Source organism: Microcebus murinus, chromosome 6 (assembly GCF_040939455.1).
Source record: "Microcebus murinus isolate Inina chromosome 6, M.murinus_Inina_mat1.0, whole genome shotgun sequence".
NCBI lineage: Eukaryota > Metazoa > Chordata > Mammalia > Primates > Cheirogaleidae > Microcebus > Microcebus murinus.
Genome location: NC_134109.1, coordinates 63,130,875 through 63,419,232, shown reverse-complemented (window position 1 = coordinate 63,419,232; position 288,358 = coordinate 63,130,875). Strand labels below are relative to the sequence as shown.

The 288,358-nt window shown below is 35.9% G+C and overlaps 2 protein-coding genes and 1 long non-coding RNA gene across 7 annotated transcripts; 2 read left to right on the top strand and 1 right to left on the bottom strand.

Moving 5' to 3' along the window:
* Positions 1 to 96,407: 96,407 nt before the first annotated feature.
* On the top strand, positions 96,408 to 157,754 carry G2E3 (G2/M-phase specific E3 ubiquitin protein ligase). Of its 4 annotated transcripts, XM_012773474.3 has the most exons (16): positions 96,408 to 96,461; positions 96,614 to 96,960; positions 112,115 to 112,155; positions 117,792 to 117,889; positions 121,288 to 121,389; positions 124,454 to 124,578; positions 125,633 to 125,798; positions 129,014 to 129,120; positions 129,753 to 129,869; positions 130,889 to 131,013; positions 131,096 to 131,225; positions 133,292 to 133,599; positions 137,984 to 138,165; positions 141,512 to 141,684; positions 151,227 to 151,417; positions 152,084 to 157,754. In XM_012773474.3, exons 3-16 carry the CDS (start codon positions 112,119 to 112,121, stop codon positions 152,338 to 152,340), a joined length of 2,118 nt encoding a protein of 705 aa, XP_012628928.2. In that variant the 5' UTR covers positions 96,408 to 96,461; positions 96,614 to 96,960; positions 112,115 to 112,118; the 3' UTR covers positions 152,341 to 157,754. The 4 variants fall into 4 exon arrangements, with proteins under 4 accessions (XP_012628928.2, XP_012628929.2, XP_012628926.2 ...); XM_012773475.3 differs by lacking the exons at positions 96,408 to 96,461; positions 96,614 to 96,960 and adding an exon at positions 96,981 to 97,345; XM_012773472.3 differs by lacking the exons at positions 96,408 to 96,461; positions 96,614 to 96,960 and adding an exon at positions 106,225 to 106,827.
* Positions 157,755 to 157,847: 93 nt separating this feature from the next.
* SCFD1 (sec1 family domain containing 1) lies at positions 157,848 to 259,706 on the top strand. Its single transcript, XM_012773470.3, has 25 exons — positions 157,848 to 157,976; positions 163,147 to 163,217; positions 165,012 to 165,100; positions 167,206 to 167,296; positions 172,000 to 172,122; positions 173,695 to 173,782; positions 177,894 to 177,983; positions 180,567 to 180,622; positions 181,619 to 181,704; positions 184,054 to 184,153; positions 201,237 to 201,376; positions 204,370 to 204,460; positions 205,370 to 205,443; positions 206,137 to 206,218; positions 220,799 to 220,895; positions 225,605 to 225,675; positions 227,640 to 227,719; positions 231,740 to 231,802; positions 233,936 to 234,011; positions 240,413 to 240,466; positions 244,113 to 244,165; positions 246,645 to 246,678; positions 247,421 to 247,486; positions 251,427 to 251,495; positions 259,490 to 259,706. The coding sequence occupies exons 1-25, from the start codon at positions 157,922 to 157,924 to the stop codon at positions 259,511 to 259,513; spliced, it is 1,923 nt and encodes a 640-aa protein (XP_012628924.1). The 5' UTR covers positions 157,848 to 157,921; the 3' UTR covers positions 259,514 to 259,706.
* Positions 240,857 to 287,914, bottom strand: LOC105875971 (uncharacterized). 2 transcript variants are annotated; one of them, XR_012919735.1, is made up of 5 exons: positions 286,207 to 287,914; positions 267,097 to 267,183; positions 266,172 to 266,893; positions 250,910 to 250,959; positions 240,857 to 241,219 (listed from the first exon to the last, which is right to left on the bottom strand). It is a non-coding gene; the product is annotated as an uncharacterized LOC105875971 (long non-coding RNA). The 2 variants fall into 2 exon arrangements; XR_012919736.1 differs by lacking the exon at positions 240,857 to 241,219 and adding an exon at positions 246,605 to 246,706.
* Between the last annotated feature and the right edge of the window lie 444 nt (positions 287,915 to 288,358).

Sequence of the window (288,358 nt, the reverse complement as noted above, 5' to 3'; positions counted from 1 at the left end):
TTTTTACATAGCCAACAGGAATTTGTTGAAAACATGATTATATACCAGTATATTTGTCATGGAGTATGCAGTGAAAGTATAAATCATGATTTATAACCTCAATAAATTTATAATAATCAGAAAAAGAAAACCAATACATATGTAATATAGAGAACATTGAAATTTTTATTAAAACTTATTAAGTAATTCATTAAAATTTAATTTACTAAAAATTATCTCCTAGATCACACACAAGTACTGTAGAATTCAGAAAAAGAAGGAATCTACAAGCCTGAAGTGAAGGCCTCAAGGAATGGTCAGGGTTTAATCTTGGCCCTGAAATAAAAACATTTACACATTATGCTATATGTCAATTATTATACTAAACAATTAACAAGAATTATTTTTATTCAATCTTTAAAACAATTCAATAGTTAGGCTGGGCACGGTGGCTCACATTTGTAATCCTAGTACTTTGGGAGGCATGAGGAATGCCTAGGGCCAGGAGTTCAAAACCAGCCTGAACAAGAGCAAGAGCTTGTCTCTACAAAAAAATAGAAAAATTACCTGAGCATGGTGACAAGTGCCTGTAGTCCCAGCTACTTGGGAGGCTGAGGTAGGAGGATTGCTTGAGCCCAGGAGTTTGAGGTTGCAGTGAGCTATGATGATGCCACTGCAGTCTAGCTTGGGTGACAGAGTAAGACTCTGTCTCAAAAAAAAAAAAAAAAAAAATCAATATAATTGTTGCTATCCCCATTTACCAATTTATAGAGGATATGTATTAATATTTTCCCCAAGGTCACAGTTGGTAAGCAATATGGGTGGGACTCCAACCAAGGTCTGGGTAATAGCAAGACCCATTCTGTGGAGGCTGGAAGGATTTGAATACAGGGAGAAGAGAAGGCTGAGAGTGACACAAGAGAGCAGAATAGACTCACCAAGTTATCAGAACCAGAAATAACTGTGGCGTAGTCTGGAAACCATGGAACGGTGAATGAGGTTAGAGCTAAGATTTCATAGTAAGAAAGGAGTCTGAGGAGTCCAGCTGTTAACCAAGTGCCAGAGATTAAGAAATCAGACCCTACAGAATATTAGCCACAAGAAGGGATTAGCTGAGTTCCCTAATCTGGTTAGAGAAATGCAGATGTGAGGGAGACCAGGCTTTGCTATCTGTCACCTGACAGGTCTCCAGGTTCTGTGCAGATGATCCAGCTGTAAGACAGGTATCCACCTTCTCTCTCACTGCTCCTCAAGGGAGGCGTAGATGTTGCTCTGTATCGACTTCCCAACAAGTTTAGAAGAACCTCTTAAAAATGGCTCTTTTTATTTAAGACACTCAACTCTTTTTGACTTACAAGGTGGTTGCTTGAAAACATGATGTTCAGAGGCTAAACTCCAAAAAACAAGAGGCCAGTTATTGCCTGTGACCTCCAGGGGGAATGAGACCTTCTTCTAATACAACTTCTTAAACATTGGCAAATACAAATGCCCATTTAAAACAACGGAGTCTTGAGTTAAAAGAAAATTACATTTTGATCCAAGTTGTGCTCAAAGAACACTTCAGTGCTTACCCCAGCTTTGCTTTGCTTTACAATCTTAAAACATAAATGTAAATATATATGTGTGTGTGTGTGTATAATATAATATATACATGTAAATCTATACTTAACATTCAAACAAGCTTTGAAAAACTTGAATTTTTTTGTGGTAACAGGGTTCATGATATGCTGCTCCAAAATATGATCTTTGGTATTTGAGAAAACAGCAGAAGCAGGAAGGTCTCTCTCACATTCTCCTGCCCCTCCTTCCTTGAAGTGGGGCACAGAAACTAGAATTCCCCTCACCCTTTTCCCCTGAAACAGCCCATAAAACCTAGCTGATCTTCCCCTGAAGTGCGGGATCAGACGCTCATTCCAGGGTCCTCCCTATACCAAGAGGAAATAAATGTCTGAAGACATAGAAAGGCCTTGCTAAATTCCCCCCAGTTTATTACCATTAGATCATATCCTTTTGTCCCCCAAACATGCTTTTGTCCATACAAACGCACAGATTTCCCTGTTTCTTCGGGTCTTCATTTCTGACCCTTCATTTCCCATGTCACATAAAGCTTATATTAAATAAATTTGTATGCTTTTCTCTTGCTAATCTTTGATTATAGAGGTCTCAGCCACGAACCTTGTGATGGATGAGGAAAAAGATATTACCTTTCTCTCTTATGATGGCTAAGTTTTTAAAGAATATTCCAAAAGGGTCTGTGCAGGAGTTGACAAATTAGGACAGTATATTTTAGTTTCAATCTGGCTGTGATTCCAGTGTTTTCTTTATGCCTCTGCTTTATTTTTATAGTAATAATCAGGGAATCCTTTAACCCAGAATGAAAAGTATCTGGATATTAGCTAAATGTCTTATTGAAGAAAATATTTTTGCTCAGGTAACTTTACCTTTATCATTACTCTCTCCTCTTTATGACAGTACCATTTAGTTTACATACAGGCAAGGACATATAAAGATGTAAGCTATAACAGATGAGAATAAAAAAAGAGGCAACTATCAGGCAAAAGAAATGTTGAGATTTGTTCCCAGCCTTATTTAGACAACATTGCTCTACAAATAAGCCCTTTTGAACCCCAACACACCAGCCTTCCTCCATTCTTTCCCATCCAAGTCAATTCTAGCCTATACCACCCCAGCTACACAATTCAAGTTCTCGTCATTATATTGGTAAAACAAATAGTCCATGGCATTAGAGCCTCAGGTCTAAGAAGCATTCTATGTAAAATTATGGCAAGTAATGTGAAGAATATATTTTATTCTTTAAGTTACAGTCATGGAATCCATCTGGACTTTCCTTGAACTGGGAATGTTACCGGGAGGAAATGAGGCAGTGTGAGGTAGCTTTGGGGACAAGTCAGCAGAATTAGAGCTCCTCCACTTCTCCTACCCCAACCTGCCCCCTACCACTTGCTGTGCGATCTTAGATAAATTATTTAGTCTCTGATTTTGTTTTCTTGTATATAAATTGAAGGTATAAAAGTATCTGTTCCTCCTACCATACAGATTTTTGTGAGGATCAAAGGAAATAATCTAGTTGACTGCCTTTTGGAAATTATAAAGCATCAATAAATATTATTTGGGGGATGGTCATGATGGAGACTCAGACTTTTGGGGGGAGGGGGGGAAATGGGCATTTATTGAAACCTTAAAATCTGTACCCCCATAATATACCAAAATAAAAAAAATAATTAAAAAAAAATAAAATAAAAAAAATAAAAATAAATAAAAAAATAATAATAAATAAATAAATAAATATTATTGCTGCTAATTTTATTGCTATTTGCAAGGCTAAGTATTCTTGCACCAGCAGACTGACTTATTAAGTTTGCTTAGAATAAATGATTCCTATGAAATGCATGTCCTGTCTTCCTTCAGGCACTAAACCCATATTACAAGCTCACACATTTAACCATCTCCTCCACATAAAACTCAATTGTGACTCACACAGTCAGATCTCCTTGCCTTAGCAGGATGTTCAAAGCACCTCTATCTGTTCTAGAAATTAGAAATTCAGAAGCTGTTGCTTTGTTCTCCAGGCCTAAGTGCATTTTTTTTTCATTTATCAAAGAAAGATTATACAGCCAGAAGAATTAGTCTATTGCTGCCTCTTTAAAAGACTCTCTTGTCTTCATCGTTCCTGGCTTGTATTGAAACCAGATGGTAAAACCAAGACTGGAACATCCTTTGGTGTCCAGAAGGAGGCCAGTCTGGCCAAAGCATTGTCATTCCTGTCAGCAACCAGAGTCAAAAGCATTTTTATAGTTAATCATCAGGAGTGCCTACTGGCTCCAACAGCCACTCGCGCAGTATTTGTCAGCAGGAAGGCTCTATCCACACTACAGATGACGCCACGTCGGCGAGAAATGTGTTTCAATATCCTTCAACAATGAGCTGAGTATATTTTTATGGCTGATTCTCAAAGCAAACAATAATATGAAATTTAGTGCCGGACTTCTTTTTTACCAAATTGCGTGGATGCCGATACCTTTCATTTCTAAACACCAACCCCTCCCACCAAGTTTGCCCCAGAGGATTCATCAAAACACAGGAAGTTAAAGAACTGCAGCAAATGACCACGAAGATCTTTAAAGAAATTAACCCACCCTAAAATGAACTTTCATTTCAAAAGATGTAAAGTTGTAGCCTTAGACTTGGAGGAGCCAGAATAATTTCGTGGATGAGAGTGTACCAGTAAAAATTCTGTCTCCACCTACAGTCACAGTAATCAGTTGCAGCAAAGAGACAGTGAATATGAAAATAACATAATTAGAGTAAATGCACTTTGCTTTGGAGCTAAAATAGAGGAGTTTTGGTGGCCACAGAAAAGGAAGGCATTGAATAATAGCATTTTTTAAAATGTGTCAAGGGGGTAAGCTTATCAGGCCTTCTATGTAGCTGATGGAGGCTGCTCATCTTTTACAGAGAAGCAAATCTGGATATCTGGAGGATGTCCAAAAATGGCTTCTCCACCTTACAGTTGAGGCTTGTCACCCAACCCGAGTGACTCAGATGAATATTTCACATGAAAGTGACACGTAAAGAAATTTTAAGGTGATGCTTAGGGCAGCAGAACTAAACTGCAATTACATAGTGCAATATTGCAAGAGGACCTAACACAGATTTGACTGCTTTTCATGATGAAATTGTACATGTGTAATCAGTGAAACAGGGTTTAGGGCACAAACCATAGAAGTTTCAGGTAATAACTGATGAATACCTACAGAAACTAGAATCCCATAATACTGAGATTATTCTGCCTTCCATGATATTTATATCCATAGTGCTTATAATTCATAGTTTTTACACAGAGCAATGTGAGATGAAATTTGTTATGCTGACCCTAATATTCTCCAGTTTGTGGAAGTTAAGATCCCTAATGAAATGCAGATTTATTTACTTTGGGTTAATAACCTTTAAAATGTGATGATCAATGTCATTTACCTTCATCTCTTTAAAAATGCTTCAGAAATTACCTGAGATACGTGGATGATGATGATGAAAGGTTGTTGATTTGGTTTGGTTTCTATCTTTTTTAAATTGAGTGGCTATTTTCCTATACGTAAACCCATGGTTATCATCAGTAATCCTCTCTTTGTTATTTTTGAGTTTTCATTCTGAGAAGATGGTACATTAGCCATTAAAAAAAACAGAGGAAATTAAAAATTAGATGATAGTCAGAAATCCTTCTGACACTGTGAGCAGGAATTAGCATGCATTATATTAAAAAGGTAACAATGGAAAAAATACTTTAGAAAAAGAAATAATCTGAGAAATTTAGTGAGATTTTTGTTTACAAACTGTTGTATTATGCCTTGTTGTCCCATGATGAAGCTTAAGAAAAATAACATATCACATCTTAAAAAACCAAATACCACAGTAGAGAGCAATAATGTAAAAGACAGTACACAGATTTCTTTCTAAGAGCCCACTGCCTAATTTAAATGTCTTTTCACTGGCCAATCATTTTCATTCCCAAGCCAAAATGATTGGAAACAAGCTCCTTCCAACCCCTCACTTTAGTTGCTAACTGAGCCAATCAGAAAAAAGACCCATTTTGAACCTACACAGTAAATAGGTTCATACATTTAAAGAAACATGGATCTCTTAGCTGCCCTTTGTTAGATTAGAGAAGAGATGCCTTATTTCATTCCTCAAGAAAAGTTATTTTTTTGCATTCTAAAGTATTAAATGAACTATAAATATCATTATAATAAATTAAAATGTCCCCAAAATCATCCCAATACTGTAAGATGTTTGTATTCATTAACCAAGAAGTTAGACATTCAGTGATGGAAGCTATATTAGGTTTAAAATATTGTTCAGAAAGGAGTTTCAAGATTCTGACCTTCTTTTGTTCTGCCTATTATATAAAAAGAGAGCTGAAAATCACCTAGAAATAATTTTTTTTAATTTTAAATAGGGCCCTAATATCTATTTTCTCCTCAGATTTATATTAAGAAGCTAATGAAATATAGATTACATAAAGCCAAAGGATCTATGTAAGTCCTCACTTGTTATATAAGGGGCCAGAACCTTATGTAATATGCATTTTCTTGCTAATTCTTCAAATTCTGAATGCTTTGTGTGATACCAAGGCATACTGAATAATGGGGTTTAAATGTTTTTTAAAAACTTTGAATATGAGCAGAGCATTTGAGCTACTATTTTCAGTAGTTTGGTGACATCTAGTGGAAATAGTGATTTGCAGCCTACCATCCTGAGTTGAGTTTAAATCCTGTAGCAAAAGGGAATTGTTTAGGACTAAGAAGCTGGATAAACAATCAAAGAAGACATTTCCCTACCTTGTTTTCCAAGTTTGTTACTTTGGAGTGAGTGAGTTTGGGTAAGCCTTCTGAAGAAAAAAATTTAACATCCATGTTACTATGAAAAAAATGTGTTCTGATTATACATGGTCTTTGTAAAAAAATTGGAATATGCAAAAACATACAAAAACAAAATTATCCATGATCCTTCCACTCACAAATAAACATCATTGATATTGTATGTCTTTTCTTCCAGACTTTATATATTTTTGTTGATGTTGTTATTTACTAAATTTGGATATTCTAAGTATATAATTTTATATCCTGATTTTTTAACATTATGTGAGCACTTTTTATATGTTATCAGATATAAAAATAATCTTAATTATGAGAAGCAGAAAACTATAATATTACTTACTTTTCAGAGTAGGATATTATAAGCCTATAATTTTGTGAATCCTATATGTCAGTCAGGAATGATGCAAAAATGTGGTTCTAAAAAAAGTTCTTTCATTAGCACAGTTTAAAGGAGAACATGCTATTCATAGCAATGTTAAATGTGTGTTTTATATCAACAAACCTTTAAGGACTTACTATGTTACCAGACCCTAAAGGCATCAGAAATCAGTGAGATCCAGGCCTTACTATAAGACAAAAGTAGTCCACTAGGGAAGAATGAAATATTTTTAAGAACAATAGAATCGTGATCAATGTATAGAACTATAACACAGGAAGGAATTATCTTTGGAGGAAAGGTAAGTAGAAAATCCTCAAACAGGAGGTAACAACTGTGCAGGGCTTTGAAGAACGAGCAAGAATGAAGAGTGTCTCACACAGAAGAAAGCCTGGGCAAAAGCGAGAAGCACAGAATGGCTTGGTGTAGGTTGGTATCCCTGGGAAAATGCGTAACAACAGAAAATGTGACGGGAGAAGTGAGCAAAAGCAGATGGCGAAAGATCTTTATCATGGAGGTTATGAAAACCCACTAAAAGTTCTTTTTTAAGGACAGTAACATGATTACATTAGCATTTTATAAAATCATGCTGACTGAAGTGTGGAAAATGAATAGCAGAGGAAGAAACCAGCTAGTGGGCTGTTGCAGCAATTCAGGAGGGAGACGGTGAAGCCTGAACTGAGAAAAAGCAGTGAGTTCAAACAGAAAACCAGAGATCCGATGGCCGTTCTACAAAGTTCAGGGTTCAAATGTGCTAGTGATGAAGAGGGAGGTGCCAGGGATGACCTTCAGTCTAGTTTAGGTGACTGATGTCTAGAACAGCATTCAGACAATTATAAGCTAAGGGGAATATGTGCTTTTTAGATTGTGCGCTGCAATTTAGTTTAGGATTGGACCAATCCTAATTTATTTTACCATTATACAATAAATAGTAGAAAAAGGGGTATGCATACCTTATAAGACTGTTCTGGTTTTTGAAGGTTTCCTTTGGCATGTAGCCCAAAGAAAAAGAAAATTTCACATGTTCTCACCACCCTGATAAACAAAAAAATACCTCTACTGTAGGCACAGAGTGGTTAACTCTAATTGGCCTTAGCATGGTGCCAAGACTCAGGAGGTAAGAGGAGTGCTAAAGAGGCTAGAGACATAATCAAGGAGATTCAAAAGGAAAACCAATTTCAGCAGTCATAGAGATCTGTCTATATAGAGCATCATTAGAAAGAGTAAATGACCTACTGAACTCTTTGGTATTGGGAATACATTTCTAAAATGTAAAGAAGATCAAAATTATATCACTCAATGCTGTGTCTCCATGCTTCTGTGCATATACCTACATATATACAAAGTAAAGTGGAGAGAGAGCTTCTAGAGCATGTAACTTGGAGACCTGAATTCCCCGGGTAGTGGTCACTAGTTATCTAATTTGCTAAGCCAACAAGAACCATGTCTTGTGCCCTTGCCATGTGCTCAATGCACCTTGCTGCCAGGCAGGAAACGTCTTCAGCTACCACTGATGGAGCACTCACCCTGGCTAATTGCTTAACAAACATTATCCAGTTTAATCCTTTCAACGGCCTATGAGTTTGACCCTGTGATGCTTAGGAGGGTTAAGCCATTTGTCCAGGGTCACTCAGCCAGTAAGTGGAGAAGCGTGGGTTCAAACACTGGTCTCCTCTAACTCCAGATCCATGCCTTTAATCATTACCCTATCTCAGGCTACTGTTCATTTGATTTTTTAAAAATCAGTTTATTTAATATTTCACTAATACAATGAACCACATATGCCACTAGCTAAATTCGTAATATCGACATAGAGTTTCATTCCTGCTTCAGAGTTGTGGCTCCACAAATGATGAGGCAGTGTGCTCTTATTTTGTTACAGAGCATGCAGAGCTGGTATGTGAGAGACAGGTGGCAGCCAGTTGCTATGGCAATTGCCTGTCATTAATGATAAAGGGTAATTACTGCAGCAAATTTGTTTAGCTCGAAAATCTGACTTGCCCCTTCCCCACAGGGGGCACAACCCTTTATGCCCTCTCTACCCACAACGGCCTATCGTCTTGTGTGAGCCCTACCTGGACCACTTGGCTTTGCTGCAAAGAGCTAAGTAAAGCCTGACTTCTTAATGATTCAAGAGAAGGAACATTAGATGAGTCACAGAAAGAGAAAAGCTTGAAAGAAAAGATACACGTTTTCCTCCTTTACAAACTATCTAAACTCGTTTTCCCTTAATCAAAGTTTGCAGGAAATAATCCCAAGTATTGCATGTTTGTGGGCCAAGTTCGATGACTGTTTGAATGGCCATACATGTTAATTGCTAGATGCCAAGACTGCAAGATCAAACAATCTTTTTAAACTGACGTACAGAACTGTAAATCTATGTACTCAATATTACTTACAAGTCTTTCCAAGTCAGCTAGTAGACCTTGTGATGGTGGGAACCGTGTTTAGTATGTCCGGGGGCAATGTAGAGTAAAAAACTTCATTAGTGCCTTTTATTATAATTCGGTATTCTATATGAGTTGAAAACAGAACATTTCTATCCAAAGTAGGTTATACACTGTGGTAGGTAAATATTGTTACAAAATAAATGTCAAAGTAAAAAAAATCCCAGAAGCGGAAAGCAATATAAAATCAAATACCTATTAGGCTCTAATTTCTTAACACCCCAAAATTAGGGGTCCAAATAGATCTCCTACCTTAAATTTCTTCTGAAATGCAGCCAGTATTTGCTTGGTTACCAATGACGAACCCTCAGAAATTGTTCTCAGAAACAGGAAGTCTAGTGATGGTATTAAGTCCTGTTTCATAATTGTCTTTTTCCTTTTTTATCCAGTTCCCACTTATATTCAACACACCTTCTACAAAGAAGTAGACAAGCTTTTGATCAAAAATAATGGACTATTCTCCACAAGAATATGTGCTACTCTTTGGAGACCAATGTGCCAACCTGTCTATAACCCTAGCCCCGAACTTTGGCCTATTAACTGGAGTCGCATTTTATTGTGTCAAAATTTTGAGTAGCTATAACAGAGAAAGTTTGGGTGGCAAACAATCAAAGGGGTGTCTCACCCATACATCATGTGTAACAAAGGTTGGAAGGGGGGAGGGTTCACCAGTATTTGTAATTCTCAAAACTGTGACCGTAAGAATCACAGAGATTCAGACACCTTGGAGCCTACGGCATAATGTCCAGGCTCTTAACCCAGGACTGAACATCTCTTTTAATCAAGATAGAATGACTTTCATTTTGAGAGCCTGCAACAGACAGAAAGAAAGGCATTACATACAAAAAGCTACATCCACTCACCTATTGCATCTCTGTTCCATGGTACAGCAAATTAAGGTCAGGAAGTCTGGAGGAGAAGGGAAATTGGCAGAGGAATAGATGTGAAAGAGGAAAAAGGAATTAACAGAGTTTGGGATCAGTCTTAGCCCCTAAACACATCCTTGTTCAATTGCTGTTACTATCCTAAACAGCTGATCCACTCATTTCCAGAATGGAGGGGAGTTTTACCTGTTTTGTCCCAGGATGTATCCTAGACCTCACAAACAGTACCTGGCACATGCTAAACTCTTGATGAATATCAGTTAAATATATGAATAAAACCATTTTACTCTGTTTTCTGCCATTTCAATCCTTAAGTCATTCCCTCTTTGTTTCAATTGGTATAACCAGAAAGGCCCAGTGGGATATAAATTACTATCTGGACAATAGCTGCATTAATAAGAGCAAGCAAGACCTAATAAAAATCAGGCTGAAAATTTAGGGCACAGCCCTGATTTCCTTACCTGCTTGCAAGATTTAAGACTGAGGCTAATGATCTTACTCCTGCAATTTGCTTTGTTAGTTAAGACAAGAGACGCAGGTCTTATTTTACAGGCCTTCCTCTAACAGGGATGCTCTCTGGGACCAAGGGAAGGGGGCCCAGGAAGCTCCCATCAACTGGTAAAGGAGTTGAGTGGAAGGAATAGAGCTCCAAAGCACTGAAGCGTCTCTGAACCCCATCACTGCAGACCTCTCAAGAGTCCCCAGAATTTAGGGCAAACTGAAAAATAATGTCTTCCTTTGACTTCACTCCTCCCTTTTCCTCTTCTCATTGACAACAGGGTAGCTTTGTCAAAGAGGAAAATCATATGTGGATATTTCCTGCCCTGCCCCCAGAAGACATTTGCCAATGTTTGGAGATATTTTTGGTGGTTACAGTGGCAGGCAAGGGAGTGAGTGACGTTAGTGGCATCTAGTGGACAGAGGCCAGGGGTGTTACTAAACATCCTACTGTGCACAGGGCAGCCCCCACAACAAAGAATTATCTGACCCAAAACATCGGTAATGCTGAGGTTGAGAAATCCTGTTCTCCACTATCTGGTGCCTACTCTGTGCCAGGTGTTAACGTCAAATGCTTTTTATGCTTAATCTCATTTAATCCTTACAAGATTACTGAATCCTCACAAGAATCCCTGAAGCACATCTTATTATTATCTTCATTTTACAGATGAAGACAATAGAGGTTTGCAGAGTTTAAGTAACCTGTCCCATGCTCACACAGCCCACCAGTGAAAGAGGCTGTTTTCACGCCCAGATCTACCTGGCTCCAAGTTCCACCAGATTACACCCAGGTGAACTCAAACGCCCAGACTTCCACTTAACAGATCGTTACACTAGCCACAGGTACTACTCACTCCCAGAAAGTAACTCACACCTGATGTATGTTTAAATACTTTCATTAGTTCACATTTTAAAAGTAATAGCCCTTGTAAAAATAATGAGCACGTAGCCCTTGCTTTATGCCAGGCACCATCATAAGGGCTTCGCTTCATACGTTAACACACCAAATACTCCAAACAGTCATGTGAAGTAGGCACCAATGTTATCTTCATTGTGCAGATGAGGAAACTGAGGTTTAGAGAGGTGAGGTCACACAGTGAGCAAGGCGCAAATGTAGGATCTGGTTGCAAGAAGTCTGACTCTAGTTTCTGTAATCCTTCTTAACCGCTATTCTATTGCACCTGGCACACCTACAAAGCTGGGGAAATGGCCACATAAGCCACTCAGCCTCCTTCACAGCCTGTACCTCATGTACATGGGTAGGAACAAATCTTCGCTCCCTTTGCTATTCTTTGTAGAGATGCCAAGACCTCAGTAGATCATGATACTAAAAGTATGGAGATCAGAAATAAACTTTTCTCTAGCTTGACTAGCCCCTGAAGGCAAACCAGCATCACCCTCGCTTACTGCTTTGAAATTCTCTTTCATTGTTTGCATAAAATTTCCTTTTATTAAGTGTGGGATTTGAAAAGGTTTTCAAATAATTACTACAGTTAGTCTAAATGTAAAAAAGCTAAAAGGAAAACTGTTTGCAATTAGGATTTGCATAATTTCTTTAACACTGCCTGAGTTATCTACATTTGCAGCTAAAAGTAGAGCAGTATCTGGGATGAAACAAAATGAAAACCATTTGCCTGACCCTCGACATTTCTTTTAAATACTTCTGCTTGTTATGGGAACCCAAGTAATTAGATGCTTAAGCACTTTTTCAGAGAATTCTTTTTATTAAAAAAAAAATCTTGCTTATTATGTCTTAAGTGAACTTTATAAAAGCAGGAAGGTTAATTTATGGGTTTTCAAACATGAGTCAGTAGATCTTGTGAATCATTTTTCCTCATAGATGGGCCTCACAATCTCACAAATTCCGTCAGGAAGACTCAACTCTTCTCACTTGAACACATGTTTTATGGGTACCTATATATAACTATAAATTTACATAAATATATATATCGCCTACTGCCAATTAGTATGCATTTATGAGCAGTGCCCAATAACCCTGATGATAAGTGAAAGTACATCAGCCGTGAGACATCCCTGGGAAACCAATGGGAATCTCAGCAAGTATTTAACTTAAGAGTAGGTGAAGGAGACTCATTACTGGCCTGGCTTGTTGCCTTGTTCTGTTTGAAACCTTGATTAAAGAAATAACAAACATGGAATGCTAATTAAACTGTTTGACCAATTTCAATAAACAAGCAGGTCTAATTTAGGGAGCAGAGAGAGAGGATAAAACACGATGGCTCTGCTATTCCTTTTCTTATACCAGTTCTTTGATTCCTGCTATGAGAGTTCATGTCCCCAAAGGCCTCCAGATCAGCAGGGTAGCTGATTCCAGGGTAAAGAGAGAAAGAGAAATGTGTCAACTTGGTGAAGCTCACTACAAGCTACAGCTTGCAGGACTCCCTGAGATCACAGCCCATGATTGCAGCCTGTCCTGCTCACGAACTGTCACCTAGCACAGCATGTTATAAGTCGTGAAGAATGTGTTTAAGTATAAATAGTCTTGCCTGGCTTGAGCAAGCAAAACTGTTCCTTTAGTTCAGTGCACACACAGCTTGGAGACCAGTGTCCTGGGCGTACCAGTTGTATCTCCACATAAAATGAATGTCGGCAATGCCCTAGTATATAATATTGTCTATTAGACAGCACATAAAGGCCTGCGCTGTGTGTACATACTGTAGCCACACAGAAAACATTACCAAATGAGCCTGCTTTTAGCCCACTGCCTCATACAGTGGTAATTAAGGAGAACTGCTTTTTGATTTGCAACTATTTGCTGTTCTGCAGGAAAAACAGAGCTTAGGCCATCTTGTTCCATTTGTTGTTGCCATGCTTAATCTTCTGATTCATGAGGAATTATTATACCCAACACCTATGGGGAATTTAATTGTTTGGCTCCTACTCCTATGGCAAATGTAATTATGGAGGAGGAGGATCTATAGATTAACATTTTTTAAAAGCTTCAGCCAAGAAAAAAATAAATAAAAGGAGGTGGAGTTTTTTGTAAAACCTCATATTGAATAACATACAGGGTTGAAACAATGCCAGTACTGAGCTTAAGAGGAAACATCAATGCCTAAATGGGAGGTCAAACCAGGGCCATGCGGCCCAGAAGTTTGATCCCATCACCATTAACTTAGAGATCAGCATATCCCATCTAGCCCTCGGATATTTGCAGATAATCGGGATACATTTTGCTTGTGTGGATAAAAATATAAGATGAAGTGTTTTTGTGAATATTTAGGTCTGCTATCTTTGGTCTTTAATGACAAAGCTCCATCTTTCTACAAACAGATGAGTAAGAGAGCTTACTGGCAGGAATGACCTTGCATTTCATTGCTAAGCTATGCAGACAGGTGGAGGAGGAACGTGGGCTGTAGCAGACCCTGCCAGCTCTACCAGTGTTCCTGCGACACTCCCATTTCAGCAGCAGGCTACCAGCTGCCAGCATTAGCCCCTCCGTCCCCAAGGACTTTCTGGAACTGTGGCTGGCCCTGCTGCCTATAGTGGCAGGGCAGTGACTCTCAGGAGTTGGTGAATACCCCAGGTCCCTCACCCCTCAGGAGGGATCATTGGCACACATTTTTTGCCCTTTTCAGGGTTTCACCACAGGATTAAGCTCCAGATGCCCACAGTGGTAGCTGGCTTAATACCGCATCCATCATTGGCTGCCTTCCCTTCCTTGAACCACTTCCCTACTGCTCTACAGATATTCCCTGCATCTGGAGGCCTTGTCTCAGGATCTACTTCTGGAGGAGCCCAGATAAGGACAGGTACCTGCCCTCAAAGCCCACACAATCTGGTGAGGGGAATGAGATTAGAAGAGGAAAGGAGAAGAGATGAAATAGCTAGATCAATCGTATGGTAAATGTAATTATACGGGTCAGAGTTACCATACACTAAGAAATGTGGGTTTTGGTTCTCTTTTTTTGATATCTTGTCCCTAGGCAAGCCAATATAATTCATTCATTCAAGAAATATTTATTGAAAGTCTACTACATGCCAGGCAATAGCACAGCAACAACCAAAAAGTCCCAACTTACATTCTATATATTTGTATAAACTCACAAGTCATGTAGTAAAATAAATGTTGCCAAGAAAAATAATGCAGGTGTATCAGTCTGCTCAGGCCTCCACAAGATACCACAGACTGGGTGGCTTAAACAACAGAATTTTCTTTCTCACAGTTCTAATGTTTCTAGTTCAAGATCAAGGTGCCATCAGGGTTGGTTTCTGGTGAGGCTTCTCTTCCTGGCTTGTAGGAGGCCACCTTCTCACTGTGTCATCATTTGGCTTCTTCTCTGTGGAGAAAGAGAGACCTCTCTGGTGTCTCTTCTCTTCTTATAATGACACTAGTCCTATGGAATAAGGCCTTCACTCTTATGATCTCATTTAACCTTTCTACCTCCTTATAGGCTCTATCTCTAAATACCGGGGGATAGGGTTCGAATACATGAATTTGGAGAGCACACAATTCAGGGTAAAGGCATGGATAGTAGCCATAGAAATTAAGCTTATAATCTTCAAACCAGTGAGGAAATTAGCCCTAAAAATTATTCAATGTCTGCTTGGAACAGGCGTGGCTGTATTAGTTGACTACTGTCTTCATTGTGAACTTTGATAGGATAAAATTTATAATTGTGACTCCACAGTAATTACATGAATGACAATGCCTTTTCCATTTTTATCCCTATGATTTATCTTTGCCATGCTGCTATAATCTCAATGATAAAAAAAAAATGTTACTTATATACAAAGTTTTCAGTTGATAACAGAAGATAATTTTAATTCTTTAAAGGCATAATCCTAAACAGAAGAAATAAACAAAACCGTGGTCTGGAAACCCTAAACCAAGCCACAGGAGAGCAGGGAGGCCTTCAAAGCTGACATGCATGTATTGATGAGCTTCAGAGAACATTAGGAGAATCAAAATTCCCATGTTCATTGTTAAGCCATTTTCAAGGGCTGCCTACTTTCTCAAGAACTTGCTTGGCTCTCCTTCAAACACTGCTTAACATGCCCAAATCAGAGAGTTGTATATAGACCACACACGCTCCCCCATCCCCCCTCCAAAAAGGACAGCCCATGCCTTCAGTATAATTATATGGTACAAATAATAGAGGTTTTGTTAAATACCAGCTCTTTTTGCAAAGCCTATCAAATATCAGAGACAGTATAATGCTGTAATTGCATCTATAAACCTGTGTAACGTTTAGACAATGAGTTCTAAAGGTCAAGGTACATAATACACATCCAATATATTTCACTGATGAGCCTAAAATGTTTAATATGATGTGAAATGAAACTAAGCACAGAACACATATTTCTCTGTAAGAGATATTAACTTCTTTAGCTATGATCAAATACCAAAATATTATTTATTTTGAAAGAATTTTTTATTAATCATTTACTTACAGTTTTACTTTTTGAAATTATAGAAGGATTTGATTCAGCATATGCTTGGCTTAACTTTTAGTCAACAATGGGTGACACAAAAATCTCTGCTTTGCTTTATTATTGAGGTGGAGATCAAACCTCAGTTTGACCTCCAAGGTTGCTTGGCCATACAAAGAAATAACCTCTTTAATGTCGGAGTGCTCCAAGGCCCAATCCTTGGTTCTATATCCACAACAGGTTTTCATCCAGTCTCTTGGCTTTAAACCCAGATGTGGTCCAGTGACTCTCAAACTGACATCTTCAACACAGCTCTCACTCCTCAACTTGAGACTCACATATCCAGTTCCCTACTTGAAATCCCCATTTGGAAGTCTACTAGTCGTCTCAAGGTCAACAGCTCAAAAACTGAGCTCCTGATTTTATCCCACCAAATCTGTTCCACCCACAGAACTCCCTATCTTAGCAATTCCATCCCTCCAGTGGGTCAAACAAAAAATCCATGAAGTTTTACTCTTTTCTTTCATCCAACACATCCCATCCACTGGCAAATCATATTGATCTGACCTCAAAAGATATCCAGAATCCAACCTTTTCTTACCTCCTATACTACTACTTCCCTGGTCCAAGCCACTGAAATCTCTTTCCCAGATTATTTCAGTAGCCTTTCAACTGGCTTTCCTATTTTCACTTTTGACCACCCCCTCAAGTCTATTTTCGCCACAACAGCCAAAGGGACCCTTTCAAATATGTCAGATCACATCACTCATCTTCTTCTCATTTCATTCTAAATAAAACACAAAGTTCTAACATGGGCTGCAAGATTCTACATGATAGCCTCAAGCCGCTTAGCCTCACTCTACTCCAGTCACATCGGTCTCTTAGCTGCTCTTCAAACAGGCTTGGCAGTTTCCCTCATTAGGGGTTTGGCAATGCCGTGACTTCTGCCAAAAACTCTGTAGTCCCAGACATCACTATGAGGCTGGCTCCTCTCCTTTCCTTCAAGCCTTTGCTCAATGTCACTGTCTCAATGAAGACTCCCCTAACCACTCTGTTTAAAACACCTCTTCTCATACCCCTGATGTCCTTTGGTCTGTGCTCTCTTTTATCACCTCCTATACATTATATGCTTTATTATCACATTTATTGTTTATTGTCTGTCTCACCCAGACAGACTGTAAGGCCCATAAAGCTGCATCCTAAGAACCTATAACAGTGCTAAACACAATAAATATTTGTTGGATGAATGCAATGCCTTTCTTAATTTCTTTGTTCAAGAAGTATCACTTATCATTATAAGAAAAATGAATCATCAAAGAGAAGGGACTACTCATTCTTACTGCAAAATAATAATAATAAATCTAACATATGAATTTTAAAATACCAACAATTTTATTTAATGATATGTTTGTCAGGAAAAAATTTCTAAAACTTGGAAGTAAGCAGAAGAAATGGGTATTATTTCAGTGCAAGTCTGCACTTGATTTTATTACTGCATGGGTTATTTTCTAATTCTGCAGGGGCAGGGGTTAACATGTAGGTGTTATGTTCAGTAAATATGCAAATGATTTCTGTCCAATAGAACAGATGACCACAAAGACTTATCGTCCATTTGGCCATTTAGACATTAACTAATTCTGCATCTAACCCAGCAATCCATTAAATTTCCTATAGGTACCTAGCTTCTCAAAGTTCTTTGGATTAATGTAACATCTTACTGGTTCCTTCATTAGCTATGAGATGAAAAAAATCTTTGACATGTGTTCATATCCATGACAGTCATGATTTAGCCTTGGTTTTTTTTGTTTGTTTGTTTGTTTATTTGTTTGTTTTTAGAAATGGGGTCTTGTTCTCTTTCTCAGGTTGGAGAGCAGTGTCACAACCCTAGCTCACAGCAGCCTCAAACTCCTGGGCTCAAGCAATCCTCCTGCTTCAGCCTTCTGAGTAGCTGGGACTACAGGCAATTTAGTCCTTTTGAATATTATATTTTAACATGCTCAATAATCAGTTAATTTGTTTACTGCTTGAGAACTATAGTGAGATATCTCACGAGCTTGGAAATGAGAGAAGCAAGATTCTCAGGTAGAACACAATAGATTATATCATGTTCATTAACACAAAGACTTAGTGTCATAAAGTTGTCATTCTTCACAAGTTAACACATAAACTTATGAGAATCCTAATAAAGCACCATCAAGTTTTTGGGTTTTGTTTGTTTTTTGATTGATTTTTGAAACAAATCTAAAGTTCATTTGCAAAAAATAAACAATGATAGTCAGGAAACCAATGAAAGGGAAGGACTAGTCTTACCAAATATTAAAATACATTTACAAGCCTCAAAGTAGAAGATATGATATCAGAACATGACTAAATAGACATACCAGTAGGACTAATAGAAATGGACCCAGATACTTAAGAGAATTTAGCATAAGTTAAAACAGCAAAAGTGGCACCTCAAGACTGTGGGTAAAAGATGACTCACTAAATGAATGGGTTTGGGATAAATTCTAGGGGAAAGTTATGCTGGATTCCCACCTTACACGTTAAACCTAATAGATTCAATGTTTCACTGCAAAAGATGAAATCTTGTACATACTAGAAGATAACCTAGGAAAATTCCTTTATGTCTTTGGAAAAGGGAAGCCTTTGCTAACTATGACTCAAAATCCAGAAGCTCCTCCCCAAAATAAGTTGCAAATTTAAGCCCATAAAATTCTTTCCCAAGTATGTGTATACTGTGTATGCATGTATTTTCCTCCAACATGTAAAAAAACAACTAAGAAACTTAGAAAAGTTTCTAATTTTATCATAGACAAATGGCTAATCTCCCTTATATTTTTTAAACTCCCAGAAATCAATAAGATAAAAGCAAACTGATTGGGCCAGGTGCGGTGCCTCATGCCTGTAATCCTAGCACTCTGGGAGTCTGAGGTGGGAGGATCACTTGAGGTCAGGAGTTCGAGACCAGCCTGAGCAAGAGCGAGACCCCCGTCTCTACTAAAATTAGAAAAGAAATAAGCTGGACAACTAAAAATATATAGAAAACATTAGCCAGGTGTGGTGGTGCGTGCCTGTAGCCCCAGCTACTCGGAAGGGTGAGACAGAGGATCGCTTGAGCCCAGGAATCTGAGGTTGCTGCTAGGCTGATGCCACAGCACTCTAGCCTAGGCAACAGAGTGAGACTCTGTCTCCAAAAAAAAAAAAAAGAGAGAGAGAGAGAGAGAGAGATCCTCCTCAGGTTCCTGCCCACTCTGACCTGGAACCCAGGGAGGCCTAAAGGGGTCTCTAAAAGGGGGAGGCGGTACTGTCTCTACCTACACTATGGGAAAAGGTAACTCAGCTCCTACCCTTGGTGGAAACAGCAGGGAAGCTCTGACCAATCCTGGTCCATAAGCCCTTTGGTTTAGTAGAGGTAAAACAAATAACTCTGGGTGAGCTACACTGATCACCCTGATAAGTATGTAGAGACATTCCATTATCTGTGACTAGCCTATGACTTGGTTTGGAAAGATGTACAAGTTACTCTAAGCCATACTTTAAATGATTTTAAGAAATCCACAGGGTTAACAGAGGCAAGAAAATTTACCACAGGATTACACTTTTCAAATCCTAGATATCCAGTGGGTGAGACGGTGGTGCCCATGACTGTGCCAGGGGGGATAATAATTCCTTAGAAGAAAAGTGAGAGAGAGAACACGTTCTAGTATGTGTCCAGGCTGGCTCCAAGGCCCCCAGGCAAAAGGCAGTCAATTATTCTAGGGTCTCCACCATAACCAAGGGGCCCGAGGAAAACCCCATAGCCTTCCTAGATCAGCTCTGGGAGGCAATAGAGAGACACACCACTCTTGATCTTAACTCCTGTGAGGAATGAGTGATCTTAAAAGACAAATTCTTTACCCAAGCAGCACCAGATATTAAGAAAAACCTCCAGAAACTTGTCCAGGACCCTACTATCACCCTGGGCAACATGGTAGCTGCCACTAATTCTGTTTTCTATAACAGAACTTCTGAGCTCAAGTCTCAGACTTGGGAGAAGAAGTGGATCTGGGACTTGGTCCCCAGAAGTATCATGGTACGACAGTGAAGGAGCCTGCTCCCATCAACCCCCTGGCAGATAACGATCACTGGCCTGGAGCCAAGGGTGACCCTCCTGGTGACAGATAGGCTGGAAAATTTTCTTCTTGATTCTGGAGCTGCCTACTCTATCCTCCTCACTTACTCCAGAAAACTGAGACTCGATCTGATAAGGAATCTCTCATATGAGTCCTTGAATAAAAACAGGCTGTTTAGGCATTAAAATGGCTTTCCTCCAAGCCCTAGCACTAGGCCTACCACACCTTCAGAGAGCCTACTTTTATATGCTCATGAGAGACAGGGAATGACTCTGGGGGGCAGGTAACAAAGCTTTGGGGGCCACAGTTACAACTAGTGGCCAATTTATCAAAGAAATTGGACCCCCAGCTGTAGGATGGCCTGCCTATTTCAGGGCAATAGCAGTCATATTTGGGGGGGAATTGAAACATTTTGGGTTTTTTTTCCCTCACTCTGTCACTCCAGCTAGAGCGCTGTGGCATCAGCCTAGCTCACAGCAACCTCACACACCTGGGCTCAAGCAATCCTGCTGCCTCAGCCTCCCGAGTAGCTGGGACTACAGGCATGTGCCACCATGCCCAGCTAATTTTTTCTATATATTTTTTTAGTTGTCCAGCTAATTTCTTTCTATTTTTAGTAGAGACAGGGTCTCACTCTTGCTCAGGCTGGTCTCAAACTCCTGAGCTCAAACGATCCACCTGCCCAGGCCTCCCAGAGTGCTAGGATTACAGGCATGAGCCACCGCGCCCAGCCAGCCATATCTTCACTCTTACTATAGAGGCCACTAAATTCATGACAGGAGTTTCCCTTACTATTAGAACCTCCCACCGGGTCTCCAAGCTCTTCCAGGGAAGGACGACAAAGTGGATTTCAGATAGCTACCTATTAAAATTCCAGGCTATGTTAATAAAAACCCCTGACTTAAAAATCAAGACCTGCTCTGGACTTAACCCCACCAGTCTTCTTCCAGAAGAAACAATGGGGAATCTAGTAGGCTAGTACATAATTGTGAAGAGATTATGCTCCACTACTACTTTCCCAGGCAGATCTATCCTCGGTCCCCATCCTTCAAGCCCATCCGTGGTTCACTGATGGCAGTGGTTTTGTCAAGGATGGGGAATGCCATGCAGGCTACACCATAGTGACTGAGGGTCTAGAAGTGGTGGAGGCCCAGGCTTTACCAGCAAATACATCTGCCCAATTAGCCAAACTCATAGCCCTAACCCAGGCTCTCTGCTTAGCCAAAGACAAGAGAGTGACCATCTATACAGATTCTAAATATGCTTACTTGGTGTTACATGCCCATCCATTTGGAGAGAGTGAGGATCCCTTGACACTCAACGAGTGCCAAGTAAGTATGGGCAACAGATTCATGCACTTTTAGGGGCCATTCAGGAACCAACTGAGCTGGCAGTCATGCATTATAAGGGACATCAAAGGGAGCTGATTTAATAGCTCACGGAAATAGGGCTGCAGATATGGCTGATAAACAGACAGCCCTGAATGAATTGTTTCCTAACCTAGTTGGAGCCCTAGTCCCCTTTAATCCCACTCTCCCTACTATAGCTTATTCCACCTCAAAAATATCTGACAGGTTGACTCAAGGGTATCATTTGAGCCCCTCTGGATGGTTAGTTAAAGGAAATGTCTATCACCAGCTAAATAAGTCAAAAACTTGGTAGAAGCCACCCATAATGCTACCCACTTCAGCCCAACGCCACTTAGACATGTCCTGGAACAACATTTTATTTCTCCTTTACTGGCCTTCACTATTAAACAGGTCATCTCGTTTTGTACTATCTGCCAAACCAATAGTCCTCAAGGGGCTCTGAAGGCAAAACTTGCCTCCCCGGCCCAATGAAAGGGGACCTACCCTGGCAAAGACTGGCAGGTAGATTTCACCCAAATGCCTCCCTAGAGAGGATTCAAGTTCTTACTAGTGTTTACTGATACTTTTACTCATTGGGTTGAAACTTTTCCTTGCAGGACTGAAAAGGCCACTGAAGTTTCCCAACAACTTTTGGAGGACATCATACCTTGTTGTGGCCTTTGCCAGTCCTCACAGAGTGACAACAGTCCTGCCTTTGCTTCACATGTAGAGCAGGGAGTCTCTAGGGCCCTGCAGATCTCTTACTATCTGCATTGCACCTGGAAGTCTCAGTCATCAGGGCAGGTGGAGCAAGTTAACCAGAGCCCCAAGCTTACTCTCCATAACACGACCCAGGAGACCGGGATCAGTTGGTTACAACTGCTCCCTGTCGCTCTTTTGCCTTTATGCATTGTGGCTAAAGCCGCCTTTTCTTTGGGTGCTTTTGAAATGCTGTATGGCTGACCTTTTTCTCTGATCCCTTCAGATTTTGATTTTCAGGACACAGCTGGACACCAACACGGCCTTCAAGTGGCTCAGTTCTTTCAGACATTATAAGAACACAAGCTACTGCCCAGAGACCCTTCCTCTCCTAGTCCTGTCTGTCAGCCATGGGACTTAGTGCTCATCAAACAGTGAAAGGATGGGTTCCCCATCTCCCAGCTAAGCCCAGTGTGGAAAGGTCCTTATCCAGTCTTACTTTCTACCGCAACTGCTACTAAGGTACCAGGGATAAGTACTGGGACATATCATTCTCAGGTGAAGGCCTGAAAGGGCAAAAATGAAACTCATCTGGCCCTCACAGGCAAGGACTCCAACACCGGAGGCAAATACTGGTGTGCTCCCTTGGAGGATCTCCAGTACCTGTTCAAACAGACTTCTCCTGTGGCTCCTGCAGATAAGTAGTACAAACTGTTTACCCATGGGCAAGGCACCTTTTGCCCTGGCAAACCAAACTGCACATACCCTAATGCTCAACCAAACCCACTGGATATGCCTATCCACTAAGTCATGGGGCTTGACCCAACCAATGATGTGGGAAACGTGGGGAAATGTCTCTCTTACTATCTAGCAACATTCCACAGCCTCACATACTTGGGGCACCCATACCCCACTCAGATGGTTACAAAAGTCCAACAGATCTGGCCTTTCCCCAATCCCTCACGACCCATACCCTCCGGGGCCATATAAACTTACCTTGGTAATGTGGCCTGGGACACTTTCCCATTTGTATTACTCATACTTACGGATAGGGCCCAGATGTGGGAACCCTGCCTACTACTTCTCAATGCATACCTGATTTTGTCAGCCCTCAATCACCCATGAGGAACACTAGTCAGAGCTTCGACTTTTGTAAACTTTGGATCACTTGCCAGAACCCTGACTTTGCTTTTCCCAACTCAAATAATTACATCTTGACTAAATTTCCCTAGCTTCCAATGCTTCAAACTGTCCTTCCATCCCTTATGAGCCAGCTTTGTTGGGGACATCCACAACAGGAGATTAATTCCCTGGTGGGCTCAACTAGCAAAACATCCTGTCCACCCGTTGTGAGACACAACCAAAACATTACACTTCAGACAGGGATGGGCTCTCCAATCTTGGAAAAGATCAATTCTTCATTTGCTCACCCCTTTATCAATCTCTTACTCAGAACCACTCTAACAGCCCAAGCAGCTGAACAGCATGACACCAAACTCCATGGAAGAGGACCTCACGCCACCAGTGAATCAGCTCCTGTCCTTCTAGGCAAAATCCAGTCCACTGTCCAACTTCCTCCAGAGTGGCGGGTATACTGGGTGTGCAGCCCCCAAACATGCTGGGTGCTTCCTCCTTACTGGAGAAGCCATTGCTCCCTGAGCCAGGTATACCCAGATATTCAAACTGCCCAGCATTCATCCACCTTGCCTTTTCCGTTGCATAGCCAGGGCTACCTACACACGCGGGCACTTCCCTTAATTCCCCTTTTTGCCTTTATGGGAACAGCAGCTGCTGCTGGAGTAGTCACAGGAGGCACATCCCTGGACTCACAGCAGTCTTTGGCCGCAGAGGTGGCACAAGCCCTGGTGAAAACTAGCCCTACACTCGCCGTCTTACAGGAACAGTTGGATTCACTGGCGGGGTTGCCTTATAAAATAGGCAGGCCCTCAATCTTCTAACTGGAGTAGAAGGGGACACCTACTTATTCTTAAAAGAAAAGTGCTGCTTCTTTTTTAACAAGTCAGGACATGTTCAAGACAACATCAGAGCCATCCTAGAATCTGCCTTCAATCTCCGTAACAACACATTTCTCATCCATGAGTGACAGGTGAGTGTATTTTAAGCAAGAAAACTAATGAGATTTTATGATATGGTCTTCATTCTATGGGCTGCCCTTATTTAGCTATTGCATCTACTTGGAAGTTTACAATTAATTGTCAGTTTTTTTAGTTGACTTTCCAGAATAGCTAGTAATGTCTAGCTACTCAGTTTTAACTTAAAATTCCAACTTTATTCTACAAATTAAAACAATGGTGCTGTAATATTTTTGTGCTCTTGCTCAACAAAAAATGATAATATTTAATGTTTTCTTGGGCCATAACTCCAATCTTCAGAGCTTTACAAGATCTTGTTCCTTTTCCAGGCAAGCAAGGATAAAAGCGACCTGCTTTAGTTTAAAATCAAATCTAGAAGGAAAGAGAAAAAGGGGAAAGACCTGAGTATATTTTAAGTATGCTTTTCATTCTGAATATTTGCAAACGGAACCTGTGATGTAGGATGGAATTCCTATGAAAGTGCTATTCTCTTATATCGTTGGTCTGTAGCTTCAGCTGTTACTTTCATTGCCATTTCAGCAAGAATTCAGAAGAGAAAGAAAGGATGGAAACTCAAACAGAATGACTAAACTGTAATACAAAGACAATTAACTCCAATGCAACAGGACAGCAAATTAGAAGGCTGGGAAGTTGTTAGCCATAAAAAGGAAAAAGAAAAAGAGCTTTATTTCCACGCTTGGGGAGCACTTTAGAAACCAGAAAAATTTAGCAATATAGTTAACCCAGTTCCTATCAATGTGATTCTACTTTCAAAAGAAAGCCAGGCTAACATTTTAAACAGCAATTATATTTGATGAAAAGGGAAGAAGAAAGAGAGGTACATCAAAACCCCAAAAAGCATGATGATGACAAACCAGTAAGAAGACAGTTTAAGATCTCTATTCACCTCAGTTTTTTGAAATGAACAGGTCTGGTCCTCAGCACCCCCCAGTTTTATCGGCCTGACAAAGACCTGGTGAGTAGCAGAAGTTGCTGCCAAAGGGATCCAGATGCAAAATGGAAACTCCTGTTTTCAAAGGAAAAAATGAAATAAAACATAGACCACCCATCCAGGCAGGAAGCAATAGAGTTACTTAAGGCTCTTTCATGGCCTTCTCTTCTTTGGTGACTCCCCAGGAGTCTTAGAGAGAATGGCTCATCTTGAGCTTATCATAGGAGAGCTTTCCCACAAGGAAGTTTTAATCTTCCAGGACACTAAATTATACCAAAATTCTTCTGAGCTGTGGAAGTCCTGATGCACTAGCGATTGATTACAAGTGGAGGATTCCAAAACAATAGCAAGGAAACTAAACTCCGGGACATTCTTTTAAAGCTGCAAAATCTAAATCAGAGGTTCCCGTGAATATTTCAAGTGATTTTTTTGTTTCCAAATAATTTTCCTGAATTGAAAAAAGAAAAGCCTCAAAATACTTAACATGATCTTAACACATACTTCAGCTAAGATTGTAAATGTGATCAAATGCATTTAATGAAGAAAATTACTTTTTATAGTAATTATCTTATTATCATAAAGGTGTTTTGAGAAAATTATTTATGAAACCTCTTTTTTTGTTGTTCTAACCCGGCAAGCTAAACATGTTCCATTTATTTTTAAATGAAGTGAAAATTAGCCAGGTGTGTTAGATAAGCTTTCTATACACAGGTCTAAATATTGACAAAGGGAGATTTGTCACTGGAAAAATCATCAGTCTAGCAATTATCACGTTAGCATGTTAAGTGGAAGAAGATGTGAAATTTCCAAATGTGTCAATACAGATTATTTCATTTCCACTAGCTATCAGCTATACTGTGAACATCAGTCCTTTAATGTATACTGAGCAAGCAGTTCAGCTACAGAAATTTCTCCTCTGTGCCTGAAAAAAAAAAAAAAATCACAAGATCTGGTGTGAAATCACATATGTTTCTAACTACTACTTCAAATGACCTAAAAGAGGAGAAAGAGGTGCAAATGATGACAAAAGTTCTTTTCTGTATTATTTATTTTCATAAGGAGTGCATTGGGACTTCTCTTTCATTGGGTTATGTGAGTGTTTCCCTCCTTTCTCATTGGTCCCAACCCCACAGGTGTCTCAGAAAATATCAGAGGCCTCTGCAAAGTCAGATCATATTACTATACTTATGGTACTAAAAAAACCCAGTTTCTCAGTGGTAACTATTTTCTTGCACACTCTGGACTCCTATAAATGGCACCTGAAGTATAACCAGCTCCATGAATCCCTATATAATCCTCTCCCTTAACTAACTACTTGGCCCTTTGAGTTGTTTCCCAGAAATGATGGACTTGAACCTCTGGTCTAAAGTGATCCTCCCCCCTCAGCCTCCCAAAATGCTGGGATCATAGGATTTTCTACAAGAAAAAAGGGTTGAGATTCTAAAGACCCCAGGGCAGACTTCCTGACTCCAGGACTCACCATCCCTCTCCACCTGCCCCAAGGCATGTGGCTCCTTAAAAAGGCTCATGAGGCAGCTTCTCCTGTTCTCCCGGCAAGATGTCTGCCGTATTAAAAATTCCTTGGCAATCCTCATTTTCTCAATAATTGGATCTTTGTGTGACAAGCAACTAGACCTAGACCAAAACCTCCTTGTGGTTTTGACAGCAGAAGGTGAGAGAAAGTGTTACTAATTTGAGGTGTTAAAAAAGAATTGGGCGTATATAAGAGTAAATTCAGGCAATAAGAAAATTCCATCTTTTTATCACTAGGCAATTGAGTAATCAGGTAAGATAATGCTGTTCCTCCTAGAACACTCCTAAATATATCCCTTGATGGGGTTCAGAACACACTACCTCAAAATATGGCACCTTGGCATTTGAGGAAACAGCAGAAGCAAAAAGATTTCTCTTTCTCCCACCCTTCTCCCTTGAAATAGGCCATGAAAGATTCTTTAATCTTCCTCCAAAATAGATCATAAGACCCTCATATGCCCTATACCAGGAGGAAAGGAATGTTACCCAGCAACACAGAGAAGAACCTGAATAAATAGGCCTTGCTAAGTTTCCCCTAGTTTATTACCATTAGATCATATCCTTTTGTCCAATCATATTTCCCCACAACTATCCACTTCTTCATCAAACTTAGCATAAAAAGACAGTTTTCCCTGTTTCTTTGGGTCTTCATTTCTGAAGACTCTGTGTCACGTAAAACATATTAAATACATTTGTTATGCTTTTCTGTTGTTATTCTGTCTTTTGTTACAGGGGTCTCAGCTATGAACCTACCAGTGTGTGAGATTGAAATCTTTTCTCCTTTCCACCCTCAGTGACACATTTCAGTCCCTTTTCTTTCCCTTTTTAAAAAATTTTTCTATGCCCATCCTCCTTCTTCCTGTGAATTCAGAGGAATTTGAGTATTTACTAAGCCACTGTTTCTTTTCTTGTTTGCTGTTCATTGATTCTCATCTTGCTACTAACTATGACTCCTTCCTGGTTTCACTAAACTCCCAGATATAAGAGTCCCTAAAAATGTGTGGAAGAAAATGCTCTCTGTCCACAAGTGGCATGTCTGAACTCCACATGGAGTTGTCCCAGTTTTAATACTATTTTCTGGGTTTCCGTTTTTGGTTTGTAGGGGCTGAAAGGTGTGATGCTTTTCCTTATCCATCACGAGGGTCATGGCCAACACTCCTATAACAAAAGACAGGTAAACAAGAGAAAGGCATAAGAAGCTTTATGTGACACAGGAGCCTTCAGTAATGAAGACCAAAAACCCAGAGAAAACTGTCCATTTGTATGCTGAGGTTTGATGAAGAATGAACAGCTGTGTTGAAATGTGATTGGACAAAAATGGTACGCTCTAATGCTGATAGACTAAGGGGGAAAAACCAGCAAGGCCTGTCTGCTCAGAGTCTTCTTGGACACTCTGTGTAGCAATTCCTCCTCTCAGGTATGGGGCAGGACCTCTGAGGAATGAAGGTCTTCAAGATAGAAGGGAGTGAGTGACCTTTCTAGGTTTTATGCCTTGTTTGGGGGGAGAGTGTTTTCTAGTTTGTATGACCCACTTGGGTAAGAGGACTTCTGGATTCCTTTGGAGAAGATGGGAGATGAGAGAGCAGGAGAAGATCAGAAAGAGGCTGCTTCTGAGGCCTTCCAATCTCCTTTAGTTCAAAGCACCCAGCATACCAAAGCACCACACTTTAGGATATTAACATTACTTTCTGAGCCCCAACGGTTTCAGCTTCGTATTTAGTTACTTTAATGGTCTTCACTTTATCATTATTTATTCATTCCTTAAGCTTTTCTAATCTTGTCTCTGCCCTCCTACTTTGCTGATTTCTCTCACAGGTCACCAATGACCTCCTCATCACAGAATCTGATAACACTGAAGGGTACTTATCTTTTTCTGCAGGATTAGACCCTGTTGCCTCTTTGTTGACGCTTTCTCTTCCTTTCTACATTGGAACACTGCACTCTTCTGGCCACTCCTGTTTCCTACTTCTATCACTTTCAGGAGGTAAGAATCTTCACAATTCTGTTCTTGGCTCGGGCCTTTGAGTCCCACTAAACCCTCAACCATTCCCACAGCCTCAAGCTCACATCTGTCATGATGGCTTCAAAACTTCCATTTCTGACCTCAACATCTCATAGATAAGAAGCCACTTGTCCAAATGTTTGCAGAGAATCTCCACCTAAGTATCTTTATAGTATCTCAAATATATAATAGTATGTCCAAAATAAATGCATTATCAACCTACTTCTCCAAGTAACCTTCTACAACTACCTCTATTAACAGGACCACCAATTATACAAATCTGAATTATGTCATCATGAACTCCCAACTTCATTCTCCATATCCTATGTATTACTGAGATATGTGGATTCTTCCCCTCTGATATCTTTCCATCTTATTGCCACCATTTCCAGTTCAAGTGTTTATTTCCTTTGCCTGGACCAGTGATCCTCAAAGTGGCCTGACAGCATCAGAATCACCTAGGAGCTCGTTAGAAATACAAATTCTCAGATTCTACCCCAGATCCATTTAATCTGAAACTCTGCGGGGTGAGGCTAGCTATCTGTCTTAATAAGACCTCCAGATGACTCTGATGTGCACTAAAATTTGAGAACCTGTATTATTACAGATGATTATTACATTATAATAATGACTTTTAATTGGCCTTCCAGTTGCCAGGCTCTCCCTTTTTCATGCCACTCTAAGAATCACCTTTCTAAATAATAACTCTGATCATTCCACTTTCTTGATAAAGACATTTGGTCCTATATTGTTTTCAAATAAAAGCCAAACCCCTCATTATGACATCTGAAAATAAAACACTCAACAAATTAGGAACAGAAAGGAACATCCTAATCTTGATAAAGGGCATCTATGAGAAACCTTCAGCTAACATCATACTTAATGGTAAAAAATTGAATGCTTTTTCCCCAAGGTCAGGAAATAGGTGAGGAGCTAGCCACTCTTACCACTCTTACACAACGTTCTACCCAGTGTAGTCAGGCAAGAAAAACCAACTAAAGGAATATAGATAGAAAAGAAAGAAGGAAACCTGTCTTTATTTACAGATGACATGATCCTAAGGATTCTATTTAAAAAAATTACTAAAACTAAAATAAATTTAAAAGGCCACAGTATACAAGATCAATATATAAAAATCAATTATTTTACTTCTATATCCTAGCAACAATCAAAAAATAAAATTAAGAAACAATTCTATCCTCAATAAAAATAAAATAATTAGGAACAAATTTAATTAAAAAAGTGAAAGACTTGTACTCTGAAAACTACAAAACAAAGGTTGAAAGAAATTAAAGATCTAAATGAATAATGTTATATGTCATGTTCATGAATTGGAAGCCTCAGTATTGTTAAGATAGTAATTTTTTCCAAATTGGTTCATAGATTCAATGCAATCCCAGTCAAGATCCTAGCAGTCATTTTTATAGAAATTGACAAGCTGATTCTAAAATCTGTATGAAAATGCAAAGGACCTAGAATAGCCAAAATGATTTTTAAAACAAATTGGTTTATACTACTCAGTTTTGTAACTTACTATAAAACTACAATAATGAAGACAGTGTAGCAGGTGTAAAGATAGATACCTAAATAAATGGACAAGAATTTTTAGAGTTAGAAATAAATCCCTACATTTATTGATTTATTTGGGAGCTTTATGTTTTTTTCAACAAATGTTACCAGGATAAATGGATAACTATATTCAACAAAATGAATTCAGACCCTTGCCTTACCCTATGCATAAAAATTACCCCAAAACAGATCATAGACCTAACTGTAAGAGTTCAAGTTTTAAAATGTCTAGAAGAAATCCATAGGATAAACTCCTAGATGAGGACAAAAAAATTCTTAAACATGACACCAAAAGCATGATCCATTAAAAAAAAAGTCATAAATTGGACCTCATCAAAATTAAAAATTTTGACTTTCAAAAATCACCAATAAGAAAAATGCAAAGACAAATTACATACCATGAGAAAGTGCATGATATCATATGTCTGAAAAAATGGCTAACAAGCAAATAAAACATTCTCAATGGTATTAGTCATTAGGGAAATACAAATTAAAACCACCGTAAAATGATATCTACACACATTAAAATGACTAATTTTAAAGAGTGACAATATTGGTGGTTGGCAAGGATATTGAGAAATTAGAAACCTCATGTATTGCTGGTAAGAATGTGAAATGGTACAGCCAATTGGAAACCAGTTTGGCAGTTTCTTAAAAGGTTAAACCTAGAGTTACCATATGACCCAGCAATGCTACTCCTAGGCACATACCCAAGGAAAATGAAAATATACATTGACACAAAACTTCCACATAAATTTTCATAGCAGCATTATTCATAATAGCCAAAAACAGAAAGCGATACAATGTCCCTTAATCTGTGAATATGAAAACCAAATGTGCTAGGCATAGCCATGCGAAGAAATACTATTGAGCGATGAAAAGCAATGAGTTTATGATACAGACTACAACGTGGTTAGCCCCCCAAAACAGTATGCTAAGTGAAAGAAACCAAACACAAACTATATATATTATGGTTCCATTTATATGACATTTCCGGGAAAGGCAAATGGCTGCCTAGGGCTGGGAGGAGGGTGTGGACTGACTACAAATGAGCATGAGAAAACTTTTGGGGCTGTGAAAAATGTTCAAGAATTGAGTCACAGGAAAATTTATTCAAAATTCTATAAATTTGCTAAAAATGATTGAATTATACACTTACAATGGGCAGATTTTATGGTATGTAAATTATATCTCAATGAAGCTATTTTTAAAGAATTATTTTAAAACCCTAAAAAAAAAACCCACAAATGAAATCAGCTACATAAATTATATACTATGAATTCAGTTCCACTTACTCTGCAATAGTGTAAAAAATCACATATTTCATCAAGATCAAAAGTGAATATGGAGGCTGAGCACAGTGGCTCATGCTTATTTATAATCCCAGCACTTTGGGAGGCTGAGATGGGACGGTGGCTTGAGGCCAGATGTTTGAGACCTGCCTGGGTAAAATAGCGAGATTTCATCTCTAAAAGCAAAAATAAAAAATAAATAACTGGGAATAGTGGCACATGCCTGTAGTCCTAGCTATTCGGGAGGCTGAGGCAGGAGGATCACTTGAGCTACTCAAGAGTCTTCAATGGGCTATGATTGCACTCCTGCACTTCAGCCTGGGCAAGAGAGCAAGACCCTATCCCTAAAAAAATAAAAAATAATTTTTTTTATTAAAAAAATGAAAAGAAATATGGAGAAAATCAAGAACATTTTGTTACAAATTAACCCCACTATCGTACTTTATTTAATGCCATTGTTACCCAGTTATTTTTCTTTTAAACTGTTTATACAAGCTAGTCTATTCATATCTATATCTATGATGGTGAATTTTATGTGTCAACTTGTCTGGGCTAAAAGATGCCCAGACAGCTGGTAAAACAGTATTTCTGGGTGTGCCTATGAGGGTGCCAGAACAGATTAGCATTTGAATCAGTAGACTGAGAAAAGAAGATCTCCCTCACCACTGTGGGTGGACATCATTCAATCCATTGAGGGCCTGAATAGAACAAAAAAGCAGAGAAAGGACGAATTTGCTCTCTCCTTCAGATCTGGGTCATCCATCTTCTCTTGCCCTGGGATATTTGTGCTCCTGGTTCTCAGGCCTTTGGAATTTGTTTGGAACTATGCCACCAGCCTTCCTGGTTCTCCAGCTTCCAGACAGCAGATCGTGGGACTTCTCAGCCTCCATAATCATGTGAGCTGATCCCTTATAGTAAATCTCTCTCTACATACCTATATATGTCCTCCTGGTTCTATTTCTCTGGAGAATCCTGACTAATACAATACCTAAACAGCTTTTCATCATTTAGCAAAAAATTTTCTTATAGTATTTTAGCTATGGTCAATTATGGTTTCTTTCTTACTAACTATGATTATTTGGAGAGAATATCTACAAGAAAGTCTCTTTTACTCTGTGATAATTTGTCCAGAACAATGTCTCAGAACTTCTGTACCTTTGGGTCTTGCTATTTGTTCCCTTTCTTTTTGCTACAGCCTCCTCTTCTCTTACCTGGTTCAAAATTTCCCAAACAAGTAGGAGATATCAATACTATCCCCAAGTTAGAGGAAATAGCTATACCTTAGCACAGTTTTTCTCCACTGTACTACACTACCAGTATGAACACTAGAGAGCAAATGCAGTAAAATTCTAATATAACTCAATAAATGAAATATAAAAATTTAATCATGTAAAATGCACTTTGCATTACAGTGAAATCAATGAAATTATCAGGAGTGGCTACTGCCTATCCCACCAAATAGAAGTTTCTAGGAATCTGACTATGCATTCCAAATCCACCTGATTCTAGCTGTATTTTGTCACAAAGTGGTTGTGGTTTTCTATTATGTCTTAAATTTCACTGGAAACAATTTTGAGCTCTGTGACTATCTAGAACTAACAGAACAGGGGCAAGTGATTCCAGGAACATCAGGATTTTTGGCACACATTTTATCAAATTGATATAAAGAGTCTGAATAGAAAGAATACTGAGAACATAGGAATCTGCTTTTTGCCTCCACTTCTTAAGAAGAACTGCCTCTATCTCCACCCAATCTCGTCCTTCTCCACACATTACATCCCTCCTCCCTTCTTAAAAGACAAGAATTTAACCTGCCCAATTTCAGAATGAGGGTTATTGAAAGGATGGGATCCAACAGCCAACTGTGTTATATCTGAATTCACATTATCATCATGTGTGTGTAATTGCAGGGTTTTACTAAATGTAGCAATTAAAAGAAAATTGTGAATTCACTATAGAAAAGTTACAAGATTTCTAATTCAAAGTTAAACCAAAAGCATGCTTCTAGTGGTGGTCATTGTTCTTGACTTAGCAAGATGACGTGTCTAAGTCAATCAAGGTAATCCATTTCTCATTCAGTTATTGGTTTACAATGGGCACATGACCCAACACAGCCATTGAGATATGAGAAAATCAGGTGTGAACTTCTAGAAAAGCATTCTTCATTCCTAAAAAAAAAGAGTTTCAAGGAAGAGACTGTAGCTCACTTTCCCCTGGAGTTTCTGGGTCTGGATAGAAAGCTTGGAACTGCTATAGCTATCTTGTGAATATAAAGAAAACCAACATCACAGATTTTCTCCCTAAGCAAACTTTAGTCAGGCTGCTTTGAGCCCTGTAGTCTACTAGGCTTGACCTTGGGCTTCTCTCTCTCCTTGTAGGGCCCAGTTTTACCAGAAATCCTGATAGGTCAGTTAAGCCAGAATCCCCTGCTCTCAATATCTGATCATCCTCAATATCTGACCAAACTCCTGATCTCCTACCTTCCCCCAGGTAATATCTCATCCCCAGCCTGCCTTCAGCAAGAATCCTATTAGGTCAGTTTACCAAAGAATTGCCCTTCTCTCTTGGTAATTTTCCATCCACCAATCCCCCTACCCTGCTCCTTGGCTGTAAATCCCCGCTTTTCCTTCTTGAATTCAGAATTGAGCCCAGTTCTTTTCTGAAGTCTCTTTTCCCCTATTGCGAAAGTCTCTGGTTATATCTGCTTCTACATCTTTAACTACCATCCAGTCTGGTTTTCCTTGACAACAGCCTCTATATGAAACCAGTGATGAGGACAGCAGGGCAGGAAAATAAAAGGAACCTGTGTCCTCAATGACCTTGTGAGCTGTTAATCATACAACCTGTTTGAGCCAAGATTTTTGGGGGGTTGTTTGGTTGGTTGGTTGGTTTTTGTTTTTATAGCTTGTTGCAGAAAGTGTCTTAACACAATGCTTTTCTGTGATTGAATTCAGGCATTCCATCCTAAGCAAAGAAACATTTTCATAGGTTTAATTATATAGAAGAAATATTATTTCAAAAGAAAGTGATAAAAGGGAAAAGGAATAGGAAGTGGTGGTTCAGGATGAAGGATGACTCTATACTTAATCATATGGTTCCTTTCTTCCCCACCTTTTACAAGAATAAGAACTATATCAGCAAATGCTCTGAAATCAAGAGAAAACAAAACAAAGAAATTATAAACTTGCCTATAGCATTAGGGAGTCCCAAGTCCAAGATTGAGGCATGTGCAATATCACATTACCTAGCCAACCACATCCAGTGATCTCTGTGGGAAACTGCCACTGATCTTGGCCTTCCAGGGTGCCCAAGAAACTCCCCTCCCACCTATCAGAATAGCACAGAGCCCCTGAAGAATATGTTAAATGCCTTGCCTTTGTAGAACATTTTTAACTTGCTGCAGTACTTTCAAATCCATTAGCTAATTGCGATCTTCAAAACAGTGTGCTAAGGTAGACATTACCCCCATTTGACAAATGACAAGTGCAGAGTGCATGGAGAAGGTGAAAACATTTGCTTAAAATAACCCAACTAACTACATTATGCATAGTCCATAGCTGAGATTACTTGCTTAGAAAAGGAAATATACTCTGGTCCTATTGTAAATAAGCTCTGCTCAGGATTTTCCAAGAACCAGAAGGGCCATAGTGTCTCTGAGTATACAGGTATACACTGAATACACACTTACCTACCTTTATTCTCTGCTGTGGCCAGTGTCTATTTCAGCCTCACAACTTCCCACAATTCCCTCCTTTATTGTTTTTCATCCATTCCCCAGGGCCAAATGATGTGGATACTCTATGAGGGAAATGTTTAACAGAGAAGCCAGAAAGGTACCGCCTAGGAAAAGCGAGGAGAAGTCCTGCTCCAGAGAGATCAGCTACAAATGGAAAAGATGCATCTTTTACATTGATCAAACCAAAGAAAAGTAGAATGGGTTAACTTGGTTCAATATTTAAGTAGAGTCCAAAATAAAAATCAAACCCTTAACATCACACATTTGCAAAGGAGTCAATTGTAGCTCTACCAAAACAACTAATGAAAGAAAGGGAAATTGGTCTCTACTTTCTAGAAAGTTTAAAAATGATGATCAAAGGACTAAATAGCCAGTTTCAAAATATTTGGAGATGAGATTCAAACTGTTAAGTTCAAGTGCTCAGAGAAAAGAAAATCGGAAGCAATTGCCACTACTGTAAATCTATTCTTTCTTTGATTACCAGTGTAGGAACATATTATTTTAAAATACTTTTTTATTTTTTTTCAGAATTTCACTAAACCAAAAGAATAAAATTCATAGTGTAGATTTCCCCCTTTTCTGTGTAACATAAACCACAATTAATCTGTTCATTCCCCAGTCTTGCTGGAGGCACGCATTTTTATATTTAAGAGTACCTTAATAATGTTTTATTATAATGACTCCTATAAGAAATACTTTTTCATATTCAATTATATGAAGATTTGTTAACTTATTTGCTCTGACCTCTCCATTAGATATTATATAATATGTTAGAAAGAGAGGTTGGCCAGGGAATTACCTTTGAAAATGAGAAGTTAGGGGAAGAAGCCATGAAAATTCTCAGAGCAGATTTTGAGCTGGAAGTTTTAGAAAGAGACCTAGAGTAGGAAGGTAAAAGCAACTCAGCAGTAGACAGAGAGCACCATTCGCAAATTAATAGAAAGCTGATTAAGCAATTTCTGATGCAATAGTTTTTCTACTTTATAAGCATTGTACAAGTTTTATTTACATGTATGTATTGTGGGATAAAAAAAAGTAAAATGCATAATCACTGCCATTTAGTAACTACAAAAAGGTTTCTTAAATATATTTCAGCAGTTCAGTATTTTTCTACCACTAAATAAGATAGAATCGATGAACTTACTAAATAAGATAGAAGAGATGAACTCAAATCTCATAATTCTGTATTTTTATCTTTAAGAAGCATATTTGGAGTTTCTAATGATAACAAAGGAATTTGAAGCAAAAAGAGACAATGCACACAACATACAGCCAAAGAAAAGAAAGAACCCCCTTTCGAAAATTATAATCAATTATCTTTAAAGAAATAAAAGAAGATTGTACATCCATGAAATAAGAATAGAAAGTTATGAAAAGATAAAAATAAGAGAATATTCAGAGAAGGATTTCTTAGGAATTAAACTACATTTTAAAATTTTAATAGTAGGGTAGAAAAATTAATTTGGGTAAATTTCCCATAAACTATTCCAGAGGGAACAAGAAAAGCAAGGGGAGGAAATTCTCAAAGATACAACATAAGAAATATTCTCAGAACTAAAGAACATAAATGTCTAGAGAAAGAGGCCCCATGTAATGAAGGAAGAACCACACCCAGTCTCATCACTGTGAAATTTCAAAACACTGGGGTAAACATAATGCTGTTCAGTAGCATATGTATGCTAAAAAATAGTGCAGCTATGCCTCCAGAATTCTGAGAAAATATTATTTTTGATTTATAATTGTATACGTAAGCTATCATCCAAATGTAAGATTAAATTAAAGCCAGTTCAAATATGCAAGAATTTAAAGATTTTTGTCTCTCATATGATGCTTTCTAGGAAGCTACTAGAGGATATTAGGTTATTAAACACGAAATGTCCAATTTCCCTAAGTGCTAAGTTTGACAGTTGATATCTCTGAAATTTCACTTTGACACTCCTTTTTTTGTGAAAGTACATCCTCAGTCTTTCAAATGCACAGTTTGGCTTGTGATTATCTTTCACATTTTTTTAGAGCAATTTTTGTGAAACCATGGATAAGTCAAAAATGCGTGTTATTTTCGAATATGAGTTCCGTCATGGAACCAATGCTGTACAGACAGCTCAAAATGTCACCAAAGTGGGAAAGAATTGGTAAATGAACACACAGTACACTGATGGTTTGAGAAGTTCCATTCTGGCAATTTTAATCATGAAAATGAGCCACATGGCTGACCTGAAACCAAGGTGGATAATGACTAACTAAAAGCTGTAGTAGAAGCAAGTCCATCTCAACCTGTGTGAATTAACAGCAATGTTTGACATTACTATTCCAACAAGATTGGACCATTTGAAACAAATCAGCAGGGTAAGGAAGCTGGATAGACAGGTTCCACGTGAATTAAACAAGCCTCAGAAGAGACATAGTCTGGACACTTGCCTTTCTTTGTTGTCACGACATAAAGGTGAATGATTTCTACACCATATTGTTACATGTGATGAAAAACAGATTCTTTTTGACAATTGCAAGCATTTGACACAATGGAAGGATAAGATGAACTGCAGAAACACAGTCCAAAATGGAATATTTATCAAAAAAAGCTAATGGTGTCCGTTTGGTGGTCCAGTGCTGGTATTACTCACTCTAGCTTCAAGAAACCTGGTCAGTCTATTACAGCGGATGTCTACTGCAACCAGTTGGACAAAAGGATTATGTTGCTTGCAATTAAGCAGCCGAAATTGGTCAAAAGAGACAGGCCAATCCTCTTGCAAGACAATGCTGGACCCCATGTTGCACAAACAACACTGCTCAAGCTACAGAAGCTGAACTTAGAAACTCTCTGTCATCCACCATATTTACCAGAGCTTGCACCAACTGACAACCCCTTCTTTCAGGCTTTGGGCCACTTCTTGCAAGGAAAATATTCAGTTCTCTACAAGCTGTGCAAAACGGCTTTTGAGATTTCATCACTGCTCTCCACTTGCTCTCCAGGCTTCTTCGCTGCCAGCATAAACTAGCTACCGTTAGGATGGCAAAACTATGTTAATAGTTTAGGCTCATACTTCAATTAATTGTGCTTCTTCTTGTCTGAGATATAAAAACTACACTTTTTGATTCGAAATCAGACGTTTCATATCTAATGACCTTACTATTTCAGCAACATGAGGGAGAAAGACTAAGACATGGATTTCAGAGAGAAGGGACTTCGACACATGAGAAGAGTGAAGGGAAATCGAGATTTGGAGCTACACATTAGCCTGAAGACATTAGTCCGGCTGGAAGCAAGAGGAAGAAGAATGGCTTCAGGAGGAATGTCTCAGGGTAGGAGCTTAGAATGTCATAGTGTTTAGAATTGTGTTAGACTACTTTTAAAAAAATTGATAGTATATGACCAAAAAAGATAGTGATGAGTACATAGAGATTAGAAAATTTAAAAAGAGACAATTATTAACTCCAGGGAAAACAAAAAGTTGCATGAAAAAGGCATTGTTTCTATAGTCAATATTTTACAAGGTCATGATTTCATTAATTTGTTTATTGAATGAATTAAACAGTATTATATGTCTATTTTGAGAACATAAGGGAGAAGAAAGGGGGCAGAAGAGAGCATAAAATAGCTTAGGCTTCCATTTCCATTATAATATTAATAAATTAGTACATAATGTCAAAATTTGTTAAATTAGGGTTGGCAGGAGGTGGGGAAGGGTCACAAACTGATCATTTTATTATAAAACTTTGAATTCACTTTAAGGGCATTGATGGATTGGTTAATGTATTACCTTGATAAAAATATAATTTTATTCTTTAATAAGTGACTAAATTGTGAATATACTATAGTGTGGTGATACAAAGGGAGATAAAAAAACATAGGTTCTAAACCCCAGCCCTACTAACTCCCAAATGCTGCTGCTATGTCTCTCTACTGTAGTTTCCTTATTTGAGGTCAGGGCTCCAAAATGTCTCTCCACTTTACGCTTACATACTCAAATCTCCCCATATTCAGGGAGGCTAATTCTTGGGTGTCCTTTATAATGATTCATTGACTAATCATGAAAAATACCAAATGAACAGCTTCCACTTCAGGATCTTAACCAGAAAGAAACACATTCTTCTCTGACCCACAGACATCACATGCCATAGAACTACAACAAATAAAGCATTACCAGGTAGTAAAAGGAATGTAGTGCTCTGACAAGATCTTAATTGACTCACTAAGTTATGGAGATTTTAAGCAACAATTTACCCTGTTCTTAAATTTTAAAAGTAGTTGCCATAGCAACTCCTAGACACAGCATATGGTATGTCTGGTACCTCCAAGATAACAGAGCAGATTCTTGATGAATTTTCCTTACAATATGTTGTGAACTTTTGTACTTTTTTAGTGTTTCAGTGGGCAATGTTACAAGGTGCTAGTATTCATTGGTATTATCTATATAATTTAAAGCTTACTTTGAAGCATTTGTCATTTGCAACAAACAAACCTTTAATGCTTCTCATATCCCTTATTATATTTTCCTCATCAAAAAATAACTACAACTCAGTGGAAAAATTAGCAAATGAACAGGTAATCTTAAAAGAATAAATGTAAATAGAGAATAAATCATATGGAAAATGTCTTGTTCACCTATAGGGAAAGGAAAACTAAGACTAGATACTATTTTTCCTCTCATCAAATTGGTAAAATGTTGGAGAGTGGGAGGAATTTAAATTGGTACTGCCATTCCAGTAGTTAATTTGGGATTATAAATTCAAAGACTTTAAGATGTCTTGCCATTTGACCTAGTAATTTCATTGCTACAGGTTTCTTCTAAAGACTTTTTTTTAAATGCACAAAGATTTCTATGCAAAGATTTCTGTAGAATAATTATTTTAATAGTTAAAAATTAGAAATAATATTAACCCATAGTAAGAGGAGATTTAAAATTAAAAGTTATATAAGCAATCTCCTCTTATTGGGTGTTTAGATTTGATGCAATATTTTTCTATTGTAAATTTTACTACTATAAAATATGATATATTTAATACCAATTATAGCACGATTATAATTATAGTATATATGCTTGTGCTATATGTATGAACTATTTATACATGTATATTAAATTTAAAAACAGGTTTTTAAAGAATGTTGGCAAAATAAAAAAATTAGGTTATACTGTATTTGTAATATACTGTATATATTCGGTCATAGAAAAAGCATGGAAGGATAGACCCCCCCCCAAAAAATAAATAAAGTGGCTGTTGTGAACACCCTAAACTGACCTTCAATTAGTCATGCCCTTGTATAATCCTCTACCCTTGAGTAAAGGCAGCACTGATGACTTGCTTCTAACCAATGGAATACAGCAAAGGTAATGGATGCAATGTCACTCCCATTATTAAGTTACACGATATAAGATTCTGTTACCATATTAGCAGGCTGGAGAAAGATTATTCCACTGGCTTGAATATTCACACTGCCATGTGGCAAGGAACTTTGGGCAGTCTCTAGGGCCTGAAGGGAGTTTTCCGCCATTGGTCAGTAAGAAGCCAGAGCTGTCAGCCACAAAGCCACAGCTGCAAAGAAGTGAATTCCACCAACAACCTGAACTAGGGGCAGAGTTTTCCCTAGATGAGCCTCCAGGTCAGAACACAACCCAGTCAACACTTTGCCGCCTGGTGAGACCCTGAAACAGAGAATCCAGTTATACCGTCCTAGGAATTCTGACCGACAGAAACTGCGAGATAATAAATGTGTGCTATTGTTTTAAGCTACTAAGGTGCTGTTGATTTACTACACAGACTAGAAAACGAATACAGTGACTGTCTCTAGAAAGTAGCAATTTTTACAAATTTTCCTTTCTTATTTGTACTTTTCTAAATTTTCTAAAATGTTATAATAAGAATTTCTTTGCTTTTAAAATCAAAAGATGTTACTTTCAACAAATCATCTGGAAGCAAAAAATAAGTATGCTCTGCAATTTTTTAACTGATTTTGAATGTGGCAAAAGAATATTTTTAAAAATACACAATGAAAATATAGCACTAAGATTACCCCAGATTTCTATTTTTTTAAATGATCTTAACAGAAGATTTTATTTAAATCATGTTAGCATAGACTGTTTCTGAAATTTTAAGCTTTCTATATTTAATAATGCCTGCTGGGAGAAAAAAAAAAAAGAAATCATACTTTTAAATTTTTCTTTCCAATTTTGACCATGACTTAAAATGGAAAAAGTTATGTTGATTGTGGCTAAATGTTCTCGTTTTTAGAGGCCATTATGCACTTTAAATTCTCTGTTGGCATTTTAATTTCATTTTACAAAATAAATCCCAACTGACAACAGAATAAAGCAAATTCTAAGTCAACTAAGCGAAAAAGTGTCACCGCAAACAGAAAGAACTTTGCAAACTGATGCAACATTTCATATGGCTCCTGAACCTAAATTTCCAAAGTTTCAACAAAAAAAAAAATGTGTGTATGTTGGGGGGAAGTATTGACAACCGAAACCATCTCCACAACTTACTGTCTACAACATGATGTTACTATTCAACTGTCTGCATTAACATAAATTTACTATTGTAGGACGTTCTTGCCAAGAAAGATTAAAATTGCAATAACTATTGCTTATTTCAGAAATTTCCCAAAATTCCATCAATATGGCCTAGACTACTGACCTGATCTAGACTACTCAATTTATCATCGTTAGAGTAAGTACCCCTTTCTCAAGACAATGGATAGCTTAAGTAAGCTCCTCAAATGACAGTTTACTCTTTAAGATTTGCTTTAAACTTCTCACATTTGAAACTATTATATCATGAATTTTGCCCAATCTGAATCAAGTATTACAAAATCTATCTTATATCAAATCCTTAAAACTTCATAAATATGCTACTACTATCCCCTCTAAGAGATGTTTCTAAGACTCTGTCAAGGTAGTGATTTTTCATACTGCAGTAAACAATAAATTTGGCTTTGTTTTATTACCAGGCTATTTCAGTGGTATTTTCAGGGAGATAGTATTCAATAATCTTGGAGTTTCCACCAAAATACAGTAGAGATCTGCTCACTGCAGTGGCCTAAGACTCTCCACAAGGAACAGAACTCCTCAAAGTTCCTGTGAACCTCTTCCTCAGATATCTCCATGTCAATAGTAATGAGGTAAGTCCACACTGGGTTTGAGCTTCAATTTCTCCTTTTCTAAATTCTCCCCAAATGGTGAGTTTATTTTGACTCCTACTAATAGAATATGAAACCATTTTTTAGCAATTCTTTGATTATCTGATAAAATTTGCAAAACTTTTATTTTTAGTGGAAACCTGACTAATTACTAACAACATTACTATTTGTCTCTGTCTGTCCTTATTGCTTTTGTTGTGCATCTGTGAGAAGAAGTTCCTTGGGAAGAGGAAGGGTCTAGGTCCACAATAAGACCATTCATTGGGCTATTCTGGAAATGGAGCATTTCAGAAGGTTTCTTCTCAGACTACTGCCCTTTGGACAACTTTTCCCTGGGTCACTTATCAAAACATCATGAGAACTTTCCTCAGTCTTAAGTTGTCCCTGGGATTCTGGTTCTGGGAGATATTTCCCCTCTAAACGTTTCCATCCACCAAGAACAACAAACAAGTTGAGTTTGCAGTTAGAGATGGCATGGTCATTAGGCTAGAGATCCAATTCACGGTACACGAGTAACAATTTTGATTGTTCCCAGACTCTCATAGTTTAGTCTCAGTACAACTCTATGTCCTTACCTACTCTAGGCTGGACTTCTTCTCCTGTGTATTTATGCTACATCTCAAATTCTTCTACTTATCTTTCCAAGTTGCATCATTTCACAATATAGAATTTACAACAGTCACTTTGGCGAGCTTTAGATATGAAAGAAATTATTCATTTGAAAGGTGTCATAGAACAAAAAAACCAAAATACCAATGATCTGTATGTTTTTATTGGTATGAGGAAGTATGCCAAAGAAATTCAGATTCCAAAATTGCTCTATTAAAAAGAGTCCTTGGACAAGGCAAAAGAAAAATTTGAAAAACCTAAAACTAGTTCAACTTGAGATTATCCTACTATTCTTATTCTACTATTCTTCCCCCTTCCTACGCTTCTACATTTTCTTCTGTCCCTATCTCTCCTTCTGACCTACTTCCCTTCCTTTCTAGCCTCCCACTAGCACCCAAAGCTCGATTAACTTTTAAAATTAAACATCCTTCCCAACAGTAAAATCCCTCATGGTCGAATATAAATTCTGGTGCCATTCTAAGTGAAGAACCATTGTCAAAGAATTCCCAAAGTCTTGACAAGGATAGAAAAAAATTTACCAAAGAATTCAGAATTTTAGGAACATAAACTCCAGAGCCCTAAGATCTACAGCTATTGGTTCATATTTTGTAACAAGCTCAGATGCAAAATATTGGATAGAAAAAGTAAAATGGGAAGATCCTGAGGTAACGTAAGGACCCTAAGTTTCATAGGTAACCTAAGGAGTTTAGAAAAGCAATAGATGTTGGAGAAAGTGTTTTGGAGATTTACGCAAAAGCATTCCATGTAAAAATATAGCAGACTCAAGCTTCCAGTTTCTAGTTTCACATGTAAAGAGCTTGAAAGTCACCACCCCATAGTAATGAGTGAAAAGCTGAACAGACTGAACAATATACTCTTCTATGATCTGTAACAGAGATGAGGACACGGTGCACTGAAGGCTCCCAAATTGGAGAGGCAGACAAGGAGATACGGGGTGTCATGGCTTACCAGAGCAGGCAGAGAGCAGTGCCAGGGTAGGAAAGCCTGAGCTGTAATTGATCAGTTGGTGGTAGCTCAGTGTGGACAAGTCTGAGAGTTAAAGACTCTAGGGGAACCCAGTTCCAGGGGCTTTGTCCACAGTTTTGTGAGATCTACCTCCAGGTGCTCAAGCAGGTTCTCACAGTAAATATTGGAGAGAAGCCCCCTTTATCCTTCCACAAGGGGAGAGGGATAGGAACCACTTTGTAATATGCCAGAGAACACTGTTCTTCTTGACAAGATCTTCCCTTGGGAGAAACTAGTTAACCAGAGTCTAACTTATTGTAGTGTTATCAGAGCCTAACAAACCTGGGGAAACACCCAACTCCAGACAATTCTAGCCTTCCACATTAGAAAAAGAGAAATACCCAACTGCAGCCCACCTACCTATTCTTTCCCTCATAAAGAGGGAAAGAGGACACTGAGGAACAGTTATGAAATTCACAGTCTAGAGGCATAGACTTCTAAAAGATTGAGAGCTAATCACAGGACTATAGACTGCTTCCCCCTCACTGCACGCCTCACCACTGCATTACTAAAGGCCTATTTATGGCAGTTCCTCTTACCTAGCACATCATGTTCAGATATCATGAAAGCGTTACAAGGCGTACCAAATAAATAAATAAATAAATAAATACAATTTGAAGATACAGGACAAGCATCAGAACCAAATATATCAAGCATGTTGGAATCATCAGCCAGGGAATTTAAAACTCTGATTAATATGCTAAGGACTCAAATGAATAAAGTGGACTTCATGCAAGAACAGATGTGCAATGTAAGCAGGGAGAGGAAAATCCTAAGAATGAAATGCTAGAGATCAAAAATGCTGCACCAGAAATGAAGTACACCTTTGATGGGCTTATTAGTAGACTGGACATGACTTAGGAAAGAATCTCTGAGCTTGAGGATATCTCAATAGAAAGTTACAAAACTGAAAGGCAAAGAGAACAAAAATTAGATAAAACAGAACTTAATATCCAAGGACTATGGGACAACTATAAAAGATGTAATGTATGTGTAATGGGAAACACTAGAAGGAAACAAAGAAAGAGAGGAGGGAACAGAAAAAAATAATTGAAACGATACTCACTGAGAATTTTCCCAACTTAATGTCAGACACCAAACCACAGATCCAGAGAGTTCAGAGAACACAAAAAAAGGATAAATGCTCAAACTACATGCAGCCATGTCATTTTCAAACTACAGAAAAATCAAAGATAAAACACTCTATCTAGAGCGGAAGCAAGATAAGCATTGAAAAAATATATATATATATACACTATGAAAGAAAAAAGATCTAAAATCAATAATTCAAGTTTCCACCTCAGAAAACTAGAAAAATCAAAGCAAATTAAATCCAAAGTAAGCAGAAGAAAAAAATAAGAATTAGAGCAGAAATCAATGAAATTGAAAATAGGAAGTCAGTAGAGAAAATCAATAAAACCAAAAGCTGAGGTGATTTTAAAAGACCATAAAATTGATAAGCGTCTAGTTATGCTGAGAGAGAGACAGGCCAGAATTCAGTGTTGTCATCATAGCTAATGGCAACCTCAAACTCCTGGGCTAAAGTGATTCTCCTGCCTCAGCCTCCCAAGTAACTGGGACTATAGGCATGCACCACCATGCCCAGCTATTTTTCTATTTTTTGTAGAGATGGTGTCTTGCTCTTGCTCAGGCTGGCCAAGTGGTATTTACCCCAGATATACAAGGCTGTTTCAACACTCAAAAATTAATTGATATAATTTTTCACAGTCTAAAAAAGAAAAATTACATGAATGTATCAATAGATGCACACACAAAAAAAAAACCTTTTAACAAAATCTAACACCTATAGATGATAAAAACTGTCAGTAAACTATCAATAGAAGGAAACTTTCTCAACTTGATGAATATCTGCAAAAAATTTACAGCTAACATTATGCTTAATGGTAAAAAAATAAAAATAAAACTTGAAGCTTTCCCACTAAGATTAGGTTTGAGGCAACAATGTGCCCTCTCACTAGTCCTTCAACATCATATTGGAAGTCCTTGTTAATGCAATAAGACAAGAAAAGTAAATTAAATGTATGCAGCTAGGGAGAAAGAAATAAAACTGTCTTTGTTCTCAGATGACATGATCATCTATGTAGAAAATCCAAAAAAAGTGACAAAAATCACTTGGAACCAATAAGTAATTATAGCAAGGCTGTGTACAAGGGTACTATATAAAAGTCAATCACTTTCCTATATACAAGTAATGAACAAATGAAATTTGAAATTTAAAAAATACCATTTACTTTAATACCCCCCAAAATGAATTACTTACACATAAATCTAACAAAATATATACAAGATCTATATGAGAAAAAGTACAAGACTCTGATGAACAAAATCAAAAAAGAACTAAATAAATTGAGAGATATTCTGTGTTCATGGATAGGATGACTCAAAATTGTCAAGATGTCAGTTCCTCTCAACTTGATCTACAAATTCAAGGCAATCCCAATCAAAATCCCAGAAATGTATTTTTTGGATATAGACAAACTAATTCTAAAGCTTATGTGGAGATGCAATTGACCCAGAATAGCCAATTCAATATTGAAGAAGAGGAACAAAGTTGATCACACTTTAACAAAGTTAAAGTCACAGTGAGTGACTTTAAGAATTACTATAAAGCAATGGTAATCAAGTGAATGTGGTGTTGGCAAAGGAAGAGACAAATAGATCAATGGAACAGAATAGAGAGCCCAGAATTAGACCCACATGAACAGAATCAATTGATCTTCAACAAAGGAGCAAAAGCAATAAAATGGAGAAAAGATAGTTATCTTTTCAACAAATAGTGTTGGAATAACCAGACATCCACATGCAAAAAAAAATCCTAGACCCAGACCATATACCTTTCACAAAAAGTAACTCAAAATGGATCATAGACCTAAACATAAAATGCAAAACTGTGAAACTTCTAGAAGACAACATAGGAGAAAATCTAGATGACCCTGGGTATAATGGTGACTTTTTAGATACAACACCAAAGGCAAGATCCATGAAAGAAAGAATTGTAAGTTAATTCATTAGAATTGAAAACTTCTGTTCTCTGAAAGACAATGTCAAGAGAATCAAAAGACCAGCCACAGACTGGGAGAAAATATTCACAAAAGACACATCGAATAAAGGACTGTTATCCAAAACATAAAAAGAACTCTTAAAACTGAACAATAAGAAAACAAACAACCCAATTAAAAAATGGACCAATTTTGTTGAATGCTTTTTCTGTGCCTATTGAAAGGATCATATGGTCTTTGTTTTTGCTTCTATTTACGTGGTGAATTACATTTATAGATTTGTCTATGTTGAACCATCCCTGCATCTCTGAGATGAAGCCCACTTGGTCATGATGGATTATTTTTTTGATGAGCACCAGAATTTAGTTTGCTAGGATTTTGTTGAAAATTTTTGCCATTTGATCCAGCAATCCCATTACTGGGCATCTACCCAAAAGAACAAAAGACATTCTATAAAAAAGACATCTGCACTAGAATGTTTATAGCAGCACAATTCACAATTGCAAAGATGTGAAACAACCCAAGTGCCCATCAATACATGAGTGGATTAATAAAATGTGGTATATGTATACCATGGAGTTCTACTCAGCCACAAAAAAAATGATGGTGATCTAGCACCTCTTATATTATCCTGGATAGAGCTAGAACCCATTCTACTAAGTGAAGCATGACAAGAATGGAAAAGCAAGCGCCACATGTACTCACCATCAAATTGGTATTAACTGATCAACACTTACGTGTACATATAGTAACAACATTCATCAGGTGTCGGGCAGATGGGAGGGGTGAGGAAGGGTTGGGCATATACACAGCTAATGCGTGCAGTGCACACCGTCTGGGGGATGGACACATTTGAAGCTCTGACTTGGGTAGGGCAAAGGCAATATACACAACCTAAACATTTGTACCCACATAATATTCTGAAATTAAAAAAATTAAAAATGGACCAAAGACTTTAACAGACACATCACCTAAAAGATAGAGATGGCAGGGCCGGGCGCTGTGGCTCACGCCTGTAATCCTAGCTCTTGGGAGGCCGAGGCGGGCGGATTGCTCAAGGTCAGGAGTTCAAAACCAGCCTGAGCAAGAGCGAGACCCCGTCTCTACTATAAATAGAAAGAAATTAATTGGCCAACTGATATATATATAAAAAAATTAGCCGGGCATGGTGGCGCATGCCTGTAGTCCCAGCTACCTGGGAGGCTGAGGCAGAAGGATCACTCGAGCCCAGGAGTTTGAGGTTGCTGTGAGCTAGGCTGACGCCACGGCACTCACTCTAGCCTAGGCAACAAAGCGAGACTCTGTCTCAAAAAAAAAAAAAAAAAAAAAGATAGAGATGGCAAATAAGCACGTGAAAAGAGACTCCACATGTCATCGGGGAAACACAAATTAAAGCAACAGTTAGACACCACTCACTACACACCTACTAGAATGGCCAAAATCAGGACACTGACATCACCGAGTGCTGAAGAAAATGTGGAACAACAGGAACTCTCACTAATTACTGGTGGGAATGCAAAATGGTACAGCTACTTTGAAAGACAGTTTAACAGTTTCTTACAAAAGTAAAGATACTCTTACCATACCACCCAGCAATTGCACTCCTTGGTATTTACCCACAGGAGTTGAAAACATGTCCATACAAAAACCAGCACATGGATTTTTATGGCAGCTTTTGTCATAATTGCCAAAACTTGGAAGCAACCAAGATATTCCTCAGGAGGCAAAAAGGCAAACAAATTGTACATCAAGACAATAAAATATTATTGAACAACAACAACAACAAAAAAAAAAAGAAATGAGCTATCAAGCCACAAAAAGACATGGAGGAAACTGAAATGTATATTACTAAGTGAAAGAAGTCTATCTGAAAAGCCTACATACTATATGATTCCAATTATATAATATTCTGGAAAGTATAAAACTATGGAGACAGTGAAAAGATCAGTTATTGCCAGGGGTTTGGGGAAATGAATAGGCAGAGTACCAAGTCTTTTTAGGGCAGTGAAAATCGTTTGTATGATACTTTAATGATTGATATATGTCATTATACATTTTTTGAAATTCACAGAATGTATGCCACCAAGAGTGAACCCCAAGATAAACTATGGACTTTGGGTGATTATGAAGTATGTAATGCATTAATAGGTTTTGTAAGTAATGTAGTTTTATCAATTGTAATAAATATGCTCTCTGGTGAGGGATGTTGATAATGGGGGAGGCTGTGCACGTGTAGGGGGAAGGGTATATGAGAATCACTGTCCCTTCCTCTTAATTTTACTATGAACCTAAAACTGCTCTAAGATAAGTTTTTAAAAAAATTTTATTGGACTTCAATTCAAAGAGAGGATGAGTTTATTGAAGAGTTCAAGCATAGTTTTCAGTATGACCTTAGTGGCACCAGAGGTTCTCAAAATAAACCTTACAAAATTTTCACACAGAATTACCCACCAGGTTAGGACAAAATTGCTACTGTACTCAATTAACATTAGTGGGGAAAACATTATTAAGATTTTTGAGTGTGCCACTAGTGGATGTCTGATCTGTCATCATGATAATCCTGGTATAATTCTAAGGGTGGAATGTACAAGAGCCCAAACCCCTCTGCTCTTTCAATATCTCCAAATGGTTTTCATATAACTTCCTGAAATGGGTTTTGAATATATTCTGGCCATTGTTTACATAATAGAGATGGATTGAAATAATTCCTTGCCAGAGAGTATGGCTCTTAGTGTAGCAAAATATTACTTGATCTTGTGTCTCCAACCTGGTAAATTCCAACATTTACCTCAAGTGACAGGAGAGCCCATTTTACTTGCACTATTGTTAAAGAGTTTTACAAAATTCTACTACTGAATTAGAAAATTTTTGGTCCATATTACCCTCGATCTTCAAGAAAGGCAGAAAGAATAAATGGAATTCTGAAACTCAAATTAGCATAGTTCTTAAGACATTTGAACTCCCACGGTCTAAGGTGTTTTCATTGGCTTTAATGACAATGAGATCAACTCCTCCTTGGATTCACTGACTCTCTCCTTACAAATTATTAATATATTGTCCCACACATCTAAGAATTAGAATATCATCTCTAATTCTATACACGATTGCAAGCAAACATAACTAAATACTGCAAGGCATTTATGCAATATACTTAGTCTTAGCATCAACATGTATGAGCAACTCTTCTTCAAAATCTTCCCAGACTATGCTTGCATAACATAAAACTTACAAACATCGAAGTTTGTCCTGGAAGAGACATCAGAGAAAGACAGCCCTTGAACTTCAAGGTAAAGACTCCATCATGTGTTATTTATAACTAGCATAGCAGTAAAACTTCAAGGGGTTGATTGTTAAATTAATGTCTCTCAATTTAAAAAGGAGATAATTATCCTTGAATGACTAAGAGATTATCCCAACCAGAAACCTCAAGCTAAGATTTCAGGAACCGCACAGAAGCAGATAGTCTTCAGAAGGAGATGGCTTCCACCCAAAATCTTTAAACCAAACAGATGCCTACATGAGATGTCAACAGCCTCCACTCAGAAGCCATGGAATAAGACTAGGAATTGCCCCGCTTTAATATACATTGTTTGGCTCTTTATATTCTTAGCTATCTTCTCTCTTCCTTTGCTGGCTTTACAGCTATCTTTAACTATATTACCTGCAAAGCTGCTATTCAACGTTGCCTTTTTACATGCTTAGTCACCTGGTTTCAATTTACTTATAAACTGACTAACCCCACAACCACTCTGACTGCTGGATTTGTACACATTCTCCTTTGGAGGCTCCAGCTTCCATTGGTACTAGTTCCTTGTAATAAACCCATTAGTTTACTAGATAATTGAACTCAACCAACAATTAAGGAACTTTAGATGGCAAATACCATAACAGGCCAGAAGCCCAGTAATCTAAATTGTAATCTCAGTAATCTCTATTATGTTATACAATGAAAGGGAGGTTCCTATCTCCACCAAATACTTGAGGACCTTTTGTGACAGCTAGATTTTATAACCAAATTGCACAGAAGTAGAACATAAAAGAGACCTAGGAAACTGATGTTGTATATTTGGAAGTAATCTCACTTTCATAGACCTTTCGAGTAAGACATACTGCGTACTGCAGCACAAATTCTTTTGCTTTAGATAGACTTAATGGTTTTGATATACATATTTATTGCCTGGCACCAGGCCATTCTTGATGAGTGGCACCAAAATGTTACAATGCTATTTAAAGCACCATATGAATATTTTGGCCAAAAACATATTAACTGTGGCCCCCAACAAATGGTATTGGATTTGCTGCATAAAAGCCCATTGACTAGGGGGGAGGGGGGCGGGTATATACATACATAATGAGTGAGATGTGCACCATCTGGGGGATGGTCATGATGGAGACTCAGACTTTTGGGGGGAGGGGGGGAAATGGGCATTTATTGAAACCTTAAAATCTGTACCCCCATAATATGCCAAAATAAAAAAATAAAAAAAATAAAAAAAATAAATAAAAAAAAAGCCCATTGACTACTAATTGCACAGGGTCTAGTTACTTCAATAAACTAATGTCTGTCTTCAGGATAATTCCTAATATCACCCATGGTCCATATTGATCCATCAGTTTCCCTTTTTGGGAAGAGAGATCTCAGCTGTCCTTCAGTATCAAAAGCAGATTTCTTGGCTGGGCGCAGTGGCTCACACCTGTAATCCTAGCAGTCTGGGAGGCTGAGGAGGTTGGATTGCTCAAGGTCAGGAGTTTGAAACCAGCCTGAGGAAGAGTGAGACCCCATCTCTACTAAAAATAGAAAGAAATTAATTGAACAACTAAAAATATAAATAGAACAAATTAGCCGGGCATGGTGGCACATGCCTATAGTCTCAGCTACTCAGGAGGCTGAGGCAGAAGGATCGCTTGAGCCCAGGAGTCTGAGGTTGCTGTGAGCTAGGCTGATGCCACGGCACTCTAGTCAGGGCAACAGAGTGAGACTCTGTCTCAAAAAAAAAAAAAAAACAAACCAGATTTCTTCCAGAAACTCCACAAATACCAGAATTCTCTGACACTCAAGTCCCATACATAAAATGGCATATTATTTGCATATGACCTACAGACATCCTCCCATATACTTTAAATCATCTCTAGAATACTTATAATACCTAATACTAATGTAAATGCTATGTAAATAGTTACTATACTGTATTTAAAATTTACATTATCTTTATTGTGGGTTCTATGTCCACAGATTCAACCGATCATGGATGGAAAATATTTGAAAAAATACATCCATAAACCGCCACAATGATCTAAGCACTACAGGTAATATAACAATGCTTCATGGTCCTAAAGGAAACAGTGTATGAAAATAGATATTCCCTTTTATGCTGCCCACTTTTCTTAAGAAAATGCTATTTACAGAAGTTTTCTTAGAACATAAGGAGGAAATCTTTTCTTTGATAATTGGTCTTCAGTTCCTGTCAAGGGTGTAAACTAGTCACCAGTCAACTCTGGAAAAACTAAAGAATCAAAAAGGATAGGAAAACTAGCAAAAATAAGTGGAAAAAGAGGAAGTCATCCGTGACCCTCACACCACATCCATTCCCAAGCCCTGCCAGTTTGCCTCCTGGCTATCTCTCACATCTGTCCAGTAGTGTCTGTCTCCACTACTACCGTTCTGGAGCAAGCTATTGTCATCTCTGGCCAGGACTACTACAGGAATCTATCTTGTCTCCTGATATCCACTAATTTATTCTTCAATTCATTCCCCAAACTGCAGCCAGACAGGACTTTTCCTGTTTCAAACCTGACAAGACCCATATCCCTATATCTTGCTGTCAAAAAGTAAAACAAAACCAAAAAAAAATTAAACTAAACAAATTAAGAGGTAAATATTCCCTTGCCAATCAAGAAAAAACCTGCAAGTGAAAAAGTTCACAGGTAGTCCACTAAGCTGAGGGGGGTGAAGGACTCAGAGGTATTTAAGTGCCAGAAAGGGAGAATTCATGGTGCTTGCCTAATAAAGCACCGAAAAGTAGCACTTTGAATTGGATAAAGAGTTCATAGGTCTTTACATAGTTGGTTAAAACAAGTGAGTTCCATTCTTCACTGGTCAGGAAAGGGTCTTCGGCTATTATAGATTCAATAAGGGTACGATATCCTGGGGGTGGTCACTCAAGTTCATGGTTCTTTAGCCGTTTCCCTTGGTTAGAACCATTTGTGATGAAACACAGCAGTCAGTTTTAATTTTTCCCAAGCAAGTATTGCTATTTGAGGAAATGTTTCCTCTTACATGACCCCCTCATTTCCACTCCTAATATTTTAGGCTTCCCATGATTCTATGATCTGATCCTTTTGCTTTCAGCCCAGTCATGGTCCTCTTTAATTAATCCCTGCCTACACTGGCCTCATCTCATCTCTGTTTCTCATGACTGTTTGTACTTCCTCCCACTGCACTCGTAAATGCTATTCCCACCATCCCACTGTCCCTTTAGCTAAGTTCAACTGGCATTCCTAAGATCTCAGCTCAACTGTCATTTCTTTCGGGGAAGTTTTCCCTGTCCCTCCAGTGCAGGTAAGACTCTTTCATTACACACCTGCCCATAAAACCTGTTTCTTTTCTTTAGGACATTTATCTCAGTTTATTTGATTAGTAGGTTTAGTTAATTAACATCTGTCTCCTCCCCTTGACTAAAAGCTACCTGACAACATGGACTGTATTTCCTTTTGCTCACCATTGTATCTGCCAGTACCTTTTAATATGCCAAACAGAATAGGTGCTCAAAAAAATATTTCTTGAGTGAATAAATGAATGAATATCTTGCTGAATGGATGAATGAATCTACCTTTACTAATTGGAGGCTGTGATTATAAAATAAAAAAAGGAAAATGTTATTAGAATCTTAGTTCTGTTTTTCATAAGATTTAATTATGAAGATACAAAGGAAGTTAATCTGTAGTTTAAATAAAGCATTTGGTAATATGGGAGAAGCAATGGGGAGAAGAAAAAATGACATAAAATCTTCCATTATTTCCTTAAGGTGGCCATCAACGTGGGATCTTGAGCAGTCATTCTTGGACTAGCCCCACCACCTACATTACTTGATGCCATTATTCTAAGTCTTATCCTCTGGCTCATGGTGGTTTTACTTAAATCTGTAGTAGCAACCTAAATTCTCAATTGTATTATTTTTTGTCAGTTGATTTCACAATTTTAATGTTAATATAGCTATTTGTGTCATTGTGCCTTTTGTTTCTAATAGCTTTAGTTTTTTTTTAAAACATAAGCCCATTCTCTAAAAGCAGTTTTATGTAAATATGTTTTTATTAATTTAACAATTATCTGATGCAAAAGGACTTAAGAGAGAAAAAAGATGCCTGAAGATATGTAAGGCACTAATGGCACTAAAACAACTATAAAATAATTGAAGCTCAAAATACTGTCTGAGTTTATGGAGTATTTCTTTACAACAAGAATTATGAAATTATACGAGGAAATTAGATTATGTACTTTATTAAGCTATCATATTCTAGTATTTATAGTCATTATAGTTAGGCACTTTTTAGAAATTGCATTACTGTTATACGTGTCAGATTTAATGCAAGTTCATTCCAGCTCCCTGCTGAATGACAATGAAGGAACTTAGCCTGCAAAGACAAAGAGACCAGAAGATACCATTAGACAAAAGTTTGGAAGCTGGAAAGCATATAGGTGGATGATGGTATTGATTTAGCAGGTCAGAGAAAACATAAATTTAAGCCTGGAGGAGGAAGCCAATAAGAAGCAAGCTGGTTCATATGCTCCCCTCTAAAAGCCTGGGACTTAGAAGCGCCTAGAACTTGAGAATCATAGAGGATAGGGCCATAGACTGGAGAATTTATTGAAAGAAACTATAAATAGCAATGAGATTACCAGATCCCCTGCCCCAACCAACAAGAGAGTTCACCTTTCCCACTCTGGCAGAAATTACTCTCGAGGGAGGTTAAACCTAAAGAACTTTGGTCTTGGGTCATTAGATACAGCTAATGGCAGAGATGCCATAATTAAAACAGAGAAATTGACTAAAAAATCCACGTATTAAATGGCAAAACCTATAGCTCCCTTCCTCCACAAGACTCCCAGAACATTGGCACCCAAGGTTATATATTCCTAAGGGCAAGAAATTAGAAGGAGGACAACCCCCAAAGAAATGAGATTTATATCTTGTCAAGGCCATCAAAATTGATTTTGAAGCTCAAGTTGTGGACTATTTGATTATTTTGTATAACTATAACTCAGAGAACTTCACCAAAAGTTCTAAACATCAGAGGAAATAGACAATCTCTATGATTAATGTATCTTCTATCTACAGATAATATGGAAACACTGTGAGCTTATTATAAAATAACTTAATTGGATGAAAACATATCAACATTATCTTTCTTTATTAATTTTTTTCTCCTTGACATCAATTAAATTCACCAAAACATGTGCTTGAAACATAAAGGCATTTAACAAATACTTCCTAAAATTAACTGAGAAGTACTGTGTTATATCACTCTCCTTTACTGGGAGATAAAGTAATATAGAACTTACCTTTAAGCAAGAATCCAAGATTCCTACCATTAACAATAATCTAATGCTAATCTACTTCTCAATTCTGTTTTCCTTTTTGTGAACTGTGCTATATTGTGAAACCTAAAAGTCAATGTTGAAAAAACTAAATTATATGCCTACATTTACACAAATTATATAATTGTTCACATGGTGGATTATTACAGAATATTACCAATTCATTAGTTACAATAAACTTCTTTTCCAAAGAGTTATATAAAACACACATAGAATTACTTCATTTTCAGTTTTTCGCCCACAGTACAAATCATTTTTCTCTATATAAGATGTCACTATCTCTCCAGCAGGTTAATCCCAGGAGGTTTAGCAACTGCAATTACTACATTTAAATATTCCACATATCTGTCAAGACTTAAAAGAATTCTGTGGTGTCAGTTTAAATATAAATATATATAATTCTAGTTAATCATCACTTGAGGCAGTTTTGAAAACCACATTACTTACTGCTACAAATTTCAATGTTATATTGTGTATGTTGTATAGTTTGCTATATTGCAACTCTCTCTATTAATTTATTGGTTAAGAAAATGTCCATACTGATTCTGCCAGGCAAAAATGTTCTCTTTATACAGAAAATACATAGTTTCTCACTGAAGTAAACTTGTCAAGATCATTTCATCTAATAGTTGAAGAGAAAAGAACACCAGAAAAATCACTTTGTGCTTTACATAGAGCTCAAAGTGAGGTTGGAAATCGCATATAAATACAGTATTTCAAGAAAATGCTAGCAAAACATATTACAAGCTTTTCATTTGTTTCCTCTGCTTCTAAAGGAAACCTTTATATTTACCAGTGACCATACTAACGGTCAATAGCTTTCATTCTTCTTTTGCCTTTTAATGTAAGTGCAGATTTTGTGCATTTTGTAATTTCATCTTATAAACAGCTTCAATGACCCTGCAATGAAAATCAAGCATTTTGATGGTATAGTAACTACAGCTACATAATTTTGCACTGGGATGGGTCATTGGGTTGCTATATTTACCTTTAAGTTAGATTTGTTCATGTGTCTGTATTTATTTATCCTACTTGAATAGCCCTTACAGTGAAGATAAAAGTGTAATTATTATTACAACAATGAAAGATTCAGGGTGCCAGAACCTAATATTCTAGTGCCCAGCAACCATAACTAGCACCGGTGAATAGCACTTCAAGGCTTTTAATCTCCATGACAACCTACCTTGCGTTCTTCAATAAAATACCACTTTGCATGCATACAAACATATTCTTTATGCACAGTCTCCTTGTTAATAAATATCACCTGCACTGAACACCACAAAAAAATAAAACAGGCCTTCTTTTTAAATAACTCTGAGTTCTCCCTATAAAACTAATTAATTGAACTCAGAGGGAACTTAATTTATATCTTTACATCCATAGCACTCCTACACAATAAGCCACCAAAAGACTTTCTGAAATAGATATTGAAACTGATACCTTCTTCATTTTGAAATGATATAGAGATACTACCCCAAAATGTTTGTGGGTATCATATCAAAAGTACTTTCTCATGGTGAGTAGGTGATTTCGCATTTAGACATAGTTGTTACTGATGTTCTACCATGGGGAAAATATGCTGCTACAAGTTTAGGATTTTATTTACTCTCTAAACTGTTAAAGACAATTGTCTAGTTTTTAGATTGAGACTCACAGTTCTGTTGATTGTCCTGGTTCTTGCCTTCTTCTTTGGGATACAGCTTTTGTTCCTTTTGCTCCTTATTAATTTTTACAATCAAGAAAAGATCAGAAAGAACCTGGGAGAGAAAAATCTGAAACTTTGAGAGGGTGATTTTTCCTGTCCACTTTACTTAAAGGTGCCAGGGTGGAAGAAAAGGAGGGAAAGTAAAAGTAGTATTTAAAGTGAGATTTGAGAGTCTCTGTTGATCTAATGTATCCATATCTCATTTTTCAAGAGAAACAAAACTGGTTTATGGCATAGAATCTTACCATCTTTTAAAAAATTGTCAGGCTAGTGTGGCTTCTTCATAGATCAAAGAACCATCAAAAGGGAAAGGTCTTGGAAATTAGAGAACCTCACAATTTGCAGGAAACTGAAGGTTCTGATCAAGATAGATCACAATTTACTTTTTAGATGATGCTTTGCTTTTTTATGAAAATTATTTTTCCTTTTGTGTCTCTGGTTCCTTTTTTTAAATTTCAAAATATTAAAGGGGTACAAATGTTTTTCGTTACACAGATCACTTTATAATGCTTGAGACACGGCTTTAACTGTGCCCATTACCCAAATAGTGTTCACTGTACCGTTAGGTAGGTTTTTGCCCCTCCCTCCTTCTGCCTCTCCCCTGCTTGATCTCCAGAGTTTTACTTCCCTCTCTGCCCGTGTGTGCTCATTGGTTAGTTCCAATTTAGTAGCAAGCACACGTGGTGTTTATTTCCATTCTTGAGATACTTCACTTAGGATAGTGGTCTCCAGTTCCATCCAAATTGTTACAAAAGGCATTAATTCATCCTTTTTTATGGCTGAGAAGTACTCCAGTGTGTGTGTGTGTGTGTGTATCACATTTTACCAATCCACTCATGAATTGATGGACACTTGGGTTGATTCCACATCTTTGCAATTTGTGAATTGTGCTGCAGTAAACATTCAAATGCATGTATCTTTTCGATAAAAAGACTTCTTTTCCTTTGAGTTGATACCCAGTAGTGGGATTGCTGGATCAAATGGTAGGTCTACTTTTAGTTCTTTGAGGAACCTCCATACTGTTTTCCATAGAGGTTGCACTAATTTGCAGTCCTAGCAATAGTATATAACCATTCCTTTCTGCATCCACACATCTTTTTTTCTTGCTGAATTGCTTGAGTTCTGTGTAAATTCTAGATGTTAGTCCTTTATTGGATGTATAGTTTATGAATATTTTCTCCCATTCTGTAGGTTGTCTATTTGCTCCATTAATTATTTCCTTGCTGTACAAAAGCTTTTTAGTTTAATCAAATTTCATTTATTTACTTTTGTTCTTGCTATAATTGCCACTGGGGTCTTAGGCATAAATTCTTTGCCTAGGGGCGATATCTACAAGTGTTTTTCGCACATTTTCTTCTAGAATTTATGGTTTCATGCCTTACATCTAAGTCTTATCTATCTTGAATCAATTTTTGTGAGTGGTGAGAGATAGGGGTCCTGTTTCATGGAACCAGAAAAGAGCTTGAATAGCCAAAGCAATCTTAAGCAAAAAGAACAAATCTGGTTCTTTCTTAAAATGATTTTTTACTCTGTTGGATATTTAAGAGACTAAGGTACTAATAATTATTAATACAATACTGATCATATAAAACTCAATAAAATTTGAGGGAAAAGTTTGAATGTAATAACCCACGTAAAGAAAACAACTAAAAGGACTTTTTTCCATAAATGTAAGTCAAAAGATAAATCCATATTTTTGAAACTAGTATTTTCTTCCCAGATAATAATGTAAATGTATAGAAACTGAATTCTCCTCATTATGCCAATAATGTTCCTAGTGCTATAATCTCAGCTTCCCCAAACTAAAATAATGTGGAAGTAAAGCCTAGCCAGGATTCCTCCTGCCTACATAATTTCAAATAGGTTGTGCTCATCACACCCACAAGACACTCATTTTGCTTTTACCTGCACGAGATGACATGTCTATTTTGCTATCTCCTCTACCACAATGGCAGTATTTTCAGGACACTGAGGTTCATGCTATTCATTATATCAAACAGCCAGTACAGAATCAAAAAAGCAATTATGCAAATACTCTAACAAACTCTAACATTTTATTAAAATAACTCAAGTCATTGTTTCTTTGACTTTTATAAAACAACCAATTTAAGTAATATTTTTATTATACACTAAAATTGGATTGTTTTTCCTGGTTTGACTGGTTATTTTGTTATATAAAAATATTTCCCAGTGTACTAGCTATCATATGACAATGCAGACAATCAGGAAACCTGCTTTTTCAGAGCTCAGACAAGCAGGCATACTTTTCAAAATATTAAGAATCTAATATTGTTGGGATTTGGGTAGGTCTCCAACAATGATGGCTTTTTTGTTTATGTGACAGCCCATCCAACTAAACTTTGACCTCAACTATGCTTTAAGCCAACACTGTGTGTCTCCTTAATATTCTCTAATTTCCAAAACAGTAGCCACCACATAAAAAATGCTTCACAAATGTCTGTTTAATTGAACCAAATTGAATCCCAAGGAAAATCACTCTCAAGTACAATATTCCTACCATTAGTTTCTAGCACAATTCTTGCTTGGTATTAGATTGGAAGTCTTCTTCTAATCTACTAATCTTCATTTAAAAGATTTAAAACCGGTCTGCTTAAGCAATTTCCAATTGTTTTGATTAGTACATTAAAACTGAGTATCAACATTTCTATTTTGGGATCTTTAAATATTGCTATGCATAGTAATAATGCATCTCCGGCAGTAGTTTTGTTCCCTGACACTACCATGGTGAGAAAAGCACTATAGTAAGACCCAGTGACTCTGATTAAAGAGAAAATAGCATTTCCCCCACTATTTTTAGGTGAATATAATTCTTAACAAAAATGTGTTCACCAAAATAAGTTTTTATAAGCACAGAAACCACAAAAATACCATGTAATTTCTCTTCTATCTTCAGGAAAAAAAATAAAACCAGAACCTCCTCAAAACGGCATTCTAGTCTCTGAAAAGTCACCAAAGAAGGAGACTTTAAGTGACTAACTTTGTCATACATTCTAATGTGAATCACTTATACATAACCTAGATTGCAAATACAGCTAAAACATAAACTTACCATTTCTGGTTTAGCCCTCAATGTAACAAGGTCATGAAGGGCCTGAGAATTATTTTATTCTCATTAAAGAATAATTCTCAGGCTCTTTGTGGCCTTGTTACTGCAAACCAAAGAAGTGAGAGCTGCATTCCAGAATTCTCTATCCAACCAGCCAGTAATTTAACATTTTCATTTTGGTGAGCCATTCACCAAGCTCACTGGGGTTGGGTTTTACCAAAATGTGTGATGTATAAAGGCAGCCTTGCTCCAACTCCTGTGTTTCTGTGGACTTTCTAGTTGCTGTTATAGAGCCAACGGACTATTTTTTCAGCTCATTTAGAGATACTGGTTGTCTACAGTGTGCTGGTAAACAGATTCTTTAAAACCAAAACCCTGATTTTTAGTGTTGCCAATTTCCATGGTATAAATGCTCCCACCATAGCTGATGTCAAGCTGCCAACATGAAGTCACTGAGCAGAAAGCTGGGAAGAGATACACAGAATCTGTTCCCCTGAGCCAGTAAGAACCAGTTCCAGCACACCATAACTGATTGCTGACTGTTTTTCAGGATATTATTTTCTGATTATAAAGGTAAATGGCATAGAAAATTAGAAATAATTCAAAGTAAAGGTTGGGCATGGTGGCTCACGCCTGTAATCCTAGCACTCTGGGAGGCCAAGGTGAGTGGATTGCTCGAGTCAGGAGTTCAAAACCAGCCTGAGCAAGAGCAAGACCCCATCTCTACTATAAATAGAAAGAAATTAATTGGCAACTAATACATATAGAAAAAATTAGCCGGGCATGGTGGCGCATGCCTGTAGTCCCAGCTACTCAGGAGGCTGAGGCAGGATTGCTTGAACCCAGGAGTTTGAGGTTGCTGTGAGCTAGGCTGACGCCATGGCACTTACTCTAGCCTGGGCAACAGAGTGAGACTCTGTCTCAAAAAAAAAAAAAAAAAAAAAAAAGTGTACAAAGAAGTGGGAAAAAAAGCCCAGAATTCTAAAAGTCAGAGATACTCATTTGTTAGTATGGTCCATGGCACTAATGCCTACCACAACAAGTAACCGTTATGTGGAATTCTAGTATATCTGGATTTATTTCAGCATACCTTTCTAGAAACCATTGACATTTTAATATTTGCTCAAACTGGAGTCTCCCCTAAAGGGAATATCAGAGAAGGAAAATTTGGAACTCAAAAGTAAAATAAAGAAATTGGCTAAGAATTAGTAGGATATTTACCAATGAATTCTCAGATAGCTCAAGGTAGAAGAAAATAAACTCAGACATTAGAACTGTATTCCTTCATTTGTAAGCTCAAGGGAACTGAGGCTGAAGGAGGAGATGAAGGTGTGCACTTTGGCTAGATATCGTTAAGCCAAACATAAGATAACCTCATATGTTGAAGAGGAGGTTTGAAAAATACCAACCCAACTAATCTGAGTCAATTAAATAATGATTATCCAAGATATTTCCATCTAAAACATACAAATAACTATGGATCTCTGACACCAAAAACACGATCCTAGAAGTGGGAGTCAACAGTTCTAAGTCATATCATAAAGATACTAAAGCACAAAAAAATGTACAATTTCTTATTATGATGCTATCTGCAATATAGCAAAACAAATTGACAAGGATTTTGTAAAACAATGTAGAAATAGGGAGACCTTAAAGAGTAGGGATGGTATAAAAACATTATTACAAATTCAAAATATATAAAGTGAATTTGATATTCTCCTCATTTATGGTATGGTGTTGATTTTTTTAATAAACTTCAAAAACATTTACAAAGGATTCTTTAGAGTCACCCATAATTGGTTCACTATACATAGCTCCAAATTGTGGAAAGTGTCACTTCTTTTACACATTTGCCTTAAAATATACTCTTTCTTTGTTCTGATATGCTTTTATTAGTGAGATGATTCATTGTGTAGTATCTTTCTACATTCTACAGAGCCTAATCCAGCCTATCTTTTCAAATAAACATTCTTATTAAAGTATAACTTGCATGGAGAAAAGTACCCAAATCATAAGTGCCTAGTTCAATAAATAATAACAAAGTAAGTTATACCATATAAACAGCACCCAGATCAAGAAATAAGAACATTATTCAGCATTTTAAAGGCCCCAGGCTGGGCATGGTGGCTTGTGCCTGTAATCCCAGCATTTTGGGAGGCTGAAGTGGGTGGATCTTTTGCAGTCAGGAGTGCAAGACCAGCCTGAGCAACATAGCAAGACCCTGTCTCTACAAAAACCAGAAAAATTAGCTGGGTGTGGTGGTGCATTCTTGTAGTCCCAGGTACTCACTCAGGAGGCTGAGGCAAGAGGATGGCTTGAGCCCAGGAATTTGAGGTTGCAGTGAGCTGTGATGATGCCACAGCACTCCAGCCTGGTAATAAAGCAAGACCCTTAGGGGAAAAAAAAAGAAAGAAAGAAGGAAGGAAAAGGGAGAGGATGGGAGGGGAGGGCGAAAGAAAAGATCCCCTTGTACCCTTATCCAGCACCTACTTCCCCCACCTCCCCAAAGAAAACCACCATCCTGACAACAAACACCATAAATTAGTTTTGCTTTTTCAAACTTAATATAAATTAAATCATTCAATGTGTGTAACTGGCTTTTCACTCAATATTGCTTGTGAGGAACATCCATATTATTGCACATAAGAGTAATTTTTATTGCTGTATAATATTTCATTCAACATGATTTCTGTCACTATTGTTATTCAATATGCATTTATGCTTGTTGTTTGCCCAGTATATATTTTTTACATCCTTTCATTGCAATTTATTTGGTCTTTTTCCTAAAAAAACAAAAAAATGTATCTCCTCAGACAGCATATAATTGGATCTTTACTGTTTTAACCAGATTAACAAGCTCTGCTTTTTATAATATTTAGCCCAATAATGATATTTAATAATACACTTAAATCTAACCCCATTTAATATGATCATTCATGTTTGAAATTAAATCTATCATTTTGCTATTTGTTTCCCATTTGTCTCATTTTTCTTTGTTTTTATTCCTGTTCCTCCTATTCTGACTTCTTTTGGGTTAAATATTTTTTATAATTCCATTTTAATTCTTCTATTAGCTTTTTAGCTATACTTCCTTATTTTTCAGTGGTAGATCTAGGAATATGCATCTTTAACTTATCACAATTTATTTAGAGTCAATATTATGCAATTTCATGTAAAATATGAGAATCTTAAAACCATATAGTTCCATTTACCTCCTCATTTTTGGCAGGACTTGGTGACCAATTGGATGTTGTGGCTACCCAGGGAAAAAATTTAAGATGACTCCAAAGTTTATACTTCAAATGACTAGAGAGATAATGATGCCAACAATAACAGTGGGAAAAAAATAAAGCATCAGGAAGTGAGTGATCCAAAGACCTGACCAGGTCATGACTTATAGTGTTTTTATATTCAATTGTTGCAATACATTAATTATTTTTAATCACTGTGTAATTAACATATTTTAATTTAAAAATTATATTTGTCCACCTAATCTATAAAATATGTTTGTTATAGGAAATTGAATTTGCACCCTTAAGTGTAAATGAACTAACACACCAGCCCTAAATTATTTAGCTTCCCTTGATGAACAGAAAACGTTAGACTCTCTTGGTCTATCTTTCTTCTTGCAGAGTTCTTGAAATAAAGATGGCTTCTAGCAGTTTCAAACCTACTATATCCTGTGTGAAAGCACTTTCTTCCACACCTTGGAAGTCCTATTTAGCCAAAACGCTAGGTTAATGAACCACCTAATATGGTAATTCTTACATTCCTATGTAACACACTGTATCTCTAACACTGTAGTATAAATGAGAATTAGATCATGTGAGAGGGGAATGTGTATAGTATAGAACAGAAGATGAAACTCAAAAGAAATAAAGCCCAAGAACATTAGTCATTAGACTAGACTAGTTATAGTGGTTATAATTTATTGAATTCAAGTTCATTTAGTCATACCTCTTATTGGTTTACAAAGTTTATTGCTATCCTCTCTAGGCCTTCATTTTTCCAGATAGGATAGTTTTGCTTTTTTGTTCTTTCCAAATCTGTCTCTTTAGTTACCAGTCTCTAGATTTAAAATTGCTCCACTATGTCTTTCTTGAGGTGCAATAACCAAATATGCACCCAACTTTACAGGTATGGATTCACAATACTTCTATTAAAAGGGAGGATGTTTTTCCTGTTTCCTATTCTATGCCAGTTATACCAAGCATTTTTATTGTTTTGGGGCTCTGAGGCACATTAGATTCTCAAGGAAACTCTATCATTAGTCATTCCCCAAAATGTAAGTTATAATCTATCATTCAACAGTCATTAATTTGAATAATTCTTATATAAGTGACAATCTTTACTAATATCTAAGGTTATATGCCATACCACTTCATTAGTTCTTCAGGTTGTTTTTTTTTTTTTAATTTTATTACCTGGAAGGATTTAAAGTCATCAGCCAATGTCTTAGTCTATTTCAGCTGCTATAACAAAATACCAGAGACTGGGTGACTTCTACACAACAGAAATTTATTTCTCACAATTCTGAAAGATGGAAAGTATAAGACCAAGGCACTAGCAGATTAAGTGTCTGGTGAGGCCCAGATCATAAATGGTGCCTTATTGCTGTGCCCTCACATGGTTAAAGAGGCAAGGCAGCTCTCTGGGGTTTCTTTTATGAGAACACTAATCCCATTCATGAGTGAAGAGTGCTCATGATCTAAGCACTGCAGAAAGGCTCCACCTCCTAATACTATCACCTTGGGGTTAGGATTTCAACACATGAATGGGGGGCAGGGGCATAAACATCCAGACCATAACAGCAAACTAAATTTTTACTGTCTAATATCCTGTCTCAAGTAATTATAAAAATATTAAAGAAGTCTGCTCCCAGATACAACAGATTAAGCAATAAGAGCAATGCGACTAAAAACATAAAAGTTCAAGCAAAAAAGAAAGTCAGGAATCACTGCCCTTATATCTCCCAACCAATTAGTTTCAATTTGAATTTGTGACCTTAATTTTGTATTTATACATATATATGACAAAACAGATAACTAAACATTGTTTTGGCTTTCCAAATGCTAAATAAATAATGTTCAAAAAAGGTTTTCCTTGCTTTCTATTAATTACACCTAGGAAAAAAAACAACAACAACAAAACTTTGCACTGATTACGATTACTAAGAGCCAGCAGGAGTTCTTTAAGAAATTATGCTGCTAGGAAGTAAATGAATAAGGAGTTATATGAAACCAACCTGATTTTTAATTTTCTCCCCCTAGTTCACCCCCAGCTATATAGTTACTGGCCTGAAAAAATCAAAAAGGTACTGTAAACTTAGTTCATCTGTTTTTGGCCTCAGGTGTAAAAGTTGAGTTAACCACACTCCTCCATTCGTGACACTTTATCATCAATGATTGAGCCCTCTGTCTTGTTTATTGCTATTGTTTAAATTTATGTTTTTCTCTCATCCTTATACCCCTCTCCCAATCTCCTCAACCCCATAGCATCTATTCTAATGATTTTAATATATATCTTCTTATTTTTGTGTATTCTTACAAAATGGGTATTGTTTGTTTGTTTGCATGTAAATATTATATGCACACACACACAAAATTGTGTAACTTTTTTTATTAAACAGTATGTTTCTAAGATTCATCCATGTTGCCATGCAGGTAGCATATACCTAATATGTTGCTTTTAGCTGCTGCTAAAACAGCATCAAATATTTCCATAAGGTATTTGACAAAGTATCCCTCTCCTTTAAATTGGAGAGGGAAAGAGGGAGAGGAGAGAAAGACTTGTTTTCTCTTCTTTTATCTAAAGCATGCCAGATCAATATAATGTGAATATATAAAGAATATTCCTTTAATTCATTTTATGATCAGTATGTCAAGGGTAGATCCAGGTTTTGTGGTCCCCAAGTTTAGATAATCTGCAGGTGCCATCTTTAATTAAAATAGTACAAACTTAACTATGAAAGCAAATACTTATTTTCAATGAGAGCAATCAAAACAAATTGAAAAATTCTGAAAGTGGTGAAATGCTATAAATATCTCAAATATCAAAAAGTATATATTCTTTTTGTGTATTAACTGCCTGACACCTCTATGATTATTTCCCGCATTTTTTGGCTTTATATTATTTGATTCCTTACTGATATGGCAATGATTTTGCAAAATTCTCTGTAGAAAGAATAATAGCACTGCTACAAGTTTGTGCCCTACAAACACAGAGACATGAGATGAGTCCTATATCATGTAATTCCTATTAATGGAGGAAAAAAGATCAGTGGCACATTTGTAATTGTCTGCTCTATTATCAAGCATATGCCTGACAGGATAGAAATTCCATTTTGATCGGAGTCAGTGAGAACCAAATCCTACAATTTTCCACAAATGATAATTAGAGAATTTTCCACAGACTAGTTCTCGTTCAATACATTTCTATTGTTTTTCTCCTCCACTACACACATATTACTGGTGGCAATTTCATAAGATACATTAATATTGTGATAAGACTCTGACCCTGAAACTTTGTGCTATAACATGGGATGAGTTGGCACAAGTAGGTAGTAGAAGTATTCCTGATGGCCAGAATGCCTAGAATGCCTACGCCAGAATGCCTAGAAATTATTTAACTATATGCAGAAGTGGTTGTGAAGCACATAAATATATCTCACTAAACCTAAGTTCAATGGTTTATCAAGCAATCTGGCAAATAAAAATATACTGGCTTCTAAATTAGAGTTTTTATTTGCTCTGACATCTTGGGTAATTTCCTAGCTGTTCAAGTATAAGGTATATTTTTGCATAATCTATTGATGATATTTTACTTTTTGAAAATTATAAAAATCACAGCGACTCTTAACAAAAGGCCTTCCTTTTATTCATGTTTATGTTGCTTAACGCAGTTACGCATCTACTGGGGATGAGAGCATAGCATGGGTGCCAAGGTATGCAGTAGTTAGACTCATCAAGTGATTCCAACACAGATTAGATCATTCTTCAGTCTCCTGATCAAATTTTAAATAATAGATCTGTGTAGCCAGTTGAAGGCATGTTAGAACAGCCAACAGAAAAATGTGGCACCTTAGGAAAGACCTGTGATATCTGTGTTCTCAACCTTGGCTGCAAAGAAAATCACCTGGGAGATTTAAAAACTATCAATGCCTTGACTGCTCCCTAAATCAATTCAATTTAAACCTGTGAGGATAGGACCCAGGCACTAATGTTTTGGGCTTAAGATTCTAATGTGCAGCCGGGGTTGAGAGCGGCTTGTCTCAGCTTTGAGGGTTAGTAGGTCAATCATGTCAGAGACCCAGCACTTCATTTCATTTTAACTGACCCTCAGGGTGACATTTCTCTCATCCCTGTACAACTGTATAGCTCCAAAAATTTCTTACGCCCTGGCCTGCCATGACAATTTTGAGCAGATAAAGGAACACAACAGGTTTAAAGAGAAAGGGCACTAAGGGACTGAATTGTTCTCACTAACGTTTCAAAGAAAATGGACGGCAGGAAACTGTAATGTCCACAAGAATTGCTGAGAACAGTTTACTAGGAGCAACACACTACTGAGAATCTACTAAACTTTTCAAAGAACAAACCATTTTTCATTCTGAGGAAGTTTTTATTTTTTAACAGTGTTTTGATGGGAGCAAAATTTTGGAAAAACAATTAGCCTCCAGTAATTACTGGCAACAAATTCTCCCTCCTTTCTCCATTTCCTTTGAAAAATCCTTCTATCGGGTACTAATTAGCAATTAGTGAACGCTAAATTTGGATGACTGAGAAGAGCACTTCTCAATCTGTGTTCCTCGGAACACTCATGTTAATAGGTGTTATATTAATATAAAATTTTGCATATTCTCATCTTTGATAGTCAAAAGACACATTTTTATGTTGAAGGCTCTGTGAAATTTGCATACATAAATCTACTTAACATTATTTAACCAAATGTTTCACAAATTTATATAACCATAGAATACACACACACACACACACACACACACACACATATACACACACGCCCTATTATACCATTTCTGGTATGTGTTTTTTAGTAGTTTGGGGATTTTATTTTGTTTCATTTTTATTTTTAGTACAATACCTATAGAACCAATAGTGTTCTGTGAACCATGGTTTGCAAAAAGACCTCTTCCAAAGAAATTAAAACCAAAGCTAAAAGATGCTGCTTCAGGCCTGGAATTTTAGGCATGTGGGGACAGTGGGCATTCTCGTAGCTGCTAAATTATCAAACAGATAGCCATTTGCAATTATCTATCATAAAGACCCTTATCAAGCCTATAGCTATGTCATTAATTCTAAAAGGCTGTGTCCAGTAATTCAGTCCATCTGATTTCCCAGGTTTTGGGAATGTCTGTTTCAATGTGGCACACGGAAAAGCTATAGCAGATTGGACTCATTTTGAGCCACAGGCAAAATATTCTAAGTTCAAGTATTTACTGAATTTTACTTGCCAGTTTTCATGTCATGTGTGATATTTTTAGCTGACTAGTGATAGTCTTTAAATCCAACAACAGTACACATTTTATATAAGAAATACACTAGTACATTGACAAAGGCTCTCTTCTCAACCAAACTTTAATCAGGGTCCTCTGAACTCTCTTCTCCACTTGGGTCCATCTTTGTATCACCCAGTTTTAGCAAAAATCCTGCTAAGTCAGTTTAGTAAGAATCTCCCACCCTTGATATCTGATCACCCTGGATATTTGCACAAATTCCTCATTCCACCATCCCCCATGTGATATCAGATCACCCTGGCCTGCTTTCAGCAAGAATCCTATTAAGTTGACTTAGCCAGAGTTCCCCCCTCACCCCTGATGTTTTCTGTAAGTAATTTTCCACCCACTGACCCTTACCCAGCTATAAATCTCCGCTTGTCCATGCTGTGTTCAGAACTGAGCCCCGTTCTATACTTAGGTCTCTTTTCCCCTATTGCATCAGTTCCCAGATAAAATCTGTTTTTACAGCTTTCACTACTGTCCAGCTCTGTTTTTTTCTTGAACAATATGCAAGCTTTCAATAATAAATTTACATTGAAAAGTAATAAACACTTGCATCAACTTGAGAAGGCCTTATTAAAAGCACTTCAATATATTGAAAAATTAGACTGACAGCTTTGAAACACAAAGTCCTCTGTTTATCCAAAAAACATATATACGATTGCCACCAGCAATTCTAAGCTTCCCTCATGAGTGTACCTCTGTTTGCCCCTCTAGAGAGTGAGAAGAGGGTTCAGATTCCAGGCCCATTTAATTCTTGGCTCCTTTGCTAAGACTGCCAATTAGAGCATTTTGTGATATGGACATCTGTCCACTGGACTGAGACCAGCTCATTTCACAAAGCAGTTGTCAAATGGTATCAACTTTCTGTGACAACCTGTGTTGGATTCAAACCCATGTCCTCTGAGGTTACCGAGCTTCCTATTGTATCACAAAATTTTTTAAATGCTCAGAAGTTAGGCACACTAATTCTCAAAGCTAACTAATTATAAAATCAGGAAGTCATCCTCTTATTTCCCTTAATTCATGGAATTTTCTGGATGTTTGCATTTATTGTCAAAAAATAATCCTCTAAGCACACTTTTATTCTTGGAAATCTGGGCATTTTTCCAAACATTTTGAAAGAAATTTATATATTTAATATTGTTTCAATGGGTACTTTTTGAGCACCTACTATCTGTCAGGCAGTGTGAAAATGCTACCGGGTTTCATTTTTTTTTCCTGAATATATCTGCTGAATAGCTGAGAAATTCATTTTATCTTTCTACCAAAACTAGCCTTTCTTTTTCTGCTTTTAAATTCAGTACAGTACAAGGTAAGAAGAGCAAAAAGTTTCGTAAGGGGAAAGGTAATGTTTGAAGTTACATCAGTTTGAATGTAGTTTAGTTTCTCAACTGTATGTAATTACTTTGAAGGGAAAATTCATAAAAATAGCTTTATTGTTACATTTTTGCTGGTGGGTGTGTGAAGTGATTTAACTTACAGGTAATGATTATGTAATTGTATTGATACAGGGCATACAGCCTACCAACCTTAGTGAATCATCCAGACTGACAAGAGGAGGTGTAAAAATTCTGCCTGCTTCTTTTCTGTCTCATACCCCTGCCTTTTCAAAGGAGCGAAGTCTTTCTCACAAGGGGAGGGCGTTGATAAGTGAGGCATCAAAGCTCCAAGATCACAGATATAAATGCATCACGACAATGTGTCAATTCCTTATGGTATAATTTAAAAATTAATTGGGTGGTGGTGAAACTACCCAGCCCAAATGATGACTGTGCCATAAGAGATACAATGCAAATGGCTGTCAGAAGCTACTTACCATTCAGAAACGAAGCTCTAAACTTTTACAAAGCTCCGTTAAGATACAAATTGATCTCACTGAACTGATCCATGTTGTTTGTCCCTGTTTTACCTCTGTAGGGTACGTTTGTTGCATAAACCCAACCATTTATTTGGACGGGAAGAAACAACACAAAATATAAAGGTCTAGTCATAGCCTGGTACCCTGAAGTAATGAAACTTTCTGTTTTTGTAGCCAATGACCTCTGTAGCCATAGTTGATCAAAAGTAGAAAAATTTTAGATCTGGAGAATATTTGTGCCAAGGAAAATGCTTGACCAAATATAATTAGCTGAATTTAGATAAATTCTCAATCTGGCTTTCTTTAACTTGAATAGAAAAATCACACACTTCGTTGAACATGAATGGATTTGAAAATGAACATTTGGATTATATGTGAGGATATTTTCCCAGAATAATAGGCCTAAGATTTTTTGATATGCTGCATGGAAGTTCTTTGTTGACCCAAAGAATATATCAGCCTTCTGTTTTTACTCTCTAGTTCTATTTGCTGACTTTTATTAATATTTATAATAACAGAAATAGGTGAGGAAAGCAGGAAAATAACAGATCCATTTAAATCTTTACTCTTTGTTTTTTCAGTGCATCTTGTTCTTTTTCTTAGGGATAATTAGAGATAAATGGTATGGTATTATATTTGCTTGGATAGCAGTACAAAAATGCCTATTTCCATCACTTTCAGTAATAGACTTTCAAGCTATATTTTCCTCAAACTTGATCCTCATTATTCCAGTAATATTTAAGCTATTAATTTCTCCAGAGAGTGCTTTTTGAAAATGGTAAATTATAAGACAAATCCCAAAATTACATTTTCTTTAATTTACAGTATTGTTCAAGCTCTACTGTTAGCATAAATGAATAGTCTGAGCTGCAATCTGAAATAAAGCCTTGAGCATTAAACAGTTGGCTTGGAAACAGAAACATTAAGAATATGATTGAAATTTTTTTACAGAAGATGAAATAACAGCATGCGTGAAAGCTCATTTATGATAATTCTAACATTTCTGTTACAGTTATAGAAAAGTAACAACATTTACCCCTCCCCCCAGAAAAAGAAAGGAAAGAAAGAGAGAAAGATGAAGGGTTTTACCTTCTAACCAATTGCAATGATATAAATTTTGCCCTTAGTGAAAAGTGACTACCACAGTTATATAGATTTTTTTTCTGAGTTGCAAGTTTACCCTTTTGAAGAAACACAAAACAGGGCTTTACAAAACAAAAGTCAACTGAAGCAAAGTTTTCATACTTGATGTTTAAAATGCAAGTATGTTATAAACATGGAACAGCAACAATAAATACAGTCAAACAATATGTTACTCAGAAAGACGATGAACTCTATAAAGGTCTATAAATATCAGCACATTTATCTTATTTCATTATAAAAACACATTAATTATGCTAATGTGTGATGAAATCATGCCCTGAGTTTAAAGGCATATTTTCAATCATTTGTTGAATCTGTTTCATTTCACACTAGTTATATTTATTTGCTTTATTTTTGTTTTGTCTTCTTTGGGGGTGGGAGTTTGAGAAAGATAGAGAATGCTTTTTATAAAATTATGAAGAAAACCAACCTTCTTGAAGATATTGATAATCGAGTAAATTGCTGACAATAACCATTTGAGGCCTAAGCAAGCGTTTGTGATGATTCTTCAAAGGAAAGCTTCAAATTCGCTCAAATGAAGAAAATCACTTCCCCCATCTAGTGGTGGATGATTGTAACTTTCACAAATTCTAGAATACTTTCCAACTTTTTAAAAATGTCATTTGGATTTTATACTCATGCTTATGTCAGACAATTGAATTTATGTGTGAAATTCAGCTAATTCTTGTTAGTTTTCTGAAATATCTTACTACAGTCTGAGGAAACATCTTACTATCTGCAATATTTTACCTCTGAGCCAAAATGCACAAAACACAGTCCCTGCCATTGTAGGATCTGCAATACAGTTAAGGAGACTTGACATATATGTATAAAAAGATTTTAAAAAAGGCAACATATATTAATTATCAAATGAGTGTTAGAGGTAATGTCAGGGCAGAGAACACAATATCCCAAAATATGGCACTTTGGCAAACTGAGAATTTTAAGCTGAAGAAAATTGAGAAAACCACAGAAGCAGAAAGGTCTTTCTGACCTTCTCTCTTAAAGACTCTCAGGTGACAGGTGTTCTGCAGGGAAGTAACATTACACAGAGATGCCAAGAAGAATCTGAACAAGCAGACCTTGCTAGGTTTCCCGCAGTTATTACCGTTAGATCATACCTGCTTTGTCTAATCATACTCCTACACGCTGGTCTGCTCTTCATTAAGGCTAAGCTTCAAAATACACATTTTTTCTTATTTCTTTGGATTTTCACTTCTGAAAGCTGCTATGTCATGTAAAACTTATATTAAATAAATTTGTTATGCTTTTCTCTTGTCCATCTAGTTTTGTTGTTGTCGTTGTTGTTGTAGTTGTAGAGGTGTCAGCCATGCGCCCTGTGATGGGTGAGGAAAAGACATGCTACAAGAATTCAGAAGAAGGCTCGCTTTTTGACAGTCATCATTAATTGAATAGGGCTTCACAGAGTGGTTAGAATTGAAATGGCCTTTAAAGAGAAGGTAGGAATTACATAACCAGAGAAAACTGAGAAAGGCATTCCAGGCAAAAGGAAGAGTTACAAACAAGATTGGGAGACAAGAATTTTTGGAAGATAATGGGTAAATCCTTTTCTGCAAAAATGGTCAAGAGGGGAGGGAGTGGGGTAGAAAGTAAAGTTATTGTAGCTATTGCAGATATGACAGAGTTATTGTAGAGGGTCTTGAATGTCAAGATGAAAATGCTGGATTATATCATATTTGATTGAACCTCAGGAGCTGTGATGGTGGTGTCCATGGACCATTCATGGTTTATATTGGGTTTTGGCGTATCCTAGAACTTCTTGAAATAGTAGGGAAAATTAACTGTACATGAGCATATGTGTATTTCTCCAGGGAGAATACCCATAATTGTCATCAGATTCTCAATGGGAATCATTGCTCTGATAACAGACAAATATTAAAGGTTTTGAACAGCAAACTGTCATATTGAGCTTTGGAAGGACTCTTCTAGCATTGATTTGTAGGATAGTTTGATATGGGCAGAGAACTTATTATTCATATTTGGACTGATATATTCTCCCTGCATATGTAATACAGAGACATCTGCTGCCCTGGTTACATGGTACTTTGTTCCTCCCCTCTCTGGACACTTAATGCTTCTTATGAAATGTTTCAAATCTAGAATTAACTCTATGATAATCTATAGATCCTTATATATGATCTCATCAAAAAAAATCCATAAGCATGCATAAAATTTAGGTTTAGTGAGTACCATACATCTTTATCAACATTGATGTGCTTTCTGTCTGCATTTATATTTGAGATTCAGACCTCATAATGACAGTAGTAATCATAAAAGTTTCCATTTGTTTAGGGCTATATGCAAAGCATAAAATTAGATATATTTGTTCAACAAATGTTTATTGAGTCCTTATTATATGCCAGGAGCATCGTTAGTAATTCTTACAATAATCCAATGAGTTAGTTATATTTCCCCAATTTTCTACATGAGGAAACTGAAATCTAGGAGTTACCTAACATGCACATAGTCACCTTATTGATAACTAGCACAACTTTTATTTCAACCAAGATCTCTCTGATTCAATAATGTGTCAAAAGTGGAACACAAAAAGTATTTGTCCAGGATGCAACATTTCTGAATGCCTGTAGCTTGTCCTACCTACTGTAGCTTTACCTCTCCCTCTCTTCCCTTCCCTTCCCTTCCCTTCCCTTCCCTTCCCTTCCCTTCCCTTCCCTTCCCTTCCCTTCCCTTCCCTTCCCTTCCCTTCTTCCCTTCCCTTCCCTCCATCCAACCAACCCTTACCCTCCTTAGCCTCTGCCCATGCAAAATGCCCAAGTGATACAGGCACCCAAAGCCAGGCAAATGTACCTTCTTTATTAACTATGAAGCTTTTGTCCAAAGCCCCAGTGTATGAACTAAGCAGGAATCAGTGGCCAAGGCCCATTTCATATGTTAGTATTTTCCAAACTGTTTTCCTAGCAAACTACTGATAGATAGTAACTGGTATAGTAGAGAAGAAAAAATAATATCTTTTCCTCACCCATGGCAAGGTTCATGGCTGAGGCCCCTATGACAAAATACAGATTATCAGGAGGAAAGCATACATATTTTAAGTTTCCTTGACACAGGAGCCTTCAGAAATGAAGACCCAAAGAAACAGGGAAATCTGTGTATTTTTATGCTTAGGTTTAACAAAGACTGGACAATTGTGTAGAAGTATGATTGGACAAAGAGGGTATGATCTAATGGTAATAAACTGGAGGAAACTTAGCGAAGCCTATTTGTTCAGATTCTTTTTCTTGGTGTCTCTGTGTCTTTAAGGATAAGGATGTCCCTTTCCTTGGGTATACAGAAGATACCTACCTCTGCACTGAAAGTTTTATGATCTGCTTCAGGAGTAAGGACAAGGAGAAGGTGAGCGTGATATTCCTGCTTCTGCAGTCTTCTCGAATGCCAAGGTGCCATATGTTGGGGTAGCATGTCCTGAACCCCACCAGTATGCCCTATTGAGTCCATGACCAAAAACATTATGGAAATACTGCTCTGCATATTTTCCTCTTGGCATTTAAAATTGAGCATTCACAGATTAAAAACTGAGAAACTCCACAGGACGAGAAAGATAGGTGAGTCTGCACAAGACAGCTTTTCTCAAATTTGTTTGAACAAGAAGTTTCTTTCCATGAAAGAAACTCCTACTACTGTGGTGCAGAACAGTATCTCATGTCCAGAAAACAATGGCTATCACAATGACAGGCTATGATGCTAAAAACAGGCCCCCTCCACTCTTCCACTGGAATTAATGTAGCACCTTCAGCGCCTGCAAAATTGAGTTTTTCTGGCCTCCAAAATTTCATGTGTTTACTTTTCCTAAATTTTAGAAGCTCATCATCATACACAAGAATATGAGTATAGGCCTGGCGCGGTGGCTCATGCCTGTAATCCTAGCACTCTGGGAGGCCAACTCGGGCGGATCGCTCAAGGTCAGGAGTTCAAAACCAGCCTGAGCAAGAGCGAGACCCCATCGCTACTAAAATAGAAAAAAATTAATTGGACAATTAAAAATATATAGAAAAAATTAGCCAGACAAGGTGTTGCATGCCTGTAGTCCCAGCTACTCGGGAGGCTGAGGCAGGAGGATTGCTTGAGCCCAGGAGTTTGAGGTTGCTGTGAGCTAGGCTGACACCACGGCACTCACTCTAGTGTGGGCAACAAAGTGAGACTCTGTCTCAAAAAAAGAATATGAGTATAAGCCTCACACTCACAACAAACTACGGAACAGTTAAAGTCCAGAATAATTGTGACCCCTGCTTAGCACTTTACAATGCAAGCATCAATTACTCGTTAAATATAATTTCCCAAACAAAACCAATGCAATCAAATCAGGAAATACTAATATCTAGACCCACATGATTCTTACCAGCCATAAACTGTAGTAAAAAAATTGGACAAAAGAAAAAAAAAAATCTTGGTTTCAGTGTCACTGGGGCACTACCTAATCCATGCCAGTTGTCATGAATGCCCCACCTGTGAACTCAAATCTTACTTGGAAGAAAGCCTGTGAAGAGGTGACCCCAGAATTCTGTATCCGAGGAGAAAGGGAGAGCAGATGGAGAATCCATACACTGCCACACTCCTCTCTCAGAGAGTACTTGAAACACTCCTGCTCTCTTCAGAATTTTAGAAATTGCATTTTCAGCACCTCTACTCATAAAGTCTTTCCTGAAACCCCATTCTGCACCTCACATTCACCCCATATATTTAAAACTTCAAATTTTCCCTACCATTCTTTGGTCTCTGCATGCCTGGCACCAAAGTCTGAATTGAAAGTGGGCTTCCTTTGGAAAACAGCTTCCATTTCTTCTTATGAGCAAGGAACGCCACTTTAGCACTGGACAATTCACACCGCACTAACTCATTCACTCTCTGTTTCTTCCTTTCCAATGGGATCCCTGTTTGTGGATAGCATAAGGCTGCAAGGGAGCCTGCTGCTCTTGCCTTCTCTGAAATTCCTCAAGGCAGGCCTTGCACCTCCCTGGAAGAGAAAAACCCTTTGTTTCCACATTTGCCCCAGCTGACAGGAATGACTCAGTTCAGTTTTCTGAACTGGCTGTTGGTGGTATGGCTTAAGGGATCTAATGATATATAATATCCATGTACTCATAATACAACCTGGACCTGCATTGCTGTTATCAGCTGAAGCCCATAACAGAAGGCATCTGGAGAAAACAGACCCAAAAAATGGAAGAGAAAAAAAAATAAGAAAAGCCTCCTGCTTTCAAGCTTGCCAGAGCATTTGTTAACTTAGCCTAGAGAAACAACCATCTTTGTGGTGAGAAAACTCTAGAAGGAATTATCTTAAGAGTATATTTATTTATCATTCTTTTATAACTTGATACTGCTTTAATTCTTAGTAGAAAATATTAAAAGAGCTGATGAAGTTCTTGGCCTTAAAAGACATACTGTCCCAACTTCTATAATTTTTTTGATACTTGTATGTGTCCCACAATAAGTATTTGCTGCTAACACTACATAATGAGTGGCAATCTCAAAGTTACAATAAATTATGCATAATGTAGTCTCCTAGAATGTCTATAAATACAGTGTGAAGTGTTCAGCTTGTTATTTGATGCAACATCTGAAATCAGATTGCTCTGATGCAAATCTTTATCTCAATGTTATAATTGTGGCATGAATTCTTCTGAATTTATTTTGTTTGCAAAGAGGATTTTATTAATTAGTTATACCAGTCTCCAGGGTATTAGTTTTTTAGCCATCCATGTCAAAACTGCAAATATAAAACAATAATTCATTTTAAAAGAAGAGAAGTTTTATTAAATGGTTTTTAAAACATCATTTGGACAGCATAAGTAGCATAAGTACTCTTGGAGGTATATTTTCCAAATATTTCTAAGCAAATTTACTAATTTTATTATTTATCACTTTTCATAATCATCCCATGTTGGATTTTATTTTTTTACAAGAATCAGAGTACAAGAATCTTTGCATTCAGTTGTTATGAGCTAAAATATCAAACCAAAAAATTTTAGCTTATCTTATTAAAAAAATTTTGCTTTTGTTTTTATTTCATTTATATGTATTATCAAACCCACATGTTGAATCTTGGTATAGGAATATATTGCCTCCATTTGTTCCATTTAGGGGTACAACTTTCATTCTTGAAAGGCCTATATTTGGTGTGTTTTATGATTTATGACTACAAATTCATGCTTATTATAACTTTATGTAAGATTTATTTAAGGACTGAATTTGAGATGAGTTTCTTCAGAAAGTTTTGAGTTTGCTTTTAAAAATGTCTATGGAAACTGCTAAACTGGATTTTGGGGGGAGAGACTACACAAATAGTAGGACTTCTTGTCCCAAACCTGCATAAAAGCCAGTTTGTGATTAGTGATATTCATCTGAGGCTTTTGTGAATCCATTCACCTACAGCCAAGACTGAAACAAGTTTGTGTCTTACCGTCTCATTCTGCTGGTAGGAGTATTTTACACTTTCCTCGAGGATATCATCTTTGAGGGTTCCAGCTTTTTAAAGGAGTCCATATCCAAAATCTTACCTTGCACAGGCCCTAGGCTTTGTCTTCTGTTCCAAAACACAGTAAAACGAACTGTTTGGGCTACCAAGGGTTAGAAAATGATTCCAGAGGAGCCACTGGATTAATAGTTGGTATTAATTTTTGGATTTATACATTCTTGTCTTTTTTTTTTTTTTGGCTTTGAAGGGATGCCCCTTATTTCCATACAAGCTCACTCCTGCACCTAAAGAAGTATAATTTACATTTTATCTCACATTATTTTGTGTTCTATACTGTGAACAATCCTCATATGCTGTGTTGCCAAAAACCACGGCACTGGCTCACATTTTTAAAAACCTTAGTTTTAACCAAATGGCTACCCACATTTTCCAGTGTTTCTTGCATTACCTTGATATTTTTTTCATTTGTTTGTTTGATCTTAATTCTTCCTCAAATTATATCAAGTACCTATATTACTTCTTTTTCTACCAACTTTTTAGCTTTTCACTTGTTCTTTAATAAATGAGATTCTGCTCTGCCATACTACTGATACTTCTAAAGGTAAAATGGGTTCTTAATTATAAAAGCCCTAGTTTATTCTGCAGTAACAAGCAAAGCCAATAATTTTAGTGGCTCAGAACAATGATTACCTCTTGTTCAAGGTATGTACAGTATCCTATCAAAGTAGGCAAAGGGCTCTGCTCTATTTCATCCTTACTAAGGGACTCAGACTGATGGAGTCTCCACCATATGGAATAGTAGGAATATAGATATGAAGAATCACCCACCAACTCTTAAAGGCTTACACCAGAAGTGACATGCATCACTTCCTCTCACAATTCACTGGCCAAAGCAATTTACATGTCCATATAACTTCAAGGGAGCAAGCAAGGACACATCTTCATATGCCCCAGAGGAAAATAACTGACACGTTGGGAAAAAGCACTAAGGACAACCACAGTTTCCTTTCAATAGTCATCTTTCTTATCTTGTGGCTTTTGCACTTGAAATCCTCAAGTGAAATATGTAACACCAGCTTCTCACAGACTGACTTCTACCTCTTAGTTTCTTTCACAGAATCATCCATCTTCCAAAACTTTATGTGTACATATCCCATAGGATTCCTTCTTTGGCCTTCTTTTCATTCCAAGCTTTTTCTTAAAATGTCCTCATACTCATTAGCAGCTTCAATTCTCTTTTTCTCATCTAGATTTCTCTCCTGAGCAACAGACACATATATCCAACTACCTCCTGGGTAGACCCACTTGGATAGAGTTATTAACTAAGTTTTAATAAAACTGAGCAAGTATTTCTCCACATCCGAATGTGCTTCTTCTGAAATGACTCTATAGGCTTCCTAGAGTATATGCCTGATAAGTGTTCAATATCATTGTTTCTAAAATGTCTAGTGACTGATTTTCAGTTCTTACATTGTTTCACTTTCTTGAGACATTCACAGTTTTTAATAAGTCCCTTCCTTGGAATTTACTCTCCCCTTTTATTTCTATGACACCTTTTGTTCCTGATCTTCCCTTCACTAATCTCTCTTTCTAAATCTTCCTAGCTGTCTCCTTGATTTCTAATGTCAGTGTTCCTATGAATACTTTTTTCAGACCTCTTCTTTCCTCTTACTATATACCTTTTCTCTGGATGCTAGCTTCCATTTTTATGGCTACTACCTATATACCAATGACTTTTAAACTTCTTTCTTCAGCCTTGACTCTCTTGAGCTCTGGTTTTATATGTCAACAACCCTAGTATCTTCATGGTTTGGGCTCTAAATGTGGCAAATCCCCAGAAGGTACCTTCCATTTAAATAGAATGTTTAATTATGAGTTTGGGGAGGAAGCCCAGACAGTCTAGAAAATAACCTAATCTACATAATTAACCCTTCTCTCTACACCCTCCCATGCCTACCCTTGAAAAAGGATGCAACTGGCATTTGCAAGTAGAAAAGAAGAGCTTGGGGTTGGGAAACTCTAACCTGGTGCTTCCTTGCCACCTGGCTATGCTTGTTGGATTTGGACAGTTTGGAATAATGATAATGATCATGAATACAAGGTATCAACAATTCCTAAGGTGGTTCTTTGTGTGACCCACTTCTCAGAGGAGGGGAGATGTTCTAGGGTGGTGCAAGGTATATAAGGAAGAAACTGCGGGGCCATCTACAGCGGAGTCTGCACATACGGTGTCGGTAAGAAATGGGGAAGATTACAAAAAAGGTGAAGTGATTGCTGCATGGACTGGTAATTCCAATTATGTGGCTGTGGAGGGAGAGAAACAACCCTGGTTGTTGGAAAAGAAGCAATGTAGAGCCCAGGAGGTCAGCAGTTGGGGGAGACACCATTAATCTCTCTTAGCTCTTGTCCACAGGACATTTGGCTAATTAAGCCCTGGTCTCCAATACCACCCCATCCAACAGAAATCTTAATCTGAGAACCATCAGAAACCTCCCAGCAGCCATGACTCTAAGTATAAACATCCTCCACTTGAGACGACCAGAAAAACTTCTTGAACACTGATTTAATTCCCTTTGGCTTCATCCTATTCACAGATCATAGCATCTGGTTTAAATTGTAATGACTTTTGTACCTGCCATGCCCCACCTGACCCTGTTGACAAAAACTTAATAGAACTGGACCTGGACTCTACATAAGTGAAATGCTGCTGCTGAGGTTGTGTGGAATTCCAGCCTGTGGGGCGGGCCTGCACTTGCCTGACTTCCCTTATCGGAAATGTTTGAGACCAGAAGTGTTTCAGATTTTGGAATATTTGCCTGTACATAATCAGATATCTTGGGGATGGAACCCAAGCCTAAACAACAAAACCATTTATGTTTCATACACACTATGTACACATAGACTGAAGATAATTTTATACAATATTTTCAATAATTTCATGCACAAAACAAAGTTTGCATTTTGACTGTAACCCTGTTACATGAGTTCAGGTGTGGAATTTTCCATTTGAGGCATCGTGTTGGCACTCAAAACATTTGGAACTGTATAGTATTTCAAATTTCAGATTTGCAGATTAGGGATGCTCAACCTATAATGAAAAATTGCTGTACCCAAGACGTCCTGCTGGAAGCCACGGAGTCACCTGACCTTTCTGTTCTCTTACTCAACCATGGTCTTTCATGCTTCTATGTCTTTGCACATAATATTTCTGATGTCCCTTACCTCAAACTCTCAATCATTCAATACCTAGTTTAAATACAACATCCTCTGTGAAGCCTTTTATGACCCCCATATGGTATGTTTCTCCCTCATCTGTGCTTCCCTATATAACTTAATATAACACTTATCACAACAGAATATTCAATTTAGCAGACATTTATTAAATGTCTACTCTGTTGCAGGAACAGTGTTAGGCATCAAGGACACATGAATGAAACTTGGACCCTTCTACTGAAGACCTCAGGATCCATTTTTGTCATTAAACAATGAACTCTTCAAAGACTTGGGTTCTTCGTTCCTAAAATATGGCAGGCATTCAGCTGTTGGAGAAACAAATTATCAGGTTCAGTTCCTGCTGCTCTGGGGGTTTTTAACCTCCTTTAATTTTACGTGGTTTCCTTCAAAATCTGTGTCCTCTTGAAGCCAAGCAAAGAAAGTTTGTCCTTTCTAGGCCTAGAGATATTCCTTAGGTCATCCAGTCTGCCGACTCAATTTGTTCATAGTAGTGTTAGATGTTCTTCCTATCAGGAGGTGGTAACTAATTCTCCTCCTCTTCAATATGGGCCAACCTTACAAACTTACTTCTAATGAATAGAAGGCATGCTGCATGACTTCCAAAGCTAGGTTAGATGAAGTATTATTGCTTCCACCTGGCCCACTCTTGGAACCCAAACAGCACTGGGATGCTGGCCCTTAGAACCAAGCCACCAAGCTGTGAGGAGGTTACATGGAGCTACATGGAAAGGCCACATGTAAATGTTCTGACCATACCCCCAGCTGAAAACCCGGCTGACAGTATCAACTGCCAGATGTGAATGACCTTTAGATGATTCCAGCCCTCTCAGCGGATACCAAGTGGCACAGAGAGGAACTGAACTGAAAAATGCTGCCAAAACCACAGATTTGTGAGCAAAACAAAGGTTGTCATTATTTTAAGCCACTAAATTTCAGGGATATTTACAATGTAGCAAGGGATAACTGGAACAGTGCAGAAAGGACAAGGCCAGGAAAATGTGCATTCTTTGTTACCATGGGGCTTTTTCTCGAAACTCAAAAGTCTTCCCGTGAGATACACATCACCCACTAATGCCTTCTTTGGCCTAGGCTATAAGCAAGCTATGTTGGACATCCTTTATATCTCATCTTGCATCCTCTTGGTCCACTTTCTGGTTCCAGAACTGTTGCCACAACAAATTGTAGGAAAGCGTAGCCTGGCAGCACTTTGTTTCAGCTGCACTAAAGCTCTCTGGCTTTCTGTTGGACTTCTCTTCTGTCACCAAGTGGGATGGTTTTAGGAGCCCTCTCAGCTCTTCTGTTGCACTTAAAAGAACCCTTGATAAATGGGAGATGCTATGGTTTGAATGTGTCCCCAAAGTTCATGTGTTGGAAATTTAATCTCCAATGCAATGGTGTGAGAGGTGGGATCTTTAAGAAGTGATTACTTATCACAGAGTGGGTTAATTGTCACAAAGTGGGTTCCTGATCCCCTTCCTCTCTTGTTCTCTCTCACCCTCTTTGCCCTTCCACCATGAGATGATATAGCAACTAGGCCCTCACCTACCAGATGCCGGCCCCTTCATCTTGGTCTTCTCAGCCTCCAGAACCATGAGCCAATAAATTTCTGTTCATTATAAATTACCCAGTCTCAGGTATTCTGTTATAGCAGTGTAAGATGAATAAACACAGGAGACAGGAATTTGAGAATAAATACTCCCATCTTCTGTCTCTTCACCAGGTAATTCTAAGGCACACTCTACACAGTTCTTGTCTCACCTGCCTCATGGTGAAGAGAGAGGGAAAATCTCATAAGAAACTAAATCTCAAGAAAGAGACACCTAGGTGGAGTTAGGAAGGAAGATGAGGGAGAAGAGCAGTCTGGCATTCTTTCTAGCCTATGCCAGCATTTTATACGTTGTAACTCTCTAATATTTACCTAATGTAGCTGTTTAATGCATGTGTTGACAAAAATAATATAAGCAGGACAGGAGGGTAAAAATAGAGAAAAAAATTTCTAGCATATATTTGATTATAAATTATAAATGGAGTAGGGCGAAGTGGCGAAGACCTATAGTCCTGGCTACTTAGGAGGCTGAGGTGCAAGGATCACTTGAGGCCAAGAGTTCAAGGTTGCATGGACCTATGATCATGCCTGTAAACCACTGTACTCCAGCCTGGACACACAGAGCAAAACCTCACCTCTAAAATAAAAAAAATTTAAAAAAAAAAAAAACCTATCATGGAAGGTCCAATGTATTAGCAGTCTAGAAGAATCTGCTAAAAAAATTTTATTTAAAATTCAGAGACTTGGCCGGGCACAGTGGCTCACGCCTGTAATCCCAGTACTTCAGGAGGCCAAGGCAGGAGGATTGCTTGAGGTAAGGAGTTCAAGACTAGCCTAAGCAAGAGCAAGACCCCATCTCCACAAAAAATAGAAAAATTAGCCAGGCATTGTGATGCGTGCCTGTAGTCCCTGCTACTCAGGAGGCTGAGGCAGAAGAATCACTTGAGCCCAGGAGTTTGAGGTTGCAGTGAATTATGATGACACCACTACACTCTAGCCCAAGTGACAGAGCAAGACCCTATCTCCAAACAAAAACAAACAAACAAACAACAAAAAAAAAAAACCCAAAAAATGAAAAAAAAAATTCAGAGACTGGAGAAACACCACATGTAGGATTTGGCTTCTAATCAGAATTTCTATTGAAATAAACCTGTTATTTCTTCTACAATGAAAATTTTTATTTACATCTTCTTTCTGCAAACAAAATGTTAGCAAGGGTTAGCAAGAGTTGATTGGAGGCAAGAGAAGGATAGCAGGAGGGAACTTGAATAAATGCTGGCAAGGACGCCCCTCCTGCTGATTTTACTATTTTCAAAAGGCAAGTGAAGAAGTATGAAAGTTATTTAGTGGAATGTTTAATAGTTTTCAAAGAGCTTAGTTTCAGTGTAAAAACATTGACAAGGGCTATTGACATTAATTTACATGAATAGATGGAAACACAGTGAAACTTTTATTCAAGAATATTATAAACAATAAACTTCATAAATATTTATTGCAAAATCTACCAAATTACAACTCTTTACAGTACATTGTTCACTTGAAATTTTACTGTCGTAAAGTCATAGCACAGTCAGAGTCTGTGATGCCTGCTATAAATATTTACTGAGTGAATTATAACTAGGGTGCTTTCCCCACTATCCTGACTCCCTCTGATACCGCCCTACTATATTTCCATACCTGGAGGTACTCTTAGAGGTCCTTAAAGGAGGACCCTCCCTAGAAGGGCCCCATCTTCCCATAAGGGAAGGACTTGACTAGTGTTCTGTTAATAAGAGGAAGGTGTTCATACTATGCATTAATTTGGATGCCCAACAAAGTCTCAGGCAGAAGTAGGTATCCTGAGGGCGAAGGCCAGGGACTTGGAAGAGATCACACACATTTGCATCTATTTTAGTCTCTTATCTTTGTTTTGGTGCTAATTAGGTGCTTCTACCCTTTCAGGACCCTAACATTTTATTCTTAAAAGACTTACCTAAACTCTTAAGACAGTAAAACTTGTATTGATTCCTGACATCACAATTTCAATTTTCCCCAGGATAATGAAGTTGATGCTGTCAACTAAAGAACAAGTTAGGAAGTTCCTGAAGGAAAGAAAATCACAAAGAAAGAATGAATAAGTTAGTGTTGGAAGATGCTATTAAGTAGTCATTCCCAACTACTAGTTAGTGGGCCAATGTAAAAAAGTGAAAAAGTTTTCACCAGTTGTTCATTGGGGAGAGAGAGAGACAGAGAGAAGTAAAAGGAGGGCAACAAAAACAGCAGTCACATTATTTGCAAGGCTTTTTTTCTTTGGGGTAATCAAAATGTTCTAAAATTACGTTATGTCATTTTTGCACAAGTCTGTAAATACACTGTCATTGCATTGTACACCTAATGGGTGAATTTTACAGTATGTGAATATTTCAAAGATGTTGTTTTAAAAGTTAAAATAAAAAGACTGTGATAAAGTTAAGTTTGCTGAATACTGACAAAAGTAGAGAGATGTGTTGTTCTTATGTCCAAAGAGATAAATGGCTATTGAAGAATTAGATGAGGGTCTTTGTTATTGCCAACAAAGAGCTCCCGCTTCCACCAGCGATTTCTTTTGCTGGAATGCTCTTCCCGTCCCTTCACCCACTCCCGCCTTCGTATTGTAATAAGACTGGCTACTCTTTATCGTTTATATCTCAGGTTCAGTATCACCTTTTCATAAAAAGTCTCCTCTGAGTGTTTAATCTAGAATAGCCACTCATTCACTCTCTGTCACGTACCATATTGTAATTCTTACATTGCAGTTATTACTATCTGATGTGTTTAGGATTTAAAATAAATTAATATATTTGTTTTGAAAATTGAAACCATATACACCAATAAGTTATTGTCTACATAAACATGACTTCAATATTCTGCTGTCTCAACTAGCAAAACTTCATTATTCATCCATCTTCACTGACATGATTTACTTTTCTAGGAAACTCCCATCCAAAAAAATAAAAGTTGCAAACAACTATCAAGATATAATTTACATACTATAAAATTCACCCATGTTAGGTATACAAGGCAATGGTAGTTATCATAGTTACAGACTTGTGCAAAAATCATAATTTTAGGACATTTTGATTATAACCCACAAAAACTTTGTATCAATTAATAGTCAATTCTCATCTCCCCCTAACAGCCCTAGGCAACCATTAATTACTTTCTGTCTCTATAGATTGTCCTACTCTGGACATTTCATATAGATGGAATCATACAACGTGTGATGTTTTATTTCTTGTTTCTTTCACAGAATATAATGTTTTTGAGACTCATCACTGTTGAAACATGTATCAGCACTTCATGCCTTTTAATTGTTAAATAGTATTCGGTTATATAATTTTACTAAATTTTGTTTGTCCATCACATGTTCATGAACATTTGGGTTGTTTCCACCTTAAAGATATTATGACTAATGCTGCTATAAGCATCTGTGTACAAGTCTCTATGTGAACATATACTCTCATTTCTCTTGGGTAGATTCCTAGAGGTAGAATTGTTGGGTCATATGGCAACTCTATGTCAAAAACTTTAAGAAACTGCCAAACTGTTTCCCAAAGAGTCTGCACCATTTTTACATTCCCACCAGTGATTCATAAGGGTTCTGATTTCTTTCTCCACATCTTCCCTAACACTTATTACTTTCAGAATTTTAAAAATTATCTTTTTTTCTATTGTCTATATGTCATGTGGTATCTTTTGCAGGTTTGATTTGCTTTTCCCTACTGCCTAATGATATTGAGCATTCTTTCATGTGCTTACAGAGTCTCATTCCATTGCCCTGAGTAGAGTGCTGTGGCGTCAGCCTAGCTCGCAGCAACCTCAAACTCCTGGGCTCAAGCGATCCTCCTGCCTCAGCCTCCAGAGTAGTTGGGGCTACAGGCACACACCACCACACCCGGCTAACTTTTTCTATTTTTTTGAAGAGACAGGTTCTTACTCTTGCTCAGGCTGGTGTCAAACTCCTGCACTCAAGTGATCCTCCCACCTCAGCCTCCCAGAGTGCTAGGATTATAGGTGTGAGTCACTGGGCCTGGCTGTAATTCTTTCAGAATTTCTACATAAATAATCATGTTGTTTGCAAATAGAATTTTATTTCCTCCTCATCTATCTAAATGACTTTTATTTCTTTTTCTTCAAAGCCCTTGTTCTTAATTTTGGTTTTTGTACTTTTGCTCATTTCTTGGTATGAATTCAACACCTGACTGCAATTTACTCATGAATTAGCTAAAGCATACAACCTGACTTTTGGATTTGCATGCATTTTCTTTTGAGAAACACCCACCTTTCCTTAGCACCAGTTTACTGTAATGAATCAATTGGTTCCCTGGGTAATTGAATTCAATCGTTAGGTGAATATATGGTAAACAACATAACAGGCCAGACAGCCATAAATCTAAATATCCCATATCATATCATTCCTATGATAGAAATGGAGTCTCCTGCTTTTGCTGAAACAATACTTTATTTAAGCTAGCTTTCATAACCAAATATTTATAGAAATAGAATTTTGAAGAGCCCTAGAGAACACATAGTGTGTATTTGGATGCTATCTCACTACCACATATTCTACAGATATAAGAAACATTTCTTTTTTGCTTTAGATTTACCTCAATATCTCACCACTACAAATGGCATTGCCTATTGCCAGATCATGAATGAGGCCAAAATTCTACCACACCATTTGATAATTCCTGAGGGTGATTTTAGCAGAAAACACATTACCAGGTTGCTCCCAATGATTGGTACTGGATTTGTAGTACCAAAGCCTACTGGCTACTACTTGCAACCTGAGCAAAGACTTATTACTTTGGTAAAATGCCAGACATCACCTGGGATTCATTTAGAACATCAACTTTCCCTCCTGGAAAAAGAAATCTGTAGGTAACTTAATGAGCAGAAGAATTGGAGCATGATTTGATATCTAAACCCTATCTCATCAAGGAGAATTCTAGACTGCTTTCTTTTCTCCTCAGTTCTCTTTGATACATGCTGTATAAAAGGCCCAAAAAGCTGGGAGAATTTTCCACGTTATGGTTCAGAGAATGGCATAAGTGTTAGACCATGTCATTTGGGTTATTGAACTCACCTGGGAGGTTTACAAAATTGGACAGGCAGTGTTTCAGGCTAGACCCACATAAGTGTACTACTGGCCTCTCAAAAGGAAACATATGCTGAATATTACAAGTGAAAAAAAGCCAACAGTCTTAGTATTATTATAAAAATGGTTTGACCTCATGAGCCACACTTTGAGAATTGCTGATCTAATACAACCTTCAATCTAGTACTGGAATCCTCTCTGTACTAATATTAACCAAGCTCTACGTAAAACTAGATGATATCTGAGGTTCTTTACCAAATTAACATCCTATAATTCTACAGATGAGTAAACAGATTTCCCATAAAAACCAAACTTTACTATTTTGCTGCTTGTTCTAGAATAATGTTAGATTTCCTATAGCTGCTTATATCTTTCACAAAGTGTGGGAATTGAAATATTGTAATGGAAAAAGAGTTAGGCTCTATATCTAAACAAACTGGAGATAAAGTACCAGTTCTGCATACTGTGGCCTTGGGCAAATTATTTAATTGCATTAAGCCCTGGTTACTCACCTGTTTTATTTGCCAGGATTAAGTAAATTAACTTTTAAATAGTTTTTCTCACAGTGTTTGGGAGGTAGAAAGTATTGAATAAATACTAGTTCCCTTTATCTTTTCTAGTCATATGTTTTTTGTTAGTTAACTTCATCTACAGGAAACCCAATTGCCCCCATTATGACCACGGTCCAAATACTGAAGTTTATTATCTATTATTGTACAAATATCAAAAAGGTAACTCACCTCTGAGATACTAGACTTGCAAACCCAAACTTTTTTTTTTTTTTTTTGAGACAGAGTCTCACTCTGTTGCCCAGGCTAGAGTGCCATGGCATCAGCCTAGCTCACAGCAACCTCAAACTCCTGGGCTCAAGCGATCCTTCTGCCTCAGCCTCCCGAGTAGCTGGGACTACAGGCATGTACCACCATGCCTGGCTAATTTTTTCTATATATTTTTAGTTGGCCAATTAATTTCTTACTATTTATAGTAGAGACGGGGGTCTCGCTCTTGCTCAGGCTGGTCTCAAACTCCTAAGCTCAAACAATCCACTGCCTCAGCTTCCCAGAGTGCTAGGATTACAGGCATGGGCCACCACGCCTGGCCGCAAGCCCAAACTACTAAAAAGAGGTGGAGGGGTTGTTAGATATAATAGTAAACATCACATTTGATTATCCCTAAATTCTCAATATCCATTTCAGCTACAGATATAACCTATTAGAGCTAATCCATTACCTGTTTATATTAACGTGGATTAATTTTTCAGATTAGCTACCAAGGTAGAAAGTAGAGAGCAGATCACTGAGGAATTTATCATATGTTCTGAAGGGAAAGGAAAAGGCGCATGAAGCTAAGATCCATCCAGGAGGTGAGTCCCCATGTGACTCTCAGTGGACCACCAGTGGAATGCCTTGTGCCACTAAAAGGAGAAGGGAAGGAATATTAACTGTATGTTTCACCCATGTGCCTAATCATAATTACCATTATAATGTCCTCTCAGAGTTCACAAGTAACCTATGAGGTGGTTATTATTATTTACATTTTATACATGTGTAGTGAAGCTCAAAGAGTTGAGTGCTTCATAGTTTGCTTGTAAATAATAGAGTTAGTATTTAAACCTCAGTCTGGTTAGCTTTAAAATCCAAGCTCTTAACATTTTATTACTTAATCTCCTTGAAGAATTTTTCCATGAAGAATAGCCCTAAGGGTCAAAGTTAAACTTTAAGCAAGTGCCTGTTTCCAGAGTAGTAATTCTGTGCCCTGGTCCTATGTAAGAATTTGAAGTTTTACCCATATCAAAACATGCAGGTGAAAATCGGGCTTATCATAACTGAGTCACTTTATCAACCCAGCTGAGTAGTCATTTTCCTTGAGTATTCTGGAAGGGATTAAAAAATCAAGTACACAAAATAAACTGAAAACTGCTTTTGATTGCCAGCGATTGTATCCAAGAATGTTTAGGATTCAGATCAAGCATGTTGTTCATTACTTCATGTATTCTGGTAGCATTACCAGTGTGTGCTCCAGCATTTGGAGTTACTCTTAACTGTAAAGAAGCTCTGATTTCTACATAAACACTTCAGGCCAAAAGACAACAATTTTAAAAAGCAATCCTGACAAACATTTGTTTGAAACATCAACTTGGAGAAGAAGAATGTTAACATAAACATACCACATCTTTGACTCATATTAGAATACCATGTCTCATGTTAGCTACAAGCAAACTCTGAGTCCTTCTTGCTACTATAAAACCACAGTTACCCAGCAGGAATGGTATCATTCCAAATCACTGCTGTTACTATATACCTACTTATTATCCAAACAACCCTAAATCAAGAGACCTGAAATTGGTTGTTTTGGGTGGTACTTCCTGCTGCCAGGAGGTGGTATGTTTGACATAAAAGATACTGAACAGATTAAAATTTTAGATCAACACATTCAAGTGAATGAGGCAATGAGAAAAATGTTTGGTAGCAAACAATCTACTTTTCCTAAAATGTATTTTGATTCAAGTTCAAAAATTGTTATAAAAAGACTGGTCAGGAAAACTAATGTAAGAAACATTTTAGTCAATGCATGAATAAAACTCCATTCGGAAGTTTATTAGCACTGTCGACAGCATAGCCGAAGCTTAACAAGTATTTATCAATCATAGGGTCATACACTAACAATGGTCATATGCTTATTTTGTATGATATTCTCATTATGACTTGTACACAAGAGGACATCAATAATATGGGCTAATTTATTTTGGAACCATGGGATGGAAGCTCTGTAGCATTAATGTCATAATTAGGGATGTTTAGATTCCAAAGCATTCCAATATTGCTGAGAACACAGAAAAAGGAGTATGTAACAGACAAGGATAGTGAGCACAGAGAAGGTAAGAAAAAAAGGAAAAAATAAAGACCATTAAAGGGGGAAGTAAAAAACAAAAACAAACAAACAAGAAAAACCAGAAAAAAACCCTGAGGTAAATATGAGATCATGAGTAGAATAGGAAGAGTTAAGATATAAAGTTAATTGGGGAAAAGAAAATTACCTCTATCTCATGCTTTCAAATGTTTGTTAGAGATTAATGAAGTAAAACTTTGGGAATAGAGTCACCAATAGCCTGAATACATAGCCTGTATTCTGAGGAGGGAGTGACTACAACGTATTTTAAAGCCATGCTGACTGATGAGGTAGCCACTAGCCACATGTAGCTAATGAACACTTGAAATGTGGCTAGTAGAAATGGAGATGCACTGTAAATATAAAATATACACTGATTTTTAAGACTTAGTGCCCCCAAAAAATGTAAAATATTTCAACAATTTATTGTGTTGATTACATGTGAAAATGATAATATTTTAGATATATTAGGTTAAATAAAATATTAAAATTAATTAAATTAATTTTACCTTGTTTTGTTTTTATACTATGGCTACCAGAAAATTGGAAACTATATATGTGGCTAACGTTTGTATTAAACAATGCCGGTCTACAGACTAGCTGAAGAGAGACTAAATGGCACCTATTCTAGAGTTTATGAAAGAAGCAGACAACTTGCCTACCTGTTGTTTTTTTTTCCATCTTTTAGCTGTTTTAGCACCATTGAGAATAGGAGCTAGTAGATGGAGCAACGGGAAAGTAGTACAGAGTAGGGAGATTGTTGCCCCCCCTTCCCAGTGTAATCGCCAAAAGAAGTACCTTTTTTGGAAGGCAACATTTTGATGTTAGAGTTAGTCTATAACAAGGTAAAAGATGTTGAAGAAAGTCATGTAAAAGTAAGACTGAGAAACATAAAAGGGACACCTTTTTTGTGTGTTTACTTACTTTCCTATCAACCAATAGCACAGTCTATACCACTGGTTCCCTCCCCACCCCAACACATACCTATGCTGTTATAAGAATCTGAGTAGGCCTGCGATAAGACTTTTTACACAATCCTTTCCAGAAGTACACTTCCTATAGTATGACTACTAGGGTTCTGAGTGGCAGAAAATTTAATATAATAAGAAAGTTTCATTCCAAGATCTCAGGGATGGTGTCTAGTCAGGGGAACAGTGATGTCTGATGGCAGGCAGAATATTGATAGGGATTGTTGAGGAGAAAGCCTAGACAGAAAGCTAGAAATTTATCCCTAAGGTGGACAGACCAAAAAAAAAAAAAAAAAAAAGTGGGTAGTGGATAGACATACAGACATTCAGGGACCTACCTGAGTATAAGAAGCAGGGGGCCAGGATCTGCCATAAATATGGGTCAAATATTTGCTTCAAGTGTGAGTAGAGGATGAAGGTCAAGAAAATCTGACCCATTTGAAAGATAGGAAGTGTTACCATAAGGTCAGTATGGCTAACCCAGCAGAAGAATGAATTCCTGTAAAGGACAATTTAGTCCAACAATGTGCATGATTCTAGGTGAGTGCTAATTTAAGAATGAGTGCCAAGTTAACCAGCATTACTATAGCAAAGTATTGTTGCATTTCTAATAAAAGATACCATATTTCATCTTCATTTATGTGTCTTTGAGGGTTCAATAGCCCTGACTTTAGAGGCAGCAGTTTAGGGGGTAGAACGACACGTCTTTGAATAACCCTCTAATAGTATGAATGTACCCTAACTCATTCAATCATCTCCCTCTTGATAGTCATTGCCAGTGAGGACACACTATAAGCAGTGTTTCAAAAAAAATAATACCATGTTTATTTCTACAGGAGAATCCCAAAGTTGAGAAAATTTGATCTGAGTTATTTTCCAACAGAGATACAGCAATATACACACTCCCATGGATGAGTACACATTTATCACTACAACCTCCCAGTATTGGATGTTATGAATTGTTGTCCTTTTTGCTAAACCAACAAAGGAAAATTGGTTTCTGGTTGTTTGATTTATATTCCCAAAAGTGAGGTAGTGAGGTTGAATAATTTTTTGTGAGTCTTGCCCTCCTTCATTTTCTTTACAATGAATTACTTTGTATTGTATTTCTTTTGCCCATTTTTATTGCTTTTTAAAGAACTACAATTATAAAAAGTTTTTACATTTTAGTTATTAATCTAGTGTCTTGTTTTATAAATATTTTCTCACAATCTCTCATGTATCTTTTGATGTGTTATGGCGATTTTTGCCATACAAATATTTTAAACTTTAACATAATCATATGTATTCATCTTTTATTTTATGACTTCTGAGATTCCTGCCTTGTTAAGAAGTCTTTTCTACCCTATAGTCACAGGTTTATTTTTTCTACTTTTTCTCCCTATATACTTTTTGTTTTATTTCTTAATTTTTCAATTTTTACTCCTTCTAGAATTTAATTTGGTATATGGTAAAAGATAGAGATCTACCTTTGTATCTTCCATATAAAAAATCAATTATTGCTGGTTCTTATTAATTTATGAATGAAACCTTCCTTTTCCTGAAACTGAATACCACCTTTATATTAATATTTCTTATATAATTAAATTTTTCTGAATTTTCTATGTATTTGTCTTTTTTTGCTAATACTGTACTTTTTGTCTGACCTTTTTTGGGAGGGGCTATTATTCTTTGTGGTAGCTTTGTGTTAAGTTTTACTATCTAGTAATACAAATTGTCTTCTCCTAACCTCTCTTAATTTTCTTTTTATAAAATGTCTTAACAATTCTTATGTATTAATCTTCCCATATAAACATTGAAATCACTATGCTCTCCAATTAAGTTTTTTAAAATATCAGGTCCTATATCTTTCTGTAAAATTTATTTCTAGGCATTTTATTGGTTTTGCCACTCATGTTGGTCGTGGTAAGAACCTTTCAGAGTAGACTGTAGGACCTCTTCTGCTGAAGCAGTTTGTATTGGTTCTTACATGTCAGCTGATGATCATTGGTCCTGGGAGTGTTTTTGTCATGTTTTCTATTGCATATAAAGTGAACAGGAAGAGGAAAGCAGGGAAGAGAGATTATTACATTAGCTATGATTCCAATTTTATTGTGAATTCAGTTCTCAGTTCATATTACTAAGTGGTTTTCAGAAACTAAAATTCTTTGTCTTTTTTCTTCTTCAGTTTTTGCAGCTTTTATTAAGTGGAATACTTATATCATTATATTTCACTTAATTTAAAATTTTTTAGCCTCCTTGCCAAGTCTGATAGCCAGATTTGTAGATTTAAATATGTTCCTTAATATTTTCTTTAAAAGTGCTTAAGTATTTATTTACCCAGCCTTTTTTATTTAGTCAGTAGGTACTTATTGAAGATACTTTTTGTTTGTGAAATGCTATAGCATTACTTGAGTATTGATTGTACTCAAAATCACCCACACTCACTCCAGGGGGTAGGGGCAGGAGAGAAAAACTAGTGCCAATATGCTACTCAGTGAACATCAGCCCTAGGCAATTTATACAATTAAGCCTCTTTTCTTATAGAAAAAAAATATGTGAATGACTTTACAGGGCTTTCCACTGCTAATGAAAAATGAATCTCATTGGCCTAACTGATGGGCAGGCTACTGGGTGATGATGACATTGTAAATCTTTTAGTGGAACAAATTGAAGAATTCATTAAAGGTCCTAGGGAAGGACTGACAAAGAACTCAGGGGTGATGTGACTTTGTAAATATTTAAAAAAAATTTTTTTTGTACTTTGTAAGTATTTTAGTGGAAGAAATTGAAGAATTCATTACGAATCCTAGGGAAGGACTGACAAAGGAGAACTCAGGGAATAAACAAATTTAAAAAAACAAAAAACAAAAAAACCTTGTATAAAGAAAATCACATATATTGTATTCCATAATCTTTTGGGGAGATTTTCAAGAACAATTTGAGTATATTTAACTTTTGCTTGTAAGTCAACTTGAGAATTAAATTCCTGTGAAGGATGAAACTTAACGGTGGGAAGATGCCAAGAATTATGAAAGACATAGGAAATATATGATACAGGCTCTGCCTTCAAGGAACTTTCAAGGAGCAATATATTTAATGGGGACATATTAGAAATTTGGAACATAAAATAACATATTATGAATGACAAAATGTGTAGTCAAATCATTATATATAATTGTTGAATGAATTGATGAATGGACACAGACTATCCAAACATTATAAATTTATACATTTATTAAACCTGATTCTGTATCCAGAATATACTCAATTTTTAATAGTCTTCCTTTAAAAACAAAATTGCAAAAGTTAAATATACTTAGTATGTTTTAAAATTCAACTGGTTATGAAGTAAAAGGTAAAAATCCTCCATCTCTTCCCACCCTCTTTGCCAATCCCACTCCAAGAGATAACTGTTTCCAGTTTATGTGTCCATCCAGAAACTTTGTATACCACATACACACATACATACTTTAAAAGGACACTACAGTCTTCTAAAAGTGACTTTTTTCCATATTTCATTTCAGAACCCACTGATCCACTTCATTATTTTTAGTGCAGCACCAATATATTAGATCCTAAAGTATCATAACCTACATGTATTTAACTATTTCCTTTTTGGTAGATAGTTACTTTCTATTTTCCACTGTTAAAAACAGTACAGCAGTTAATAGTTCTACAAGCCCTATTATCTGTAAAATAGATGCCTAGAAATCTAGGGAATCTTTCAAATTGCATTGTTGACAGAGGTTAAAGATATGCTTTCAGGGCTTGGTTTGAACTGATCAGTTTAGGTAAATCAACGGTATTAAATGTGAGGATGATCTGGTGGCAACTTCAATCACAGACCTAAAGGTCAGAGATTAGTTTTCTCTCCCCCCACCCCACTCCTCCAAGAGCATGTCTAGTTCTTCCTTTCGTTTCTGAAAGCTCCCAGATGCATCTCTTCAGAAGCACAAGACGTTTTGGATCAGGGATGTATTTGTGGTCCTCAATAAAGGAAAATGACACTGTTGTCCCAAGAATCTCACAGGACAATAGGTAATGATCTTATAAAATGATCCCTTATCAGAGGGGGGGAAAAGATTTATTGCTTTCTAACGCTTACCCTCAAATGTTTGATTGGGGACCAAGAACTGTCCTACACTTACTATTTTCAATCTGTGGCTGGACTACGAGTATTTGATGCACTTGGCTTTTTGTCTTCCTCAAGCAGGGGACTGAACGAGGTGAAAAGTCTTGACGGAGCCGGAAGAGGACTGAGGAAACCCAGGAAAACCTGTGCTAAGTACGTGGAGGGTTTGGTTTTTTCCTTCTGGCTGCTGCTGTTGTTTACGCGAGGAAGAGGGGAGGGGTAAAAACCTTCCGGCTCCGTCAGTGCTTTTATTTTCCCCATTCTTTGAAGGTGACGAAAATTCATCACGTCTCTGTCCATTTCAGAAACAAGATCCTCTCAAGAGCAATCAGGCGGAAACAACGACCCCGCGCCCACAGTTCTTCTGAGACGCTACCTACGGAAAGAGAGCGTACAAAAGAAACTAATGCGAAGTGGACACCGCCAGGTTGGCGCGAAGCGGACGCGCGGGGCCGCTCCCCACAGCCAGCCCCTCCGCCAGTCCCGCCCTCTGGGGCGGGGCCGACCCCTCCTTCCGGGTTGCGGGCGGAAGTGGGTGAATTTGAATCCTCCCGGCCGTTGGATGGGGCAGCTCGCGGTTGGCGTGCAGTGGCGCAGCGCGAGAAGGGAAAAGTGACGTGGACGCTCTGGAACTTCTGCCCAGCGCGCCTTGGTGAGTAAATGGGGAATGGGAAGAAACGGAATATTCCAGGGAGAGAAGCGGGACCGTCGGATGGAACAGAGGGTCGAGAGGCCGGAGAGTGTAGCGGGGGCCTCAGAGTGGCTTTGGGGGTGTCTGGAGCTGGGGTCAGGCGTGGAGACTTTGGGAATTCGGGGCGCTGAGGAGCGTGTGCCGGGCCAGCGCTCCCGACGGTTGCGCACGCCGGCCGACCCTGAGATTGAGGATGCGGAGGCCCTGCCGGCCCCTCAAGATTAAGCCTTGTTTATACGCTGTCTCTGTGGTTTTCTCGTAATCGCAGTTTAGTATTTCCACCCATTTGGCTCGAATCCTGAAGCTTCAGTAGTGGTTAAATCTCATTGTGAAAGCGTTACCACAGGTAAAAGAATCTTCCTTTATTCAAGATGGAAAGTTGGAGGCAGGTTTAGAATGAAAAGGTGCTCTGTGTGGCTCCGAGTTCCCACAGAGAGGGATACCCGGAGCAGTCTTTATTATCTTGGACTGCAGAGAAGTGACAGTCTTTGAATTGCCTGGTGGGGATTTAAACTGAAAACTGAGTACCCTTTGTATTTAAAACCCGGATATTTTCCTTTCACGGTTGACATTTTTCATGTACCGCAAAAATCCGACACTCTTGCCCATTTTAAACTGACTGTAAAGTTAGAGCGGTGATTCACAGGGGTCTTATTTGCAAACAATAGGGAAAAGGTTTAGTTCCACTGCCCTGCCTTTTCACCCCCATCATTCATTGGTGAGTATTAGGGAGTCATTTTCGAATTATTCTATTACTTTAAGAATCAGATTTTCTTTAGTTTTTGTTGTTGTTTTGAGTTTTTTTTTATTTTTAATGAGGAACTATCTCAAATATCAAACTCCGTTTAACCCCATAGTAAAGCTATGCTTTTGGAATAGTTTAAATGTGTCACCTTAAATGTAAATATAAATGAGAACTTTAAATGTGTGCAAGCTTTATATCTTGCCATATTGAAAACTATCATACTAATTTGTGTTGCTTTATAGGAAAAGATATTTTAAGTTCCTTTTAAGGTTGTAACACCAGGATATTGTACCACATAAATGTAAATCTTTTAAACAATATTTTTAAATAATAATTATAATAGTTCAGAATAAAGACATTACTTCATCCACTGCTAGCTACTCCTACACCTCCATTTCTGCTATTGAGCTTTTGTTTTCAGTATTAGCCAGGAAGAATAGGTTTAACTAGTGTTTATGATCATTGAAATATAAATGTTTTTCATACAGTGTCTTTGTAACAAAGACATTGCATATACTTCCCTAAGGATTGCAGACTGACTTCCATTCTTCTTTCATATGTGCTACCAGCAAATGGTACATTCATTAAATTGATCTCTGCTTTGTAATCTGTTCCGTACCTGGATTCTTTTCATTGAGTTTTTGTTTTATCTACCTAAATCAAGGAGTTTCAAACTTTATTGTGTACAGATTACCTTGAAGGGTTTGTTAATTGTGAATTCTTGCACTTCAAATCTCAAAAAATTTTGAGTCAGTAGGTCTGGAGGAGGGAGTTAAACAGTCTGCATGTTTAAGAGAAAGGTTAGAAAATGCTACCGGGGTTTTAAAAACACTGACTTGATCTTTCTTAGAGAAGCATTATAATGTATTGATTAAAGAGATAGGGCTAGGGCCAGATTGCCTTGGTTTGAATCCCATCTCTACCACCTGATAGCTGAGTTACCCTGGGCAAAATGTTTAATCTCTTTGTCCTTCATTTCCCTCAACTGTATAATGGATAATACCTATTCTGTAGGATTGTCGAGAGAATTAAATGAGTTAGTGTGTATGTGTGTGTGTGTGTGTGTGTGTGTGTGTGTGTATGTACCTTAAAGTCGTGTGTGGCACATAGCAAGTGATATATGTATATATATGTTTCCTGTATTATTAATATATTAAGTATTGTACAAGTCATATAATATTCACAATATTGCCGAGATAACTATTATTTTCAGGTAAGATAACAGGCTAAGAGAGGTTCAGTAATTTGTTCCCACACAACTAATAAAATGTTTGAACTAAAGTCAGAAATAAGGTTTATGCATTTTTACAATTTTTTTTTTCTTTTTTTTTTTTTAGCATTCGGTTCCTGGATTCTAGGTTTATGCATTTTTTAAAAATATAATACTTTTTGCCTGTCTTTGCAGTCTCCTTCCAAATGTTGCTCCATAAAAATTTCTGATAGCTTTCCATTGTAATTAAAATTTCTTAGCTTTTCCTTTTTTTTTTTTTTTTAAAGCCCTTCAGAGTCTGGTTCTAACCTTTGTTTCCAAGCATCATCTTCATGATATTCCATCACTTTTCCAATCTGCTAATGTTCCATCAATACTATTACAGTTCTCTAAATCTGTCTCTTATTTCTTATATGCGTATTTTGCCATTGACCTTTTTGTTTCCCCTCAAGATTTTACTCAAATGGATTTCAAGACTTCTCCAGACAGAGTGCTTCTTCTTCAGTACAATGTAGTTGTAAACATACTATAGCAGTAGACTGAGAGCCCTTATCCTCTTCTTTATGTCTGCAATGCTTAGTGCAGAACAGTGAGTATCCTTATACTCGGAAACTGTATATGTTCATTGAGTACTTACTTTAACATATTATATCTTATGTTATTAACTGAAAAAGTAACAAGAAAACTTTGCTTTTTTCTGAGATGATAGTATATAATTCTGTGTAGTTCAGTAGAGATTTTAGTGATAGCATATGGTTTATAAGCTTTACGTGGAAAAATAAGTATTAAAGGCCAGGCGCAGTGGCTCATGCCTGTAATCCTAGCACTCTGGGAGGCCGAGGCAGGCGGATTGCTCGAGGTCAGGAGTTCGAAACCAGCCTGAGCAAGAGTGAGACCCCGTCTCTACTATAAATAGAAACAAATTAATTGGCCAACTAACATATATATAGAAAAAATTAGCCGGGCATGGTGGCACATGCCTGTAGTCCCAGCTACTCGGGAGGCTGAGGCAGTAGGATTGCTTGAGCCCAGGAGTTTGAGGTTGCTGTGAGCTAGGCTTGACGCCATGGCACTCACTCTAGCTTGGGCAACAAAGCAAGACTCTGTCTCAAAAAAAAAAAAGTATTAAAATCATAGGCTCAGAAGACATTTCAAGTGGGGGAAAAAAATCAAGAGCAAAATTTGTTGATATTCATAGAATTCTAAATCCTTATCCATGTTTTCTCACTTAATCCTCACAGCCATTTTATTATTATTGCTATATTAAGATGAAGAAACTGAGGCATCAAAAGATTTTAAAACCTTAAAAATGTGTTTTTTTAATTTAATTTCCATTGGCACAGTTTTTTTAAATTATAAGAATGATATATGTTAGATATTAAAAAAATGACTTGACTCAGAATATTAGGGAATTAAAAAACAGAAAATGTTTCCTTTCCTTTTCAGTTTCATCAGTTAAGACTGTTACTGACCATCTCGACTACAGCTTTTCTTTAAAAACCTGCCCAGTGATGTAGGGACATCATTCTAAAGACCAGTGGGTAGAGTTGTTCTAAGGAGTATAGGATCCTAATATGCTCCCATCCCACACCCCTTCTCCAGCCAAAGTAGTACAGATTTTGAATCAGAGCTGGAAATCTGGTGTAGGCTAGACCATTCATGTGATTTCTTCTTGAATTTTGGAGTTGGGATACCACAAGACTATTGGAAACCAAGCTAGAAAGGTCTTTGTATGTGTTTCTCCTTTATTTTTTTCCCACTTTTTTAAAATTTAAAATATTTTTCTTTAGTTTTAAAAATAATTTTTGAATTATTTTTAAAAGTAATATATATTAGTGGAGAAAAAGGTACACAAATTCATGATGAAGAAAATTCAGGGAGGACAAAAGCATACAGTATAGTCTCCCTTTCACCCCTGACCCCAGATCTTCCAGTCCTTCCTGTCTCCTGGATGATTTTCCAACCAATGCAAGCTTTTAAAAAACTTCTTATTGAAGTGTAAATTTCATACCAAGCATATTTTAAGTACAAAATTAATCATGTTCATTGTTTAAAAATAAACTCAAAAATACCAAAATTTATGAAAAATCCAAAGCAAAAGCCCCCACCCCCACCCTAGTCTCTTTCACCGTAGCTAAACCACTATTAACAGTTAGGGTCCTAGAAATAGTATTGTCATTCCTCAGCTCAGAAACCTCAGATCTTGCCAGACTCCTCCTACTCTGCTCTCTCTCTTCATCTAATTACATCTCTCACTTTGCATATAAGACCTTCATAGGTAAATGTTACCATCCTCATGTCACAGCTGAGGAATTTGAGGCTCAGAGGGAAGTGGGTTGCTCAAGGACACAAGGCAGAGCCTGGAGTTCAAACCCAGGTGAGTGTGTCTGATTCAAGTATTCTTTTAGCCATGTTCCTCTCTGCCTCATTCCTGTCCAGAATCTTAGTGTTTAATTACTGTGTCACATGAGATAGCAGACAAATTCTCCTGTTCTAATTAAGAGCTGTTTTTTTAGACAAGAGAGGACCTGGTCCTGTGGGAGCTGTGACTGAACATCTCTTATTGCCCAAACCCTGAACTTGGAAAGGTGAAGAGATGCCATCTACTTCAAGAAGTATACAACTTGAATGGGCTGGTTACTTAGAGCAGACTTGGTCAGTGGAAAGGGGCTAGGATGAATAAGACCTGCCCTCTGAGGCAGGGTCAGGACCAGAGGAAGATATCCAGTTGATGAAAGGGATTATATTATTATCTGATTATCCAGTCCAAGGAGAGTCATACAGTCCAACCAAATGACAGAATCAGCAAAAATAGGCACCAGAAGAAATTCCCCAAACATCTCATGCTTTATTTAGCATACCACTATATCTTTGGACATTCTTTGCATGGAGTGCTTTCCTCCTTGTCTGCTCAGCATATTTGTTCACAATTAAGTTACAGTGTCACCACCTATGTGAGGCCAGCCACTCCCTTTTTATAGAATTTGCCATACTGTACGTGTGTGAAATATATGTTTACTTGCCCACCTTCCATGTAAGTCTGTGTACTAATACTCTCCAATTTTAAAGCACAGTTTTGCTGTATACAGAATTCTTGGCTAATGGGTTTTTTTCTTTCAGCACCTTAAATATGTCATCCCCCTGCCTTCTGTTGGAACTCAATGGTTTCTGATGAGAAATTGGCTATTAATTTTATTGGGGATTTCTTGTATGTGATTAGTTGCTTCTCCCTTGCTGCTTTCAAGATTCTCTCTTTACTTTTGCTTTTGTCCATTTGACTATACTGCGTCTTAATGTGACTCTCCTAGAATTTCTCCTGATTAGAGATCTTTGAGCTTTTTGAAAATGTATAGATTGAGGTCTTATTGAAATTTGGGAAGTATTTAGCTATTATTTCTTCAAATAGTTTTTCTACTTTTCTGTCTTTCTCCTATCTCTCTTGGACTCCTGTTAAACATATTCTGGTGTGCTTGATAGTGTCTCACTGTCCATTTTGCATTTTTTTTCTCTTTCTGCTCCTCAGACTGGATAATTTCAATTATTCTGTCTTCAGGTTTGCTGATTCTTTCTTCTCCTGCTCAGATGTGTTGTTAAACCCCTGTAGTGAATTTTCCATTTTAGTTATTGTACTTTTTAGCTGAAGAATTTATTTCCTTTTTATCATTTCTGTCTCTTTCTTGATATCCTCTCTTTGTTGTGACATTGTTGGTTGTAAATATTCTTTATACTTTCTGAGTATAAATCTTTTGTCAGATATGTCTTATAAATGTTTGTTCACAATCTGTGTCCTGCCTTTTTGTTTTCCTAGCAATGTCTTTTGATTTGAAAGTTTTTAACTTTGATATTTAGTTCATCAATTTCTTTTTGATGGTTGGTTCATAGTGTCCTATCTAAGAAGTCTTTGCCAAACCCAAAGTCACGAAGATTTTTCCCTGTTTTCTTCTAGAAGTTGTGTGTGTGTGTGTGTGTGTGTGTGTGTGTGTGTGAGAGAGAGAGAGAGAGAGAGCACCATTTTGAATTAAGTTTTGTGTATAAGGTTAATATTCTTTTTTTTTTCAAAGAAATATTCAGTTATTTCAGTACTATTCATTGAATAGACAGAATATAATTTTCCCCATTGAATTACCTTGTATCTTTGTTAAGAAACAATTGTCTGAGTCTGTTTCTGGTCTTTCTGTTACATCCTGTCATGCAATATATCTTTCTTTCTTGTCATACTGTCTTGATTGATATAATTCTATAGGAAGTCATGAAATCACATAGTCCAAAATCTCTTTGTTCTTCTTTTTAAAAGTGATCTTTGTTATTACAAGGCCTTTACATTTTTATATATATTTTAAAGTCAGCATGCCAATTTCTATTTTAAAAAGAAGCCTGCCGGGGGGTTTTGATTGGGATTGTGTTAAATTGACATCTTAAAAACATTGAGTCCATGAGCATCTCTTCATGAGCATTGTCTATCTCTTCATTTATCTAGGTGTTCTTTAATTTCTCTCAGCAGCATTTTATAGCTTTTCTGAATATAAGTGTTTTTTGCACATCTTTGCCTGAATTTTTACCTATTATGAATAGAATTGTTCTTTAGTTTCATTTACTGATTATTTGTTGCTATTATAAGGAAATACAATTGGTTTTGTATATTTTCCTTATTTCATTAGAACTTGCTAAATTCACGTAGACTAGTACATTTTTTGGTAAGAGTTTCTATATAGATGACTATGAATGAAAACAGTTTTACTTCATCCCTCCCAATTTTGGCTTTCTCTTTTTTTCCCTTGAAGTATACTGTTGAATTGAAGTGATTAAAGTGAACACTTGTAGATTCCCTTTTGTTATGTTGGGAAAATTCATTCTATCCATAGTTTGCTTTATAGTTTTATCATGATCAGATGTTGATGTTTGTCAAAGCCCTTTCTGCATCTTTTGAGATTGCTTTGCAGTGTTGAAATGAAGTGATTAAAATGAAGATTTATTGATGTCCTTTATAAGGAAGGTTGAGAAGATTCCCTTCTGTTTCTCATTTGCTTTACAATTTTATCATGATTGGTTGTTGAATTTTGTCGTGTTCTTTGTGTACCTATTGAGATAGTCATAAGTTTTTTTCCCCTTCACTTTGTTAATATATGACATATTACCTTGATTAATTTTTGGATGTTATCCAACCTTGCATGCCTGAGACAAACTCAGTTAAGATATATTATCCTTTTTATTGTTAATTTCTTTTTAATTAAAAGAAATGGCTACCAACAATTGACTAAATATGCCAACTATTCTGCTAGGTATTTTAAGTGTTATTTCTAATTCTTACAACAACCTGCAATTAACTATTATTCTAGCTTGAGAGAGGATAAAATTGAGACTAAGTGAGGTCTCAGGAAAAATGTATAGAACGTGTAGGAAAGTTTGAATTTTATATCTTCAAAGCCCCTGGTACTCTTTCTACTGTGTCATGCTACTTTTTGTAATAATTCATAGTTTAAAAGTATCCAAGCTCATATTGATACTTTATGTGCTTTTTTTCCAGATAAGTATATTACTTCTTAGAATGTAAATAATTGATTCATGAAAAAAATTTTCTAATAGATTTTAAACATTACCATTGAACATGTTTCTTCTAGCTTCCACCTTTGTTATTGCTATGAACCAAAGTAACTAACAAATATTTAAAAGTATTTTAATACATAAAGTATATTACCTATGTAGCCTGAGATAGCTTGGGTGTATTTGTGAGGGTTCAGACAAACAGAACCAAGAGGATGTGTTTGTGTGTGTGTGTATGTGTATGTGTGTAAAATTAGAGAGAAAGGAGAGGCTTATGAATTTATTATAAGGTATTGACTCATGATTATGGAGGCTGAGACGTCCCATATCTATTGTTTGCAAACTGGAGAATCAGGAAAGCCAGTGATGTAATTTGAAGGCCTATAAGTCAGATAGCTGGTGGTATAGATAGATTTTAGTCCTGGTCTAAAGACCTGAGAACCCGGAGCACCAAGGGTAAAAGTAAATCAATGTCCCAGCTCAAGCAGTCAGACAAAGAGCAAATTCAACCTTCTTCCACCTGTTGCTTTTATTCAGGCCCTCAGTGGACTGAGTGGTGCCCACTCACAATGGAGAGGGCCATCTGCTTTACTCTCTTCACCAATTCAAATGCTGATCTCTTCCAGAAACACCCTCAAAAACACACCCAGAAATAATGTTTAACCAGCTATCTGGGCATCCTGTGGCCCTGTAAAATTGATGCTTAAAATTAACCATCACATTGGGTTATTTAGTCTTGTTCCTGACATTTTGGGGAATCTGCTTTATTTTACATTTAATTTGATTATTTTTAAACCTTTTTTTTTAAATCTAAAGTTACAGAAAAGTTGCAAGAAACGTACAAAGAACAGCATTTTTACCCTTTCCCATATTAACCAATTTTTAATATTTGCCACATTCATTTTATCATTCTGTCGTATTAGATGTTTGTGTATAATTTCTCTTTTTTGAACCCTTTAAGAGTAGGTTGCATATACCTGGTCCCTTACTCCTTAATACTTCAGTCTGCATTTCCTAAGAACAATGATATTCTCTTAAATAAGCAAAGCATAGATATCAAGTTCAGGAAGTTTAACAAAGATACAATACTATCAACTAACCCATATTGTTTTTGTCAATTATCTCAGTGATGTCCTCTAGAGCTGCAGTCCCCAACCGCCCCCCTCCCAACCCTTAGGCCATGGCCTAGTACCAGTCAGTGGCCTATTAGGAACTGGGGTGAATGGTGGGTGAGCAAAAGAAGCTTCACCTACATTTACAGCTGCTCCCCATCACTCACATCACTGCCTGAGCAGTGCACACCCCATCCCCCCATTGAAAAATCGTCTTCCATGAAATTGGTCCCTGGTGCCAAAAACGATGGGGACTGCCACTCTAGAGCAATTTTATTCCCCAGTACAGTATACAATCCAGGATGTTTCTTGTACTTTTAGGAAATAAAATACCTCATGTTTATTATATGATGCTGAATCAGAAAAATTAATACTTTAATATGCATAGGACATCCAAAAATAAGTAACATTTCTGAGTTGTAAAGAAAGAATTTATAGTACATCAAATAATGTGCTTTGCATAGAATAATTTAGTTGAACTTTTCTGATTAACAATTTAAATCAAATCATTCCTGTAGCAAGAATACTTGTTTTTTAAATGTTAGATTTTAAAAAATCAGTCTATTTCTCTTTTAAGTGTCTGATTTCAGCATATTTTCTGTATATTTAATATCACCTTTTATTTCATTTTTGCTTTTATCAGTTAAGATTAGGAGCTGTAGATGATGTTGGGTGGGCAGGACCTGCTGTTTATTCAAATGTTAGCCACCAGCTAAAATACAGAGAATTTGGTTTATTTTCTTGTATCTAGTTATGTAATAAATCATCCCAAAACTTGGTGATTTGAAACAATAAACATTTATTTACTGACAGTTTCTATAAGTCAGAAATTTGGGAGCAGCTAGCTTAGCTGTGTGGTTCCTGCTTAGGGTATCCATGAAATTGCTGTCAGGCTGTTAGCCAGGCTGCAGGCATATGAAGGCTTGATTGGGGTTGAGGATCCACTTCTGAGATAGCTTATTCAAGTGGCTGAGAGTAGAAGGCCTCAGTTCCTTGTCAAGTGGGCCTTTCCATGGAGTATCTTGAAAGTCCTTATGATAAGACAACTAGATTCCTCCAGATCCATGATAGTGAGGAGAAAGTCACAATGCCTTTTATGACATAGGCACACATGGTCATTTCCACCACAGTCTATAGTGGAAGCGAGTTACCAAGCGCTAACACATCCACAGTCAAGGAGAGGGGCAGGCTCTACTTTATGAAGGGAGGAGTATCAAACTGTGAGTATCACTGACAAAATGGAGGTAAGCAGTGGAAGAGCCTCTGGATACCTCTTGATGGTGGCTTCTTGGAATGTCATTGAATTGTTGATTTTCTAGGGAAGGGAACATTTTGTTACTATTCCTAAGACCAAGTCTATTACTAGTACTTAGACTGTTATTTGAGATAAACACTTAGATACCATTGTTTTCCTCATTCCACTTAAGAAGCCTTAAAACTCGTATTTTTGAGGAAAACATCTAAAATGAATTAGAAAATCCAACTCAAAAGTATGTAAATAATCCTTATTTATTTGCTAAGGTTTTATTTTGTAGACTTGTTTGAAATAAAGTGATAATCAGGACTTAGAAGTGGAAGTTTTATTTTAGATGCTGGTGATTAGGAAGAAGGATAATGTGAACTGGTCAAAAATATGAATTATGGAATATCTTTAGAACATTCAACTTTTAGGTAACTTAATTTTGTTGTAATTTCATACTTAGAGAAAAGTTGTAAGAATAATATGAGGAACCTTTATATGCCCTTTATCTTGATTCATTATTTGTTTTGTGCCAATTTGCCTTATTCTTTGTCTTATCCTAGCCTGGTCAACCTAATACCACCAGGAATAAGCCTGTAGTATAATAACCTTAAGTTTATGGATTCATTGCAATGAGAGAGACTGCATAACAGAGGAACAACGGGGCTTCTCACTAAACAAAGGATTGTAAGCCTAAAGAGTAAGGTAGCATTTAGATGAAATTTAAATGAAGCAGTGTTTTAATAGACTCAAAGCTAAGCCAGGGCTGTGTGTAAAGGAGTTAACATCAGATCTGGCCTACAGAGTGGATCCAGAATCTTGTTTCCTTGGAATCTAAAAAATTAAGAGAGATGAGGAATGTCGTGTTCAGAAAGACCATATCTGAATCTACATCTGTTATAAGTCTAGATTTCTTCTTTGTATCAAAGTTGCTTAGATCCTCCCAGCAAAAATAGGATATTTCAGGTTTTCTCATGTCCCTTTCTAGTCATTTCTCCAGACAAGCATTGTTCTGATATTTTTCATGATAGAATAGTCTTGCCTGTCCTTAAACTTTGTATGAATGGAATCATGTATTTGGGTAGTATGTAGTTTCTTTTGCTTAGCATAATGTCTGTTAGATTTGTCTGTTTTATTGCCATCTTCCATCAGTTCCTTTTCAGTGCTGAATAGTATTGCATTGTACCAGTAGACATACTAGAATTTGTTTATTTTCTTGTTAATGGACTTGTGGGTTTCTAGTTTGGGGGCATCATGGGAAAGGCTGCTATGAAAATTCTTGTGTTTAATTTTCTGTGGACTTGCTTTTATTTCTCTTAGATAAATTTCAGGTATAAAGTTCTTGCATCAAAGGGTAGGTGCATAGTTATATGGTTAACTTTTAAGAAACTGCCAGAACTTTTCAAAATGAATTTTCCATTTTATAGTCCCCCATAAATTGCAGACAACAGTTTGTGAGGGTTCCCTATTTGCTTCATTTCTTTTCCAGTGTTTGGTGTTGATAGTCTTTTTAATTTTAGCCATTCTTGTGGTATGAAGTAGTCTTTCATAGTGGTTTTAATTTGCATTATCCTAATTACCAATAAAGTTGAATATCTTTTCATTTGTTTATTGGCCATTCCTATATCTTCCTTTGTAAAGTATCTGTTCATGTCTTTTGCCTATTTCTTTTATTGGATTGTCTTTATATTTTAGAATTATTGAAGTTCTTTATGTATGTATTGTAGATACAAGTCATTGTCACATACATCTTTTAAAATATTTCCTTCCAATCTGTAACATGTATAGTCACTTACTTAGTGGTGTCTTTTGATGAATGGAAACTTTTAATTTTGAAAGTTAATTTTGAAATATAATTTATTAACTTTTTTCATTAGTTAAATGTCTCCTGTCTCCTGAGAAACTTCTACCTATCTCCAAGTAATGAAGATATTCTGTGTTTTAAAACTTTTGTGGTTTTAACTTTTACATTTAGATCTGTGACCCATCTGAGATTAGTTTTGTTTATGGTATGAAGTATGGGTGAAGGTTCACTTATTTTCCATAGTATATACAGTTTTTCCAATATCATTTGTTTAAAAGATTTTCTTTTCCTCCATTGAATTGCTTTGATGTTTCTGTTGAAAATCAAATGACTGAAAAAGTTTGGATCTATTTCTATTAATAGGATCCATTGGTCTATGTGGAATAGTGTGCATGTGCATTAATAGACTTGAAAAAACCATATAAAGTGCTTATTAGATATTGACATACATAGGAAAAACCTTTCCCATTCATGTATTGATAGCATCTTGAATCTTCTTTGTGATTGCCTTGTAGCCAATGATATTTGGAGGCTTTTTAGCATGGTCCTCTATGTATGCCAGTGCTACTTTTTGTGTCATGTGAGACTAAAGCTCACATTCTTATTCTTTTATATTCATCTGTAAAGAGAAGGCGCTCATTTAGTACAGAATTCTAAAGCTGGCAACTAGCAAGAAACCTCAGAAACCTTTTTTTAAGTAAAATGGTTGTTTGTACATATATTATACAGATCTAGACACAGACCCTTGGCAACTATCCACCAAGAGAGACGCCTTGGGTCTTTGCAGTGGGAAAGGGAAGAGGAGGAGAATATGTAACCACATAGAAATTGGGATTTCTTTATAAAGAAAATTTATTCTGGAACCATTGCCCAGTCATATCAATATCTCTATTATGGGCTGGGCGCGGTGGCTCACGCCTGTAATCCTAGCACTCTAGGAGGCCGAGGCGGGCGGATTGCTCGAGGTTGGGAGTTCGAAACCATCCTGAGCGAGACCCCGTCTCTACTAAAAATAGAAAGAAATTAATTGACCAACTAAAAATATATATACAAAAAATTAGCCGGGCATGGTGGTGCATGCCTGTAGTCCCAGCTACTTGGGAGGCTGAGGCAGGAGGATCACTTAAGCCCAGGAGTTTGAGGTTGCTGTGAGCTAGGCTGACGCCACGGCACTCACTCTAGCCAGGGCAACAAAAAGTGAGACTCTGTCTCAAAAGAAAAAAAAAATATATATCTCTATTATGTCTATCACTCACATTCAGCATATGTAATTTGCACTTTGCTGAATGATACGGAGATTTTAGCCTAAGGGAACTTACCAAAGTTACCTATGTTGTAACTCTCAATCTTTTGAATTAAAATAAATCTAAAAGTAAGCACTAGATAGCTGTAATTCACCTCCAGAGAGGAGAGGACAAGGAATTATGAGCTGGAGGGATGGAATCTCAAATCGGTGTTGTTGAATACTAAAACCATCATTCATAAATTAAAATTGTTTACACTCTAGATTAAGTACTGTTTATCAGGTAGTGTTTATGGAATTTTCTGAAATAAATTCTTGTGTTTGAATGGATTTATAATATGCTAAATTCATCACCATAGATTGAATTATGGAGAAGTCCTTTAAAAAAGGTACTTTATCTATTTATTGTATTTTATCAATTTTAAGGTGAACCCCCCTCCCTGACACCCTTCTTTTAATATGTTTAAAATCAGGTTGTATAGATTGTGATTTTTTCAATCAATTTAACCAGTTTAGGCAGTTCTGTAGTCATTGTATGAGCATGTATAAACATCAAAGGTGCCATCATATACCTTCAGAGAATTACCAAAGCCTCTTAAAAATAAAAACAGAAAGAAAGAAAAAAATCCCGGAGACAATAAGGGAGTACTCCTTTAACACTACATTAATAGTTTTGTTGACAGGGCTAGGAAGGTCAGCTAGACCTACTTTAATTACAGAGCCTGCTTAAAACTGGGCACTTTAGTTGTTTTACGGATTATTTTAAGAATACCAGTTTTGATGGTATAGAAGATGATTTTGTAAGGAAAGCCAGAAAATATCGAAGATTTAGTGTCAAAGTGATTCAGAAGATTTGGACTGTGACTTTTTAGGAAAGCACAAAAATGTTATATGAGAAAATCTGCATTTAAATCCAAAAGTTCTTACAATCACTGTGTAATACAAATTCTAAATTATAAGAATGCATTATATTGGTTTAATTGAGTTAGTCTGCATATAGTAATCTGTGCCCTACATTTTGTGGTGTCTTAGGTTGGGTGAAATTTGATAGTAACTTTATTTGTGGATTTTGTCCTTTCTCTGATATTTAATATTCTGTAATATTTTTTGTGCTCTTTCATTATTTTCATGTGAAGTGGCCTAGTATATCCTCTATTCTCACTTACTAGCTCTGTGACCTTGGACAGGTGTTTAATTTTTCTGAACGTCAGTTTTTGTAACTATAAAATGAGATTACATTTAACTAGTGGCATTATTATGTTTATTCCTTATCACTTAAATTCCAAGAGATTGCACATACATTGTTATACTTGAATCTCATAACAACATTTCAAGTAGGGTATTCATATACCCTTGATAAAGTGAAACTTTGGTGTTATTAATATGTCAGTTTTCCTGTCTTTGATCTTCTAGAAAAAAGTTATATTTCAGTAATAATTGTACATAGTTTAATTTACTTAAGTAACAGGGAGTGAGGAGATGGGAACAAATCAATGTCTTTCAGCGTGTAAATGGTTGAGCACTATTGTGCTAGAAGATGTAATGAGGCAGTCAGGTGCTTTCAGCCCTATATAGAATCCCTGCAAATGCAACAGCCACATATACAGTATAAACTAATAAAGGATTATTCTATAGGCTACTTAATACAAATGGCATTGCTATTGATGTGATTTTTATTTTTCCTAAATGATGAACAATTCTTTAATGTTTTAAACAAAAATTAAAATTAAATTTTGTTGATTTATATAGAAATTGTAGGTCTGGAAATACTTATTTTGTCCTAAAATAAAATAGCAAGAATTAAAAAGGGCTGATGTTTATGTGTAAAATGGACTTAGTTCTATGTTAATGTAACTATAAGTAAGTTTCTTATATACTTGAATGTCCATCTGGAAATTTGAAAATCTAGACCATTTTTTGGTGTATAGAACTGTTTGGTGCATTGTAGGATGTCCTGCAATCCTAGACCCTTTCCATTAAATACCAGTAGTCACTAATTGTTTTGATAGTCAGTAAACATTCCCTCTAATTTGAAAAATGGCCTCAGACTCCACTACACTTGTTGGTCTGAGATATGTTAAAGGTGAGGAAATTAAGTACTAGAGGATAAGAAATGATTACGTGACTTGTCATCATGCTTTGACTAAATTTAATAAAAACAAATAATTTGAAACTTTTAAAATTGAGATGGCTATATTGATATGTTCTTATTTTTCCTAGTAAAATGAATGAAGATAAACCTGGTGACTCACAGAACCTTGGTAAGTAACTGTATTTAAAATATTTTTATTACAACAAATCTTTTTAGAATGCTACTTAAACAATAAGAATGAATTCCCTGGTGCATGCTTATTAGTTCATACGTCCACATACTACAGTATAATATGTGTATTCATTTCAACAAAAGTCTATCAGAGGACAACTTATTTGCCAAATTTTATTTGTATATTGTATATATACTTATCAGATATGGTTTGAATCTGAATAAAACAGTATTATTTATTTAATAAATACAAATTTTTCCACCTTTTTTGTATGACTTTTTCTTATAAAAGGGAAAATGCAGGTGAGAACAACTTAAACAATACACAAAAGTTTAACATGAAAAGGAAAACTTACCTCTTAAGGGCTCACAACAATCTCCCCAAATAGATGCAGTCTCTTTTGACCTTTGCTGTTAGTTGTTTTCTTCACTTATTATCAGTATCTATTGACTTGCTACCATGAAAGATGAGGAATTTATGTTATTTTTAAACTCTTCTGTGACTTCTCCCGCATCCACTGTTTTTAGATCTTTTTCAGTTCCTTCTAAAACGATTATACTATACTTAAAACTCTATAGTTTGACCATCATTTTTAGAGATTATCTATTGATGCCACATTATGTTGGATAAGGGAATTTGAACTCCTCTCTCTGCTTTTTTTCCTTACAACTACCTCCAGATTTCTATCAGCTATCCTAGTAGTCCTGGAACTTTAATAATTCATGACTACCTTTATGCATTTGCTAAATACAAATACACCCCTACTGTTGACATTTTTCCTAAGATTGACTCTTGTGTTTTTACTTACATGAATATGTTTGAGGAAACTTTATTTCATTATTATAATAGAAACCAGTATCATTTGCTATAGTAGAAGGTGATCTAAGCAATAAATATAAAGAAATCAGAACAATTTTACTAAATTTTAAACATTAAAATTAAAAAGCAGCAGAGTACAAATAAATACAAAAGTAATCTGCTTATAAATATGCATGCCTGAAACCTGGTTTGCTCTGTGTCCAGGGGTCCTCACTTCTGGGTAAAGAAAGACAAGAGAAGAAGGGGGGAACAAAGGGAAAACCATAGCATATAGCAGATGCACATCCACCAAGGGTTTATCATGAGGATTCTTCCTCTTCTACAGACTCAGCTAATTCACAAGATCTCCTCTTTTGTAATCTCAGCTAATTCTATGTATTCCTCTTTCTCTTGATCACTGTATACATACCTATGGCTAAAAGTGTAGGCACTGAGGATGAAGGAGTTAAAGTGGGAGCTGCTGGTGTAAGATGTCCAATATGAACAAATGCCAATTTGCTGGAGTTAATGTAGATAGCTTGTTTGTATGGGGAAGGAAGAGGAGCTGAAATCTTTTAAAGAGTTAGGAGAAGCTCTGATTTATGGCTTATCTCATTAAGTTGGAGTGTAGGGGGGGCCAATATAGTTAGGATATTTCACAATATTGAATATCAGCTCATGCTGTTTCTTTCCAGTTCTGGAATCTATTTTGTGAGCAGCCTGTTAATAAGTATGGCACTTTTTCAACACATAACATTCCTTCTTGATTAAATATATTAAGGTAAATAATACTTGCTGCTATAATAGGTAAACCCTGGAGTCTTAATGGTTTAACACAATAAAAGCTTGGTCAGGTTACTGTCCAGTGTAGATAGGTTAGGGAAGATGGAACAGAGGAAGTTTCTGCTTCACACAGTCATTTAAAGAGTGGAGCTCCCTCCATCTTGTATAGATCTGTTGCCTTGAGATCCTCAGTCTTACCTCTTCACCTAGTGATTTTCTACTTGTTTCATAAGCATATTAAAAAATTTTTCTGGGCCGGGCGCTGTGGCTCACGCCTGTAATCCTAGCTCTTGGGAGGCCGAGGCGGGTGGATTGCTCAAGGTCAGGAGTTCAAAACCAGCCTGAGCAAGAGCGAGACCCCGTCTCTACTATAAATAGAAAGAAATTAATTGGCCAACTGATATATATATAAAAAATTAGCCGGGCATGGTGGCGCATGCCTGTAGTCCCAGCTACTCGGGAGGCTGAGGCAGAAGGATCACTCAAGCCCAGGAGTTTGAGGTTGCTGTGAGCTAGGCTGACGCCACGGCACTCACTCTAGCCTGGACAACAAAGCGAGACTCTGTCTCAAAAAAAAAAAAAAAAAAAAATTTTCTGGACAAATAAACAGAAGACAAAAGAGATTAGTAGTTACAATATTACCATTTATTCAATTCTGTCTATATGTCACATCCTGTTAATTATTTAAATATATACTTTCTTATTTAGTCATCATTAAGGCATAGTTTGAGGTAGGTACAGTTGTTGTCCTTATTTTTATAAGGAGGAAATGGAGTCATAAATAAGCCAAGCACAGAAGATACTGCATTATCTCACATGTGGAATCCAAAAAAGTCAAACTCATAGAAGCAGAGAGTTGCATGGTAGTTACCTAAGCTGGGGGGTGGGAGGGTAGAGGAGGCACCAGAGATTGGGAAAATTTCAGTTAGAAAGGAAGAATAAGCTAGATCTATTGTACAACTTGATGGCTGTTGTTAATAATGATATATTTATACTTGAAAATTGCTAAGTGAGTAGATTTTAAGTGTTGTCACCACAAATAAATGATAAGCATGTAATACGTATGATAATGAACTCCATTTAGCCATTCCACATTTCCAAATGTCATGCTATACATCAAGTCTTAACTCAGATCTCCCTGACTCTACAAGTTGTATTTGTGTGTTTTGGGGGGTGGGGATAAAATACACATAAAATTCACAATTTTAACTATTTTGAGGGGTACAATTTGGTGGCATTTAGTACATTTACAATATTGTAAAACTATTACTACTATCTAGTTCCAGAACGTTTTTATCACCCTCCAGGGCAGTTATTTAGTCCCTGTGCCCATTTAGGCAGTCATTCCTCATTTTCCCTGTTTTCAGCCTCTGGAAACCACCAATCTGTCTTTTGTCTGTCTTTGTGGATTTACCTATTCTGGATAATATAATTCATTATGTAAATAGAATCATATGTGGCCTTTTGTGCTTGACGTCTTTCACAAAGCATAATGCTTCTAGTCTTATCTACGTTGCAGCATGAATTAGTACTTTATTCATATTCCACTGTATAGATGTACCATATTTTATTCATCCTTTTATCCATCCATTGATGGACATTTGGTTTGTTTCTGGTTTAGCTATTGTGAACAGTGCTGCTGTGGACATTAGTGTATAGTATTTGTTTGAACATCTGTTTTCAGTTCTTTGGTATATATACCCAGGAATAGAATTGCTGTGTTATATGGTAATTCTGTGTTTAATTTTTGAAGAACTGCCAGACTATTTTCCAAAGTGCTACACCATTCTATATTTTCACCAGCAATATATGAGAGTTTTAGTTTCTCCAGATCTTTGCCAACACTTGTTATTTTATGACATTTTGGTTATAGCTAGCCTCATTGGTGTGAAGTAGTATCTCATTGTGATTTTGCTTTTCATTTCCCTGTTGACTAATGACTAATGATATTAAGTACCTTTTAATGTGCTTATCTTCTTTAGAGAAATGTTTTTTCAGATCCTTTGCATGCTTTTATTTTGGGTTGTTTGTAATTTTGTTGTTAAGTTGTATGGGTGTCTTACACAAGCTGGCTACTAGACCCTTATCAGATATGTAGTTTCCAAATATTTTCTCCCATACTATAGAGTGTCTTTTCATTCTCTTGATAGTGTCTTTTAGGGCACAAAAGTTTTAAATTTTAATGAAGTCCAATTCATCTATTTTTGCTTTTGTTACTTGTGCATTTGATATCATGTGAACTCTAAGAAACCATTGCCAAATCCACAGTCATGCAGATTTGCCTATATCTTTTCTTCTAAGAATTTTATCAGTTTGGCTCTTAAATTTGGGTCCTTGATCTGTTGTGGGGTTTTTTGTTGTTGTTGTTTTGTTGTTGTTGTTGTTTGTTTTTTGGTTTTTTGAGACAGACTCTTGCTCTGTTGCCTGGGCTAGAGTGCAGTGGCATCATCATAGCTCAGTGCAGCCTGCAGACCTTAGGCTCAAGCAGTCCTCCTGCCTCAGCCTCTCAAGTAGCTGAGACTATAGGCATGCACCACCATGCCCAGCTAATTTTTACTTTTTGTAGACGCTGGTCTCACTATTGCCTCGGCTAGTCTTGAACTCCTGGGCTCAAACGATCCTCCCAACTAAGCCTCCCAAAGTGCTAGAATTATAGGCGTGTGACTCCACACCCAGCTATCTTGATCTGTCTTGAATTAATTTTTGTGTATGGTATGAGGTATAGGTTCAACTATATTCTTTTACATGTGTTTATCCAGTTATCCCAATACCATTTGTTAAAGAGACTGTTCTTCCCCATTGAATGGTTGTGACACCCTTGTCAAAAATCAGTTGACCATAGGTATTTATGTTTATTTCTGGACTCTTTTTTCTTTTCTGTTGAACTTTATGTACATCCAAGTACCACACTGTTTTGATTACTGTAGCTTGTGTAAGGTTTTTTTTCTCAGTCTAGATAAAGGTTTGTCAACTTTGTTGATCATTTCAAAGAATCAAGTTTTGTTTTTATTGAGTCCCTCTGTTGTTGTATTCTCCATTTTGATTATGCCTGCTGTAATCTTTTTCCCCTCTTTCTTCTACTAACTTTGGGTTTAGTTTTCTCTTCTTTTTCTAGTTCCTTAAGGTGTAAATTAGATTATCAGTTTGGGATCTTTCTTTTTTAATATAGGCTTGCCTCAGCCTAAAGATCAGCCAGAAGTGAAAGCTTCAGATTTCTCAGGTCTTTTCTGAGCGTGTATTACTTCCCTGTGCATGCACATGATCTTCTAGTTTCTCCAGAATATGTGGGAGTTTTTCAAAACCCTTATTACCCAGTGTATCCCCTTTTCCCAGTCTCTTCTTTCCTAGATATTTTCATCTGTCAGCTACTTGCCCTGCCTGTATCCCTTGCCCTAAGCTGCTATAGCTAATATGTTTGTTTTAAGTACTTTTTGACAAATAATGGAGGCTCCAGCCCTAAGAAAGTTTTGAGGAAGGTGAAAGAAAGGCAAGCATCTGAGCCCATCACTCAGAGAACCACTATACAAATAAAAACACACCATCACATTTCTTTGAGATCAAGGTCCATATTGCTCACTGTTGGACCAGTAATCCACACCAGGGACACGACCACCACAAGGCCACTGCCCTGCTGGGGAGTGGGGAATGGTAGATGGGTAAGTTAAAATGCTGTCATTAAAATTTAACAGCTTCTTTCTTCATTAAACATTCTCCTAAATTTGTAAGTTTTTTTAAAATTAGATTCTGACAGTTTTTGGCAGTTTAATCATTGCTTTAGTGGAAGAATGGAGTTTTGTAGTTCCCTAGTCTGTCAGCTTCAGTGATGTTACCCCACAAGTTGCCATTTTAACTATACACTAGAATTTATCATTAAAGACTAAAGAAAAATGTAAAATTACATTATTATTTTAGAAGTAGGTATTGGAAATTTCAAGTTACTGATAGCAGTGTAATGTGATTTGCTCTCAGAATTTTAACATAGAAATTGAGAAAAGCACAAATTCTATAGTTTTTTTAATTTTTTATATCTATATTTACTTTTTCACCATTAGCTTGTGTTTTCTGTCGAAAAAATGATGACTGTCCTAATAAATATGGAGAAAAGAAAACTTATGAGAAATGGAATCTCACTGTACATTACTATTGTTTGGTAAGTATAATTTATAATTCTAGAAATTTGGTGTTCTAAAGAAGAGAATTAGATCCTGATACTGATTTCTGAGAATTGGATAAGTCATTTAACTTCTCTGGATCTCATTTTACCTATATATGTAAAAATAGGATTTTTTTTATATTAAATTCTAAAATTCTAAAATTCTGAAAGACCTGTACTCATTACCAATTTGTTTTTGTTTGTTTAGGGCCTACATTCGAAAAGGAGAAAATAGAGGGAGGTGTTTCTTTTACCACTTTCTTGTTTCCTTTGTTGCTAGTGATAAATCTCAGAAAATACTTGTTTTGAAGGTCCAGGGAGTAAGAGAAAAGAATTTTATTTTATTTGACAGAAAACCTGGAAAGAAAAGTTCTAGCTAAAGGTAATAAATATTTGTGGAAAAGGATATAGGATCATTCAGAAAAAAGCAAAAGAATGATTTCATACTGACATTGTCCCTCCTTTGTTCCCACTTTCCACCAATTTCTCACCTAACTGAATCTGTGACTTAAGATATTAGTGGTATATTATTACCTTAGCATACCAAGGTTATATTAGTATACTAAATGTTTCTTGACACTGTATTAGTAACCTATTGCTACTTAACAAATTATTCAGAAATTTAGCAGATAAACATTTATTTTCTCACACAATATTGGAAGGTCAGGAATCTGGTATTGGCTGAGCTGGATAGTTCTGGCTCATAATCTCCTGAGGTTACAGTCGAGAGATGTCAGTCAGATTACATCTGAAGACTTTACTGGGCTGGAGGATCCACCTCCAGTGGCTCACTCACGTGGCTGTTGGCCTCAGTTCCTCCTAGGTGTTGGCAGGAGGCCTCAGCTTCTTATACCTGGGCCACTCACTAAGGCTACCTCTCTAGGGCAGCATGGCTTCTGGCTTCTCCCAAAGCAGGTGATCTTAGAAAGAGAGAGAGACAGAGAGAGATGCACCAAGATGGAACCAAATAACCTAGTTATCACAGTGACACATCACTGTCACTTTTGCTTTATTCTTTTAGAAGTGAGTCATTATGTCTAACCCACACTCAAGGAGAGGGGAATTAAGCACTTTTTGAAGGAAGCAGTATCAACAAATTTGTGGACATATTTTTAAAACATGATCCATGTTAAAAAAAAAAAAAAAAAAAAACCCTTTCAATACTTGTTTGAGAAACCACCTAAAATATTCCTTGGTTCAGGCCAGGCACAGTGGCTCACGCCTGTAATCCTAGCACTCTGGGAGGCCGAGGCGGGCGGATTGCTCAAGGTCAGGAGTTCGAAACCAGCCTGAGCAAGAGTGAGACCCCGTCTCTACTATAAATAGAAACAAATTAATTGGCCAACTAATATATATAGAAAAAATTAGCCGGGCATGGTGGCACATGCCTGTAGTCCCAGCTACTCGGGAGGCTGAGGCAGGAGGATTGCTTGAGCCCAGGAGTTTGAGGTTGCTGTGAGCTAGGCTGACGCCATGGCACTCACTCTAGCCTGGGCAACAAAGCGAGACTCTGTCTCAAAAAAAAAAAAAAAAAATATTCCTTGGTTCTCTAAGACTAATTTTGTGTCTCAGGTATCCTGTGGATTAATTAGACTTGTAGACTGGCATAGGAATCTAATCACTTTTATAGCATGCCTTAAGAGAAAATGAAGTTGGCATTGTAAATATGTTTGTAAGTTGGAGTCTATTATATTTTGCAGCACGGAAGAAAATCTTTTCATTTTTGTAACAGTTTAATTTACTTTTTATTTGTTTTTGAGACAGGGTCTCACTCTGTCACCCCGGGCTAGAGTGCAGTGTCACCATCATAGCTTAATGCAACCTCCAGCTCCTGGGCTTAAGTGATCCTCCTGCCTCAGCCTCCTGAGTAGCTGGGACTACAGGCATGCAGCACCATGCCCAGCTAATTTTTCTATTTTTTGTAGAGATGGGGTCTCATTCTTGCTCAGGCTAGTCTCAAACTCCTGGCCTTAAGCAATCCTCCCGCCTTGACCTCCCAAAGTGCTAGGATTACAGGTGTGAGCCACTACACCTGGCCTATTTTATATTTTATGCAGTTAGAATTAGGAGATCTATTTTATTATTAATAGTTAGCAGATTGGTTTTTTTTTCATAACTAATTCTTAAGTAATATGTATCACTTTTGTTTTTCTCTAAACTTTTAATCACTAATTTACTCCAAAGTATTTTTGTATTATTTAATACATTTAAGTAGATAAATTAATACATATCAAAATTTTCCTTATATTATGTCTTATTTTATTAAATGAATATAATACTTTAAAAAAAGGACTCAACTCTTTTAATATTCTATTTTATTATGAATAGGAAAGGATAGTAATGTTACAAATGGTAATAGAATACTACTACTGGAAGAGATTTAAATACAATCTAATGTTTTTACTTTCACGTTTAAAGTTAGAGATGTTAAATTATTTTCCTAGGGTTCCAGAAGATTAGGCACAGAGCCTAATTTGCAAGTTAGGCTAGTAAACCAGAATTTCTTATTCATATTCCATGCTTTTTCTGGATTCAGACTTTAACATATTTATTAATAAGTATGAAGTTTAAATAAGACTTTTTAAAAGTCAAACATTTCTGTTAACTAGAATTTAGTAGATTTCCCTGTAAATAATGCCCTTTTTTTAAAACTTTTTATATGTAGAAACTTGTATTTATTTATTTATTTTATTTCGGCATATTATGGGGGTACAGATTTTAAGGTTTCAATAAATGCCCTTTCCCCCCTCCCCCCACAAGTCTGAGTTTCCAGCATGACCATCCCCCAGATGGTGCACATCTCACTCATTATGTATATATATACCCACCCCCCTCCCCCCTGCCCAATACCCTATTACTGTAGTACCTATGTGTCCACTTAGGTGCTACTCAGTTAATACCAGTTTGCTGGTGAATATATGTGGTGCTTGTTTTTCCATTCTTGGGATACAATAATGCCGTTTATGATTCAGTATTCAGCTAGATTTAAAGTTAGCCTGAAATATTACAGATAATCTGAATTGTCGCCATCTGTATTTACTACTCCCATTTATCTAAAACTTAATTGTAAGTGTTCTTTCTCTTTTTTCCTCCCTCCAATCCAGCTACCCAAACCCTTCCTTCCGTCCTACTTTTTTTTCTTTTTCTTGTTAATTCCTGGAATACTTTTAGAAACCAGTTTGGGTATACAAGCTATTAATATACAGTGTCCTCCAAATCAAACAATATGAGTAGACTCTCTCACTTTGACTGTGAAAAATAACTATTATAGATAGGCACTTGAAATTTGAGTCATTTTATGTCCATTTTTTATTGGAGTGAATATTATAGGTATATATTTTTAATTCCAAACTAGTTTCTTAGAGTCTATTTTCTAACTGAGATTATATTCATAGTTAATGTCCAGTGGAATTTGGCAGAGAGGTAAAGAAGAAGAAGGAGTTTATGGTTTTCTAATTGAAGACATCAGGAAGGAAGTAAATAGAGCTTCTAAACTGGTAAGGAAATTATTTTACTCATAACATTAAATACCATAAGTGTTGTCAATACTTGAGAAGTCTTTTCAATCAGTTTCTATATTAGGAATTTATGACTTTAATTTTATGTTCCAATGCATATGTTTGTCAAATATGATAAGTTTTTAGAAGAACATTTTACATTTTTACAAATGAAAGAGAGCTTCACTAACCCTGGATACAATACATGTGAGAATATTGACTTCACTTCCTCATCTTATTCCAATATATCCATCATTTCACCAACTTTTACCTTCAGAATTATGACCATGGCTCCACACTGTGACTCTGCAAACCTTCAATACTGAATCAACTCCACCATTTACTCCTTTATTCTTATGTCTTAGTTGCTGAGGTTGGAATGATAGGTTGAGGTAGAAATTACACAGCTATGCAGACTGGTAATTTATGATCTCCATAACTTTTGTGGCCCTTCTGTGACATTGTGTGCTTGTATTCAGTGACCTCTCCTGTTCTTCAAGATAGGTATTCTAAACTTTGTCTTCTTATTCATTCAGTCATTTGTGAATCTCCTATATGTTAGCTACTCTTCTATGTTCAAGGAGGGTTTCCATATGGTCTGAGTAGAAATAATGAGAGAGAATCAAAAGGTTGGAAGTATAGGGAGTTCTGTTCAGAGTATATGTAATTGATGATTTCCATGATGAAGCAATTTGGATGATGAAGGATTTGTCATTACACTGGAGTAGTAATAAGGAGCATTGATACATTATAGCTGAAAAATTCAAAGAAAGGTTGTCCCATAAATGCTGAGGTTATTTAGAATGATAGCAAGAGTTAAAATACAGAGACTATTATCTAGGTGCTAAGTATTGAGGTGGTGGAGTGACTGGGAAGTTAGTAGATAACAGGAAGTGTAGATGTTATTAGGCTCAAAGGTCTGTATTTTTAAAGATAGAATAGTGGCCTGCAATCTGTAACAGAGAACTAAAAGAATATTTTTGTTCCCCTTCCTGCCCCTGTTTATGTCCCACTCTGACCCAGGTCAAGGCTGAAGATTAAGGAGGATGGGAAAATAAGCAGCTTCATTCAAGAGATCTACAAGGGAAGCATATAGAAACATTTAGTGGAGGCAATTATTTTTTTAAGATGTTAAAGAGTCAGGGGAGTTGATGGTAAACAAACAAACAAAGAGGCTCTAGGGCACAGGGAAAACCTTGTGAGAAAGGTTAGTACAAATCTAAGGACCATGTAAGGATATTAGTGTCAAAATTTCTGAATGTCTTGATGAGAGTGAGCTTGTAAGGGTAGTCTCTAAAGGGTCCCCTTAGGGTTTTGGAACTAAAGATTGAGTATCCCTTATCTGAAATGGTTGGAGCCAGAAGTGTTTTGGATTTCAAATGTTTTTGGATTTAGGAATATTTGCATACCAGCTGAGTACATCTGATCTGATTGAGTATCCCTAATCTGAAAATCCAAAATGCTTCAATGAGCATTTCCTTTGAGTGTCATGTTGGCACTCAAAAAGTTTCAGATTTTGGTGCTTTTCAGATTAGGGATACTCAGCCTGTAACTGTTTTCTTAAAATATCTGAATCCTCTCTTGAGTACATTGTGAACCTAGAACTAGAATTCCTTTTGTCAGTTCACTGGGAGAGTATCAGGTTGGCCAAGTATTCTCCATTGACCTGGGTGGTGCTTAAAGGAGTCAGCAGTAACTCGGTAATTCCTGAATTAGTGACCATTATAATGACCATCTTAAGGGTTCCAAGATGTTTTAAGTACTTATCTGTATTTTACTAATGGTTGATTCGTTTAATAGTTTTTCTGTCTATGTACCACTGTTCTGTCTATGTACCACTGGTGCTGTATTCATTTCCTAGAGCTTCCATAACAAATTGACTGCTTAAAACCAAATCTAAGGCTGGACATGATGGCTCATACCTAATCCTAGCACTGTGGGAGGCCAAGGTGGGAGGGTCACTTGAGGTCAGAGATTCAGAAGTTCAAGACCAGCCTGAGTAAGAGCGAGACCCCCTCTCTACTAAAAATAGAAAAATTAGCTGGGCACAGTGACAAATACCTGTACTCCTAGCTACTCGGGAGGCTGAGGCAGGAGGATCACTTGAGCCCAAGAGTTTAAGGTTGCAGTGAGCTATAATGATGCTACTGTGCTCTACTCAGGGTGACAGAGCAAGACTCTGTCTCAAAAAATAAAAATAAAAACCAGAAAGCTATTGTCTCAAATTCTGGAGGCCATAGTTCTAAATCAAAGTTTCAAAAAGGCTGGTTCCTTCTAGAGGCTCTGAGTAAGAATCCATCCCATGCCTCTCTCTTAGCTTTGGGTTGCTACTGGCACCCTTTGATCTTCCTTGGCTTGTGGCAGCATAACTGTAATCTGTTTCCATCTTCATAGGCCTTCCTCTCTGTATGTCTGTGTCTTAAATCTCCCTCTCTTTTCTCTTATAAAGACACCAGTCATTTGATCCTAAATCCAGGGTGATCTCATCACAAGATCCTTCACTTAATTACATCTGCAAAGATCCTATTTCCAAATAAGTTCACATTCACAGGCACTAGGAGTTAAGACTTGAACATATCTTTTTGGGGACCACTATTCAGTCCATTACAGGTTTTTTATTTGCTTAGGATAGAGTGATTTTTGCCAATTTTTTACCAGTTTGTCATATTGTGTTTCTGTTCTCCTTGGTATTTCCTAATTTATATGCTTTCTCTTAGGATTTCAATGAGACTTTCATGTATAGCTTTTATTTATAGCTATTATGTTTATAAACCTTTCAGCTTAAAATATTTTAGCAGATAGGAAGGAAAAGGAGCTTCTCTATCTTATCCATGTTAGATTATCTTTTATCAAAAATTGTTATGGGAGTGAATATTTGGTATCTTTAGATTGTTTCTGGGTAGAACAGATTTTTTAGGAAATTTCTTTAATATTCTATTATCACAGATGTTATATGATGAAAATAATTTTCAGACTCTCCACAAGGAATATTCATTTATACCTTGGTCATATTATAGTACTAAAGTTCATATGTTGTGGCCCCTATTTTCATATTTTTTCCTAGAAATGTTGTATTTGCAAGAAAACTGGTGCTTCAATTGGATGCGTTGCCCCCCGATGTAAACGAAGTTATCATTTCCCTTGTGGACTTCAGAAAGAATGTATTTTCCAGTTCACTGGCAATTTTGCGTGAGTTATTTAACTGTTAAATATGAAAGGTGAATATTAAGGAACAGTGGGAAATGGATAATCCAATGCTATAATTCCCTTGTAAAGTTTCTTTTTAAAGCTGCACTGAGTTTGAAATCTGCATCAAGTATATATATGTATAAACATACTCATAAATAAATACACACACATCTATTTCCCCATCCCTTTATGGGGTCATTTCTGCCTGCCAAGTAAGTCTTGAGAATTGCCATATCGAGAATAGGCCAAATGATTAATATTCACCTTTGGCTCTCAGGTCCAGGATATGATATAGAAATATTAATTTATTCATATTCAGTGAAAATCTCTACCTTACATAATTCTAGATTTTTATGTCACTCTTTAGAATTATTGTTCACTTTTCTTTCACAAGGCTTGTAAGTATTTCTTACTGAGTAAATTGAAGTTATGTAAACTTGGTTGAGGCCAAAAAATAAGTATTATGCCCCGGGATATCCCTGAAAATATTGGCTTCCTAAATACAACTTTAAACATCAAGATTTTAAGAATTTTGGCATTTGATCTCATAAGTGTTTTATTTCTTTTAGTCTTTGTGCTCTTGATATATTTAATGGATTGTTACCATATAAGAAAATTGCAGTTGGGTTAGGTAGATTAGGAATAGGTTATTATTTGCATTTTATGTGTTATAGGATTAAAATATTTTTGAAGTGTAACTTTCTGCCTCTTTTAATTTTATACAGTGTTGACTATAATAGTATGTACTCAATTGTTAAATTTAATAGAATATATACTCCATTGCTAACAATGTTACATAGAATTCTCAACTTAATATTAGTTAATGAACTTCTGTATGAGGCAAATGTCACCAAAAAGTTTACATTTTGAAGGTCCTGCTCTCTTTGGTCATAGTTTGTGAGACTAATTTATAGTGCCGAAGCTCACAGTATATTGTAGGTTAATTTTGAGACAGGTACAAATGAATTTTGTCTTATATATGTGAATCATAATGCTAGCTTAGTTTTGCCTTATAATTCATTAGTTATTGTTTTTAACTAATTTACATTTTTAGGTCATTTTGTTGGAACCATCGACCTGTTCAAATCATTACATCTAATAGTTATAGAGAATCCTTACCATGCACCATTTGCTTGGAATTTATTGAGCCTATTCCAACTTATAGCATATTACGAAGTCCTTGTTGTAAGAATGCTTGGTTTCATAGAGAGTGTTTACAGGTAAGATATGTTTTGTAAGCTTTCTCTGATTGATATGAAACTTGTGGCTTGCTGATATAAATTTTAAATTAGAATTGACATGTCTATATTAGCTCTTACTAGTAACTTTTTAAAACAGCTTTAAAGCATTTAATTTGAAGCATATTTTACATATAAAATTTACCATATTTAAGTGTACAATTAACATTTGAATAAATAAATTAGATGCTACCTTTTAATGTATACTTAGAAATTTTGTTGTTTTCACCTAAAGATTGTGTTTATATTTCACAATGAGTAAAATGCAGATTTTAATTCCTAAGTTCCATTTGCATATTTAAGCTGGAAAACCAGGATATGTGAAATGATAATAAGCTTGTTAGCAAGCTAAGCTATTTAAATGTTAGAGGCTTTTTTTTTTAAACTATGATAAATACTTTCTCATAACTTCTTGACAGGGAATTGATTACTGTCAATGAATTAACAGTATTGGTTCTTTGAGAGTCATCTTGTGTATTAAACCCGATGGCTTCTTTTCAAGTAAATAGAATATGATAAAAGAAAAACACAACATTAAACAACTTAATTTTTAAATTAAGAAAATCCTCTAAAAAATTTTAAAGATACCAGTTATTAATAACACCAAATGTGTAATATGCATGTGTGAAAGAGCCATCTGATAGACATAAGAGAATGGCAAATAACGAAAGATTTACTTAAGTTTAATACCGTTTCTTAAAGCTTGGATTTTTTTTATTGCTTAGTAAAATGAAAAGTTGTTGGTCACAAATTACCCACAAACAAATTTTTAAAAGTTAGGAGATGTGAATTCTCATATTTCAATAGTCTTTAAAGGACTAACAGTAGTAAAAGTAGTAAAGCTTGAATGTTTACTTTCTATTTTTCTGTATGGGCCTTGAAATTTTATACTTAGGGTTATTCAGTTAAAAGTGGCAGGATGAACCCTATTTTGTTGAGGAAATATTAGAAATTCTGTTAACTCTTATAAAGAAATGTTTATAAAAGTATCCCAGAGAGTGAAGTTAATAAACAACATCATGAAGTATTATCCTTACCTATTGAGGAAGAAGTTCGCATTATATGAGAATCTTTAAAAAGTAATTTGCCTTAATTAGGGGTTTGTGTTTGAATGAATATAATTGCTGTCAAATATGTCATCTTGTTAATTTTGTAACAGTATGTTATTTTTCAAGGCAAATAAGATTTGCCTCATTTATATGTTAATAATTAAGCAGAGAGAGGTTCTCAGACTTGACCAACTATCATTAGGGCTTTTTGTGAACACTATTAAGTTTTTAATTTTCTCATTAAAAAAGTAGAAATAATATTACTAACAAAAAAAATAGGTCTACTTTATGCAAATAAATTTAAAATCACATCCACATGGACACCTATCTATGATATAAATACCAATAAGCAATTGGTAGTTGATTAGAGCGTACTAAGACAGCATACTAATTCTTGAGTCACTTTATCTAAAGGATCTCCAGTGGCTTTTCTACTCTGGTATCAGTGTTTACTGAAATAGTATAGTCTGCCCAGTCTAGATAGCTCTGTGTGGTTAAATGAATGTCACTATGTGTAACCACTACATGTGCTATACATTAGGAATCTATGAGAAGAGACAAGAGATTAATTTGAAAGGAATTGGTAAAAACTTTCTACTCTGTGTATCCAGAGAATTGTCACTATTATTGTTCAATTGGATTTCTCCATCATTGCTCTAGTCTTGTTAGTGTCTTCCATTTATCCTATGCTGTTTCTTCCTCCATACCATATACCTCCTTGTATTATATTCTATAGTTAGCAAGATCTTAGCTTCTGTTTGCAATTGTTTAAAGATCCTTTAGGTTCAGAGATTTCAATAATTTGTTGCTTCCCTCCCATATGCTCTGTGGAGTGGGTGGAGTGCCACTTGCTAGGTGTCTGAACCCAGAATCATCTTTATTCGCTTCTTTCTTCACCATCCACATTTCATTCCCCCTAGTGTATTAGGTCTACTTAATAAATATTTTTTATGTATCCTTTTTATTGCATTCCTACTCCCTTTGCTTTAACTTCACTTTTTTTGTAGGAGCCTACTAGTTGGTCTTTCTCCTGGGTGACTTATTTCCTATCAATTTATTCTTGACACTACTGGCTTTGACTTACCTGTTTATCCTCATTACTTAGTTCATCTTGGACAGAATATAATCTCTGAGTATATTATTAATTGTACTTTCTCTTTCCCCTGAGACTTGATATATGTTTATACCTTATCCCTGGAATGTCTTCTGTCCTATTTTCTAGGCACACCTCTATTTCTTCTTCCAAATTTAGCTTTGGCCTTACTATCCCTGTGACATATTTGTCAGTATATACTTAGGTACTTCTTCCTCTTTCTTTGATGTATATACTTTAATAAAAAAAGCACATGCTTTTATACTATAGTATAGCTATATATCTATAGGCCTACTCACTAGAATTCCTTGAGATAGAATCTTAAGTCAATGTATTTTTATTTTTGGCACATAACCATATGTTATGTTTCTTTTTTTGATACATAGCATAGTGTTTGGCATCTATAAAGTAGGGCTTAACTGTTTTTAAGTGAATGTGTGCTGCTAGTTTTATTGGGGACTGGCTAATCTTTCTAGCATGTTTATAGTTTCCTGTTTTCTTGAGTACCCTCTTGTGCATATGTATTTGTATTTTCTGTAGCAATAGATTTTATACTTATACCCTTTTTGGGAATAAAACTGACTTAGAGATTGAGTTAAAAACAGAACCAGGGATGATATATATGTAAAACTTATTTAAACATCTATCCTGGATGAAATAACTCAAGATTTTCACTGTTTTTCTCACACTGGAGGACAATACAATATTTAGGAACAGAAATAACACTAGGGCATAAGGTTGAGAAAAATATATGGATAATGGATGTACAGCTAAGAGCAGTGTTCAGTAGTTTGATTTTTTTTTTTTAACTATTGGGGTAAAAATCAAACTAGTTTGATTTTTTTTTTTTTAACTATTGGGGTAAAAAAGATCCCCAGATTTTAGCAATGGGATAGCTTGGTTTATAAGGACAAACTTTGAGCACCCATTGGCATAGAAAAGGTTTTCATAATATGATAAATGATAAATAGCACATTTCGTGTTACATTAATATAATTCATAACCTGATAACAGACTTAAATTGTTAACAATAGATTTTCTGTTTTCCACTGCAGGTTCAAGCAATAAATGCGGGAGTATTTTTCTTTAGGTGTACAATATGCAACAATAGTGACATCTTTCAGAAAGAGATGTTGAGAATGGGGATTCATATTCCTGAAAAGTGAGTAACATTTAGCCTTTTTACAAAAAAGATATTTTAAATGTAGGATTTAATAGCAATAGAAATAATCATTTATGTCTGATTGAGTGATCATGGAAGTTAGCCATTTCAAGTGTTGAAATGTAAAGCCTCCTGTTTCTCCCTAGATTGCCAGTTATTTCAGAGCAGAGACTGTGACATAAATGTCTCATTAGTTGGTTTAGAATCTCTTAATAAGTACCTCAGCTGTGTCCAATTTTAATTGGTTGATTTATGCACAATTACAATAGTTTTCAAAATGGTATGTATAAATTATCCAAAAGAATCAAGATGTGGTTTAAAGTGTATGAGGATTTTCTTAGTGCTTAAAGATAAGGAATTCAGAAATGATAGTAAATTTGAAATTAAAAATTAGAAGTAAAAATATCAGGGAAAATGTGTTCTAGAAAATTTCTGATTAATTTCTCATTTAGCATTTGAAAATTTACTGTGAGACTAATTAACTGTAGGATAAGATGGCACTAATGGATTTATGTCTTGATGAGAATGATCCTAAAAAGGACAAGCTTTATCCCTATTGCTAAGATTCATTACTGATCCTTTTATGTAACATAATAGGTTAAAGTATATTTTATATCTTGCTGCTTTTACAGAGATGCATCTTGGGAATTAGAGGAAAATGCTTATCAAGAGCTTCTGCAGCACTATGAGCATTGTGATGTCCGAAGGTGTCGTTGCAAAGAAGGGCGAGACTATAATGTACCTGATAGGTATTTCTGGAAATTCAGTTGTGCATAGTGGTTCCTATTTAAACCATCAGCTGAGAAAGTAGGTTTTCTAGTTAGTGAAATGTAGTTACTCTTAGGATGTTTGAAGTTTTAACTTCTCTACCTTCTAAAATTGTAAGGTTTAAACTTTTAATGTAAAGAGTGAGAACTGGGCCTGGTGTACAATAAGCACTCATGTTAGCTACTTTCTTCCTTCTCATTATCAGCGGGCAGAACTATCTGGGGGAGTGGAAGAGACACACACACAGAGGACACACAGCAACACACCCATACCCACACAGAGGGATGATACACACACATCTGTGTGGTGAGGAGGGTATCTGGATACCTCTCTTGCAACCCACACTTCCACACACTTAGGGAGCTATATCCATTTCTATACAAAGAGGATGTACTCATACCCACACAAAGAGGACAGAGCTGCACACCACATCCCACAACCATATCCATATAAAAAATATGAATGTGGACTGTCATATATCACATAACATAGTGAGGAAACATGGAGGGGGGGAATAAGTAACAGAGAATATGAATATGAGCCATGTAGGAAGTCTGGATCCTGTTCACCTACACAATACCTGAGGTGTCTAAACAAGCTTATTTTAGTAAATATTCCTCACATTGAAATTAACTGAAAGCTTCTCCCATATCAGACACATCAACACAGCAATATCCTTGCAAGCATAGTCATCTCCAAGTGGAAAGGAAAAAATTCTTTTAATCATTTTTTTCTCCCTTTTTAATCATTTCTTTTTTTTTTTTTACATTTCTCCCTTACGTACACAAAGGATAGTAATTCATATCCTTTGTGTACGTGCATGTGGGTGTATATGGTGGTATTATTAGTTGATGTTTTTACGTCAAGTTAAAATATATTTAGAGGAGCAGATAATCTGATTTCCTTTGATTAAAGGATTGGTTATGTGTGTGTAGCAGAGGTGGTGTTTGAAACTAGACTAATACCAAAATGTAACATCTACTTTTCTTTATGTCCTCAGCAAATGGGAAATAAAGCGATGTCAGTGTTGTGGTTCCAGTGGAACACATTTAGCCTGTTCCTCACTGCGATCATGGGAAGAAAATTGGGAGTGTTTGGAATGTAGAGGTATTATCTACAATTCAGGTAATACTTTGTAATTTTGAATAAAGGTGTTTATTTACATTTTTACGTGTATTTCTATTAACATTGGAATTTAAATCTGTAGGAGAGTTCCAAAAAGCCAAAAAACATGCATTACCCAACTCTAATGTGGGAATTACTGATTGTTTATTGGAAGAGTCATCACCTAAATTACCCAGACAGTCACCTGGAGCCCAGAGTAAAGATCTACTAAGGTGTGTATTTTGAATTGGAGAAAAACGTAAAAATCGATTTGGAAAAAATTATGACAGGAAATGCTGTATACACTTAGAATATTAACTGATCATACAGTAGTCTAAAAGAGTGTTTTTCAAACTGCAGGACCCAACATTTGATTGTGAAATTATTGCAACCAGCATTTAAAAAAAATATGAAATGGGATAGAATAGAATACAAAATATCAGATTGTATTGAGTGTAGGAAGAATGTATGTGAAATCTGACTTATTTTATTGTGTACATAGTCATGATTTAAAATTTGTTATTAAAGATAATTTTCAAGACAGTTTGAAAAACACTGATCTGAAAATGTGCTCAAAATGTTATTTGATTGTAGAGTAAGACAGGAATTTAAAATATCAGGCATACCATATCACTTTGTTCTAAGAATAGAATCCTAGCTAATATAGAGATGGTTTATTTTTTGATGTTGTAATCATTGTTTGCCTAATGTATTTATTGTCACTCTCAGTTCTTCCCATATTTGTAAGTATCATCACATTAGTTATTAACTATCTCCATAAGATAGAAAAATAAATAACTTTCAAAATCATAAACATTTAAACAAGACTGGAGTTCTATCTTTATAACGTGTCAGGTATTTGTTCTATTGTACTTAGGATTTTTATATTTATGTAGCTTTACAAAAGCATTGTTAGAGAGCCTTGCTTTACCCAATAGGGCAAAGGTAGAAAAGTAGAATTAGTAGCTAGGCATGTTAAAGCACTTTCTTGTCCAAAATAATTTCAAGTTTAAAAACTTAGAAAATGGAAAAGAGAAATTTTGTGAAAATATTTGATAACTGGATTTGCAGACAGGTGGATATCAAGTACTCTTCAAAAAGTAAAGAATTGCTGTTTTAATGTACTACTTGTATGTGTTAACTAAAAAATCTGTTATAAATATTGTTATAATACTTTTAGTGTCAAAAAGATGTGTGCATTATTTTTAAATAATTTTAATAGTTAGAGTTCCAAAGATGTTACAGCAGGGAAACATGACTCCTTGCTCCTGCGTATGCAGTCAAATTCTACGAGAGTAGCATCAGCATTTCCACTTATCCAGGCAGTAGCAAGGAATCAACCTCCTATAAGAAGTTGTATTTTCTGAAGAATTATCTTATCTCCAAAGAACTTTATTTTTTATTGAACTTAGATTAATGAAGAGGGGATTATATGAATAAAGAAAAAGCATAAGCCTGGCTTTCTCTGAGGCATTATAATGTCTTGAAATGTGGCAAATCATACTTGGTATAGAAAGATGATCCACGAGCATTGCTCAAAATGAGATTATGTTGAGTACATTAATTCCAATTACAGATGGAGAAACTGAGGTAGGGAGTGAATGGTTTTTTTTTTTAGCTAGTCCATACAATCAGCTGGAGTGTTGAAACATAGATTGCTGGGCCTTATGCCCAGAGATTATGATTCTGTAGATGTGGTGTGGGGCTTAATAATTTGCATTTTTAACAAGTTCCCAGGTGATGCTGCTGCTGCTGGTCTGGGACCACACTTTGAGACTTTCTGGTCTAGACTAAAAGGTACTATTTAAGGGATTGTGAATTCATTTAAAATATGAGCTCTACTGTTAATTATAACTTTATGATTAAAAATACATCATATAATCTCTCTTACTCCGGATTTCTCATATAGTAAGCAGCGATTACATTTGCTTTTTTAAAAAAGGATATAGTGAGTATGATACAAGCTAAAAGTCGTTGGCCAGTAAGGTGAGAGTTTGAGCTTCTGATTCTTAAACCTGAATCCACTGATTGGTCAAATTTGAGATGATCATCTGTCAACATTCTTATAAATGATTCTAATTTGGTAGAATATTGGGGTAAGGAATCAAGAATTTAAAACTCAGATTGTCAAATAAAGGTTTTTGGTTTCAGTAGCAACCATTGTTTTGCTTTTGGGTGGAAGTTGGGGAAGAATATTCTTTTAATCTTTTTTTCTTCTTCTTTTTTATTGGCTACGTAACTGCTGTTTTGCAAAGTACTTTAAAGTACTTACCTCTGTGTTTAAATTCATGTTTTATAGGCAAGGCAGCAAATTTAGAAGAGACATTTCTGCTATACTGATAGAGTTAGGATTCCAAATTAAAAAAAAAACTAAAAGATTGTATATCAACAAAGCCAATATCTGGAATAGTGCCTTAGATGGATTCAGAAATCAAAACTTTAATCCTTCATATGCAATTGAAGTAGCATATGTTAATGAAAATGATAACTTTGGAAGAGAGCATCCTGGATCAAAGCAAGAATTTCTCAGTCTCTTAATGCAACATCTTGAGAACTCATCATTGTTTGAAGGGTCCTTGTCAAAGAACTTATCTCTAAATTCTCAAGGTAATGATTTTATATATTCTCGTATATACTATCGCTTGTATAAAAGAAGAAATAGCTGGTTAGAATTGATACTCAATACCTGTGGTCTAAATATATATAATTCACTTTGTTAATAAACAACTGATAGAATCACAGGAAAAGGGGGCAGGGAGTGATATTTTTAAAACTAAATTTTGTGGTGAAACAATTTTTAAGAATACCTATACTTACTTTCTAGCATTATCTCCCTTAAAGTGATTCCATAATTGTCACTTGTACTTTTTATTCACTTTAATTTCACTTGAAGAAGCTAGCCAAATGGAGGGCATTATTTGAACTCTTTTTTGTTCATATATTTGGTATTTGCTGTTGGCTTTTTTTTTTTTTTAACAACATAGGATTTTTATATTCTGGTCCACATGTCAATGTACTTTTGTTTGTAAGAATTTTTTTACACAATTATGTATATGATACTTTTCTTTCTTTACTATTGGTAAGGATTTAATGTAATTGAACCAGACATCTCAAAACAGTGGGTAATTCTAGCATTCTCTTTTAGGAGCTTTTATACCATAGTAAATTTGAAAGAGAATGAGAAGACATTTCATTCCATTTGAATTTCCTCCTATATTTTCTTCAGAACTTCCTCACCATTGCCTAAAGCTTTATTTTAGTTCACACTGTTTAATTCTTAACTTCTTTAAAGAAAAAAACCTTTCAAGTAATCAGTATTGTCGACTCAAGGCAGCTTTGGTACAGTGGAGAGAGTATATGAATTTAAGTCACAAAATCTGAATTCAAGTTTATACACATCTACGTCAGTAGCTTTACATTCTTCCCCACCTTCCCCCACATAGTTTTCCTGTGCAAACTTCTAATTACTCCCTGGACATCTTCTAAATCTTCTTTTGTCTCTTAGCAATCACCTGAGCTCTCCAGAGTGCCCAGACTAGTAGCTCCGACAGTTTCACAGATTCATGACTTATCACCTCATCCTTTTCCCCTGCCTCTTTCCCAGTTTCCACCTCAAGTCAGTCACCACGTTAATCACTTCCCTCTAGGGACCCACTTTCCCATCAATGTTCCCCACTTACCTCCACACCACTGCCTTGCCCAGATGTTCCTCATGCCATTCCTGGATGTCTCTGCTAACAGCCTCTGCCCTATCTATGCTGCACACATGGACCAGATGAGCCTCCTAAGCAGCAGTTGATCACATATTCCTTTCACTGAAGACTTCCACTTCCCTATCGCAACTAAGGATGCTTAGTATGGACAGCTTTCAGGGCCCCGGCATTTGTCTCTAGATTTACTTTCAATTTTTTTTCTTGTTGAGCTCTTTAGGCCAGACTAGTTTACTCACTCTCCCACAAATATGCCACACATTTTCCCACCTCTGAACTTTTCCACAATAACATTAGGCCCCCATTGGTAACTCTTCTAAATTTTACTATTCCAAAACTAAGCTCCAGGCCATCTCTGTGATGTTATCCCTAAATATATCAGCTGATTTCTCCAATTTTGAGTGTATAAATGTTTGTTGATTTTGCATGATGAGATGTGATGCCTCCTCCAGCAAGCAGGTCACAGGACAGCTTCCCTCAGAGTCATGCATTTCCCCCAAGAGAATGTTGTCTGTCCCTCAGCCTACTATTGTGAGCAACCAAAAGTTATCTTTCTGACCCTCTCATGGTAGTCCCTGCCCTATCCTCCTCACAAGGTTGTTCAAGATGAATGTGAAAATACTTCATACAATGTTGCCAGTTTATGTTATGGATGAGCATTAAACAGGAATAAAGGCAGGAAAATTGAATCAATTGCAGACCCTTGGCCTGGCACAGTCCTAATCCTAGCACTTTGGGAGGCCAGAAGGATCATTTGAGGCCAGGAGTTTGAGACCAGCATGGGCAACGTAGAAAGACCCAGTCTCTACCAAAATTTAAAAAGTTATCTAGGTATACCACTGCACTCCAGCCTGGGCTACAGAGCAAGACCCATTCTCTAAGAAAAATTAAAAATGGTAAATCCTAAAATTTTAACTTTCTTAAATGCTTAAATGTTTTTCTTCAAAACTTTCCTACATTTCATACCTAAAATGACTTTAAAAGTAAATATATGCTTTAAGTAAATAATTACCCTTCTTGCCATCAAAGATGCATGCATTTAAAAAAACACTTCCTTGTCCTTTGCCACCTACTATAGAGGCACCTTTGTCCTCTGGTTGGCTTTTTGATTTGTTTCTTTTTTGGTTTTTTACTTTTTAGGGTAGTGGTGGCGAAGTAAAAAGGTCCTTTTGTTGGCTGTTGCATAAGCCACCCCTCCTCAACACGAGCATGATTAGCTGGAATCACTTTGTTATTTCTAGACAAAATTAGCCGTGTTATTAACACGTCCCTGATTTAAAGCAAATACTACTGTCCTTAGCTGGGAAACGTATATACATACAAGAGATTGTGGCCAGTACCATCATGGAAGTCGCCAGGAGACCTGAGTTTCCTCGTGGCCACTGACTTCCTGTGAGACTGTTCCCCTCAAGCACTAGGACTACAGTTTCCTTATGAAACAGGCAATCCTTAGGGAATTTTTCAGTTCTAGAAACTTATGTCTCGTTCTGAAAAGACATACTGGCTGCAAAAATGCTTTGTCACCTTTTTCTAAAAATACTTATGAGGGAGAAAAATCAGAATGGATTCAATCAATTACACTAAATCTCTTGGCTCTAAGGGAGCAAATAACCCAGGAGGGTGAATGAGTTAAAAAAATTTTTTTGCAAGCCAGAACAAATCCATAAAAGGATCAGTCTTCCAATAATTCCGACAGGAAGGCAGTGCAGGATTCTTGTGCTCATTATACAAATGAGAAAACTGAGGTTCAGAAAGTTTAAATGGCTTGCCTTTTAGTAATTGGCCAGTAATCTCAGTAATTTTAGTAATCTCGGTAATAAATAGTCCCATCATCACTGCCCTAACTTCACCTCACCTCCCGGTGCTGCACTGGAGTCCCCCTCAGAGGTGGCTGTCCCCCATCAGTCCAGCTCCAGAAGGCTGGGTGGGTAAGGTTGCTCCTACATTCTTAATTACTTATGCTCTCTGGATCTCAGTTTCTTCATCTATAAAATGTGACTACCAATATGTAGCCTATAAGGTTATTGTTGAAGATATTTTAAGTTCAGATATTGTTAATGTTACTTATTGACAAATCACTTTCAACAATTAATAGAAAAAATGGAGGAAAAATTTATATGATTGTCTTTTTTGGCACATCAAAATTGCTAAAACTTTTTAAATGATAATTTAAAAAATAAGTAAAGCTGTAAGAATATGGTAAAATAGCTTATACTGTTGGGAGTAAATTTGTGCCTTTGGGGAAGGTGATTTAGCAATATAGATCAAGAACCTTAAAAATGTTTATATCCTTTGACCCACTAATTATGCAGGAATCTGTCCTAATTAAATAATCAGATATATATAAATGAGAATATATAAACAGATGTTGATAGTAACATTATCTCATATAATTGAAAATGTCACTTAGCCAGTGTAGCTAGTTGTAGGGGGATGGTTCGCATTATAGTGTATCTCTAAGTTAGTATTGATGAATTCATTAACTGTAGATTTGAGTAATATTTTGAATAGTATAAGAAAAAGTTTACAAGATAGCAAATGGAAAAAAGCAGAAGTCAAGTTATTTATATGCATATTTATATACGCATACTGATACAAATACAATCATGCATCCCTTAACGGCTTGGATATGTTCTGGAAAATGAGTCATGAGGAAATTTCATCTTGTGCAAAGATGTACTTACACAAACCCAGATGGTATACCCTACTACATGCCTAGGCTGTATGGTATAGCCTGTTTCTCCTAGGCTACAAATCTGTTACCATATTACTACACTGAATACTATAGGCAATTGTAACACAATAGGAAGTATTTGTGTACCTAAACATAAAAAAAGTAATGCATTGCACTATGATACTATGATGGCTGTGACATCACTAGGCTAGGTGATAGGAATTTTTCAGCTTCATTATAATCTTAGGGACCACCTTTGTATATGCAGTCTGGTCCTTTATTGGCCAAAATATCATTATATAATACGTGTCTGCATACCAAGGTGCTTACAATAGTTATTGTGGTGATAGGATTTATAGGTGTTTTGTTGTAAGATTTTCTGTATTAAATTTTTCTATAATAGGTTATTACTTTATATTCAGAAAAAATATTTTTATATATTTTAGGTGAGGTCTATATTTTCTACTTGATAGTAGCTACTTAGAATTGTTTATATTTAATGCTAGATTTTTTTATTTAATTTTTTACATATGTATTCAGTAAAAATGATGGTTATCTTATAATAATAAAAGAAGTGTATTCGATGTATTTTCATCTGTATTTTCAGCCTTGAAAGAGAATCTTTACTATGAAGCTGGCAAAATGCTTGCCATTTCTTTGGTTCATGGTGGTCCTTCACCTGGTTTCTTTTCTAAAACGTTGTTTAACTGCCTTGTTTATGGACCAGAAAATACCGAACCAATTTTAGACGATGTTTCAGACTTTGATGTGGCACAAATTATAATCAGGGTAAGAAATGTACCTATTTATTGAAATGTAGACTACATTATAGGTATATTTTAATATAAATGATCTGCAATAGAATAATAATACTCTCTGTGGAGTAAAGGTTGTCAACATACAATATTTCTGTTTATAAGTAGAGTTCAGAACCAGTTAAGAAATAGACATAAAAGTCAGAGAATAACATGCCAAGTTTAATGTTGGTAAAACCAGTTGGATAATGTAACTTAGATTTGCGATCAAAATGGCTTGCTAATACTCCTCAGAACTAGATGGATTTATCTACCTTGCCAGAGGCAATATGAGACAGGTTCCTTATTGGATGTTAGAAAGTAGATAAAAGTGCACTTTCTTGCAATCAGGTAGATGTGAAGAGTGGAAGGATTTGTTTGGATCATCAGTAAGAATATTAATCTTTCCTCCTATAGGGAGATATGAGTGATCAGTGGAAAGTCCAGGCTGAATTTCTTCCATGTCGAAACAAGTAGGGGGGACTCAATGCTCCCACCTAAAAATAGTTACCATTTATTGAGCACTTATAACTGACCCTGTACTACACATGTCACATGTACATTTATTATAATGCTTTAGGAGATAAGTATTGCCTGTATGTTACTGATTCAGAAACTAATTGAGGCAATGGAAGCCATTTAACTTTTCCTCCTTAACCTACTTTCTGCTTAAGCATATACTATCTATTATCTCAATAGGTAGTATGGTTTAATGATTAAAAGCATAGGCTCAGAAGTCAGACTTTACTGAAATATGCTATGTGACTAGGCATGTTAATCTTATTAGGCCTCAGTTTATAAACCACAAAGTAAGTATTATTGAGGTGTGAGTTGTTATAATAATTCTGTTTATTTGCCACAAGACTGTTCATTCTAAAATCATATTTTAAATTAACCCAACTCTTTATTTTCCCTTTTGTCTTCTTTGCCAAAAAAGTACTTTAACTCCATTGTCTCCACTTCTAATTTTCTATTTATTTCTTCTTGTAATCTTCTGTTCCCATCATCACTCTCTCTTAGCTAGTTCAGAGCTTATATCCAGGGATCTATATATCCAAAGACATTTTTTTTTTCTAATTTTTCATTTTCTCTGACTTCTGCAATTACTACCTTCTTAGAATTCCTCTCTACATTTTGTTTAATATTGTACTCCCTCCTACTTTGGGCTACTACTTACTGTTTTATGTAAATCTACTTTGACATTTTTCAGTGTTGTCTTAACAATCCTTTTCTGTATTCTTTGGAAAGCCTTTGTCTCCCATAGCCCTTCTTGAATGATTTATAGATATATATTTTTGAGTCCCTAGACTTTTATATGCAGATAAGATCTGAGTCTTGCTCTGGCCAAAGTAGAAGAAGTTTAAAAAAAAAAAAAAAGAAAGAAGAAGAAGAAAAAAAGATCTGGGTCTTGCTAGCACATTGAGAACAATACGTTTAAGACAAAAGTAATTTTTTCCCCGGATTTTTTTTTTGGGGGGGGGCCTGTTTGCATTTTCTTTCCAAGAGGTATCTTGTTTCCAAGCCATCCTTAGAGAAAGAATCATTTTTATTCTTACATTTTCCAGTTGCATGTCAAGTTGGCTATCTCTAAGAGTGGCTTATCTTGAATCTTTCCTTCTTAATTCTAGTGTGCCTGCTATACCAAACTCAAATTTAATCTAGGCTTAGATAATTAGGATGTTATTCTATTAATAATGTTCTTACTGAAGAACATTCTTCCAAAAATATAGTTTTGACCATATTGCTTTCTTCCTTGGGAAACCTCAGTGGCTTCTCATCTCATTGCCTATTAAACAAATTTAAGCTCTTCATTAGAGCATTTAGGACCTCTTACTCTCTTCATGATTTTATCTACTCCAGTCTTTGTACTTCCTATGCACTGTTTGTTCATTCATTTGATCAACAAATACTGTGTACCCCATATGTTTTATCAATGAAGATGGAGTAGTAAACCAAAGGCCCTAACTTCTTAGAATTTACATTTTAGAGGGAACACAGAAGATAAATAAATATACTATCATGTAGTACAATGTATTATAAAGATAAACATAACAGAATAAAAGAAAGGAGATCATTAATGGTTGGAGTTTATATAAGTTAGTGTTTAAGCTACACATCTGTATCAAATAGACCCAAAAAGTGGCTCAAAAAAGGCAGATGTTTATTGCTCTCTAAAATCTGTTGTATAGATTTTAAGGTAGAAGGTGGCAAATTATGGTCTAAGTCTGGCCCCGCTGCCACTTTTTAAAATGGTTTATGGGAACACAGTCATGCCTATTTATGTGTCTGACTGCTTTCACACTACAGTGGCAGAGTTGAATAAATGTGACAGACACCAGATGGTTCAAAAAGCATTAAATACTCTATGTACTATATGGCCCTTTACAGAAATGGAGCCCATTTTAGAAATACAGTTGTGATATACAAAATCATCTAAGGAATTGGGTTCCTTCCTCTCATTGTTGTGTAATCACTTAGGATATTGTCTTCATCTACATGGTTGATTCTTACTCTTAAGGGAGAAAGTGGAAGTAGAGATCAGAGAAATTTGAGACATTGTTTCTATTTACATCCCATTGAACAGATGTTAGTCCCATAGCCACACTTAGCTGCAGGAAGACTGGCAGTGTACTCAGGTCAAACTCATGGTGGAGGGTTTTGAGGGATGAGGCAATGTTTTGGTTTGATACCCAACTATTGTTATTCTGACAAGAGTGTAAGGATAGTATTTTAAACATAGGAGTCGTGAAAAACTTCTGAGATTTCAGCAGAGATTTGAAATGAATGAGGGAATCATATAAATCTCTGTGAGAAGAATGTTTTGGGAAAAAAATAGCAAGTAAAATTTCCATTAATAGATTATTGATTGCCTCCTATTTCTATCTTTATCCCTCTGGACCTTTCTTTAAGAGCTAACCTATATGAAAGTGTCTGGCACATAAATGGTCAAGTATTTCTTTGTTTATGCTATTTACTGAAATATTCTTTTGATAAAATTCTATCCATCTTTTAATTCTCAGCTGTTACTTTTTCTCTTTCACGAAATCTCAGGTCCTCTGTCTTGCCTCTCTAGTGCTATATAACTTTTCTGTCAATTGTTTCCTTTTATATGAATAATTTCCTGTGATAAAATGGTATTATGCTGTAGATTCTTGAAGGCAGAAATATACAATATTTGTTGAACTGTATTATCAAATAATCTAGAAAAATATTTCTTGGTATTCTTTCACTCCACCCTGATGTACTCAGAAATTGAATATAAAATAAAACATGTCAAATGAAATGTAAATGTCACTCATAAGTAAATGAGTAAAGTGGGTATATTTTCTCCTTCATTACAGATAAATACTGCAACAAATATGGCTGACTTAAAGTCAATAATAAATGAATGCTATAACTACCTAGAGTTTATTGGATGTCTCAGACTTACAACAACATTAAGTGATAAATCTATGTTGGTAAAAGACATACTTGTATACCATGTAATTAAGAGAGTCCAAGCACCCTTTGAAAGGTAAGTTGTTTATGTGTGAAAGATTCACTCAAATTACATGTTTAAAGTGCTTAATTGTCTTATAATGTGAGGTATATTTGGTAATAAATATAAATGTTTATCTCAGGAAAAAATTAAAATGCTACTTAAGATTAGTACTTTAAAATAAACCCCTTTAGGATGATTACTGTTCTGAACATTCTGTACAGAATTGCATAAATGTGTGATGCTTTCATAGAAGTAATTATTACATCAATTTATAATTATTTCTCTGAAAAAATTATTTTAAAAACTCTTATCACATGAGCCAACTATTTTATCTCTGTTCATTCATTTAATAACTATTGAACACTTGTCATCTGCTCGATAATGTAAATATTCTTTGACAAGGTAGATGTGATTCTTGTTCTTTAGTTTAGAACACTGGTCTTCAAACTTTTTATGCCAATAGCCTTCAAAAGTAGTTTGACAACTTAAAAGTATTACCTCACACTGTTCCTTTTTTTTTTTTTTTTTTTTTGAGACACTGACTGTTCTCTGTTCCCCAGACCAGACTGCAGTGGCATCCTCATAGCTCACTGCAACCACAAACTCCTGGGCTCAAAGCCATCCTCCTGCCTATATAATCACCACCCAGATCTAATAATTATTAGCCTGTGCCAGTCTTGTTCATCTATACCTTACCCTTGTTGTTGACTCCAATATTATTTTCAAGCAAATACCAGATACCATATCATCTCAAAAATGATCAATTCAATTGTATTAAAAAGATTTTACTGTTCCTAACACACAGATTTAAATATACTTGATGTGTTTAAAACCGTTATAGTTATTATTCTTACTAAAATTTATATTATCTTTTTGGCCAATATAAGCCTCTTTGTGTTTCTTTTGATGAAAGCCTTAATAATCTTTGAGAGCTTTCTTGCTATATAATATGACAAGGTGTTTCAGACTCATACATTCTGGCCAAAGGAAGCTCCCCTGTTTTTTTTTATGGGAAATGGTATCCACAGTCTGGATGTTAGGGGTGCTCATTTTTGGTAGGTCGATCATTGTATCTAGTCCTTTTCAGTGGACTCAAACTAGAAATAGGGTTTTTGCTTTTGTTTTTTGTTTTGTTTTGTTTTCAGTTTTGGTTTGATTTTTTTAAGATAAACTATATCATGAGTCTATATTGACACTTCAAATTCATTACTACATATTTTTACTTTTTCTTTGTCTCATGTTGAGAATTCCAATTCTCAGGGTACTGGAGAATTAGAGTATGAGGTAATTATTCACTTGATTTATTCCAGATTTTATCAACAGCAGTTCCAGATCAACAATATTAACATTATCATTAAGAACATATGATATTACTAAAAACAGATTAAAATTTATTTTTCTTTTTGTTCTAAGGCTGTACTGTCAAATTACTGTACTTATAAGTCACTAGGAATAGTCTCTGTTAATACTACTAAGTGGGCATACTTTTCATTTTTTATTTTTAGTGATTAATTTTTATTAAAATTTGATTTTATTTTAAAACTATGCAAAGTATTTACATAGTTCCAAAATCATATCTATAAGACTATATTGAAAGAACTTAGCTGTATGATAGAAAATATATTCAAGAATGTATAGGTTTCATTCTTACCATGTCCATCTTTCATCCCTTTATGAAGTAACCACTTTGACATCTTTTTGTAGTTTACCCTTCAATTACTTTTCTTTTTAATGGTAACAGATAAATATGTGTGTGTATCTATGTTTTAGTCCATTTTGTGCTGCTATAACAGAATACCTGAGACTGGGTAATTTATAAAGAGAAGAAATTTATTTCTCTCAGTTCTATAATAGATGCTAGGAAGTCCAAGGGCATGCTGCCAACATCTGCCTAGCATCTGGTGAGGGCCTTCTAGTTGTGTCATAACATTGTGGAAGAGCAAGCCACCTCTAAATTTCCAATTTTTCTGCCTGTGTGCTCACTTGCTCTTCCACTCCTGCAATAACTAATCTACTCTCATCCTTCATTAATCCATTCATAAGGGCAGGGCCCCCATGACCTACTCACCTCTTAAAGGCCCAAGTCTCCCAATACCATTATATTGGCCGTTAAAGTTCAACATGAGGTTTAAAGGAGATATTTAAAGCATACCATTCCACCATTGCTCCTCCACCCAAACTAATGTCCTCACATACAAAATATATTTATTTCATATCAGTAGCCCCAAAAGTAGAGTCTCATCTAAATCACATATGGGTGAGATTCTGGGCAAATTCATCCTGAGGCAAATTTCCACTAGCTGTTAGCCTGTGAAATCAAAACAAGTTAGCTACTTCCAAAATACAATGATGAAGACAGGCATCGGATAGACATTCCTGTTCTAAAAGGGAGGAATAGGCACATAGAAAAGGGTAACTGGTTTTAAGCAAGTTCAAAACTCAACAGGGAAAAAACATTAAATCTTCAGCTCTAGAATAATCTCTTTTGACTCCATTTCCCACATCCTGGGCACACTGGGGCAGGGGTTGAGCCCCTAGGGCTTTGCTGGACTCAGTCCCTGCTTCAGCTCTCGGGTTGGAGTCTTAGCATCTCTCAAGCTGGAGTTGCATTTTGGTGGCCCTACAGTTTTGAGATCTCGGGGGCTGTCCTACTCCCATAGTTCCCTAAGCACTACACTAGTGAGGACTCTGTGACAATTCTGCCCTTGTCGCAATTCTGCCCTTAAGCTTCTGCCTGAGCCCCCAGGCTATCTCTGACATCCTTTGAAATCTAGGTGGAAGTAGCCCTGGCCCTATAGTTCTCTTACATTCTGTATGCCTGAAGAATTAGCACCACATGGACACCTCCAAGGCATGAGATGGCCCATGGAGGCCACCCTGGTCTCATCTCCCAAAACCATTCTGTGGTTCTAGAGCTCTGGGCCTGTGATGGAAGGGGCCACCTCAGAGATCCCTGAAATACCTTCAGAGTCTTTCTCCCATTGTGTTGATGTATATTACCCAGCTCCCTTCTGTCCATGGTAATCTCTAGCAAATGGTTAGTTGCTTGGTCCACACCTCCTTAATATTCTCTTCTGAACTCACTTTTTCACTCTTTACATGGCCAGGCTACAAATTTTCTAAATTTTTCCATTCTGTTTCTCTTTTCATTATAAAGCCCATCTTTAAATCATTTCTTTCCTCTTTGGTTAAAAGTAGCCCCCTAACAGCCTGAATGCTGTACTGCTTAGTTATTTATTCTGCCGGATATCCTATCGCTCTTAAATTCTGCCTTCCATAGAGTCCTAGGACACGGACCCAATTCAGCAAGGTGTTTGTTACTATTGGAAATGGCCTTTACTCTAGCTTTGTTCCTCATTTGTTCCTCATTTCTGTCTAAGACTGTATCAGAATGGGTTTACTGTCCATATTTTACCAACATCCAATCATGACCACTTAAGTAATCTCTAGAAAGATTTAGATTCTCCCTTCTCCCTACAGCTTTCCTCTTCTTAGCCCTCACCAGAATCACCCTTAATACTTCATTCATGGCAACACAGGCTTTTTCTAGCCTGTACTTCCAATTTTTTCTAGCCGCTACCCATTATCCTGTTCCAAAGTTGCCTCTACCTTTTCAGGTATTTGCTGTAGCAACAACCCCATTTCTTAGTACCAATTTTCTGTTTCAGTCCATTTTATGCTGCTATAACAAAATACCTGAGATTGAGTAATTTATAAAGAAAAGAAATTTATTTTTCACAGTTATGTAGGCTGAGAAGTCCAAGGGCATGGTGCTGGCTTTTGGGGAAGGCCTTCTTGCTGCATTATAACATGGCTGAAGGGCAAGCAAGCACACAAGACAAAGAGGGGAGAAATCAAGTTGAATTCAACCTTTTTATCAGGAGCTCACTTTGGCAATAATGGCATTCATCCATTCATTAGGGCAGAGCCCTCATAACCTAATTGCTGCTTAAAGGATCAACCTCTCAATATTGTTACATTGGCAATTAAATTTCAACATGAGGTTTTTTTTTGGGGGGAGGGCATTTAAACCACAACAATGCATATTCATTTCTTCTATTAGATAAATAGTAACATGCCAATCACTCCTTTTTTTCTTCTTGTCTTTCACTTCACAATATATTCTGTAGATGACTCCATGGTAGTAAATAGACATATCCCTCATTCATTTTTAGAGCTATACAGAACTCCATTGTTTGGATATATCATTGTTTTTTCCAACCAGTTCCCTATTGATGGACATTTAAGATGTCCCGAGCACTTTTCTAAATTAAAATATAACATAGCATTATAATCTTAAATAGTGACAAAGGATATGATTTTCAATATATCGTCGATATTGCAGTTTAACATTGTTATGTAACTTATAAATATACCCAGATATTCTCTGACCATACGATTCTTTAAGTAGTAAAATATGTTAATGGATAGAATTACCATTTATAATGATGATTAGTACACAAAACAATCCAAATATATTATAAACTTGGACATAGTTAAAATTTTGATTTGAAATGCATCTTTTAATGAGCTAGATGTACACAGTGTCCCCCCCTCCAGTAGTTTGTCTATCTATAGATGGGTTTTTTTCATTGTTAAGAAAGAGAATTTAAAATCATTCATTTCTGTTTTTTGGTTTTCTTAGATATAAGTAGCCTAGAGGTCAGTAAAGGTTTCCCTGTGTAAGTGGTTTTTAAATTAAAACCTTAATGATAAATAGGAATTAGATATATCTAGATGAAGAGGCAAGAGAAAAGAGATTGAAGAGTATCCCTTCTTTTATGTAAAAGGTAAAAACATTATGAAGCAAAATATCTGAGCTTATGAGAGTGCCACAGATGTCAGAAATAATAAGGAAATCAGAAGCCAGTGTGCCCTGTCATGTGAAAAAATCAAAACCCTCAGCTTGCCCTGAACTTGTTTTAAGAGTTCTGTCTGGACCCCAATCTGAAAAAGAAATTAACAAATTAATTGTTCTTACCTTACTTGAATAGTATCAGACAACAGCAAATACACAGCAGCTGTGTAGGGAAATTTCTACAGTCTGAGCCTAATAACTTTTTTTTTATTTTTTTTTTTAAGACTAGTCAAGTACAGTAGTGAGAAGGGGAAAAGAATAGAACAAGGAATTCAGTCTGTAACTGACTAAATAATCAATTGAGATAGCTCACTATCTTTGGACCAGCCACATCTAAACATTTATCTATAATTTTAAAATATACTTACTGTTTAAGAATATCTTCTGAACATTTAGCAAACATTATTCTTAATGGTGAAATGTTGTAGGCATGCCCCTTAAGACTAAGACAAGCCTAGGTTGCACACAGTTAGCCCTTTGCTTTCAACAATATGCTGGAGGTCCTAGCAGAACAAGACTAAATGAATTAGTGAACGTTATTAAGGATTGGAAGAACTAAAAAAGTCACTTGTAGTCTATATAATTGTCTATATAATGCAATGCAAGAAATTATTCTGTAAAGAGTTTAGCGAGGTTACTGGATACAAGAAGTAAGAATAGGATTCTAGCAGGGAGTTTTGCAAGTGAAGAGGAATGGTAACAAAATTAGTAAACAGGAATAAACACCAATTGTACAAAAAAATTAATGTCTAATTGGGGGGATATAATAGAAGAAACTAAAATAATTTTTAAGTAGTATAAAAAAATTAGAATGATAAGTGTTCTAAGGTCTTTATATTCTTCAGGAAGAAGATAAGTACATTGGTGCACTTCACATTTTAGAAATGCCTATTAAAATTTTGAGGAGAGGGAACTATTAAAAATAAGAACTTAAAACAAGGTGAATTGAGATTTTACAAAATCAATTAATACAAAAACTGACAAGAAGGTGTAAAAAAAATTTTTTAAAGGCAGTATAGTTGCCCAAAATAAAGTGATGGAAATAGTTTCCTAATACATTAACAGTTATAATAAGTGAAAATTACTCTCAAAGCTAGTTATAGAAAAATAAATATGCAATATGATACTTTTATAGAGAGTTCCGAAACAAGTAAAGTAATATTAGCTATTAGGGGTATATATATATATAGAGAGAGAGAGAGACTCAAATGAAATGCAGACTGCAATATAAAGTTCTGTACAGTTGATAAATATTTTCAAATAATATTTTCTTTGGAGAGGAAGAAAAGGAAAAATAATGATTAGGTAGGATTTAGCCAAGTGAATAGAAAATTTTTCTTTAAAAAATATAAGCAAACATGACAAAAAGTTATCTTTTAAAATTGATAGTTTGTGTTTTCTCTGTTATTTTCTGGCCTTTTATGTAAGTTTGGAATATTTCATAATTAAAGGTAAATTTTATAAAGGCAGACTTTAATGTGGTTGAAATTTGCTTCAAAGGTAAGCAGAAGGTGAAAGTTGAAAGATGAAAAGAAGGCCGGGCGCGGTGGCTCACGCCTGTAATCCTAGCTCTCTGGGAGGCCGAGGCGGGCGGATTGCTCGAGGTCAGGAGTTCGAAACCAGCCTGAGCAAGAGCGAGACCCCGTCTCTACTATAAATAGAAAGAAATTAATTGGCCAACTAATATATACAAAAAATTAGCCGGGCATGGTGGCACATGCCTGTAGTCCCAGCTACTTGGGAGGCTGAGGCAGGAGGATCCCTTGAGCCCAGTAGTTTGAGGTTGCTGTGAGCTAGGCTGACGCCACGGCACTCACTCTAGCCTGGGCAACAAAGCGAGACTCTGTCTCAAAAAAAAATAAATAAATAAAAAAAAAATAAAAAAAAAAAAAAGAAAGATGAAAAGAAAGCCAAGGCTGTATTGGGAAGGGCCTTAGAAACCATGGTAAGGAATATGGACTTTGTTTCACAGACAGGATGGGTATTAGTTTCTTGTGGCTACCATAAAAATTATCACAAACTGACTGGCTTGACACAATAGAAATTTATTCTCTCACAGTTCTGGAGATCAGAAGTCCAAAATCAATCTTGGCAGTGCTTCGCTCTTTCTGGGAATTGATTCTTTTTGCCTCTTCCAGCTTCTAGTGGCTCCAGCTGTTACTTTACTTGTGGTTGCATACCTTCAGTGTCTGATTCTGTATCACATGGCCTTTCCCTCTGTATGTGTCTCTGTGTGTGTGTCTCTCATAAAGACCCTTTTCATTCCATAAAGTGCCAATCCAAACAATCTAGGTAGGATGGTCTCATCTGAAGATCCTTTAACATGATTATATCTGCAAATGCCCTTTTTCTGAATAAGGTAATGTTCACAGGTTCTAGGGAATAGGATTTGGACATAAATTTATTTTTGAGGGCCACCATTCAACTTAGCTCAGGGTGAATGAGACAGTATTGAGGTTTATTTCTGGCACAGCATGGAAAATGAACTTGGAGATTTGCACACCCAGGATACAGTTCCATTGTGGGTGGTTTATAATAGAGTGGTAGCAGTGGTATGTGGAGAAGTGAGCAAATAAAAGGAATTTCAGAAAAGGAAATTAGTAGGACTTGGTAGTTAGGAATGGAAGAGGGAGGGGTTAAGGATGACTTTCATTATACAAATTTGACAGATAAGGAGGCCATTTATTATCATTTATGGTTCATATTTTGTTTGTAAGGTGATTTCCTTCCTTAATAAGAAATAAGTTTGGGTGCTTGGAATCATCCATATGGTACCCAGTAGTCTATTGGATATATTTATAGGCTAGAGATAATAGATTTTGTAGAGTGTAAACCTACTAAATAAAGCCTTGGGAGATGGTAAGATTGTCTAATTTATATAAATGAGAGACAATGGCCTTGTACAGATAGCCTTGTACAGATCTACAAGGGACAAACAGCAACATGTTAAGCAAGTTAAAGAAGAAACCTGTAAGAAGGACTGAAAAGCTCTGGCCAGAAAACTGGGAGGTAACCAGGAGACTGGTGCCATAGAAGGAGGTCATTCATGAACTTAGGGCATCCTGAGATGTGGACAGGAATGGAGGAAAAGTAACTAGGAAATTTTTGTCAGTGAATATAGATAAGGCTTTCAAGTAGGTTGTCTAGGAAGGAAAACAGATGGGATTGAGTGAAGTGGGTTTTTTTTTTACTTATTCTAAATTGGAAAAGATAAACAAATGTGTTAGTTCTGTTTTGTGCTATGACAGACTACCTGAGACTGGATAGTTTATAAAGAACAGAAATTTATTTTCTCACAGTTCAAGCAGCTGGGAATCCCCAAGATAAAGGTGTGAGCAAGTTTGGTGTCTATTGAGGGCTGCTTTCTGCTTCCAAGGTGGCACCTTGATGCTGTGTCTTCTGGAGGAGAGGAACACTGTGTCCTCATATGGCAAAAGGTGGAAGGGCAAAAAGGGGCAAATTCTTATGGACAGTCCACTTCATAAGGGCAGAATCCTCATGACTCAATTATCTCCAAAAGGTCACACTTTCCAATACTATTACATTAGGGATTAAGTTTTAACATGCGTTTTTAGAGGGGACAAAAGCATTAAATCATAGTAACATGTTTGAGTCCTCTTGAGGGACATAAATCAATATAGCAAAGTATTTGAAATGGTGGATAGGGAATTCAGAAAGTCTGATAGACAAAAATGATACCTCTGCTCTTTCTTATTTACTGAATATGTGCATTTAAAAATTATCCATTTGGGCTGGACACAGTGGCTTATGCCTATAATCCCAGCACTTTGGGAGGCTGAGCTGGGAGTATCACTTGAGGCCAGGAGTTTGTGGCTAGGTTGGGCAATATAGCCCTATGCCATTTCTACAGAAAAACAAAAGTAGCTAGGCATGGTGGTGTGCGCCTATAGTCCCAGCTACTCCCCAGGCTGAGGTGAGAGGATTGCTTGAGCCCAGGAGTTTGAGGATGCTGTGAGCTATAACTGTGCCATTGCATTTCACCCTGGGCAACAGGAAAACCCTGTCTCAAATATGTATATATGAGGGCTGTCCAGAAAGTATCCAGCCATAATTTTCATAATTTTTCATATTAGATGGCTGGATACTTTCCAGACAGCCCTTGTATATTTATTTATTATTTATATTTCTTTTATTAATTATACATTTTTGGGACTCAATTTTCCTATTGAGCCAAAAAATACTAGAAAAATTCATCGAAATGAATATACTAGAGAAATTCATTTTCTGTCATGAATATTAAAATATTTTCCACTTTATCTTTGTTCATTTCTTTTTAGCAATACAGAAGCTTTAAATTTTTATGTGATTAAGATTTATCACTTTTTATAATGTCTAGGAAACTTAATTTTTATAATAACTAGCTTTGAGGTATAAAATACCTCAGATATCTACTTCTTTCCTCTTAATAAAAAATTAACTTAATTTTAAAACTATAAAGCCAAATAATGTAGGCATAATAAAATATTCATTTTAATGTATTTGCTTGCTATAGATTTGAAAGTATTGTATATAGTATGTCAATACTTTTTTTTCCTCACATCTAAAAATATATTAGTTTTTTGTGGGTTTGTTTTTGTTTTGTTAATCATTAGCTGTTTCAAAAAGTGCCAGATAAATTAGCTGGAAATGTTAATTCCCTAATACTATACCAAACATACATGTATGAATGTTGGCTCATTATTTTTCTTCTCCTAAGTTTTAAGCAGGGTCTGAAAACTCTTGGTGTTTTGGAGAAAATTCAGACTTATCCAGAAGCGTTTTGTAGTATCCTCTGTCATAAACCTGGGAATCTTTCTGCAAAAATCCTTAGTGATCTTTTTACAGTACACACATTACCTGACGTACAAGCTTTGGGGTTTTGGAACAGTTACTTACAGGCTGTTGAGGGTATGTGGATATTTTATTTTTATTTAACTATCTCAGAACATTTGTTTCAACATATTTCTTTCTTTGAATTTTGCCTTTTGGTATTAATAAAACTTTTATCTGCTAACTCCATATTTACAAAAGAGACTTATTTCAAAGCAGGCTTATGTGACTGAGTTAGAAAGGATGGGAAAATGTTATAGAGTAAATTTATATTTTGCAATTTGTTTTTCTCTAAATAATTTGAGGTGAAAGGCATTCTTTCTGGAAAACTTTAAATATATAGATGATTGCCACAGTGTAGCAGATTAGCTTTAAGACTAAAGCTTAAAAGAAAAGTTTAATACTTAGTTGAAATTTTGTTTAGGTTTCGTGTTTTTTCATTATTTAGGTTTCCCCTCTGCATTTGTTGAACTAATTTATCAAATAGTGATGACCTAGAAATGGTCAATATACAGTGAGTAATTAGACAAAATGATTTTATGAATCCTCTATTAATACTTTGAGATTCACTTATTGAATGAACTGTTTGCCTATTACTACACTTGGCTTAGTGATTTAGTTCGCCGAAGATGAGTGTGGGAGTCTGCCTTTTAATAATTCCCAGTCTAGAGTATATGATGATAATGAATAGATAGCATGTATTTATTTTTCTTTCTTTTTCTCTTTCATTGGCAAACTTTTCAGATGGTAAATCTGCAACAACAATGGAAGACATTCTTATTTTTGCAACTGGTTGCAGTTCCATTCCTCCAGCTGGATTTAAACCCACTCCTTCAATTGAGTGTCTGCATATGGATTTTCCTGTTGGAAACAAGTGTAATAACTGTTTAGCAGTTCCAATCACCAATACATATAAAGAGTTTCAAGAAAATATGGACTTTGCCATAAGAAACACTCTAAGACTAGAAAAGGAAGAAAGTTCTCACTACATTGAACATTAAAATGTTTCTTTGAACAAAGATCCTTGTTTAAAAGCTGCTATTGAAAATTTTTTTTTGTTTTAGAAATCTTTTCATCATCACTTTTCAACTAATTTGTTAGCTCCTTGGCCAAATAAAATTTATGATATGAACATAAAGGAATGTTTTGGCCATTCAAGCTAAAAATTTTTTTTATTAAGGCATACTAATCAAAATTTGTGATATTTTTCCATTTTCTTAATATATATGCTTCATAAACTTCAATATAAATACTTTCAGAATGGTTGTACAGACTTTATTAGGTATAGTAGCATGGTATATATAAGATAAAAGCTGTTTTACTCACTATTTTTATAAATCAAGATAACCTATAGGGTGCCAGGATATTTCTAGTTTTATGCAATTTCAAATTATTCTTTATTTTAAAGCATTAAATAGAAAAGTTAATTCGATAAATCTTGTTATATAAATCAGAGACATATATTTGGGGTATGTGTTATATTATGTATGCATTTCTAGGATGGCACTAAATTAGTGGTTAAATATGTTTTTAGATTACTGATTTATATTAAAAAGACCCACATTGCAATTAGACTATGCCTAATAGGAAATATTATATAAAAAGCAGAATTGCACAAATATTCTGGAATCTGGACATTCCATAGGTTTAAAAACACTTCTGAGGTGGATAAAGTGTTGTTGAAAATATGTAAGAAAGTGTGTTTTCTTTAAAGCCTGGGCTTTAATCATAGAATTTTTTTTTTCTGTATCCTATACGTGATATTCAGTATGTCTGATCCATAATCAGTTTAAGTATCTAAATGATCTCTGTGGATTGCCATGTGATAGATGTGATCATTTAACAGTTATTTATTATCAGTATAGTTGTATGTTAGTTAAGCTGGCACCATAGCATTATACAGTTATCTTCTTAGCTCTTGAATGATATCTGTTATTATATAAGCAATGTGTAAATAAAGTAAAAAGGACAGAATGAAAAACCCACTCTAAAATCTCACCACACAGAGATAAGTACTTTCTTTGTGTCCTTCTATAAATGCTTTACTTATGTTTCCTTTATTTTTAAACTCTATTAATGCTACTAAATGTCAAAGAATACCTAAAAGTAACAAGAAATCATGTAATAACAATGTTAAGATATGTACACGTCTGCATGTTTATACTCCTGCAAAAAGAAAAAATTCGAAAAAATCTAATGTCCCTAATCTTTTATCAAATATAAATGACATAAAGTCCCAATTTTCCACTAAAGTAAATGCTTATGATAGGTAATTCATTATGGGAGGTAAAATGTTGTAAGCATACTCTTCTTAGTACACAAAGCAGGTATCAGCTATTGTCATATTTTCATTTTTCCCAAGAAATATCCTTAAATTACTGATATTTTTAGAGAAAAATAACAGGATTGATTTGATATAGATAATACATCTGTTACTACCAAAGGAAAAGTAAAACATAATGCTAGTGTAATTTTCTTTGTTACCTCATATATATTTCAAGTTATACTTCCTAACAGACTTAGCAAATTAAAGTTTTACTTTAAGTATCTTAAAACATCAAACAATGTATTTCTTTATCATATGTTGAATTCTATTGGATTACCTAAAGTAATTAAAGGATCGAGTAAGAAAAGTTTGAATATCTAATATAAACCTCAAATTCACCGTACAGCTTTTTTCCAAATGTGTTGATAAATTGGGTATTTTGTTTCTTAAACTGTCTATATTTTATAAAATTTAAACAGTCATTAAACCAATATAACACAAAAAATCTTAGTAAAGCCATTTTCTGGTTTATAGTTTTAATTAATTCCCCCTACAGTGGTAATTAAGGCTGATACAACACTCACACTCTTGTTGAGATGTGGGTGGCAGGTGGGAGGCAGTGTGCTTAAGTCAACTACATTATAAACAGTCTTCCAAATCCTCATTTTACTTATTGTAGATTTAGACAGGGCCTTAGTGATATGATGATGTAAATAATAATTTAGGACGTTTGTGTTTTAAAGTGAAGCATAAATATTCATATTGCAAAATGTTTTCTGGTTGGAAGGATGTTCCATTACTATGATTTTTAGATTAATTTGTATAGTCAAGGCACATCAGAGAAATCTGTAGGTTATTTATTTTCCACAGTGTTATTTTGTCAAATGGTTGGTATTATAATTGTTCTTTTCCTGTTCATTGTATAGCCAGTGCATGATTCTTACTGACATTGAATTTTAAAAAGGAATTATGCTATAAGCCTTTATAAATATTATGTATTTCTTAAATATTTCAATTGTCTAAATGTTGTATATTTTAAGCTTGTTTTCTCTTGGTCTCAGTATTGAGGAAAACCATAATTGACCTATAATGCATCTACTCTTAATAGTTTTGGTTAGTTTTGTATTCATTGTTTCTAAACAGACTTTAAACTATTTTTAGTATGGAAACATTATCTTAAGACCTTATATACAATTCTCTACCTTTCTTGTACTTAGTCATTTTATTATTTTAGTATTTAAGAGAAAGATTCTTTAAAATATGTCATCAAAACTAGCTTACGATTTTATACTTTGTAATATTTAGTTTCTCTAATTTGAGGAAGTGATCTTTTGTTTGGGTTAAGTAAAAAGCCTTTATTTGTTTACCAGCATGAGAATTCACTTTGGTTTCTATTTTATGCATCTGTACGTTATTGGAACTTTTGTACTCAATACTAAATGCTAAGTAAAGGGGAGTGTAACAGGTATCTTTCTTAGTGACTTTGCCTTTAGAATTCAGACATAAGAAAATCATCAGAATAAGATTCTATTTATAAACAAATAATTCTTTTATATGGCATTGTTGCTTTTATAATAAGCTATTAAATTAGTTTTTATGCTTCAAGTAATGCAATAGAAAGCATAAAAACACATTTAATTATGAATTACTTGAATATGTATTTCCTGTAGTTTAGGAAAATTTCAATTGCCTGGAAGAGACCCAATTTTCAAGTTGTGATTTTCACTGTTACCTTTTCCAATTCCTAAACATATTTCAATACCTACTGTATATCAGGTATTAGGCTAGGTGATAGTTTGTATGTCAGCCTACTTTTCTGTTTTTTCAAGACTGCCAGATATAACAAAAAAGCATGGCCTTTATAATGTTGTTTTCTAAATAAATGTTTATGCCACAAAATGTGAAGTGCTTATATAAGCAAAATAACTTGTTGGGATTTAACAAGATTAAGATTCTCACAAAACTGGGTGTTATACAAGATTCTTTACTCTCCACATTTGAGAGATCCTGTAAGCAGTTTTTGACTGGCACCCAGGAACCTGTAGAAATGAGTTCTGTGTTAAAAATATTTATGAATATAAAATAGCTTGTCAAAATAAATAATTTAAGCCAAAAATCTGGGTAGAGCCAAATAGTGATGGTAAATTATGTTAATTAATATACTGAAGTCATAGGTTATTTTCTTTCTGATTCTAATACAAAACAAATATCTTAGTCTCAGCCTTTCAGGGACTATTTGTCTACTGTTACTGTTGTTCTGTGGGGTATATTTTTCTATAAATTTGTGCACACCTTGCTCAGGATAGTTTTTAATCATTTCATTCATATACAATGTACATAAGTGTTAAAATTCTCTTAGTCGTTTATATTAATGTGGCTCATAGTATAGCATTTAATTTGCATTTAAAGTGGAAATACCCAAATGAACCAAGATTGGGCTCTAAGATATTTTATATTCCATGGAAACTATAGAATGAATTAAAACTCTCCCATAAGGCAGAAACTGTCATTTCTTTTTAGTTGGAACACACCTAAATCATTGGAAATTCCTTCAAAATATTAGTCACAGCACTAAAGAAAACACCAAAAAATACTGCCGTTAATTTATTTTCTTCTTTTCTTTTTCTTTTTTTAAGAGATAGGGCCTTGCTTTGTTGCCTGGCCTGATCATAGCTCACTGTATCCTGGGCTCAACCAATCCTCTCACCTCTGCCTGGAAGTAGGTGAGACAGGCATGCTACCACACTAGGCTAATTTTTTTTTTTTGTTTTGGTACAGACGGGGTTCTGGCTGTGTTGCACTGGCTGGTCTCTAGCTCCTGGCCTCAAGCTATCCTTCTGCCTCAATCACCCAAAGTGTTGGGATTACATGGGCAAGCCAGGGCACTGGCCCCAGTTAATTAATTTCTTTTTTCTTTCTTTCTTTTTTTTTTTTTTTTTTTTTTTTGAGACAGTCTTGTTCATCATGGCTCACTGCAACCTCAAGTTCCTGGGCTAAAGCGACCTCCTGACTCAGCCTCCCCAGTAACTGGGAGTACATGTGTGTGCTACCACACCGGGCTAATTTTTTCTAATTTTATTAGAGAGGGGGGTCTTGCTCTTGCTCAGGCTGGTCTCCAACTCTTGACTTCAATTCCTGACTCCTTCTCCCAGAGTGCTCGGACTACAGGCGTGAGCCACCAGCCAGGACGCCCCCGTTACTTTCTTAATGATTATGCCAAGTAGCTATAAAAATTAGAGATGATGTAGTTCTTAAAGGTAAAAAATGTAAGCTCAATGCTAGGGCATTTCTTAATAGCTAAAATAATTTCCTAATAGTTAAAAATATGATAACCTGTTTTAAATTTCACAAAAATAACAGCTTTTAGTATTTAAGAAGTATAGTATAGCTAGTGTATTATAGAATATAATCTTGTTTTTTTGTAATTGTTAGGATAACAATTCATTTCATTTATATAATTTTGAAAGTTTTTGAGGCAGAGTCTGGTTTCATTTCAGAATTTGGTGCAACTTCAGAATTAACATGCAACATCTAAGCATGTTGAACTCTGTTGAACATGCTATAAGTGAGTTGTCATTGTGTATGCATTTTTGACATCCACTAAAATCTATGGATTAAATTAGAAATTATCAGTATCGGATACGTTTTGTGATCCCATGGCTTCAAGTGTACATTAAAACACTGGCACTACTACCCGATTTGCCCCCAAAGCAATGTTTTGTGATTTTGCAATTACTACAAGGAAGGAGGAAAAACCAGTTTGCCGTTTTGTACCTTCCTGGTTTCTGTGTCCATCCAGGGAAAACACCAGTTTTGCTTTAAGAGATTAGATTGAGAAATCTGCCAGATTAGAGTAGTGCTCCGAAAGCTGTTTTCCTGGAAAAGGGAGCACAGGCGAGACTCCTGCTGCACTAGAAAACTGTCTACTTTGTTTCAGGTGCTTCATTCACTACAGTCCTGTGATTCTTATACCAGAGTATTATCACTCGGTAATGACCAAGCTAACAGTTCAGAAATTAATACGTTCTTAGCAGTACACCATCCTCCTACCCTAAGAGTTTAAGGTAGCTACCATTTGAGAGAGTGTGATTAGATAGGATAAAAAGCATTACACTATTTGGCCGCTGAAAAACAGCACAGGTTACTGAAGCTCCAAGTTCTATCCCGAGGGAGGAGGCCGTGGGAGGGTCTCCTTGGAGGGGCGGGGCCGGGCTAGGCCTCTAAGCACTTCCTTCGGCCCCGCCCCCCGGCTTTGCTTCCGGGGCGGTAAGGGCGGCCACGTCATCTTCGGGCTCCGCTCGCCTGCTGGGCAGTGGATGGTGGGAGTCAAGATGGCGTCGGCGGCAGCCAGTATTCGGGAGAGGCAGACAGGTACTGACTTCTCTCTTCTCCCTGCAGTTTTGTGCCTGCCACGGTGACAGCCTCTTCCTCTGCTTGTCGCCCTCACTCGGTCGTGGTGCATGTTGCTCAGAGACTGACCTCCAAGAGCTTAATCCAGCCCTTAGAACATCAAGAGCCCCTCCTTTTTGAATTCCTAGGGAAGAGATACCTTAGCTTGAGGACTCGGCCACTCACCGGCGGTACAGGAGAAGGGGCTTCAGGGGTGGGCCGGTTGCTATGGTCCTGCTCGTCTCCTTCCTACTGGGCCTGAGAAGGCCATCACGACAATATCTGGCAGCTGGCATTTTCTTCTCTGCGTTGCTACCTATTAAGTCTTTGGGTTTGTTTTAGTGTGTGCTTCCGTTCTCCACTTTTTAATGGTGAAAGAACTCCATTTTCCGGCACTTCCACCATAATTACAAAATTCAGATATTTTCAGAGTGGCTTACTTTGTGCCCTTTCTCTACTGCAGACAGGTCTTTGGGGGCTACCTGCAGAAAAATGCCTGGTAAAGATTCCTCCTTCAGTTTACTGGAAAGGACTGAAGAATGAATTAATAGCTTTCTCACTGTTAATTGTTTGACAGATTAGTGTTTCAAAATAACATTATTACTTTCATTTTCAGTAGGTCATATTTATATAGCTTCCATTCAGTGAAATGTGTAAAGATATATATTTTATCCCTTGAGTTTTGGTGTGTTTTTTTATCTTAGATATTTTTAGTTTTGCTTTATTTGAGAACACCTGACAATTTAATTTACACCTGTTAGCTAACTGTCTTGAAAGTTGTCAAGCTGTTTATTTTGATGAGCTAATAGAAATAAACCATCAAGAATGTGCATTCTTGCAAATTCTGTCTCCTGAATTATGCTGCTTTACATATAATTCTAAATAGGAAAAGAATTGATCACAATTAATATGACCTACAGAAGAGGGTTTGGGCTTTACTTGATTACTTTCTTTGGCATTTAAAGAAAAAATTAATGATAGACTTCAATCTATTAATAGCACACAAAGCATACTGACACATGTACTACTTTTACCAGCAAATAATTTAGTATAACCTATCAGGTGAAGTCAGGCATAACTTAAATATTTGAAAGGCCAAATAGATTTGGAGAATGCCTACCATTCATTTTATCTGAATAATTAAACAGAAAATCCCACTTGTTTTAGTGCTATGGTTTCTGATAGCTTAATGAATCTAAATTAATTAGGTCATACTACATATTAAAGAAAATAACATGACAGTAAAATTCTATACCAATACAAAGGAGTTTCTTGAAAAATTGAGTTTACATGGAGTAAATTTTCATATGCAGAAACTTTGTAGAATATTAAACCTAATACTGTCATTTGTATTTTGCAGGAATAAGCATCATATTAAGATTTTACATCATTACTAACTGGTTATGCTATGTCAATTATTTATCAAATTAGTACTGTAATTGAGTTCTGTCTTATTTTCAGGGAAGGTAAATCCCTTTATATGTGCTATATAAGAAAAATTAAATGTTTCCCAGATGCCTATTCAGAAGAATGTTTTGGAAAATAACTCACAATCCTCAAATATTCTATGATAGATACAAGACACTGTGATAAAAAGGAAATCAATATGGGTAGATGAGATGATAGTTTCTATTTATTGAACATTTACTATTGCCAGGTACTATTTTAGGTGATTTTGTATATATTATTATCTCCATTTTACAGATGAGGAAACTAATATATGTAAAGTTTAACTGGCATGCCTGTGTCTTGCTTTGCATGCCTGAAGAAATTTTATTGATCTTTTAAAGGTCATATCAAAAGCTGTCTCCTTTGTGAAAGCTACCTGTATTACTCCCCTCGCTATCCATATCTTCAGTTCAACAGGCAGAAATCTGTTGCTTCCACCTCTGTTAATGTTGTCTTTCACACTTGCCTCTTCCTTGCAAGTTCTTGTTCATCTTATCTGCTTCTCAACATTGTGGGGTCCCAGATCAACTGTTTTCTCTCCTATAGTGATGTCATCTAGCTCTTAGCTTTAAGTACTATCTATACATTGATAATTCCGAAGTTTATATGTCTAGTCTCGACCTCCCATCTGAACTTAGTCTACCCCATTACTTAGTTGCCAAGTTAATGGCAGCTTCATCCTTGTGGTTACTCTGGTTAAAAAACCTTGAAATTTTCTTGACTTCTTCTCTCTCATATCTCATGTCAGATCAGTAAATCTTGTCAGTTAGTTCTACTTTGAGAATATATCCAGGATCTGACCATTGTCATTGCTATCACCCAGGTCCAATTCACCATGAATTTCTGCCTTAATTTCTGCAATAACCTATTTGGTCTCCTTGCTTTTACAACCCAATCCCTTTTCAGTCTTTTCCACACAATACCCAGACTGATTACATCATATGTTTGCTCAAAATCTTCCAGCAGCTTCCCATCTTAATTATGGGAAAAGCCAAGGCTTTAAATTATTTGGTCCCCATACTTTTCTGACCTGATTCCCTATTAAATCACCCCTTCCTTTCCTTGAACACAGCAGGAATGCCCTTACCTTTTAGTCTTATATTTGTTTCCTCTTTATAGAATATTCTTTTAGAGATAGTCTGTTTGGCACACTCCTTCACCTCCTTTAGGTCTTTACTCAAATATCATCTTCTCAGGAATCCTTTCGTGATTACTCTATTTAAAATTACATCCCAGCTCCTTCTTCCCCTTTCTCAATCTTATTTTTCTTTATTGATTATCTTTCTCCCCCAGCTAGAATGAAAACTACTTGAGAATAGGTAATTTTTATTCAGTTTGTTTTGTTCAGTACTAGATCCCCAGTAACTAAAGTGCATGTGGTAAACACTAGACACTTGTTGAATGAGTAAATGAATAGTAAATATAGTTGACAATATTTGTTTAGTGAATAAGTGAAGAAAACATTCTAGGTAAGGGTGAAAACACATTAACCCCATTCCAAGTCTAAGAATATGGACATAAGGTTGAGTATCCTATATCCAAAATGCTCGAGACCAGAAGTGGTTTGGATTTTGGAATGTTTGTATTATTTTGATTGAGCATCCCAAATCCAGTAATCTGAGCATCATGTTGGCACTCAAAGACTTTCAGATTTTGGAGCATTTCAGATTTTCGATCTTCATATGCTCAACCTGTAATATGTTTAGAGACAATAAGGAAAACTAGTTTGTCTTTTCAGTTAAAAGCAATGATTTAAGCCTTGGGGAGTTAAACTCTGAAGAAAGAAGTAAAATGACATTCTTATACACTAAATAGTGTCCTTCCCACTATATCAAAATACATTTTTTTTTTTTTTTTTTTTTTTTTATTTTTTGGACGAGGTTCTGGGGCCCCAAGAGCGGGGCCCCGGAAGTCGCCCATCAAAATACATTTTAACAAGTTAACCAAAGCTCAAAGGTGGGGAAATTCCTCTAGATTTAGCTGAGAAGGCAAATGTGGGATTATCTGCTGCTACTGGCCTCTTTCAGTTAGCTGAGGCCTAACTCTGGAGAACACTAAACACCTGAGGCTCCCATGGCAGCCTAGGCTACAGTTCTTCAAGTTGTCATGGGTTAAGAGTGTGAGCAGTTTTTCCTAAAAACAAGGTTTTCTCTCTCTTGGGCTGTGAGTACCAGGTTGATGTTGTCTTTATTGCCTGGAGATGGGAGGAAGAACTCCGTTAGTGCACGGTGGGAGAGTTAATCCTGGAACACCCTCCATGTCGCCTGTGTTATTTCAGTTTTACGTACTGAAGTGTTTTTTTGTTTATGCATAGTTTTATGTAACACTATAGCACCTGTGAGCCTCTGAAGTAGGTGTAAATTATTGGTAATATGTATTATTGGCTAGACATTAGGTACTAACATTTTACCAAAAACTATGTATGTATGTACACATGCATAACTATACCGGTATATCTCTAAATTGCAGTCTTTTCCATGATAGAGGTGTTACAGCATTATACCTACATCAGTAAATAAGCATTCAATAGAAGTTTTTCTAGTGAGTAAATAAATATGCTATAAGTTGGTACTCAGGTGAATTTAGAATTATATAGTTCTCTGGTAAAAGTTTGGAGTGTAAGTTATTCTACATTAATTAATAAAGCCTGATGTAAATGTTTTTAAAAATCCAGTCGATTTTAAGTTGCCAGTCTTTTAAATCACCTAACTACTATTTTATAACTGCTGTGATTTTTGAAATTGTGTATTTTCTTGGCTGGAGTTATCAGTTATCTAACATCTAAGGGAAAGTCTAATTTTTCCCAGGGAACATAGAATTTTAAGCAGCATGGCTTTTCTCTGAATCTGACAGGATAAATTGACTGTAAAATGTGCTCTTAGGTAACTAAAAAATAGACCTGTTGTGTAAAGGTTTTGTATATGAACCAATTAAATGTCATAGATAATTTTGTTTTTAGAAAGGCTGATCTTAAATGTTTTCAGCCAGACAGTGAATAGACAACAGCATCAGTCATCTATTGAGGCCATTACAAGTTCATGATTAAAGAAATTTCTTTTTGCATCTATTTAAAATGTAGTGTGGGCCAGGTATGGTGGCTCACGCATGTAATCCCAGCACTCTGTGAGCCGAGGCAGGCGGATCATTGAGCTCAGGAGTTCGAGACCAGCCTGAGCAAGAGCGAGACACTGTCTCTACTAAAAAAAATAGAAAGAAATTAGCTGGAGAACTAAAAATATATATATAAATTAGCCGGGCATGGTGGTACATGCCTATAGTCCTAGGTACTCGGGAGGCTGAGGCAGAAGGATTGCTTGAGCCCAGGAGTTTGAGGTTGCTGTGAGCTAGGCTGATGCCATGGCACTCTACCTGGAGCAACAGAGTGAGACTGTGTCTCAAAAAAAAGAAAAAATAAATAAAATGTAGTGTGATATTTTCAGGAGAAACGGAAAAAGCTTCTTCCTGAACATTTCCCACAATTTCATCTAGGGATGAAAATCTCCCAAATACATGCCAATTAGTTGTTGATGAAATGGTTTTACAAGATCTGACTGATCCTATCTAGTTCTACATATCCAGTCATTTGATTAATCAATTTTACTGGAGTTGATTTGTGTATTTTGTTTTTGGGTTGTAAATAATAAATGTGGAGGAAAAAAAAATCCTAAAAAATAATATTTGATAAAACTATTTTTATTTTCAGTGGCTTTGAAGCGTATGTTGAATTTCAATGTGCCTCATGTTAAAAATAGCACAGGAGAACCAGTGTGGAAGGTAAGAGTTTATCTTAATGGGAACTAATTCCTTTTTCTCAGCCTGTATTGGTAGTAATTGGAGGAAATTTCTTGTAATACTGAACTAGTAACACAGTTATAATACATGAATATTTTATTTTTATTTATCATTGTATCTTAATATGAATCTTTAAACATTTTATGAAGTGAGACAGGTGATAAACAGTAATATTCATCTAAGGAATCCACCTGGTCTCTTGGATGGAGTCTTACTGTTAGGTCTTTATTCTGGTTGATGTTAGCTTTTCAAGTCCAGAGTTTGGATCTTGTAAGCTTGCTTAGGGTTAGTCACATTCAGAGGGACTGGTTTATTTTAACTATCACATAAGAGAGTGATCTGTAAACCATAATACCAGTTCATTAATTTATTAATATAAGATACAAAACTGTCAGTAAAACTGTTAATTGAACTAGAAAGTAATCTACAATCTTTCTCTTTTTAGGAATGCTAGAGAGCCTTTAAAAATTCCTATTCTTTGGGCTTCTTCATTTTAAACTTCATGCTGATTCTCTTTTTTTTTCCCCAAAGAGATTACAGTTGATTTATTTGAACTTACTAGTTTGTAGTTACTTTATACTTCCTTATTACTAAGAACAAATCAATTTGGTCAGAATTTAGGAGTGTTTTGAAACTCTCATGAGTCCTTTTAAGTCTTTTGGGTTAACTCTAAAGGGATTAAAGTCATCCATGGATTGAATTCATAGTTTAAGCTTCAGAGTGTTCCTTGATTTTCCCCTTACTTCCTATTTCTTTGTGGACATCATCTCATTGCCTCTTGCATAAACTATACTTGTTTATTTGTTTCTAAGGCCTTTATTGAACTGTTGAGTTAAATAGTTTGAGAACTTCTTGGGTACAGCTTTATGTTAAATTATTTCTCTGCCCATCACTTTTGTATCACAAGATTAATAACACCAGTGTATTGAGATTTAAATATTTTTGAGAGATGCAGCATCTAACTTTTTGCAACTAGAACAGAAAGATTTTTTAGCCTCTCTGAAGGAAATTCTGGCATTCAAGAAAAACATTTTTATAACAGCAGGTTTCATCTTTTCATTAGCAATTTCTTATTCCATAAAGAATTTTTGAGGTAATTGTGAAAAACACGTACCAGTTGAGAATCTCTTTTATTTGCCTTAAATCTAAAATTAATTTTGAGAGAGAAAACCCAATTGGAGTTCTTACTACTCCTTGAAGGTGTCAGTTATAATACTTTTAGAATGTGAGGAAATGCATGTGGTACAATAAGGCTATCAAATACTCTTTAGGGACTTAATTTTTAAGATGAATATCTTATTAACCCGAGATGCTTAAATTACTAAATTTTCATCATTGTCATGGAACTTGTTATATATTAGTTTTGAAAGCAGCTAATTTTTACATCTGTTTTTAGAAAAGATATATATGAACTGGAAAGAAAAGTAGGGGAATGAATGTGAGTTTGTTTTATGTTCAGAGTCTTATAGCTTAAGATAAAGATTTTATAGTCTCTAATTTTTTAACCTAAGAAATGTATTTTATAAGAAGAAATTTATGTAGTTGTTGATTTATTTCAGTCTAAGTAGTGTTTTTAACAATGTATTATTACCTGGATGGACATTTTAGTAAATAATAATGGAAAATATTAAATTGAGGCAAGGATAAGAATTCAGTATACATGATTTATTAAAATTTATTTCAGCATTCTCTTAACTCATATGATTGTCTTAATATGGGTTCTTTATTGGTTATTCACTAATAATCTTTAAAAAACACATGGTATTTTTTTAATAGGTGCTCATTTATGACAGATTTGGCCAAGATATAATCTCTCCTCTGCTGTCTGTGAAGGAGCTGAGAGACATGGGAATTACTCTCCATTTGTGAGTTTCAACGTATTTCAAATACTGGCATTTATTTTCAAACACATTTTTAAAAATTTCTTTGGCTGTCCTGAAATCAAATTATTAAGGAACATTTATAGAGAAAAATAATGTTAGTTTACAGTATTTATATCAAACTGAACATATTTTATTTTCCTCCTATCTTCTTTATTCAATGCTTTATTTCTGAGGTTAAAAATTAATCTTCAGTCTAAGGCTTTGCTATTCAGAATTTAAATTTTCTTCGTTGTGTCTTTTCCTACAGACTTGGTTTACTTTCTATGTGAAGGAAAAGAACTGGTAATCTTAAGGTCTCTTCCAGCTCTAAAAGTGTTTTATTCCTTTAAATATACAGATGCTCCTTGCCTTTGATGGGGTTATGTCTGATAAACCCATCATAAGCTGAAAATATCATAAGTTTTAAATGCATTTAATACACCTAACCTACCAGGCACCATAGTTTAGCCTAGCCTACCTTAACTGTGTTCAGAACACTTAGCTTAGCCTACAGTTGGCCAAAATCATCTAACACAAATACAACTTTATAATAAACCATTAACTATCTCATGTAATTTATTGAATACTATAAATGGAAAGTTAAAAACAGAATGGTTGTATGGGTACTTGAAGTACGATTTCTACTGAATGTGTATTGTTTTGCACCGTCATAAAGTCATAAGATCCTAAGTTGAACCATTGTAAGTCAGGGACCATCTTTACTTTTTTAGAAATAAATATCTAAATTAGTTTATCATTAATATGAAAAATTTTAGTGTCTATGAAGTAATGACTGTTAATCACATGGGAGCTATATCTGTGTTGTCTTAACTATTAAGGTTGTTTGATTATATTGCTTCTGAGATGTTTGATAAAACATGTCAGACTTAAACACAGATTTGCTTTGGTAATGCGTTAATTCTTATATATTAAAGTTTAGATTGATGCCATCCTTGCAAATTATAGTTTATTAATAAGCATTGGTTGCCATTGGCACCTTAATAAGTGCTTAACTAGTAATACTTTATTTACTAAAGAAAAGACTAAGGTTTAAAAAGCTTAAGTGACTGTCCCATGATTGTACAACTAGTTAATAGCGGAGCTGTGGCCAGATTGCTTGACCACTCATTCTGTGCTGTTTGTCTACTGAACTATAATGGCTCAGTAACAGTGACTACTCAGTATTTCCTTCAGGGGTGAGGATAGTCAGCCGATTTGAGAGTTTAGGACTCTCTCTCCCTAACCTGTTGCTGCTGCCACCAGAGAATAAAAGATTACACAGCTACTGGAGTGAATTCCTGTGCATATTGCCCCTAACCATTCTTCCATATTTGCTAGAGAAAACTGCATCAGTTACTTATACTCTACAAACTGGTTTAGGCCAATTTGTAGGAAACAGTAATTATAAATTTCCAGAATATGAAATGATGGTTGAACAGCTAACATAAAAAAGAGAACTGAGAAGTAGGGCAGCAAAAAAAGAAATAAGAAAAAAAAAAGTAAACAACCTATGGCAGCCATCACATTATCCTTCTCAGTGTCAGTAGCAGTAGCCAGACACATGGGAGAAGTTAATAAATGCAGACCCACTGGCACATATGCTTCCTTCCTCTCTCTTCTTGGTTATAGAAGGATGACACTATACATTGTACACTTTCTCTATGGAGAAAGGCAAATATTGTAGAAATAAAATGTTATTCATATTTCCTGATATAAACATGGTAAAATCTTAGTGAACAATAAGGAGATTTTGTGACTTGATACTGGGATATTTGAGTGAAAACGTTCTCTGAATTATAAGAAGAGAAAACTATCAAGTGGTATAATCTATAAGATCTTTAGATTTTTTTTCTTGTGTATTCTCTTTTGAAATATGAATAGAACAAATGAAAACTAATGAGAAATTCAGATTTTAACTAATAAATAATATTAACACTGATGTAAGGAGAAAGCTGAGTTAACTAACTGATTACTTGCAGCAAGAGCTTTTAGAGCACTGGTCACTGTCCTTTAGCGAGTGAACTCCCAGTTCAAAAAATACTGTTTTAAACTATCTTCTTAGATAAGTGACTAAGAAAAAAATGTTCTATGTTCTTTATGTCTTCTAGGCTTTTGCACTCTGATCGAGATCCTATTCCAGATGTTCCTGCAGTGTACTTTGTAATGCCAACTGAAGAAAATATTGACAGAATGTGCCAGGTATTAGAGGTTATTATTTTCCTGACTTGAATTTTGAGACAGATTTTTTTTTCAAAAATAATCTTAAATGTTCAGTGTGAAGAATCAGAAATTCCCTTGTCCAGTTTCCCAGTCTGAGATTCTTTGAATTTTAAGTAGCTTGAAAGATTTGAAACCTTTTTGGCCAAAGCAGCATTGTATAGTGGTCCCCACTTATCTGCAGTTTCATTTTCCTTGGTTTTAGTTACCCATCGTCAACTAAGTACTGAATACTAAGTATGTTACAATACTGAAAATATTACAATATTTTCAGAAAAAGAGAAACTATATTAGTTTATTTCAAAAAATTGTTTTAATTGTTACATTTTATTATTGTTGTTAATCTCTTACTGTGCCTAATTTATAAGTAAAACTTTACTATAGTTACGTATGTATAGGAAAAAGCAAAAAACACAGTTCTGCATTTTCAGGCATCCACTACTGGTCTTGGAATGTATTCCCTACAGATAACAGGGGACTACTATACTAGTAAACACTATTGGCTTTAAAAAACAGAAAGCCTTACTATATTAGCTTTAAAAATAGGGTTTTAGTCTTCTGTGATAATAAGAAGGCTGGGAATAGGAGGTCCAGGTTGGTGCAGAGCACTATAAGGTAATGAAAAACCCAAACTCCTCCTGTCTCTTTGATCCATCATCTTCAGTTTGTTGGTTTTCATTGTCTTGCTTGTTGCTTTAAGAATGTAAGGTAACAGCTGTAGCTGTAGCTGTAGACATCACATCTATGTTCACGGTAAGTAAGAAGAAGGAGGTAATGGACTACGTCAGTCCTTATTGTTCATTTGGGTCAGGAAGGCTAAGCCTTCCCAGAAACTCTCAGACAACTTTCATTTATGTTTCACTAAGTAAAAGTAGCTACAAGGAAGGCCGGAAAGGTCACTGTTTAGATGAGTATATTGCCACCTCAAAGAAAATCTGGATTCTTTTAGCAAGAAAAAGAGAAAAAGTATATATTAGGTAGATGTCTAACAGTGTCTGCCACAAGTTCCAGCATCTTGTTATTAACTGTTGAATCAAATTGCTATTTAAATTGTTAGTGAAGTTTGCATATTTTGTGTCCACTATAGCTTCTTGATATCCAGCTTTCTCTTTTATCCTACATAAACCCAACAGTGCCATTTTTAAAAGAGGTACTACTTATTAATCTCTTCTTCCTTCCTTTTTAAATCAGAGTTTTATTGAAATATAATTGACATACTATACAATTCGCCCATTTAAAGTATACAAATGTACAATTCATTTGTTTTCAGTATGTTCACAGAGTTTAGCAACATCACCACAATCAATCTTAGAACATTGTCATTACCTCAAAAAGAAACTTCGCCCCCTTTAACTATTACATCCCCAACCCACCCTCATCCCCTTCCAGCCCTAAGCAACTTTCTATTTCTACATATTTGCCTATTCTGGCCATTACATATGAATGGAATCATATACTATGTGGTCTTTTATATCTAGCTTCTTTCTTAGTGTAATGTTTTCAAGGTTTATCTATATTGTAGCATGTATCAGTATTTTATTACTTTTGTAGCTGAATATATTTCATTGTATAGATGTACCAAGTTTTGTTTATCCATTTACCAGTTGGACGTTTGTGTCGTTTCCCTCTTTTGACTATTACTAATAATGCTTCCATTAATATTCATGTAAAAGTATCTATATGTTCATGTTTTAATTTCTCTTGTGTGCATAAACACATAGTTATGGAATTGCTTGGTCAAATGAAAACTCTGGGTTTAACCTTTTAAGTAACCAACCGACTGTTTTCCAAAGTGGTTGCACCATCTATTCCCACTAGGAGTGTATGAGGGTTCCAATTTCTCCAGATCCTTGTCGATACTTATTATCTGACATTTTGATTGTAGGCATTCTAGTGGGTATAAAGTGGCATCTCATTATAATTTTGATATGCATTCCTATCAAAATAGGTGATAATTAGTGATCACAAGATTCTTTTAACATGCTTATTGGCAATTTGTATATCTTTGGAGAAATGTCTGTTCAGATTCTTTGCCCATTTTTAATTGAGTTGTCTTTTTATTGTTGAGTTTTTAGAGCCCTTTATATATTCTGAGTATCAGACCCTGATCAGGTATATGAGTTGCAAATATTTTCTCCCATGCTGTCAGTTGTCTTTTTACACTCTTGATAACACTAACAACTTTGGAGCACAAAAGTTTTTAATTTTGATGAAGTCCAGTTCATCTATTTTTGCTTGAGTTTGTGTTTTGGCATCATATTTTAAGAAGCTGTTCCAAATCCTTGTGTTTCCTTCTAAGGATTTTATAGGTTTGGCTCTTAACAGCTCATTGATCCATTTTGAGTTAATTTTGTATATGGTGAAAGTATAATATCTAACTTCATTCTTTTGCATGTGGCTTATTGTTGTCCCAGCATTATTTATTAGAGAATCTGTTCTTTCCCTGATGAATGGTTTTGGCAGCCTTGCCAAAAATCAGTTGACCATGGGTTTATTTCTGGACTCTCAGTTCTATTCCATTGATCTCTATCTATGTCTTTCCTTATGCCTGTACCACACAGTCTTGATTCTCTTGCTTAGTAGCAAATTTTGAAATTAGCAAACTGAATCCTCCAACTTTGTACTTCTTTTTACAGATTGTTCTGGCATTTCTTGTTCCCTTGAGTTTCTAAATGAATTTTAGGATTAGCTTATTGGTGCCTACAAAGAAACCACCTCTAGGCTTCTGATAGGGATTTCATTGAATCTGTAGATCAATTTGGGGAATATTACCATCTTAACAATATTAAATTTTCTGATCCATGTACATGGGACATCCTTCCATTTATTTAAATCTTTAATTTCTTTTAATAATGTTTTATAATGCTTAGAATATAAATTTTGTACTTTTGTTAAATGTATTCTTTCTTTTTTTAATACTATCATGAATGGAATTGTTTTCTTAATTCCATTTTTAGGATTGTTCATTGCAATTTTTTAGAAATCCAATTGATTTTTATATATTTATCTTAAATCCTACAACCTTATTGAATTTGTGTGTCCTTTTGAAATGTGTCCGTCATTCTTTCTGGCACAAAAAAATATTCCAGTATGGTCTGGTATTATACTTCCTCTGTCCCAGCCAGGGATTCAGCCATTTATCTAAGGAGCCCTGGTTACTTTCTATAGAGAATAGTATTTTGAAATCAGGATCGGGGCATAAGTATACTCATTGTGACTAGGGTGTGACTGTTCTTAAGTCCTTTCAGTGGACAAAGTTAGGAAATATATTGACAGGGAAAACCATGGGGTGCCAGGGAGGTGGCTGCTGGCTGCCTCCCTGCCGCTCCGCATCCCTGCGGGCCAGCTGGAGGTTGCTGCGGGTGCATACTGCTGGGGCCAGGCCTCACGTGTGGATGCCCCGGCCTGCTAGATGCCCCGGCCTGCTCCCGTCCTCTGGCCTAGCTGGCTGCACAATCTTGATTGGATACTTTTTGAATCCCACTGTTGCTGATTGGATGTTAAAACTTGTTGCTTATTGGATGCTTTTTGAGTCCTACCAAGGGTATAAAAACAGGAGGAGAACAAGGAAGGGGGTTCAGAAGTCAGAAGTTGGCTGAGCCTGGTGGAGAAATAAAGACTTCTCCGACTCTCCGTGTGCCACTGGGTTCTTTCCCTGGTCAAGAGCTGCCACGCTAGCTGTACATGTTGCTGTAACGATATATATGTACACACACGTATACTTTTACAGCTGTATTTATTTTTATAACTCTCCATCTCTCCTACCTACCTACCTAGGTAACCCCCAAAACTGTTTTAGTTGAGCAACACAGGATTCATTCTACCTTTTCTTTTTTCCCTTTACAAATTTATAACTCCTTTCTCTGAGGGTGAAAAGCATGTGTCCCAATATCCTAAACATATTACTGATTTTCCCAGTCTTCATACATAACCAGTCTCCTGGCCTTCGTTGAATCACTGCCCTACTAAACTGCTTTTCTCACACAGGCTCCAACTCCTCAGTTTTTCACACTTTAACATCTCTGAAATTAGGTGTGTCTTAAAAATTTATTGTCATAAAATTTATTGGCAGGATTAATCCTTAATGGTACATAAAATGATGGTGCCTGTTACAGTCAATGTCATCTTAGATTTCAGGAAATATGGTTATTATATATCTATTTGCCTAGAGTTTCAGAAGATAAATGCGATTTAAGAATTTGCACAACTTAAATTCCATTACTTTTAAGTGATTGAGATGAATTACTTCTGGAATTAGTAATTGGAATTATGATATGTCTGTGCGCAGTGAAGGAAGTATTTGTTGTGTCATCACATGACCAGAACAGTAGGAAGGTAATGTCTGCCAAATATAACAAGCATTTTATTCTATTAGAGAGCCACTTCTGGGTAGTTTTAAGAAAAATACAGATAGGCTATATCAAAGCAGTTTTGTGCTACATTGTAACTAATGGGATTTCGTTGATAATGTAATTATAATTTTATAATTTTAATTATTAAGATATATTTTAATTACAGCTGATAACCAGTACTTCTTCGTAATTTTGTTCTTTTAGGATTTTTTTTTCATTTATATAACCTGTCTTTTAAGTATGTGTTTCTTTCTCTTATAGTATGTAAAAGATTTATATTCATGGTCTCCTTTATATTACCCTATAAGAATGAAATATTCATTGTACTTTTAGGACCTTCGAAATCAACTCTATGAATCATATTATTTAAATTTTATTTCTGCTATTTCAAGAAGTAAACTGGAAGATATTGCAAATGCAGCATTAGCAGCTAGTGCAGTAACACAAGTAGCCAAGGTAAGAGATTTTGATCAGTTGATAACATTTTGTTAATGTAAAATTTAACGGTGTTCTGCAACCTGCTAATTGACGGTGTCTAATTTATAAATGACCGGAATGACCTAAGAAATATTTAGGCTCAATACTTTTGGAAAGAATTCTGATAATGTAAATTATCTTCACCTTGAACTAGGCAAAATGAACCAAACTAAAGGAATTTATTATTTAATGAATTTGAAGTACAAAATTAAAAAGCAGAATGAATTTTGCTTTGGGCTGGGAGTTGTATAATCTTTTTTGCTCAACTCAGAAATCATTTGACAGTTGTGTTATGATAAATTGTACTGAAAATATGTTGACATTGTTTTATGTGTAACCACTACAGTCACCATACTATCCCCAGATCTCTTTTTACTTAGGAAAAGGATGCAAAGAGGCTGTATTGCATATTATGAGAGAAAAAGAATTCACAAGGGGGCAACAGTTCTACATCATAGTGCCTTTTTAGTCAAGTTCAGCTTCAGTTATAAATCAATTTGTAAAATATATTCCTGGTTTTAGCCCTGTTATGCTCTGTGCGCCTTGATTTTGGACAAGACATAAATGAAAATTCTAGGAAATTATATAGGCCATATAATAGACCAAACAACCATGCATTTATTTCCCCTTTTTTCCACTGAAAGAATTTTCATTCCTAGATTTATATAGTCCACTACTACTGATTAGTAGTAGTAGTTGTTGTTGTTGTTATTTTAAGACAGAGTCTGGCTCTGTCGCCCAAGCTGGAGTGCAGTGGCATGATCATAGTTCACTGCATACTGCCTCAGCCTCCCGAGTAGCTAGGACTACAGGTGCTTGCTACCACACCCAGCTAATTCTTTGATTTTTTATAAAGACAAGCCTTACTATGTTGCCCAGGTTAGTTTCAAACTCCTGGCCTCAAGTGATCCTCCTACCTTGGTCTCCTGAAGTACTGGGATCATAGGCATGAACTACTACCCCTAGCCTCTGGTTACTTTTAAGGTTTATGCCTTAATGTTCTTGCTCAAAATTTATCATTAATTTTACATATAATAATAGGAACAGTTTTCAATTTGTTTAACTAAATTTTGTGTATTTCAGCTTGTTCTCTTAATTTTTCTCCTAATTTGCACTTCCAAAGAACTGGCATAACCTTTTCCCACTTTAATTATAGAAGTTCATGGTGTAAAAACAGTTACTGTGACTTTCTTAGGAATGTGTGATTAAAATGAACATAAAAATTATAATTGAGGTTTTTGTTAAAAACTGATACTCATTTTCTTCACAACCACAATTTAAATTCTTATATCTGCTTATATTTTGTTTTCTGAAAATATTACTCTCCTCTTTGATATTTATTGCCCAAAGTCTTGTGTTTTTTGCTTTTTAATATTCTTAACTGCTCATCCTTGCCCAATTAGGCAATCTGCTCCATAGTATAATTTTTAGTTACTAAATGTAATTATAATTCTTTCTATTTTTACCAAGAGTAGGTTAAACCAAATAAAATTTACTTTCAATATGGCTCTATTGTAAGATTGATTTGTAAACCTTTTCTTTTGTTTCTAGGTTTTTGATCAGTATCTCAATTTTATTACTTTGGAAGATGATATGTTTGTATTATGTAATCAAAATAAGGAGCTTGTTTCATATCGTGGTATGTAAAAACAGGAATGTTGTAATTTGTTGGTAACAAAATGAATGACAAACTGTAAGAAAAAAGTAGTAACATGTTTAGTGTAACTTTGTTTACAGCAGTACAGCTGTAAAAGATTTTTTAAAGCACACAAAGAAAGCAAGTCTGAGACTGAATTCTTTCACCTATAACCAACATTTAATAAACTTGTTTTATAAGTTCAATCAAGTACCAATTCTCTAAACTTTTAGGTGCCCCCCCATAGCACCTTGCATGAATGATTCACTCATGGCAAGGAAGACATTATTTTAGTAGCTGGATTCAAATTGTCTATTACTTTGCCTTTGTACAAATATAAAACACTAGACCAGATAGGAAGCTCTTTGATAGAAGAGAACATGAATCTTTTGGTTTAATTGAGCTCTATAGAATGCTTTCTTGTTGAAATTGAACAGAATCCCCAAAAGGGCATAAGTATGTGCTAAATTGTCCATGCGAGAGGTTTTTGACGGTGGTTATTATGCACAAAAATCTATTTATAGTTAATTGAGTTTTAAAGGAATTAGTAATTTATTTATAAATTACTTAAAACATAGTTTATCTTAAATCTGTAAGTTAAACTTATAAATTTTGTTATACTGTGTATAAATCTGATAAAGTAAAAGCACCTTTACTTTTTCTTTGATTAGTTAATTCAGATGGGACAGACTATATTCTCCTAATCAGTACCATTTAACAGAGGTAATCAGAAAACATAGTTTAAGTTCCCTTAAACATTTTTAATTGCATTAATAAATTTAATATTTTAAGTTTTATTTTCTTAAGTAAATGCCATACTTCATATATCAGAGCAGGCAAATTATTTCTCTAACAAGCAAAACCTGCCCAAATATTTAAATAATTTTTTAAAAATAATTAAATTTATAATGATTCTAAAATTTATTAAACATTCAAAAACTTATCAATTTAAATTTTCTTATACCTGTCAACTTAAAAAAAAATCACAAGTGTGAAATTCATCACTAATTTTAAAGTGTAATCACATGACTAATCACCCAGATTCTCAACAATAATAATAGTAATATAATAATAATAGTAATATAATAGCTTGCTCTATGCCAGTCAGTGCTTTAAACACTTTACCATGTAAGCTCTTTAACTCCTCAGAATCACTTTGTGAATTAGATTTTATTATTTCCATTTTCCAGATGAGAAAACAGAGGCATGGCTATTAAGTGATTTGATGAGGAAACGGCAGAGCCAGGTTACTAAACACAGGCAATCTCACTCCAAAGATAGTGGTTTTTACTGTGATGTAATTATATGCCAAATTCTCTTAAACATTCTAAGTGCTTTAATAATCTTAAACAGAACATCCTAAACATAAATCAAATGTATTAATACCATGGGTTCGATCTGCATCCCCTATCTTTTCAATTCTAAACTTTCCATGGACGGGAAATTTATCCAATAAAGGAAGCAGATTTATCATCTCAAACTGAGGTTACTGTCTTAGACAAAGCAGGTTGTTTATCTCAAGTTGAGTTGTAATTGTTGATGGGCAGTTTATAACTGTTTCATTTCATCAATTATAACTCATTCAGAGATGTGGAACTAGAGTCTGAAGGTCTAGAGGCTTTCACATAGAGTTTTCCAGTCCCAGTGAATGACAGAATGTGCCTGTGATTTAACTAAAAGGTTTTAAGTCCTCACAAAATTAACTCTGCCAGTGATTGAGAAAATGAACTGGATATATGTTTCCCTAAATTGATGTCCCCTGGATTCACATTGTATCTTTATACCATTTCTTTTATCTGATTCAGATAGACAGTGGTCTGCAATACCCAAGTAACAACACATTTCCTTGATATGGATTCTATGTTTCCTGATTGAATTCTTTATATTAGGTTATCAAGTATGGAATGTCCAATTTCCTTAAGTACTAAGTGTGACAGTTGATACCTCTGACATTTCATTTTGACACTTCTTGTTTGTTTGTTTTTAATTGTGAAGATACATCCTCATAGTTTCAAACACACTTTGGCTTGTGATTATCTTTCAGATTTTTTTTAGAACAATTTTTATGAAACCATGAGTCAAAAATTTGTGTTATTTTTGAATATGAATTCTGTTGTGAAGCCAATGCAATATGGACAGCTCAGTATATCACAAAGTGTTTGGGAAGGATGTGGCTAACGAACACATAGTACATTGATGGTTTGAGAAGTTCCATTCTAGTGATTTTAATCTTGAAGTGAGCCATGTGGGTGACCTGAGACCAAGGTGGATAATGATGAGCTGAAAGCTGTAGTGGAAGCAAATCCATCTCAACCTATGTTTAAATTAGCAGCAAGGTTTGACAGTACTATTCCAACAAGATTGGACCCTTTGAAACAAATCAGCCAGGTAAAGAAAGTGGATAGATGGGTACAACATGAGTTAAATGAGCATCAGAAGAGAAGTCCCGAGGCTTGCTTTTCTTTGCTGTCACAATATAAAGGCAAACCATTTCTACACTATATTATTACGTGTGATGAAAAATGGATTTTTTTTGACACTTGGCAAGTGTTCGCACAATGGTTGGATAATGATGAAGTGCCAAAACATAGTCCAAAACAGAATATTCATCAAAAAAAGCTAACGGTGGCTGTTTGGTGGTCCAGTGCTGGTATTATCCACTATAGCTTCATAAAACCTGGTCAGTCCATTATAGTGGATGCCTACTGCAACCAGTTGGATGAAATGATGAGGATATTTGCCATCAAGCAGGCAAGACTGTTCCATAGAGACTGGCCAATCCTCTTGCAAGACCATATGTCACAGAAAACAACACTGCTCAAACTGTAGAAGCTGGACTTGGAAACTCTCTTGTTGTCCACCATATTCACCAGACTTCCACCAACTGACTACCACTTCTTCCAGGCTTTGGACCACTTCTTGCAAGGAAAAATATTTAATTCTCAACAAGCTGTGAAAAATGCCTTTCATGATTTCATCGCCACTTGCTCACCAGGCTTCTTTGCTGCTGGTGTAAGCAAGCTACTGTTAAGATGGCAAAACTGTGTCAATAGTTTAGGCACATACTTTGAATAATTATACTGATTTTTGTTAGAGATATAATAAACCGCACTTTTAATTCAAAATTGGATATTTCATATTTAGTGACCTAATATGTTCTCTGGGTGGACCACGCCTTCTTTAGATTCTTTGTTATATCCAATTCTGCTTTCTTCTTAAGCTAATCACAAGTTGCATTAAATTTTATATTTGTGTGCACATACAGGATATTGGGAAATTTAAAATACTTCAGTTATTCTTCCAACATATATTTTTTGAGCATCTATTTTGTCAGACACTGGGCTTAGATACCGTAAGAGAGAAGATAAATAAGTCAACATCTTTGTCAAGGATAGCAGTGTTTCTTAAAGTATAACCCCAAGGACTGTTTGCATTAGAATCACCTGAAGTGCTTATCAAAATTGCAGATTTCTTAGAATTATCCCAAATCTGTTGAGTTTAATCCCTAGAGGAAAGGACTAAATAAATGTCTTTAATTTTAAAGCTTCCAGAAAAGCTTCATTCCCCACCCCCATATTCTCAAGGTGATTCTTATACCCACTAAAGCTTGGGCACTACTTATGTACAGTCTTTTAGATTAGAAAAGAAATTCACATAACTTATTATAAAGAAAATGATATGTGATGTTGGTTTTGCCATAATTAATTTGCATTGTCCTTTTCTGGCAGTACTTGGATAACGGAATCAATAGTTTCTTGAGGCCACCTAGTGTTTATGAATAAACTATAGAATACAATATTTTTCTGTTTGCTCTGGCAAAAATTTTGTGTAGTTTATATGATGGAGTTGTTTTTCTTATTGCTACTTTCCCAGTATATGATATTGAGGTGATTTGTTGTGATTTTTCTTTCTTTTTTTTTTTTTTTGAGGTAGTATAATTTTTAACAAATATTTGTTCACTAAAAAATGTTTAAAGCAAAACATTTCTCTTGTTTGAGTATTTAAATGTTATCAAACTGCATATTGATTATAAATTTAGTAATAATTTTAGAAGTGTCATAAAGATAAGGCATAAATTTGGGGTTTTTTTCCGTCTTTGTTTATGTAATTTTAGCCATTAACAGACCAGACATCACAGACACGGAAATGGAAACTGTTATGGACACCATCGTTGACAGCCTCTTCTGCTTTTTTGTTACACTAGGTAAGTTTTCAAATCTTTCTGGTTATTTCTTCAAAGTAAATTAATTATTTAACAACTCTTTGTAGTGTATTACTCTCTAATGTAATTCTTTTTCACGTATTTTGATCTCTAGAGGCTCCCCAGAGTTGTAGAAAAATATACATTCAGCAGTATGTAAAAACATAACTCTTCTAATAACTTGATGTAGTTATTCTTCCTGAGTTAGCATTTTGCAGATCTATTTAGTTGTCTTTTTAGATGTCTTTGGTAATTGTAACTTTCTAATATATTGTTTGAATGGTTTGGTGGTGACTTCACTTATGTTCCCAGTAATTTTCTTTTAATATTTCATTATGAAAAATCAAATACTTCTAAGTAAAGAAATATATGCTTGGTAATTATTCTAAATTTGAAAGACTCCAGAAAACACAATTTACATGTAATATTGATACTAATCTACCTATTCTCTAAAAATGTAAAACATTTTTTTTGTTGTTTTTGAGACAGAGTCTTGCTCTGTTGTGCAGGCTAGAGGAAACATTTCTTTAGGTCATCTAAAATTACAGCTACATTGTATTTAGTTTAGTATCTAATACATGACTTTATGTCTTACTGTTATTAATAGATCAGTTTAGAAACCTAGTTGCAATTTTAATTTTGTGGACACTTAAAACCTTTTAGTTAAAATGATCCTCACAGAAGATTAATAAGATCTGTCTCTATTTCACAAATGAAAAAATTAAGAGATACCATGCCTAGGTTGGACTAATGTCTGAGGAGAATTTATATGCAAATTTGGGGGCTCTCTCTCCTTTCAGGGATTTCTTCCTTTTATTTCCAGCTCTAGCCCTAATCTGTGATTCTTCACCTCAATAAGTCTCCTATTTTCTGCTTGAGCTCTCTTTCTCCTGTGTTCCAGGCAAAGTGCAAACTACTCTCAGGAGAAAAGTTGGTTTAAAATATTATCTCTCCTTAATGTGGTTTCCTTCTTTTAAAAGTTTTATCCACCTCCAGTTTCTGCCTACTTTGAACTATTCTCACTGTCCTCAAATGCCTGGTAGGTTTATTTTAAAGAAAGCACACTTATACAACTTTTAGTCATTAAACAGACATTATCTTTCTATTTTATATTGCACACAGTCTTCATAATTTTGCCAAATGCTAGAGTTATTTTGGACATTGAGGTTATTTTTTATTGGTGATAGCTATATTTTCAAAGTAAAGGTAGATTGATAAAGGGACATACAAAGACCACTGAAGCATTAGAGCCACCTTTACTATGTATGGAGTAGTGAAAGGTGATTTTTTTTCAAAGGAGAAATTGAAATTATTGCCAGTCTGACATAGAAGGATGTCAACACTAAATTGTTAAATGGAAAAACCGTTTCAGAACAGTATGTATAATATCCAATTTTTGCTTTTTATATATGCACACACTCACTAGACTTTATGTAGAAAACAACTTGAAAGCATCCATTCCTAATTCTTAATGGGGATTATTTTAAGGAACTAGAATCAAGAGGGTTAACTTTATACATTTCTAATATTATTTAACTTTTTTATGACAAGCATATATAATTTTTGTCATCAGAAGAAACACAATTTTGAAAAGTTTGCTAATATTCCATGTTGTACTTTTGCAGTTGACTTAGTAGTATGCTTTTCCATAGAATCTGAAATGCAGGCTAGGTGCAGTGGCTCATGCATGTAATCCTAGCACTTTGGGAGGCTGAGGCAGGAGGATAGCTTGAGCCCAGGAGTTCAAAACCAGCTTGAGCAAAATATCAAGACCTCATCTCTACAAAATATATATTTTTTTAAATTAGCTGGGTGTGGAGCCAATGCCTATAGTTCCAACTACTAGGGAGGCTGAGGCTGGAGAATCACTTGAGCCCAGGAGTTTGAGGTTGCTTAATTGCACCACTGTACTCTAGCCCAAGCAACACAGCAAAACCCTATCTCAAAAAATAAATAAAACAAAATGTGACAATTTCAGCATATAAATATTAGTGTTCTCAGTTTGTTTTATTAGATTTTCAGTGCACTTGGATTTTTTTCTATTATGGTTTCAGCCTTTTATAAAACTTATTGGAGTAATAAAGGAAGAAAGAAGAGGTCCAATAAGTTGGATTGATAATGAATTGAGGCTAACTTTTAGGAATATTTCACATTATGTGAAGAATGTGTTTTCTGTTATTTTTGAAAAATACTATAATTCTTTACTGTTAATTTGTAAAATGAAAAACAAAAATCCCAAACTGCCAAATTAGCTAAATTCTTTTCATTCCTTTAAGTCAAATTAAAGTGATCCTATGAGTAGAGAGTAAGCTTATTCTGTGAAACAACATGTAGGGAGTCAAAATGCTGATTTAGTCAATCCATTGAAAAAATTTGGTCACACTGATTTTGATCAGCTCTATATAAATGCAAAGATTCATTTCTGAAATCTTGCTTTTACTCTTGAGATTATACATCCTTTTATACACAGTCTGAAATTGTATGCATCTATTGTATCTGGGTTTTCTTGTTGTTAATATATCTTATAAGTATCTATTTTAGTTAATAAGGGTCAAGATCATTTGCTAATATTTATTGTTAAAATAGGTGCTGTTCCTATAATCAGATGTTCAAGAGGAACAGCAGCAGAGATGGTAGCAGTGGTGAGTTCATGCAAATATCACTTGGAGATAAATAACATTGTGTGAATTTTTTTCCCATAAATACTTCAAGTGTTTTTGTTAAATATATGATTGCTTGGTTATATATTAAGTATCAATGGCAAAAATTTTTACTTTATTACATTGGGATTCTATCAAAGATAAAAAGTAATCATTGTGTATTTCTGTATGATGGAATAAAATTATTTACTCTGTGTATTATTCCAGTCCTATTTTGTTTTTTACTAAAATGTATATTTCTCATTTATCCTTGTCTTCAAGTAGTAATTTACACTTATTTGATCACTCACATAATTTAACTTCATTTCACAAACATTTATTACTAATCATAACCATTTTTAACATGGTGAAGTGCTGTTTGCTATCCCACCACATTAAAATGAAATATTCAATATAAATTGATCATTCACAAAGTTGCTTTAAAGATTAAAAATAAAGGATTAGAGAAATTACAGAATTACTGAAAAGAAAAGAGGGTAATTGGTATGGAAAGACAGGAAGATATGTTAACATTTTGGAACTTTATTAGTCCAAATGAATCACTCACTGGTGGAGTGCTGCTTTCTTTCACATATCCCATTTCTATTCTGGGGTGTCGTACACCCACCACTACTCTATTCCCTCCCACTCACCCAAGTGAGTTCTCCACATAGACGCCTTCCTTGATACAACAGTCATGCTTGAGGAGAAGAGGGTGGGTCATTACCACAAAGTATTTCCTGTACCTAAAGTAAAATTAGTCAATAAGAAGTACATATTGAAATCAGGCCTGAGTTACAATAGAAAAGGCCCGGGTCTTTTTCAAGGCAATGATATTGAAGTATCATTATAATTTGGATTTGAAAAATAGATTTTAGAATTGCTATTTTGTAAAGAAATTGCAGGTTGGTTATGAAACTAAGAACACATTATGTATTGCCCTACATAAAGTTATATGTAACTGTTCTTTAAATCTTAATCTAAAATTTTGTTTTTCAGAAGCTAGATAAGAAACTTCGGGAAAATCTAAGAGATGCACGAAATAGTCTTTTTACAGGTGATACACTTGGAGCTGGCCAGTTCAGGTATTAATGTTAATTAATATACTCGTAGGACTTGAAAACATTTGTAGAGTTTTTTTTTGTTGTTTGTCTTGTCTGATAGAATCCCTTTGCTGTTATCTTTATGATTGGAATTTGTTTCTTTTTAATGAGGTAATCATGATCATGGTTTTGATTCAAATTGTTCTTGAAATACAAATGGAATATTTTATTTAGATTACCTTGTTTTTATAGACATTTCTGTGGCATTTTATTATCTGTAGGAGAAATTTTTCTATTTCTAAGGCTTTGGAGGTCAGAAGCCATTTCCTTTGAATTATCATTAAACCTCTTGGTAATTTTTTTAAAAAGTGAAAAACTTGTGATACTTATTTCTGTTTCTGTTAATGCTTTTATTATCTAATTTTCATTTTTACACTTTACACTGAAATACTAATAGTCTAAACTTGCAAAGCATCGTGTCATTTTTAGCATTTGTAGCATGAGTAGGTAATGCTAAAGTTTGTGGCTTCTCAATTACTATTGAATAGAAATACTAAAAAACCCTATATAATATAGTACATTTAACTTTTGACTATTAGTAGTAATGGAAGGGAGAAGTAAAGAAACCCACTCAAATGGCTGAGAATTAATTAAAGAGGAGGAGACTATATTTTATAAAATTAATTCTTATCCCCTGTTTAGGTGAATTAATAAAGTCTGTGAAAATATGTTGATGCCCAGAAATATAACTGCCCACTATGAATAATAATTGCATGATAATCATCTGTAGGCTTCATTTCAAGTTGATTTTAATGGCTCTACAGCTTTATGTATTACTACAATTTGGGGTTCACATTAACATTGTGTTTCACTTGTTTGGTTAACTGTTTCAGCTCCCACATTATTTTAAACCGTTCTGTGATTTCATTATTGGTCTTAAGTAGTCTTAAAAATGTTTCTCATTAAGTAGAGCAGAAACATCAAATTCTCACCCAATTTTTTTTTTAACAGGGGTAACAACTATGTTATATCTTCCTTGATAGTTCTGTTTTTATAGTGCTTTTATATAGGCCTTAAAAAACAATATAAAGGCACTATTTTATTTGGATAATTTTTTTAAATTTATTCACATTATCACATTATACTTATTTCTTAATTTGTTGGATGCATTTCTAAATTAATTAGGGTCTGCAACTTTGTTGGACTATTGTTAAATACATTTGAATTCAGCTGGTGATTCTCATAGGGACAGTTTTTGCCCCCCGCAGACATTTGGTAATGTCTGAAGACATGTTTGGTTGTCATTACTGGGTAGATACTAGTGGAATCTAGTAGGGTATGTTGTAGGAGGCTGCTAAACATTCTATAATACACAACACAACCCCCATAACAAGGAATTGTCAAGCCTCAAATATCAGTAGTGCCTAAGTTAAGCAACCTTGCAGTAGGCCATCCTTCTTTATCTTCCACCTAGCTCTGGTATAATAAATGATGGTAGATTGTGAGGGCACCACTCTGACTTTTTATCCCAGAATCAGTGCAGTTAGAAAAGTCCACTCTTCTATACTCAGAAGGGTAAATGAGTTACTAAAATAATCAGAGGTTTCTCTTGCAGGAGGAAATATGTATAGTTAACATTATCAGATGGCAATGCCTTTTTAAAAGTGGTATGTACTCCTAATACAGTAGTACCTCTGAAGCAAATCTCTAAAACTTACGTAGGCACATGGTAACCAAATTACTTTGTGCCTCTATTCACTTTAAGTGTAGTCTGTATCACATCTAAATTGGAATAATGGAGTTAAACAGTACAGGAAGTGTCATATGCCTTGTCTGTTAAAGGGATAATAATATAATTAGGTACCATTATAGCATGATGTTTTCATTTTGTATATTATAATGGGATAGAGTTTTTTAAGGCTCTTCTCTGGAGTCTGCTTTTTTGAATTTGTGTTTATAGAAAAAAATGTGACTTATAATTTATGAAACTGTCAAACATTTGTGTAAATTTATAAGTTATTCACTTTGTTTTCCCTAAAGCTGACAATAACTATTTTTGCTTTTTCTCCAAAAATGTGAAATATATACCTGAGTAGAAGCAGCCTATTATTTCATTAACTATAAAAATTATTCTATAAAAGTATTTGTATAGATTTCTTCCTATAAGAAAGTTCCCTAAGTGAGACTTATAATATAGCATTGTAAACAGGCTCCAAGTAGTCCAAAGCATTACTGTACTTTATTTACCATATTAAATATTTTTTAAAAAGCAAAGTATTATGAAGTGTCAGTGTTAGCATACTATTATTCATATCAAAATGGCATATACTAAAGTATTAGAAAATATTAGATGTATCAAGAGTTATGTAATATTTTTTAATATATTTACAGCTTCCAAAGGCCTTTATTAGTCCTTGTTGACAGAAACATAGATTTGGCAACTCCTTTACATCATACTTGGACATATCAAGCATTGGTGCACGATGTACTGGTAAGAGGCTAAATATGTACTTATTACTAAAGTGTAGTTACATGCAGTAGTGTAATTACATGTAGTTGCATGCATGTAGTCACAAGTTAAAGTGGTCCCTTTAAAATTAACATCATGGCTACAGAAACAACGAGAAGGATGGAGCTGAAAAATATGAACAAAAAGTGATAGGATTTGGTGTCATGGGATGTAGATGCTGGAGAATAGTGAAGCATTGAAGTTTAAAGTTCCAAATTTATGATCTTTAAATTGTAGGACAAATTAGTGGTATTGTTGGCCATGATGGAAAAGAAAACAATTGAGGAAAATGAGCAACAATTTTTTTCAAACTAAATTAATGGGAGAAAGGTGTAATTTCTCCCTTTTCTCCAAAATCAATTAAACCACATTTTATGATTTAAAAAATAGTATTTTTTTGTGTTATACCATGTTTTCTGAAGTAATTCCACATATCTGATTTTATGCTTAAAAATTTATATTTATCCATGAATATATTCAGCTACGAAATCCTGTATTTAGCATATACATAGACAAATAAAACACAATCCCAGTCTTTAAAGGTAAAAAGAAAATGAATACACAAATAATTTCTTTTTTTTTTTTTTAGCTTGTATCAGTACTTCATTCCCTTTTGTTGTAGGATAGTAACCATTTTTATGGATATACAACCTTTTACTTATCCATTCAGCTGGTGGACATTTGGGCTTTTTCTGTTTTTGGACTATTATTATTATTATTATTATTATTATTTTTTTAATTTCGGCATATTATGGGGGTACAGATTTTAAGGTTTCAATAAATGCCCATTTTCCCCCCTCCCTCCAAAAGTCTGAGTCTCCATCATGACCATCCCCCAGATGGTGCACATCTCACTCATTATGTATGTATATACCCGCCCCCCACCCCCCTCCCACCTGCCCAATACCCTATTACTGTAGTACCTATGTGTCCACTTAGGTGCTACTCAGTTTAATACCAGTTTGCTGGAGAATATATCTGTGCTTGTTTTTCCATTCTTGGGATACTTCACTTAGTAGTATGGGTTCCAGCTCTAACCAGGAAAATATAAGATGTGCTATATCACCATTGTTTCTTAGAGCTGAATAGTACTCCATGGTATACATACACCACATTTTATTAATCCATTCTTGGATTGATGGGCACTTGGGCTGTTTCCACAGCCTTGCAATTATGAATTGTGCTGCTATAAACATTCGAGTGCAGGTGTCTTTTTTGTAGAGTGTCACTGGATCATTTGGGTAGATGCCCAGCAATGGGATTGCTGGATCAAATGGTAGATTCACTTGTATCGCTTTAAGGTATCTCCATATTGCTTTCCACAGAGGTTGAACTAGTTTGCAGTCCCACCAGCAGTGTAGGAGTGTTCCTCTCTGTCCGCAACCACGCCAGCATTTATTGTTTGGAGATTTTTTGATAAAGGCCATTCTCACTGGGGTTAAGTGATATCTCATTGTGGTTTTGATTTGCATTTCCCTGATGATTAGAGATGTTGAGCATTTTTTCATATGTTTGTTGGCCATTCTTCTGTCTTCTTTGGAAAAGTTTCTGTTCAAGTCCTTTGCCCACTTTTTAATGGGGTTATTTGATTTTTTTCTTGCTGATTTTCGTGAGTTCTAAGTATATTCTAGTTATCAGTCCCTTATCAGATGCATAGGATGCAAAAATTTTCTCCCATTCTGTAGGTTGTCTGTTTACTTTCATGACTATTTCTTTGCCTGTGCAGAAGCTTTGTAGTTTGATCATGTCCCATTTATTTATTTTTGTTGCTGCTGTGATTGCCTTTGGGGACTTCTTCATAAACTCTTTGCCCAGGCCGATGTCTAGGAGAGTGTTTCCAACTTTTTCCTCTAGAGTTCTAATAGTTTCATACCTTAGGTTTAAGTCTTATCCAGCGTGAGTTGGTTTTCGTGAGAGGTGAAAGGTGTGGGTCCTGTTTTAGCCTTCTACAGGTGGCTATCCAGTTTTCCCAGCACCATTTATTGAAAAGGGATTCTTTTCCCCAGCGTATGTTTTTGTCTGCTTTGTCAAAGATTAGATGGCTATATGAGGATGGTTTAATATCAGGATTCTCACATCTGTTCCACTGGTCAATATTCCTATTTTTGTGCCAATACCAGATTGTTTTAATTACTACAGCTTTGTAGTATAGTTTGATATCTGGCATATTAATGCCTCCCATTTTGTTTTTGTTGCCTAGAATTGCTCTTGATATTCGGGGTCTTCTTTGGTTCCATACGAAGCGTAAAATTATTTTTTCTATATCTGTGAAGAATGCTGATGGGATTTTAATAGGTATTGCATTGAATCTGTAGATCAGTTTGGGTAGTATAGACATTTTGATGATATTGAGTCTGCCGATCCACGAGTATGGTATGGATTTCCATCTGTTTACATCCTCTGCTATTTCCTTCCTCAGTGTTTCATAGTTCTCCCTGTAGAGGTCTTTTACGTCCTTGGTTAAGTATATTCCTAGGTACTTTAATTTCTTTGTTGCTATTGTGAAGGGAATTGAGTCTTTGATTTGGTTCTCAATTAGATTGTTGTTGGCGTATATGAATGCCTCTGATTTCTGTGTATTGATTTTGTATCCTGAGACTTTACTAAATTCATTGAGCAGTTCCAGGAGTTTCTTGGTTGAATCCTTGGGGTTTTCTAGATACAATATCATAATATCATCAGCAAACAGTGAAAGTTTGATCTCTTCTGCCCCTATTTGGATACCTTTGATTCCATTTTCCTGTCTGATTGCTGTAGCCAAGATTTCCAGCACTATGTTGAACAGAAGTGGAGATAGTGGGCAGCCTTGTCTGGTTCCAGTTCTAAGTGGGAATGATTTCAATTTTTCCCCATTCAGTATGATGTTGGCTATGGGTCTGTCATATATGGCTTGTATCATTTTTAGGTATGTCCCTTCTATGCCTATTTTCTTAAGTGTTCGTATCATGAAAGGGTGTTGAATTTTGTCAAAAGCTTTTTCTGCATCTATTGAAAGAATCATGTGGTCTTTGTTTTTGCTTCTGTTTATGTGGTGAATTGCATTTATAGATTTACGTATGTTGAACCATCCCTGCATCCCTGGGATGAAGCCCACTTGGTCGTGGTGGATTATTTTTTTGATAAGTGTCTGGATTCGGTTAGCTAAGATTTTGTTGAAAATTTTTGCATCTATATTCATTAGGGATATTGGTCTGTAGTTTTCTTTTTTTGTTGCATCCTTTCCTGGTTTTGGTATCAGAGTAATATTCGCTTCATAAAAGGTGTCGGGGAGGTTTCCATTCTTTTCGATGTTGTGGAATAGTTTCTGCAAGATAGGTACTAGTTCTTCTTTGTAAGTGTGGTAAAATTCAGGTGTGAAGCCATCTGGACCAAGACTTTTCTTTTTAGGGAGATTTTTAATTGCTGTTTCTATTTTAGCTGTTGAGATTGGTCTGTTCAGGGAATCTATTTCTTCCTGGTTTCTTCTAGAAATTTGTCCATTTCCTCCACATTTTCCAGTTTGTGTGCATAAAGATTTTTGTAGTATTCATAAATTGTATCTTGTATCTCTTTGGGATCAGTTGTGATAACTCCTTTTTTATTCCTGATGGAGCTTATTAGAGATTTCTCTTTTCTGCTTTTCGTTAGCTTAGCCAATGGTGTGTCAATTTTGTTTATTTTTTCAAAGAACCAACTTTTTGTTTTATTAATCTCCTGAATAGCTTCCCTGTTTTCAATTTCGTTTAGTTCTGATTTGATCTTCTTGATTTCACTTCTTCTGCTGGGTTTGGGGTTGGTCTGCTCTTCTTTTTCCAGCTCTTTGAGTCGTTTCATTAGATTGTCTATTTGTGATCTTCTTGTCTTTTGGTTATAGGCATTTATGGAGATAAACTTTCCTCTCAGAACTGCTTTAGCTGTGTCCCAGAGGAGTTGATAACTTGTCTCTCCATTGTCATTTTCTTCATAGAATTTTTTTATTTCCGTCTTGATTTCTTCATTTATGAAGTAATCATTTAGTAGGAGGTTGTTTAATTTCCACGTTTTTGTGTAAAAATGTGAGTTTCTGTTAGGGTTGATTTCTAGTTTTATTCCACTGTGATCTGAGAAGGTACATGGTATGATTTCTATTTTTTTAAATTTCTTGAGATTTTCTTTGTGTCCTAGGATATGGTCAATCTTAGAGAATGTCCCATGAGCTGATGGGAAGAATGTATATTCAGTGGATTTTGGGTAGAATGTTCTGTAAATGTCAGTCAGACCCAATTGTTCTAGAGTTTTGTTTAAATCCATTATTTCTTTATTAATTTTCTGTTTGGAGGATCTGTCTCGTGCCGTCAGTGGGGTGTTGAAATCTCCGGCGATTATGGAGTTGCTATTAATCCATTTGCTTAGCTCCAGTAAGGTTTGCTTTATGAATCTGGGTGCACCTAAGTTGGGTGCATATATATTTAAAATTGTTATCTCTTCTTGTTGAACTGTGCCCTTCACCATTATATAATGACCCTCTTTGTCTTTTACTACTTTTGTTGGTTTAAAAACTAAATCGTCTGAAATTAGAACTGCCACACCAGCCTTCTTTTGGCTTCTATTTGCTTGGAATATTGATCTCCACCCTTTTATTTTTAGTCTATATGCATCCTTGCAGGTTAGATGTGTTTCCTGAAGACAGCATATACTTGGCCTGTATTTTCTTATCCATTCAGCCAGCCTATGTCTCGAGTGGAGAGTTTAAGCCATTCACATTTATTGAGAGAACTGATAGGTAAGGATTCTGTTGGGTTGGGTGTTGTTGCTATGATTTCTGTCTTCAGCCATTGTAATATCTGGCCTTTAATATCTTTGGGTTTTGGTTGTTTTTATATTCGTGGGTTATTATTATGATGTTCCGTGCATAACACTGTTTTGAGTACTTCTTGTAGGGCTGGTCTTGTCTTGGTGAATTCTCTGAGCCTTTGCTTGTCTGAGAATGTTTTTATTTCTCCTTCATATACGAAGCTTAGTTTTGCAGGGAATAATATTCTAGGCTGGGCATTGTTTTGTTTCAAAAGAGTGAGAATGGGGCCCCAGTCTCTCCTTGCTTGTAAAGTCTCATTAGAGAAGTCTGATGTTATTCGAATTGGCTTTCCCTTGTATGTTACTTGCTTCTTTTGTCTTACAGCTCTTAGAAGGGCCTCTTTAGTTGATACTTTGGTCAGTCTGATGACTGCATGTCGTGACGTGTTCCTGTTTGCATTGAATCTCCCAGGGGTCCTCTGAGTTTCTTGAACTTGTATATCAAGATTTTGAGCAAGGCCTAGGAAATTTTCCTCTATTATATCTTCAAACAGCTTGTCCAACCCTTGAGTGTTGTCTTCTTCCCCTTCTGGTAACCCTGTGACCCTCACATTAGGTTTCTTCACATAATCCCACAGCTCTTGTAGGCTTTGCTCTTTTCTCTTGTTTCTCTGCTCTATTTCTGTGACTGATTTATTTAATTGGAGGGTGTTATCTTCAAGCTCTGAGATTCTTTCTTCTGTTTGATCTACCCTGTTCTTGAGACTTTCCACTGTATTTTGTAGTTCCTTGAATTGATTCTTCATTTCCAGGAGTTCGGTTAAACTTTTCTTCATTGTGTCTATTTCTTTTTCCATATCCTGGAGGCTTTTTGTGGTTTCTTTGTGTTGGTTATTCAGTTGTTGTTGCAGCTGGGTGAGTGTTCTTGTGATCCACATACGAAATTCCTCTTCTGTCATATTGGTTGCCTGATTTTGGTCGGTGTCCGTTTCTAGGGGGCTGGTGCTCCTCTTTGGGGGTGTGTTTTCCGTTTCGTTCTTCATATTTCCTGAGTTCTTTCGCTGATTTCTTCCCATGTCGATTAGTTGTTGTTTCTTTCCTTAAGTTATTGTTTGGGTATTCACACCCCTTTTTTAGTTTCTGAGGCATTAGGTGGTGTCTGTGGGTGAAATTGGCCCACTCCCTGTATATTGAGTCAGTGGGTGCTGTGAAAAGGCTGTGCAGGTTGCCATCCCTGTCAGTAGGTGGCGTTTGCTTGGAGGAACAGGCTATGCTGTTGATTTTGTGTCCTGTTATCAGCTCTTGTTCTGGGTGGAGCTGGGTTGGGTAAGCCTGCCCTCAGGCCGTTAGCAGGGGTCAAAGTTCTGCTCTCTGCTTCCAGGGAAAGCTGTCAGGGCGGGGCTGGAATGGTCCCGCTCAGCCAGAAAGTCTGGGGGTGGGGGTGGGGCTGTCTGAGACCCGCAGTCTGGAGCGGGCCTCACTTCTTTCCACCCTCTTCAACTCGGCAGCTATTCCGGGGCCTCTGCCAGCAGGCCAGACCACAAGCCACCAGGCCTCCCCGGACTGTGATGCTGGTGGGGAGGTTCCCTGCACAGGAACGCCACCTGGGTTGGGCGCACGGCCTCCTCCTGGGAGGAGGGTTGCCCTCTATGACGCCGATCCGCCCCTGGAGGCACACACACCTCAGTAGGCTGTTCACGTATAACCCTTCTGTGCCCCGGGCGATGCTAGCCCTCGGTGCAGGGGATCTGGTCTGCAGGTCCAACCTCTGGGTCCCAGAGTTCAAACTGTATCCCCACCAGGGAGAGGATTTCCGGTCCCAATTCACCCACAGGGATCCCAAGCTGGGTCTATGTCTCTCAGTCTCTGAGTCGGCACCGTTCTCCTGGGAACACGGTGCCAGCAGCACCTGGGAGGGTGGGCGGGTAGGGAACTCACAGTCTGAGTTCCCCTGAGTCAGCTGTAGGGTCCCAAAAGGGAAGGTCCCGTTCCCTGGAGGTGCCTCTGGCTGGTGGCTGTGTTGTCTCTCTGGGCAGCCACGGGTAGGGGAGGAGGAGGCATTATGGCGCCTGCCGCGCGGCTCAGGTCTGTGCACACGGAGGTGCCCGGAGGAAGTTGGGAACCTGGTGCCACGTCTGCTACAGGCTCACTGCTGGCTGGCGGCGGCCATCTCTGGGCTGATGTCCGCAGGTCTCTCCACCCGCTGAGGAGCCCACCAGCAGTCCCAAATGCAGGGGAGGGGAAACAGCAAATCCACCTACCCTTGCCGCTGGTCTCCGGGCTGCTCCGGCGGTCTCAGCCTCCAGTTCTCCTCCGCAGCCTCCTCCCGTGGAGTCTCCCCGGGTCTTAGGTACCCCTCCTTCCGGCCCTTGTCCGCTGTTTGCTCGTCTTCTTGCTTCTTTCCTCTAATTTCTGCTAGAATCTGTCTTTTCTGCAGAGACACTCTGGTGGTGTTATTCGTCCGCCATATTGCTCCACCCCCCTAGACTATTATTAATAATAGCCATGAACATTTGTGTACAAGCTTTTGTGGACACATTTTCTTTTTTCTTGGGTAGATACCTAGAAGTAGAATTGCTGAATCCTATGTCATTCTGCGTTTAATATTTTGAAGAATTGCCCAACTGCTTTCCAAAGCAGTGCGCCATTTCACACTCCTACCAGCAGTGAACTGGGTTCCAGTTTCTCCTTGTCAACATTTTTACTTGTCTTTACAAATAATTTCTCTACAGGATATTATATAATAGGTCCAGAATTGTGTCTATTTGATAGATAGAAAAATTGAGACACAGAAGTTAAAGAATTTGAACCCAAATTATTGACTCTATTAAGACCAACACTCTAGTTTACTAACTCCTAGCCCAGACCTTTAGAGATTATAGTATATAACAGTGTAATTATTGCAAAGATTACCTGAAATATTGTATAAACAGGATATGAAAGACATGCAGTACACAATTTGGTTTAATAGTTTATTTCTTTAAAACCTGGATATTACCTCTAAAGTGTTTACTTATATCATATTTAGGATTACTGATGGAAATTGTCAATTCTACATATTTCTCTATCTTAAGAATCCTATGCCATAACTCTAGGATGAGTATCAGAGAAATAGCAGTGAACTCCAATTCAGTAGAGAAGGCAAAGAGCATCAAAGGGAACACTGAATTACACCCTGAGTAATAGAACATGGAAGCTGGTTTTAGGGGGTCAAGTAAAATGCTGGAGAAGAGGAAGTCAATTCAAACAGTATTTAGGTAGCTACTCTTTAAGAGACATTCTAGACTCTGGTTTCAACAATAAAAAGATAAAAGACCTCTTGTCTTCCTGGAGCTTACTCTATTAGGGGAGATGACAATTAATGAAATAAACAGAACTTATAACATTTCAGAAGGTGGAAAGTACTCTGGAGGATAATAAAGTAGGTAATAGTGAACAGTATTGAAATTTTAAAACAGGGAATACCTCACTGATAAAGTGACATTTGAGAAAAGATCTGAATTAGGAGGTAAAGTAGTGAATTGTATAACTATATGGGAAAAGATCATTCTGGGTGGAAGAATGCCTGATGTGTTTGAAAGATGGCAAGGCAGCCAGGTGGCCACAATGAGGTGAGGCAGCGGGAGAGTAGCAGGAGATAAGGCTAAATAGGACACAGGAAGGAATATAGTATAGGACATTATGGGCCACTATAAGGACATTGACTTTTAATTTGAGAGAAATGGGGAGCAACATGCAATTCTGGTATATATTAAGACTAGCACTCTAGCTGCTATGTTGAAAATGGACTCCTTGGGGGCATAAGAACAGCAAAGAGATCAGTTAGAAGGCTGTTGCAGTTGTCTTAACAAGCGGTAAAGCCAAGAAACAAGATGAGATCACCCAAGGAATGAATATAGATAGAAAAGAGAAGAGGTCCAAGAACTAATCAAGGCTAATACTGGTCCTGGATGAAATTTTCACTGTTCTGGAATGAAATGTGAATAGTAAGGAATATGAAATGAATTTTTATACTGGCCTTTATACTAATTTTTATTTCCTACTTTTTGAAATTAAAATACCATGTTAAAAATAAAAGATGGTGAAAGTTGATGGTAGGGTTGTTTTGTTTTTTGTTTTAATCTTCACATAAAAAGTTGGCAGTCTTTGAAGAGATTGATTATAATTAACAGCACAACTTACAATGACCTAATGCTGTCCTTTAATTTTAATGCAGTTTCTAGATGTAAACAAGCTATAATTGAGATGTCATAAACTGTAATCAAGCCATATTTTGCTTGTTAAACTGTTACTTTTGAAGTTTCTTCAGAGCCTTTAAAATTCTTAATAATTATACCATTTGCCTCCACAAGATGGAGTAAACGTTCTGTTCTAGATAGGAAATGTTAACTTAACATTGCAATTTGTTTTTTATATAAAATTGTCTCTGTCTGAACATCTGTACCACTGATGATTATATATTAGACCTTGCAAACAACTATGAAAATTCACACGGCTTCCTCCTGTGTCAGAAAGAGGATTTTGCCATTTAAAATGGGAAATACACTCTTCTAGTGAAAAACTTTGCAGTGCCCTTTTCCTTTTATCAGTATATAAGAAGCAAAATTAGTCATTAGAACACTATGGTCCCTTATTTTTATATCTTGTGAGAGGAGCAGATTTGATTGTTCAACTGCAAAGTGTGGTTGCCTTAGTCAAAAAGATGGACATTATTGCATCTCAGTACCTTGACTTAATACTTGGCTTTTGTTTCTTCAAATCTTAGGTTCCCTTTTTGTATCTTTGCCCTCTGCTACTGACTCTTATTAGTTAAAACATTAAATCAGAATTGATACTAATATACATAGGAACTTTAATAAGATTTACTTTTTTGGCACTCAAGAATAAAAAAGGAATTGGTTTCCAAATAAATTGACATTTTTAAAAGGTTATCAGAGAGGCATTTTTAGAAGTACCTATTAAAGATGTGTGATTGCAATATAACAGATGCCTAAGTATAGTTCATGTATTGATGCTTTGGACCCAAGTTTGATGTTCTATTGATCCTCTAATCTTTATTAACACAAAACCTTTTCGGCAGCACCGTGTTAGCCTGGTTTCGGGCATTTGCCTAAAAGTCAAAAGTATAATGTAAAGTTTTACTTTTAGTCATTTAATCCAAATATACATATCTTACTGTACTTGATAGGAAGTTTCTCCTGAAGGTATATAGACTATGTAAAAGCCCAGTAGATATCCTTGATCTCATTCATATTTTTAAGATGGTATTGTTTCAGTATATCTCTGTATTTGTTGCTATGTCGAAACTTGGACTAAATTTTTAAGGGAAGAAAGGATATGTATTCACTGTTCACTATTAACTTATCTAACTTTAAGTGATACTATTTTTTTCCTTATATTCTAATTGCTTAGTATATAAGATTTTATAATATTTATCTATATTTATGATGGAGTACTTTATGAGGATTTTCACTTTCAATTAAATGATTCTTATAATATTTTAAATTATGTTATTCTTTTGTTTTTTGTCTTCTTTATATTCATTTACTTTTCTCTCCCTTCTTGTCATCATTGGCCAAAGTTCAATGTTTGTAAATCAGCGCTGTCTAATAGAAATAAAACATAAGTTACCAATATAGTTTTAGATTTTCTGGTAGCCACATTAAAAAGGTAAAAGGGAACAGGTGAAATGTATTTTAATAATATATTTTATACAATCCAATATATCCAAAATATTAGCAATTCATGTTATCAATTTAAAACATCGGATGTTTAAACTTTCTTTTTATATACTAAGTCTTATAAATTCTGTGTATATTTTACATTTACATCTCAATTCAAACTATATTCCAGGGGCTTAGTAGTCACATGTGACTAGTGACAACTATATTCAGTGGTGTAGTTCTACATCATAAGGCCCAAATTCTTTACTAGTTTAACAATTAAATAAATTGCTTATGAGTCAGAATTACCACATGAAAACTGGCAGAAAATGTTTGCATATTGCCAGCAATGTATCTGGGGGATTGGGGAATTCTCAGCTCATGATTCCTAGGGTTATGGGGAACTCTGCTTTAATAAGTGGGAACAAGCTTCCCAAAGATAATTGCTAAAACTGTGTAGAATACCTTGGCCTCTGATTTAGGATAGGTTAGGTTGTGCTACTCAGTCTAAGCCAACTCTCAAACCTCAGTGGCCTAAAATAATAAAGATTTATTTCTTGGTCACAGTATTTCTTGTTACTTGTCCAATCTGGATGGTCAAGGGGGCGGTAGGCTTATCATAGTCACTCACAAATTCAGGGTGATGAAGCCCATACACTTTCATAATCACTATGCAAGGGAAAAATATTTGTAGGTTGTACTTTATTCTGTTTTATTGTTATGAATAAATTTTTTTAAATTTTTAGTAGGGTATATTTCAAATAAAAACAAATTCAGAGAATACTATAATGAACCTCCTTGTACATCATTCAGCTTCTCTGGCATTATATGATCTTATATATAAATACTTCAGCATGTATCTATTAAGAAAGTTATAATTTTATTATCATAACCAACAAAATTAATGAGAATTCCTCAATAATATCTAATACCAGCTCTGTAGGCATTGTTTCCTAATTGTTTCAAGTATGCTTCTTTACAGTTGGTTTATTCAAATGGGGATCCAAACAACATCTATATATTGCATTGATTGATGTATCTCTTAAGTCTCTCAGTTTACATTTGCCCCCTCCCCACAGTTTTTTTATTCCCATTTATTTGTTTGAAGGAATTGGATCATTTTTCTATAGAATTTTCAACATTTCTGCATTTGACTGATTGTATTCTATCAGTACAATTTGACATGTTTCTCTATCCTTAGTATTTCCTGTAAACTGACAGATCTAGAAACTTGATTAGATTTGGTTCACTTCTTTATCAATGCTACTTTAATGGCAGTGTTCTATAGTTTCTATTTTATTACATCAGGAAGTATATATAATGTCTGTTCATCACAGTGTTAGTGATTAAGATTAATCAGTGTTTAGATATTGTCAGTATAATCTATCCATTATACAGTTCTCCATAAATCTTTTACCTCAAGGTTTTAGTGTCCTTGATGATTGTTTCCTCTTTGGTTTTTGTTTATTGTTTTTCAGAGGCAAGGTCTCCCTCTGTTGCCCACCTCAGCCTCCAGAGTGCTCCTCTTTGTTATTTTAATCACTGATGACAAATGGTAGTTTTCTAACACTGTTACTCCTCCTGCATCTTTTCAGCTATGCTTATATGAAGAACCTATCAACCACTTAGGACAAATGCTTGATTTCCTTCCTTTATCTACCAATTTTTTACAATGAGTTAGTACCCTAGCAATCTCTAAAGGTGATCAGTGAGGTTAGTCATGAATTTTTTCAATTATAATTTTATGAACTAATGGGTTTTTATATTTGAGGTGTTTTCAAACTATTGCCGTCATTCATTTTGATGCTCAAATTATCCCTTTGGTCTATCGTGATGGCCTCAGTGTCCTCTTGACATAACCCTGTTAGTCTTTGATACCTTCCCTGCTTACTGGTATGAAAAATCTCCTAAACTCATCACATCTGTTTTCTGCCTCAGACCTGGACTCAGCCATTTCTCCAAAAAGCCCTGCTTCCTTTGAGTGAGAAATAGTAGAGACCATAATATGGTCTACTACGGCTGTTCCACTAGGATATCTTTGCTTCCAAACATTTTCAGTGGTGAGAAAGACATCTTAGAGTGTTCCCCTTATCTAAGATTAAAGAACCCATTTGTTTTAACAAGTTGTAATAATGTGAAATTGTAAAATTACATCAGTGACCATTGATTTTGCACACTATTAAAAAGCATCAGTGGAGGGCTCACTCTTCTGTTTCATCCTAACAAATGTTTTTATCCTTGTTTTACTTAAGTTTTATTTGACAAGACTATTTTCTGTGAACCCAAGAAACCGGTTGACTGTTATATAAAGCAGAAAATATTTGGATTTAAATTGTAAGATGACTTACTACCATACATTATCATCATCATCATTAGGAATGTTGTTTCTTCAGCCATTCGGGAGAGCAGTGTCATTATAAATACCAATTCATATCATTTTAACTAGAAGCCTATCTTATTTAACAGATACGTATTTATTATGGAGTGATAGATAGCAAATAATGTTTAATGTATAACTTGTGGTTCTCTCAAAGCTTCTGAACTTTCCTCATTGAGTTCCATAGTTATCAATACTCTTTGAGTGTAGGAGATTGTTTAATAGTTGTATTTAATTGATTTCTCAATGAAAAATAGCATTACAGTTTCTAGGAACTTACAATGTTAGAGGCATAATCACCAATATATCAAATGATAGCCCGAAACTGGTTCTGAAACATTCAGGCACAATAGAAATAAATTTAGACTCTCTTTAAGAGTCTGGTCTCTAAAATTTCCCCTCTTGGAAGTTAGCTTTAGTAATGAAAAATTACTTTGAAAAATTAATTTCCCATATAATGCTTCAATTTCACATAAACAATGAAACTATTATTACAGGCATTGCCATTAGATTGAAACCCTGATGTGTTAGTCTATTGATTCATCTTACGAAGACAATGACACTTTATTTCTGCCTTAGGATTCTTTTATTTAATATTTTAAAGGTCATATCTTGTTTTTTAATTGCTTTTGGCAAAAAGTAATGAAACTCATAGTTTTTATTTAACTCTTAAAATGAATCTCAAACAAGTCTATAGGAAATAATTGTGATTTGCAAGGGAAAATATTTGCCTACTCAAGAGAAAATACACACAAATCATCACACTTTTTTTTATCATTTCTTCCCTCAATGATGACATCCCTGTTCTTCAAACTGTAACTCTTAACATGAGGATTTCCTCTAGAAGGCCAGCCTCCTTTCTGAAGATTAGAATTCTTGTTAGGTTTGTGTGTAGGAATGAGACAAAGGTACTCATCTTCAAATGAATGATTGATGAAACATTTCTTTGCTGTACAACAGGATAGAAGCTAAAGTCTTGGGAGATGTTGAGGGAGCTTATGAGTGGCTTCCTTTCCTCACCCTCACATATCACAGTTCTGTCCACTCCCATCATTATCAAGAAGTATTTATATGTGTTCCCTAGTTTTAAATAGTTTTTCCTCTGTATTTTATTTCTCTCTGGTTGATTAATATAATAGTACAAGTTAAAGGATCTCCTTAATTTGAACATTACCTCAATATGAAACTTTGTTGACATTTTATTTATGACCCTGAAGTACATCTGTTGAATCAACTAGCTGTTTAATGATTGTTATAATATTATTCAGAGTTAAAGGAGTGGGGTAAATACTTGCCAAAATAAAAGTTACTTTTAATTTACATTGTTTTTCTTCACATGTGAATGTAAATTTTATCTTTGCATAAATAGATGTTGCCTATGTTATCCAAAGGTTATGTTATTAACATTAGCTCTCTATAGCTCTACTGATCTACTTTAACTCGTGGAAGGAAAACAAGACTGAAGGCATCTCAATGTTTTTAGCACTTCCCTATGAGATTTATTTATATCTGGTGATTTGGGATACTATTATCCAGTCTTCTAGGTGAGGAAAATCTGACTATCAATGAAAACTGATTAGACTCTACCATGTTACAACCAATTCTATTGTCTTTTATTTGTATTTAAATGTTCAATTGCTTTAACATGATTGAGTACAGCAAAGAATGTTCTAATTTCCTAGTTTTCAAGATTGAAATTACTCTTCCTTATTTGCCTTGCTATTATGCAAAAAAGAGAAGTGTCCTTGCCACTATTATGTTATTTCTCAGAATTCTTAACATCTTTTAAGTATTCCATCAATACTTCAGTAATAATAGGCTCTCCTATTTTTAGAGCAGTAATTTTACTAACAAGTTACTTTTATTTTGAATGAGCTGTGTCGTCATGGAAATAGTACTTCACTAGAAATTCTAGTTAATAAAGCTTAGCTGTTTAAAGATGTTTCTCTTCAGTGTCTCTTGTTAGATAATTTTTTTTCTTGTTAGATAATTTTTTAAAGCTATGCTTTTTCCCAAATATAACTGTTAATATCTATTTATTGTTTAAAATGTTTTTCCTCAATTATGCAATTTTTACTTTCTTCCTATATGGATGATTTGTTTTGCAAAGTAAGGTTTAAATATGGAGATGGAAAACTGAGACGAATTAAATAAAGTCACTGATATTCTTGTCCTTTGATAATATAGGAAGTCTATAGAAAAACCAGTATTAATAGATTGAAATATAACATACTATACTCTTTGTTATCCCAACCATTTATTGCAACTCCTCTAGTCTTTTTTATTTATTTATTTTTTTTGAGACACAATCTCACTCTGTTGCCCGGACTAGAGTGCCATGGCGTCAGCCTAGCTCACAGCAACCTCAAACTCCTCTGCTCAAGCAATCCTTCTGCCTCAGCCTCTGAGTAGCTGGGACTATAGGCATGTGCCACCATGCCTGGCTAATTTTTTTTATAGATATATTTTTAGTTGGCCAATTTCTTTCTATTTATAGTAGAGATGGGGTCTGGCTCTTGCTCAGGCTGGTTTTAAACTCCTGAACTTGAGCAGTCCCCCCACCTCGGCCTCCTAGAGTGCTAGGATTACAGGCGTGAGCCAACCGGCCATCCAACTCCTCTAGTCTTTAAACCACCTATTTATATCACCCAAGGCTACTTAAGTTCTACAGTGTAGGGAATTTCCAGTGATAGAATCTAATTCTAGTTATTCTATTCTTGCTACAATAGAATTAGCAAAAATACTTAAAAGCAGTGCCTCTAAAGGCAGACTGTCTGGGTTTTCATCTTTCTACCACATATTTCTGTATAACTTTGGGCAATTAACTTCTCTATTCCTCAGTTTTTCATCTTTTAAATGGGAATTTTATTACTACTTGTAAGAGTTTATTGTAAGGATCAAATAAGTTAATATAATGTGATGAGAACAGTGCCTTGCAAATAAAAGATAGTTATCCATTTTTTTGTGTGATTTTTCTCTTTGATGAACATTACATGTAAGGAAGAAAAGACCGCCTCATTGCTTCTATAATTGATTTGACAGAAAATAGATATGCTCCTCCTCTGTGGCAATTAGACATCTATATATTTCACACCATATTTTTTATGTCAAAAAGAAAAATGGCAAGGAAATAAGCTATTTTAAAGGATTTATTTGAGAAACTTACAGGGTATATTCTAATAATCTAAGTCAGTATTAACTTTGTTTTATCTAGAGATGATTAAATTATATTCAGTGTATTTAATTTGTCAAGACCTAGAATAATCATTTAGAAATGTGTATAGATACCTTAGAAGTAAGATGATTGATTCAAACTCATACTTGATAGTTTCTCCATATAATTTTTTGCTTATTTGTTCACATGCCCACTTATTGATAGCCATGTTGTATCTCTAACTCACTATTGCTGAATACAGTTGAACCATAAAATATTGCTGTTATGTGAAGGAACCCATAGATCCAATGCATGAAGGGAGGGAAAGGATAAAAAAGATATTGACTTCTATTTTTGCCTATTGTATGTGTGCTTTTTGAAAAAGGGCAGAAAAATCAAGCCTCACAGGAGTAAAATTAATCCTGGGCAGAAAAGTTCAGTTAACAGTGGCCTGACTGGCTCTTAGAATTTATGTGAAAGTGCTATTATTAATGTAGTTACTAATGTAATTTTTTAAAATGCAATCTGTCCTCCAAGTAACACATGAGAATCTTAAGATTCTCCAAGTGATTAAAAATTATATTTAAGATTTTGTTTGTTACTGGAAACAACCAAGAATTAAGAGGCCTGGTTGAATAAATTGATACAGCCAAACTATGTAGCCATGGTAAAGATGATATAGATGTACATATATGCAGCAGTGCCCAGCCTTTTTGGTACCAGGGACCAGTTTCATGGAAGACAATTTTTCCATGGATGGGGGTGGGGGGTTCAGCAGAGCTCTGCAGCCTAGTCCCTAACAGGCTACAAGCCGGGGGTTGGGTACCACAGCATATATGGATATAGAAAGAGCTCTAAATACATTACTTACTGAAAAAAGAAGGTACAAGATATATATAACGTAATCCCATCCCATTTTTAAAGTCAAATTTAAAGGATATGTATATGCATAAGTATTTTTCTAGAAGGATACACAAAAGTACATTTGTATATGTAATAAAAGATTGGAAAGAGGTCTTATAAGTTTATTTGTCTTTGGAAATATTAGAAAGCACAGTAAGAATCTATATTCATTAAACTCAGAAAACAATTATTTAAAGCAAGATTACTTTTTCCTAGGATTTCCACTTAAACAGGGTTAATTTGGAAGAATCATCTGGAGTGGAAACCTCTCCAGCGGGTGCTAGACCAAAGAGAAAAAACAAGAAATCTTATGATTTAACTCCAGTTGATAAATTTTGGCAAAAACATAAAGGAAGGTAAGAAAGAAATATATCAGTAAGTATTACAAAAGATTCATCCCTTAAAGAGAAATGATAATGTCATCTGACCTATGAATTTGAGAAAAAAAATGAAAAAGATCATGGTTCATTCACACAATGATTGGGAGCTATAATTAAATAATCCATAGATACGTACTGTTATTGTTCAGTCTTTTCTTGATTCCTGGGTTGTTTTTTGTTGTTGTTTTGTAGAGTCACTTCTCTTTTCAATAAGTTTATCCAGTGTGATTTTGCAGATTTTACAGATAGTCTTTCCAGATTTTGTTGCCATCTCCATTGACTCTATACCTTTCATCTGACATCTGCCTTTCATCAAAATGGGGTTTTGTGATAGGGAAACTTTGGGGTGGGATTTTTCCTTTTTGTTCCATGTTTGCCCTCATACAAACCCCATTTTCAATATCTGTGGAGAGAGTACCTAAGTCTGAAGGCCAGAGATTTATTCAAAGTACATTAGAAATAATGGGTGAAAAATTTTAATAATTCGTTATGTAATTTATTGTAGGCAGATAGACAGATTCCCTGTGTTGCTATGCCCCTTAAAGTTAAGGGTACTTTATGGACTCAGTAACTGCTGTAAAAGTTATCCTAGTGGTCAGTATGACTACAGAAGTCATTCTAAACAAACAAAAAATCATTGCTCAGAGAAAAATAAGAATGCCATTCATCAGTAATAATGAAAATATGATTTTTTAGTGTTTCAAGTATAAGTGTGTGTATATATGTATATATATTTACATCTGTGTCCTTGATATAGCTGCTCTTTTTGGCCTCATTTTACATTTATGTTTAAAGAGAAGATACAGACTTGAATCAATATACTAGGGGTTTTTTTGTATGTTTCATCTTTTTTTTCTTTTAACTTTTTTCAACACTGAGAAATCATATTGCAATAACAAAGATTCAACTGTCTTTGCAGAAAAAAGTCACTATCTTTTGCTGTCTGACTGTGGCAGTTTTAAGTACTATTTATTTTAAACAATAATCTTCCCTTTGGAATTCCATAGTGTACATTTTCCTCCAGAATAGTGAAGTGCAAAAAATTACATTTTATATTAGAGAGGCTTTATTTATAGAGAATACAAGATACTTTAAATGTGACATTCCCTAATAGGGAAAAGCTTGAGAAAAGAATCTGTTTATTCAAATACAGAAATTTTGAATATTTTATCTAGACTATATGTTTAGGAACCACCTTGAGAGATCAGTTGAATAGTAAGAACTTTATGTTGTTAAGTAGGAATAGCCCTTTTACTCTTCATGTTAAACTGCAATAATGTGGACACAAAAACACCAGAAGACAGCATAGAGTCAAACAAATGACTTAAACCTCTCTGAGCTTCAGTTTCCTCATCAGTAAAATGAAAAGATGATAATTCTACCTACTACCCTATTCCAGAGGATTGTTATGAAGATTGAGAAAATGAATATAAAGAAATAATTTGCCCAAAATCATCCAGCTTTCATCTATAAAGCCAAGGATGGAAGCCAGTTCTAACATATCTCAAAGCATTTGGTCTTAACTATGAATAGCACCTAACTCAACAGACTGGTCATGATTAAATGAGATAATAGAGATAACATAGCGTTTAGCATACAGTAAAAGCACTCAATAAATATAAGCAATTATTCTCTGTTAGCTGAGACCTGAAAATATTGGGATATTTTGAGGATTACATAGCTCAGCCAGCACATTTTGCAGATGCAGCTAGGGACCCAGGAGGGTAAGAACTTGCCTATAAAGGTAGTTCCCTTATAATTAGCTGGAACCAGGGCTTCTGACTCCCCAGTGCACTGCTGAGGCCTCAGTGATATTTTTTTGGCAACGTAGACTCTGCTGAAGTTGGAGTAAGTGCCTGGAGTTATCAGATAAAATTGGACTGTGTTCCTCAGAATTCTTTCTGAACACCTATCTTTTCTGCCAAAATGTACCTCAGTGAGGTATTTTCAAGTGTCAGGGCTGAGGAAGCAGTGAAAGGTTTTTATTTCATTGCTGATAAGATATGACCACTTCTTTTTTAAAGGACGAAAAGATTCTGGCCTCCCCTAAGGCTGTAGATGAAAAATACTCATTTTAAGGAACACTTTATGGTCAACATATATTCATCTAGAATTTTTCAAGATTAGTGCTATATGAAACTTTATCTACCTGCACTGCTTTGTGATTGTAAATCAGTTATGTCTGAAGTCTGTGTAAATTACTGCTAAACTACACTGGCCTGGAAGAAGATACCAGGCAATAGACCCACCAAAACTGTGGTCCAAGTGCTATTTTTCCCAGTAGTGTTCTGGGATATTAAGAGCACTGAATTACAGGATTCTTTTTCACAATTACTTGCAGGTGATATTTTTTAAATGATATCTTTGTTCTTGCATATGCCCTTTGACACTATGTGTTAATTTTGGTGCTAATATATAATTGATGTTTGATGTAGCATGACTTCTCTTCCTTTGATTTCAGTCATGTAAATATTTTACTTTTTCTTCTTAAGGCATATAGATAAAGAGAAAATGTATTAATAGTTAATGAAGAGAAATAAAACGTATATTTGTTTAGGTATAAGTATTATATGCATTTTAAAGAAATAGTATTTATTATATAAATAGATATCAGAAAGATATGTAATTATATTTATGCTGAATGTTTTTTGTCTTTTTTTTTTTTAAGAGTCAGGGTATCACTCTGCCACCCAGGCTGGAGTGCAGTCGCACGATCATAGGTCATTGCAGCCTTCATTCCTGGGCTCAAGCAATCTTCCTGCCTCAGCCTCCCCAGTAGGGACTATAGGCACACATCACCATGCCTGGCTAATTTCTGCCTTTGTATTATATAACATATGTTCAAATACAAATAAGTACATTTAAAATAATAAATCTTCACTATACAATATATACATATTTAAGAATTCACACAAAAATCTATCTTTTAATGTCATACTCATAGTTCCTCTTGTGTAATACTCTTTTAGTCCATTCCCAGAAGTTGCAGAATCAGTTCAGCAAGAACTAGAATCCTACAGAGCACAGGAAGATGAGGTCAAACGACTTAAAAGCATTATGGTAAGTCTCTGTTTGGTTTCAAACAATTATAAGGAAGAAAAAGACATCTAGAGGGATAAAGAGGTTTACTTGTCTTTTTCTCTCATAAAAATTCAAAGCCATTTTATTTTCTTTATTTATTTTTTTCTTTTGAGACAGAGTCTCGCTTTGTTGCCTAGGCTAGAGTGCCGTGGCATCAGCCTAGCTCACAGCAACCTCAAACTCCTGGGCTCAAGCAATCCTGCAGCCTCAGCCTCCCAAGTAGCTGGGACTACAGGCATGCACCACCATGCCCAGCTCATTTTTTTTTTCTATATATATTAGTTGGCCAATTAATTTTTTTCTATTTATAGTAGAGATGGGGGTCTCGCTCTTGCTCAGGCTGGTTTCGAACTCCTGACCTCGTAAGCAATCTGCCCACCTCAGCCTTCCAGAGTGCTAGGATTACAGGCGTGAGCCACCGTGCCCAGCCCATTTTATTGCTTTAATAACAACAAAAATAATCTTAACTTACCTAAGTGATCTTTTCTAAAAGAAATCTAGATATTGAAAAGAGCAAAATGTTTAAAATAATATGGGTTATAATTTAAAAAAATATGTAATGTGGCTTCATTTTAAAAATATGTTACAATGCTGCTCTTTTTTACCATACTTTGATCTAAATTCAGATTTCAGCTCTATTTTTTATTACTGTGTGATCTGTGACAAGAAAATGCCAGCTGATTATTTAGTCATCCAACCATTTATTAGACCGGTAGTGACTAGAATTTTTCTATAACTGTCAATACATGTGCTTGCTCCTCTGAGGGGAAGAATTGCTATTCTAGGTAACTTAAATCTTATTGTATGTCAGTAATCTTAGGACTGTGTTAATTTTACACATGGGTCTGGGATTTTTGAGTAGCTACTGCGACTGTTTTTCTTTCCCAGGGACTCGAAGGGGAAGATGAAGGAGCCATAAGTATGCTTTCTGACAATACTGCTAAGCTCACATCAGCTGTTAGGTAGGTAAGCAATATGTCCTCTTTAAAGTCTCTATGTTGATAAGATTTATCCTGGAGATTAAAAAATTAGTTAATGTTTTTAATAATAGGAAATAGTAGATAACAGCCAATATTCCTTTGAGTTAAAGAACTAAATTGTGTTTTTAACATGTTCAGGCTGATTTTAGTTTCCTCTTAGATATAGCAGATCATTTGCTTCTTTCACCATTTAGAATTGTGTATTGGGGGGCAATCTTACTAGGAAACTAGTGTAAGTAATAAAATAGGGTAGGTTATTTTTAATTTTATTATCATGGCTATTTTCTTAACTAAAAATTAAGCAGGTTTCTTTTTATGCTTTCACATTAAGGAGAAAGAAAATGTGTTTTAGAAATATAGGTAAAAGCATGTTTTCATTAATAAGATTTTATTCTAAACCTCCAAATTTAGAATCAGAAAGTGAAATGTTAGAAATAATGATATTTGGGAGCCAAATGGTTTTAAAATAAAAAGCATGTCACCTGTATTAAAATAATAAATACTGTATGTATTCAAGCCTAGAGATTAAATTCATTTGATAGTTTAACTTATCATTTTGTCACTATTTCACTGTTCTGAGTTTCCTGAGAGGAAACACCCAGGCATGGTTTTTATTAAAGTCTATGTCACTTTAGAAAATTTAATGGCTAATTTTTAATTTTTTGGTACTTATAGTTCTTTGCCAGAACTCCTTGAAAAAAAAAGACTTATTGATCTCCATACAAATGTTGCCACTGCTGTTTTAGAACATATAAAGGTAAATTTAATTTTTTCTCCCACAATATAATTTGTATTTATATGTAGTTTCATACTTTGTAAACTTCTTAGTTTTAGATGAATCTGTTAACATCAGAGCTTTTTACTGTGTCTCACTGAACTGTGATTTTAAAACAAATATATTGAGGCTTCTATATATTGGTATCATATTTCTTTTTCTCATTACCTTATTCATGATTACCCCATATCAGCTTATTTAATCACTCCTTCAGTATTTTTCTGTGATTTGTTCTTTGCATGTGGAGCTGAATTTCAATGGCAAACAGACCATACGCTAAGACTTGGTTAATACTCCTACTTTCCATTTGATATGATACATTTGAAACTGCATTAAAAGCAATATAATTGCTGCCTGTCAAAGATGTTGATAACACTCCAGATTTATGGAGAAGGGACTTAAAAGGGCTTTTTTTTTAATGACTTTAAAAGCCATAAAACATTTGAAAAGGAGCTAATATAGATAGATAATGGGCATTTGCAGCATGAAATTTAAACCTGCATAATTTCTATTAAGCTGCTAACCTAATTTTTTTCTTTGTTCTACATCTTGATATTGATACTTGATATTTTTCATGTATATACAGGAATAGAAACGTAATTGTGAAGTCTGTAGGTGATTCTGCTGATGATGATTTCACTTCCATATGTAGCACCTCTGTAAAATGGCAAAAATCTGTTCAGATCTGTTTACCTGAGGTCATTTTCTCCTGTGGACATAATATACATACATATGTATATAGCCAGGTAAAATACAACAGAGAGCTATACCGAAAATTTCTTTTAGTGGGAGACAAAAGGCTTTGCTTACAAGGCTAAATATGAAGACTATGAATCTGATGCAGAAAGTTAAGCAAAAATATATTGCCCTAAAACAAAATACTGATTCTAACTCACATCTATTAAACTATAATTATGTAATTAAGACCTTATGATCCATGCAACATACATTTTTTGTTGTTGCTGTGTGCAAATAGACAATTAAAACAAATTCTAAGTTAAGACAATTGTTAATAGTCTTATGTGTACTTTGACTGTTCTATAGATTTCCTTTCACTTACAGTTTTTTCATTTTTTTAATTATTAAAATTTTCTTAATTGGTATATTTTACTTTCTGGCCTCAGTTCTCACAGCTGAAAATGCCAGGCTCAGCTTCTGCTACCAAACTAAGTTGTGTAACCCAAAGTAACTAATTATCATACCTATGGAAAGTGCCCATTCATCTCATTCATAAAACTTTACAAACGTTATTGTGCACAAATTTATGTGAATATGCTATTTAATAATGTTAGTCAGAGACTAGAACTTGTGGTTTGAGAAAATTTTGATTAATTTACTTATTCAGTCATGTTTATTGAGTGGCTCTGTGTGTATTGTGCTAGGTCCTGATGATACTATAGTAAACAAATCAGACAAGTTCTCTGTTTGAAGCTTATATGTAGTGACAATAAGCAGAGTAAAGAAACCAGAAAACAAGATAATTTCAGGGATTTAAGTGATGTGAGAACAACAAAAAAGGGGGGGATATGAGGCTGAGGGGCTCACTCCAGAGTAAGTGGTTAGGGAAATCACCTTTGATGAGGTGATGTTTGAGTTTAGACTTGAATCACAAGAAGGAGGCAATTAGTGAAGATCTCTGGACTAACCATTCCAAGCAGACGGAATAATAAAAACAAAGGCCTTAAGACAAATTTGGTGTGTTTGAGCACCTAGAAGAATACAACTGTGCTTTATTGATGAGAGAAAGAGTGATAGAATATGGGGTCAAAAAGTAGGAATTTAATGGGAAGTCATTGGAGATTAATTACATGATCTGATTTATTTTTTAAATGGAGAATCTACTAAGAAGTATGAGGGATGGTGAGCTCTGGAAATAAAAGTGGAGCTGGAAGACAGCAGCTATGATAGCTGTCTAGGTGAAAAGTGGTGATTGATAAGGCAAAATTTACTTATGGAATTTTTTATGATGCTTATTCATAATATTATACTAATGATTTTAGTATAAATCATGAGTTCATGATTAGTTCATGCTAAGAAAGGCTATTATGTCTGAGATAGTTTAATGTGCCACCGTGCCTAACCTAAATTATTCTGCTTGAAGACCTCCTGGTCTTATGAAAGAAAGTGTTACAAGGCTAATCCTCTGGCAGAGTATTTTATGCTAAGAAAGTTAATTCGTCATTCAAGATATTGAGTGATTTTATGTAAAAGACATTATTGAATCATTACTTTGCTGTAATTCAAGGAAGATGCCTTTTTCCTAACAGTGTCTGATTTAAAGAATCTGTGCCAGAAAGGACATTCACTTTACAGAGGGAAAATATTGTCATATATAGAGCACACTATTCCTAGTTGGGTAGTTCTAGGAACCAAATTAATATCAAGTTTTTTTAATATCACAGATAAAGGAGCATGTTTATTTTAAGTATTTACTTATGAAATATAGTTATATTTAATCATTCTCGTATGTAAGTTAACTTGATATAGAAATTCTATTAGTATAGAAAAATTGGAATATTTTCTGTAAAGAGCCCTTTTTTAATGTTGACCATCTCTTTTTTTCAAGTTCCTCTTCTCCTTTATCAAAATTAGCACATAAACTCTCATTTTCATTATTTCTCATTATTCTTTATTATTCTTTCTCATTATTCTTTTTTATGCAGAGGTCTCGGAGCATTTCTCTTAGAATTTGTTTTTATTGCACTTTTACGTATTTTTTCCTCAGGGATATTTAGATTACAGCTGCTGTTTACATTTCCTTAGATCATTTTCTGAAGCAGGATACCAGAAGACATTAATCTCTTTAGAAGTCCTGGCAGTTATCTCACAATCAGTGTTTTGGTGGAAAGTTAGAGCACACCAGTTTGCCACAATTTTAACAAATATTATCACTTATAGTCTAAGGATTTTAGTGATTTGGGTATTTAATGTTGGTCTAATAAAAAGTAAATTGTTGGCCGGGCGCTGTGGCTCACGCCTGTAATCCTAGCTCTTGGGAGGCCGAGGCGGGCGGATTGCTCAAGGTCAGGAGTTCAAAACCAGCCTGAGCAAGAGCGAGACCCCGTCTCTACTATAAATAGAAAGAAATTAATTGGCCAACTGATATATATATATAAAAAATTAGCCGGGCATGGTGGCGCATGCCTGTAGTCCCAGCTACTCGGGAGGCTGAGATAGAAGGATCACTCGAGCCCAGGAGTTTGAGGTTGCTGTGAGCTAGGCTGATGCCACGGCACTCACTCTAGCCTGGACAACAAAGCGAGACTCTGTCTCAAAAAAAAAAAAAAAAAAGTAAATTGTTGAATACTCATTTGTTTTGAATAATCTGTATTTTAAACCTTTTCTTAGTTCTTTCATTTTTCATACAAATATAACTTTACCCCTACTTTCTAGTGATTAGGGAATGGCTTTTGGGATTACTTACATAATTTATAATAGATAATTTATTTTAATATTCTTAACCCACCTGTATAGTCAAACTGAATTAAGTAATATTTGGCTCCAGGTACCTAAGAAAAGGAAAATAAGCCTATTTGTGCGGCATAGTAGATGAGAGAGAGAAATGGCATCATGTACTCTTTCCCCTAATTCTCCCACCTAAGAGGAAGAGCTCTAACATTTGAATGCTTCACCTAGATATAGCTGGCAAAGAATAAGCTATTGATAAAAAGCTGCATGGAGCAAGCCTTAGTTGTTATTGTATCTTCATTTTTGTTTTGCTTGTTCTTGTGGAGCAAGTAGAGAGGGGCTCAATTAGACCTAAAGACATCTTTTGATCAAGTGGTCCCCAGTGGATAAGCTGTTGTACCTCTTCTCATCTCAATAAAGTTTAGTTACTGTTAGGACCTGAAGAAGTTTTCTTTATTCCAAGTATAACAAAAGATAGCTCTTGAGTGAGTGGCATACTCTTTAACTCCTCAGTTACTGAATTTCTGAAGACTACTTCCACATCTCAGGAAGAGAAGTATGAAATCAGTTTTCTCTAGTTCTTAGCTCTCACTTCTTTACCAGCTGCTATTGTGAAGATGGAGCATTGTCATTTAGCAAGACACAGTTTAATAGATTCATAAATATTAAATTCAAAGAAATAAAGACATTCTGAAACTCAATAACATGAAAGCAAATAACCTGTGTTAGGGTTCCCTAGAGAAACAGAACCAATCCTTGGCTGAAAATATAAATATATGATGTGGGACGTTTTTTCTTTTAAAAGGAGAAAAGGTTTTTTTATTCACTTGTATGTCAGATAATTTAACATAGTAGATATGTTCCCCTGTTTTAAAGGAAATGAATCTCAGATATTGAATACTTGGCTTAAGACCATCTACCAGAGCCTGAATTTGAGCTTGAGTTTTTAAGTCCCATGTTCTCTCTACTATACTATAGTTCCATAAAACATATCTACCAAAAATTCAGTGAGAGTGATTTGCTCTTTTATAATCCCTTTGTAGTAACCATAGGATTAGAAATAATTTAAGTTAAAAAGTAACAGTTAAAAAATAGAGAGTAGACCGGGGGCAGTAACTCATGCCTGTAATCCTAGCACTCTGGGAGGCTGAGGGGGAAGGATCGCTCAAGGTCAGGAGTTCGAGACCAGCCTGAACAAGGGCGAGACCCCATCTCTACTAAAAATAGAAAGAAATTAGCTGGACAACTAAAAATATATAGAAAAAATTAGCCAGGCATGATGGCGCATGCCTGTAGTCCCAGCAACTTGGGAGGCTGAGGCAGAAGGATTGCTTGAGCCCAGGAGTTTGAGGTTGCTGTGAGCTAGGCTGATGCCACGGCACTCTTGCCCAGGCAACAGAGTGAGACTGTCTCCAAAAAAAATAGAGAGTAAAGTGATAGGGAACCTCAATTGTATTATTAAACTATTTGACTATTTAATGTGTTTAGTCATTCATTTTAAAAATTCTCAATCACTTTGGTGATTTTATGTCTGTGAATGCTTAAATTTGGAATGAAAATGTATTAGTTAACTATAAATTAAGTTTCATAAAGCAAGTACACTTTTTAAGGCAGATTTTTTAATAAGTCAGTTATGTTGAAGGACTGATAAGTACCACAAGAATCAGCTTCCATGCGAGGTTTACATACTGGCTGTGATACCAAACATTAATACATACAAATACATTTTTCCAGCTTTATTAAGATATAATTGAAAAATAAAACACAAATATTTAAGATGTACCATGTGATGTTTTCATAACACACATTTCACATAAACATTGTGAAATGATTACCATAATCAAGCTAATTAATATATCCATCACTTCACATAGTTACCTTTTAATTGTGATGTGAGCCCTTAAGATCTACTCTCTTGGCAAATTTCAAGTATACAATACATTGTTATTAGCTGTAGCCACATGCTGTATATTCGATCTCCAGAAATTATTCACCTGTAACTGAAAGTTTGTACCCTTTGACCAACATATCCCCATTTTCACTCTTCTATTCTCTGTTTCTATAAGTTTCACTTTTTTAGATTCTACATATAAGTGAGATCATATGTTTGTCTTTCCGTATCTGGCTTATTTGATTTAGCATAATGTCCTCCAGGTTCATCCATCAAACAAATATATTTTTATTATACACTGTGTGTGTTCATTATAAATGTAAGGCTATATACTCCTAAAGCTGAGTTAAGTATATATTTTTAAGCACATGCAAAATTATCTCTGCATATTCTTTTATTTTTACATCATTTTATATAATATCCATGAAGAAGTAAGAGGGGAAGGTGTTACTATTTAAAGCTATACAAGTTTGCCCAAGATTTTGCAAATACTCTTTATTAGATGTGACCGTTTCTTTTCTTGTCTTTTTTATATATGTCAATTTTGGGTTTTGTTTTTAATTAATAGACTTCATATTTTTAGAGCAATTTTAGGTTTCCAGAAAAATGAATGAAAAGTACAGAGAATTCTTATATCCCCCACTCACCCATACCCCCAGTTTCCCCTGTTACTAACATCTTGCATTAGTGTGGTACATTTGACAACTGAAGGGCTGATATTAATATTAATACATCATTACTAACTAAAGTCCATAGTTTATGTTAAGATTAATTCCTTGTGTTATCCATTCCAAAGGTTTTGACAAATGTATAATGATGTGTATCTGCCATTATAGTATAGTTGCACTGGCCTAAATATAATCCATGCTCCACCTATTCATCCCTCCTTCCTCCCTGTACCATCCCATCTCCCCAAACCACTGGCAACCACTGATCATTTTACTGTTTCCACAGTGTCATCTTTTCCTCAGTGTCACATAGTTGGAATCATATAGTATGTAACCTTTTCAGATTGGCTTTTCTTTACTTAATAACATGCATTAAGATTTCTCATACCTTTTCCTGGCTTGATAATTCATTTCTTTTTGGTGCTGAATAATATTCCCCTGTATGCATGTACTATAGTTTATTTATTCATTTACTTATTGAAGGACATCTTGGTTGCTTCCAAATTTGGCAGTTAGGAATAAAGCTGGTATGAATATCTGTGTGCAGATTTTTGTGTGGACATAGTTTTCAACTCTTTTGGGTAAATACCAAGGTGCACATGATTGCTGGATCATATGGTAGGAGTATGTTTAATTTGATAAGAAACTGCTAACCTGTCTTCCAAAGTGGCTGTTCCTGCCAGCAATAAATGAACACTGCTCTTCCACATCTTTGCCAGCATTTGGTTTTATCAGTGTTCTGGATTTTGGCCATTCTAATAGTTGTGTAGTGGTATCTTGTTGCCTTAATCTGCATTTCCCTGATAACATATGATGTACTGCCTCTTTTTATATACACTTACTTGCCATCTGAACATCTTCTTTGATGAGGTATATTTTGCCCATTTTTTAATCAGATTGTTCATTTTCTTGTTGAGTTTTAAGGGTTCTTTACATTTTGTGGATAACATTTCTTTATCAGATATATCTTTTGCAGTATTTTCTCCCAGTATGTGGCTTGTGTTTTCATTTTCTTGACAATGTCTTTCACAGAGCAGAGTTTTTAATTTTAATGAATTTCAATCCAGTTCATCGATTTTTCATTTATAGATCTCGCCTTTGGTATTATATCTAAAAAGTCAGTGCAGGCCGGGCGCTGTGGCTCACGCCTGTAATCCTAGCTCTTGGGAGGCCGAGGCGGGCGGATTGCTCAAGGTCAGGAGTTCAAAACCAGCCTGAGCAAGAGCGAGACCCCGTCTCTACTATAAATAGAAAGAAATTAATTGGCCAACTGATATATATATAAAAAATTAGCCGGGCATGGTGGCGCATGCCTGTAGTCCCAGCTACTCGGGAGGCTGAGGCAGGAGGATCGCTTGAGCCCAGGAGTTTGAGGTTGCTGTGAGCTAGGCTGACGCCACGGCACTCACTCTAGCCTGGGCAACAAGCGAGACTCTGTCTCAAAAAAAAAAAAAAAAAAAAAAGTCAGTGCCATACTTAAGCCATCTAGATTTTCTCCTATGTTATCTCTGAGGAGTTTTATAGTTGTGCATTTTACTTTTATATCTGTGATCCATTTTGGATTAATTTTTTTGTAAAAGGTGTAAGTTCTATATCTAGAATGGCTTGTTTTACATGTCGATGTCTAGTTGTTCTGGCACCATTTGTTGAAAAGGCTGTTATTTCTTCATTGTATTGCCTTTGCTCCTCTAAGATCAGTTGACTCTTTCTGTGTGAGTTTATTTCTGGGATCTCCTTTCTCCTACATGGATATATTTGTCTGTTCTTTCTCCAGGACCACACTGTCTTCAATACTGTAGCTTCAGAATAAGTCTTGAAGTCATATGATGGCAGTCCTTCATCTTTGTTTTTCTCCTCCAATATTGTGTTGACTATTCTGGTTCTTTTGCCTCTCCATATAAACCTTAAAAATCCATTTGTTGATATCCACAAAATGACTTACTGGGGTCTTTATTGGAATTGTATTCAATCTATAGATCAAATTGGGAAGGACAGGCATCTTAACAATATTGAGTCTTCCTATCCATGAATATGGAATATCTCTCCATTTATTTAGTTCTTTGATTTCTTTTATCTCAGTTTTGTATTTTTTCCTCATATAGATCTTATACTTATTTTGTTGGATTTATATCTAAGTGTTTGGGTGCTAATGTAAATGGTACTGTTTCAAGTTTAAGTTGTTCAATGCTGGTCTATAGGAAAGCAACCGGCTTTTATATAATTCATTTTGTATCCTACAACCTCACTGTGATCGCTTATTAGAAGGTGTTTTTTTGTGAATTCTTTATGATTGTCTATAAAGACAATCATGTCATCTGCAAACAAAGACCATTTATTTCTACCTTCCCAATCTTTATACCTTTTCTCATTTATTGCATTGGCTGGGACTTGCAGTATGATAATAGTGGTAAGAGTAGACATCCTTGCCTTGTTCTGATCCTAACGGGAAGCATCTATTTCTCATCATTATGTTCTATTTTTTAGAAGAAGTTGTAGAGAATTGGTATAATTTCTTCTTTAATTGATCAGTAAAATTCACTAGGGCACCCATCTGGGCTTGATGTTTTCCATTTTGGAAGGTTGTTAATTATTGTTAAAATTTTTTAATAGATGCAAGCATATTCAGAGCCCCTATTTCTCCTTAAGTGAGTTTTGGTAGATTGTGTCTTTCAAGGAGTTGGCTTGTTTCTTCTAGATTATCAAGTTTACAGGCATAGAGTTGTTCAAAATTTTCCTTTATTATCCTTTTAATGTCATGGGATCAGTAGTGATGGCCCTTCTTTCATTTCTGCTACTAGTAATTTGTGTCCTCTCTTTTTTTTCTTAGGTTTCTTAGTCTCTTTTTTTTGTTGTTTTTTATTTCAGCATATTATGGGGGTACAAATTTTAAGGTTTCAAATAATTTCTTAGTCTCTTAGTGTCTTATATTAAAATCTGGCTGGAGGCTTATCAATTTAATTGATCTTTTCAAAGAACCAGTTTTTGATTTCTGTAATTTTTCTCTGTTCATTTCCTGTTTTTAATTTTATTGATTTCTGCTCTAGTTTTTATTATTTCTTTTCTTCTGCTTGCTTTGGATTTAATTTGCTGGGGTTTTTCTAGCTATATATTTTAAGAGTTCAACACATTGATTAAATAAATTAAAAGTAAATGCTTTCTGAGAGCCATAATAAAATAAGACATAACAGTTTACAAGTGCCATATAAATCTCTGTTTTCCACAGAAATATTATAGATAAAGCAATTTTCAATATTTCATGATAATAAGATCACTTGTATTTTTAATACTTGCCATCTATAAAGATCACTTTGTGCACATTTTAATTTTTTTATAATATAGATCATTTTAGTCAGAATTTAGATATTTTTGGCAGAAATCAATATACAGTATAAATTTATACATTAAATATTGTGTCCTTATTCTAAAACAGATTTAAGGCAGCTTCCACAAATAGCACATACAATGAAAATAAGCCAATAAAAACTCAGAATAGTTGCTATATAATTATATTAGCTCTCAAATTTGGCTTCAAGTTTCCTGACATCCAAAATAAAATTGAGATAATTAAGCCAAAAAAAAAAAAAAACTTGTATCAGAAAGATTTTCTGTATTCTAATCAAGCATTTCTTAATGTCACATTACAAAAGACATTGCTCATATTGAGCAATTTATCTAGAATAAATTGAATGACATTGTGATATATCAGTTACACTCATGGATTTCATGTGGCTAACTTAAATTAAAACTGTGATATAATATTAAAATTCAATCCAATGAGGGCAGCTCTGTGAGCAACCAAGGTAGTATGGTCTCAGTTTATAGCCTTCTAATGGTTCTTCTTAAATTAAGAATAGAATTTTTAGTATCGAGAGTGGATAGCTTGCATATTCTTTAAATAATCTATAATATCACTTTTTTTGATTGAGCTTTTTATAGGAGTTAAATAACAAGTTGAAATTACACATTATGATTTGCTAGAATGGTAGAAAATCGTTGTTGGTTGAGAGAAAAATGCACACATTTGGAAATGAGATAACTGGTAAAGTTGATAGTCTATTGTAGAAATTGAAGATCCTAATCAGGTTTCTCATTTTGACAGTACACTGTCCCATCTCTATACAGAAGTGAGGTAAAAGTATAAGGATGAATTTTATTCAAGATTTCTAAGTCACTCTGGCATATATTCAAGTGCCACCCGTATCATAGAATACCTTTAAATATAATTTCATGGATCATCTGGTTTTTGTACAACATAATTTTTCACGTTGGCAAACTCACGCATGCATAAAGTGGCAAGGCCACCAGTATGAATTGCAGCAAAATACACACCTAAATAACTGAAAATAAAAAATCTGCTATTTTGTTATGTTATAAAAAGCATTTGAGTTTTGGAGAATTTTAGTCATCATGCAAGGTACCATACATACAGTAATGAACAAGCAGTCTCAAGGAGTTTATACTCTAGTGACATACCAACCACAGACTATTATAAATAGCATTATTAGTGCTAGCCACCTGGAAAAAGGGATATCAAAATACAACTTTGAAAGATGGTAGGAATTAAACATGTGAAGAAGAAAGGAAGAGCAAGCATGGCTAAGGTATAAGCAGTCTTCAACTTAGGTGTAGATTATATTCTAAAGGTCTAGTTCTAGATTGATTATAGCTTAGGATATACTTACAGATATTATGTGGTAGATATGTTTCTGTCACACAAACCCTATGTAATTCATAATCTGGAATATTCCTAATGTTGTATTGCAAAAGAGAAGGGCTTATTGTCCCCCCTGCCTCCTGTGAAAAGTGGAGGAGAGAAATATTGAGATTCTAAATGGTAGAAAGGAGGTATAACTCTCTGATCCCTTCTTGCCTTTCCTTTGACTGCTGAATGATAATTGGGAGTAGATTTGGGCCTGGAGAAGAGGTAAGGCCAAGAAATATCACTCTAGACTTTGCCATGAACCAGTCATTAGACTGAAATAAGAAATGGAATTGTAGCCAGTAGTATATATAGAGTCACAGAACAGTAGTGTCTGTAGGTAGAATAGGGAAAGGAATGGTAAAGAGTAGGAAAAATCCCCAGCACTATTAGGAAAGAAAAGGAAATTCCTTTTGTTTCCTATATGGGTCATCTGGCAAATATTCCCAGGTAACGGACTTTCAAAAAGCAAAAGATGTACTTCTCAAATGAGTCTGAAGAGTTATCCATTTTTGTGAGGGAAGGGACACACTAGTTTAGAGAGTGCTTCCTTCTTTTGTTCTTTCCAAACCCCATAGACTGTAGCCGGTCAAACGTTTAACATAGTCTGTATATTAGTTCTCTTATGCAGGTTAGAAAGTCTATACAGTACTTCACTCCTTTTCCTCTTACCCTCATAATCAGTATGTTGAAGTGCTGTAACTTTTAACAACTTTATTGAGATATAATTCACATGTCATACAATTCACCTAAGTATAATATATAATCCAGTGTTTTTTAGTATATTTACTGTGATGTTGCGACCACGATCTAATTTTAGAACATTTTTGTGATCTCTAAAAGAAATCCACTACCCCTTACCAGTCACATTAAGTTGCTTTTGAACTGTTTCCATTGTTCACTAGAAGTTAAAGTATAAGCAAGTTAATACACCAAGAATAGTAAAATGAATCAAATGTCTGTACCTACATAAATCGGTGGACCATGTTTTTTTACCGATTTATATTGTTACAGACATTATATTACATTATGAGATTTAGAATACTTAATTTTATATATTAAATCACTAAAGTCTGAATTCTTTCCATTTTTTACTCTAGAAGTTCAATGATCTGCTTTCATGACTTTTAAAAATGATTACTCGGTCTGTGTGTGTCCTACTCTTGGCTTCAAAATTCAATAAATCCAACTGCTTGTTATGAGCCAGATGTTGTGTTAGACCCCTGGGGTTAAACAAGTAATTAGATATACTGTAGGGACTTTACAGTTTTAGAAAGATGACACAGGAACAAACAAGAGTAATATAATGTGGTCATTATTATTGTGAAGAGGTATATGAAGTGCACAGATAAGGGACACAGATAAGGTACACAGATAAGGGAGCAATGAGTTCTTCTGGAGAAGAAGGAAATTGGGGAAGGGGCAGGAAGGGGAGACAGCAGAGACTGTAGAAAAAGTTGCAGAGAACCTACAAACAAGGTGGACCTCGAAAAATGAGTAGAATTCACTTGGCAGATAATGTTGGAGAAATATATTCTTTAAGAGCTGAGAGAATAACCTGAGCCTATGCCTAGAGGATAAAAAGCATACACAGCGTTTAATGAAAAGTCAGTGAGTTATTTGATACGACTAGAGGGAACTGAATCTAGTGGTAAAAACAGAGAAGGTTAGCTGGATCAGATTGTGAAGGGCCTAGAAGTCAGTGTAACACCTCATTTTATCACCTTCTCCCTTCCATTTCTAGCTTCACTCTGCAGATAATCGCTTTTCCCAATATTCACATTAACATAGTTCCTACTACCATCATCCTAGTTCCCCAAGAGCTTTCTTCGACTTTTTTCACCACTTTGCATCCCATATCCTTACTTAGGTAAATTATTAAAAATCCATCTCTTTCCTATTCACAGCTACCACCATGGTCTCTTTCTTAGGATCTTTTTTTATATTTCTTTTGTTCCTTTTTAATATTATTTCTAGGACTTTCTCATTCCCATGACTTCACCTCTTATCTATTTTAGTATTCAAGGTAGCTTTATACAGTAGCTAAAATAGTTCATATATGAGGGAGTCTGAAGATAATGAAATGGCCAAACTCTTTTCCTTATTACACTCTTCTCTAGAGCTCAATGATAAGGAAATTCTCCATGTACTGGTGCAGAATATATTTTTCAGTGAAAAGCAGCAAAAGAGTCTAGTATGTTACTTTTTGTGTCAGAAAGGAGAAGGATATTAGAATATAGACTCTTTGTTTATATTTGCCAAAGAAACTCTTTATAGAAGAAATAATCTAGGAGCAGATGGAAATGGGGTGGAAGAGGATAGGGGTGAGAAATAAGGCTTCTCAATATATATTTATGTTTTGATTTTTTTGAATGTCTGTATTTCATTTACGTTTCATCTATAAAACTCTGGTTTTGTGTGCCACTGCAAGGAACTACTAGTATTGAGACCTCTCTGATTTCCTGTTGCCCCAAATATGAAATTCACTCCTTAGTCTACTATTCACATGTTTCTACTCTGTTATGTCTTGGTATGATCTTTGTAACTGAAATGAACTATATCTGTGTCCCCAAATCACTTTCAAAATTCAACTCAAAGTTATCACTTCCTCTTCCACAGTTGGTTAACTATTTATTTCATCCTGTCATTGTAGCATAAGGTATTTATGTTCTATATTTATATGTTGGTTCTTGTAGGTATTACTAAGTGTCCTAATTTATTTCATGAATGGTTCTACTCACACTTTGATTAACACTTTCAATGGAAAACACGTTCTTTTCTCTTTTGTATTATCTGAAGCATAATTTAAGAGATACTTGATAATAACTTTCATTTACTTTGGAGGGTTCTAATTAATTAATTGCATTTGGATAATTTCAATCAAAATTTTAAGTTAGAAAAAGTCATAAAACAAGTTTTGCTACTTTTCCATTGTCTAAAACTTCAAATATAGAATGGGAAAATTAATGAGGAAAAGCAGTTTTATTTTAAAAAAACATGGACAGCCCAAGTGCCCATCAATCCAAGAATGGATTAATAAAATGTGGTATATGTACACCATGGAGTACTATTCAGCTCTAAGAAACAATGGTGATATAGCACATCTTATATTTTCCTGGTTAGAGCTGGAACCCATACTACTAAGTGAAGTATCCCAAGAATGGAAAAACAAGCACCAGATATATTCTCCAGCAAACTGGTATTAACTGAGTAGCACCTAAGTGGACACATAGGTGCTACAGTAATAGGGTATTGGGCAGGTGGGAGGGGGGAGGGGGGCGGGTATATACATACATAGTGAGTGAGATGTGCACCATCTGGGGGATGGTCATGATGGAGACTCAGACTTTTGGGGGGAGGGGGGGAAATGGGCATTTATTGAAACCTTAAAATCTGTACCCCCATAATATGCCAAAATAAAAAAAATAATTAAAACTTAAAAAAAAAAAAACATGGAAAATAATTTAATTAGGGTAACTTTCTATTCAGTTAAGGTAAATATATACAGATTTGCACACTAAAAAAGTAAACATCACATGGCCACCTGGCAGTAATTTGCATGGAGTACAATATGATTTATATGCTAGCTACTAATTAATATAATAATTGACAATTGTGTTTTTTATCTTTGCTAATATATTTATGGCATGCAGAGTTAATTCTGAATTTATAAGTCAAATATGGTAAATAAAATAGTTAATCTCTTGGTGGGCTTTTTTTTTTTTTACATGAAATGTATGATCAAAAGTAGGAAACTTTAAATTCTATTAAGAAATGAACATTTGTTGTTTTTTTTTTTTAATTGATCATAGAACATGGAAACTTGTAAGCTGAGAGACCCTTAGTACATTTTTGTTGCTTTAATGTTTTCTCATCAAATATTTATATTGAAACAGACAAGAAAACTGGATGTATATTTTGAATATGAAGAAAAAATAATGAGCAAAACTACTCTGGATAAATCTCTTCTAGATATAATATCAGACCCTGATGGTATGTACCATAAATTTGAGATTGATGTAAGTTCCATATGTGATGAATCTAGCATTTCTGAGTAAACTTTGAATAGAATTACTGTCTTTCTGACTATCAGTGTTAGTAATGAGATAATTAAATGAGCTATTTTCTGTTGAAAATGTAACACAGCAGTTCCTAAGGTGTAAAAATGATTTGCATTTTATTTCATTGAACTGTTCTTTGATAATATTTAAGTGCTTTTTATATTCATTTGTTTAAAATTATATATCTGAAGCTTAATTTCTGCTAGTTCCAGGAAGATTTGAAGGTATAACATTCAAAACAAGTGTCTATAAGTGATACACTATCTAATTACTTTGGTTTACTACCAAAGAGTTTCTTTAAAAAGCATATTTAAAACTGAATTCTATTTTACATGGTTAGAGAGTTTACTTTTAAAGGAACTCTGTATTCTATCTCTTTATATTTATATTTTATCTAAATATTTGTATGTTAGAGTTTCTTAAGATATAACTATACTTACAAAATCTAATTATCACTTCTAATTATAATGATTATGGGACCTACATAGAGTCTTAGTGTCTAAAATTCTTTAAACTTTAGAGACCTGTTGATCTTTTCAGAATAGCTTTAAATTCAAATCTCAACTTTTTCCAAAATGAATGAAAAGCCTAGGATCATTTGCATATAAGCCATTGAAGCCGAGTGATGATGGTTTTTCAGTTATAGTTTTGGTATGAATTTTAGACTTTATTCCAAATTGGAAAATAATTTAAAGGTTCTGTTTTATAATTAAGAATTTCATTCATAAAAACTTCTGAGGAATCATAAATATTGTTCATAGTTTTAAAAAGCAACATAGCATTTTGAATGTATATGCATTTTCAATGAATGAAATGTAAAAGGTTATTTATAAGTCCATCACTTCTGAGCTATTCCTTGTTATTTATAATAAGTTTTGAGTAAAATTGAAACAGATAGGTGTGTTGATATAAAGATAATCAGAGCCTTTCTTTTTTCCTTTCTCAATTGATTTCTTCCTGAATACATTAAATAGGGTAGAGCAAGGTAGGCATTTGTGCAAACAAGCAATCGGATACCGCATTAGTCCTGAACAAGAAGTTGTGACCTGAGCAGAATGACAGAGGCATGTACACATGAGTTAGAGGGAAGGTTGGTAATCTGGCATTAGATATCAAAGTTCAGGAGAGGTGAGCAGAGTATCCACATGTGGGAGCAATCTAGCTAGGAGTGTAAAAGCTCTAGCAATTTCAGGAAGGTGCCCCACATAGGAGCAACCTATAATGGGCCTACGTGGGGTGAGAAGTATGTCTTGGTATGTGGGCGGGTCTATTGTAGGGTATCAGGACCAAAGTGAAGTAAGAAAGTCATCCATACTGGCAAGGGGATGGCAACAGAAATGGAATATTTGTTATACACAGGAGACTGGATAAATCAGTAAATATGTTAGATAATATAAATGGAGCCAGATTTTCCATTATCAAGAGAAGGAAGTTATAAATATAGAACGGGAAAGAATTAGAATGAACCCATAGTTTTGGGTTGGAATTAGAGGTATTGGTGTAAACTTAGTGTTCCCACTATATATTTATGTCAGATATAGGAATAAATATAGATAGTGTGTATGTTTGTGCGTCCTCTTGTGTATGTACTCATTCCCTAGTTGTGCCAACTGAGAGGTCCTGAGAGCAGCAATAACCTGCTAGTAAAGACCATTTCCACTAGGACTCCTTGGAGAAGTGGCTGATTGATTCCAGAGCTGGGGAAGGGAAAGAAAGTACAAAATGAGTCTGGAACATGTCAAAAGAATCCAGAAGTCAGCTCAAAAAGGCTCCAGATCATGATAATTTGAACATCAGAATAAGTAATGATAATAACAGATTATAACCCACTGAATGAAATAGGAAGCCATGAGTCCATACAGACATAATAAAGTAATAAATTGAAATTTTATGGGATATTTACAGTTTCAGAGAACCTCCCCACAAAATACTTATAAAGAGAGAAAAAGTAATTTTGTAATGGAGAAGCCTGTTTAATATTACTATCTTATTAGGTAATCATAGTATACATCATCAGTAATGAGACATACTGAAATAATGGTATACCACCCAGTAGGATTTAATGAAAAAAACACAGCATCACTTTTTGATATTCTTGCCAAAGATGTATAACCTAGGTCTGTTATGAGGAAAAATCAGACAAAAATTAATTGTGTGATATTCTAGAAAAAAACTAGCCTATAATCTTTAAAACAATCAAGGCCATGCAAGTCAAGAAATGTCTGGAGGAACTGTTTTATATAGAAGGAGACTTAAAAAGGCATGACAACTGTATGTAACACATAGTTCTAAAATTGATCCTTTTGCCATAAAAGACATTATCAAGACAATTGATAAAACTCAAAATGGGACCTGAGGATTAAAAGGTAATGCATGTATCGTGTAGTAAGTTACTACTTCAGTGTAGTAACATATCAGTGTTAATTTCCTGAGTTTGATAATTGTTATATTGAGGTTATATTGGAGAATGTCTTTGACATTTGAGGGTGGTGGAACAGCAGGTCAGAACTTACTATCAAATTGTTCAGGAGGAAAAACGCTCCATACTATACTTGAAATTTTTCTCTAAGATACATCAGATTACTCAATGAGGGAATTTTGACTTTAAAATAGCAGTCACAGGAGAGATTTAAGTGTGACAAGAGGTTCCAGAGTATGGCTACAGGCTCCAGAGTAATTACAGTTGTGAAGGGCCTGTTTTTATAAATTCAGTTTGGTTCCCCTGTGGTTATATCATTATAAACTAGTAAAATTTATGAGCATCAGAATAAGTTTTGATGCTCACCAACCCTTCCCATCAGATGACTCTTTAAAACCTTAGCAGATGTTCTAGGACATTTATTAACTCTATAGTAACTATAAAATGTTTCACCGTGCGGGATAATAGGAACTGTTCCTTCTTTAAACAAAAGAAAGAACTTCTTTTCTACTATTAGAAAGGATATGCTAAGGATATTAAAAACAACACACAGGCCTCTAAAACTCTGAATGAGGGTAGGGCAAGCCACATTACACTTTTTCTCTTTGTCCTCTAGCTTCTTGGTCACAGTTGCAGCAATAGTTGCAGGAAGTGCAAGATGGGGCAGGGTAACTAAAGCCAAAGCTTTCTGGCTAGAGCACCAAAAAGGGAAGGCCAAGGGAATGGGAAAGTGCCAGGGAGATTGTGGAGAGGAAGGAACTTAGGAAAGCAACCTTATAAAGTTGTTTATGAATTACTGGACTCACCCCTGAACTGCACATGCAGGAAACTAAACAGCATTTCAAAGACTAAGACGTGAAAAACTAGACTACCTCCCAGTTCCTAGACTGGCCACTGGTTGATGGGACAAGTCCCAATAGCACTGCAAAAGATTTTGAAAATAAAATCAATGATGAAAGCACAATACCCAGAAGTCTGGTGGAAACGTCAGCATGCACCCAGCCCAGCTAAGTGCCTGTTAAAACAAATATCAGCATTTGCCTAGTATTTAATAGGCCCTGAGTGTCATAACCTAATATTCAAAATGTCCTGGATATTTATTTATAGACATGAGAACTTTGGAAAACCTATTATTGATCTCTACTTTACCATTCTTTGTCATATTCAGGGAGTAAAGATAATTTGAGAATGAGTGTCTGGATTCCAAATCATACTTTTAAAAATCAGTGGTTCATCAGTCATTATGTTTTTTAAAAAAATCTAGTTTTTATTCCATAATAAAATGTAACAATTCTGCATTTTTGCATCTTAGAACACACTCTGGAGTGAGAGTGAATATTGTTATTTGCTGAGACCAGTGCTTTGTCACATTTCTACTAAAATGTACCCAATAGAATATGGGAGAATAAATGATTTTCTCTGATCAGTCTTGGGCTTTGGGGTAATAAGAGTAGTAGCTCACAGTACTGCAAGCAAGAAATTTCTTTGAAATCTTATGTTTTGTTCTAAAATTTAAGGCAAATAAATTCTACTGCATAACATAACACTGCTTATTTTAGTATAAAAGTTTGGAATCCCAAACTTTATAATAATATAATACTCTTCGGAAATATGTATAATCTAAGTCCTCAGTTTGAGAAGAATGACTTTAGGCTTCAGCTAGATGATTTTGTTTAGCCAGCAAAGTTTCATAACCCAGTGACCATACAACTAGTTTCCCAGTTGTCCTTTTGTAATTGCTCCTAGTGCCCCTTTGCCATCTCAAAAGTATCCTGTTTTATTAATAGAATTGTATGATTACCCTGCCTATATCCATTCTTTTTTGGGGGGGGGGGGGACAGGAGAGCTTTATTTTCTATGAAAAACAATCTGCAAATTGGGGAGTCATAGCCTTCAGTACAAGTGAAAGTGCTGTCTGATGTATTTGTTCTTTTCATTTTGAGTTTATATCTAATAAGTCTCAACAATATAGATGGTTTGGAAGAGACAATAGAGATGCTTCTGTAATCACAGCCCTCTAATCCCACATTTAATCTTTTTCTATAGCTGTATTTTACATGGTTATAATTATAATGCCTATCACTTTAACTCAGTTAAATCAAGAACCATATTTTGTCATATTTATATATGCCTTGACCTTTAATGTACTTGTAAGTGTTGACTGTAATACATAATAACCACAGTCATCAAAGTCTTGTTTATATCTGTTTTCACCTATGTAGCAGGAACTCCAGAAGATAAAATGAGGCTGTTTCTTATCTATTATATAAGCACACAGCAAGCACCTTCTGAGGTACGTCTTCTATTCAGTTATTGGGAGGAAGGGAGTTTGCTTGTTTACAGAGTACTACAGTTAGAATTTTAAAAATAGAAGTCAAGTCACTATGGCTAAATATCTACTTCATTCCTTTCTTCAAAAGAAAAACAATTTGTTAAGGCTGGTTCTATTTACTGCTGAGTTTTATGGCAATATTTATCATGACCAGGGGAAGCTATCCACTCATGAAACATCTGACTACTTTTAAGTTGCTAGAATACGAACTGAATTCAAGTGGCCAAAATTTCTATTTTTGGAAAATAACTATTCTAAACTAAATTACCCAGGTTTGCTATGCTTTTTGAAATGTTGATCTTGTTTTAAAACTAATGTCCAATGTAGAACTGTCATATAGTGTCTATTCTGTTAAGGAAAGTGATGATTTTTGTGTCAGACTTTTTGCAGGATTGACTCTTTCCTTTTTTTAATTTTGTTTTTTTTTTAATAATTTTTTTTTCCCAAAAATCTTTTGCATGAAGGTAGGTTGACTCTTTCTAATGGTAACTCAGTGTAGTTTTACTGGATGAGCAACAAGCATAGGAACCTCAGAGATGGCATCTAAAATGATATAGCTGTTCTAGGCGCCTTTCCTTTGCAAAGTTTTTATTGGTTAAAAATATTTGGCATATTAAAATAGCAAACTAAACCCAGTATTTGCCATTCTCCTTTACCTTGGGAATACAAATCTTGACTTTTACTTTAATTCAGTAAGAAAGTGTGGTTTTCTTTTTAGAAGTATCACATTAATGGGGGGTTACCTATATCTTAGGGGATTCTAACAGCCTAATTATATTTTCTTGATATATGATTTTAAAACTTAATTCAGTATTCCCTTAATTTGACCAGATTATTTTATTTTCATTTGGTTTTGGTAAGGATTATATCTTTTAATAAATTTAAGTGATCATTAAGAGGCTTGAAGCAAATTATGACCACTAATGACAGATTAAAAGCCCTAAAAATGGAAAGTAGTGAAAGTCTTGGGTTTGTTTTGGTCTTAAAGTTTCTCCCTTTTAAAATTTGTATAGTGAAGCCACTATGATGATAGGCTCCTTTAACTTAACACAAATTCAACTTGACTTACTCATTAGCAAATAAAAAGAGTAAGAAAGTGAAAAAACAGCCAATTTAAAAAACATAGGACACCTGTTGTTCAGTTAATGGAATCTAGAATAAATGACATGGGAAACCTGAATCTGTAGTTCTCCTCAGTCAGTGTTATTCCCCTTGTATTTTGTTTTGTTTTGGTTTTTTTTTTGAGACAGAGTCTCACTTTGTTGCCCAAGCTAGAGTGAGTGCCATGGCATCAGCCTAGCTCACAGCAACCTCAAACTCCTGAGCTTGCTCAAGCAATCCTCCTGCCTCATCCTCCCGAGTAGCTGAGACTACAGGCATGCACCACCATGCCCCGCTAATTTTTCCTGTATATATTAGTTGGCCAATTAATTTCTTTCTATTTATAGTAGAGACAGGATCTCACTCTTGCTCAGGCTGGTTTCAAACTCCTGACCTCGTGAGCAATCCTCCCGCCTCGGCCTCCCAGAATGCTAGAATTACAGGCGTGAGCCACTGCGCCTGGCCTCCCTTGTTTCTGGTTTTGAAATATTCTTGATCAAGCCATATCATTCATTTAGTACTTGTCCCAAGGAATGGCAGTCTGTTTCAGTAGTAGAAGAAAAGTTGACTCTGTTGGACTTACTGAGGGATGACAAAATATTGTACTTTATAGGTAACTTGGGAGTCTGTTAAAATTAATTTTCATTGTATGTGATTTTTGTCTCGGGGGCTCATTTGGGTACTCATTTAAGATGTGGCTCCACTGTACTTGGGTACCGAGAATTTAAACTCATGCTTTTGGTCTTTCTTATCAATTGACAACAAACAAAGTAATCTTTCATAAAAGGAAAGTTTTTTGTCATATAGTTCTTTTCTTATTTCAGGCTGATTTGGAGCAATATAAAAAGGCTTTAACTGATGCAGGATGCAACCTTAATCCCTTACAATATATCAAACAGTGGAAGTAAGTTTTATTCTCTTAATTCCTGTCATTTAAGAGAGTACAATTGAAATGTCATTCCCAAGAAAATGAGAATGCTAATGAGAAAACTGAGCAATGCATTGGTGGTTTTTTTGATACACAGTGACATAAATATTTCCTTATCTGGCCCACCCTAGCCACAATTTAAAATTATATGAAACAGTGATACCTTCTTTACTAGGCAAGCTCTATATTTTCTTACTGATAATGTGAGAATGTCAGAGACTGAAATGTTTTGCATCAAATGCCTCAGAAGCATTAAAAGGAAACTTAAATTTCACTAGAAATCAGAAAAATGCGGATTCATGTAATGCAAAAATTTAGAAAATATCATGCCAAGGATACAGGAAAATTAATTGGTACATTCATACTCTGCTATTATGAATATAAATTTTCACAATTTTTATGGATGATGCAAAAAGGTTTTTAAGCATAGCTTTGACCTAGTACTTCTTTTAAGGATTTATCACAAAAAACTAATTAGAGTTGTAAAATCTTAGATGCAGTTGTAATAATAAAATTTTGAAAACCAACCTAAATGTCCACAAGTAGGACTGGTAAATAAAATGTAGCATTTCCAAATAGAATCCAGTTGAGCCATTAAAAATCATGTTTTAGACGCTTACTTAATGACATTGGAAAATGTTCCTGTGATATTGTAAAGTCAATAGTTATACCACGTTCATTGATTTGTTTGATAAATATTTCTTAGTAGTGAACATACTAAGCAAGATTCCTACTGTCATTGAATTTACAATTTGTATTGAGGGAACAGTTAATAAATAAGCACATAGAAGAACAGAATAATGTTAAACAATGTTAAATGACATAAAGAAATAAAACTGAGTGATAAGATTTTAACTTGTTGGGAGTGATAGCTAAATTTGCTTAGATCAGGGAGAGCATCTGAGTAGGTCACATTTGAGACAAAATGTAGATGACATTTTTACCATATGATTCCTATTTATCCATCCATGTTTGTATGTGTGTGTGTATACACATATATAATTTAATTTCATCATTGAAATGACATATACCTAAATGTTAACAGTGAGTAACTCCAAGTAGTACAGTTTTTTTCCTTTTGGGTTCTTTTCTTTATTTTCCAAATTTTCTGCAATAAACATTACTTTCAAAATATTTTTTTAAAATAACTAATTTTTAAGACTACACAATTGAATATGCTTTCTGATAGCAAGAGATATATACCAAATTGTTAATAGGGACAATCTGGTGAGTTTATGAGTGCTTTTTATTATCCATACTTTTGGGCTTTTTAATTTCCTGTTATTTAACTGTGTTCTAGTAATAGGAAAAAAATACACAATAAACCTTTGTTTAAAAAGAAAAACTGGGCTGAGTGCAGTGGCTCACACCTATAATCCTAGCACTCTAGGATGCTGACTTGGGGGGATTGCTTGAGCTCAGGAATTCAAGACCAGCCTGAGCAAGAGGGAGAACCCTGTCTCTGGTAAAAGCAGAAAAAGTAGCTGAGCTCCGTGTGCACACCTGTAGTCTCAACTACTTTGGAGGCTGAGGCAGGAGGATTACTTGAGCCCAGAAGTTTGAGATTACAGCGAGCTATGATGATGCCACTACACTCTAGCCAGGGTAACAGATAGACAGTCTCGAAAAAAAGAAAAACTGAGAACTTTCTTTTTCAATTTTTATAATATGAGTTGAATTTCCTTCATCTGAATGCTTGGGACCAGAAGGGTTTCAGATTTCAGATTTTTTTGGATTTTGGAATATTTGCATATATATAATAAGATATCTTGAGGATGAGACCCAAGTCTGAACAGAATTCATTTATGTTTTATGTAACACATAGCCTGAAGGTAATTTTATACAATATTTTTAATAATTTAGTGCAGTTGGACTGGGACCTGTCACATGAGGTCAAGTATGGAATTTTCACTTGTGGCATTATGTTGGTGCTCAGTAAGTTTTGTATTTTGGAGCATTTCAGGTTTTCGGATTAGGGATGCTCACCCTATGTATACAGTTACACATTTGGCTGTGGCGTATGTCATTGTTTTTGGTTTTTTTCCTAACCACTAGATGATGTAGAACATTGTTCTTTTTATATTATGATTTATTTGGAACTCCTTATTTAATACTTGGAGATATAAGGGGAAAGACAGTTTGAGGCATTATTTTACATAGTCACAAAATATATAACCTATAATTTGTAACATCTTTTTCCAATTCTTAGTCATACCAGTTTATTGAAGAAAATATTAAAAAACTCAAAAGGTATAAAAAAATAAAAACTCACCTGTAATCTTACCATTCAGAGACTATAGGTAAACATTAGTATATATTCCAATCTGTGTGTATATTATAGATCATTTTTAACACCTGAAAATCATTGTTATATATGGTTTTGTATTCTAGTTTTTTATAACTTTTATCATGCCAGTTTTTCATTGTCTTTAGTTTCCAGTGGTAGTATTTACTGTTTGCATAATATTTAGCCATTTAGATGTGCTATTATTTATTTAACCTTTCATTTATAGTATCTAGAGAAAAATAACTTTTATTAAGGCAGAAATTCCAGTCCACTGCTGAAGACAGTTGATTCATGTCCTCCTTTCTGAATAAGATTGAATTTTTGTGTTTGGGATTTCTCTGATGGTATTGTCAGCAGATTTTGTCAAAATTGAAATTGAATACTTTTTAGCATTTCAAATAACACATCTCAGTAATTCCCAAATTCTTTTTTTATTCTCATAAAATTTTCTTTAGGTACTCTTTTTTAATTTACAATGCATTTGAAATAAGTACCATGAAAGAATATTGGTTGACATAAAATGTTTATGATATGCTACTAAAATGTGCTATAAAACAGTTATGTGCAATATGATGCTAATTTTGTTTTTTAAATCATATGTGTTATATAGACATATGTCCAAAGATTAGAAAAATTTATACACAAGCATCCTAACAGTGGTTACCTCAAAGTGATAGGATTCTTCCAGGAGCATTCTATGTTTTCTGGATTCTCACTAGTGAAAATATTCTCAGACGGAAAATATTTTTTAATACACATCTAAGTGCCATCTTTTTGCCCAGCCTTCTACAACCCTATAGTTTAAAGAGATTCTGGATGTTGAAAATAAATGACTCTATGCAATTAAGTATAATTTCCTGGCATAGAATATAATTAAAGAGGAAAATCATTGGGTAGTAGAATTAGAAGAGTATTGATAAAGAAAGTGGTTTTGAACTGTCTTAAAAGAAAATGTGCAATTTCTGTTGAAGAATATCTGAGTGTATACTCCCCAAATGACAGCATGAACAAAGGCATGTGTCTGAGAACATGAGTTTGGAATATGGGGAATAATAAAGAGACTGAATGTATCATTGCATCATTGTTCTTCTAAGTCATCAAGTCTCTACCTCAGTTCTTTTTTCTTAATGGTCAGATATTAAAAAGGAAAAGAAAAATCATATTTGAGAAACTAATGCATTTGTGTTTTTTTTAAGAATTTCAGGCTGGGCTCAGTGGCTCACGCCTGTAATCCTAGCACTCTGGGAGGCCAAGGCGGGAGGATTGGCCAAGGTCAGGAGTTCGAAACCAGCCTGAGCAAGAGCGAGACCCCATCTCTACTATAAATAGAAAGAAATTAATTGGCCAACTAACACATACACAAAAAAAAAATTAGCCAGGCATGATGGCACATGCCTGTAGTCCCAGCTACTTGGGAGGCTGAGGCAGGAGGATTGCTTGAGCCCAGGAGATTGAGGTTGCTGTGAGCTAGGCTGATACCATGGCACTTATTCTAGCCTGGGCAACAAAGTGAGACTCTGCCTCAAAAAAAAAAAAAAAATTTCAATGTTTCATTAATAATTGTAGTGTGGTTGAAAAATTATTTCTCTTTTCAGAAAAATGTCTGCATAATAGAAGTTAATAGATATTTTAATACTATAATACTGAGTGTTAGCTCTTATTAGAGGTTATTATTATCAGGTTTTAAATATAACCTTCCTTTTTCATAGGGCTTTTACCAAGATGGCCTCAGCTCCTGCCAACTATGGCAACACTACCACTAAGCCAATGGGGTAAGTATTTTTTATAATTCTGATTGGATCTTTGTACTCCAAACCTTAATTAGACTTTCATGCCTTAAAAACACATGTCTGATACTTAGAATGTAGAATGTTTTCATTATGATACACAATAGATGTACACAATACATAACATACCTTTGCCTTCCTTAGAGGGTTTAAGTTGTCATTTTTTCCAATTTTTAAAATTATTTTATCGATACATAATTGTATGTATTTATGGAATACAGTGTGATATTTCAGTACAAGTATAATGATTAAATCAGAGTAATTAGCATATCCATCACCTCAAACATTTATCATTTGTTTGTGTTAGGAACATTCAAATTTTAAAATGTGAGTTAACATCTTTTACATGGTATGAGCCAAAACTTAGATGACATTTTTTAAGTTTGATCCCTGTGTGTCCATTTATCCATCCATGTGTTTGTGTGTATAAGGATACACATATATACATTTAATTGCATAGCTGAAATGATATACACCTAAATGTTAATAGTGGGTAGCTCCAAGTGGTAAAATTTTCTTCCTTTGAAGTGCTTATTTTCCAAATTTTCTACAACAAACATTACCTTTGAAATAGTTTTTATTCATGTGCTTCTTTGTTCTTAAAACATTACAGTTTTATTTTCTGAAAATATATGAAGGTTAAAACTATTTGTATATCAATGTTGATAACTGATTTAGACTTGAAACTAGGCACTCACAACTTAGCTTCAATATAGATCTGAACATAGTGCTAAATGATAGGTAAGAAGGGCTCAGGGATAGGTATGAGTTCTTACTCCAGAGAATCTATGTGTGATTTTCAAAGAAACTGAACAAGGTAATTCTGGCTACTCTTTTCCATAACATACAAGTTTCAAATTCCTAGTTTATATCTTAGAGCTAGAACAAAAATACAAAGCCAGAGGAAAACAGGTTTATCCTACCTCACGTTGAGCAACTGGTATTAATGAAACAATTTCCAAAAACAAAAGTACCAGGCCTAAAGCAGGACCTTATAAATACTTGGCAAAATGCATCCAACTGGCTTCACCTTCAGACAATTCTGTGCAGGTTAGCACACCCCTTCAGAGTTGCCTGGTGCCAAGAATTGCCTCGGGGCCATTCATTCCAACAAAAATTACTTTCTCTTGTTTCTGTTAATGAAAGGATTTCCATCTTGTCCCATCTCTTCATTTCAGAGGGGAGTATGGGCAAGATAGGGAAAAGGAAAATATTTATGGAAAATTATTCCATGTATTTTAATGAAATATACTTTTCAGTTTCATGCCTTAAAAATCTTACTGAATAATAAAGCCTGTTAGATTTCTTATTATTTTGTAGTTGAGGATTTTAATAAATGTGTTATAAGGAAATCTTGTTTGATTTGAAGGCTATCTCTAGCCTTCTGATATTATAATGCAGGATTACTATTTTGTCTCACAACTCATCCTTTGATCCCATGTGAAAAACTGAACCATTTATAAACAAGGTATGGCAAGTCATTTGTTGGGGTTCTTTTTGTTGTTTAAAATTCAGATAACATTCTTCAGAGTTGAGGCAAAACTCACTAAAAGTGTACTGTGCTTCACGCTTTTATACAGTAGATTTTATGTATTGAGGGAGAAGACAGTATACAGTGCAGGAATGGATCCAGCTACTATGATATAAAGAACACAGTAACATTTGACCTACTCGTAATATTTACAGGCATATATATTTTCAATGTATTAGTATAGTTGAAATGATTTACAAGTTGTCTGATTTACTTTCTTTATATTTATTGTTTTAGCCTTAAGGTAATCAGTAAGGCAAGCAATTCTCAAATTATAATTTGCCTAAAACTATTGCTAAGCCTACACAATAAAGGTGTTTATTTTGATGGCAACTCTTTATTTTTATATTTTTAAATAATTACTAATCAGAGTATTTTATTACTATTTTGTTGTTAAATAAAATTGCAGCAGTGATATCTATGGCAGCAGAAATTCTCAAGACCCTTCTGTTTAGTGAAAAACAAAGGTGGTAGGTATAGTGAAGCATCAGCATGTGGTGTGTCATCAGACAAATATTTTATCTGTAACAAATTGAAGAGGCAATTTATACTTAGCGTGGTCCTCCTTCTCTTTTGCTCCTACTTAGTCTCTTATCACGAGTCATGAATACAGGATCACAATTTGTGATGGAAGGAGTGAAGAACCTGGTTTTGAAACAGCAAGTAAGTACACCTATTAGAAAACATACTGTTAATTTTTAAACGAAAGTGCTGACAGGTTAACTACTCAGGAGGATTTCTAGAATTTTTCAATGAATAATTAGGAATAAAATAAAATCAAGGAGTCCTTTATTGGTATATATAAGGATATCAGGTTATTTTCACATGTATAGCTCAGAGCTCTGTAATTTTTATGCTTTTATTAAAAAAATTTGCTCATTTGGACTTTATTTACCATTTTGATTTTTAACTACCATCAAGTCTGTGAAAATACATTAATTGAAAAAATGAAATTAACCTATTTGAACAATGAACTGCTACAAAATATCATTTGTTTTAACATATACTCATTAATAAGCTAATGAACTTCATAGTCTAAAGTCCTGTGTAAATTAGAATAAATAAAATTATTATAAGTAGAATTTATATTTGGGGGTAATAAAACTACAGCTTAGATTTCACATTTTGTATTTTTTTAGTCTTTAATTTTACATATAGTATATTTTTAAATGATTTTTATGTTTCTGTGGTTTTTCTGTTATTCCGATGTGTAGATATTCTGCCTCAGAGTCATCATTAATTGGTTTCTTTTCAAAACAGATTTTTTACTTTTTATTATGGAAATCTTAATATATGCATTATCAGACTCTCCTAAACCCTTCCATACTCAACATCCATTCTTATTTCATCTACCCCATGTGTTTTATATTTATTTTTACTGGAATATTTTAAGGCCAATCTGAGACGTAATTATTTACAAAAATACTCAGTTTGTAATGAGAAGTATGAAAAAAAATGAGATCTTTTTCTGAACTCCTTTCACATTTTTATCTTTATTATAATATTTACTTATATTTTACATAGACATTCTTTATTTGTGTTTTACTTCTTCATAAGCTTTTTGAGTGCAAGGAATTTTTTCCCCATTTTTGGATTTTTCATAGCACTTTATGTAAAGTAGGATTTTTAAATTTAAAGTAGGTTCTTTATTCAGAGTCTTTATTTGAATAAATGAATAACATTTTATTATAAAAACCACGTAGTACTGATAAAGAACAATGAAAAATCCTAATTTGCTTCATTTAATTAAAAGACTGATTACTTTCCAAACTTTCCCTTCAGATACATTCCAGATTAAATTATTTCCCAAGTACTTGGGAATACATTTTAGCCTCATTATCCCTTTCAGAAATTATTGTCAATCCCTCTCATTCTACCTCTCTCCTGGTAAGGAGCTACTACCAAATACTTAATCAACTTTTTTACTGGTTCACAGTACTACCCTGAGTCAGCTCATCTTGACTTTCTTGACTATAAAAGGTAAAAAGACACAATAGGAAGTTTGGGCACATTACAGACCAACGTGCTACACTTTACGGGTTAGCAGTTTAGCCTAGAACCACTCTTATTAACTGTTGACAAGATGACTTTGTTTTGTGCGACAAAAAGGAGATCAGCAATTTCTAAGGTAATGTCTGCCTTTGCTAGATAGACTGTTACATAACCACATGTAGTTTATTTTTAAGGAAAATTATGTATTTTTCTTAACATGTTACTGTTAGACATAAATGTCAATAGTGAGATTCCCTAAACAAAGTATTCCTTATAACATACAACTTTTAGCATTTAGGAATTACAGACTTTAATCATTAGAATGATCATGTTTTCGTTAACTTACTACCCTAGAGTCATGTGGTGTATGTCCCCAAATGATACCGGTAAAAGATGTCTAAATTGGTCTACTATTAAGTATTTTATTGTGCTAACACAAAAGTTTATTTAGAGTTCATAAAATACAAAAACGAATTATCCTTTATGACCTCAAATCCCTTAGCTTTTTTCTTAACATGGCAGATAACATACTGCTTTGACATAAGCAACTTCTCGCTTACAAAAATAAAATTTGAAATGATTGATGGTTACCCCATCTATATAACATTTCTGCCACCACTAGCAGAAGAGCCATGACATTTAAAGAAAAAAAATTAAGAATTAGAGGAAATATGTACTCACTGGGAGTGGGGATAGTTTATTTTATATTGTGAAGTAAAATTAAAAGTCATACTAAAAAAAGTTCAATATGATCTTTTTTGTTGCTGTTTAAAAACATAAAAAATAGATGGTACTGAAAGACATACACCAGGCTTTAAATATTAGTTTTTTGTGTGTAGGTATTCATTTCTGATGACATCAACCACATGATAAATTCCTGGAATTGAATTCTAGAATCAAAAGACATGGACATTTCTATTAAAAAATAATTGTTCTTAATGAATGTTACCAAATTACCCTCAAGTAAAGACGCTCTTATTCTAGAAATATTTAAACTCTTTAAAATCTATTTTAAAAGTTATATTACCCTAATATTTGAAAATTTAGAGGTACTGCAATGAGTGTTCTCAGGCAGGTTGAGAACTAAGAGTTCTAAGAACTAAGAGTTAAGAGATGTCAAAGAAGAGACTGCTAGAGAGACCAGTGCTGTCTGTTTCACACTTGGAATTTTTGCTTCTTAAATCTTTAAATATTGTTTTAGATTGTTTAACTGAATAAATAATTTATGCTATAAGTAAATTAGACAGAATAGGATTAACCATATCCAGTTTTCTAGGTCATTTATAAGAGCTTTTTATGTTTTCTGTGCAGCATAAGTTTTATGCATCACAAATATCAACTATCACATAAAACCAGTTGAATGATATTCACAGATTTGGAATCTGTTTGAGAATAATTGTACAAGAATGTGATGATGAATAATGTAGCACAAAGTTGCAGAATTTGAAAGTCTTCTGTTTCGCTTTCTTTGGCTTGTTTGCTGAAATAATCCGTCTTTTAAAAATGAATTAACAAATAAATTGCAAGCACTGGGAATCCATAGATTAAAAAAGACTTAAAAGACATATCTCAGTTGCCACAGATATGACCCTTAAGACTATGATTTGAACAAGAAAACTATAAAAATAATTTTATGCAACAGGAAATTTTAACACTGGATATTGAACTATGTGGTAATTATTTCACAATGTATACATAGATCAAAACATCACATTGTACACCCAAAATATATACAGTTTTTATGTCAATCAATCCTCAGTAATGTTGGGAGGGGAAATAAATTATTGTCAATTATTTTAAGTGGTGATAGTATCATGGGTTTTTAAGAGTTTTGTATAATATTTTGGATATATATACTGAAATATTTATGGCTAAAATGATTTTATATTGGGAACTTGTTTTAAAACAACCTAGGGGGTTGGGGAGTACGCGGCAATACAGACAAAATTTGCCATGAGTTGATAATTGTTGAAGCTGGGTGATGAAGGGGTGGATGTGTTTTATTGTATCCATGTAATCCTGTTTTCTTGATTTTATTGCCATGAACATAATATGGCTTTGTAAAAAATAACACTTTATATATTTTATGATTTCCTCATCTATAAGATAAGGGTGTTGGATTCACTCTGTAGATTCCCTTCTGGTTTATAATTTTCAAATTTTGAAAAGAGACAATCTATCTTATCCCCTCTCCTCCTTTCTTCACTTCACTGGCAACTTTATACCCTTTCTAATCATCGCTATATCCCTTACCCCTAGTGTATTTCCAGTGTCTGCACATTCCCTTTTATTCTTTACTTGACTGATAATAGCCTTCAAGTAGGTCCACATAGTACTTTTTCATTCTCCAGGGTTCTGATAATAAAGACAGCAGCAACTCTTGTCTGAACCCCACTGCCAGCCTCAGCATCAGAATATCATCCCAAGCCCAAGGCTCAAGAGGAAAGTTAGAAATAGTCACCATAGAGGAGCAGTTGGCAATATAGGTCAACAAATGGTTAATTCTCTGAGAATTCAGAGGGCAAAAAAAACCCTTTTCTGTTTTGGTTATAGAGCTGTATTATATTTCTTAAATTATCTTTTTTGTTTGTTTGTTTCTATGCAAATTTTAATTTCGTTTTTTTAAACAATTACACCATCAGAGATAAAGTTAACATTGTTTTTTACCTAAGCTTTTCCATGACTGAAATCATAAAATATGACTACAGTCATAAAACCAGGTAGGATTTTTAGAAAGCGATTTCTCACTATATTTTTTTCCAGGTAAAATTTCAAGTTCATGTATTTGAAATTTGAAGATTCAAGTTCAAAATTTCAAGTTCATGTATTTGAAATTTTACTGATAGTGATCTTTAATTTAGGATATTCATGTATATGAGACTCTCAAATTTGTATCTGTAATGGCTTTCTAATAAAAATGTAGGTGCTAACCTATACAGTGTTTTTTATTTTACTTCTAAACAGCAATTTCTAAGAACAAAGAAAAATGTGCTTGGGAATTTTTAAAACAATGGATTTTTCATTTGATTAAATTTCATTTATGCCTCTATTTTACTGAGGTATACAAATTTTTTTGTTTCTAAAGACAAGTCAGGTAACAGACTATTGAGCAAAGGAAATTATATGGTTTTATTTTGATGTTTTCTATTTGCTAGTGTGTTAGCTGCTAAAATCCAGTTTTTCAATCAGTAAAAGTTGATTAACTTTGTATAAATTAAATATATAATTGATTTTTTAAGCGATTATCTCAATTCAAGCTTTCATTTAGGCAAAGAATAGAGGCTAGGTAGAGCATTAGTTGATGACAGATCTCAGGAATTATTTCCAGAAGTACTCTTTCTAATGCCTTTAAAGAGATTATTTTTTATCCTCTATAAGTGAAGTGAATATTGTATGGTGCAACAGTGATCAATGATTTTTTGGTGTTATTTGGATACAAAGAAATTCTTTCACAAGCATAATAAAAATAATATGATTTTTATGGTTTATTGTTACATAATAAAGTTTCTAAACTTTTCTCCATTGCATAGACCTAATAGTGCAATTCAGGGAGCTGAACGCAGTGTAGATAGACAAATGGATATAAAATTGTAGTCATTTTAATAAAATTTTACAAAACTATAATGTTCTTTTGCTCCAGAATTTTTTTATTATTTGTTCATGCTATGTTGCAAAGTACTTCATCATCTTTTGTTGCTATTACTTGGAATAAATACATAACTGTAATTTTTCTCCTTTGGATAAAGCATTTTTATAGATTGAAATCTGCACCCAGTTTCTGTTTAGAGAAATTTATGATTTAGACTTACTCTTAAATGAACAAACTCAATTTTATTTGAAACAAAACTTAAAAGGTAAAATTTTGAGCTATTCTTTTTTAAATTCTAAATAGCATTCAGGAAGTATATTCAGTCAACTTGAACATTTGGTGCTTGTGTTTATATTTAAGAGTTCCTGGCCAACACAAATATCAAAGAATAATGAAATAGCTTTAATTTTACTTGCCTGAGACCATCTAAAGGGTTTTTACTTACCAATCTAGAGAAAGCATGATTTTCCTTAGTGCTAGTCTATTTTAGTAACAAAATGTTTTATGACCTAAGAAAATTAAAAATCCTTGTAAAATAGTAATGTGTTATCTACAGTGTTTTCAATAATCAGATTTAATGTTGCTTTTGTTGTATCAAGTCTCTAAAATACAGAAAGTACAATAGTTACAAAACTACAAAACTATTCTTTCAAAAACATCCTGTATAATTCACAGAGGAAATAGCAGTTCAAAATGAGCAGAATACCATTCCAGTAGGAATACACTTTGACTCAAGTCACTTAGTAAATGTTCTATACTTCATGTGTTATGTTCAAAATAATGGTAAGACTTGTCAGATTGAAATGTAACAACAGTATTTCTTATCCCAAGGCCTGTAAAGTATGTGGAGAGATAATCTTCTGCCAACACCAGTGTTGTACATTTAATGTTCAAAGTGGAATTTGTTCTGTAAGAAGACAATGCAGTACAACATTGAAAATTTGGAATGTATCCCAGGCAAAATACAAGTGGTCAATAGTTGTATATGTATCCATGTCCCCATTTTTCAAAATACACAAATATCCTTTAATTAAAAATCAATGCACTCTATTAGATCATTTAATCCCACACATTTTCACAAATTTTATTTTTAAAGAAAACTTACAATCCACAGAAAGGAAATGAAAAATACACTGGGATTCTTATCTGATCAAAATAAAAGTTTGCAATTACTAGTATTAAAAAGCAAACACCCAACAAAGTAAAAAGCCCAAACATACATTCGTACTAAAACCTGAATACAACTACACACATAAAGGAGCTTTTTATTTAGAATTATATTTTTTCTATGGAAACTTGTAGTGCCAAGGGTATTTATGTCTATGACATCATCTTTACCATTCACAGAATACTTAATCTTGGAATGTATTTAAATTAAAAGGTAAGTATACTTAACTGTGAAATGATTAAGTGGTTTGGTTAATAGAGAAGAACTTTGGTTTGTTATAAGATTTAACAAAATACTCACTAATCTGTTCCACAGAATCTACCTGTTACTCGTATTTTAGACAATCTGATGGAGATGAAGTCAAACCCCGTGAGTAGCATGTAACATTGTACTTGTAAATTCTTGAATGTATAAAACTGACTAGTATGAAAGATGATAAAACCAAATTGAGTTTGTTGTGAGCTTAAGCATAGCAGAGTACATGAGGGAAAGGAAAGAGTTTGTGTTCTCAAAGAGCCTTTTTTAGCCTTTATCACAGATACTAGGAATTGGTTTTTTCAGCTGCTACAACCATTCTGGCCAGCTTTCATTCAAATTTAATGTAGATTATATCCTATATATGTTTTTTTTTAATGTAAAATATATCCTAAGGAACAAGTTTCTGTAAATGAGAAAAGAACCAGTGAGCATCAGTTGGTATAATATAAAGAGCACTAGACCAATTTAATTTTATAAAAATTAAATTTAATGAAAATTAAATTAGGAGAGCAATGCATAGTAAAAAATTTAAGTGCATATGTTCAGATGGCACTAAATTCTTTGGAGCTAAAGAAATAAATTGAGACAAATCATTGGGCACAGAGACAAATGGATAAATATTGTTAGCATTTACTTAAGGAATGTGTTTCTAAGTTATCTGTTTACAATTCAAGAAAGGAATGTAAAAATCATCACAATCTGTTTCATAAAACAGCCCATCCTGTTACTGTGGCAACCAAAAAGTGGTTATTATCACAAGAGTCTAGAATCAAGAAAAGGCAGCATTATCCTACCCCTATTAAAACCATGGTTTGTTTTGATCTGAATCACCATAGACTTGCAGTGAGGTTGAGGATTCCAGACCTAAGAAAGAGGATGAGAACAGAATCTTCAGATTAATATGACCTTTTTTTATAGTAGTAAAAACTTGATTATAATAACATTAAAGGAAATTAACAAAACAAATTTTAAAATTCACTTGTGAAAACAAAGATACAGTGTAATAAAACACCCCAAAAGGGCAATTAATATTGCGAAAGGAATGGGAGAATTGTTTATAATGATAAGCTAAAAAGGGTTGTATTCTTCTGTCTGGGAATCATTAAAGATAAAGTGGTTTGCAATGAAGTAATAATAGACTTTGTCACTAAATCCTAGAATATGTGAAGAAGGGGCTGTTCTTAAAAAGGCTGAGAGAGATATACATTTATGAGGCATTATCTTAGAGAATACTGCTTCATAATAGGCAGTAAACTTCTGGACAATATTATCCCAAGCAATTATAAAGATTAAAAATAAATGCAAAATTTTAGACAGGTGCCAAGTACACAAAAGGTGAAGGAAGTTTAGGATATTTTGTTACTGCCCCTAATCTTGAAGTTGAGATGAAGAATAGTAACAATAATAATGATAATAGCTAACATTGATTATGTACTTATTTATGTGCCAGGAACCATTCAAAGTATTTTTGACCCTATTATATTATCTCATTTAATCCTCATTAGAACTTTTCAAAAAAAGTACTATTATTGGCCGGGCACGGTGGCTCACGCCTGTAATCCTAGCTCTCTGGGAGGCCGAGGCGGGCGGATTGCTCGAGGTCGGGAGTTCAAAACCAGCCTGAGCAAGAGCGAGACCCCGTCTCTACTATAAATGAAAGAAACTAATTGGCCAACTAATATATATAGAAAAAATTAGCCGGGCATGGTGGCGCATGCCTGTAGTCCCAGCTACTTGGGAGGCTGAGACAGAAGGATCGCTTGAGCCCAGGAGTCTGAGGTTGCTGTGAGCTAGGCTGACGCCACGGCACTCACTCTAGCCTAGGCAACAAAGTGAGACTCTGTCTCAAAAAAAAAAAAAAAAAAAAAGTACTATTATTTTTTTCATTTTATGGATGAGGAAATGATGGCCAAATAAAGTCAATTAACTTGCCCAAAGACACACAGCTAATAACTGAGAGTTGGGATTCTAACTAAAGGTCAGATTTTTTACCATTATGCCGTATTGATTAGGGCATGAATGATATGCCCATCATGAAATCATAGAACTGGAGAGTTGAAGGAAACATAAGTCATTTCAACAATGGAAGGGTGACAACCAAGAGATGTTAAGTGACTTCCAAATCACACTACTTTTAGTAGCAGAATTGGAAACAAAAACCCATTACTTCTATATTCCTGCCTATTGCTCATTCCAACATATACATTTCTTCTACATTTCTGTCATATACACACGGGTGACTAAATTGTGGGTGTTACTTAAATGTCCTGCCAAGTTATGAAGTTCATTTATCAGTTCCATTGACTTTGACTTTATATCTGAAGGCATATTACTGCAGACAGATATTTTTAATTAATTAGAAAAAGTAAATTTTTTTCTATTTTGAAATCACTTCTTTATCCATCTGCTAGGTGAGCCTGCTGCCTGCATTCTCTTATCCTTCTCCTGTTTCCAGATGGGCAAGTTGATTTAAAGGCACTGAAGAGATTAGCAAAATGCTAAAGAGCTTAGCAAAGTATACTAAATTAGACCTGGCAAGTGATCTTGAGTGTATCTATTTCAAATGCTTTAAAATGATACAACCTAATTCTAGATGCATTCTTACCAGTTACATTTGTTAAGTGGTTTCCTTTGATTTCTTAATTGATTAAATTGAAATTAGACAAGATATCAGATAGGTTTCATCTTGCCTTTTAAGTCTGGCTGATGGTGGTTTCTTAGAGCAAAGTGTTGAAAGATTCTGATACTACATTTGGAGTTATGGAGAGGGTTGTGATAAATTAGCAGTGTCCACCACTGGGTATAAGACTAAATAGTAACAACACACATAGTATATATGTCATTGATCAGGTTTTACTAGGACCATCCACAATCCAGAAAAGAATGAGTTTCTTTAGCTGATTATCCTATGGAAACAGACGCAGAGATTAGGAAGTAATTATATCATCAAGCAGTAGAACAGGACTTTCCAACTCCTTTAATATCAAGAAGCTAAGTTTCTAATTTAGTATAGAGGTGCACTACCCCTTATCCACAACCTCTGAAGTCCAAAAAGATTTTGTAAACTCATTTGATGGCAAAAAAAGCTCTTTAAAGATTTTATCTATTCTATCTTATGTTAATATAACCTGTTAGATGATAGGGTGCTGCCCACATCATATACAGTATATGCACAATATTACCTATCTAAATCTTTTTTAAATTCTAAATTCTGAAATACTTATAACACCAAAGGTTTCAGATAAGAGAGATTGTGAGCCTGTTTTGGGTATTCTGTATATTCAATAAAATCACAGACATATAAAAATAATATAATAAAAGTCTTAAAAAAAAAAAAAACCTAACTTAGCTATTTTCAAGCCACTAAAACAAGCATATTTTTGAGAAGCAGTAAGGCGAGGTGGTTAAGAAGCTTTTGGGCCTTGAAACTAGACTGCCTGGGCTCAAATTCTGAGTTCCCATACTTAATATAATAGTTATGTGATGTCAGGAAAGCTACATAACCTCTCTGTGCCCCAGCTTGGTCATCTGAAAATGGGGATAACAATAATACCTACCTGATGGACTATTAGGGGGATTAAGTGAATAATTTCATGTAAAGCATTTAGAATAAAGCTTAGCACATAGGAAGTGACCATTAGGTGTTAGGAGTGGTTATACATTCTAAAAAAATAGAGTCATTAAAATAAGATACTCTAATGCAAACTATGACCTTCTAAAGTCCATAGGTATAAGTAAAGTTCTATTTTTCTAATAGGAAACTGATGACTACAGATATTTTGATCCCAAAATGCTGCGGGGCAATGACAGGTAAGAAGCTTATGTCTTGTTTAATTTGTTGTGGATCTTTGCCTTCAAGAATAGAAGTATTGGTAGTAATATTCTCCAGGGATTAGGGGGTTGGGAGGGGCGGTAAACTCACAATTAATGGACTCGGTGAGCATTGTAGAAGGGAAGGCCATGCCTCTAATCCTCGCTTGGGTGAGGCAAAGACATAAAATGTAACCAAAATGTTTGTACCCTCATAATATCCTGAAATAAAAATTAACAAGAATGGAAATGATTTATTTTTTTATTATAAAGCAGCCCTTATTTTTAAAAATTCAAGCTATATAGAAAACTGGTAAGAAAACAGTGTGTATAATCTCATTTCCCAGAGATAATCACTAGTAATTTTATTTTAGCATTTTGGTGCTTTTCCTTCCAGGTATGCGCACACACACACACACACATCCATTTAAATGTTTATTGGTTTTTATGAAATGATAAGAGGTATTGCAAACTAAGCATGGGTGGGGGAGTTTGGATAATGTTGTTTTTAAATGAATGACCAAATGAAGAGATAGGAGTTTTATGTTGGGTACCAGTTGCGTTGTTTTTTATTTAACAGGTCCGTAAAATCCAAGTCCTAAGAACACTGCTATAAATTACACTTGATAGCAATGAAACATTCTATAAATAATTTGTGTTTTATGATAGGCATGCTATGGTAAGGTATTCTTTATTATGGATACTGTTTTTGAAGATTTAATTCATGGTGATATGATAAATAACCTACAAGATACAGAGAAACAATAGGCAGAATTAGGGGGCGCAGATGACTACTTGGAATGATTACCTCTAGCACTAAAACTTAGATGAAGGTAGTTTCCTGCTTATACCTTATATTTAGGATCTTTAGAACTTCATATTTGCTTTATCCCAAGCTTTCACATCCTTGTAGGTAGTTAGGACAAACAGTCTAGTCACTAGATTATTAAATTGTTTGATAACTTAAAGTATCCTCTTTTCTGAACATATCAGAAATACTACCAAAGTTGCATAAGAACTGCTGCAGTTTGCAAGAGAGAATTTGACAAAGACTCAATTATGAAAAGGGAAAATGAAGAGTGACTACTAATGGGTACAGGGCTTCTTTTAAGAGTGATAAAAATGTTCTGAAATCAGATAGTGATGGTTATACAACTCTGTAAATATGCCCAAAGCACTGAATTGTTCACTTTAAAAGAGTGAATTTGCAACTCTTTTCCTATGTTGATCATTCTCCAGCTTACATTTTTTCCTTCCTTGCATTCAGCTAACAAGTAGATACACAGTTGGCGTTCCACATCCATAGATTGAACCAACCGTGGATTGAAAATATTCAGGGAAAAAAGGGACGGTTGTATCTGTATTAATACCTGTACAGACCTTTTTTGTTGTCTTTATTCCCTAAACAATACTGAATATAAGGTAAACTATACAGTTTGCTATATTCTTTACATTTACATTGTATTAGGTATCATAAGTAATCTAGAGATGTCTTAAAGTATTAATATATGGGAAGATTTACATAGGTTGTGTGCACATATTACACCATTTTATATCAGGGACTTGAGCATCCATGGATTTTGGTATCTGTGGGAAAGGGTCCTGGAACCAGTCCCATGGATACCAAGAAGTGACTGTATTTTGCTTCTTAGAAACTTACTGAGAAACTTTTAATCCTAAATGTACTTTATGCATGATAATGATGATGAGTATTAGCATTGATAAGATATAAGCTTAGAGTTTCATTTTTAATAGTGCCTTCTCCTGAGCTATCTCATCTCAATTAAATTTTGGTTATTAATAACTAGTAATACTGTTCTGTTTATGTCTCCCCTTCCTCATCCCATATCTATTCTTAGAGGACTTTAAACACTGATGAGGCATTTCAAATCCTGTTAAGTCACACTGTATAGCACTCAAATCTGACTCACAAAAGCTTTTAAAAATGCCTTTATTAAAGATCTCTTAGATACCAAGAAGTATTTTTATAATAAATATAAGAAATAACAAGCTATAGCAAAATACAGATCCCTCTTCCCATTCTCCCTTTCATGAGTTATCTTTTCCATGCATGTGTTTATACAGTTTTTCCACAAATTTAGATATCCATAAATTACAATATTGTGTGTGGTGAAAATTTATTACATAAAATACATGCTTTATCAGTTCACCTTATACACTGACTTCCACTCATCCTGACAAGAGCTACTGCTCAGTCTTCTAAAATTTTATTTTAAAGTCATTAGGTTGCCAGATTCCCATTTAGACACTGAGATATCTACCTCTTCTAGTTTCTTCCTCTGCATTCCAATTCACTACCCAGCTCTGCAAAACTAAAGGACCCACCTTTCTAAGAGGGTGAAGGAAGTATAATTGTAAATACATGTCTAATAGTGCATATATGTGTGTTTCTCATACCTATTTTATCAGTAATAAAAGTCATAGGTGAATTTTTCAGTACAATTTTTCTTTATTACAGTTCAGTTCCCAGGAACAAAAATCCATTCCAAGAGGTAAGTTCTATATAAAATTTCTCTGCTCCTAGAAAGGAAAGATGAAGAGGTGACAAAGCAGTCTTAAAGACTATCATTGTTAGATTTATGCAGATTACCATACATTAATCCTAACTCTGTACACCCCAAGATTCCTTTAAAAAAATTATTCTCAGCAACTATATTTTTCTGATTTATAAATCTCTTAATATTTTAAGTTTAAAAGTAATTGACACAAATGATTAACAGAAAAAAACCTTTCATATTGCAGTAAGAGTTTTATGAGGGTGGAACTTTTTTCTAAAATGAGATTCCAAACATTTGTGAAGATATGACTGTTTTCATTGAAAAACAAACTTCTCAGAAAAAATGCAGCATCATATATTGAAAATTATATAAATGTTAGGTTTTCTAGTTTTCTTGCCTACAATAAATAACCTCAAATTCAAAAATATCCTTTGGAAAAAGCCCTTAGATTTATTTAGTGTTACTTAATTGAAGAATGTAGTTATTTTCTTCTAAATTATTTCTGAAAATCTCTACTTTTTACCACTCAGCCTTTATAAATGTATCGACTTCTTAGACATAAATTTTATAATTGAAGTAGCATAAGGTACTTAGAATGTGACCTTTGGCTAGCTAGTATTTTTTACCTCAATTGTAGAATAGGTTCCAGACTAAAAACCATGTTGCTTCACAGTTAAAACACTGTTTTAACTATTTCTTACAACTTACCTATTTTTTTTTCTGTTTGCATTTTTAGGCTATTGTTTTTGTGGTAGGAGGTGGCAACTACATTGAATATCAAAATCTTGTCGACTACATAAAGGTACATTTTGGCCTTTTTATTCTATCATTTGTTGGTTTCACAGTTCTGTGTCTTAAGACACTAGCATTTTCTGGTGGCTGTCCTGATCCTTACATAATTCCTTTTCTAAGAGGTAGGTTTAAAATCCTGCATATAGAGAAAAATATGCTTATTGTTTTCCTATTCCTATCACATTTACTTCTGGCCTAAAATTGTACTTGATCTGGAAAATAATGTATCTAATAATGCACTTTACAACAGTATATCTTAATATAACTTTAACTGCTTAGAGACCTCAAGCAAGCTCTTCTTCCCCTTGGTGAAATGATTTACAGAACTCGTCTGTTCCCATCCTATTGACTTAAGTAAGCAACATACTTTTAACAAACTTGAAATGTCTTTTTTTCCCCCCAGCAAACAGGAGTTTTAGAGGTAGCAAATTAGAAGTGGAGTGTTATTCAAAGCTGACAGCAGCAGGGAGTGACGGTTTGAATAGCAAAAACACCATTTAAAATGTAGGGGCAACAGAATTAGGTATTTTTACAGTGACATTTTATAATTTTCATTTATTCATTTAACATTAAATAATAATCACATAAAGCTTTAACAAAGGTAGAGGTTATGGTACAACAGGAGAACAAAACACATAAGCAGACATCACAGAGCTCCAAATCTGACAGTTCCAACTCCCAAGATCCTATCTTATTTGCATAAGATGGGCTTCATCTTCAGATCATAAACCACCAAAATATATGTAAGATACCTTGGTTTTAGAGGAGCCCCAGTCATATACAAGGAAGGGGTTTTTATATCCCGCTGGTTTCATAGCCAAAATTAGGTTGCACCAAGCCAGAAAGCAGAAATGAAGAGAACGTGACAGAAACCAGGTACAAACCATCTCTATGAATAATGCTGACAAGCTCTAATACACTGGTCTGTCTTGACCCTAGCACAGGACTATATTCATCTCTAGTCAGTACATTTCATTCAGTTTTGGCCAAGGGTTAGTAACATGACTGATTCCAGGTGTTCCCAGGGATAAATACATAGTTGCAGTAGACAATACATTCTACACACTGTTACCCTGGATTAAGCTTTTTTATCACTTATCATTCTTTTGGCATCTTTTACAACATTTACAGAACAGAAAAACAAGAAGGATAAACAATACTACACATCATTTGTGTAGTGACTGAAGTATAGGTATAACTCTAAGGAAACGTTGTAGTTTACCAGATAGTTCAGTGAAAACTTGTTCTTAATCATGCAGAAGCATGACAACTCTTACTCTCTTTCTGCTACAGAAAATTGAATTTTGTGAAATAGTATAATGATTAACTAAATCTAGTTCTATCACCTTCCATCAGAAGAACATATTGTAGAAGTTTTCATTCAATTTCCAGTACATTTGCTCATTTATATCAATATTGTCATAGGATTTGTTCATGTTAATTTTACCAGTGATACTAGTATTGAACCAAATAGCAATTATGTTATGATTAAGATTGTTATTAAATAAATTAGATTTATAGGGTTTTTTTTAATCTTTCTCCACATAATCAGCTCTTGCTCATATACCAAAATGTTGTAAATGGAGAATATAATTTTCTCCTAATCAATTATAAGTCTCCAATAAATGTATTCTTTGTGCTGACTCTGCCAAGATACTCAGCCATTTTCCTTGGGCTACTTCAGCTTTTAATTGAGAACCATACTTAAATCTCCTACATCCCATCCTGGGCAGCTTCCAATTCAGCAGTCCTTATGGGCGTATATAGTTAAGAGTAGTAGTCTCTTGCCCTCAGCCTCTCAGAAGGTACCAAGATAATATGAGCTTTCTCTTTTTTGTAATATTTACTCAGTGGCTCCCTTTCTGAGAGTAAAGACTTTCCCTCTTTTCTGTAGTCATTAATTTTTACTCAGACCTTAACCCCCCTGGGTTAGAAGACCACCAGATTCAGCAAGAGGACTTATCCACAGAGCTGAGAGCAATATGAGACTGGCCAGTGCTTTCTTTCCCCTTTGTCCATTTCCAGTCACATGAAGTAGGGTTGGGTAATTACAAGCTTATAAGACTGTCTTGTTCACTTGTGAGGAAAGATTCAGTAAACCATTAATCCTAGGCTTAGATAAACTACAGTGTTTCTTTAAAAGTACACCTACACCTCATTAGATGATACAAATCATTAGTACTTTTGTGTTATAAAAGATATATAAAGAGGAATGATGAGTGATTTGATTAAGAAAGTTTAACCAGGCCGGGCGCTGTGGCTCACGCCTGTAATCCTAGCTCTTGGGAGGCCGAGGCGGGCGGATTGCTCAAGGTCAGGAGTTCAAAACCAGCCTGAGCAAGAGCGAGACCCCGTCTCTACTATAAATAGAAAGAAATTAATTGGCCAACTGATATATATATGTAAAAAAAATTAGCCGGGCATGGTGGCGCATGCCTGTAGTCCCAGCTACTCGGGAGGCTGAGGCAGAAGGATCACTCAAGCCCAGGAGTTTGAGGTTGCTGTGAGCTAGGCTGACGCCACGGCACTCACTCTAGCCTGGGCAACAAAGTGAGACTCTGTCTCAAAAAAAAAAAAGAAAGTTTAACCAGGGGTGGGAGTAGGCGTATGGACTGTACAAGAACAGAATTAATCTCAGCTAGTCTATTGAACCCTGTGCTTATCTCCAGGAATACCGAGAAGCATGTTGCTGACGTTTGGAATGAAATGTACTAACTAGTGATGAATATAGTCCTGTGCTAGGGTCTAATGTAGACTGGGGGCAACTTGCACTAGCTTGCCAGCATCATTTAATAGAAAATTTAAAGATTGATTTTATAGTTTGCCCCTGGTTTCTGCTGTTGAACCCGGCCGTGCATTCTGATTTTGACTGTGCGACCAGAGAGATATAAAAGGCCTGTCCTTGAACAATACTAGAACTCCCCTGAGAGTAAAGTATCTGGAATGTATTTTGATGGTTCACAATAGAAAATGCAATGCATCCTGTGCTACTAAGGTAGGATCCTGGTAGCTGTGCTTAGAAGTTTTAGAGCCGTCTAAATTTTCCCTATGCCTTCTTTCTCCTTCTATGGTGTAACTTCTACTTTTAATAATGCATCACGAGTATATCCTGTGTAGCCTCAAGAATCCCAATTATGACCCTGTGTAATTGCTGCATATACTATCTCATTTTGGAAAAAAATGTAAGTGAGGTGTGGCTCTTATTTTATTTATTCTGAGAGATGGCCAGCTAAGACATTTATTTAGCCAACAATGTTTATTCAGCTTATATATTCACAGAGAAATGTCCTTCTCTTACATTACAAAGCCATCATTCTTATGATCTTTGATGAATTATTACTTTGTTATAGAATAAACTTTACAAAAGAAAATCTTACCAATTTACCTTCAAGTTCACAACACATACAATAAATTTAGCATTTTAAGGACTTACCAAAATTCTCTAGTAGAGAAGTTTTGACTGTTATGTTGGGTTTCAACATTCTGTCAAAATCAGGAATAAAATGTATAGAATTACTACAAAGTAGAATGAGACATATTAATACCGTGTTACACAACTGAAACTAAATGGACAATCCACGCTACCTGCACCATATCCTATTTTCAGCATAACAAAACTCTAATATGTTCTTCAAGTAGTTCACATCCTATAATGGAAGAATGTTACTCCAAGATTTTATAAATGTTGCTCCTGTGAAATGTGGCAGTTCTCAGATTCCTTCTATTTTTAATGTAATAGGAAATGGCACCAACAATGTGCCATATTTGGAAAAAAAATATTTCATACAATTTTAGGATAGATGTGTACACTAAAATCCACCAGGACCACCACCCCCTCAAAAAAGGCCTGTAAGAGGAAAAAAAGTCTTAGTAGGTTAATCTCTTTCCTTGAGATTAGTGAAAATATTTCTTATTACTTGTATCTGAGTTCTGGCTCTGATTTTTTACAGGGAAAGCAAGGCAAACACATTTTATATGGCTGCAGTGAACTTTTTAATGCTACACAGTTCATAAAACAGGTAAAGTATACCTTTTTAGTGTGTTTCTGTTGAAAAATATCAATAGCAACTTGGAATATGTTAAGAAAGAGAACCAGCTAAAACAACATAAGATTTTGCCATGGACAACTGAAGAAAACTCTGATGAGTAACATTATTTCCATTATTGCAAGTCTTTTATGAAATGACAAATCCAGAAAATTCAAAATCAGAGTAGTATATTTATTTTAGTATTTCCTTACATGCTGTCCCCATTGGGCCTAAAAACTTAAGTAGCTTTCTTGGAGGATAGTATGGTCTCAGTTGATACAATGGAATTATGTTTACCTTGAAAGTTAATGGCAGCAGTAACTGAGGCATACATACGGTCAGTACAATCCTTTATAGTATTGTTCCCACTGATGTTCTCAATAATTATAGTGATCTTAAGTTTTAACTAATTGGGACCCTTAGTAGCCTGACCAATACTGTTCACTCACCTTTGCCTTAGCTGCCATAAAAATCATAACCGAACCCTGTACTCAGTTAGCAACTGTTCCTAGCATTGATTTTCCAGAACAACTTCCTAACCCTTACGTGCTCTTAAGCTTCAAGTACTAACCCAATGGTATTATAAGAATGTTATAGAACTATAAGAATTTCAAACATACAGAAAAGTTGAAGAGAATTTACAGTGAACACCTATATACTCTTCATCAATGTTTTACTCTACTTGCTTTATAATTATAAGATACCTATACATCTCTCAATCTATGTATTGCTACAACTTATTAATTTTCAAAGTAAATTGTTGTTACTAGTACACTTCCCTCCCTTAGTACTTCAATACCAGTATCATTACCTTCAATTCCTTATTTGTTTAGCTTCTCCTCCTACTGCTTTGGAGGTAAAATTTACAACAAAATACACATATCAAATGTACATATTAAATGTTGCCAGATGTATTCACCTGAGTAACCCAAACCCCTATCAAGATGTAGAACACTACCGTCATCTCAAAGCTCCCTTATATCCATTCCTAGTCAATCCCTGCCCAGATACTGTCTTGATATTTTTCTACCATTAGTTCTGCCTATTCCTACCATCATATAAATGGAATCTTTTCAATGAACCAGATGTCGTCTTATGTTACTTTTCTTGTTTTCTATTTCATTGATTTATATTCTTAATTATTTCCTTCATTCTGATTACTTTGGATTTACTTAGCTCTTCTTTTCCTAGCTTAAGTTATTAACTTTAGTTCTTCTTTTCTAAATTACACATTTAGAGCCATACACTGAGAAAAGGATACATTACTTAATAAATGGTGCTGGGAAAATTGGATAGCCATATGCAGAAGAATGAAACTGGATCCTTATCTCTCACCATATACAAAAATTAACTCAAGCTGGATTAAAGACTTAAATGTAAGGCCTGAAACCATAAAACTTCTAGAAGAAAACCTAGGAAAAACTCTTCTGGACATTGGCCTTAGCAAAAAATTTATTAACAGACCCCAAAAGCAAATGCAACAAAAACAAAAATAGACAAACAGAACTTAAACTAAAAATCTTCTGCACAGCAAATTATTGAAAGAGTAAGTAGGCTACAGAATGGGAGAAAATATTTGCAAACTATGTATTCAACAAAGGACTAATATCCACAATCTATAAGGAACTCGAACAGCTCTGCAAGAAAAAACAACCCCATTGAAAAGTGGGCAAATGACTTGAACAGGCATTTTCCAAAAGAAAATATACAAATGGCCCAAAAAGATACTATAAAATGCTTAACATCTCTAATCATCCTCTACCCAGAGGAAAATAAATCATTATATCAAAAAGATACTTGCAGCAGTATGTTTATTGCAGTACAATTCACAAAGATTACGGTATCAACCTACATGACCATCAAGTGATGAGTGGATAAAGAAAGTGTGGTGCATATATATACACACCATAGAGTACTACTCAGTGATAAGAATGAGATTATGTCTTTTGCAACAACTTGGATGGAACTAGAGGCCATTATCTCCTAAGTGAAGTAAATCAAGAACAGAAAAATAAATGCCACATGTTCTCACTCATAGGTGGAAGCTAAGCTATGGCTACGTGACACAAAATGGTATGATGGGCACTGGAGACTTATAAGTGGGGGAGGGTGTAAGGGGTTGAAGGATAAAAAATTACCTATTGGGTACAATATACACTATTCAGGGGATAACTTTAGCTGTATTACACAAATTTTGATATGTCGTTTTCATTAACATTCATTTTAAAATATTTTGTAGTTTACTTTGTGACTTATTCTTTAGCTTATGTATTATAGATCTGTTTTCAACTATTCAAGGGTTTTCATGTGTACTTAATGTGCTTCTGCAGAAGTTGATTGGAGGGTTCTATAAATAGTATCAATTTGGTCAAGATAACTGACACCGTTGCTCAGATCCTCTTTGTTTTGTTTGTTTTTTTGGTCTAATTTCATCATTTGTTGAAAGAGTGGCATGAAAAAATCTCCAACTATGATTATGGAATTATCTTTCTCCCTTTAGTTCTATCACTTTCTACTTTTTGTATTTTGAAGCTGTTACTAGATAATCATAAATGTGTATGTATCTTCCTGATGAATGGACAGTTACCACTATGCAGTGTTTCTCTACATATCTGATAATGTTCTTTGTCTTGAAGTCTACTTTATCTGATATTAATGTAGCCACTGTAGCATCTTATGCTTACTGTTGACATGTTTTAACTTTTTTCATCTGTTTACTTGCAACTTATCTGTTAAAGTGCTTACTTTGTAGGCAGCATATAGTTGGATTTTTTTTTTATTAACCATTCTTACAGTCTGTGCCTTTTAATTGGAGCTTTTCATCTGTTAACATCTAATTGTTTACCATTTCACTATTTGCTGTATTTTAGACTCCTGTTTGGGATTCCTGTGTTCCTTATTTCCTGGCTTCCTTTGTATTATTTGAAAACTTTTTAGATTCTCTTTTAATTCATCCACATATTTTTTTAGCTGTAGCTCTGCATTATTAATTAGCATTTGCTCTGGAGATCACAACATATACATTGTTAACTTTTTGTAGACTATTGTGCCACTTGGATTAAATGTAGAAATTTTCAACCCTATAGACCCATTCTCTCAGCATTAATGCTGTGTTGATTATATACTTTACATCTAAATACATCAACCTCAAGACAATGGACAATGTTATCATTTGTACCTCATATAGTCATATATATTGTAAAGAAACAAATCTTTTGCATTTACAGAAATACTTAAGATTCCAATGCTCTTCATCTCCATTTCTAGTAGATTCTAGTTTCCATCTGTTGACTGAAATGCTTTGTAGCATTTATTGTAGCTCAGTATGCTAGCAGTGAGTTCTCTTAATATTCTTTAATGTATAAATGTCTTTATTTCACATTTTTTTCCTCTCTCTCTCTCTTCTTTTTATTGAGACGGGGTCTTGCTCTGTTGCCCAGGCTGCAGTGTAATGATGGCATCATAGCTTACTGTAACCTCCAAATTCTGGGCTCAAGCAATCCTTTTGTCTCAGCCTCCCAAGTAGCTAGAACTGTAGGTGTGTGCCACTTGGCCCAGCTAATTTTTTCATTTTTGTAGAGACAGGGTCTCAGTAGTTGACTAAACTGGTCTTGTACTCCTGGCCTCAAGAGATCCTTCTTCTGGGGCCTACCAAAGTGCTGGGATTACAGGCGTGGGCTTCCATACCCAATCCTGACCACTTGATCGTTGATGTTACTATTATAACCCTTTTTGGCACCATGCATGTTCATTATCATTACTTCGCTGACCAGATGTTCCCTAATCTCTTTTCCTATGGCCTTCCTATTACCTGAGATACAATAATATTGAAATTAGGGTTAGACCAATTAATACATAGCCCTATGGTGGCCTCTAAGTGTTCAAGTGAAAGGAGGAGTCACACATGTATCACTTTAAATCAAAAGCTAGAAATGATTAAGCTTAGTGATGAAGGCATGTCAAAAGCCACAATAGGCCAAAAACAAGGCCTCTTGTACAAAACATTCAGCCCAGTTGTGAATGGGAAGGAAATTTAAAGTGCTACTCCAGTGAGCACACGAATAAGAAAGTGAAACAGCCTTATTATTGCTAATGGAGAAAGTTTTAGTGGTACGGATAGAAGATCAAGCCAGCCATAATATTCCATTAAGCCAAAGCCTAATCCAGAGCAAAGACCCTAAACTCTCTTCAATTCTGTGAAGGTTGAGAGAAGTAAGGAAGCAACAGAAGAAAGTTTGGAAGCTAGCAGAGGCTGGTTTGCAAAGTCTATGGAAAGAAGCCATCTCCATAACATAAAAGTGCAAGATGAAGCAACAAGTGATAATATACAAGCTGCAGGAAGTTATCTAGAGGATCTAGCTAAGGTAATTGGTGAAGGTGGCTGCACTGAACAGATTTTTTTTTTTTTTTTTTGCGGGGAGACAGTCTCTCTCTGTTGCCTGGGCTACAGTGCCATGGCGTCAGCCTAGCTCTCAGCAACCTCAAACTCCTGGACTTTAGCAATCCTTCTGCCTCAGCCTCCCGAGAAAAGCTGGGACTACAGGTGTGTGCCACCACGCCCAGCTAATTTCTATTTGTAGTAGAGATGGGGTCTCGCTCTTGCTCAGGCTGCTCTTGAACTCCTAAACTCAAGCGATCCTCCCACCTTGGCCTCCCAGAGTGCCAGGATTACAGGCATGAGCAACTGCACCCAGCTCAAACAGATTTTTAATGTGGACAAAACAGTCTTGTATTGGAAGATACCATCTAGGACTTTCATAGCTGGAGAGAAGTAGTAATTGCCTGGCTTTAGAGCATCAGAGTACAGGCTGACTCTCTTATTAGGGGCTAATACAACTGGTGACTAAGTCGAAGCCAGTGCTTACTTGCCATTCTGAAAATCCCAAGGCCCATAAGAATTATACTAAATTTACTCTGCCCATGTTCTGTAAAGGGAATAACAAAGTCTGTATGATAGTACATCTGTTTACAGCAGTGGTTTACTAAAAGCCCATTGTGGAGACCTACTGCTCAGAAAGATAGATTCCCTTTAAAATATTACTACTAACAGTGTTCACAGTCACCCAAGAGCTCTGATGGAGATGCGCAAGGAGATTAATGTTTTCATGCCTGCTAATACAACATCCATTTTGCAGCTCATAGATCAAGGAGTTATTTCAACTTTCAAGTCTTATTACTTAAATACATTTCATAAGGCAATAATAACAATATAATAATTCCTCTGATGGGCATTAAAAGTCAATTGAAAACCTCCTAGAAAGGAGTCACCATTCTAGATGCCATTAAAAACATAGGAGATTTCATGGGAGGAGGCTAAAATATCGACATTACCAGCAGTTTGGGAGAAATTGATTCCAACTCTCATGGATGACTCTCAGAGGTTCAGGACCTCAGTGGAGGAAGTAAATGTACTGTGGCAAGTAATTCTCTTCCTGTTTCTTGTGGTGGATATAGCAAGATAACTAGAGTTAGAAGTGGAACCTGAAGATACAACTGATTTACTGCAATCCCATGATCCTATTTGAACAGATGAGGAGTTGCTTCTTACAGAAGAGCAAAAAAAAGTGGTTTCTTATGACAGAATCTACTCCTGGGAAGATGCTGTGGACATTGTTGAGATGACAATAAAGAATTTAGAATGTTCTATATACATAGTTGACAAAGCAGCAGCAGGGCTTGAGAGGCTTGACTCCAGTCTTGAAAGAAGTTCACCAGTGGATAAAATGCTATCAAATGGCATTTGCATGCTATAGAGAAATCTTTCCTGAAAAGGGTCCATTGATGCAGCAAACTTCATTGTTGTCTTATTTTTTTAAATTGCTAACAGCCCCTTCATCCTTCACCAACCACCACCCTGATCAGTCACCAGCCATCAACATCAAGGCAAGACCCTATACCAGTGAAAAGATTATAATTCACTAACAGCTCATTAGCATTTTTTAGCAATAAAGTATTTTTTAATTAGGGTATGTACATTGGTTTTATAGATATAATGCTATTGCACACTTAATTGACTAGAATATAGGCTAAACATAACATTAATATGCATTGGGAAACCAGACAATTTGTGTGACTCACTTTATTGCAGTGGTCTTGAACCTAACCTGCAATTTTGCTGAGATATACCTATACTTTAAAGATGTTATTCCACTGTCTTCTGGCCTCCATTGTTTCTGATAGGAAGTCAGTAGCCATTCAAATCAATGTAACTATATATTATGTACTATATCTCTCTGGCTGCTTTCAAGATTCTCTTTTAAGATACATACATGTATCTATGTATGACTTTTCTGTATTTACGTTGCTTGGGGAAGACTGAGCTTCCTGAATCTATAAGATTATACCTTCACAAAATTTAGGGAATTTTCAGCCGTTATTTCTTCAAATATTTTTATGCCCAGTTTACTTTCTTTTTTGGGGGGAATTCATTTACATATATGTTTGACCTTTTTTATTGTTCCACAAATCTGAGATTCTGTCATTCAGAGTGTACGATTTATATTGCTTTATCTTTACTTTCACTAGGTCTTTCTCTGTTATCTCCATTCTTCTGTTCAATTTTAGAATTTTTATATGGTTCCTTTTTATATTTTATGTTTGTTTGATGGTGTTATCTTTTCATTCATTGTAAGCATATTTTTCTTTACTTCATTGAGGGTATTATACAAGCTTTAAAAACCTTTTATATGAATTTCAACATATGGGTCATCTCACTGTTGGTCATCAATGATTGTCTTTTCCCTAGAGAATGGGTCACATTGTTTCTTCATATATTAACTAGTTTTAGATTGCATCCTCAACATTGTGAATGTTACGTCTGGAAGATGGAATTTCATTTCTCTAAATTGTGTTGATTTAGGGGGTTATTAGGCAGTTAACCTTGGTTGGACTCAAACTTCAAACACTGTTTCTTGGGCAGCAGCTTAAAACTCACTTCTTAGTTTTCTGCCATCTGTGAGTGGTTCAGGGTTTTGTGATGGATTTTAGGAAAAGTCTATACAGGCTGAGCATCCCTAATCCAAAATTTGCCAACACAGATAGTGACACTTTGCTTTCTGATGGTTTTATTTGCATACTTTGTTTCATGCACAAAATTATTAAAAATATTTTATAAAATTACCTTCAGGCTATGTGTATAAGGTATGTATGAAACAAATGAATTTTGTGTTTAGACTTAGGTCCAGTCCCCAAGATAATTCATTATGCAGGTATTCCAAAATCCAAAAAAGTTCAATATCCTAAATACTTCTGGTGCCAAGCACTTGGGATAAAGGACATTCAACCAGCATACAGAATTTAGGGTGCTTTCTCTTTTCCAGGATTTCTTCTTCAGTTTCCAGTAGTTTTAGGTGCTCCAAGCACTCTCCTGATTCCTATCACAGTTCTAGCTACAGCCTGTAGCACCAGCCTGTGGCCTGCCCCTTCATGCTAAGAGCTACAGAACCAAGGAGTTAACCCAGTGCTGTTCCCTCTTTCCAAGTGTTGATACTCCTCTAGAATCTGCTTGCTTTCACTAGCTTTCCACTGCCTTTGGGTAGTTAAATTAATCTAATAGGAATTTAAAGGATTGAAAGCCTTTTATTTTGCTTTTCATGATCTTTAAGAAATATATAAATATATGGAGAATTTTGAGCAGTGAAGTTCATGACATTTCTCTGTACATTTTCAGAGTTAATATTTATTTCTTTATTCCCAGGGTTTTTAATTTGCACCTAATACTGTTTACATTTCTTTACCATGACACTGTTTACTACAATTCAATTTTTAAATATCTACAAATGTTAAACATTTGAGTTAGTAGTGAACATTAAACTAATTGACTAGTCAACTAATTAAACTTCTTATTCTAGAAATGTAGTGAATAGGAAGCCTACATTTTACCATGATAGTGTGATTTCTTAATGTTTACAAGTATGTTTGAATATAAAAGCTTCTTTTGTGATTTAAACAAAAAGTTATATGTATGATTTTGTGTTTTGTTTCAGTTGTCACAACTTGGACAAAAGTAACACAGAAGAACCTTATTATGATTATCTACTTGGAATGTGGATAAATGTAAAAAGAAAAGTCAAAAGAGCCAGATGTTTCCTTTTCCATAACAATGTCCTAACAGTGAAATTCAGAGTTTGTTAATTTTTAAGGAAATTCTGTACTTAATATAATGTGTACTGATTAAAAAAATAAAGCATTTCAGAAATAAAATTTTAACATTGTTCATTCTCCTGTTATGTCTGACAAATGAGAAAGTACTTTGGAAGTAAGGGAAACTATATCTCAAGAGAATATTAAAATAATAACTAATAGGTTATATTTGAAGCTACTGAAACTTTAAGGTTATCCTATACAAATATTACTGTATTGGTTCATGAATCCCATACTTATGTGCATTTTAATTGTACAGCTACTTTCTCATAGCTTGGTTTCCTGTGTTGCCTCTACATGTTAGGTGGTGATTTTAAAGCCACTTTAATACCTCTTCTCCCTCCAGCACACCTATGAACATCTTATCAGAAAGTCCTTCCTTTATATAATGGTGACAGGACACTACTAACATGATTTGAAATGAACAAATACAAAACAATCATCCCATAAAGTTCTAAATAAGTAAAAGTTAGTATTAAACTTTAGTCCAAACTTCTTGATATGCAGCACCAACAAGGAATGTTGACTATACAAAACTCAAGGTATCCATAGGATAAAAGCAAGCTAATTAGCCGGGCGCGGTGGCTCACGCCTGTAATCCTAGCTCTCTGGGAGGCTGAGGCGGGCAGATTGCTCGAGGTCGGGAGTTCGAAACCAGCCTGAGCAAGAGCGAGACCCCGTCTCTATTATAAATACAAAGAAATTAATTGGCCAACTAATATATATAGAAAAAATTAGCCGGGCATGGTGGCGCATGCCTGTAGTCCCAGCTACTTGGGGAGGCTGAGGCAGGAGGATCGCTTGAGCCCAGGAGTTTGAGGTTGCTGTGAGCGAGGCTGACGCCATGGCACTCACTCTAGCCTGGACAACAAAGCGAGACTCTGTCTCAAAAAAAAAAAAAAAAAAGCAAGCTAATTGCTTGAGGAGGGGAAAAAAACTATTCCTATTATAAAGGCCAGGGAGCTTTGCCCCGTAATGGGTCTCATCAAGAGAAATCTAATGTTACAGATAGCATCCTGACAATCCATACAAGATTCTTCAGGACTGTTTCAGCACCCTCAAGCTCCATGAATCAGTGCCATCTTACCAAAGTTCTGGTTGACCACTTTGGCACGGCGCTCACCGGCCACGAAACCTTGCCCACAGCCGGCACTCACAGTCCGCAGGATAGTTTGTGCTGTGAATTGACAACGAATCTGTTTTGCTCTTGTGTGATGAAAGCACTGAAAGCTTGTTTTACTTTACAGGCAGCTTTACTTATAATGTAAATCAGAATAGGAAACATAAATATGTTTTCATTACATCATTTTTAAATGTTCACAATTTTATTTTGATAAATGAAAAATTAGAAAACTCATATCATGGCTAAAGTCGCTGTACATGTTCATCTGTGGCTATCAACTATAGTTGACGCTGATACTGAAGTGGTTAAGAAAAATAGCTGTAGGTGGGTAATAGTATGCCAATCTGACTTTTTCCTGGGACAAAATTCAAAATATGTGGAGGAATGGAAGGGCTAGGTATACATCAAGGAGTTCTTGTAGGTAGCATAGATAACATTTATGCTATGCAACCAGCCAGTTAAAAGCCATATGCCTAAATGAGGAACTTTAAAAAACACTGCTAAAACAGTAAGCCTCTTTACCTCACTTGAATATGAGGTAAAGGAAGGAATCTTTGGTCAGGGCTAGAGTTTTTAATTTAATTCATTTACTACAGACATAAGTAATCAGTTTAGTAGCACCAATAATTATAATCAAGAATAATTTTTATATCAAATGTAATCAAACACCTACATTAGGGGTTAAAAACCAAAAAGGCACTGTGGAAATGTGTTCAGGACAAGCTCAAAATGGCAGAGAATGGCTCACACCAAATATAACATCATTGCCTTTGTTGGTGCCAGTAACATGCCACACGCGCATTGATTTTATTTCAGTGCTCATAATGCTTTCAAAACTTCTACCCTGCTCCTGCCATTCTAGCACTAGTATTTGAAATCTGACACTTTTCTGCCTATCGTTTTGTTTAAATGTTGTACTGAGTTTCGTGAACATAAATATAAATGTTCCATACATGAACATCTCTTGTTAAATATATCTCTTCTCAAGAAATAAATAAGTTATATGAATTTCGAGTATTAAAAATCAAGATCCCAATGGAAAAACAAGCACCAGATATATTCTCCAGCAAACTGGTATTAACTGAGTAGCACCTAAGTGGACACATAGGTGCTACAGTAATAGGGTATTGGGCAGGTGGGAGGGGGGAGGGGGGCGGGTATATACATACATAATGAGTGAGATGTGCACCATCTGGGGGATGGTCATGATGGAGACTCAGACTTTTGGGGGGAGGGGGGGAAATGGGCATTTATTGAAACCTTAAAATCTGTACCCCCATAATATGCCAAAAAAAAAAAAAAAAAGTCAAGATCCCGTCTACAACAGATCTAGAAAACTGGACAAAGATTCCATGAGAGTGTACAAATATAAACAAGTAACATCTGCAGAGAATAGGGAAATGTAAAAGTACCTGGCAATTAAAAATATCTAAATTTAATTCAATAGATGGTTTAGCAACAGATGAGATGTGACAGGAAAAAATCTGAACCAGAAGGTGGATCAAAAGAAATTATCCAGAATGCAACACAAAGAGATAAAGAGCAGAGAAATAAGAAAGGGAGATAAAATAAATGAACTAAAGAATCAACAGTCAACTAACTGGAGTTCCTGAAGAAGAAAAAAGAAAATATAGCAGTGATAACACTTGAGGAAGATAATAATTTCAAAATAGAATTTTTCACAATAAAGGATACCCATTTGTACATCAAGCAAAGCAACTAATTTCTAACAAGATAAATGGTTTTTTTAATCTACCACTTGATACAGTATAGCAAAAGAGAAGAACACCAAATACAAATCACACAAGAACACTACAAGAAAAAATTATTCCATTCCAAAGGGGGTATGGGGAGAGAAAGAGAGCCCGTGTTGACTTCTCAGGTTTAATAGCATGAGCTGTAAGATGGTGGAATGAGGGGGACAGAGCAAGATGGCCAAATAGAAACCTCCAGCAATCCTCCCTCTGCACAAACACCAAATTCAACAACTGTCCACACAACAAGCACCTTCAGAAGAACCAAAAATCAGGTGAGCAATCATACTACCTGGTTTTGCATTGTATCAAGGAAAGAGGCACTGAAGAGGGCAGGAAAGACAGTCTCGCCTTGCTTATGCCACCTCTCCCCTGTCCCCCAGCAGTGCCACACCAATGCACTGGGTGGAGAGAGAATCTGTGTGCCCCGGGAGGGAGAGTGAAGTGATTGTGGGAATTTGTGTTGAAACTCAGGGCCACCCAGGCACAGGGGAACACAGCACAGCGCAGCACAATTCTGCAGGTGCCCTCAGAGGGAGCATTTACACTAGCCTGGCCAGAGCAAAATCCTCCACCTCCAAACCCAACTTCCACCTAGCCCCACCACCAGCTGACAAAAAAGCAGCCTGGAGCCTGGACTAACTTCAAAAGGCAGTCGGGCCACAAAGGCTACATGCAGTCTTTGGGCAATTCCTGTGACTGTGCTGCCTTGGAGCCAGTGGACTTAGGGTGCACATGACATAGTGAGACAGCAGTGGCAGCCAAGCCAGTGCCTGTGGCCATTGCCACCCCCCAACTACAGGCAGTGTGGCTCAGGAGGAATCTTCTTCCACATGAACACTTTGTTTTGCAACCTGGGTACCAGCTCAGCCACCGTAAAAGTACCAAGCAGACTCCTGAGGCCCCTGAGCTTAGGCCTTAGTTCTCCTTTTCCATTAGCTGAGTCAATACATTCCCTTTTTTTGGCTTCAGAAAGTTTGAGAGGATTTCTATTTGCAAAAAAAAAACAAGTCATGAGAAAAGTGCCAAATTCTTGACAATATATCAGCCTAACTGGTTCTGAGAACCAGTTAGGTTCTTTCACAGAATTTTCTTTCACAGAATTGCTAAAACTGATGCTGACACCCGTTAGTAATGTAGGTGTGGATTCAGAATTGAGGTGTGCCCACAGAATAAAAATGACGGTTAAACTCCCTAGACTGTTAGATACCAGAATTCTCATTGGTTTTTATTGCATTTGCCCAATTGATTAAACTGGTTTTGGACTACTTTTTATATCATGCTGCTAAAATATATTTTGAATTGTTAATTTTACTAGTAATTTTTAAAATTTAATTCATACACAAATTTCTGATCATGTATCCCCTACTTAAAAAAAAAACCTCAAGTCCTCAAGTACTTTACTATCATTAATAGTCCAAGATTCCAACCAAAGTCACAAAAAACTGATTTACAAACCTGTGATTTATTTATAAGTTAACATATCCCAAGAATCAGCAATGATTAATTGCATAGGTCATACCTTACAAGAGACAGAAGAGCAAAGAAGAGAAAATGAACGGTTTTGCCCTTCTGTTATCTGTCAGGGGCTTTGTTAGGGTCTCTACATGTTAGATCATTTAATACTAATAAAAACCCTAAGAAAATAGATATACCTGCTTTACCAATGAGAAAATAAAAGTCTAGAATTCAGCCACTGTCCAGGTCATTCAATTAGTAACTGGCAGAATTTAAGCAGGTCAGATATGAGTCTAGAACCTTTTCCATTTGAAATCAGGAATTAGAGGATAGAAAATGAGGTGGCTAAGATATACTCCCACCAAGTTATTTTAGCCTGATGACTTATCTAGCTAAATGTCTGCTCAATAACCAGGATTGATTGGCAGAGGCTGGTACTTAAAGCAATTGGTGGAAGGACAGATGATGAATGAAGGCAATTCCTAGTCACAGACCCTCTACTTTGTTGACTCTACTTCAAAAATGTAACATGGCCATGTGCCCTCATTCATTCATTCACTCACTCAAGGAAACAGATATTTAACAAATGCCTCTTATGTGCAAAATACTCGGGGATGCTAGAGTTAATAAAGATGAAAAGAGATTTATAATTTCCCTCACTTCTCAAAAGATTGGAGCAGTACTGCAGCTGCATCTAGGTGACATATAAGAGCTAAGCCATTTTCAGAAATAACGTTTTTAAATAATAATTCAGTTTGTAAGTTGTAAGAAAACCCCTCAGCAATAAATTCGTGTTGGGTTCAGTCAGACCTAGTACAGGTAGCCCTTTGTGCGCCAGTGGTCCCCAGCCCTGTCTCATGCCTGTGATCCCAGCACTTCGAGACGCCGAGGCAGGAGAATGGCTTGAGCCCTGCAGTTTGAAGCTGCAGTGAGCTATGACTGTCGCCACTGCATTCCAGCCTGGGTGACACAGTGAGACCCTGTCTCCACAAAAACTTTTTTTAAATAGTCAGATGTGGTGGTGCACACCTATAGTCTCAGCTACTGGGGAGACTGAGGCAAGAGGCTCCCTTGAGCCCAGGAGTTTGAGGTTGCCGTGAGCTATGATCACACCACTGCACTCTAGCCTGGACGACAAAGTTAGACCCTGACTCTGAGAAAAGAGGAGACACTTGCTACAGCCAATGCACGAGCTCTAGAGTGTTGGTGGAAGATTCTGTAAATAACAAAGCAAGATCTGTGTCCCAATCTGTACCTTTCCTCAGCTGCTAGAAGTTGGGGCCAAAGGTGCAGCCCCTGTGTGTCCACAACCATATTTCCCCGGTTGGGACTGCAGGTCTCTCTCACTAGCCTCCATGTAGACAGTGGTACAAACAACTCTCTGAGTACCACAAAATGTTCTAAGTTGTCCCCAAGCTGTAGTAACAGGAAGGAAGGAAATAAGTCAACTGGTTTTCTCGTTCCTCGGGTGTCATCTGTGATTTGTGCTGCCTCCTGCCTGGCGCAGAGCCTGACACACTCACCCCCGTGCGGTTTGCATGTGCAGATGGGTTCCAGCTGCCACCTTTCTCTTGGCTGCCCTTGTGGCCAAATGTGCCAGTGTCTACACCCCATGCATCTGCCTCGGCAAAGACTCTGAATCCTGACGTGGCTACTGCAGTGTCTCAACAAAGACGAAGATTCAGCCTCACGAACCCTGGCACGTGGCTCCCTGAGTCCAGGGAAATGTCTGGTGCCAACGAGCCTGACGCGGACAACATCAGAGTGGATCCAGCCCCGGAGACAATTTTTTGGCTCCAGAGTGCTTAATGCTCAGATTTCTAATAAGTTGTTTGTGTTTAGAGGGAAAGCAATCCAAAGGTGAGAGTGAAGGAGACTCTGAATCTGAAGCTGGTAAAAATAAGGATAATATTTTTCAAAAAGTAAAAATAAATTCCCACATCAAAGGGGCCTTTGTCCTTTGTCCACTTCAGGCCATTGCCCTTCTCACCTAAGATTTTCTTTCCATCCTTTCCCTCCTCACACACCCAACCTTTCATATCAACAGGGAACTCTACGGGTTGATAGATGTACCCCAGACAGATTTAGAAAACTGATGTCCAGGGAGACATGAAGTTGAAGGAGCTTTTTCTCAACTCCTTTAAATTAAACTGGAATATGTATATACATATGTAATGTAATCTATCTTACCTGGACATCCTGTGCTCAGCTGTTAGGGAGCATAACCTCCAGGGACTGTGTCCACATCTCTGCCCAGGGACTATATGTCTTGTTTCTAAAAGTTATGATGAAATTATTTCATTTTGAAAGAAAAAAAGAAGAGATAGTAATGAACGAATAGAGAACATCAGTGGGGGTGAAGTTTAATGTTAAACCAGGTTTGAGAGGCACGGCCTTAGCATTCTCTTAGGTGAAAGCTTCTAAAACTGCAGGATCAGAGAATTTCAGGAATGAAGGGGACCCAAAGTGACCCCGCCTAACTGCTTAATCCCCGCTATTCCCCCTGCACCAACCAGACCTCCGCCCCGGCCAGCATTTTCTTCGTGAGGCAGCCAGAGCCACCTTTGAACAGCCAGGCCAGACTATAAAAAAGCTCACAGATTTCCACCTTCATATACACGCAAGCAAGTCACACGTCTGACACCATGCTCTTTTTCATCACCTTTCTGTCCTGGTAACAATTTGGCTAGAAGGAAGTGCTTATCAGACAGCGGGTGATCCTAGACCTGCTGGTATGCTCACAGCAGCAGAAGTCTTCCTGCGGAGGAAGCCTCGCCAGTTCTTCAAAACTCTTCATTTCCACAGAGCCGCTAAGGATCCTGACGCGGTGTTTACGAGGCCCACTTACTGAAGGGCATCTCCTGTGTAGCGCAGCATGGGTACACACGAGCGCAGAATCCACAAAGATATTCCTGCCACAAACAGATCCTGTGTTCGAGGTCCTGCTAGCACCCTCCTGGGTGAAAGGCACCCGATCCCACCAGGAAGCGAACACTAGGAATGCTTTGTCAGCACAGGAAAATTCAGGCATCAGATCTCATCCTTTGCCTTCCTTCAGGTTAAATCCAAACCTCCTTTTTCCCTGCCTGGTGTTCTTTTCTGGCACCCCACATACCTACAGAAGTGGCCCTTGGCCAGCAGGTGTGCAGACGCCACAGCAGGGCTCAGAATTCATGTGCTTTAAGTTCAGCAGAAATTTCAGCTGGGTACAAAGGAAAACAGAAAAAGAAAATTCGAATGACCTGAAAAAGTTTTGCCTACTCTTAACTACAAGTATAAGATTCTTTAAATTGTACCAGATGCATACACACACACACAATAAATAAAGATCTTTCGCTTAATTCCTCCTTAAGAAACTTGCAGGAGTTTCTCATAGAAGAGTTACAAAAGCAATGAAAGTTGAACGTGAGCTACCTAAAAAGCCTCGAAAATACCCAGCATAATATGATCAGCAACCAGCAAGAGTAAAGAATGGCAGTTATTCAAAGAACTGATTATATGTGTGTGTGTTTGTGTAATGTATACATATAAAGTGTATATATACACATATGATGTATACATATATAATATGTGTATATATTCTGGTGTTTTTTTTTCTGAGACAGAGTCTCACTCTGTTGCCTGGGCTAGAGTGCTGTGGCATCAGCCTAGCTCACAGCAACCTCAGACTCCTGGGCTCAAGCAATCCTCCTGCCTCAGCCTCCTGAGTAGCTGGGACTATAGGCACATGCCACTGTGTCCAGCTAATTATATTTATATATATACAAACACATATATATGTATTTATGTGTATGTATGTATGTATACACACACACATTTTATATATATATATATATATATATATATTTTTTTTTTTTTTTTTTTTTAGTTGTCCAGCTAATTTCTTTCTATATTTTTAGTAGAGACAGGGTCTCGCTCTTGCTCGGGCTGGTCTCGAACTCCTGAGCTCAAATGATCCTCCTGCCTCAGCCTCCCAGAGTGCTAGGATTACAGGCGTGAGCCACCATGCCTGACCCTGTATTCTGGATATATATATATATATTAGGTAGGTAGGTAGGTAGATGAAAGAAATAGAACCAGAGGACAATAATTTCAAAGCAGCCCTGGGCAGCAGTAGAAATAATTGTGGAGCCTCTCCTGTGTGCTAGGAACTGGCCAAGCACTTTATATATGTGTGTCCAGGGGCTGCAGCTGGGCAGGAGAGAGGATTTAAATGTGCTCACTGCGGAGTTAAAGCACCCCCCTTCCAGAGCTGTTCTATGTGCATGGCACGGCCAATGCCTCCTTGCCTTTATGTAAGCACGTCCTCCATCTCCCCGAGCCGCGCGAGAGCCAGTGCAAATCCCTGCGCATGTTTCTGTTCAGACACGAGTAATGAACAAGGGAGGGAGCCACGAGAAGCTGCGTGAGAAAGAAAATCACCATTAGCTGAGGAAGAAATATGGGAAAACCAGCCACCCTGGGGATCTCTGGAGGTCCTGGAAGAAGGGTTCTTGGGTAAAAATACACTTTGTCACCAAAGCCCAAAGCCACGCCGCAAGAAGTGCCCTGTTCCAAGGAAGCAAGAAGTTAAAATGAAAGCCATGCCACCACGATGGCTTCTGCCCACCTCCAACTGGGACTGCTCGTAATGGAAAGAGGAAAAAAAGGATTTTCCTTCTGGTCCGAGAGAAAGGGTTCAGTGAAAAGATGGCCAGGTGGCTGGAAGACAGACACCAAAATAACTATCATGTCAAAAGAACTACGGCATCCCAGGAAGTAGCCTAGATAAGCTGGATGACAACCTCGGGCCTCCCCCTGACTGGGGGACTCCAAAATGGCCACAAATCAGGGAGGACTGAGGGCCCATCTCCGCCCTCATGTGACATTCGAGGCAGTAAACAGTGACCGCACGTTTCATGCCGTACTGGTGAAGCCTGGAACATTTAAGTTCCATACTTGCCCTCCTCTGGCCTTCACAGCAACTCCATGAGGTAGGAACTCGCGTTCCCATCTTACAAGTGAGGAGACGGAGGCAGAGGGAGGTCTCCCCAGCATCACTGGTCTAGAAAGGCGAGCGCTCGTGCTGGGTGGGAAGCCAGGACCTACTCCAAACGCTGCGCCGTGCCGCGTCCACTCGGCGTGTTTGGGTTATCTGGACAGAGGCCTAGAGGCGAACTCTGTGCTCTCACAGCCTGCTGATGCACAGGAGGGTGGGGGCCGACATCGTGGCCACCCTTGATCCTCTGTGTGCGATACACCCACGTATGGGCTATGACCCTGAGCGTGAGACGATGCTAATTGCCTTCCAGTCACAATACAACTGCTCCAGTGAGAACTTCGAGTATCTGCCTCCTGTTTGGCCCTTTCTGAGGGAGCCTGCCACACGTGCAGGCCCTGCTACCCCACACACGCTCTGGAGCACATGACATGACATGGCATGTTAGCCACTGACAACTGGACCGAGTGGCACCTCAGCCTGTAAGCTGGCATGGGGCAATTCTAAGCCCAAGAGGGGACTCCCATATTGGGTAGTGACTGAGTCAATAGATCCTCTCTTTTAAGGAATTACAAGACCAGGCATGCAGAAGGAAGCAGCTAGTAGCAGGTATAAAGCCGAGTGCCATTCAGAGCCATCAGAACAAAGAGAACTCAGAGTGACCGAGTCCAGCTAATGGTAGAGAATTGGAGTTGACTTAGGGAAGTCCTGATTCTGAGGGGAAAAGAAAAGTCTGTGCTACTAGAATCACAGCGTCCTCTTAGACCTGGTGGGACTCATGATTCCTGGCAATAGGACTGTTCCTGGGTCCCCTGTAGGCCTGGCGACATGACTGTATCTGGGTCTAGGTGAATCCTCAGAGGGAAGCCATTCAATCTTCGAGTTAGTCTGAGTGAGTTTCTGACCACACAGCTAGCAACCATCAAAATGATTACATGTGAAACCAATAATCAACAATAACAAGAGCTTCTGTTTCAAAGAAAATGTTTTGGGAATGGGTGTTTCTTCCAATATAACCTTGAGACTCAGCAGCACCAAAGCAGGAAGCAAACAACAGCAGCAGGTTTGTGGGGAACACCTCTGACGGGGCTTTTCCGTGCTGTTACTGCCTTGTTAGTGCTCCTGGTCATCATCCCAAATCTCATGAGTGTTTCTCCTTAGCCTCCATTTATCCACACTCATGGCCTTGGTTTTTTTCCTGACAATGAGATTCTAACACTCCTGGGAGTTGGGCAGCAAAAAGCACTAATAACAAACGAGTACATTAGCTGGAGCCTTCTGCTGCCATCTCTCTCTCGGGAACATTGCTATGTCTTTGTTGGCTTTTGTCTACTTCCCTGGGCCAATCTACAACCAAGCAAAGCCAACAGTGGTCTGCTCTCCTCCCCCCCCCCACCAGGCTCTGCAGAATATCCCAGGCTATTCAGGGCTTGCCATCAGAGTTTTTACTCTCTTCAAAATTTTAACAAACACAACTCTACTCTCCCACCTCCAAGGCACACCGCTGGCCCTGACCAATAATCATGTTGTACTTTTCTCATGCCTGGGACTTTGGATGGCTATGGGGCCAGAAAATCCCAGTGATTCCTAAAGCCTGAACTCTGGTTTGCTGCTGTTATTAGGAAGGTCTTAAAGTATTTAAAACTTTAAAGAAAATAATTTTTCTTCAGGTGTGAGACTATTCATGTATTACTACTAAGAGTCTCTCTCTCCACCACACCAGATCTTGACAATGCTCATTACAGAATATAAATGATACAGGTTTGTAACATACAAACTTACTTATTAAAACACAAGGTTATTAACTGTGAGTTACTCCAGGAGAGTGTCAAAGTTTGATGCATCTCGGTCTCCTCGCAACCTAGCATGATGCCTGACACATGAAAAAGGCTCAAAAATAGTGAAATGAGAGAGAGAGAGAGAAAGGGAAGAAGAGAGATGAATGAACAAACAAGCCATAGGACCATGCAGCAAAACCATGAATTTCATATTGTAAAACCTCTCAAATATATCCATCCCAAGGTGAAAAGGAGATGAATCCCCCAAAACTGCCTATCTTATTCCTGACTTTTCTTGATCACCACAGTCTTCTTCCAAGTCAAATAATCCATTGGAAGTATAAATTCTGTGATGAAAAATAAAGGCCTAAATTAAAGTCCCCAGCCACTAAGAAGGACCAGAACTAACCTATTTGTGCCTGTAACAATGTGGAGATTCATTTCATGTTTTTAAGGTTGATGTTTACAGATGTCACTGGGCTGCGTGGTCTTATTGGGTGTCCTTTTAAACACCCCGCTGAGAGTTATTCTAGAACAAACCAACTCTGGCTATAATAAGCACATGGATTACTTTTAAGCCAAAATTTAAATGTTAAATTATGTAGCTGAAACTTCTTTCTTTAAAAGAGTGACTCTTACTAGCCAAGCCAGCTCTATTTTAAGAAATTGGCAACATCATTATCTAGTGTTTCCAATGTGGTTTAAAAATCGTACATACTGCACTTTCAACTGTTTCACTGAAGTTCAACATCAACACAAACATGAAAAATAAAAGCTAGTTTTTATTGAAAAGATATCCACAGAGGACAGATATCTTTGAAATAGATATCCGGTAGGAATGACCTTGGTGAGGTGAACAATGAAACCTTTAATTATATCCCTGGTCACTAACGGCCAAATGACACTGTGTAGGTAAAGACCATCTCTCAGTTGTCAGAAGGCCAATATAATTTATAATGACATAGATTCTAATTCCTCACAAGGACAAGCAGATCACCCCTCAAGGAGTTTGCATTCTAAAGAAAGGAGACAGAAAATAGACAGTAAAGTTGATAAATTATTATATTTAAAAAAATTATAAATTCTATTGGAAAAAGAAAAAAAGTTCTGCAAGGTCAGGGGTGGGAAATGTGTGGGGAGGAGTAATAGTAAGTAGTCCAGGGCAGGCTTCATTGAAAGGTCAAAGACTTAAAGGAGATGAAACTGAACAAACTGCTGTGAGATTTATTTATATCTTTGAGTCTTGCCATCAGGACCTCAGCACACAGAATCGCCCAGCCCCCAGGATTCCAGCAGAGCCCTGGGGGCTAATGACAGGAAAGGTGAGAATCCTAGCATTTCTGTGCTCTTCCAACAGGGTGAGATGCTGGCCCTGGTTCTGCACCGGCTGTTTAGCGATGGTCCCTGACCGTGGGCTCCAGCGCTACCAGTGAGCCAGGAGCCCAGCAGGTGTCCGCGTGACGAAGGCCCTCCTTCCACCCTGCAGGCCGCCTCGCCAGGGTTTTAGATTCCCTGCATCATCCTCCAGGGTCAAGTGTAAGGGAAGCTTTACACTAGGTTCGTTCCAATTGAATAAATTTATACATCCATATTGGAGATTACAGTAATGGTGATGGAAAGTGAGACCAGGACACATTTCCACATTCAGAAAACTGAACTTTGATCTGAGAAGGTAACCACTGAACAGACATAAAGCACATCCACAGTCGATAATGGTTCACCCAACACTGAAAGCCATTTTAACAGTATTGTAAACTTAGACTGAAAGTGAGTCTGTAAGTATCTATACACTTTGGATTTTGCTATATTATACATTATTCAGACATTGCTTGCATTTTCAAGCTAAAAAAAAAAAAAAACACTTTGTAATGTTTTCCCTTTTCTTTGGGTTCTCTCTCAGGGCTGCCAGAGATCTGGTTACCCTTGGCCCAAACCCCAGTGGCATAGGCTGAGACAGTCAAAAGCCTTCCAATTCTCTCTAGATATTCTTACAGTTTACTTCCTTTCACCAATTCCACCTTTCCTTGTCTGCCCTGGTTCCTTTCTCCCATATACATTCAGAGCCCAGTTCCTACATTGTACCACTTATTGTGGTAAAATACACAACATGAAATTTGCCACATTAACCACTGAAAGTGTACAATTCAATAACATTAAGTACATTCACGATGTTGTGCAACCACCACCACTAGCTAGTTCCAGAACCCTTTGATCACCTCAAACAGAAACTCCATAACCATTAAGCAGTCGCTGCACCTTACCCACAAGCAACCGCTGCTCTACTTTCTGTCTCTGTAGATATTTGTCTCCTCTGGGTAATCCACATAGATGGAATGATACAAATGTGACCTTTTGCATCTGGTTTCTTTCACTTAGCAAAGTGTTTTCAAGGCTCATCAACATTGTTTCTTTCAATGGCAGAATAATATATCATTGTAGGAATGCACCACATTTGCTGGTCCATTTGTTCATTGATGGACATTTGGGTTGTTTCCACTTTTTGGCCATTGTGAAAGGTGCTGCTGTGAACATTCACATACAAGTTTTTGTTTAACACCTGCTTTCAATTTTTTCCTACATTAGGTTCATTAGGTCTTTTTTTTTAAGCCTTTTACTCTAAGCATGATCTAAAGTTGGTAACTTTACCAATGATGTGGGAGGTGATGAGGAAAAGCCAGGAAGAGTCACATCACAGAGCGGTTTGCCTTCCACTGTCTCTATCTAGCTCCAGATCCTTGGTTTCCTGTAGGGGCCACAAACAAATCTTACATATTTCACTCAGATTTGTTCTTTCCCCTTGAGGTATCAATTTTTAGTCCAAGAAGGTTTATCAAGGAAATTCTTCTAAAGAAAAACAGCCCTCTTGCCAAAAAGAATTCTGCTGAATATAATATTTTTCATCTTGTTACATGAGGACCTTTGAAGAACTGGCATGGGCCATAAGCTGATAAACCCAAGAAGCCAGAAAGCACACATTAGCATGGTTTTCCTATGATGAGGGAAAACATGCTTGTAGCATAGATATCTACATTCTGCCCCATAGGTAACCTATTAGTTATTTGTGTACTAACAGTCAATGAAATTTGGACCTAAATCAAGATGAGCATCTTTGGGGAACCTGATATAAATAGATGCAAGAGAGTATAAAGCTCCCAAACAAATCAAAGCAGTGGGATAATCTAGCTGTTTGACTGACATCTAGGTTCCCAATACACTTCACATTTTGCCCCTGTTTTGGCCTTGCCCCTCCCTGCAGAACAATGAGAGATAAGATCACCAGAAAATCCAGAATTTAGCTAGAATCAGAATGGAGGGGTTACTCAGCTTGTCACAGCTACTGAGATGGAAATGTCCAACAATTGTACACTCAGCTACAGACAATCTGAACAGTGGATGTAGTAGCAAAAAAGAGAACATAACTTTTCTGTCAAATTTAAGTCAATGAACTTATTGATGCCTACTCTATGCTAGACATCGTATGAAGTACTGAGGATACACTGATGAAAGTCAGATTTGCCCATCTCTCAAAGGATTCACTCTTAGTAGAGAGAGAAAAACAGCCAAGCAATTATTGTTGTGTGAAACTAAACTGAACATAAATTGATGAAGAAAATAGGGAATTACTGGGAAGATGGAATAACAAGCACATGATGCCACATGAGGGGAATTTTGATTATGCATAAGCCTTTTTAAGTCCATCCTTCTATCTCCTTTTCTGTGACCTATTTCAAGCCCTTATGACTCTCACTTCATCTCCTGAGTTTAGTTGCTAACTGGCCTTTCTGCCTCTAGCCTGGCCTCCCTATAGAGTACCCTCTAATCTGTCACCAGAGTTACTCATATAACATTTAAATCTAATAATAATGACTCACACCGTATTTTTCTATGGGTCAGGAATTTGCTTAATATTTTACATATATTATTCCATTCTATCCTTATCTTACAAATGAGGAAGCTGAATGAGAGAGTAAAGTTAGAGATAAGATAAGTGGCAGATCTAGGATTTAAAACCAGTTGTGTGTGACTCCTATTTTGTCTGCCTTTGACTATTACTATACACTGCCTCCTCTATTAGGCAAAATTCTTCATTGTGTAGAACTGATTAAAACAGAAAGGGGTTTATTAAAGAATACTAAGTGTAGGCCGGGCGCTGTGGCTCACGCCTGTAATCCTAGCTCTTGGGAGGCCGAGGCGGGCGGATTGCTCAAGGTCAGGAGTTCGAAACCAGCCTGAGCAAGAGCGAGACCCCGTCTCTACTATAAATAGAAAGAAATTAATTGGCCAACTGATATATATATAAAAAAAATTAGCCGGGCATGGTGGCGCATGCCTGTAGTCCCAGCTACCCGGGAGGCTGAGGCAGAAGGATCACTCGAGCCCAGGAGTTTGAGGTTGCTGTGAGCTAGGCTGACGCCACGGCACTCACTCTAGCCTGGGCAACAAAGCGAGACTCTGTCTCAAAAAAAAAAAAAAAAAAAAAAAAAAAAAAAAAAAAAAGAATACTAAGTGTAGTTTTGCTTCCACTCAAGATGTAGAAAACCACAAGAGAATGTTATTCCTACCTAACAATATGGAAAAACTAAATAATTTAGTTTACAAAATTTTAACTTCATTGAGCCTAACAGATCACAAGAGCCTTGTAAAAGCTGCAGATAGAACATTTACACAAAGAAAAAAACCTCCAGTGTCCTGGGCCACTCATGAAGCATAAGGTAACAGCGGCTTGTTGGTGGTAAAACCAGCCTGAGCAAGAGCAAAACCTCATCTCTACAAAAAATAGAAAAATTAGCTAAGCATTTTGGTACACACCTGTAGTCCTTGTGACTTGGGAGGCTGAGGCAGGAGAATCACTGGAGCCTAGGAGTTTGAGGTTGCGGTGGGCTATAATGACACCAATATATTCTAGCCTAGGCAACAGAGGAACCTCTGTCTCAAAAAAAAAATTTTTTTGGGGGGCCGGGCGCGGTGGCTCACGCCTGTAATCCTAGCTCTCTGGGAGGCCGAGCCGGGCGGATCATTTGAGTTCAGGAGTTCGAAACCAACCTGAGCAAGAGCGAGACCCCGTCTCTACTATAAATAGTAAAATTAATTGGCCAACTAATATATATAGAAAAAATTAGCCGGGCATGGTGGCGCATGCCTGTAGTCCCAGCTACTCGGGAGGCTGAGGCAGGAGGATTGCTTGAGCCCAGGAGTTTGAGGTTGCTGTGAGCTAGGCTGATGCCACGGCACTCACTGTAGCCTGGGCAACAAAGCGAGACTCTGTCTCAAAAAAAAAAAAAAAAAAATTTTTTAAACATATCCACACACACCCCTAGACACATCAGAATCAAACTGCTAGAAATCCATGTGGAGAAATAAGCTAGATAGCAACCAGAAAATAAGATTATATAATAAGGAAGAAAGATATATGACATACAGCATACTTTTTGTTAAAACTATGAAAGCCAGAAGACAATAGAAGTAGCATTGCTTATTCACAGAAAAGAAAAAAAGGGAGGCATTAACAGAGAACTTTAAAATCATGATGGAATAAAGAGTTTTTCAGAAAAAGAAATCGAGACAATTCATTGCCAGCATTGATGCACTACAAGAATTTTAAAGGTAGAAAAACTATGAAACCAGAAGGAAATTTTGATTTATACAAAGAATTGAAGAGTCTTAAAGATTATAAAAAACAAACAAAAAAAAGTAAATGTTAAATTTTTTCTTCATTTTTGCTCTTTTTAAAAGATCGTTTAAAGCAAAATATTAATAGTAACTAAGTATTATGAGGTTATAACATATGTAGAAATAAAAAGTAAAACAACAGCACAAAGGATGAGAGGCAGGAAATGAAAGTATACTGGTATAAGATATATTATTTGAACATTAAGTGTGAAGAATTAAAGATGTATACTGTGAATCCACGAGCAATAATTTAAAAAAATACATGCAACTAATAAGCCAATAGTAGAAATAAAATGGAATTATTAAAAATACCCAATAACTTCAAAAGAATACGGGAAAACAGGAGAATAAAAACAAAGAGGAGATGGGACAAGTGAAAAACTAGCAAGATGGTAGGTACAAATCCAACCACATGAATGATTACATAAAATGTAAATGATGTAACTCAATTATTAATAAAAGGTAGAGATTGTCAGATTGAAAGAAAAATCCACCACATGGAAGCTATTTTAAATATAATGACATAGATATATTAAAAGTTAAAGAATGGGGAAAATATACTATAAGAACACTACTCAAAAAAGAGCTGGGGAGACTGTATTAATGTCAAACAAACAAATAATATTTACAGACATAAAGAGAAGGTAAATTCATAAAGACATAAGAATTCTAAATGTCTTTGCACCTAACATCAAAGGCTTCAAAATATATAAAAGACAACTGACAGGGTTAAAGGAAAAATAGACAAATTCACAGATGTATATGGAGACTTCAACACTCTGCCTGAGTATTTGATAGAACAAGTACCCCCAAAAATCTACAATGATACAGATTACTTGAACAACACCATAAATTAACTCAATTGGGTCATTAACAAACTCAATTGGTCATTAATATCAATTAGGTCATTCATTAATTTGACCTAATTAATATTAATTAGGTCATTAATATCAATTAGGTCATTAATTTGACCTAATTGATATTAATAGACTACTTCACCCAGAAGCAGAACAAACAGGTTTTCTAATGTACATGGAATACTCTTCAGGATAGACCAGATTTGGTGCCATAAAACAAAACTCAATAAATTTAAAAGGATAGAAATTATACAAAGTATATTCTCAGAACAGATTGGAATTAAATGAAAAATCAATAATAGAAAGATATTCGGAAGATCCCTAAAGATTTGGAAACTAAACAATCTACTTTTAGATAATCCTTGAGCCAAAGAAGAAGTCACAATATAAATTAGTCAATATTCTGAATAAAATTGAAAACATAACATATTAAAGTTCGTGGAATGCAGCTAAAGTAGTACTTGTAGGGAAATGTATAGCATTAAATGCTTGTATTAGAAAAGAAAAAAAGTCTTTAATCAATGATCTAAGCTTCTACATTAAAAAACTAGGAACATATTGCTTCTCAATCTTTTGGCTAAGTATAAAACACTAGGAAACGAAGATCAGGTGAAATCAAAGAAAGAAAAGGAAAGAAATGATAAAGATAAGAGCAGAAACCACTGAAACAGGACATAGAAAATTAATCCAGAAAATTCGTGAAACCAAAAGCTAATTCTTTGAAAAGTTCAATAAAATTTATAAACATTTAGCTAGATTGATCAAGAAAAAAGATACAATTATCAATATCACAAATAAAAGAGGAGATATCACTACAGATAGCACAAATATTAAAAGGGATAATAAGGAAAAATTAGAAATAACTTTAGGCCAAGAAATTTGATAACTTACATGAAATGGATGATTTATTTGAAATCAATTGTATATACTAACTACAAAGAGTTGGATAGTGAAATTTGAAAATACCACTTACAAAAGCATTATAAAATAAGAAATAGGAATAAATCTAACAAAAATTAAAATTGAAAAGCTGATTCTAAAATTTATATGGAAATGTAAAGGATCCAGAATATCCAAAACAATTACTGAAAAAGAACTAAGAGTACTCACATTACCTGCTTTCAGGACAGTATGGTATTGACATAAAAATGTAACAGAATAAATAGTTCAAATACAGACCTTCATATAAGTAGTTAATTGATTTTTGACAAAGATGCCAAGACAATTCATTGGAGAAAGAACTGTGCTTTCAACGACGATGCAAGAATAATTCACCAAAAATCCACATACTCACTGATAGAAAATTTTTAATCTTTCTTTCCCATATTAAAAAAGCTCAAAATTCATCATAAACTCATAAATATAAGACCTAAAACTATAACATTTCTAGAAGGAAAGATAGGACAACATCCTTGTAACTTTAAATTATGCAGAGATTCCTAAGAACACAAAAAAATCATGAACTATAAAAAATTGATAATTACATCTCTTCAAAAGTAAAAATTCAGCTCTTTGAAAAGTAATGTTAAGTAAATGGAAAGACAAGCCACAGACTTTGAAAAATATTTGGAAAACAAGTATCTAATAAAAGACTTACCTAGGATACATGAAGAATACAATAATAAATATGCAACATAATAAAAATAGATAAAATATTTAAACACATACAACCCCCAAAATGATGAGTGAATACAAATAAGCACATGAAAAGATGTCCAACATTAACTGCGTTTAGACAAATACAAATTAAAACCACAACGATATATCACTATACCTACTGAAATGCCTAAAAGTAATATGACTGACATTAGTAACTGCTGTCAAGGCCTGCAGGGCTAGAACTCAACCTACACTGCTGGTGGGAACACAAAAGGATATAATCACTTTGGAAAACAGTTTGACAGTTTCTTTTTTTTTTTTTTTTCTTTTTTTTTTTTTTTTAAGCAAAGGAATCCACCAGAATGACAGTTTCTTTACAAACTTTAACATACACTTATCATATGATCCAGTGATCTCATTCCTAAATATTTACCCAAGAAAAATAAAAACATGTGTCTACACAAGGACTTGTACATGAATGTTCACCACCTAATAGCATTATACATAAAAGCTGAAAACAGGAAAGAAATCAAATGTCCAACCAATGGTGAATGAATAAATTGTGAAATAACCAAATAAATGAATATTATTTAATAGAAAGAAATTAACTAATATGTACAACAACACAAATGAATCTCAAAAGCATTGTGCTAAGTGAAAAAAAGTCAGACATAAAAGCTTCATACTGCATGATCCATTTTATGAGTGTTTGGAAAAGGTAAGACTCTAGGGACAAAAAGTCAGGTCAGGGGTTGCCAGGGGCTGGGGACAAGGAGAGGGGACTGACTTCAAAGGGGCACAAAGGGAACTTTTCGGGCTAGCAGTCTACATCTTAGGGTGGTGGTTGAACTAAATTATTTGTTAAAACTCATTGAACTATTTAGGTTGGTGCAAAAGTATTGCAGTTTTAGCAGTGTTGACATTTGCCCTTTGATATTAGAATACATTCTTATATAAATATGGTTATGTTATACATCATTTTAATGCACATTTCTCACTTTGTTTTTTTTACTAATGACTTATTGTTTATTTTAGACTATGGAAAGGATGTTAGACAAGAAACAAATTGGAGAGATTTTTCTCATTGAGCTCAAAATGGGCCGTAAAGCAGCAGAGACAACTGGCAACATCAACACATTTGGCCCAGGAACTGCTAACGAATGCGCAGTGCAGGTGTGGTTCAAGACCTTTTGCAAAGGAGGTGAGAGCCTTGAAGATGAGGAGTGCAGTGGCTGCCCATTGGAAGTTGACAACGACCAATTGAGCGCAATCATCACAGCTGATCCTCTTACAACTATCCGAGAAGTTGCCAAAGAATGTCAACCATTCTATGGTCATTCAGCATTTGAAGCAAATTGGAAAGGTGAAAAAGCTATATAAGTGGGTGCCTTATGAGCTGACCAAAAATCAAATCATCATTTGGAAGTGTTTTCTTCTCTTCTGGTACGCAACAACAAACCATTTCTCAATCGGATTGTGATGTGTGGCAAAAAAGTGGATTTTAGACAACCACCAGTGACAACCAGCTCAGTGGCTGGACCGAGAAGCAGCTCCAAAGCACTTCCCAAAGCCAAATTGCACCACAAAAAGGTCATGGTCACTTCCTGGTGGTCTGCTGCTGGTCTGATCCACTACAGCTTTCTGAATCCAGGCCAAACCATTACATCTGAGACATGTGCTCGGCAAATCACTGAGATGCACTGAAAACTGCAACACCTGCAGCTGGCATTGGTCAACAGAAAGGGCCCAATTCTTCTCCACGACACCGCCTGACCACATACTGTACAACCAATGCTTCAAAAATTGAACGAATTGGGCTACGAAGTTTTGCCTCATCTGCCATATTCACCTGACCTCTCACCAACCAACTGCCACTTCTTCAACCATCTGGACAATTTTTTGCAGGGAACACACTTCCACAACCAGCAGGATGCAGAAAATGCTTTCCAAGAGTTCATGGAATCCCAAAGCCCAGATTTTTATGCTAAAGGAATAAACAAACTTATTTCTCATTGGCAAAAATGTGTTGATTGTAATGGTTCCCATTTTGATTAATAAAGATGTGTTTGAGCCTAGTTATGATGATTTAAAATTCACAGTCCCAAACCGCAATTGCTTTTGCACAAACCTTAATATAAACTTTAAAAGGGTGCATCTTATTATCGGCAAGTTATACCTCTACAGACATGACTTTAAAAAAAAATAAAAAGAATATTGGACAGCCCCAATGGATTTCTTAGAGAGATAAATAACCAGGTTTGGAGGCTATGCAGCCAGAAGCAATGCCTGAAATCATGCTGGGGAGATGATGAGGTGAAGACATCTTTGCTGCTACTGGGGAGAGACACTGAAGCTTCCACCACCATCCCAAATCAGTGGACACTTGACCCGACCGACAAGTGCTTGCCCACCACTGCTTCTAAACACTGATGGCTCCATCTCCAGCAAAATGGATTTTGCTTGAGGTCTCTACTCCTTCTCTTCACTATTCAAAGTCTGGAGTGGAGACAGCTGATTGGCAGAGCCAATCACGTGCCTGTTCCTTAACTGCGAATGGGACTGGAAAGAGGGGACTTCACACTTTCAGCTTCTACAATTAGACCAGGCTTGCAGGATGAGGCAGAGAATCTCCTCTCTCCTCTAACAGGAAACAAGTTCCCCACTGTCTCTCTGGCATAATTTTTTTTTTGCTGGGCTGCCAAGAAGAGTAAAAAAGGTCCACTCTATCTCTTATATCATGACCTTAATTAAGAATTTCAGATAAATGTCCAGTTCTTGAAGGATAAAATCTGAACTTTTTACTTGGCATACAAAGCCTGACCCTAATCTATCTTCCCAACCTCAATGTTTACCTCTGGCCCCACCACTTGGCTCATTTTAATCACTCAGGAACTGTCACTCCCCCTCTTCAAGTTCTTCATTCTCATGACTCTGAGACTCTGCTATGCTTGACACATCCTCTTTTATCTCATTCAGGGAGCTCCTACTCATTTGTCAAAGCCTACTTCAGGGAAGCCATGCCCTAGTCCATGGGCCACACCAAACAGGCCCTCCCCTGCACTCTGCTCTTCTAGAGATTTAGTAGGTACTAAATTAACAAGTGGTTGGTGGATGAGAATGCTCCTTCTCCAAAATTAAAGTAATAGCTTCCTAAGAGCAAGATGTACTTTAAAAATAAAATTTATAAAATTTAAAACTCCACTCATACAGTCAAAAGAAGTAACAAAATTTTGGCATTTTGTAGAAATCCTGAACCAACATATGACCTTCGGCCCAATATCCTTATTTTTCACTGTGTCCTGAAGATTCTCCCTGAGCAAATGAGTAAAGCTAAGACATATCTGAAAACTCTCACAAGCCAAGAAACACAAAAAAATGAAACACCCTCAGATCCCAAAGGGACCCACGACCAGGTCCAGTCTAAGCCTGAGCTGAGATGGGAACATGGCACGTAGCTGAAATTTGTTGTGAAATGCTTCTCACTGATAATCGACAAAGTCAACAGTTACCCTGGAGATCCTACATTACTCCCTGCAAAACAAACAAAAAATATAGCTAATGGATACAGCTGATCTGAAACCCAACCACCTCAATCCTACTTCTGTCCCCGCTAAATGACCCAGGTGACTCCATGAGACAAGAAGAGGGGGCAGTCCCGGGGGGAGCGCGATCCCAGCCAGCATCCCTGGTGTGGTGGACAGATCCCACCATCTCCCACATTTCACAACCCCAAGCTGTGTCCCTGGCGCTCATCCCGGGGAGAACTCACTGATCTACTCCCTTCAACCTGGACGGCAAGTCTGCCTCGTATTCCTCTCTGTGTTTGTACATTCTTCGCTCTACAAAGATCCCTTTACATTCATTTATTCTGCCTTCCTTGTTTAAGATGGCAGGGTGCCCTTTGCTTTCTTTCATCTTTGCTTTTCTCTCTAAGCATATAAGGTTTTTGAATCCCTTATTTGTGGATTTTTAAGTTTTCAGTTTCATTTTCCAGGTTTCTTGAAGTCTGTGATGAAGACTCCCCCAACACACCCTCTTTCTAGGTGGGCTCCAGGAATGCTAATTGCAGATAACTGGCAGGCTACTGGCGGAAGCTAATGGCCAAGAGGTGGCAAGAGAAAGGAAATCAGAAAGAGAAACGTGTTTAGCCTAGGTTGCACAGCTCACGGTGGGCACTGGACAGGCCAGAGGCACCGTCAGGAGCTGGAGTGCGCGCTACGGCGACCCTGCCACCTCCTCCCACCAGTGACAAAGGGGTCGTCTGGCTGCCTTGCTGCATCACTTCTTTCTGCCTGTTTACCTCATGGGGCCTGAGAGCAGCTTTCAGGGGCAAAAGAAATGATTCAATTTACTCAGTTCCCAACAACCATTCCTGAGAACTTCTAGAGCAGAATGTGGAAAAAAAAAAAAAAAAGAAAGAAAGAAAAACACCATGTTTTCTTTCACAAGGGAGAAAGGCCGAAGTCATTAGCAAAGGAAAATCTCCAGAGATATCACTGCTTTCCCAAACAACCTCTCTAGGCTTGGGAACACGCACCGTACCCATTTTGTACCCAGAGAGGAAAACACTTTTTATAACCTTACAAAAAAGTTACATAAACAACACTATCCCCTTTGTTGGTTTCTTTTTTTAAAGGATTGTTTTGAAAATAGATAATTTTACTGATGCGGGAGCCAAGAATTGTTGCTCTGTCTTGAGGAGCTGTTGGATGCCCTTTTTGGCAGGATTGTTTGTTTGCCTAAGATTATGCGCGTTTGCTGGGGACATAAAGATGAGCTCGGGAGTGGAGATGGCTGCACCTGAGTGGGGTCGCTGGCGCCGACACATGGCCCCGCTTGGTAAGGAGCACCAGCCCACTCACTCGCCACCGCCTCCAAACCAACCCGAGCTCTCCCTTACCGAAGACACGAAGACAGCTGGGGGTGGAGGATTAAGAATGTCTTTACACTCAAGCTGACCAAAAAGTGACACACAGAAAAGGAACATAAAACCTGACAATATGGAGTGACAAGAGGAAAGAAAAGATGAAAGGTAAGGTACACTGCTGGGTAAAACTCAGCAAGACAGAGCTAATTGTTTTGAGAATGCTATTTCCAGTAAAAGGACATACCAAATAAAGAAATGAAGCAAGCTCCAAGAGAACAGTGGCTTTAAACATGTGCACGCCACAGGAACCTGGTTGGTGCTACTTCTGCATTCCCTGCTCAATCTCAAAAGAGATGTTTCCAATTAACCCAGAGGAAATGGCTGCAGAATCAATGTGGCACTGAAGCGTGGTTACTATTATGCAAAATCATAGGATACAACCTAGCGGCAGGGGGACCCGATCAGTGCATAAGGCTTATGCTTTGATGTAAATCGTGCTTGCAATATAAGTATAGAAATTTCTCCTATATGTTTCCTCAATCTAAACACACAAAAGCTCTAGGAGAGGACCAAAATGAAACTTCCTTCAAATAAGAATGCATCCCACAGATGTTCCTTGTGAGGCAGAAATCTAAAAAAACATTCTCCTGCTAAAATCAGAAGCCTCTGCAGTTGGAGGTATTTTTTGTCTTTAATCATGGCCACGCAGAATAGTAATTTTGATATTAAATGCTCTTCCCTAATAAAAAGATGAAAAGCAAATCTTTGAGAAATTATATGCAGTGTTTAATGCCACAGTTTTAAACCCACCTCTTAAATGTTAGAGGCCGGGCACGGTGGCTCACGCCTGTAATCCTAGCACTCTGGGAGGCTGAGGCGGGTGGATCCCTCAAGGTCAGAAGTTCAAAATCAGCCTGAGCAAGACCCTGCGTCTACTAAAAATAGAAAGAAACTAATTGACCAACTAAAAATATAGATACAAAAAATTAGCTGGGCATGGTGGCACATGCCTGTAGTCCCAGCTACTCGGGAGGCTGAGGCAGGAGGATTGCTGGAGCCCAGGAGATTGAGGTTGCTGTGAGCTAGGCTGATGCCAAGGCACTCACTCTAGCCTGGGCAACAAAGTGAGACTCTGTCTCAAAAAATAAAAAATTTTTACAAAAAAATGTTCGATTTTTCTATGCAATACTACCTCAAAAATAACCAAGTCTTTTCCTTAAATATTGAAGCTTCTCAAGGGTAAAGACTCATTCACTGCTGTGATTGCAACACCAAGCACAGAGCCTGGCTCATAGTGGGACTGGACAAATATTAGTTGAATTATCATTAATATGAACCAACATACACAAAGTTACGCCCATTTTTCTGGACAATGCCTTTCCTGCAAATAGTGTTCGCAGAGTCATTTTCTGAGCAGAGGGGAAGGTTCTTAAATTGGCACATCAGGATCTAGAGAATGAGCTGAAGGTCTGTACTTGTTGATTTACAAAAACACATCAATTTTTATCAGTTTTGAGCTGAGAATCAGCCTGGGAACACAAGAGGAGGCAGAAACATGGGCATGTTGATTCTTTGGAGACACTGTCAGTCAGCAACTCCTGCACCTTAACACAAGTGCGTTCTTTGCTATTTTTCTTGGAAAACCTTGAGAGCGAGCAGTGAGGATGTCTTATCAGCTTCCAGGTATAGGCAAGGCGCCCAGCCACTTCAAACAGGGAAGCAGGGCTGGGGGAGGGACACCAGAGTAACCAGCCCAGGATGCGCCCGCTGGGGCTTGGCAGATACAATACCCCATTATTTCCATGTTACCTGGACTTCCCCTGTTCCCTTTGATTTTTCCAAAAAGCTTTAGTAACACTCATAAGGAAGGCTTTTGTTTACCCTTAAGGAGGAAACAACTGAAAACAAATAGGCTGCACTACCTCTTCTCACTCTATCAAACCTACTTTAACTCTTTGTGATCACATTGAAACAAAAAAGAAAAATGATCCTCCTCCAGTGTAAAGCAGATGTGCCTTCTATGAGAATTTTACACTTGACACAGTGTTTCAACAGCTGTTTTATGTTGCTCTGCAATCATCCACTTCTTCCTTTCTTCCCTAGTGTTCAAGATCGCTGTTTTCTTCCTGTGCCCCTTCTGCATGACATGTTGGAAGGAAAAAGGACCAACGCTATTAATAATACAAGAGGGCAGGAAAGAGTCAGAAATGAGGCATTTGTTTTGGTCCTTATTTCTTCCAACATCACTGCTGATGCACTGGGTTTTTCCCCCACCCCTGGACTGCTCTTCTGAATACATTGTTTTTCTGACATCTTTTAAGCGGCTGTGCCCTTTCACACTGAGATAAAACTGTTCCCCTATCCCTTCTACCAGATAGCTTCAAACTCTACTACAACCTCAATGACAACCTTCTGAAAACAAATAATATACTCTTTGATTTGTCCATAGCATTCAATTTAGCAGTGATTCACATACCATACTGCATTTTGAGCTGCTGGTTTCCATTTGTGAGCTGCTGCTGAATTCTACTGTCTTGGATTCTCAGACCTACTTTGCTATTTTCTGCAGTGTTGAGATGTGTAGCCCTCTTTCCATCTCAGTTAAATTCTCAGCAGGGATTGGAAGCCATCCTCCTTTCCTCTCTAGAATCCCAGGAAAAAGTCTCCAGGACTTGAATTTCTCAGTATCAGCGGTTGAGAAACATGCTGTAGCTTCAAACGACAAAATCGTTGGGGTAATATCATCCCTGCTATATAACAGGCAGAGGAAAATGGCAGGGAACAATATATCAATCCTTTCTGAAAGTTTTCAACACAATTTGCAGAATTCGAATCTGAGAGCTGCTAATTGCATTTGTTCCTTTGTTCACACATTGAGTCACACATATTCCAAGTGCATATTCATTGCCATACAATGTGTTAGTGGCTGGAGAATGGCCTCGATGATGCATTTGCCAGCATCAAAATCTTGCCCAGCATTGTCTGATTGCATGTGTGGGAGTTAGAGTGTTCTAACTTTATTTGTCCAATAATATTTGGTACAATAGACTTTATTAATAAATGCTCTGCCATCTCCCATGGGGATACAAGTTTGATCACACATTTCTGGACTCCAGGGAAGCAGCTTTCTCCTTAGATTACCAAGATTGTCAACGCATTATGCAACTGCGCTGTTTTGTTGACTATGCACAGACTATCAGACAAACAACTGATTCAGGTCCATTTGGTCCATCAACTTGGTAACAAGGACGGATGCCTAAGGCCGTCTATGGTCACATAGCACCCAGCTCATGTAAGGACTCAGCCAGCAACATTTTCTGGTAACACAGGCTAAACGGTACAACTAAACTCTGCCACACAGACAGTATACTGTCCAAAACACATGGGTCATCCAAGAAATATGAAGCCAAATTAAGGCGGCCAGAATTCCCTTTGAAAGGCCAGCAGACAGCATGGCGCCAGCATGGCATTGAGCTCCAGACCAACATCAACTTCTATAAATCAGTGGTGGGAGCATCTAACTTCTTTGGGTGCAGAGTAAACTTGGACCTACCATAAATGCCACATCAGACTTCTTCCTCAGATCCTCTAGTGTCACTTCGCAGAATGCCGAGTATTTTAATAACAGGTCAGATCTAAAGCCACCCAAGTCTTGGGATGTGATTAGTCTACTAAAACTGGAGCCACGATTCATGAAATTCCTCAGATTGGGAAGCAGAAACAGCAACCTTGAGGGTTATCAGCTGGGAGAAGGCATGAGAGCACCTTCTGGGCAGTAATAACAGAAGTGAGATGCACACACATACCTGCAATTTCTGACTAGCCCAGCACCAATCTCACATTTATATTTATTTAGAAAGAGAACTAGAAAGTGGGAGTTGAGTTTCTTGGTGTTGGATAAATCTTACATGCCATTATTCTACTACATACCTTCCCATCCTCCTCCTCTTCACTTCACTGAAACAACCGATAAATGAAAGCAAATACCCAGCCAAACCAACAGCAGTAGCATCAAATTGTGGAGACAAGGGCTTATGAGCATATAACTGTGCTATATGAATTTTTTTTCTTGAGGCAACCAGACCGTAATCACATACTAACTGTAACAGAGTAAGGATTCCTATCCACATTTCCAGGTTTTCACCCAAAAGCTTTTCTGCTAGATAAGAACAAAGGAAAGAGATTTAAAACTAAGCCAGGCTGGCCGGGCGCGGTGGCTCACGCTTGTAATCCTAGCACTCTGGGAGGCCGAGGCGGGCGGATTGCTCAAGGTCAGGAGTTCAAAACCAGCCTGAGCGAGACCCCGTCTCTACTATAAAAATAGAAAGAAATCAATTGGCCAACTAATATATATATATAAAAAATTAGCCGGGCATGGTGGCTCGTGCCTGTAGTCCCAGCAACTCGGGAGGCTGAGGCAGTAGGATTGCTTGAGCCCAGGAGTTTGAGGTTGCTGTGAGCTAGGCTGACGCCACGGCACTCACTCTAGCCTAGGCAAGAAAGCGAGACTCTGTCTCAAAAAAAAAAAAAAAAAAAAAAAAACTAAGCCAGGCTGAACTGCTTTGCTGATGAGGCATTCCCAATAAAGCCCAAGACCCACAGCATTTAATTGTAAGTTATAAACTAGG

What these genes read in the sequence shown, in the direction of transcription:
- G2E3 (XM_012773474.3), top strand. Translation starts at nt 112,119, where the DNA reads ATGAATGAAGATAAACCTGGTGACTCACAGAACCTTG. An exon ending in CTGTACATTACTATTGTTTG is followed by an intron (nt 117,890 to 121,287) that starts GTAAGTATAATT and finishes TTATATTCATAG; the next exon opens with TTAATGTCCAGTGGAATTTG. An exon ending in TAAATAGAGCTTCTAAACTG is followed by an intron (nt 121,390 to 124,453) that starts GTAAGGAAATTA and finishes ATTTTTTCCTAG; the next exon opens with AAATGTTGTATTTGCAAGAA.
- SCFD1 (XM_012773470.3), top strand. Translation starts at nt 157,922, where the DNA reads ATGGTGGGAGTCAAGATGGCGTCGGCGGCAGCCAGTATTCGGGAGAGG. An exon ending in TATTCGGGAGAGGCAGACAG is followed by an intron (nt 157,977 to 163,146) that starts GTACTGACTTCT and finishes TTTTATTTTCAG; the next exon opens with TGGCTTTGAAGCGTATGTTG. An exon ending in ACAAAAATCCATTCCAAGAG is followed by an intron (nt 246,679 to 247,420) that starts GTAAGTTCTATA and finishes TTGCATTTTTAG; the next exon opens with GCTATTGTTTTTGTGGTAGG.